The sequence below is a fragment of the Micromys minutus genome (assembly GCF_963924665.1).
Source record: "Micromys minutus genome assembly, chromosome: 2".
NCBI lineage: Eukaryota > Metazoa > Chordata > Mammalia > Rodentia > Muridae > Micromys > Micromys minutus.
The window spans coordinates 83562707-83851064 of NC_137971.1; the positions used below are offsets into that span (position 1 = coordinate 83562707).

At 46.2% G+C, this 288358-nt stretch overlaps 2 protein-coding genes across 2 annotated transcripts; both read right to left on the reverse strand.

Moving 5' to 3' along the window:
• Positions 1-6076: 6076 nt before the first annotated feature.
• On the reverse strand, positions 6077-7600 carry RASSF10 (Ras association domain family member 10; the record flags this gene model as incomplete). Its single annotated transcript, XM_080911684.1, has 1 exon — positions 6077-7600. The coding sequence occupies one exon, from the start codon at positions 7598-7600 to the stop codon at positions 6077-6079; it is 1524 nt and encodes a 507-aa protein (XP_080767810.1).
• A 46939-nt stretch (positions 7601-54539) lies between these two features.
• Positions 54540-203106, reverse strand: TEAD1 (TEA domain transcription factor 1; the record flags this gene model as incomplete). Its single annotated transcript, XM_080913018.1, has 13 exons — positions 54540-62704; positions 66640-66792; positions 69463-69603; positions 82773-82946; positions 96674-96798; positions 98335-98396; positions 99162-99208; positions 100388-100522; positions 113907-113969; positions 114059-114121; positions 116506-116570; positions 195273-195528; positions 203083-203106. 13 exons carry the CDS (start codon positions 203104-203106, stop codon positions 62591-62593), a joined length of 1422 nt encoding a protein of 473 aa, XP_080769144.1. The 3' UTR covers positions 54540-62590.
• Between the last annotated feature and the right edge of the window lie 85252 nt (positions 203107-288358).

Below are 288358 nucleotides of genomic sequence, written 5' to 3' on the forward strand. Positions count from 1 at the left end.
AGGGTCATGTTGGCCTGAGAAAAGAGCCTGTAGATGGAAGACCAACAACTCCAATCCAGCTAAGAGAAGCAGATGTCATCCTAGATACTCCGGAGACATCCTATAAATGTTAAATAATTCACAAAGGAATGGATAAAAAGGCAGAGGATGGGACAGTGGTCTTCAGGTCTTATTCCATATATGGGGACCATATGGCCAAGGATGTCCTTAACCCAGCTATACAGGTTTAAATGCATGGGAACAGGGTCTTGTAGGGCACAATAACTCTTGTCCTTGTCTCTTCCCTAAGATTCCAGTATGAAGTGGCTCACCAGAAAAGATTCAGATAAAAGTGCTGGGTGGACTGGGTTGTGGCTCACTTGGCAGAGTGCTTGTCTAGCATGCAGGAGGCCCTGGGCTCTATCCTCAGCACCACATAAACTTGCATAGTGTTGCATGCCTGAACTTCCAGTACGCATCTGGAGGTCAGGGAGTCAGGAGCTCAGAGTCACTCTTGGCCACATTAGAGAGTTCAAAGGTGGGCTGAACTATATGAGAGCCTGTCAATAAAACTAAAAGCCAGAGACAGCTCTGGCACAGCTTGGGTTGTCACCACCAAGGACTTCATATTTCTCCTCTTTTTATGTTTGTTTTTTTTTTTTGTTTGTTTGTTTGTTTGTTTGTTTGTTTTTGAGACAAGATCTACATACCTTTGGCTGTCCTGGAACTCAATATGTAAACCAGGCTGGGCTTGAACTTACAGAGATCCTCCTGCCTCTGGCTGCCAAGTGCTAGGACTAAAGGTGTGCGCCACTGTGCCCGTCCTTCTTTCTAATTCTCCTAATCACTCAAAGGTTTCCCAGGAATAGATAAACACTAGCTCTGGGGTATGAGGGACATGGTGCCTCCTCTCTGGGGGAAACAACTGAACACAATCTTGCAAATGGCTAAGCCACTTGCAGCTCTGAGGCCTTTGACAGTTGAGTCTGACAGGCTCTCTGTGCAGGTATCCGGTGTACAAGCAGGGTGCTGGCTGTGAGCTCAGGCTTGGGCTGGAATCTCCTGTCAGATTTTCGTGTGTGTGTGTGTGTGTGTGTGTGTGTGTGTGTGTGTGTGTTTGTGTTTTAGAGATGGGTTTTTTATGTGTAATAGCCTTGGCTGTCCTGAAACTCACTCTATAGACCAAGCTGGGCCAAGTGCTGGGATAAAAGGTGAGTGCCACCACCATGCCTGACACTCATGTCAGCTATTGGTCAGGGAGACACACTTGGTTTCTTTGTAAAACGTGGAGATTTGAAAGGTTCACCTCACAGGGAAATGCAGTCTATTGGAAGAGTTCAGAAAAAGGTGGCTTCTCTATCTACCCTCTGCCCTTCCTATAGGGAAGTACATTGGGCAAATGTTTCCACACTGGAGATTTAACTTCCCTTTTCAAATATTTAAGGATGGTATGGCAAGATGGTTAGGTGGGTAAAGGGGCTTGCTGCCAAGCCCAGCAACCTGACTACCACCAGAACCCACATAGCGCAAGAAAAGAACTGACTCCCACAAATTGTCTTTGAATTTCTGTGCATAGTGTGGTGTGCACCGCTACCCAAATAAATAATAAATATTTTTAAAAAAAGAGAGGTGGGGGAAACTAGTCTAAGAACTGAATGATACACGGAAACTAAAATTTTAAATTAAAAAGAATTTAAAATTAAACTCAGGTGCTAGAAGGGAAACCCCAGACAAACCTAAACTGTTAGCAGCTGTTAATTAGCAACTTGGCCTGTGTGTTTATTGTGTTTATGTTTAATTTTCAGTAAAGGTTTGTAAAGAGAAACACAATGTATTCATGACATCACCTTCCAAGAATCACTGTTCCGCTAGACTCAGATGAGAAAGATAATTGTTTGTTTTTATAACTCTAGCTCTTCGGTTATCTTCTTTGTCCTGCCCCTATGGATCCGGGGCCTCTCCTGCACTCACATCATCTGCCAGTTCTGATAGGAGACAAGATTGCTAGCAGGTAAACCTGCCCAAAGAAAAATAAAGAGCACACTATGCCCTCTTCTTCCTCCTCTTCCTCCTTCTCCCCATTCCCCCCTCTTTCTCCTCTTCCTCTTCTCCTTCCTCATCTTCTTCACCTTCTTTTTATTTTCTTTTTTAAAAACAGGGTCTCATGTAGTCCAGGCCAGCCTCAAACTCGTTGTCTGACTTTGTACCTTTGACCTCCTCCTTCACCTGCTGAATGCTGGGACTGTAGTTATGAACCTCTATGCCTGGTCTTACATAATGCTGGGAATCAAACCCAGGGCTCCTACCTGCCAGGCAACTCTACCAAGTGAGTTACACCCTTAGGCCCTGCCATGTCATCCTAACTCTTATAAGTAAAGGCTTCTGCCCTTGCTGTTGTGGCTTTAGACCAAAGCTGGGGCCTTGAGCATTTACATACACAAGAGCTCTACCACCAAATTGCACCGCAGGCCACTAAACACCTCTGCCAACTGACCCAACTTGTTCCAAAGATATTTTAGGATGATGATGCTCAGCCCTGATTTTGAGACTATATGAATTAATAAATTTTTGATAAAACTATTTTTTAACAAGCAAAAACTAATATCAATGACTTCTAGGATAAAATGGGTATTTTTATGCTTAGCCTACTTTAATTAGAATAAATTGTTTGAAAAGCAGCATGGTAAATACACATGAAGCTTATAAATGTGTCTGTTCTTTAAGGTGAGAATTCCCTTCCCAGGAATTTTTTAAGGGGGAGAAGAAGGGGAGTCCCCAAAGCAGAGGCACTTGTAATGGAGCTTAGCACAGAGTTATTTTACAATGGTTAGAATGTGAGTTAGTAATGTGAGCTGTCACCAAAACTACAAGGCTCAGGAGTGGTTGGCCATGGTATGGGGCCAAAGCATGCATGCACTCTTATGAAAATTAAGTATAACAATAGAGCAAAATAGAAAAACTTCAAAATGCAGAAAATGTCCTGAAGGGAACTTTGGCAAATTTTGGCAGTGACAGGCTTTTTGTGGTAAGAGCCTGAATGTGTCCCTTCGTTCTTTCCAGAATTCATGTTGCTTCCAAGTTTTTCATCAAGATTGTGCTGTGCAGCTTTTCTAGGGAAGAATCTGTTAATAACAATAATAACCATTCTTTAAAAAAGCACTGTGTATGTGCGTGCATGGACATGTGCACACTCACTTGAATGTGCATTGTGAACTGGTGCATGGTCGTGAGTAGGCACCTGTGAGGAGGTCAGAGGACAATTTGCCGGAGTCAGTTCTCTTCTTTCCACCACGTGTGACCTGAGGATCAAACCCTTGTCAGGCTTGGTGTGGAGGGCCTTTCACTCACCAAGCCATCATCTCGTGGGCCCAATGACCACATTTTATAAAAGAAAGTAAACATAGTAAGGCCACATGGGATGCTGGGTTTGGGAGAGCTCTCTGAATGGGATGCATAGAAACAACACACAGTGACTCGTCCTCCTTCCGGAAGAAAGATGGTGCTGGCTGGGAAGGAGCTTAGAGCATTCTCTTCGAAAGGGTGCTGGATTTCCAAAGGGCCTGGGAACAACCAGAGAGCAGGAGTCTCTCTCCCAGGGACAATATCTGCAATGTCGACTCACCTCTAGTGTCATGGGAACTATCCACATGCAGAAAATGAAACGCACTCATTCATCAGTGAGACTTCCAGCCTGCACACACGGTTGTGACAAGAACTTTTCACAAAAGGAACTATGCCCTCCCGCCCCCAATTCTCCTTTCTCCTATTCACACAGAGAATACCTCTTAGGAACAGAATTGATTGGAATGAAAAAAGGAGAAGACTTGACTATCCTTTGTGATAAGCAAAGCCCCCCAGTTGTCTGAAGAGTTTTAAGCAGGGTAAAGTCTTCAGGTGTTAGGGACAGGGAATGTTCTCAGAACCCCAGCAGGCCCTCCTCCTGTGATGTGGCCTGTTTGCTTTGCAGGTTTCAGGCATATTTGCTGACCCATCCAAGTTTAAAATAATATAGTCAAAAGAAAACAGCTCCTTTCTGCCAGGCAGTTGCGCCCTGCCAACTTCTGTGTTCCTTCTGAGTTAATAAACGTCCAAGAACCACCTCCCCTACAACCCTAGGGGGAAGAAAAAAAACACACAATAATTTTAAAAACCACCAGGTCAGCCCATTGCCAGCATAAACCATTCAGACAGGTGGCATTTGTCATACTCTAATGAGGATTTTACCTCTGCCTAAAAGGAAAGCTGTCATTAAGCTCTGTGTTTGCTGGATTCAATGGCTGTCTGGGGATGGGGAGTTTCTTTTGGTGGACTTTCTTTTGATCCCTTTCTCTTTTGAATGATGCCACAGGACCAGGTGTTTGGATGTTTTCTGCATCAGATGAAACTAAGCAACAACAACATAACTGTACCACATAAAGTCTTTCCAAAAAAAAAAAAAAAAAAAAGTATCAATTAAGAAAACTGCCCTTTTCCTTTTGATTTTACTTGAACAGCTGAGAATGGTCACATGTGTTCTAATTCCACGTCAGCATCAGTGTGGGTACCGTCTGGGAAAAGGGGACATTCTGGCAGTGAATCGAGGAGTTCAGGAGGACGTGCTCCTACTGGGGACACTCAGACAAGTGGTCTCAAAAGGGAAGAAATGGTTACAAATCCCAAGCTTCTGGACTTACGTTTGCATGTCACTGTGGGAATGGCAGCCTGCCCCTCGCTAGTTCAGTTGATGCCAGCCTTCTGCACCTCACTGGCAACACACACACACACACACACACACACACACACACACACACACACACACACACGCCATTGTTAATACTTCCTCTGGACAGATTAGATCCACATTCCTCAGAAAGTACTCGCTCCACAGGGAAACCAACTAGCAGGCTCCTTCCACTGGCCCAACAGCTAACTACAACTGATAAGTTTACACCGAGAGTGCCCCTCAACACTATTACCAGCGACAGGAGACAATGTTACCCTTATATCTCCCCTGCCACGTGCAGAGGGATGTGGTCAGACAGGAGCAATTTGGGGCTCCCTGTTATGGGCTAATCTATTTGTTTACCCATGGTGGCCTATCAGATTGCTTCATTTTTTTCCTCTTTGGAGCCTTATCTAGTAAATCCTACTGTTTGCACTTGAAGTTAATTGGCACTTTCAGTTTACTTGAACCAGAACCTTATCTCCAACCAAAGTTACTGAAGTTGGACTTGGGTCTGGGTAAAATTCATGAAGATCATAGTTGGTTTTAATAATAGAGCTGTATTTAACAGCTAAACACTGTGCAAAGATCCTTGCTTCCAAGTTGTAGCTGACACTAGCAAAGTGGGCTGCACCCCGTTTTGCAGCTTCCCCTTTTTACACTGTAATCGAGCCAATGAACAGCACATCAGCCTTTGCAGAAACACCCCCAAAGAGCTAGATTACATTTTTACCCTGGAAGATGTATGCCAGGATTTTATAACAAAAAGTGCTATGTTTGGGGTGAAGGAGTGCTTTAACACATCGTGTTTAGTACGGGGACACACAGCCTTAGATCTCAGTGCAGCTTGGCCTTTGACAGAAATAAAAGGCAAATGATTTAGCCGATGGGTAATTCCCAAACCCAAAGAAATGTAAACAGCGAGGATTTTGATGCTATGGGTTTTTATCAAGATGTTAAGCAAGGCAGAGACCAACACTAGTGTGTCCTCTTTGGCTAGTTTGAACACGTTTCCAGTCACAATTAACATTCAAGGAATTTCCTTTCCATCCAAGTGTTTTCTTTTAGCTGCACTTTATGCCACAGACCACAGTTCTAGCTGTCATCAGTCCTTCCCATACAGAGGAGTGGTAAAAATGTCCCGTAATGTTTTTCTTTTCTCTTGTTTTGAAAATGGGCTTGGACCTCGTCACTTACCTAATGTGTTTTTAAAAACAGGGAGGGGTTCTCACCTCCTGACTCCTCTTCCCTCTAAAGCTTGGGAAGTTTAGGGCTTCCTTGTCCACACTCTCCAGACTCACCCATGGGAACTCTGAGCTCACCCCCATGGCCTCACTTTGAGTCCCTGAGCAAGCCAAGCAAGTATATGCTGCAAGCGTCTAAGCCCTAAGACTTCTACACAAGGGATTCGCACACAGGGGGTACCGAGTCCGAGTCTTGGCTATGCATGGAGCTCAACCCGGTATCTGAGTCCTCATCGTTGCCGGGGCAACTCTTAGCCAGCCCCCGAGCCTGGTCTACCCACATTTCCGCACAGGTCTGAAGCTGAGGTTCGCGAGAGGGTCCGCCGGACCCCAGAGCCCCATCATGCACCACCGTCTGCTCAAAAGTGCGCAAACTCTGGAGAAGGCCCTGAAGCTCCCGCTCCTTAATGTCCCTCTGCTGCTGGCTGTAATCCAAGTCCGCCTTGACGGCCTCCAGGTCCGTGCTGAGCCTCAGCCCGATGTAAAGGCTGGTGCTGAGCTGCGTCCTGACCCGCTCCTGCTCCAGCAGCAGCTCGCCCTCCGGGCCGCCATCGGGCTCCGGGGACTCCTCTCGGGCCGCCAGCTCCTCATTGCGCCGCTGCATCCAGCGTTGGTTCAATTCCTCCTGGATCTCGGACGACAGGCGCTCCAGCAACTCCTCCTGCTGGGCGCGCTCCTCCTGCAGCCGCACCAGGTCATCACAGCGCCGGGCCAGCTCCTCCAGCGCTGCGGCCTGCGCCTCGCCGTCCAGGGATGCCGCCGCCTCTGTCTCCTTCTCCAGTGTCGCATCCTCCGGTTCTTCTTCAGGAGTTGGCCCGTCCAGGTCGATGCCGGCCCCCACTAGATAGGTATCCTGCACGTAGTTGACTCCGTGCCTCCGCATGCGGTCTAGGTGCACCTTGGCCTCGTAGCGGTCTATCTCTCGGTCCAGCTCCCGGAGCCGCTGCACCTGCTGGCGGATCGTGTGGTCCTGCGACAGCACCAGATGCACCAGCGTCTCCATGCGCTCTACGGACGCGCTCTCGTGGGTCCGAGGAGACGACGAGCAGGACGAGGCGGTGGACGACGACGTGGACGAACAAGGCGACGACGGCTGCTGCTGGCGCCTCCGGTTGAGCTTGGCCAGCTTGCGGAAGGCCTTGCGTACCACCCGCCGCTGCTTCTCCTGGGTCAAGGCCAGGCTGGGCCGCGCTGGGGCTCCCCGGGCCAAGCAGGGGCGCTCTCGGCTGAGCACTACCCGCGCCTCGGCGCTGCGAGGGCCGGCGTTGGGCAGCGACGCCTCGCTGCGCACCAGCACGAAGCGTACGTTCTCCTGCTCGTCGCCCCAAGCAGTCCAGAGGCGCAGGATCCGCGTCTTGTTGGGCAGGATGCGCTCAAAGCCGCGCCACTTCTCCACGATGCAATAGCACTGCGGGGGCCCACATAGCATGCCCTGGGGCATCGCGTCGTCGTCATCCTCCTCGTTTTCGTCCGGGGGCTCGGGCAGCTCCAACTGGCCCGAAGGGTCCTCCGTCAACCCCCGTCGCTGGCCCCGCCGCTGCCTGCAGCGCCGCCGGCAGCCGTCCTCCAAAAGCACCCGCACCACGTCCGAGCAGGTGGTGCGGCGGGAGAGGCCGGACACCAGCTTCTCCTCCTGGCAGATCCACACCGATATCTTCTTCTCCGAAGGATCCATAGCGCAACCAGGACGTGAGGAGCAGGTCCGCCTAGGTGCTTTTAGCACGGCAGGACCAGCGCGGGCAACCTGGCAGCTCCCGGACTGAAGTAGAATCTGTGACCCAGTCTCCCGCCTCACTAGCCTTTCTCCAGGACAGTGTACTGAAATCGGGCAGCGGGTGCTTTCGGCTCGGACGGCGGACTCGACCAAAGCAGCGCGCCGCGCCGGGGCTCAGGTTCCAGCGGCTCTGGCTCTGCCCGCGGTGCCCGAGGCCTCCGGGTTTTGCTCCTCCCCACCTGGCTCCACCTCTTCCCGCCCCCAGCGCCCAGAGCCGCCGCGGAGAGCACCGCAGGCGCGGCGCCCAGACTCGCCCCTCCCAGCCCTGCCGCCGGGTCTGCCCCTGGCTCGGGTTACTGGCGTCCAGTTCCGAGTTCTCTCCACTCCGAGCAAAGGACTCTCCGGACCTCTCTCCCACAAGGCCCAGAGCTCGCACCTCACCAGGCATCGGCTCTGTACTTCCCCGGGCTCTGCTACGCCTTAGTCTAGACTTGGTTGGAAACAAATTAACTCAACTTCCTCTTTTCCAGTGTTCCCTCCCTCCCGACCCCCCCCCCCAAGCGTCCCCAGATGTGTGTGGTCTTGTGCCCTCTGTATATGCACTTTGCACAGGCAGGGAAACTGAGGCACCCAAGAGTTTCTAGTAGAGACGTGTGACCCACTACCTGACCTGCTCAGATTTGTAAGAGCTGCCTCTAAACCTCCCAGCTCTTCTCAACCACAGTGGGGTCTGTGATCAGATACGGGAAGGTCTAAGGATGGTACCCAATTCCTCATAGATCAGATTTGTAGGTCCCCACTTTGCCCCTTCTTGACAGAAAAACTCGGGCCCAAACCTAAATTGACCACAAGTCCTGATTCCAAAGGGGAAACTGAGGCTGTTGCTATGACTGTTTCTACTGTTCTCTGGTATTCTAAATGTGGTCCAGAAATGCTGAGAGTCAAGTATCAGAACACAAGGAATTCAAAGCCATTCAAATTGAAGCTTAAAACCCTCTCAGTGAAAGGCTTGCTCTAAACTTGTCCTGGGAAGGCCTGATCTGACAGCTTACTCCCCTGCCTCAAGACCTTGGATGTCTCATTATTTCTTGTAAAATGCTTTAGTGGGTTGAATGATTCTTTCCTGGAACATTTGCTGAGTTCCCACTGTGCTTTAGATCCAGTGACAGAGAAGTGATGATGAGCAAAGCCTCTTAGCCTTCCAGCAGCTCACCGTAGCTCAATAAACATTTCCAATACCAGGCCTTGTGTTTCTGACCAGGGAAGTCACCATGCATTAAGAGAACGTGCCTGGATGCTGTACAGCAGCCTAGAGCCCACCTGAGAGAGTCTGCAAAGTCTTCCCATCAACGGTACCATCTGAGGCAAGACAAAAAAAAGAACCATTTGGAACTGCCAAAGGACTGAGAGACGGGGTACATCACAGGTAGAAGGAATTGGATGTGCAAAGAAGCAAGACAGCATGGCAGTCACAGGGCTACAAGGAGTTAGGCGAAGAAGAATCTGACAAGGATAAAAGGACCCAGGTCATGAAGGGTCCTTAGTTCCATGCATGTACTTTCAAGTGAGACACTGGGGTTTTACACTGGATGCTTTTACTTGCTATGACCTTAGGGAAAAATATGTAATGCCCCTGAATCTTATCTGTAAAATGGTGATTAATTTAAGAAGTGACTGCTATCGGGATTAAATGTCAGGTATAGCAGACGTTTTTATTGAAAGGTTAGAAAGCTGGGAGGTATAAGTTTTTCGTTACTGTAAAATGCATTGCCATGAAGTTGGTAGCTGAAAGCAACACCCACACTTCATTACACTCTTCTGAGGCCTCACGCTGTACTTGTCTTGACTGCACGGAGTGTCCCAGGCTAAAGGTAGGGTGTTTCTGCTGGTAGCATTTGGAATGGAGACAGATGTCACTTCAAACCCATTCGGATGTGTTTCCAGAAGCCACTTCCCTTCCACTGTGGCACTGAAGTCCCTATCTTCTTGGTGGCCTTCATCAGGACCTCTCTCAGCCTCTTACGGATTCTTCCCAGGTCTGCCCCATTTAAAGCAGTAATGGCAGGTCACAACCACCCAGTCCTCTTGGCATCTAATCATCCAGGCACCATCCTTTGCTAACAGTGAGAGAAAACCCACTTGTAAAAGGCTGGCATCAGTAGGCAGACCCACCTGGAGAGACTATATTAAGGTCGACTGATTAGTCACTGCACTGGCTTGATTTATGTCAACTTGACATGGGATAAAGTCATCAGAGAGGAGGGAGTCTCGGTTGAGAAAATGTCTCTATAAGATTGGATTGTAGGAGGCTTACAGGGCATTTTCTTAATTTGTGATTGATGGGGGAGGGACCAGCCCATTGTGGGTGGGGGCCATTCCTCTGCAGGTGGTCCTGGGCTCTATAAGAAAGCTGGCTGAGCAGACAGACCACAGGGAGTCAGTAAGCAGCACTTACTACATCAGCTCCCCCTCCAGGTTCCTGCCTGGCTTGAGTTTCTGTCCTCAGTGTTTTTGATGGAACTGTAAGTGAAATATACCTTTTCCTTCCAAGTTGCTTTTGTCTTTTTTTTTAATCACAGCAATAGAAATCCTAATTTAAAACAGTCATCATAACTATACCTGCACAGTCACTCTGATTGTGTGATATCACAGTCATCAGAGCAATGACCCGAGTGAGGAAGTAGAGAAGTAGGAGGCCAGCTTGAAATACTTCCCACTGTGGGGCTTAATAACATGGCATTCGAACCATCATACTCTAGGGGGACCATAGGGCCCTTAAAAAATATCCCACTCAGCCCAGTGGTGGTGGTACATCCCCTTTATCCTAGAGCTTGGGAAGGAGAAAAGGGTGGATCTCTGTGAGTTCAAGACCAGCCTGGTCAACAGAGCAAGTTCCAGGACAGAGAAACCCTGTCCAAAAAAAAAAAAAAAATCCCACTCATGAGAAAAGAGATGGTGGGTTCTATTGCCTCTGGAAAAACAAGGAGACACATGCATGGTCATGTAGCAACATTTCAAAGTGTGGGTTCTGGGGGTCACCCCCACTACATTTGCATTGAGGATAAACTCTCCTGTCCTCTCACTCAGCAGCCGTAGATGGGAGTAAAGGGCTCTGACTCACCACGCAGGCCAGCGGGCCATGGTCCCAGAAGCAGCAGACTCCAGAACTGAGCCCTTTCTAACTTGATTTCATTCTAATGCCGACTTCCTGAAGAGGTGGAAGGTTGAGAGCTCAGTCCCTAAGACTGCCTCCTCCCCTACCTCAGACAACAGCTACGAGCCCAGGCTTAGACTGAGGGTCAGATGGAGTAGAGCCGCTTCAGGTGTCACCCTCCTGGGAGCTCCGTTTATTCAGCTGTCCAAAGTTCTCCGACCTGATCGTTTGGGGGAGCCCTGTCATTAGATAGCCATGATGAATGAAGGCACTGGCCGCTGACCCGCAGCTTTTCTTCCCTCTTAGGGGACCAAGGAACAGGAATTAGGACTGCAGCCCTCTGAGTCTGGCTGCTCTTCCCCACCCAGTGTCCATTCTAGAGGTTTCCCAAAACATCATCTCTCATGTGCTTCCGAGGGCTCCCAAAAACCAAAAGCTTGTCTGTCACTGTCATCGCTCTGGAGCTGCTGTCAAGAACCAAGGACAAAAGAACGAATGTCTGCCCCCCAAAATGCCCTTTCTGCTCCAAATCATTTAGGAAATTACAAAGGCTGTGATGGCTTAAAGCCAGGAGCTGGTAAGCAAGAAGAGGAATGTGCAGTCACGAACTGCATAATGACATTCCTGCCGAGGACAGACCACGTATAGGGTAGTGGTCCCATAAGAACAGGATGGAGGAGCTCCGAGATTCCCGTTGCCTAGGGATGCCACCGCCATCTGCGGGTCACATGTAAACAAGTCTGCCATGCTGTTGGCACTATAAAAGCAAACCACGCACAGTTACTGCTCGATCATGGAAATTAAGAACTGTGTTTGCTTTGCGGTTGTCATTTCAGAGTGAACTTGTACCTAAAAAACAACACAGCTGGTTACAGACCAGCACACTACCCTGTGTAGGCAGCAGCTCAGACAGATGTTTTCTGTATCGCTCCATGCGAGGCTTTCCTCGATGTTTGACTTCCTGTGTGGTTGTGTCTCCCATGACCTTATCAAGCCATAGGTGTGTGTGTGTGTGTGTGTGTGTCATCAGCTATACCATCTAGGTTTATGTGAGTATACTCTGCAATGTTTGCACAAAGGCCAGACTCACATGTTACTGCATTTCTCAGAATGTACCCCTTCATCTTGTTGTTCTGCAGTGTAAAACCATATGTCGTATAACTCGGTGGTTAAGAATGCTGCTACTCTAGCCCAGAGCCGGAGTTTGGTCTCCAGCACCCTCACAGAGGCTCAAAATATCTCTAACTCCAGTTTCAGAAAATCTGACCGTAATAGCACAGTATTGAGAGGTTTTGTAAGTCAGCCCCTATCTTCTGATCTGGATAAAAGATGAAAAGAACTTTATAGAGTTGGCATTGTATGGAACAAAGCAATATACAGTGTATAAAATACCTATGTCCAAGTTAATCATAACCGACCTCACTGGGTTTGGAATCACCTAACAGACATACCTCTGCATATCTGTGAAGGTGCTGACGATGAGTGGCTGAGGGGAAGGCCTGACTGGATATGGGCAGCACCATTCCACAGGCTTGGGTCCCAAAAGAAAAGGCACCTAACAAGCGTTAAATAAAGCACAGCACATGGAGGTGCACATAGGCAATTTCTATTCTTGTTGCAAATGAATAGAGAGCATGGGAGTAGAGACCCGCCCACTACGGGATGTTTGCAGCAATTGAATCTGTTGGTTTATTCGTCCAGGCAACAATGAATCTCCAACACCTGTTGGCAGTACAAAATGCTAGTTTCAGAAGGGTTCATCTGACAAGATCTTGTTTATATTTTAAAGGACATACATAGAACGCATATGCATACACATAAAATTCCTCTCTGTGTTTTTCAGGAGTCCAGACACCTGTACAGGCATGCATAGAAAATGGTCCTAATGAACATTCAGCTCAAAGCAATGACTCCTTTCAGAAGGAGTGTTAAATTTAGCCTATGTCATAATGACTTTATATGGATTTAGTCATCTATCAACTATTCGGTCACGATGAATAACTTTTACTTGTTTGTTTTGCTTGCTTGCTTACATGATTGATTGATTGATTGACTGATTGATTGATTGATTAAGGCAGGCTCTTACTCTACTGCCCAGGATGGTTTGAACTCAAGATGAGCCTCATGCCTCAGCCTATGTGCTGGTATTACAGGCATGTGCCGTCATAGACATCTCTGTAATGTGTAACTTTCAAAAGTGAAGATGCTAGACTTGGGCTCACTACCCATTACCGGTCTCTCCCTCACCTGCCTATATCTCCTTTCTGTGGTCGCAGCCAGGACAAACCTGTGTCTGCTCCCTGCAGGGCATTGGGTAGCTCCCGACTTTATAGCAATGCTTGTGAGAACAATGATGCCTCTGGCAGAGGAATGGAAGGCACCATGAGTCCCACGGTGTATGCTTTACACAGCTCTACTCCTCTCCCTCAGGGGCCACTTTCCAAATACATCTCAGCTCTCAGAGAGGTGGCAGAGCCCTTCGTTAAATCCCCACATTAGCTCTCAACGGTGGCATTTGAGCCTGTGGGAGTTTTTACAGACTTTTCCCTTCCTAAGACCTATGAGAGGTGAGGCATAGCTCTTTTACCATGAGAAAACTGGGGCCAGAAAGGAGGGATTGGCCAGCTTCCCAGCTCACACAGTTCTGTGGAAGTTGGCATGTCTCTGGAACTTTCTGCCTTTCCAGTCTGTCAGTCAAGGTTCACAGCAGTCCGGAACACCCCAAACAGGAACTTCCGACCTTAATTATGTTGAACCACACGAAAACGTGACTTGATTTTATTGACTGAATCAGGTTCTTGTAATGATTAGCTCCAGAAAACAATCTGGCAAACCGTGTTTACAGAAACTCATGTTTCCTCTCAGACTCGGTGGTGGAAGCTGAGGACCACCATTTGTATGCACCTTACGAACAACCTTTGTCTGACTCACCTGAGCCCAGGACTGGAGCAGAAATTCTGGGTTATTATTCCAGGGACATATGGCTTCTTAAAGTGAGGGGAAACCTGGCATGGTGGTTTTAAATGGCCATTTGCTGGGCTCTATTAACGGGAATCCCTGTCTGCAAAGCCAGGAATCTGTCTTCTCCGATGATTATTTTTGATAAAGTCAAGATTAATTTTATAATATTATAATCATCATTACTAAGGCGTGCATGTATGAGAAGGGGGCACATACATACCACAACACACAAGTGGAGGTCAGAAGCCATTTTGGAAATCTGTTCTTGCCTTCTGCAGTGGGTTCCAGGGACCGAACTCCAGACAGTCAAGCTTGCACACTTTCACCTAATGAGCCACCATCTGGCCTTCCTTGCTGACTCATGTAGACTCAAGTTGACACAGATGTTTGGGGATCTAAGGACTCCGCATGAGAACGTCACATGAGAATGTGCTTTGGGCATTCTGCTCTTACAGACGACAATGACACACATCTGTACATAGGATCATGGCAGGGACATATGACAGGCAGGAGGGAGAAAGCAGAGCACAGGCAGGATGGGAGAAACTGCTCACTCATTCTCCTCTTGAGACTGATGAATGGCTGGTGGGAGTCCGAACTCCATGGCTACAAGAACACAGTCGTGCTTAGGTGAGGGACTTTAAAGCAATAGACGCTCCAGGTATGGGAAAGACATTCTGTAAGTGAGTAAGCATGCTTAGTCTTTGTTCCAAGCAAAGGAGCCTGGCATCTGAGAGACCTGGGAATTTACAGTACATTCGGAACGGGGCTGTCACCTATTCAAGGTTGATGACATCACCCCTGAGGACGATGTCAAAAGGGGTTTTGTCTGATTAATTTTCATTATCTGTTGCTACTCAGTCATGAAAGGTGATACTATTAATGAGTGTGTGAACGAGACAGTGTCTTCAATGCCATAGCTGAACTATTCCCAGCTTTGTCCGGGTAGAATAGCCCTGACCCAGAGAATGCCTTTTCTTCATTGTAGGGAACACTGCTCGTACTCTCCAAGTGTCCCCAGCACCAACTTACTGTGTATCAGCTGCTCACTTCTCAGAACACAGTATGAGGCCTGTGCTTGAGTTTCTGCTATTCTCTGTGTGCAGAATGCTAGCTTTCTTTCCGCAGTGGAGTTGATTGAGTCGAGAGGCCTTTCAATGCCATATTGATTGGCTTGGAAACGTGGTTCTTTTAGGAGCTGGTACTAACTGTGAGGACTTGGAAGTCCATTTAAGGAATATGGTTTTGAAGAGATTAAATCGGACTGAGCAGAACTTTGGATGCAAATTACCCTTAAATGATGAAAGCATCATCACAAGATGTTCTGATTTTCTCCACTGAGGAAGACATAGAGATAACTTTCAATTGTCATCACATCCATCCGGCTAGAAGAGGAAGGAGGTTGTGGGCCAGATAAAGGAACTAGGTTACACCTGGCTTCCTGGCATTCTTTCCCCTGCCTGCTGAAGAAGCTTCTCTTTGTCTCATTCCTGAAGTGCACCGTTGTTTTCTTGGGCCATGCTCTGGGTTAAACCTGGGTTAGACTATGGATCTAGTCCACTTGATCCTGTGATTGGGAGAGACACAAATGCAAGGCCAGGACACAATTGGACCCCTATTAGCTGAAACCTCCATGAATAGCGCAGAAGCTACTTGATCTTACAAAAGTCTTGTGCGGCGGCTTTCTCTTCGGTGGCAGTTAAATTTCAGGATGAAATCAGATGGATTATCAGCCTGTGGGTGTTTGCTGCTTTAGAATACACCTTTCAAGCATTTTGCAAGGAAAAAAAAAACCTTAAAATGTACTTCCTCCATAGGATTTAACAATACTCTGAAAAGGTTCATGCTCTGAAGGACTGGGAGCAGGACCTCAGAGATGTTCACAACCTCTGTTTCATCATCCACAATACCAAAAGTAGAAGCAATGGTGGAGTCCATTGATATACTGATGAATACATACCATGTGATATATACATATAATGACTTATTATACGTTTTAGGAACCTTGAGAACACAATGTTAAGCAAAGCAAGGCAATTATAGAAAAGACAGACTATTATAACTCTACTTATATAAGGTGCCCAGAATGATCAGGTGCATAGAGCTAGAAAATCCAATGATGTCACAGGGCAGAGGGAGGAAATGGGGTGGGGGACTCTCGTTCACACAGCATCACTTTTATGGTATGAAGACACTTCTGGAGTCGGATGGTAATGATGGCAGCACAATATGGATGCCCACTCACTGTCACTGAATTCACATTTAAAATAGGTGATGACACTCTACTGGTTTGAATGCCATGTCCACCACGATACTGGGCATTTGAATACCGTGTTTCCAGTTGGTGGTGCTGTCTGGGGAGAATTAGGAAGTGTGGCCTCTTTGGGGGAAGTGTGTCACTGGAGGCAGGTTTCGAGAGTTTAAATACTCAGTGTTTCCACCTCATCTCCTCTGCTTCATGCTTATGGTTCAAGAGCCTCCAGCCTCTGTCTTCGCAGTGGTGTCTACTGCATGCTACCATGATGGTTTTTCAGCCCTTTGGACGTGTGTGTCAAGCAATAAGCCCTTCTACAAGTTGCCTTGCTCATAGTCTTACATCACAGCAATAGGAAAGTAACTGATGTTAACTTATGTATATCTTACTACTTTTGAAAATAATAGCAAAGGGTTGAGAGGTAGCTTAGCAGTTAGGAATACTTATGGCTCTTGCAGATGACGTGGGTTCAATTCCTAGCAACCACACTGGGTGGTTCACAACCACCTATAATTCTGGTTCTAGGTGTCTTCAGACACTTAGATCACACAGAACACACACAAATTTACACACACACACTAAATCTTTAAAAGAAAATAATTTTAAAAAACTTTATGTGAATGGATGTTTTGCCTGAATGTATGTCTGTCTATACAACTTGCCTGAAGTACACAAAAGCCAGAAGAGGGAGTCAGATTCCCTGGAATGGAGCTATGTGACTTGTGCGCTGTCACGTGGGTTCTGGGAATCAAACCCCAGTCCTTTGCAAAAGGAGACAGTGCTTTTAACCGATGAACCATCTCTCCAGTTACAAACAATAATAACAAGTTGTCAAGACTTTGTGCTGTGTTTCTTATTAAAAGATCCTTCAACTTTTTTAAGGATGTGTAAAATACTTTTTACCTGACTTTCAAAGTAAGTGGTCTACTTCATTAACACCCCTCTCCTTTTTGAGACACCAAATTGCTGGTTACTACTCATTTGAGTAAAGAATCTGTCTTCCTTCTCCCTTCGCCCCGCCTCCCCACACCTCTGAGTATGTGTGAGCGTTGTTCTCATCTGTGCTGTTTGTGGCTTTGTTGCTCTGGTCTTCATCAGAAACTCGAGTAGGTATGCGCACGCATTGTTAAGTTTGATAAAAGATGGCCGAGTACCAACAACTCTGCACTAAGGAACCTGTATGTCTCTATGCTGACAAAGCATATTTTTACTCTTACTAAGATTGACATTCCTTCCTTCAAAGCTGTCCACAGAATCAACAGCATGCAGACTGCTGAAGTGCCTAGAAACTGTGGCCAGGAACACACACCATGCCAGCAGGTATGCGCTGATGGAGCAATAGTAAAGAGGAGGGGGGGGCTCAAAGGCTCTTCATCATTGTACCCTGGAGCACTAGGTTGGTTTCTAAGCCAGTTTTCTCTCTTAGGAGTGACAGGAACCAGAGCTAAGCCTTCATTTCTAAGACAGCTAGTGAGACTGCATTTGTGTGTTTGTACAGTCCGAATTGTTTAACCACGAGGTGGCTTCCAAGAACCTCCTTGGGAGGTATAATCATTGCAGGAAGTACACCTACACTGACCCTGAGTGACATGGGCCAGTCACCGAGTATGGCCTCTTGCAACCAACAGGCAAAGCAAACACAGTTACATGGCGTGGCTTGACACTAATCTGGGGGTTCAGAGGACACCTTTGGTGGGTTCTAGGTTCTTATGTCCAGAACAAAAAAAAAAAAAAAGAGCAGAAAACCTAGCTGTAGCAGGAACAGGGACAGTTTATTAAGAAAGACTACACTTCCCAGGGAGGAAGAAGGTTGGAACATGACAAGAGAGTTTAGGAGTTCAGATGACCCGAATGCATATATGCAAATATGCATGTGTGTATACGCTTTCTCATGCATTTTCTTACCATTTAGCTCTCACGGCTGCACCACTGGACACAGATAGAGGCTCCCGGTCCATCAACAAAGAATTTAGTTGGCTGAATTGCAAAGTCCAGGTTTCAAATCTTGGTGCAAGGCTGGGTGCAATAACTCAATGACAGAGCAATTCCCCAGCAAGCCTGAGGTCCTGGGTTCAATCTCCAGTACTAAAAACAAAACAAACAGAACAACAGCACTCTTAGTGCTGTGCCAACACTTTCCTTACACTGTTGGGGCTGGTCGATAGGTTCGAGGCTTTACAGAAGTCACAAAGGATAACGGCCTCCTGGATCTAGGATTGAGAAGCTTGAGGCCTCCTCTAAGTGAGACAGAAAGATGAAGGAGCTGTCTCCCAAGCGCCACCCCCCCACACACATATCTGGAGACTTTCAAGGAAGAAATTGTGTGCCAGAGAATCTAGCTACGAAGCTCATCAACTGGAATCTGTTGGGGAAAAGGAGGCATTTGTATTTGTAGTTTAACTGTGGGGAAACTAGAAATTGTCATTGTCTACCTGAAGGTAAATCAGAGCAGCCGACAGCTCAGGGCCAGAACTAGATCTCTATGTATGGAGACCAGGGTTTCCCCCACATCCCTCTCCAGACCAGTGCTGACACATAAATCCACAGATGCACACTCTGCAGTCACTTGTTTAGAGAACCTACTCGAATGGCACCACCTAGGCTGCACAGAGTGCCTAATGTGGCTTCTGAATAAGCAACGCCAGTGGTCGCTTCATTCTCTGAAGAAACAGAGATGTCAAGAGGCTTGCGTGACAGGTATGGGAAGTGGTACTTAGAAGATGTGCTTCTTAGCCCTGTGACACACTGTAGGTTCCATGGTGATGTGTCTGCAAGGATGGTAGTTGTCTTAGTCAGGGTTTCTATTCCTGCACAAACATCATGACCAAGAAGCAAGTTGAGGAGGAAAGGGTTTATTCAGCTTACACTTCCACATTGCTGTCCATCACCAAAGGAAGTCAGGACTGGAACTCAAGCAGGTCAGGAAGCAGGAGCTGATGCAGAGGCCATGGAGGGATGTTACTTACTGGCTTGCTTCCCCTGGCTTGCTCAACCTGCTTTCTTATAGAACCCAGGACTACCAGCCCAGGGATGGCACCACCCATAAGGGGCTGGGCTGGCACCACCCATAAGGGGCTGGGCACCCCCCCCCCCGCCTTGAGCTCTAGTTGAGAAAATGCCTTACAGGTGGATCTCATGGAGGCATTTCCTCAGCTGAGGCTCCCTTCTCTGTGATAACTCCAGTTTGTGTCAAGTTGACACAGAATCAGCCAGTACAGTAGTCTTTAATAGATATTCAGAGGGAGGAGACTGATCACCAAAAACATTCCCATTTAGAAGTGAACAAGGCTGATGCAATGAATTAGTGGGTAAAAGCACTTGCCCCAAAGCGTAATGATCTGAGTTCGAGTCCTGGAACCCAGAAAGGTGAAAGGAGAGAACTGATTCCACAAACGTGTCCTCAGACCCCCACATGCACACTTCAGGATATGCATGCCCATACATGTGCACACATGTGATGATAATAAATGGTTCAGAGGGTAGAGGCACCTGCCACAAAGCCCAACAGCCCAAGTTTATCCCTGGAGCTCACATGGTGAAAAAAACTGACTCCCATAAGTTGTCCTCTGAGCTGCACACAAATAAATTAATCTAGTTTAAACTTCTTTTTAAGCCAGTGGATGATTTAAATAAGCAAGGCAGTGTAAATTAGGGTAAACCACAGGTTCAGAAACCTTGGGTCCTATTTGCTTTATTTCCTCCTCTAATGACCATCTGCCTCATTCAGTGTCTAGGGAGTCATCTGTGGTTGAAGACGGCAGACACATTGACCTAGAGTCAAATTAGAGATGCCTGTCTTAAGGATGGAGGAAGCCATCGTGCAAATGATGAGTTTCCCAGAAATACAGGCCATCTTTCTGAGGGGTGCTGAGGGGGTGTGGGAGACAAAGCAGGTAGAATTCACCACTTAGGCAGATGGTTGACTTGGCTAATGTTAAGGAAAGGGGATCATATGCATGGAGAATAACGGTGGATTTGAAGACAGACTTTGAAGTGCACAAACTAAATCTAGCAGCTCTTGCAGAGAGCTAAGTATGGCCTATAGCTAGTACCACTGTGCTCCTTCCTAACGTTTCAGAATCTGGGTGCATGACCCTAGAGGTTGGTCACAGTAGGGGACCAGGATAGAGCACAGAGCATCAGGCAAGCGTCATGAGAATCGCGTCTGTCACCTGTAATTCTGAAACCACTCTACCCTGCAATCCCCCGAAAGTTGCTCTCTGATCTCAGTCCCCCACTTTGATCTTAGTTTTCTCTGGTTCTGTGACCCAAAGCCAACCTCTATTCTTATACCTCTGATGTAACAGTTTGGGTCCGAAATGTCCCCACAGGCTCATTTTGTGTTTGAACTCTTGGTTCCCAGTGCTGTTTGGGAAGGTTGTGGGACCTTTAGGAGGAATGGTTAGGTGGGGCAGATGGTCAGTGGTGGCCCTAGTTCTGTTCCTGTGCTGTGTGTGCTCTCTGGTCTAGCTAGCACATGAAGAACCTGTCATGTACTCCCCCATCATAAACTGAACCTACTCCTTTGCCATGATGAACTGAAAATGCTCTGAAAATCATGAGCCAAAAATCAATAGATCCTGGAGTGTCCTGCTGAAGTGGCTCTGTTGGATATTTTGTCTCAATGGGAAGAAGTGAATCAGTAAGCCTGCCAGCCGCTCCAGGTCAATGTCTTGACCTTGGGAAGACAAGGCAAGATCAAAAGGGTCGTCTAAAAGAAAAAGAAAATAGGCAGGTTATTTGCACTTTAGGAGACATTAACATTCACAAGGCTCTTATGCCAAGAGTCTACGAAGCACTCTCAAGGTGTTTCATTCTGTAAAGAACAGTTAAACTGAAGGAGAAATGGTGACTGAATGAACACGTAAGTCAGAAGCAATCTCCCATCATCCCCCCTTGTCACATCATCGTCTTCAAAATCGTGAGACATTTACCTAACACCAGTTTACAAAGTACTTTCACACCACCACCACCACCACATAGTAGTTTATAGTAAAAAAGAGACTTTGAAAGATTTTCTACAGGCCACTGTCAGAAGGAGTGCTGGGTAAAGGTGTAAATGGGCTAGTTTGTGGGGATGGAGTGTCTAAGGCTGGAAAGTAGACACCGTGGAGGGGGACCAGGTCCATGCCCCTGCACCTTTGTGTCTCACACAGAGCTTTTCTGGTCCTGCTTGGACCAGGATGTAGAGCACACAAGACACTGTCCTGGTGTCTTTCCTCATGTGTCAGCCAGCAATCATCTTGTCCTTTCTCTCTGAGGAGAATCCTTGCCTGGAAGTCAAAGGTTGAGGTCCAGCTCAGCTCTGCCACTTGATAACTAAATTCGGTCCACACAGTCCTCTCTTTCCTGACCCAGAGTGCAATGGAGACAGCCTCTGTTGACCCCTGTGGTCTCTGTGAGCCTCAAATACAATAAACATTTTTGAAAGAGCGAGAAATGTTCCGAAGCTCAATTAGGAAGTCTCTGAAGGGGAGCGCATGGCCCTTGTGTGACAGCATAGCAGACCAGGAGTCTGTTTCCATGGCTTCAGAACAGATCCGAGTGATGGATGCTGACCTCCATAGCACACTGGTGCTGAGCCAACCTCAGGACCAACTCTTCGTCTCCCACCCACATCTGCCTGTGTCTCATTTAACGTAGGTATTTCCTCCAGAGATGTTAGATACTTTGGCTAGTGATCTATAGCCATACTCAGAAAGAGAAATCAGAAGCTCAAAGAAAGGAAAAAGCATCATGCATCATAAAGACCAGTATTAGGGGATGGGGAGATGGCTCAGTGGTTCAGAGCAGCTTTCTCTTCTTCCAAGGGACCTGCGTTTGGTTCCCAGCATGCAGGCCAGACCACCTACAATCTCCAGAACTCCCAGATTCAGGGTAACCAATGATTCTGGCCTCCTTGGGCACCTGCACTCACGTGCACATAATTTCCACATAGGCACCCACACATACACATAATTTAAAATGATTTTAAAGTAATTTAGAAGGTGCTGATGTGGACTGCGTCAGGATGTTGACAATTTTCTGAAACAGATAAAAGTTAGGTGACCTTGTGGCGTGTCCTCTAATTCTATCTTGACTGCCTTCTTCATCCTTCCCCTGAGCTATGGCCCTCTTTTCTAAAGTGTCTACTGCATCTTGACACTCAGAAGCCAGCATCTTCACAGCACTGTCTCCAGCCTGATGTAAACACATTTGAGTCCGCCGCTCTCTCCACTGTGGTGTCTGAACTCCTGCTTCTTGGAAGATTCCAAGCTGGGCCTGGGGTGCATAGCTATAATTCCAGAAGTAGTGCGGCAGAGTCAGGAAGACTGCTAGTTGGAAGGCAGCCAGGGATGCGTGAGACCCTGTCAAAAAAGGAAGGTTAAAAGGAAGGAAGGGAGGAAGGGAGAGAAGAAGGAAGGGAGGGAGGGAGGGAGAGAGGGAAGGAAGGGGGAAAAGAAAGAGGGAGAGAGGGAGAGAGGGGAAGGAAAGAGGGAGGGAGGAAGGAAGAAGGGGAGGGAGGAAGAAAGAGAAGGAAGAATAGAGGAAGGAAGGAGAGAAAGGAGGAAGGGAGGAAGGAAGTAAGAGAAGAAGGGAGGAAAGGAGGGAGGGAAGAAGGGAAGAAAGGGAGGAAGGAAGAGAATGAGAGAGAGGAGGGAAGGATGGAGGGAGAGAGGGAGGGGAAGGAGGGAGGGAGGAAGAGAGGAAGGGAGGGAAGAAGGGAAGGGAGGGAGGGAGGAAGAGAATGAGGGAGAGAAGGAGGGAAGGATGGAGGGAGAGAGGGAGGGATGGAAGAGAAGAAGGGAAGGAGGGAGGAAAGAAGGGAGGGGAGGGAGAGTGGAAGAAGGAGGAGGGAAAGAGGAAGGGAAGGATAAAGAGAGGGAGGGAGAGAGGGAAAGAGACAAAGATTTGATAAGCCTAGGTGAAGCAATGGAGTTTGAACTGTGTTCCTTGGTGAGAATTAATATGTAGAAAACCTTTCTAGGCAATAACATACCCATGTGCTCCAGACAATAGCTTAGAATGCTACCTAATTAGCATCAGCAGCAAGGATTTAGAACCTGAACATCTGTAGGAACTGGGGGAAGGAGTAACACCTCCAGGCCAGTGAGAGAGTCTCTCAGAGCAGTCACCTGGCAGGAGCTGTGGCCAGGGACAAGTGGAGAGGAATCCTTAGGAGATTCTCTGGCCCTCTCCTGTGGCTGCCCTTTCGGCCTCTCAACAGTGACGCCCTGGCTTCAAAGGGAACAAGACGGCACAAAGCTTCACGGTGCTGCCAGGGACTTGCCCTCCAGATCTGGACTTGCCCTTGAGATGGAAAAGGGAAGGGTTTAGGGACTTGAGCCCTATACTTATTTCTTTATGGGGAAGGTCCAGTAGAGTTGACATGAAAATCTATAGAAACAAAGACCTGAAGGGGCTCTGCTACCCCCACCCCCACCCCCATGACAGGCACCACCCGAGTGGTGTTCATGACTCTCAGGGTTCCTGGATCTGTCTCTTAAATGCTGATCATGCATTAGAAATAGACTTTGAAAAAATGTTAAGTCTTCAGGTTGGCAACTCAACCATTATAGAAAGAGCTCAAATCTCAGAGTCAGACAGTTTCCGGCTTCCTGGTGTCCCCCTCATGAGGTCCTTCACACATTCCCATGTGTGTGAACAGGGTAGAAATTCGTTAAACACTTGGATGTCAGGTCAAGAAAGGCACAATGATATTCTCCCTTGGTGCATTCTGCAGAACTCACTACCATGTCGTTAGAAAAGGCCAGAGTCGGTAAAGAGGCCATGCTTCCAGATTAGGCTAGCAAGAATGAAGTTTCTTCCTGAGCCATGTGACCTTAGTGCTGGGTTCTCTAGCCCCATTCAAACCTTCAGATGCCTGTAATTCCTCCTAAGGCCAGACCTGTAGCCTCATTGGGAACACCCATCGAAAACAGACCTGAGTCCTTGCCCTACAGAACATGGACCAAGAGCGTTAAGCCTCCGAATTTAAAGTATTACAGTAGTGACATGGTCTTGGGGTTTTGGTGTCTTTTTCAAAGTCCCAAAGTTCCCAACCTGGGTCTTGAAGGATGACAGGAAGCTCACCTGGAGACAGGGAGGCGCACAGCCCACACAGTCATGGAGGCTGTAGTTCAGCGTTTGGACTCCTTGAAATAGCGGAAAAGAGCTAGAGCAAGGGCAGGAAATGAAAGTGGAGCTGAGGGAACACAGTGTGGGACGTGGCTCATGTCATCTAAGATGCTGGGACCCTAAACTGTGTACAATGAGTTAACCCGTGACCAATAACTAGGATAGATCAAAGCCATGACAAAGATAGATTTTTAATTTTATACAACTTTCATTAATTCCTCGAGAATTTCGTACATGCACACAATATGTGTTTGGATCATATTTACTCAAAGGTAGATTTTTTTTTTCCCCCAACATAGTATCTTTACTGACTATTATGGAATTTTATACCACATACACCCAAGCCACTTCCCAGAGGTTCATGGCCTCTCCCCCTCCTTTGTGGCCTCACCCTTCAAAAGAAAAAGAAAAAAAATAATCAAGAAAAACAAAGTCTTGGGCTGGAAAAATGGCTCAGAGGTTAAGAGCACGTGTTGCTCTCCCAGAGGTCCTGAGCTCAATTCCCAGCAACCATATGGTGGCTCACAACCATCTGTAATGAGATCTGATGCCCTCTTCTGGTCTGCAGACATACATGCAGGTAGAACACTGTATACATAATAAATGAATAATCTTTTAAAAAAAGAAAGAAAGAAAGAAAGAAGAAAATCAAAGTCCATTTTGTGTTCTCCGTATGCTCGCTGGAGCAGGATCAATCTCCCAGTTATCAACCCCCTAAGGAAAGCTGAGTCCTTCTCCATCAGCATCCCTGCCGGAAGCCATCCATGGTGGAGAGCTCCACTTCAGCATCCGTATCACAATGTTTAATAGTTCTCTTTGATGGCTTCCTGTTTGTGCTGTTACTTTTGGGGTGGGGTGGGCTAGAGGTAGGGGTTGTCGCAGAAGTCTCCCGTGCCCCTCTTTCTCAAGTGTGCATCTGCAGCCATTCCTACCACTGCAAAAGGAGCTTCCGTACCCATTACAGTTCGTGGGAGCATGGTCCGTGGGCTTCTACGTGCTTTCTGGTAACAGAATGAACCATGAACATCCATATGGCCTCCAGCCTCAGCACACGCCAAGGACCTCCACTGCGTGTGCAGTGGCATTGCGTCCAGCAGACATCAACATGACCCTCTACCAAAGCGCAGGCCACAGACTAGAATGGCCTCTAGAAGTAGGGACCACGGAGGTCTTTCAAGAAGGTCCAGTCCAGTAAATGGGCCACTCTTCATCTCAGACACTCTGTTGCTGTTCAGAGCCAGGGTGATTGGTATAGCTGGGCAGCTTGTTTGGTGAGCTCCAAGCTACCGCACACCATTCTGCTGGCCCGTTCCTTTCTCAGTCACAGCCTTCTCCCACACCTGTCAGAGCTGCACACACACGGCTCTTTCCCTCCATCTTCCCCGCCTCCTCGTCACACATCCATTTATTGTAGAGGCACTGGAAGCTGTAGTGTGTCTCACAGTGTACCTCAGACAGCTTTATTTGCAATTTACATGAGTCATAGGTCTGGTTCAAGGCCTCTGACTTCTGCCACGCCATCAACATTGGATCCTCACAAAGACCTGCGATTGCCCAGAGTCATGGAGATCCTGCAGCTTTGGCTCTGCAGAACCGGCTCCCTCCTGTGCTCCTGCAGTAGGTTGAGTAGAACTGAGGTGACCCAACTCAGCCCCCTGGATCTGGGCCTGGGAGTAGTTAAGCTGGTCAGCCCTGGGCCCACAAGAGACTAGACCAGCTTTCTAGATTGCCACCCTCCCTCCCTCCCTCCCTCCCTCCCTTCCTCCCTCCCTTCCTCGATTTTTTAAGAGGTGAGGAACTGGGCAGTGCGCTGCACATCTCTATTACCCCTACTTGTTATTTGAAGGCAGGAGAATAAGGAGCTCAGGGTAACATGAGACTCTATTTCAAGTTTTTTTTTTTTTTTTCTTTACGTAAAAATGAATAAAAGGTATAAGGTCCTGGAGGTAGAAGGCCACCAGAAGTCTACTGTACCATTGAGAAAAATTGAGTGGGTGGTTGGGGGGGGGCAAGATAGAACCAAAACCAGCAGAAAACAAAATAAAATCCAGTCAAGATTTTTTTAAAAAAAAGGGGGGGGGGAGACAGAGACACACAGAGAGAGAGACAGACAGACAGACAGAAACAGAGAGAAAGAGATCAATAGACCCTGATTTGCTGGTATTTCATTAATAAGACATAGGACAAGCCCTGGAATTAGCACATCAAAAGAATCTACTTCCTGCCTTTTCTGAACAGGGAGAAAAAAACTATGCTCTGCTCTCTAAACCTGCAAGAATAAAAGATTTTTGTTTGAGGACAGTCCGAGGAGCAGGAGGAAGGAGAGCATTCAGTCTCCGGGGAGCAGGTGGAGGCTGCCTGGGGTCTCTATCAGCAGTGGAGCTCAGGACTGGGAGTGGATGCTCTCTCAGCAATCTGGGCTTCAGCAGGACACTGGAAAGGAAACCTGTCTGCCACCAGCTTAACTTCAGAGAGTCCGCTTTACTTAAAGACTTTTATGTGGTCTCAGGTTCCTTTGTCTACACCTTCAGAAAAAGCCAGCCGCGGAAAGAGATGCTGCTTTTATTGGTGACTGCCTCAACTGCCTCACCTTGGCCTTGATCATGGCCCAAGCTCTGTGTTTCTTTCTAAAAAGCCACATGAGGAAAAATCTTTGCTGAGTTAAAATGTGTCCAAGAATGGGCAGGAGAAAAAAATGTCCAAACTTAGAGGAAGAACGTGTGTGTGTATGTGTGTGTTTGTGTGCGCGAGTGTGTAGTGTATGTGTGTCTCAATATGAAGCCTCTCAAAGAGGTGCACAGCAGAGATCACAAATTTGGCACATGTGTTCCTGGGCCTTTGAGATAGCCCACTGGATAAAGGCACTAACTAACAAACCTGATGACCTAAGTTCTGTCCTCAAGACCCATAGAATGGAGAAAACCTAATTCCTGAAGGATGACATCTGACTAACACACACACACACACACACACACACACACACACACACACACACACACTATAAGAAATCATTTATCCATACCACATAAACTTAAAAAAACATTTTTAAAGGGCCAGAGAGATAGCTCAGTGGTAAAGAGTGCATACCACCCACGCAGAAGAGCTGAATTTGGTTCCCAGAACCCATGTCAGATGGCTCACAACCACCTGTAACTCCAGCTCCAGAGGATCTAACAACCTTTTCTGGCCTCTGCAGGCACCTGCACTTGGAAGCATATCCACACACAGGCACACACAGATATACACATAATTTGAAAATAATAAATCTAGAAGATAAGGTATTCGCTCCCATTTTTTGATAGCCATGGTTCACAGAGCTTCTTTGACCAAAAGTGTTGACCTCTCTAGGGGTAACTAGACGCAGAAGCAAGGCCTGGCATCTCTGAGTCATTTGATGTGATGCCGATCTACTGCACTTGAAGACACAAAGGTAAGTCATTGTCCTGAACCTGCCATCACCTTAGATTCTAGGGACAGCAAACTCTTCACAAGGAGGACAATTACTCATGATGATGAGAATGTATTCTGGAGCATAAATGGTAGCCTCTTGAGAACTCCACTGTCTTCTCAAACCGTGATTTCTTTGGCTCACCTTGCAGAACCAGGTAGACTGGCTGGGGAGAGAATGGCAAACAGAAAAGGGCTGGGATACAGGGAGTTGGTAAAAATCAAATGCAGAGGGTACTGAGGCCACGCCCTAATTAAGCACTGAAACTAGTCAATTCAATTAGAATTTGTAATGTCATCATGATAGAGGTCTACTGTCTTCTTACTTCAATCCAGCTAGGCTACTGGGCTCACTGACTTCCTGGGGTCAGAGAAGGTCCACTGGGCACTTTGCTAAAGTTTCTAGGATAAAGAAGGGTTACTACAAATGATATCCTGGGAATCACAACTTAATGTCAGCGCTGAACAAACCTGAGTTCTTCTCCCTCTAATCTCAAAAGTGCCAGGCCAGGAAGGGAAGGCAAAAATGTGGTTCAGCACCTATCAATTGACTCAGGATTGCATGCATTGGCTTTACAGGCTTAGCACATTGCGGAATACCTCACCTCAAAGATGAGTGAGCAGGGTTGGAAAGATATCCATAAAGCACTTATCACACAAGCACAAAAAAAAAAAAAAATAGTAAAAAGGAATGTGTGCCCCAATTCTGGCACAGTGGAGACAAAAGGATCCTTGAGACTTGGTGACCAGCTAGTCTGGCCAAATAGAGTGCCAGGGTCAACAAGAGACCCCGCCTCAAGAAACAAGGTGAAGAGCAATAAAGAAGACATTTAACATTAACCTCTGTCCTCCACATATACATGCACACATATATGCCTATACACATGTAATACACATACATACACACACACACACACACACACACACATGCACACACAAATGACAAATCAAGAAGCTTTAACATTTAAACTAGAGAGGGGAAATAGAAATTCAACTTCTTGTGCAATTTCATATGGAATAACAAAAGACCTAGACAGATTCAACGCAATCCCCATCAAAATTCCAACCCAGTTCTTCATGGAATTGGAAAGATCAATGTGCAATTTCATATGGAATAACAAAAGACCTAGATAGAAATTCAACTTCTTCTGAACTTCCAGGTTTGCCATAGCTCCCAGTCACAGTGCAAGACGGTTTCTAAGCTTCCTGCCCACCTTTTCCAGTAGACTGGTCACTCCCTGTGTGGGCCAGGCCTGTTATCTATGTGCCAGTACATGGTACAAAGCCCAGCATAAACAAAATGACCAAGTAGGAGTGGGAGCTGTCCAAGCAAGTGGTGGAGACGTTGGGTTCAAGGTACATTTTGAGGGCAAAGCCAAAAGGATTCCTTATTGAGTAGAAGAAACAAGAGAGAAGAGAAGGTAACTCAGCAGTTCTGGCTTGGGAGTCTGGAGGGTAAACAATCATCAGAGGTGGAGAACGCTGAAAGGAAGAGGGTCTCCTTTGTACAGGTGCATTCTGGGTACCCATATGCCATCCAAGTCAAGAGGCTGAGTAAGAGTTGAGATTTGAAAAAGGTTTATACTAGAGAGAGAGAGAGAAAGAGAGAGAGAGAGAGAGAGAGAGAGAGAGAGAGAGAGAGAGAGAATCCTTGGCATAAAGATGATAAATGGAAAGACCTTGAAACTGTTTATTTTTACCAGAGAGTGGATATGGAGTGGTCCTAAAATATTACAATAGCAAAAATCTCAAGAGAGGTAGAAACACCATCGAACAAAAACAATGAACAGTGACCAAAGACAGAGCTAGAGAAAAGAAAAGAAAAGAAAGAGGGGAAATTTAGAAATGGCCAAGGGGGAAAAGTCACATCAGGGAAGAGGGGTGTTCAACGGTGTCAAATGCTTGTGAGGAAGCTGAGGGATGAGAAGCCCCCACTGGGCTTAGCAGCTGGAGGTCACAGTGAGATTGTGTGTGGGTTAACAGCTGGGGTGAGTGAGTCAGAGAGGAGGAGAATCTAGGCTGCAGTCCCTGTAAGAATTCAGTAAGAGATGCAATGGGATGAGCGCAGGAGCCTGCAGACATGGTAGGAAGCCACACATACGTCACTATTGGTAACTATCAGCAGGTTGGACTGCTGCCTCTGTTGCCCTTGGAGAGGCCATGACTAGACTTTGCTCAGTCCATTTTCTCTTTTCATCTCAAGGATGGGGATCACATGGCTTTTCTCGATTCTTATATCCATACAGAGTAGATACACAATATTTATCAACTACAGGAGTGACTGTACACCTGCGCCAACAGTCAACTCTGAGCTACAGTTAATTTTGCTCCCCCCCCCAGGATTAAATAAGAAAAGACACACCAGTGCACAGAAAGAGCTTGGCGCTTGGTCGGTACCCGATATTACTCTCAACAAATCCAACTAATCCAATGCCTTCATGTTATAGATAATGTATCTGAAGTGCAGAAAACTGTTTGCTTAAAATTACCCAGCTAGTGACAAGTAGTCTCTTGAATTCATCTTGAATTTCTTCCACAGGACCAGAAAAACCCCTAGGTGACATGAACCTGGCTGTATATTTGTTCAAGCTTCTGCAGACTGAGGTGAGGAGAAGCTTAGACATTCAGAATTGATAGCAGCTGTGACATCTCCCTGTGACCTTCCTACGTGGCTAGCACACACCTTTCTGCGTTGACTGGCCAGCCCCACCATACCACTCCTCAGTCCACATCCCTCTCTCTCGGTGTGTTTCCATTGTTTTACCTGAATTTCATTTCTAATGTTCTGGGTAGCAGCCCTTGCTATTCTTCTCACTGTCAAGTCAGGGGACCAAGCCATGCCACGCACATTCATTGCATTTATCATCTCGAATAATAATAATTCTTTAAGCCTGGGTGGCTGAATTCTAGTTCCAACCACAGGTGACCATTCCATACAGGGCCAGCATACATTTCTGAACAACATTAATGGACATGTTTGTGAGCTAGGAACACACCTCTGTCATTGTCCTTGCAAGAGATGAACAGCCTACCCTTCGCTGAATGAATGAGGCCTGTTTACTTTGCTAGCATTTATCCGTGGCGTACTGTGTGCAGCAATTCCTTTCATAAGTCAGTAAATCTTCAGCATGGTTTATGGCTGTCTTTCATCCAAAGACCTCAAAGAAATTTTACTCACACCGTCATTATTAATCATCCGGCTTGCCCAGGGAGGCAAGCTGTGATTGTTTCAAAGAGAGAAACTGAGGTTCCAACAAGGTTTATGTGACTTCTCAGGGTCATGAACAGGGTCAGAAAGAAGAGCTGGGCACGGAGCCCACATTCCTTTCTGTCAGGCCAAGAACTCAGCCCTGCCTTCGAAGCTCTCCAAACACTCCCTTTCGGTAGAAAACATGATTTGTTACCTTGATCTATTAAGCAGAAGTGAACCCCGAACTCTTCTTCAATGACAGCGGGAAAGCAACGTTTATTTTTGAAGTTCCTTCAAGTCATAAAAAGCTTGATTCACTGTGTGTTAAATACTAACATTGGCCCGAGCCGATAGCTTTGTAGTCCTAATGATACCCTGGATTTAAATGATACCTTTGCAGTGCAGTTCACAGGCTTCTGAAGACCTTTGGTCTCTTTTTGATTTCTAGTATCTCCTTTTTTTCCTTCTCCCCAGTCTTCTCCACTCCTCCCTGCCCCCTCCCCCCACTAATCACATCTGTCTGTGACCCACACTCTCAGAATAAAAGAAACTCTATGGGGTGGACACCAGAAAATCTCCCAGGACCCTAGAGCGGCCGTGCAATGGGAAGCCACGGGGATCCAGCAACAGATTTATGGGATTAAATCTGACTTGCAAGGACAGGTAGCAGTGGGGAATTAGTCGCTTGGCTGTTGTTTGCCGACCTCTGATCTAGGGTGTTTGGATAAGAGAATCCTCAGTTTGTTTCACTGCTGGTTGCATGTGGCAAGGAATCACAGTCAACAACCAAATTTGGAGAGTATTGGATGGTCTGCAAGGGGAAAGGCAAGGGAGGAACTAGAACTTTAGGTCTCTGCCTGAAGAACTCTAAGTGGCCTAAGAATGCTGTGGCACCCTTAACATCCAGATGTAAGGAACAAGGAGGGTTGTTTTTGGAAAACAGAACTTGGGGAGCAGAGCTCAGTGTTTAGTGAAGAGTTGAGAAACTGAAGCAAAAGCAGGCAGGTGTGTGCAGAACAGAGCTGACCAAGTACAAAGACACAAGGGCAGAAGTAGTCCTAGTATCTTTGGGGAAACATAGGATGTCGGGATGACCAGAGCAGATGAGCTGGGGGAGAGGTTAGGGGGGAGATTGATAGTGGTAAGGCAAAAGAACAATAGACGTGGGGTAGTGCTGAGAGATCACACCGGCTACTGTACCCATCGTGAGGGTGCTAGGTTTTAGCATGGGATGATTCGAGAAGATTCGAGAAAGCATAGAGAGCGTTGGGATGAATAGGGTCATGCTCTCGTATTCTGATTTATGGTTCCTCTTTTATCTTTCCCTCATTCTTTTCTTTTGGAAATAGAATCTCACGTAGCCCAGACTGGCCTCAGACTAACTAGGGAAACAAGAATGAGCTTGCTTCTGACCCTCCTGTCTCCATTTCTCCAGTGCTGAGATTACAGGCTTGTAGCACTGGGCCTGGTTTCTCAGTGCTGGGGACCAAATCCAGATCAGTATTCTATAAACTGACCTACAGTACCAGCCAATGACTTAGGTTTTCCAAAGAGTTATTCTGGTTAAAGGGCTGAGAAAGAAAAGAAAAATAGAAGGATGAGAAAGAAAAACAAAACAAATCATATACATACACATACACACATACATAGACATATGTGGGAACACGAGTGGTGATGGAAACCTTTACTTCCCAGGATGTAGAGAGCAGAGGCAGGATGATTTCTGTGAGCTCAGTGACAAAGTGAGACCTTGTCTCAAAAAAAACAAACAAACAAAAGAGAAGGGCATTAAGCAATAAGACCAGCCAAGGGTCCTTGCAGAAAAGCACACACCAGTCCATTCACTAAATTGCTCAGACACTCACTGCACAAGCACTTCCTGGCTCCACCTAGAATAACATCATGGCTGCTGTTTCCCACTCACAAGATTATCCCAAGGGACTTCCATCAAACGACAGTGCTGGATCTAATGGGAAACACGGTTATCGTAGCATGATATGATATTGAAAACCATAAGAATGCATCCCTTTTATAAGGTCATGGATGTGCATGACTCTAATCCCACCATTCTATATGCAAGAGGATCAGAACCTCAAAGTTGTGTCTGCTACCAAGCATGGAGACTTTGGTCAGACTTTGGAGGCAGTTTGTGCTATTTAGGATCTTGTCCAGAGGGGCGACTTTCACTAGTAACTTTTAGAACAAGATCCTGGTTCTTAGGACCTGATGTTTAAAAGATGAAGGGGCACGCACAGTAGAAAAGCATATTGTATAGAGTTTATCCTTAAGGATTCTGAAAAACTACATGCACTTGTGTGTGTGTGTGTGTGTGTGTGTGTGTGTGTGCATACACACGTTTGAAAGAAAGAATAAGGCAAGCACAAATCAGAACCCCTGGAAAGAGTGGCTAGGGTTACATACATGACTTTAAAAAAACAAAACAAAACTTCTCTATTACATTTGGAAAGACTTGTAAAGGTTTTTACCCAGACACAGATGTTTGTACCGATAATGAGTAATTAAGAGGGGGAAGTAGGGGTCAGGGTCTACCCTGGGCTGCATATTGAGTCTGAGGCCAGCCTGGGCTCACACAGAGAGGAGAGACCAAAGCCAAGCAGAAAGTTGAAAACAGAACCAATCAGGCTGGTTATGCTGTAACTCCTGCCATAAGAAGAGGGGGGCTTTCTGCTTCAAAGGACACCCCAAAATTCAGACGACAGGAAAGACAAGGAGAGCCTCCTCAGTTCCAAACCAGGAGCCAGTAAGCCATCTTTTGTTCCTGCTGCCATAGAGCAAGAAATCTCGGGACTGTAACAACCACCGGGCACTACCGGCTCCTGCACACAGTAGGCCCAGTATCACCAGAGCAGGAACACCCATGGCCTTGTTTGTCCCACCTCTGGGGTTCTGACTTACTGTGAGGAGCTAGGAAGCATGGGAGGGATGTGGGGCTTCTGAAATAGGAGCTTGAACAGCTGTGAGTCACCTGAACAGCATTGCTGAGACCCTGATTCATAATGCCATACTTCCTACTCTGAGCTGAGCGGGGAGATGTGTGGTTGCTCCTCTGCTCCCCAGATGCCAGCTCAGATGCTGTGGTCCAGAAGAACAAAGCCCCTAAAGCCCATTATCGCCCAAATCACAGACCCAAGACATCAAAATTCTAAGTGTCCAAAGGCACAGTTGCTGTGGCAGAGAGGAGGTGGGGAAAGAAAGAAGTCAGGGGAGAAAGAGCAAGCACGCATGCAAAGCCTAGGGAAAGGCCAAGTGACAGAGGACGACTCAATCCTCAGTTTAAAACATGCCATCTGCCCATCACTCACTGGTCTGCGACCACAGAGGACAGCTGTCGGGCCGCAATGCTGTGCCTATGATCCAGGTGTCCAGGGACCACGCTGTTTCCGAACACGGTGAACTCGACTTATAAAGATTGAACCTCATCTCTGAAGGAAAAGAAATGTCATTAATCCGTGTTAGTGCTCCCGCAGCTGATGAGAAGCCAGGCGATTCATCCTGGGTTTGGAAAGATACTGCCCAAAGACTTGGAGGCTCACTCTAGTACTTCAGATGACTCCAGCGGTGACAAATCGGTGTGCCCAGCCGCCGGTGCTCCAGTTCCTGCCCTGCCTCCTTGTGAACTCCTATTGGGTGCTACTGACAAACCTGGGTGTTTGCTATCTTTATAGAAAAATGTGATGATTTTCTATTTTAGCATGTGACATAGCTTCTAGGAAGCTTTTTCATGTTTTCATTGATCAGATAAAGCTTTTCAGAATGTATAATTTTAATGCAAACATTTTTTAAAAGGGAGACATTTTTGGTTTTTATAGGAGGTCCTCTCGAAGGACTGATGTGGCTCCTGCCCGCAATCCCAGAACTTGGGGATGGAAGTAGGAGAAACAAGGTTAGTCCAGTCTGGGTGACATGGGGCTGTGCTTTAGGAAACAACCACAACAGAAAGGAAGAAGAAAGAAAATAAATATAGATTAAAAAGAGATAGATGGATGAATGGATAGATAGATAGATAGACAGGCAGATAAACAGATAGATAGATAAACAGACAAATATAGATGAGAGGGAGAGGGAAATAGGGAGGGGGAGGGGGACGGGATGTGTAGGGGAGGGGGAGGGGAAGGGGAGGGGAGAGAGAGGGGGAGGGGAGAGGGAGGGGGAGGGGAAGAGGAGGGAGAGGGAGAGGGAGAGGGGGAGGGGGAGGGGAGGGAGAGGGAGAGGGGAAGGGGAGGGAGAGGGAGAGGGGGAGGGATGAAGTGGAAGGGAGGAAGGGGGGAGGGGAGGGAGGAAAGGGGAAGGGAGGGAGGGGAGGGGGAGGGGGAGGGAAAGGGGAGGGAGAGGGAGAAGGGGAGGGGGAGGGGGAGGGGAGGGGAGGGAGAGGGGGGGAGGGGAAGGGGAGGGAGAGGGGGAGGGGGAGGGATGAAGTGGAAGGGAGGAAGGGGGGAGGGGAGGGAAGGGAGGGGAGGGGAGGGAGGGGAGGGGAGGAGATAGGGAGAGGAGGGGAGGGAAGAGGGAGAGACTCCTTCTGCAGCCCTTGCTCTCCTGAAGCTCATTATGTAACCTCAACTGGTCAAACTCAATGATCTCCTGCCTCAGCCTCCCTAGTGCTGGGATTACAGGCATGAAGCACCACACATAGTTTGTAAATCTTTTCTTTAGAGAGATAAAAACTACATAAATGTTTATGGTTTGAAGACTTTTTAAAATTATTTTTCCAGAATTATATATATATATAAATTAGACTTTGAACTTCAATATTTAAATTTTACAGAGTTTGATCTTCTGAGCTTTCAACAATTGGAGGAACTGTGGTTCAAACTGGCTTGCAAAATCTCCCAGGTTGACAGCATCCTTGGCTGCAAGGAGCACCCTTGCTTGGTTGACAGCTTCAGGGTCTCCACGGAACTCAGGGACTCTAGAGTGCTTGGAAATACGTTCTTGCAGCATTGTCCCAAACACCCATTTGTTGTAGTGGGGGTTCTACCACCAAGCTCAGCTGTGGGAAGAATTATCAAGAAGGTAAAGGGCTTTCAGGTATATTCAGACTCATACCCACTAAACAGGCCACCGAGAGACAGGTGCACAAGCACATAGTACAGGCAGGGTGACTGTGTTCCCGTAGCTCAAATAAACTCTCTCTCCGGTCCACTGGAAAGCCATCTCAGGCCACATCCATTTAGAGAAAGCCATTTGCTGTAGCCTGGGAAGGCTAGTTTGCAACAGCCCCTGGAGCTGTGGGAGGTACCGTAGGCTCTTCTCATCTCTAATTGGTCCTGCTCCCCAAGTTCAAGATCCATTTCCAAGGTTCCTCATTTGAATGGTATTGAATGCTAGGACTTAAGTGTCTGATGGGTAGTTACTCGACTTTGAAATTTTGCCCTGAAGAGATAAACTTTCTACTTGACTGAAAATGAGGAGGGAGGTGGATGTCCTTGTGGGAGGAATTTTTAGCCCCTGGAATTTTTTATGTCTGATCTCCCTCCCTAGCACGAGATCAGTGGGAGATTGCCAGAGAGGGAGGGAGGGCTGGGACAGTTTTGGGGCCTGCAGGTGTTCCTTTCCATGCCAGCCAGTGAGGGCTGCCACCCCCTTCTCAGCCCCCAGCAGTCAGACTCACCAGCCAGGACTTGCCAAAGCCCAAGTCACTGGAGTCAGCTTGCAAATGACTTTCTACAGCATCATTCTTGGTTGGATCCCACATGAGAGGCTATGGTGGTTCGGAGGCTGGGACTGCAGGTGGAGGCTCTGCAGGAAGAGTGTCATCGTGTGACGGTGCAATGACAACCTGTGGTGACCCCCAGACAATCCCACTGGGACCCACAGCTTCTCTTCTGTTCCCATGTCAAGAGCAAACTAAGCTGAAAGCCGGGGGAACGGTCTCCAGTCTCAACTGCAATTGCTGTCCTTTCTCTTCTATAGTCTGTCTTTTATCTAAGACAGGGTCTCAGGTAGCATCACTACGTACGAATGATGACCTTGGACTTCTGTCTCTCCTGTCACCACTTCCAGAGACCTGTGCTGCTACACTTGATCTACACATTGCTGGATGCACATCAGGGAGCTCTCTATCAGCTGCACTGCATCCTCAGGGCTTGCTCTCTCTAGCAATGAACATCCCCTGAGTCCTGTACCTGGAGAAGTCCAACACTGACCTCCAGGAAGGCTGTAGTCAGTAACTAGTCAATATAACAATTTGTCCGATAGATGTTAGTTCTTAGTTATCTGCGGTTTAAGAAAACACATGGTCTTCGGGAGTGATGTCAGACGAGACATGAGAGCCCTAAAAAAGGGAGATGAGCAATAAGGCACGTTAAGGAGGCTAGTGACACATTAGGGTTGAAAAGGGACAGTAGCCACACCGGCCAACTACCGGGGACTCTCATGTCTGGCTCCTCTGCAGACAGGCCCGGGTTTAAAGGAATGCTCTGGAACAAGGATTTAGAAGATGTTTATAAAAGGACCATAAGATTGGAGGGGAAAGGACTTGTCTCCATCAAAGCAAGGGGCAGGAGAAAGGAACTTCAAATCTCCACTTGAGACTGGCAGAGGGCTGAGGAAAGGGGTGGGGCGGAATGCCACTTGAACCCCTTTGGGGCTTCCAAGGTGCAAGGAGGGAGGGCTGGAGAAGAAAGGGCAGGAAGAAGGGAGCCAAGGGTTAAGTCTTCAGCTGCTCCTCTCTGCTTCTGAGAACAGCAGGCCCCTCTCAAGGGCAATTCAGCTCCCCTTCAACTAACTCCCTTCCCCCTGTGGACTTAACCTCACTGGTCCCAAAGTCTGCCCCAGGCCACCCACCGACAGGGACAGGCCTTGAGAGGAACTGTGCCTTCAAGATCCACCCCACTGCCTTCCCTATCACTGCTCCAGATCTAGAAGTCAGCACCTCCATCCCAGGATCCTAGCACTTGGAAGGCTCCTCCCCTCCCCCCACACTGCACAAACTCCTTCCTGCCTCCTTGTCTCAGATCCCGTGAGGGTGATCTCACTTTCACGATAACACTTTAATCAGATTTGCTCTTATCGACTTTCATACCCAGCCTCATTCCAAAAAGGATTGGGGGCCACTTCTAAAGTTGCAGGTGGTGACAGCTTTGATAAAGGCAGCTCTCCACCCTCTTCCCAAACACCTGCGCCCACCATGGAGTATGGATGCTGTTTCTGGTTTTAAGTGTAAAACCAGTTTAAAAAAAAAAAAAAAAAAAAAAAAAAAAGGAAGTACCTTTCAAGGTCGGCTCCAGGTAAGAAACCATGCACGCTGTACTTAGTGCCCTAAGAGAATGCACACTGTCAAGTGGAGGGTCCTGACCATAAACAATAGCCTTGAGGGTGACTTTGGTGAGCTATGTGACCCCCCCCCACCGTACCCCCATATGCCACTGCTCCTTGGCTTGGGGTTTGGATTCTGAGTTCTGAGCTCTAGGCCTGCATTGGAAGGAGGGACTTGGGAGGAGCAGTTTCCCCGCCCCCAGAACTCTGCAATGTTCACAGCTCCTCGGGCCCTTTTCTGGCCAGACCTGCACCTATGCTCATAAAGGATCGAACCTACGGGTGCCAACTAATCAGAGCTGGCTGAAACTGGAATCTTTTGCTAAAAGGACCCTTGGCCACTGCCCAGCTCAGCAGGGGAGGGCCCAGCTTTGTCCCTAGGGAGCTGCTATGCAAGGTCCACTCTTGGGAACTCCTATGTTGTGGGAAACTCAGTGGTGCCTCCCCCCACCTTCACAGAGGCGGCATTTGTTTGGGTCTACCCTGGGAATGAGCTGGGCTTTTCTCTGCCAGGGACCCGGGCACGGTCAGCTGCTTCAGTGCAGGGACACAATGGGGACTACAAAAGGGCTTTGGGGCTCATTTTTGTTTATGTTGGTCATGAGTTTACATGGCTGCCTTTTGTCTGAAAACACCTGGGGGAGGGTGAGAAAGCATGGCATGGGAGAGGAGCTGCAGGGTGTGTGTGTGGTGGGGGGGGAGGCTCCTGGATGTCATCTCTGCATGGTAACCACATTCCCTGGTATTTTTACAATCCCATGGGATAAACGTCACCAACGGCTTACAAGTGCCAGAGAGAACTTTTTGTGGGGAGAAACAGTCAGACATCACACTCCAGCTAGGGCGCCAACAGCATAGAACAATCCCACCAAAGTCCAGCTTCGCCAGCCAGCCAATGTGTCTACAGAGCTTAGTCACAGGGCAAAGGTGAGAGGTTACTTACAGGTTGAAGGTGAAACATCACCTGAGTGCCTTCAAGAAAATACATCACCAAAAAGTCTCTCACCCGAACGGAAGATGGCTTTCCTGTAGGTACACAGATGGAGTCCTCCTTTGGCTAACATCCCATACTCTATACACCTCTAGAGACTCTGAGACCATGTGCTTCCGGGGCCCAATTTATATACAGCGGGGAGGAGGTTGTAGGAAAGAGTAGGTAGAATCTCAGGTGAGAGTCTGGTAGAACCTCAACAGGTATTATAAAAGCACAAAGGGGTGTGGGTGTCATGCAGAGGTGGCAAAGAAACTCTCTTAGGTTTGCTTTCTCTCCATGTCGGGCCTCCTCAGACAGCACACCCTCTACTTGGCCAGAGACTGCTTCATCGCCTTCAGGGACATCTTGATGGCCTCTTGAGGGTCGTCACAGTTGAAGATGGTAATGGCTGTTAGGCTGAGTCTGGTTTGAGTCCAGACTAGGTGATGTCAGACCCCTTGTCCAGCTGCTACTGTCAGACTTATGCCTTGTATCTATAACCACGAAGGCAAAGAAAGCTAAATTCAGGCAGGCTAAGAGCCTTGCTCCTCACTGGGTGACAGTCATGGACTCAGCAAGGACACATGTCCCTTTTCTCATATGAACTCTGCTTGTCTCATTGATGTGGGCATGCCTTGGAATCTGTAGTCCACTCCTAAAATACACTTCCATTACGTAAGAACTTATGGCTCTGTCTTCTTCCATCTTTGATACACTTTGGGACTACCTCGGGAGTGACTGAGTCTTCTCCATAGCTCCTAAATCAACCCATTGAAACAAACTTGCCCCAGGTTGCTAGAAACGTAGGAGACAAGCAGAAAGATCATTTAAACGGGGGCTCCAATCAGCGATGAGCTTCTGAGAACCGCAGAACTCTGGGACAGCAGAGCTGACTCCGGCGGGATTGCAACGACCAAAAGGTTGTGAATGCCCTTCTTGCTGTTCTAGTTGGCTTCCTATTACTGTGATAAAACACCAACCAAAAATTTGGGGAAGAAAGGGCTTATGTGGCTTCTATGTGTTGACCCATCATTAAGGGAAGCCAGTGCAGGGGCTCAAGTGAGTGGGAACCTCGAAGGAATGTTGCTTGCTTAATAACGTGCTCCCCATGGCTTGCTAAGCCTGCTTTCTTATCCGACTGAGGACCAGCTACCCCAGGGCAGTACCTCCCACAGTGGGCCAGGCCTTCCCACATCAATCATGAACTAGAAGAATGTCGGCACAAACTTGCCTACAGGCTAGATCTCATGGTATCACTTTTCTCTCAGGGTTCCTTGATGTCAGATGGCTCTGGCTGTGTGGAGTTGGCAAAAATCTACCCAGCACACTTAGTAAAGAGACAAGTCAGCAAGGCACAAGCATACATATATACACTGGATGCTACCTGTCCCAATAGAACAAGTTATCTGACAGAACCGGGGTACAGCCTGAGGGATTGCATTCTTAAACATATTTTCACTTACAGCACGTGGAGACGAGGTGGCATTCTTCCATCTGTTTTATTAGAGACTGGATTTGTGGAGCGGACATCATTTTCAGAAAGTCAGTAGCCAGGTTCAAATCCACATTACTCCACATCATAGCTGTGAGGCCTTAGAAAAGTGGCCTCAGGTTGGTGTCCAGTGTCCTCCTTAGGAAGAGAGATGACAATACAGACCTTGGGGAAAGCTGTCAGACTGAGAGGTAGCCCTGTGGAGACTCAATGCCAGGTTCTCTGGAAGACTCTAAAATAGATCTGTCTGTTTCACAAACAGCATGGCCGTGACCCTGGACACCCTTCCCTGGCTCCCACTGTCAAAACAGCTGTGGAAATGAGTTCAGGTTCTGCAGGAATAGCAGCCACATAAGACCTAGATTGAGGGGTTCTGGGTTTTGCTCATTCAGTTTTAGATTTGGGGGTAGGAGGTTGTACTGGCTGGTTTTGTGTCAACTTGACACAAGCTGGAGTTAATCACAGAGAAAGGAGCCTCAGTTGAGGAAATGCCTCCATGAGACCCAACTGTACGGCATTTTCTTAACTAGTGGTCAAGGGGGGAGGGCCCAGCCTATTGTGGGTGGTGCCATCCCTGGGCCGGTAGACCTGGGTTCTATAAGAAAGCAGGCTGAGAAAGTCAAGGGAAGCAAGCCAGTAAGTAACATCCCTCCATGGTCTCTGCACCAGCTCCTGCTTCCTGACCTGCTTGAGTTCCAGTCCTGACTTCCTTTGGTAATAAACAGCAATGTGGAAGTGTAAGATGAATAAACCCTTTCCTCTCCAACTTGCCTCTTGGTCATGATTTTTGTACAGCAATAGAAACCCTGACTAAGACAAATTGGTACCGGGACTCAGGTATTCCTGTGACAACCTGACCATGTTTTGGGGAGGACTGTGAAAGGGCTTTGGAACTTTGAGCTAGAAGAGCTCTGTGGAATGTTCTGTAAGAGCTTGGAAGATAATGTTGAGAACAGTGCAGAAGATGGAGGCCTGGCTTGTGAAATTTCAAAGGGAAGATTAGACTCTTATCGGGGCTGCTGCTGTTTTTGATTGTGAAGATTCTGTGGTTTTGGTTAGCTGGAGTTGAAGAATCAGCTGTGATTAACAAGATACCAGAACTATTAAAGCAAAACCTTTGCTTTACTGGGACAATTGATGCTGGTCAGCTGGAGCTAAGAAATTAGTGATGATTAAGAAGAGACCAGCATAGAGTTGAAATCTTCTGTGAAGTGTTTTCTGAGAGCACAAAAAGGTTGTGTTCCAGAGATAGCCAAGGTTGTACCTCGTGCTGTGGCTGCACTTGGTAATGTGTAAGAGTCACCCAGGTGGTACTGGTTTTGAAGGCATGAAGGGTCATGGAGAACAGCTGAGGCTTGGCACTGTGAGAGGCCATGGAAAGCCATTGGTGAAAGTTCAACCTCAGTTGCAATTAATGTCCCAGGACTGAAGGGTCATGCAAAGGAGTTGAGGCTTGGTACCATGAAGAGAGGCTGTTGGTATAGCCTCGTGACAGCAGAAGACAGCAGTGTTTTGAAGATATGAATACCATGAGATGACCACCAAGAACAGCAGCGTCAGTGGAGAACAGGCAGCTGGAGCCTAGAAGACAAGGTGTGTGCTACAAAGGGCAGAGCTGGAGAAGTGACCCAAGCCCTTGGAGGAGCCCAGAAGTTCGTAAATGGATTCCCAGATATTGATGGTTAGAGTTTGATTTTGCTTTTGATTGTGACTGTGCCCTGATATTTTTCCCTCTTGAAGGAAGAAGTGGAGCCTACAGTTAGAGACTTTGAATTGTTAAATTAAAAAAAAAAGACTGGTTTTTAAAAGAGACTGGATATTTTAAAGGGATTGTAATTTCAATATGTAAGAATTTGTAAAGACTGTGGGACTCTTAAGGTTATTTAGATCTTGGGGATGAATAAGAAAGTAAGGGTTGAGGCTTAATAGTGATATGTTTGTGTGTCAAGTTGACAAGGGGTCAATTGTACTGGCTGGTTTTGTGTCAACTTGACACAAGCTGGAGTTAATCACAGAGAAAGGAGCCTCAATTGAGAAAATGTCTCCATGAGATCCAGCTGTAAGGCATTTTCTCAACTAGTGATCAAGGGGGGAGGGCCCAGCCCATTGTGGGTGGCGCCATCCCTGGGCTGGTAGACCTGGGTTCTATAAGAAAGCAGGCTGAGCAAGCCAGGGGGAACAAGCCAGAAAGTAACATCCCTCCATGGTCTCTGCACCAGCTCCTGCTTCCTGACCTGCTTGAGTTCCAGTCCTGACTTCCTTGGGTAATGAACAGCAATGTGGAAGTGAAAGCTGAATAAACCCTTTCCTCCCCAACTTGCTTCCCGGTCATGATGTTTGTGCAGGAATAGAAACCCTGACTAAGACAGGGGCATTGTTTTATCTTGAGACAGGGTCTCATGCATCTTGGTCTAACCTTGAAGTTGCTATGTAGCTGAAGATGTCCTTGAACTTGTGAGCCTACAGTGTTGGGGTTACAGGTGTAGGACAATGGACCTAGTTTACAGTGTGCTGGGAATGGAGCCAAGAGCTTCATGTACACAGGAAAGTACTCTATTGCCTGGGCTTCAGCCCCAGCCCTAGGCTTCAGGATGTTTGGCTTGTTTTAGACAGTCAGCTGAATTTGCTGTATTGCCCAAGTTGACCTTATGATCTTTCTGACTGGCCTCCAAAGTTCTGCAGTTACCAGCATTTGCTCGTAATGATTAAAAACATGAAGCCAACCAACCTTAGTAGTCATCCCTGTTACCTGCTGTCTCCTACCGAAGCCCTCAGCAAAGCCTCCATCCTCCAGAAGAAGTGTTGACATGGCAGTTTGCTGACCCCTGCTGTCCACAAGAGGAACTTACTAAGGTTTTTTTTTTTTTTTTTTTTTTTTTTTTTTTTTTTTTTTTTTTAAATTGGTTTTTCCGTTTTGTTTTTTAATTTCCAATAAACCGGTGGCTCCAGGTGGCCCAGCCATACAGAACTTGCTCTACTCTTCTGAAAATAGCCCCAGAAATGGTGGCACCAGGCCTGGTTGCATAGTCTGGGGGGCCCAAAGACCTTGCTAAAATGTTTTAGGTTGCAAGTTGTCCTCTGATTTCTACGAGTGTCACCCCCTCCTCTCTGTCTCCCTCTTTCCTGTCTCTCTGTCTCTGTGTCTTTCTGTGATTCTCTGTGTCTCTCTGTCTCTTTCACACAAACACACACACACAGACAAAAACTCTAAAAAGAAACACAGGAGGTGGAACACGGCATTAAGCTAAGCTTCGGGCACTTATGAAGGTGACATCTTTATGTCCACCTGTGCCTCATGCCCAGAAACTAGCACACCTTCACTTCTACCTTCTCCTGACATTAAACTCCTGGGCCACTAAGCCCCTGAAGGATTTTTAGACTTTTTAGATTTTTAGATCGGATGGAGGTCTCTCCCTAACAGGACAGTCTTGTAAACAGACTTCAGAAGTATCACAAATCCAGTCTCTTTCCAACACTATTAGGGCTAGAAGGAACCAAAAACTCAGTAGCCTGTGTCCAGGCTCTGGGAGTCAATTCAGTCTAGGAGCTGGACCAATAGGAATTCCGATACCAACTCCAAACAGAGCAAGCTACATTAAGGACAGAGGTGACTTAAATTTCTCCAATGGGCCCACTGCTGTCACCCAGTAACTCGGTGTACATCTGGGGGGGTGGGGAGAAGCAGAGGTGCCAGGAGGGTTGGCAGTGAGTGGGGGGCAGCCTGGAGTGGATTCAGAGAGCCAGACAGAGATAAAGGGAAGGAGCCTCAGGATCGGCAGCACTGGGAAGTCACTGGAACTCTAGATGGAGACATAAGCCGATGGACCCAGGCCCAGGGACCGCACACACCAAGCATCCCTCAGACTGGACCTGGGGCCATCAGAAAACAACTGTGCTGGTTCAGAGAAAGGACAGAATCCTGGCTTCTGCGCAGCCTCTACTCTTAACTTCTCCTGGCCATACAGAACGAACAGGCAGCTGTCACAGGAGCAGGGGAGGCGAGCTCATAAGGTCAGAGCCCCTGAGCGACAAAAGAGGAAAGGCAAGGGTTGGGTTGCACACGACTCTCCTAGCACCAGAGCTCACCTTCTGCAGCCACATGGAAAGGCCCTTGCTTCCTTCTCCTAGGGCTCTGTGGCCACTGTTCTATTCTTCCTCCTCTGCCCTCTCTCCCTCCCCTCATCCCTACCTCTCCTGTTTGTTTCCATCTTTGCCTTCTCTCCCGTTCTTTTCCATCGAACTTTCCATTCTTTCTCTTCGCCTCTTTGTTTCCCATTAATGTGCTTGCCAACGTCAAGGTCCATTATGTGTATTACATGTTATTTTCCAATACGTATTTCCATACCGCCAACGACAGCAGTCCATCTCTGTTGGTGGTTTTGTACGCATGTGCGCGCGCGAACACACACACACACACACACACTGTGGGCTTTTAATCACTGAGTCTGTTGCCTGCAATCAGCTGCAGTTGGAGAAGAGCAAATGGACAATTTTAAAAATAATCAACTCATGAGGTTTCAAGTTGTATCCCAGTTTGAACACTGTGATGAAATCTCCCCCTGCTCCGTCCTCCCTGGGGACTGTTCCCTCTGCCCAGGGCATCCACAGTGTATATGCCACCTGGCCTTTTGTTACTTTGTAGGCCCAGCTTCTGTTCAAATCACCTTAACTCTACTTATAATGATCCTAAAGCACATGAACGTCAGTTGTGGAAGGATTGGCTGACTGTGGGACTCTGCGGTCATGATATATTTAGGACATATTGGAAAACACTGCAGAGACAGGGATCCTTACCACCCGTGGTTTCACACACCCAATGAGACTCTTGGACTCTGGCTCTCCTGAAAAGAAAGAAGGGGGTTTGAAAACACAGTGTGACCCCTGACCCCATTCCCACCTCTATGCCCAGGAAGCCCCAAATCTAAATGTCCAGATGTGCCGATGAAAATTAATCCAAACTTCTTTTACTTTGGGACTAGATTCATTACCGACTTCATGGGAAGACTTGGCAAGTATAGAAAAGAAAAGACATCTAATTCCCATAACAAGGGAACAGGAGTGATGTTCACTCAGTAAGACTTCTGCTCACAGAAATGATTGCGGACACATCTGCTGGGTGGACGCCTCCTGAAACACAGCTACTCAAAGGCACTGAAGAGTTAACTCAGTGGGCATGTTCTGGAGAAAGCCAGGCATGAAGCAGAATTGTTATGGAAGTATGATCTCTCCCTGCTTCTCCTCGTTGACCCTGAGTGGTGTGTAAGCTACTGCTGTTACTGGTAAAAAGCAGTCATCATTTGGGTCCCCGAAACAGAAGGTCCTATTCAGAGCAATGACAGCTGACTAGAGAATCCAGGAAGATAAGGAGCCTGAGTCACCTCACCCCCAGCCCTCACCAAATGCTACCTGCTCCTGCCCCTGGCTAACCCATGAACTGAACACACCCAGGAAGAGGTCAAGCATCTCGGCTAAAAACAAAATCACTTTTAAAAAGCCACTGCTACAAAATAAGACTTGTCAGAATTCAGTTAAGAAAACCCCCGTGAGGGTGGGCACGATAGTGCAGCACCCCAGGAGCAGAGGGGAATTGCTACAAATTTGGGGTGAGCTGGGCTGGATATGAGTTCCAGGTCGGCTGGGTCAGATCCTGTATTAAAAGTGAGGGACAGAAGACAGATACATTTATTGTGAAGGGAGAGGCAAAACTGTCTAAATTTGCAGATGACGAGGTCCTATAATTCTTTATAAAAAGCTATTCAACCTAATAAACAATTTTACCAATGAGGGATACAGATAGGGTCAGCCCACAAGTCAACTAAATTCCCATGTATTCACAATGGGTAGATTAAAATGAGATTAAAAAAAAAAAAAAGAAACATCTTTTAGAAAGATAAAACAGGCTTCATTGAGATTCAAGGCTTTTTTGCTCCTCAAATGGTCAAGCCCATATGAGCAAAGACAAGGCCTGGGTTGGGAGAAAAGATTGGCAATGCATCAATCCAAGAACAGGCTGGAATCCAGACCATATCAAACCCTCCCAAGACTCAATCACTAAAAGAAAGAAATATGAGGAAAAGATTTGAGTGATGACTTCCTAAGATAAATGAGTAGCTAAGGGGCATATGAGAAGCTAGGTCATCCGGAGGTTCAAGTTAACATCACAAAGAGATGCTATTATGTACCCACTAGAAGGCTAAACAGTGAAGAAAGACACCTGACAATGCCAGAGATGGCGTTCATTGCTGGAGGCCCGTGGGAAATGGCACCGTTGTGTGGTGAAATAAAGGGACAAGCTCTTATAAAGACACACTTGCCAACGACTCAATGATCCCCTATTAGAAACACGGACACATGTCCACAAAATGGACAGGCACAGGCACTTCTTATAGCAGCAGGATACACTTAAAAGTCCAAATGTTGAGAACAACTCAAGTGACTGTCAGCTGGGGACTCAGCAGCGGTACACACATGCTTTGGGACACCACTCTCAGTGATGAGAATGGAATGAACTATTTATTGCTTTAAGAAAGATCATTAATGACCCCGAAACACATTATTCGAAGCAGAAGGAAGCAAACAGAAAAGACTGCATGCCACACATCTCTAATTATGTGAACTCTCAAAAAAGCCAAAGGCAGAGAAACAGGACACACTAGTGCTTGCCTGCCTGAGTCTGGAGTTGTCGTGGGGTGGGGATGGCTTGCAGAGGATTGTGTGAAGCTCTAGGTATAGGTGGTGCATTTGTGCTGTACTTCATGTGGTGACGGTTATGCAACTGAGTACAATTTTCCAAACCCATTATTTACTTCTAATGAGAGCAAATTACACCTTTAAAAGGCTGCATGAGCTGGGTGATGGCCCCGTGGCTAAAAGCATCCTTGTAAAAGCCACGGTTGGTGGCACCGTCTATATAACCCCAGTGCTTTGTGGGGTGGAGGTGGAAAGAGGAGGCTCCCCAGAGCTGGCTGGCCACTCCTGGTTCAGTGAGAGATCCTGACTCAAAAGTAAGATTGGGGAGCTACAAAGGAAGACACCCAGTGTCAACTTCTGGCCACTCTATGTGCACGCATGGGCAGGTGTGCTCATCTACATTAATGCATGCACCCACACATTAATTAATCCACAGAATCACAGTCAGGAAGCGCTTCCTCATAGTTACAAGATACAGGTTCATATCTTCATGTTCTTTATGCTTGTATACTGGTCCACTGTGCCAATAAATAATAGGGATGGAGAAATGACTCAGAGGTTGAGAGGTTGCAAAGAACCCGAGTTTGGTCCCAGTACTTCTGTTAGGTGGCTCAACAAGTCCCTGTAACTCAAGATCCAGGGCATCTGATGTCCTCTTCTGGCTTCCACGGGCACTGTATTCTCATAATTCATTCTCTCTGTCTCCCCCTCCCCCCCGAAGCAGCAGGTGAACTAGGCATATCCTTCCTCTAAACTGAAGAACAGAGAGCAATGAAGGAGCTAAAGATGGGGGAATCCTACCCCTTCCCCACCAGAGGCTGAGATTTGTGCCATATAAAGGAGGGAGTGCCTGCATCTTACCATTTGTCTCCCAAGTGCTGGGATGCAAGGTACACCACCACTTCCCGGCCGGTTCTCTGAATTTCTATGCTACACAAGTGAGGGGCACAAAAAGTACTGAATCTTTATTGTGGCGGTATTTAATCTATAGACTTACTGAGTGGAATTGATGATTTCAGTTCAGGAGTAGCTTCAGCTCTTTACTGACTTGCATTATTGAAACTTTCTTTTTCTCAAGACAAGAACTATGTCATCCTAGTTGTCCTGGATCTAGCTCTGTAGACCAGGCTAGCCTCAATCTCACTGAGATCTGCTTGCCTCTACCTCCCAATCACTGGGATTAGAGATATTCCTTCATAATTTTAAAGAAATGGTACTTAGAGTTATTTCTCTTGTATAAAAAGCAAATGTGGTTTGATGGTTGTGATTTTTTTGTTTTGTTTTCTGAGACAAGGTCTTAAGTCCAGTTTGTTCTCAAACTGGCTATGTATCTGAGTCTGCCCTTGAACTTCTGATCTTGCCTCTATTTCCCCAAAGTTTACATCACACCATCACCAAACTGTTTATGACGGTAGAAATCAAACTCGGGGCTTCCAGCTTACGAGGCAAGCTCTCTACTCCTGAACCACGCCTCCAAATACCACACATTGCTTTGTATGCACAGTATGCTAATTTACTGTTGATTTCTAGCCATACAACAATAAATTCTTTTGGATCTTCTATAGATTTGATCTTACTTTGTAATGGCAGATAGGATTCTCAGGCAGTTTTGTTTCTTTTTTTTTTGACCTTATTTCACTGTTTGGAAGCTCACTATGTTGAGCCTAGATAATACATGTACTAACAGCTTATATTTTTTTTAATAGCCTTTTTGGTTCAGAAAGGGTCTTTTTAGTCCTAACTCAGTAAGTAATAATAATAATGATGATGATGATGATAATAATAATAATAATAATAATAATAATAATAATAATAATAATAATAATAATAAAGACCATGAGTGTTTCAGGTTAAAGAGAACCCATTTAACTCTCACATTTCCAGGTCTAGACCATGGTGTCAAGAGATTCTAGGTGCTGTTGACAGCCTCCCTATTCTGCAGATGGCCTCCTTTGTCTGTGATCTTACACAAAGGCGGCAGCCCTAACCTCTCTCGGTAAAGGCCCTAAACCCTTTCACAGGAACCCTATCCACATAATTTCATAGAACTTCAATCACCTCCCAAAAGCTCTGCCTCTGAATATCATCACATTGGGGATTGGAGCTTCAACATGGGACTGTAACAGGGTTGGGGGACACGGGGGACACTGGCTGCCACTGGATGTACCGGTCTCCATCTCTTCATGTGGTTTTGCTTCTTCTGTCTTCTGTGGGAGTTATGTGCGCTTATTTTCTAATGCTCAGCCATCCTTGCATTCCTTGGAATGGGCATCGCTTGTCACAGACTATGATGTCTGCCCTGTTACACTCAACTTGCTAGTACCTTGAACATGCTCTCAGTGGGATTAACCTATGGTTTCCCTTTCACTGGCCATGTGAGGATAAGGTATTCAACTCAAACAACTGCGGGAGCATGTTTGGAAACAGAGCTTGTACACCATCTCACATGCTCTCAATCACCCCCACTCATACACACACACACACAACTGTACACTTTCTACACCAACCTACACACACACACACACAGTATACTTTCTACACCAGCCTACACACACACATACACAGACACACACACACACACACTACACTTTCTACACCAGCCTTCCATTTTCAGACTTCTCATTGCTCACGATGCAGGCTATGGGTCTGAATTCTTTCCTAGCTACTACAGGGTAGATGCCGTGATAGAGAAGAACAAGCAATACCAGCCCTGGGAAGACCCAATGACAGGAGGTCGGGCTTTCCTGAGAAGCCAATTGCTCCCTTTTCTTTCTTCCACTGATACTTTACTCTCCTCCTCTTTGCAACATTTCCAGAAAACCCCAAATGCCAAGAATCACATATGCCGAGTGACTGCAGGGGAGTAACTCCAGTTTAAATTGCCAAAGCTCAAATATTCTAATCTATGAAACTTCCCAAGGACTGACTTGAGGCTTCAAGAGAGAAATTCCACACCTGACCAATGAAGATGGGTCGGAGCCAACATGTAGGCACATTTAAGACATGTAAAGGGATTTTTCAAATGATGTGAAAAAGTGCATATGAAACAAAAGATGAATCTCCTGTTGAGATTTGGGTCTCATCTCTAAGCTGTCTAATTATCACATCCAAAAACAAAAAAAATCGGAAATACTTTGGATCTTACATGTTTTGGGTAACATGGCAGCCCATAGAGTAACACATGACACGTCAGTGATGTCTGCTGACTTCAGTGTCCTCTCGTTCACCCTGCTGTGAACGCGCGTATCCTCCATATTAGCGGCTTCACTCTCCATTCAGACTGCATTCTACAACATCTAACTATGAATTCTGCTCCTTAGGCTTGTGTGGTATTAGGAACAACAGTCTCTCCTTAATGATTTTAAGGCTACCATTCTGTCACACTCCGTCTTCAGGAGATAACTTTCTGAAGTTACCTGTTTTCTAACAGTTAACATTTTTATCTGTATTTTAAACTTTCTTGGCATAAAAACTCACTAGTACGTTTTAATTATCTATCACATTTTGTATAAAACCTGTAGCAATGTCCCGTTTCCCTGTTCTTATTTTGGCTCTGTTCCAAACCTGAGGAATTCTCTGTACATCTGAAAAGTCAAGTTTGAACTTTGTTGATCTATTTGATTCCTAATTAGTTTGCTAAAATTACCTTGAGTCTTTCTCTCTCCTTCTACTCCTCTCCTTTCCTGTGTTTATTTTGTTCTTTATCTTTGGAAAGTGAATGCCTGGCTCAGCTTTAACCTCCCTTTCTTATACAATGTTCGAGAATTGTTAGAATACATGCCTCCTAGAGACTAGTTTATTTTCATTACACACACACATACACGGGGGAGGGGGGAAGTCCACCCCCTTCTGCCTCCTGAGCTCTGGGATTAAAGGTGTGCGCTACCACAACCTGGCTACATTCTATTTTAGAACACAGTATTTCCTTCATTTTATTTCTGCTAGGGTCTCACACTAGTGTAGCCTATGTTGGCCCTCCTAGCTTTACTAAAAAGCATGAGCCATCACACTCAACCTCTTAAATTAAGGCTAATTAATTTAATTTTGTGGCATTTTTCTTATGAGTTAGAATTCAATCATCCTGGGGTATTCATCCCTTTAAAAGATTCACTCTATGTCAACTTCTACTTCAATTGTATTAAGGCCAGAAAATATTCTACTCTAATACTTCGACATATAGAGGTTTGCTTGATTTGCAAGTATATGGTTTCCAGTTGTTCCCTGAAATGTGAAAACTCGGGGGATATCTTGTATATAGTGTTCACAAATGCAAAATGTCTATACATTCTTCATATTAGCTTGTTTCATTGATGACTGGGAGAAATGTATGTGTTGGATTTGAGGCAGTTTTTGTCTCATGTCCATTAAGACACAATTATCAAAGGGACAGTTAAATTTAGAACACTTCCCTAAGACCAGCCCAAGTTCCTATCACCGCTTCTACACTAAGGGTAAATTCTTGCCAAGATCCATTTGGAAAAGTTGGGTCCTTGCTTCTGGAAGATGAGGACCAGCAAGGGCTACAGGACCTATAGTCTGAATTCCTTCCAACAGCAACTAGGAGACTTTGCCTTAGAGCAAATCTTGAGAGCATGAATCTGGGCTAGATTATGGATAGATACTGGTATACCTCGTGCCCTTCTGCAATGCAAGTATTAATGTCCTAATGTAATGTGCCGCTGGGTAGCCCCTTGATGCCTGAAAGAAACCATGATCAAGACCATACTCCTAGGACAGACTGAGAGTGAAAACCAGTGTCTACTTCCTATGTGCCAAAGATCTAGACACTGCATTAAAACTAGTGAGTGGGGGCCAACACTGTTGGAACTCGGTGGCTTGCAGTCAAGGCTCAGTGACAGGGGATAGAGGTCTGATGGCAGCACTCGGCTGCTAGACACAAAGCAGAAATGACAACAGGGGTCAGGTATGTAACCAAGGAGTGCAGCCTTGCACTCAATGTTCTGCCTGGGTGAGGAGATTCAAAGCCACCAGGCCTGGGGTTGGAGGGATTATTCAGTTCATTTGCAGGACCTGAATCTGATCTCAAGAACCACCACTATGAAATGAGGTAAATGTAACAGGATACACTTGTGATTCTAGCCCTGGAGGGGTGGAGACAGGAGGATTGCTAGGACTCCCTGGTCAGCCATCTAGCTTCATCAGCAAGCTTTAGAACTGAGGAGTATTTCAAAGGAAGCAAACATTCCTGAGCATGACACCGGAGGTTGCCCTTTAGTCTATAAGCACCCACAGACACGCCCCACCCCCCACCTTAAAATACCTGACTCAGCTTGTCCAGACTTGAGCTTGTCCTGGTGATGGAAAGGAAAACTGGGTGGTTTAGGGAGCCACAGTCACAACCACTTACCAGGGCAGCTACTATACACCAAAGAAAGAGAAACGACCCTTTTAGGGATATTGAATATACAGACTTTTTTGTTAAGTTTTGCCACACACTGCAAAAGGCCAGAAAAGAAATTTTTAGATTCTGTGGACTACATGGTCTTTATCACAGTCAGTTCTGCTACCAGTGTGAAAGAAGTCACAGCAGGAGATTAACAAATCGTAATGTCCCAGTGAGACCCTCTGCATTGGCCAGTTTCCTGACTGCTGGCTTTGGGTATGGCCAATATTCATAAAAATTCTGTATATACTTGAAAATAACGTATAGCCACCAGTTGTGCACTTCGCCATTTTGTACCTGGTGCATTAGAACAAGCTCACCCCATTGTGCTGTGCGTGGGGGCTCTATAAGGGGAATATTTACAACTCACGATGACCATCCGTTTGTCCCCTTTGCACTTTATTCTACACCGAACCAAACTTGGACCACTGGGAAGTAATCTTTTCTGGCTCTAGGGAGAAGTTATGCTGTGAGTGAGGATGAATGAAGTTGTATTAGTTTTCGTGTTGGGCGTTGCTTTCTGTTTTTCATTCTTTTAAGATCACATTATTTACAAACTACCGGAAGTCCATTCCTTCTACCCTTCAAACCTGTGGGTCCCCGGTTCTGAACTCAGGTAGTCAGGCTTAGTGGTGGGTGGTTTTACCCACTGAGCCACCTAGCTACCTGTATTTTCCTTCAATCTTTCTGTGGTTTTTATGTTTTTATTTGGTTGCTTATCAAGAATGCATTGCACACATTTAAGTCTTAACCTCTTACAGGTTAGAGTTAGATAAGAACATTTGCTAAGAGTCAGGCAGTAAGAGTCTTATCTGCTGTGATGACAACCAGGCTTTGGCCAGAAGCAGCGCATCCTTGCAAAGTTTCAAGATTTCCTTCCCACTATGGATTGTGACTGGATTTCTGTCAGTCACTCAGTAATTCCACAATAGCGAATTTCGCTTTCTATGCCTGTGTTAATTAGCACCCCGTGGCAGTGTGGCAGGAAGAAAGCATCAGGAATTCCCAGCTTGTCCCCTCAGATCTTGGTTTGCACTATGTCCCTTCAGTGTCCTCACACACTGCTGTTGGTTTTTTCTGCAGTTTCACCACCCAGACTTCGGCGCAGCTGGGCCCTAGCTCACGACTCAACATTCAACCATTGGCAAGAAAACTGGCACCAAGCAGGAAGCTGGCAGTGCACGTACCTCTGTACCCCAACTCCCTGCTCCACATGTCCCTGGCCCGTGGCATGCACACCGAAAGTTAACATAGGAGTGTGTGCCTTTTATTCTAAGGCTGTTGTGATTCACAGGAGAGATGGCTTCTTGGGGTATCTGTGATCCACAGACAAGCTAAGCTACCATGCAAAACTTTTGTTGATTTTGTTAACAGGGTCTTATATAGCCCAGGTTGTCCTCAAAACTAAGTATGTAGCTGAGGGTAGCTTTGAACTTGTGACCCTTTCATCTCTACCTCCTGTGTGCTGGAATCAAGGACATGAGGCACTTCATCTCAAGTATTCTGTGCTGAGGTCAGAACCCCAAGGCCTATGTGTATGTTAGGCAAGCATCTACCCATGAGCTCCATGGCCAGCCCATTTTTGTCAATGTTAACAGTGCACTGAAGACAGACAGCACAGCTGACTGGTGGCTGTTTCAGAAACCCTGAAGGGCTTACCTGAAGCTCTAGTGATCAGGCACAGTGGACACAGGCACAGCTCCAATGTCCTTGTGTCCAACATTAACCCCCACCACATACAGGGCGTATTTCAGAAGGCAAGATGGCTCAGTGGGTAGAAGCACTGGCTGCCAAGCCTGATGACCCATGTTCAATTCCCAACACTCATATAGCGAAGGAGAGGACTGAGCAAGCCATTGGCTGGTGTGAACTTCCCACCCCAACAAAATAAAAGTACCTTAAGAAAAAAAAGAAGTCAGATTTCATTGTCAACAACACAGACTGTTGCAGATAAGAAAGGTGACCCACACTTTCATTTTCTTTATTTTTCATTGATACCGTATGGATACAAAGTTTCTAGAAAGCTACAAAATGTCTACCACTTTATCAAGAAGGCATCAAAATGTGTCACTTTGCAAAGACATGAAAACACCTGCAGGAACTGACACAAAAATAGCATTTTTAGAGCGATGAAGTAATTGCACTTAACTGTCATGGGTATTAAAGTTATCACACATATGTACCGCGAAAGCTAGAATACATTTGTTTTTTTTTTTGTTTTTTTTTAACAAAGCACTTTATAAAAAAATTCTCTGCACACAAACCCTATAATTTTCATATAACTATCATACTAAAGATAAATTCACTTTAAAGCCAACACTTAGAACATTTTTTTTAAAAACAAAAAAGGTACCAGTACCTAAACACAACTGTTAACAAATACAAGAATACTGTACTGCCGGGAGTTTAGCCAAATGCCTTTTGGAAGTTTCTGCAAGCAGTTTAAGAAAACATGAATGAGCCACCTACCTCACCCTCTTCTCCAGTCTCCCCCAAGAGGAACCAGGTTCCGGCCCAGACCCAGCAGCAGTACAGTATCCAAGGAGCCACTGACCAGATGAAAAGCTTACGCCACAAGCCCATCCTATATACTTTACACACGAGACAACGGAGAAGCCATGAAGCCACTTAGAATATGAAGGAACCCACATGGCAAAACCCAATTTACATAAAATCTGAGCGTTACCAAAGAAGTAAAGGCTTTTCAGGTTTTTAAAATGATACAAAAAGATTTTTTTTGTCATTTTTCAGGCACGTACTATTTTTGTTTTTACTGTTTTTTTTTTTTTTTAATTCTTTGTCTGAAGTCATAAGCCCACTGAAAAAGGCCTAGAGAAACAGATCTTTCAAGGAGGTAACAGGAGATGTACATCCTTTTTTTTTTTTTTTTTTTTTTAAAGAAGTGCAGTTAATAATCTATTTTATACATCGAAACGAATCACAGGAAACAATTAATTTGAAAAGTAAAAACACAAAACTCATAGACAGGTTTTCTAACATGATGGATGTGTGGATTCTGCCTGCCTCTCAGAGAAGAGAAGAGAATGTCCGTGGTAAAAAACGAACTGACAAGGGCCAGGCTGAGCAAGGCTGGAGCCTAATGGGACCTGACCCCGTGGTGGAGAGTGAGGGGGGTTTTGGGAGACACACACGAACGCTGCTTTTATCTAGAATGATGCAGTGTGGGGCACGGGACCCAATGCAGATTCACAGAGAAAACAAGTTACGGCTTAGGAAGGGACAATAAATACAAATACCTCATCTTAGTGTGATGCAGCATGACTACAATGAGGCCTACCCTTTGCAACACAGTACATTTAAAACACAAAACCTTCATTTTTAAAAGACAGAAGCGAAGAGTTGAGGAGGGAAAACTACCGCAAACAAGACAGCAATGGCTAGGAAGAGGCACAAGAGAACACGCATTCGACCAAGTTCTTCAAGCTGTGTGCGTCCCTGCCACGGAGGAGTACAAGACGGGAAACTGACTCTGACCTGTGCTGAGAAGTCATCCTTTTCCTCTGATAGTTGTTTTTCTTTAAAACAAAACAAAAACAAACACTGGACTTTTATTACATACTCACAACTTGGGGTGGACACAAACACTCGGGCTGTGTCAGAGCCCAGAGAGGCTGATCCTTAAGACAGCCGGAAAGGAGCGAGAGAAAGTATGGGGTAGAGTTAGTTTTGAGGCTAACTTCCAAAGTTGTCTGTCATTACTTTTACACATACATCTATCAGCAAAGGAAGAGAAAAACAAAACAAAACACCTATTTCTTTTTCCTGGCTTCTTTTTGCCTCCTTGGTTCTTTTTTCCTTACTGTATGGGGTTTCCAGATGCAAAAAGGTTTTACTCTAAGCTGACACACACTTCCAAGGCTGAGGACTAGGACATCCTTGAAAATGCCGAACTGCAAACGGTGTTCTCTTCACAAGTCTGTCCCAGCACATTCAGACATCGGGACCCAGCAAAACTGCCCAAAGACACTTTAACTGCAATGACCCTAATGAACCCATTTTAAAACTTTTGTTCTGCACTGTCTTCTCAATGTGAGGCTTCCAACAACCAAGTGTGTAGGCAGGCAAGTGTGCACTGTCGTTCCAGTGGACCAGGCTCCACAGTCTGGGCACGGACACCGGGAAGGTAGAGCCGTGGTGTCCGCCCACTGGCCGGGATTCGGGTGCTTGTGCGTAGGTTCCTTCCCAGGGATGCAGAGCTCAGTGATGAGTTGGTGGACATGCCGGGGAGAGGCGGCACACACAGACACAACAGTTTGCAGGACTCCCCGCTGCCACGCTGCTGTACAGGGCAGTGGTGGTGGGGTTCTCCACTGGCAGGCAGACTCACAGCAGGCAGGGACCGCACGGTGCTCGGTGCGTTCATGGAGACAAGCCTGCGGTTGGTCATTCATCCCGGTTAACCAAAGGCATTACGGTGATCTCGAAATATTTTTTTGGTCTCTCTACAAATTGTCGTTATTATGGTGGCACTTTCTAAGCTGGAATCTCGAGCCAAAGGCACTTTCGAGCTGGAGTGCAGAAGATTCACAAGTAGCTAAGTATTTGGTCGTGGACTGAAAAAGGCATCAATGAAAGGTACAATGCTCTTCATGGTGAGCTGCTGAGCTGCAGCCTTTAGTTTTGGTATGGATACGAACAGGAGAGCACGGTCAGAGATTCGACCTGGGTTCTGACTCGGGTTGTTTCAAACCAAGTCATCAGCTTCCTACAGAGCCGGATTTAAAAAACGGGCTTTCGAAACGCAAATGAGAATGATTTTGGCTTGTCCTGCTTCTGATACGGGGCAGGTTAGCAAGTGGACACCCAGACAGGCTGAGAAAAGGCTGGCGGCTACAAGGTATTACTAAGGCACTGCTTTACTGGGAGGCTTTGGCAGCTGTGAACTGAAAAGTAACAGTAGTCAGAAAAAAAAAAAACAAAAAAACAAAAAAAAAAAAAACAAACCGCTTCCAGCTTACAAAAGGGCTCAGGGTTCCCAGGCAGCCTGTCACACCGACACCCTGCAACGCGACTTCTCCAAGATTTAAGGCTTTTAGGAATGACACGTGCAGGGCTTAGCCACAGAAACATCAACATAGAAGCCAGCAATTCAAGCATCCTCCAAATGTCACAGATGAGGACACCAACACACAGGTATTCTACCCTCCCTTAGGACAGGTGTGGTACGCCAGAGCATATACAGAATTAGACAAGTTACAGGTACCTGGTTTGTAAAACTGACCCTCATGTGACTTCAATGATATGTGGTTGTATAAAAAGGGTGGCTAATGCCACCATGGTACTGAAGCCTAATGAAGACCTGGACCTAAAAGTCCTCTGAAGAATTTTAACACCAAGGGTTCTCTTTTGGCTGGTGTGTGGGCAGGACTTAGCTGCTGGGATGTGTGGTAGGTAACTGTGGCTGGAGAACTGTCTTCTGAGGAAACAAAAGGCGTATCAGCTCTGCCATCTACTTGTGGTCCCCAGACAGCTATCGGGGATCTGAACTGACCCTGTCCATGCATTCTCAGGGTCACTTAAGCACAGAGCACCAAGAAAAGATGGCTACCACCCAGGAGAGGCCAAAGATGAAAGAGAAGCCCTCATCCTTGTCCTGTGACTAAATAGCTGAGAGTCTTCGGACCAGGCACCTCATCCCTTCGAGATGAAGGGGAATGAATGGGCTGTGCTCTCTTTTAGTTTGAATACGAGGCACCTTCTGGAACAGATCCAGACCTGCCCCATCTGTAAAGATGGAAGAGATGCAACAGACAGCGTGGAGCATGAGGCAGAGCAGAAGCAGGATGCAGGAGATGTAACCTATCCGGAAAAGGATGCGGGGGAGATCTATGAGAAAGAACTAAGTTGGGAAGGGGATTTTCTCTTATTAAGCTGGGAAAGGGTTGGCTATAAGCCAAATCAGAAATGCTCTTTAAATATGAGTCAGATGGCTACAGGGAGGGTGCTGGCTAGCTGTCCCCAGCTTTCCCAGACAGGAGAGAGAGAGAGAGAGAGAGAGAGAGAGAGAGAGAGAGAGAGAGAGAGAGAGAGAGAGAGAGAGAGATGGTGGCTGTGCAAGAGGAGAAGCCTCTAACAGGAGAGGATGATGCTGTTGAAGAACACTACCATTTGCTTCTTCCTGACCTTAAAAAACTGTGTGTGGGGGGGGAGGGGGACGGGATGGAGGGGGTTAGGTCATGGGAGAGATTTCATGGATCAGAGAAAAACTGGTTATCAATATGCTAATGTGACCAGTACGAGAAAAGCCATTTCAACTAAGGCTGAACCTTACACAGCACAGGGCAATGAGCTGTGAAGACTGCGGAAGTAGCCAGGAATTCTAAATCCTCTAACCATGCACAGGGTACAGCCAATTAACTAGTCCAAAATGTCCCTGGCCTACAGTTAGCTGGGCTCTCAGGAGTAGGGGGTCCCAGGACATGTTCTGAAGAAGTTTTGGGTTGACTTTATGTCTCTTTCATTAAAAAGATGGCCTCTAAACTATGCAGTGGCTAAGAAAGATATCTATATTATGTCCATGACAGATCTGTTCCTGTCACTGTGAGACAGCAACAGGGAGGGAAAGGTGAGGGCCAGGCTCAGCAATGGTGTCCACAAGCTGTAAAGAGGGCAGAAAGAACCAAGTATTAGAGACTGGGGTTAGAGGTTAGAATACAACATCCTGCCCCAAACCCAGGCTTTCATTTGGGAAATAAAGCAACTCTGGGATAACTGAGCTACTGATTAAGACAGGGAAAGAAGATTTACAGATCTCATAGCTATCAGTGCTGAAGACAGAGCAAAGACTGTAAGAACAGGAGGTGGGTTGGGACGAAAAAAGCAAAACAGTGTCTTCTGGACACGACAGGGCCGCTGTACCCATCAACTCCAGGGACTGTGAGAGCAAACCGGTCAACATTCCAGGGCTGAGGGATTGACAGTTGATGGTTTAGTGTGTGGTTCCTGGAAGGTTTGACTGTGTTCAAATGGCTGTCCCCACACCCATGAATATATGGGCAGCACAAACTGGCCATGGTTGGTGTGCTGGCTAGTTTTATGTCAACTTAACACAAGCTATTGTCATTGGAGAAAAGGGAACCTCAATTGAGAAAGTCTCTCGATAAGAAATGGCTCTAGGCAAGCCTGTAGGGCATTTTCATAAGCAGTGAAGGGAGAAGGGGAGTACTGTGCACAGTACCATTGCTAAGCTAACTGAAGATCCTGGATTCTATAAGAAAGCAGGCTGAGCAAGCCATGAGGACCAAGCCAGTAAGTAGCACTCCTTCATGGCTTCTGTATCGACTTGTAGTCTCAGGTTCCTGCTCCAACTTCCTTCAGTAATGGACTAGGATGTGGAAGTGTAAGTCCACTTTATCCCCCAACTTGCTTTCGGGTATTATTAATACCATAGCAATGTAACTCTAACTAAGGTTATTTTCTTTTTAAAGGCAAGAAAAAATGAGAAGTTGGATGGGTGGAGCTATGGGTGGGATGTGAGATAAGAAGGTGGGGGTGAATATACATTAAAGAACTTTATAGCTGTTTTAAGAGCAAAGTCAGGTCATCCATACTCCCTACCTTCTACAGCCCTGAAAGGTGTTAGGAAGAAGAGGACCAGACAGTGAGGCAGCGGACATACCACCCTGACTCTGAAGTCTTACCCTCCCCTGCCAAGCACTATCCTCTAGCTGGACTTTGGAGAGGAGCAGCTCCACTCCCGAGAAGCAGACCTCTCCCCCATCACATTCTGGGATGACCTATAGCCACAGGAGATCATTTGTACCTATTCATTTATATCTTCCTGGTCTCAAGACATAGGGAAAGGTTCCTCTTGAGGAAGGACATAGGAAATCAAAGCTAAAGAAACCTCCCCACAAGGGTTTTCTAAAAGATTAATTAATGTTACATCCAGGAGACATCTTTAAACTTCTGGTCTGCAGACAGATAAAGGGAGAAACTCAGGGTAGCCATTCCTTGGTGGACTGGCTTAGAAACAGGGAACCTGGGCAGTTCTGAGGAGAAAAAGTGCTCCACTGCCTTACATAAGGTAGACACATTGCAAATGCCAAAATCGTCTCTAGTCTTCCCAGGGATGAGGGAAGCTGCTGGGAGGAGACAGAGTCGATCCAGCATGGTTCTTTTAACTACATGCCAGCCACACCCACCCACTTGATGGCCAAAAGATGCCAAATATGATATAAGCAATCAGAGCAGATGCTGGGGCAAAGGCGTGTGTATCTCCTGGGTATAGCAGATGTAGAATTGTATTTTGTAGCCTTAGTGCAAAAACAAGCCATGCTTTTTTATTTTTTTAACGTAAAAGTTTGTACCATTTTCTCTTGTGTTTACATACTCCTAACAGTTGTGTGTGTGCTCACACATGTGCTTTGTGTGTAAAGAAACTCTTACTTTCCTCTGACCTTCCCTGGGAAGTGGAGGAGTAACCTTTCTTGCTTCCCCAGTGATAAAGCATTTAGAGAAGTAACCAGAGGCTGGTCACATCAGACCAACTCTGCTGGGCAATGCTTTGGAATATTCTCTTGGTAAGAGAATGAGGGAATCTGCTTGAAAAGATGAGAGAGAGAGAGAGAGAGAGAGAGAGAGAGAGAGAGAGAGAGAGAGAGAGAGAGAGAGAGAAAGAGAGAGAGAGAGAGAGAGAGAGAGAGAGATGGGGGACACTGAGGCTTATGAACAGATAGATGCCCTTAGAGAAAATATGTCTATAATGCAGACCAAGAGAGGTGATGAGCAACTAACAAACTGACAAGAAACAGGAGCTCAAGAGCTGGATAGCCAGATGTGCATGAACACAGAGCTATAGTCACAGATGCTTCCTACGCACACTGGGTCACCAGCAACAGCCTATTCACAGGCTGGTGAGGAGGTTTGTCAGTAACATTCTGGGGAGCGGAGACACCAAGCCTGAAGAGCCTTCTGCTTGCTCGGTTGATGACAGTTTTCTCCCAGCCACAGGATTCTGCATCCTTTGCAACTCACAGTGCAGTATTCATGCCAATTTTAAATTTTGCTATTAAATTTCAGTGGTTCAAATGTGAACTCGTCTCCATAAAAAAATTTGGCTGACCATATAAAATGTAACTGCACACACAAGACTGTAACATTGTAAGCTGAGACGTGCTTCAGTATTAGCTACTTATTGCAAAAAGAGCCATCATTTCTTTCTCATTAAATAATGAATTATCACATTAGTACAATACAATTTTACAGTTTTAAATAGACTATATATGTTAAGGATAAGGGGTGATGTTTTCCTCCTTTGTAACACCTGTTTTAAGAGTTTGATGAATTAGGGTATTAGTTTTAACCTTGGGGATGGGGGTGGGGATGGGGGAAGGTACAAATTTGTCTCATTAGGATATTTCAACCAAGTATGTCTTAAGGCTATAGTTTAACATTTGGTTTTAAAAAGAAAGATTTCATTTAAAAAATAATTTAGTGAATTACATTCTTTCATAACTTCCACCCTAATTAGTTACAAAGATAAATCTAAAGAATCTAAGTTTTTCTGTACTAATTTACATTTATATTTAAAGATTAATTTTACTTGTATCTTAAAACAAGAATTTTATGTTGGAAAAAACACAAAAAGAACTGAATACATTGGTATAAAGGCAGTCAATGCCCCGTGGCTAATCCTCTGTCTCAGTATTTTCTACCACAACAGGAAACAGGTCTGCAGAGAGGCTTAGCTTAGGCTGGTAAAATTCACCTTCCCCAAGGGATTGTGGGTTGCAGATCTGAGGAATACACAAAAAACTGCATCACAAGTTCACAGCGACAATGATAGCATGAACACATGGGGAAAAATAAGTTTCACTTGAACAGGGTTCAGAAAGGTCAGGGTGGGACCCGGGGGCCAGGGTAGCACCCTGTGTGGTGAGGTTTACAGTCAGTCGCTCGATAATGGAGAGTGTGTGTGTGCACATACGTGTGTGTATATACAGATATCTAACTCTATATAAATAACCAGGTTCAGTCCTTTACAAGCCTGTAGATGTGATGCTGTGCTCCGTGCTCACTATTCGATACTTCGAATACACAGGCCATGCAGAGGAGCGTTTCTTGTGTATCCCTGTTTGTTACCACCTGTTTGAAAAGAAAGGCATGTATCACCATCACACCACATAAATGACAGCATGGTCAACCTGTGTGACATCCAGAAGTCTCCATGGAACCCCACCAACCCCACCTGATGCTGCTGCTCTCTGCTGACACAGGCTGGACCTCCCACAATGTGTTAGGAAATACCCATCCATTGCCCCCGTGGGTTTCTCTCCCTCACATCTATGAGCTCTCTTCTATCCTCCTTCAGACCCGAGGCCTGGCTGTCCTCCTCACGCTGGCCTGAGGCCCCGTGCTACCTCAGAAAGAACATTTTGAAGGACAATCTGATCAAATGTACCTCACAACGCTTCAATGGTTCTCTGTGACTTTCATGTTCAGAAGCGTTCTGAGCTCGAGTGCCTTATCTAGCTTGTCAAGGGCCTAATTTCCCCTCTGCCATGGTCTGCTTCGCCCACAGAAGTTTCTCTTGCCTCCAAGCGCCCAAGCTCGGGGACCCTGACTAAAAAGAATAAAGGCTCACTTCTGATTTTCTCCATGGAGTCCTATGATTCATATAGATTGGTGTTTTTCAATATCCAGCTCCTCCAGTGAACTGTGAAGAACTGAGACCATGTCTTCTGGTTAGCCAGCTCAGGCATGACCAAGCATCTGCTGAGTGAACAAAGCTGACGATGGCCACCAATGCTGTGTGCCCACTATGTATCTACCGCAGTAGAAGGTGCTTGGCACAGACCCCACAGCACTGTTATGTGCTGCTGTTCCCCATGGCAACGAGGAGGCATCTGCTCGAGACCAATCAGCTAAAAGCCTATAGGTCTTCCCTGCCTCTGAGCTGGGTCATCCACCTCAGCACTATGCCTGTCTCTGCAAGACACTGGTGATGATTTTATTTTCCATTCTTTTACTGGATGAATGCCCGTCTCCCTCATCTGACCTTGGGGTGGCTGCCCCACTCAGCCAGTCCGTTGCAGTATTCCTAGCACCTGATACCCACGTATGCGCTCAGGAATACGTCTTACTTGCTCGGTAAATATGAAAAATATCTGCTTATCCTTGGACATACACACCATCTTTATTACTATTCCTGAGAATCCCACCCCACCTATCTCTAGACTTCAATGCTGCCTCGTCCAGAAATATTCAACAGTTTAAGTGACTGCGTATCATGATCTGCCCATTCTCTTCTCTGACTCAAAGGCCGTAAGTTACCATGGCACACTATGATCCTAAGATCACTTCTCAGCAGCCAGTGCTGTACCCATGGTGTAACTGAGGAAATGTAAAGATTCTGCTGGTCATCCTGGAGGTGAAGAATACAGATCTGAGTGATGGGTTTATTAATGGAGACAGCTATGGAGACGTTAAATAGCTTGGCTGGGCACATAAAGCAGAAAGGACCTTCAGTTCAAGCTTTCTGATTTCATGACTTAATCTGTGTTGATCACCATGACCTTGAGTCACAGGGATTCATTAGCCACAAAAATGATACTGTAGTTCATGGTAAGACTTTTACAGTAACATTTACAAAGGGTCTTTGTATCTAACATAAGGCTTGTGATTTCTCAGACACATCCATTTTCTTATAAATCCAATGTCTGTCTGTCTGTCTGTCTGTAGTGAAAGAGTTAAAACCCCAGGGTCTCATGTATGGTATGCCAAATTCTCTACCACTGCATATCCCTTTTTGTTTGCTTTAAAATATTTCATTTGATTTTACCTTGTATGTGTGAGTAGTCGCCTACATATATGTATGTGTAACATATATCTGGTGCCCTAAGAGGCCAGAAGAAAGTTATTAGAGCCCCGAGAACTGGAGTTACAGTGGTTACAAGACATCACAGGAAACCTAAGAGCAAGTGCTCTTAACTGTCAAGCGTTCTCTAGTCCCATCTCTTCATTACTTTTAAGACAGTTGTACACATCTGTAGCCAAGGCAGACTTTGAAATGTGCAATCCTCCTGCCCTGGCTTCCTGAGTAGATAAGATTACAGGCCTATACCACTAGGCCCAAGAAGACAGCAGGCACACTTGGCTCCTGATTCACCTTTGTCCTTCCCAGCTCTGCTTGGGGCTCTCACTGCCTCTATGTGTTCAGTTCAATCCCAAGCAACAGGATGCAACCAGAGAGCCTGACCAGTCACTGAGATCTTAAATTGGGCCAATAACCCACTTTTACTTAGCAAAGTGGTGGCCAGCAGCTGCTAAAAGAGCTAGAAAGTACAATTTCTCCTGTCCATAAATTGGATGTTTTCATTTTTTGGAATTCTTAAGTCTATGGTTTTCTAAGGCAATGATACTACTTCTAACAAATGTTTCTTGGAAATTATTAATTGCTTACTATCAAAATGTTTTGCTTAACTGCTTAATGACAGTTCGCTGTTGTTTTAAGAAGGGTTTCTTAAAGTCTAGCTTGGTCTTGAACTCCTGATCCTCCTGCCTCCATTTGCCAAATGCAGGAATTATATGTTTGTGCCATTATGACACATTTTAACCAAACCCAGTGAGGTCCAGGATGGTGGAAGTCATATGTCCCAGAGGCATGTTGCTGACAGGTACCTGGGCTCTCAGACAATTAGGGTCCTGGCTCTGACATCTAAGGGCCACACTCAGTTCAGCCAGGCTCGCTGAGGCAGAGTCCAGACTGCTATCCCAATCCTCAACCTGCAGTCACAAACCCCTGCTAAGAGAGGTGGGTGGCTACTACCTAAGAATCCTAGTCACTGACATGGTTTTAAAACTTAATTTATTTTTTCCTTTTGGAGATGTAATCTCTATCTAAATACAGAGGGAGCACAATGATTAGGCTAGGCTGGCCAATGGCCTCCAGAGAATGAGCTACCTGTCCCCATCTCCCCGGTGCTGGGGACTAGAGGCAGTGCCATGAGGTCTGGCCTTTTGTGAGGCAGACACATAGTGCTCAGCCCTCATGCTTGTACGGCGACTGAACCGTCCCCCCTAGTTCCCACACACTTGGGCTGCAGCAGGGTACAGTTCTGAGACAGACACCTGCTCTCTGCCACCGCTCACTCTGCAGACTGCTCATCTTCCACCAAGAGGATACTGGTGGCTATTAAAGCGGGGCATTTTCCTCAGACGTCCAGGCTCTAAGCTTCAGGAGCACACAGGTACAGTTGAGACTCCACTAAGAGTTTTTCTCTAGAGAAAGTCAAGATTGTACGTAAAATCTATCTACGCATGTGGATCCTAGGTCTGAGCTCTGAGATGCCAGTCCCTGACGGCAGCAACTCCAGATTCTGGCTATACCATGACTATGTGGGTTGCTAGGTTTGCATAGCAAACACCTCACTGGCTTGTTTGAACATAGGACTTCACTATGTAGCCCAGCCTGCCCTCAATCTCCTGATTCTCCTGCCTCAGCCTCCGAAGTATAGGGATTACAGGCATGTACTACCACATAAAGCTTAAGTCAGAGCCTTCCTTCCTTCCTTCCTTCCTTCCTTCCTTCCTTCCTTCCTTCAATGGGAAAGGATAGGGAAAAAGGAACCTTTCAAACCAAATCAAAGCAGTATCTATCTGATTGAGAATTAACATACCAAGTAATGCTTCCCTGGATAAACACTCAGGCTCCCCATGCTAACAACAGAGAAATGTGGCAAGCCTTCAGAGGCCACAGGGGTGCCCTTTGCCAGCCCCTCAGGAGAACTGCGCTCATGGTTTACTCTGGCATCCTGACCTTCAAGTTTAATCAAGAACTATTTTCTTTTTTTAAAAAGCCTTATAAAACCATTATTGAATAGTTTATGAACATGTTTTGAGAACAAATGTCTCTGACTCTGGCAACTGATAAAGAACCTTGGTATTAGAACTCGTTGAGCAGCAGATACCAAAGCACCCTTGCTGAAAACCTGGCTTCCTTCCCACCACCTTCCTCACTGTCCCCAACAAGCCTCAGCACAGGCTCTACCAATGCCAACCAGGAGAGAGACAAATATTACCAATAAAATGGTGAAGTTTTCCAAAACACTGTTCATCATATATTTCTCTGGTAGGTGTTTGAGCTTGTGGATGAAGTTGATCATATATTCACACATTGGCGAGCGGTTTATTCGGTACACGAATCGGCCATTCTCGAACCTCGCATACTCCGTCTGTGAGGAAAAAGAGGTTTGAGTATCTTTATACTTCCAAACACAGAGGATGGCTGCTTTTGAAAGGACAAACTTTACCACGTGAATCATCTGTTGATAAGCTCTGCTTCTGCTTATCATGTCTGCATATTACCTAATAAAAAAACAAACCCTACCTCTAAATTTACAGCCAGGCACGGAATCCATTAATTTTTTGCAAGTTTGAAAAATGTTGTAAAGGGTGATCTTTAAAGCATAATAAATCCTTCTGGTAAAAGTGTGTATGTGTGTGCGCGTGTGCGTGCATGCGTGTGAGACAGAGAGAGAGAGAGAGAGAGAGAGAGAGACAGACAGACAGACAGATAGACAGACAGACAGACAGACAGACAGACTTCCAATAACCCCAAATAAGAGGCAAAGAAACACAAATGCAGAGGAAACCATTCTGGTTTGGAAGAATACAAATAGTACTGAGCTGGAAGGGGTACAAAGCATGGCGAGCAGAGGCCACAGGAGGGACCACTAACCCTGGACACACAGAGAACCCAAAACCTTGAGGGAAGATGGAGAATCTGATATGTTGGATACTCTGGAAACAGACCGTCTTTTGAGACAGATCTCTCTATGTAGCCCTGGCTGGCCTAAAACTAGCTATGTAGACTAGGCTCTCCTTGACCTCCTGGGATTAAAGGCATGTACCACCATGCTCTGTAGAAAGATCTTTAATCAGGCCCCCAAACGAAATATGACTCCAACACAAATCACAAAGTATCCAGAATTTAACGAGAAACAGATAGGATAAAAGCCGTAAGATTCTATCAAAACAGAATGAGACAAAAATACAAATACATTTGTATTATAATACATCATTTTAAATATAATTAAAGTGTTCAAACCATCTGTCTTTCTTTACATTAAATAAAGTGCACATTATTTGAAAATATGAAGGCTAGCTCCTTGCTTAGCAAAGACAGAAAAAGAATAGTAAGAATAATTTGTTGCACCTGACCCCAGAGCCTAGTTATAAAAGCAGGGTTCGGAGGCTCCTAGGATAAATAGGAATGTTACAGAGAAAGATTTGTTTGTAAAAACATTAATACTGGGACTGGAGAGATGGAGAGAGTGGTTAAGAGCACTAACCACTCTTCCAGAGATCCTGAGTTCAATTCCCAGCAACCACATGGTGGCTCACAACCATCTGTAATGGGGTCTGATGCCCTCTTCTGGTGTGTCTGAAGATAGCAACAGTGTACTCATAAACAAAATAAATAAATATTAAAAAAAAATCAATACTTAACAGTTATACCCATTTCCACTTGTATTTTGTACAGATGGTTCATGTGTGTCATTGCATGCGTGTGGAGTCAAAGAAAAACCTGTGGGGTAGGTTCTTTTTCTTCTTTCCACCATGTGGATGCCAGGAACTGAACTCAGAATCTTGGGTTAGAAGCAAACACCTTACTTATTAGCTAATCACCATCCCCGATCCCCCGTAAACCTCCTTTTAATCTAAATTTTGTGCTCCTATCAAGGCAGCCACACCACCCACACCCCAATTTTAATTATCCTTAGTGCTCAGGATTCCAAACTGATATTTCCTGTGTCAAGTCTACTCCTGCATCTCTAATTATCCCCTATTTGTCCCTGGAAACGGTACTTTCTGGTCACTGTTGCTGGCAAGCTCGCAGAGTGTGACCTCTGGCCCTCCCTCCTCTTTAAGCTTTAGTATGCAGTTACTAAATTCCATTTAAAACTTCCTACAGAGTCCCTCGGAAGCCATCTCAGGAAAGCGCATGACCCCTGTTAAATTCACCATCAACCCAACCCACCCGTACCCTTTCCTGCCACTTTAACGTCCATCTCACACGGCCAGAACTGTTTTCAGGAGGCTCCAAGGCAGCCCACACCCCCAGAGCACCACCCAACCTCTTACTCCCTCCACTCTCCTGACAGGCATCTTCTAGGCTTGGCTGGGAAGCTGGAGTCTTGCCACAGGCAAGTTAGGCTCCTAAATGGAGAGTCCAGAACTGCTGCAAATAAATCCCCAATCTTCAGGTGGTGGCAGTTAGGCAGAGGACACTGGAAGTTAGGCTGGTGACAGAACTGCCACCTACAAACTTTATTCACAAAAGCAACTAACCCTGAGAAGACAAACAGGTTTGTAAAAGCTTGCAAGCTGAACACAGCTATTTCCTAACACAGGAGGGAATGCCTTGCTTTTCTGTATTTGTTTTGAGACAGGAATCTCCAGAACTCAGGAATCTCATGCCTTACCCTTCCAAGTGCTGGGATTGCAGGCATGGACCAACACTCCCTACTGAAATTTTAACAGTTGAAACGAAAACAATTTAAAACAAAAAAGGCAAACACAGGGTGTCAGTTTTCAGAAGTGGGTTACCAATTAGCTACAGCCACCAATGCCTGTACCTAGGAAGTGGAGAAGCTCTGCCAGAACCTATAGGGGGTTCTCACCAAAGAGACCAGTACTGGCCAGCCGGGTGGGACTTCCCTCAGAGAAGGCTAGCACAGAGCATCCTGTTTGATCTCAGGTGCTGCCCAAGCATTTTTACCTTTACCTTTATGATGTAACCAGGAAAAGGTACAAACAGAAGAGAAAGGAGACCTGAAAAGGTCCTTGCGGACTGGAAGGCAAAAGGCTACCTGGAGGATGCTCTGTTTAGGCCAACTTACCTCTACTTTTTCTACTACTTGTTTCCCAAAGGAGCACACTTTGGTGGAACAGGTAACGGTCATGTTTTCGGAACTCTCATACTGACTGCTCACACCATAAAAGGCCCCGGCGTCGTCTTGGATGTTGCAGTTTAAGTCCGCCTGTTAGAAGGAAGTAGGTCAAGTTATTCTCTCATCCCAGGATCAGTGGTAAAGAAGCACTTTGGCAAGCCATCTAACAGCTAAGCAGTGGGGAAGAGACAGCTTCCTCTCTACAAATACCAGCTTGAAGGGAAGCCACTTCCTTCTCAGGTGGGGTTGAACTTGCATTCCAGTCTCCGCCTCCTAAGTGCTTACAGGAATGTGCTACCATACCCAGGTGCCACGTACGGGCCTCACGTACCCTAGGCAAGTACCCTACCAACCGAGGCCTGAAGTAGGTACACATCTGGGAACTATTCCCTTGAGAGGACATGCACCAGGATGCATTCAGCCTGGCCTCCTTGCATTCAGTGTTGAAACAGGACTGTACCCCTGTAATGAACATTCTAAAGTTTCTAAAGTGAGGTGTGAAATGACAATGTAGTCTGCCAATCTTGTAAGAGACTTCCTGCAGCTGATTCATCACTGCTACAAAGAGGATGACCACATTCAGAGCAGAAAGGCTTCCTATCAATGACGCAAAGCCACAGCTACTCATGTAAGACATTCTTATGAATGGCCTGGGATGTAAGGCTCATGCTGTACGTAACAGTGCCTGGCCACAAGCTAATATAGGAGATGAGCACAGAGGAAAGGCTATGCAGTCACACCAACGGTTAATGGGAGGTCTCAGATGCAGAGAGAAAAAAGGCTGGGAGGGCTTCTTCCCAACTCATGTGCTCATGCATGAATCCAGGTGATGAGGAGGTACACAGACTACGTCTCAGGCTGTGGAGGAAAGACAAAGGCGAGGTTGCATCCTGGAGCAAATGGGAGACCCCAGAGAATTCTGGTTAAAGCAGGGCTTCAGAGCATGTCTGTGGGGCATGGTGCCACTGCGGAAGGCCATGGGTGTATGCTACTGCTGTGGTCTTACTGTGGTGGAAATGCAGCTCCCACAGCAAGTGTCTGTCCTTATAAATACAGAAAAGGACCACACCCTCCACAAGAGGTCAGACACTGGCATCTGAACCCTGGACCTTCCAGTCTCCAGAAATTCCAGTGATAAATCTGGTTCTGTATACCCTGAGTTCCCAGCACATAAGAATGGTACGGGACTGGTTACAACCAGCTGTTGCTCTGTAACAACTCAACAGTACACACATGCTAGTGCAGGAAAAGGATGTTTCCAAATTATTTTTCTTTAGTTTCAGCCTCAGAAAATTCTACCTTTATATGCAGAACATGCCTATAATCCCATACCGAGGAGACAGAGGTAGGGGATCACTGTAAGTTCAAGGCCAGTGTGCACCATATAGTAAGCTGTAAGCTAACCAAGGCTGCATAGTAAGATCAAGTCAGGGGCGGGGAAGAAAAATATCGACAAAAAGGGGTATGCTCAAAAAGGTCTATAAAATAATGATGCAACTTAATATTCTAAATTAAACAACCCAGTTCATTTGGATCGTTCCCTAATTTGAAATACGATATAGAGGAAACTTGGAGATGAAGACTGGCTGGGAGAATGGGGAGTTGATGGGATGGTAACTACTTAAAATACCTATGATAACTTGTCAGTGGACATCGAATTTTGAACGTATCAACCGAATTAGAACAGTAATGGTTTGACATCAGCAAAGCTGATGACAGTGTTCAGTGTTCACACTTCCAATCCCTTTGAGAAAGTTGCTGCTCCTGGTGGCTGCAAATCTAAATGTCCTAACAAGTGTTCTATTTCTTTACTCCCAGTGTTAACCGGTACCCTATGTCAAACTAAAGAGAGGGAGAGGCCAGAAGTGGCTGGACCTGCCCCTTCATCCTCACCATCACTGAGCAATCACCATTCATTTACAGGCAGGTCTGTTAAAGGAAGGAAACCGATGGACGAGGTTGTACCTGGGGAGCTAGAGCTGCAATGCAGCTGTTACAGACTGTTACAGACAGTAACAAGCTGTTACAGACGACTCCAGAAAAGAACTTGTCATCTGTGCAGTTTGTGGAAGGCTAATGACATGGGTGATGGATGCTAATTTAAACAATGTATGTGCTGTGTATATAAAATACAATGTAACCAGTCCAGTACCATTCTTATGTGCTGGGAACTCAGGGTATACAGAACCAGATTTATCGCTGGAATTTCTGGAGACTGGAAGGTCCTTAATTATTTCCTTTATTAGGAATTAGGCAAATGATACGGGGAGTATCAGTAGGATCAGTTAGAATGGTGCGCACACGGTAATAAACAGAAGACTTTTTAAAACAAATGGTTTCTGCTGTAGTCAATATCCCGCACACAAGCAACCCTCTTAGCTTAAGCCTGTACCAGATTCTGCTCATCTGTTCTGCCCTGCATCACTGCTGTGCCTTAGGACTATGCAGACAATGCTGAAATGAAGTTCTTGCCCAGGTGTGCTCAGCATTACAGAGGAAGGCCACAGCAAGTGTGAGGCCAGCTTGGCACTACAGTCAATTCAAGGCCAGCCAGGGCTACAAAATGAGACCCAGTATCCTCCAGGGAAAGAAAAGCTACTAAAGGTCTGGAGGAGCTGGGTGGTGGTGGTACACCACTCTAAATCCCAGCACTCTGGGAGGCAGAAGCAGGTGGAGCTCTCTGGGTGTTTGAGGACAATGTGGTCTATAGAATGAATTCCAGGATAGCCAGGGCTACACAGAGAAATCCTGTCTGGAAAACCCAAAAAGGGTGTGGAGAGATGGCTCAGCAGTTAAAGGCTAAAAGCACCAGCTTCTTTTCCAGGGCTTGAGCCTCAGCACTCAGATGATAGCTTCCAACTGTCTGCAGTTCCAGTTCTTCTTGCCTCCTTGAGTACCAGGTACTCTGTGGTACATAGATAAATCCCACAAGAGTGGACACAGGCAAAACACCCAGATGCACTAAGTAAATACCTAAATCAAAATTTGAAAAAGAAGGAAAGAAGACTTGTAGGTGTAGGAACTTAAGTTCAGTTGGTAGAGTGCTCACCTAGCATGCACAGGACAGGACGCTGGTTCAATCCCCTGCACCTGAAACACTGAGCACTCATAAGGTGGAGACAGAAGAATCAAAAGTTCAACGTCATCCTCTGTTACATGGTACCTTTGAGGCCAGTCTGAGAAGTATGTGATGCCGTCACAAACAAAAACAAACTTCAAGAAGTGGCGCACACAATGTTCACCCTGGTGCTTTGCTTTTCTGGCATTTTATTTGTGATGTTCAGCCATGGGATTTTGCACAGTTTGTTTACCTGTTACTTCAGCAACATCCAGAGAGAACCTCAAATTGGGTTTGTAATTCTGGAGTCTAGATTTTAAAAGGTTCCCCCCCCCAAAAAAATGGCAAATCACCTATTTGCAGGCAACATCAGAATTGCTTTACAAAACTCTTTGCATGTGAGAAATAAATCTGCAGTCATCAACTATAACACAAATTCAGAACGTTCTAGAAGGTACTGATGCCATTAGAACTATTCTAGAAAGAAACGTAAGTCAGCTAACTCCCCGAGAGCAAGGCAACATAAGAAAGAATGGGAGCAACAAAGAAAACAACTATACCGAGTCCAGGGCTCACAAGGATGACCTTGAACTTCTGATTCTTAACTGACTTCCCCACAACCAAAGACTAAAACTACCCAACTCATGGAATTCTGAAGGCAAGGAAATGAGGGAGAAAAAGTATGCTGCCAGTTTTTTTTTTTTTTTTAATCTAACCAGACAGAGTATTTTCTAAAAGCAAATAAACACAAACACACAAGAAAAATGCAAAAGCAAAACCCATTCCTCTTGCTACACATTAGACTTAAAATGCACCCCATTCCCTGGTTAGTGGAACAGGTTACTGTGGAGTGAACTATGAAAGGGGAGAGGTAAGCAGCCCAAGAAGGCGGCCCTTCTGAGAGAGCCACACAGTTGCCCTAGGATGGATGGATGGATGGATGGATGCTCAACTCTCTTCTCCATGCAGAAACCCCTTTCCCAGCCCCCACCTGCCCAAGATACCCAATGTCTAGGTGTTACTACACATTTCTTCAGTAGCACTGCTGGATGCAGCCAACGGTCTCCTTAGCACCCCTTCTGTCCAACGCCGCAACAAACTGTTGTCTTAGGGTTTCTCTAACACGGCAGTGAAACATCATGACCAACAAACAAGTTGGGGAAGGAAAGGGTTTATTCAGCTTACACTTCCACACTGCTGTTTATTAGCGAGGAAGCCAAGATAACATGGCAGGAACCTGGAGGCAGGAGCTGATACAGATGCCACAGAAGGCTGCTGCTTACTGGCTTGCTTCCCCTGGCTTGCTCAGCTTTCTTCTAGAATCCAGGATCACTAGTCCAGGAATATCACCATCCACAATGACCCTTTCCCATTGATCACTAATTGAAAACATGCCTCGTCATGGAGACATTTCTTCAACTGAGGTGCCTTCATCTCTGATGACTCTAGCTTGTGTCAAGTTGACACAAAACCAGCCGGTACAAACTGCCACAGACTTAGAGGCTTAAAACAACACTAATTGAACCTGCATTCCAGACAGTCAGAAATCCTACTGGGTCTCACCAGGCTAAAAGCAAGGTACGGATTGGCCAGGCTGTCTCTTGTTGGGAGACTGTGGAAAATCTGATTTTTAGCCTCTTCTAGAGCCCAGATCTATTTGTAGGCAAGTTCTGAATAGGGGTAGAGGCAGGTGTCAAAGGCAGATCAAACAAATAACAAAAATACACCAACAAAAAGTACTCCCGGGGCTGGGGATGTAACCCAGTTGAGAGAGCACTTGACTACTATGCATGTGTATTTGGGTTCAGTCTTTAGTCTTCATAAACTGCACATGCCTGTAATGTGCACATGGGACGTAGAAAAACAGGAGAATCAGAAGTTCAAGACCAGCCTTTGCTACAAGAGACCCTTTAAGGCATGGCTTCTCATTGTTCTCTTATTCAACAGACCTATTTATTCAAAGCTGTGGTTCACTGTTCAATCTCATGGTTGGGGGTAGGGATGTTTAGGTAAGCATTATAAATGCAATTATCAGTCCAACATAATAGTTCACACCTTTAACCCCAGTACCTGGGAGGCAGACGCTAGCGGATCTCTGTGAGATTAAGGCCAGTCTAGTTTACAAAGATAGTTCCAGTATTGTCAGGTTGTTACACAGAGAAACCCTGACTTAGGTAGGGGAAAAATCTTTAAAAATGAAGCCTGGTCTAGGTGCGTGCAATCCAGACCTTGAAGAGGGGACAGGACCAAGGGTTAGGCCAAGATCAGATAAACTGTCCCTACAAAACCAGTGACCCCTGGAGAACTGGCTACAGGGGCAAAACCAAGAAGAGATAAAGGCCCACATGGCCAATGAAGGCTGGGAGCTGACAGCCCACATAGAAAGGACTTGGCTGTGTCACAGGTTGACAAGGCAAAACTCGCTGGACCATGAGTAAGAGAGAACCCCTAGAGTAAAGACATAAAGGGGAAGGGGTGGACTGTGGACATTCCCTTCCGACTTATCGCCCTTCATTCTTGAATGTGCAGAGGGCTGGGCAGGAATTAGGAGGTTGCAGAAATGAAAGCCATCCAGGACTGTCCTTGACAAGAGTCAGTGTAATAGGAACTGATGGATGGGCCGTTTTCAAACCACCACTTTGAATCTCTCCTCTGCATCCTCTCTGAGCCATGATCAAAGGACCAAGATTTCAAATTGTGAAGCAATTTTTTCCCAATGGCAGCATCTGGCTGCTTGGCAGGCAGCACCAGGAGCTAGGTCCTGCTGTGGGCGGCTGTCCAGGCCTGCCACATGGTGAGGCTGGGCCAGGCAGGGCACACCCTGCGGGCTCTGCAGCTGCTCCCACAGGCGCCAAAGGACAATTGCTCTGCACAGGGCAAAAGGGCCCTGAGAGACTGGGCCTATCTGGAGAGTGAAGGGGTAGGTCTGGAGAGAGCTGGCATCCTCGGAGCCCTCCCAGGCTGCTTCATTTGCATGCATCTGTACCTTGGCTCAGACCCCTAAAGCTGGCCCCACAGGCTTCAGGGGTTTGGGCAGGGGAGGCCTGCGTTGTGCTGGACACCTCTCCAGTTAGACGGCCTGCCTATGGGGACAGGGAAGGAAGGAGCAGCCTGCAGGGAAGTGGACCCCTGAGTGTATCTGCTCACAGGAGCCTTTGTGCCCTGGCACAACACCACGAGGGGAAGCGGAGGCAGCTCTCTGGCCACAGCTGTTTTAAATAAGAATAACAGGAATAAGCTCAGCCAGCCCAGCTCTCCAACTTACTTCCCACTAATTATGGCATATATTTACATCCACAAAATAGACGATTTTTAAAAACACCACCGGGACCCTTCATTGTGCAGACTGCACGCCCCCATTTGAATTTCATAAACATTTAGTACTTCAAAGAATCTTAAAAGCTTGCTCTAATTACAATAAGCCTCATTTGAAAGGCTGTCTGTTTGCATTGCAAATTTCCCACCAATACCAGCATTCATTTACCAAAAATGCAATTAATACTACCCACACTCCTCCAGGTAAGGACCACTGTCGACTACAGACTGGAACTGTCATAGAGGCAAGGTCTTAGCCCTACCGGCAAAGTCTCAGGTCAGGCCAGAGCTTTCCGATGGAGTCAGGTAATGAGTCCTGGGAGCCCAGTGGAGGTGGCCTGACCCTACCTAGCTCATCAGTGTACAAAGAACACTGCTGTTTTCCCAGGAAATGGGACCGTTTCCTGGGTTCCTCTTAAATAAACCACCACTAGGCAGCCAATCACACACAGTGAAATAGCAATTGTATGTGAATAAGCTATGGGCCACCCAGTGAAATAAACACCACCTGTACCTTGGTACACAAACATTCAGATGATCTCGCAGACACTTGCACTGGAATTTAAATTCAAGTTAAGCCTCCAGTTAGTTACTACCCCAACAATTCTACTAATGCTAATGAGTCATCTTTACTGAAAGGAAGGTATCCTCAAATTCTGACTGCTGTAAGCAAATGTTGTAATTGTAGTAAAAACACTGTATCCACGTACAGTCCCCACAGACTTGGCTGACAGGAAACTGGGCCAAGAGTTTGTCTCACATTTTAAAATGTATCCTTTTATCTGCTTGATTTGTATCACTCTCAAAAGATTTTTAAATTTTTATTACTTTCTTGACTATGTGCATGTGTCTGTGTATATGAGACAGGAAAGCCAGGGGTGTTTGACCCACAGGAGCTGGAGCTATGGTGATGCTGAGCTATGGGTGCTGGGATCTGAACTCTGGTCCTCTGGAAAAGCAGTATATGCTTTCTAACTGCTAACCTCCAAGCTGCCATCTCTCTAGTGCCCCCTACTTTTAAATGTGTGAGAGTGTTGATAACGCACCTCAATTCAGCATACAACAGATTGGAGGGTTCCTTTGTGACTAAGGCTGTAAACTCAGTTTTAATGGAATTACAGACAACAAAAAACAAGTGTGGGAAGGACACTGTCACTCTGTCTGTCCCAACCCCCTCTGTTCAGTGACAGCACTCCTAAGTTGGTGATGATGTTTAAACACACACAGGAACGAATGGCTGTACCCTGTCCTCAGTTCTGCTAGCAAACATGAAACCCCATGACCCAGGAGAGAAAGCTGCTGAAAGCTGGCCAGCAGGCTGGCAGAGGGATTCTCCCAGTGTGGTCAAGGCAACTCCTAAGGAAGAGATTCTCTTGTGGGATAACTGGCTCAACTTTTCTCAGGTTCTTAACATTCTGTCATATCTGTATGAGTAGTAAACTAAATTAAATTTAAATTTAAATCCCTTTAAAAAGTGGTTTTGGAGGTATAGATGGTGGTATACACCTTTAATCCCAGCACTTGGGAGGTAGAAGAAGGCAGATCTTCACGAGCTTAAGGCCAGCCATCTACATAGTGAGTTCTAGAACAGTCAAGATTATGTGGTAGTTAGTAACGTTAAAATTAAGTGAGCATGAAAACACAGTTATTTGTAGTGGGAAAAGCATTATTTAAAATATAGTGAAGAGGCTGGAGAGCAGAGAATCTTGTTTCAATCCCCAGCACCTACGTGGCAGCTCACAACCATCCGTAACTCCAGTTTCAAGGATCTGGCACCCCTACACAGACATACCTGCAGACCAAACACCAATGCACATAAAATAAATGAATCGTATTTTAAAATATGTATAGGGTAATATATACCTTAGTTCCTAAGATGTAAGTACTTACAGTGATTTAGAAGGCAAGTAAATTATTAAATGGACACTGAAAAATGTTTATGCCTGGCAAGAAGATACATACTTCTACAAGTCTCATAAAGATTTATTGTATTTTGGACTGGGCTTAGTGGCTCATGCCTTTAATTCCAAGGCATTAAGATGCAGACTAAGATGCAGACTCGAGGCTTTCTGTTAGTTCATGGGCAGCCTGGTCTACATAGTGAGTTCCAAGGCCAGCTAACCAGATGACACCTCAAAAAGGAAAAAAAATTACTTTTATGTGTATTTATGTACATGCATGCAGATTTACTGTGTGTGTGTGTGTGTGTGTGTGTGTGTATGTATGCACTCAGGCCAGAATGGGGTGTCTGATCCTCTAGAGCTGGAGTTACAGAAAGCTGTGAGCCACCTGCAGGTGCAGAAATATGAACCCCAGTCCTCTGTAAAAGGAACAGACTCTTAACAGCTGAGCCATCTCTCCAGCCCCCAGCTCATTACTCTAATTACGTTTAAGAATACGGTTTCATCACATTAAACCATATTATGAATAGTTTGGGGCTGTAAGGTGAAAACATACACCTTTCTACACAAGTATTTCTAATCTTGACACTCTTGAGTTTTATCAGGACTGAAAGTAGAAATCTGAGAACCTCTGAATGATACCAGCTTCATCACAATTCTTTACTGAGTTGAATGCTTAAATTCACTTCCTCTGTAAATGCCATTTGGTATATAATTCAGTTCTGCCCGGCCCAGCATAAGGCTTCCATGGCCAGAGGTGTTTACACGGGTGTTCTGTCATTTGCTTTGTTTGTGAGTTGATAAAAATCACAGCACAGATATTTTTTCCATAGGAAACACCTCAGGTTGTCTTGCCTTCTCAATAATCCCAGGTTAGATGCTCTGAAAATGGAATTTCAACAGCAACCAAATGAGCAAATTAAGAGTCCTCCTGATTTGAGAAAGAGGCCAAAGGGAGAGCGGTTGAGCATGGGGTCTCTGTTGTAATTTATAGAATTCACACTAAGAAGAGAATCTGCTGAATGAATTGCTAATATAAAGGCTGTTTCGAGGGGAGCATTAAACCTTCTGAAGCATCCTCCACTGCATGCACCTGCTGATACCCAAGGATGGAGATGCTAAGAGCACAACTCATCCTCACCAAGTCATTACAGAAGCCAGTGAGACTCCAAACTGCAACCTGATTGAAAGAGCTCTCTCTCCTCTGTTCTAACAGTTCTGACTGTATTTCCTCGGGAAGGCTAAGGACTCCCAATGGTGGTGCTGAACGAGTCACGTTTCCTATCATAGTCACGGAGGTGCTCAATTTTAATCCTGTAAATCTGAATAGGACAGATAAGTGTCTGGGCTCACAGACTAACATTCAAAGTTTACACACCACAAGCCACACAGCTGCAAGCTAGGCCTCCTTCTTAGGAGACATTATCAGACAAGTTGTGGCCCAAGGGTCCCTCAGGGAAAGCAGCTAATCCACTGGGGAGAGGGGGCAATTTTAGAATCAAAGCCAAAAAAATTATCTGTTTAAGCACCTTCTACACCAATTCACACTCAAACGAAATGTTAATTATAAGAAATCTTATCATCATTAAAACCCACTGCTGCTTAATTTAAAAGTAGTAAAAGTGGTTTTTTCTAATTATCTTATACTTTCTTATTAATTCAGATAAACAATCCCCTTTCGGATCTTTAACAATGACTATTCAAGGACCATTCAGGCTTAAAACCCAGCTTTTGTTTTTCATAGTTCATATCTGTGTTCAGTTCTATAGACAGTTTTAACCTTACCTTCTAGTAGCCTCAAAAACCGAATTATATGTTAATATACACCTTTTAAAATTTAAACATGCATGCATATATAGACAGACAGACAGACAGACAGACATATCAGTATTTTGTTGTTGTTGTTTTTCTGTGTAACCCTGGCTGGCCTGGAACTCTTGCTGTAGACCAGGCCAGTCTTGAATTCAGAGATCTGCCTGTCTCTGCCTTTCTACCAAGCCCCACTAAGCATGCCTATATATTTTTTAAAGTAGTAAGAAGGGGGGCAGGGTACTTGGCCTTTAATCCCAGCATTTGAGGCAGAATCAATTCCAATCTCTGAGTTTAAGAGCAGTCTGTGTTACAAAGTGTAAAGCTGCCTCTAAAAAAGAAAGGGGGACTTGGGGGAAATTTACATTTGTAATAGGTTCTCCAAATGATTATATCGAGTTTTCCTCTGTGTGTACTGTGTCCAAGAAACCAATGAATGACTTCTGTTGTCATCCCTCAAAAGCCACCACCTCTTTTGTTAAGTACATTTTAATTACATTTTTTTTCATTCATTCATTCATTCATTTGGTGAGGACAGCACCAGGGGTTAAACCAGAAAACTGCTTTTGAGAGTTGGTTTTCTCCTTTCTACTATGTGGGTCTTGGGAATTGAACTCAGGATATCAAGCGTGGCAGTTTCTACCCACTGAGCCACCCAGCTGGCTTCACCTTGTATTTGGGGGCAAGGTTTGTCACTGCCTGAGTACTCCCAAGTGCTGCTGCAGGTATCCACGTGTATCTGCCTCTCTGACACTGGGATGCATATCCCCACACATGGCTTTTTACGTGGGCTCTGGGCATCAAATTCAGGTCCTCATGCTCACCCAGAAGCTCTTTCCTGAGCCATCCCCGAAGCCAGTTTCTCGTGGGTTAGCTGTAGTGTGAGAGCAATCCAAATTCACACCACCCACACTGTCTCCTACACCACACTGAAAGCCATCGGTCTCCCCAACACAGTTCTTACGATCACTGTGACTCTCATCAGAAAAACCCTTCAAGTATTGGGCACCTAGGAAGTTCACTGAAGCAGGGACAAATTTCCCAAAATTCTAGATTTCCTTTACAAACTTAAATTTTATCTTTCACAACATATAGCATGTGTGTGTGTGTGTGTGTGTGTGTGTGTATGTGTGTGTGTGTGTGTGTGTGTGTGTATGTGTGTGTGTGTGTGTGTGTGTTCTTCCACGTCATGACGAGCCCCAGCTCACTGTGTTCATTTCCAACATGTGCTCTAGGCTCCAGATATGTTCAAAAGCACACAGGACCCTTGGATTGACTTGAGCTTTCTAAATGCTGGATGAGTTTTGGGAGCGGGTCCTTCTGTGTCACGCCATTCTCACCCCTGCTGTTCTATCACCTGTCTGAGTATCATAGCAGGGTGGAGATCTGCCTGTCTGGTGCATGGAGCCCTGGGTTGCATCTCCAGCACCAGACAGGCAGGTGTGACCGCTGTGGAGGGAAGGGCAGAAGAATCAGCAGTTCAGGGTCATCACTGGCTTCGCAGGAAGCTCCAGATCAGGCTGGGATAAGGGAGAACTTGCTGAATGAACACAAACAAGCAGGATTCTGGGGAACCCAATCGGTGCTGATCTTCTAATACATCCCTGAGCACTCACATCTCTACAAATAGCCACCAACTTAAACAAGAGGCTGGTCTAACTTTCTCAGGCTGCCCTGTGTTAATGTGACCACTTCCATCCGCTGACGGCATAGTCAGGGTAACCTAGTCACCACAGAAGTATGAAAAAGCTGAATAAATTTAATATGCAAATTCCTCAAAGGAATTGAAAACATACATTTTTACCCCTTTAATCTACCCATTTGTTCCCACATTGGCTAGGCTTTTTTCCCTCTAGGACACATGCTTGGTGTCACAAATAGGGAGAATCTTAGGGTGACAAATCCTGTGACCCACAGGGAGCTAAGCTACCTGGACACATTAAAGCCTTAAGCAGTTGGTCCCCTGCCATGCCCAGGTCTGCCTTTTTAGCTGGATATGAGACACATTCCACTTACAGCATGGAATCTATGTAAAGCACTCAGCCTGCTCCTAACACACAGCAGGCATTCAATAAATGGAAGCCGCTCTGTGAATAAGGTCCCCTGGGGGGAAGTCAGAGTCCAGAGGGGAGCTGAGCACATGCCCAGATAATTATGACCCAGCAAGAGAACTGATTAACTACAAAGTGGACCAGGGGTAAGGGGGGAAAAAATCAATGACCTGCTTTAGTAAGGAAGGTGCTGAGACAGGAAGGAGCAGGCTTGCTGAAAGCAGAGGATAAGAAAATGGGAACTGGATCAGTACAAAGGTATGTAGGTACGTAGAACGGAAAAGAAGTCTGAGGGCCTGCACGACCGGAAGCCTTGAATGACACACTAAAGGACATAAACCTTGAAGCTTCTTGTTGTAGACTGGGGACCCACCAACTCTCAATACTAACAGCTTGTCTCCCGTGCTCCCCACCCAGTACCCAAACATGCCTATGTCTGTATAGTCCGATAACTGGGCTGCTGGCCCACACTTGGCAACCAGGAGCAAAGGGACATAGGGCTTCTTCCAGAGGTGACAGCCATCATCCAGCCCGGGCACCAGGGGTGATTCCAAGTGACCCATGTCTTATGCAAATAGGAACAAATTTTCTTTCTTTCTCTTTTGGTGTGAGCAGGCCAGAGAACATCCTCCGGTGTGTTTTCCCCAGGAGCCAGCCACCTTGGTTCTTTGAGATGAAGTCTCCCACTGGCTTGGAGCTCACTAGGCAGGCTACTCTGGCTGGGCCGTGAAGTACTCCTGTCTGAGCCTCCCCAGCATTGGATGACAGACACATGCTCCACACCTGTCTACTTGACCTGAGTGTGGGAAATCAAACCCAGATCCCTGAGCTCTATCTATGGCTACTGTGGGGCCACCTTCCCCGTCCAGGAAAGAAGCTGTCACTGGCATAGTCACGGTGTAATCTCTCGGACACTTAGAAAATCCTGAGGCACACAACTCTATTTTCCAGTAAAAGTCACAGGTCACCTGGTTTATGGAGTGAAAAGAAGAAAGGGGCAAGCAGTGTCTGGAGTTTTGCATGGTGACTCCAGCCACCTGGGAGTGACCACATGAGTGAACCTGGGACCCACCTACCCAGTCAGTGCACCTCCTCATAGAAACCAGGGAAGCATGGTCTACTCACCCAGAATTTGACAAGGAAGAAGGCGTTTTGAGGGCCCTTTCCAAACAGTTCCTTCAAGCCACCTTTCTTTTCCGGAAACTTGTCATATATCTGACGAATGTCCACGGATTCGAGCAACGGGTCACTGTAAGAATGGTTGGCATGCCCGATGTGCACGAAGAGGTGTTTGTTGTACTGCAAGAAACCATCGGAGACATTGTCATTATAAACTTTTCCACAGAACGGGACTCGCCTGTATGAACTGATAAATGAGTGAGAATCTTGAAATCCCACCAAGGAAAAGATACACAACTTAAAGAAAAGCCAGTGGAGCACAGAGAAAAGTAACAGTTGTCAAACCGTTGTCTCCAGATGCCTAATGAAAGGCTCTCAGTGTGTCAACTACCAAACCCAGCCTCATCTGCTAACTCATCTCTTTACCTACAACATAAATTGTCTATGCTTACAGCTGCTAACAGCATCACCCACAATGCACCTTTAGCCCAGCTTTTCTAATAGGAGTGTGGACACGGGAGTCTGGTTGATGGTCCTCGCTTCAGGCAAAAGTAAGAGTCGTGAGCTTCTGGGTTGGCAGCCATCTTAGGAGCCCATAGAAAACTATGTGATGGGTTGTTCAACACAGTTGGGAGTGCAAAGCTAGGGCCAGGAATAAGGAATCTCCAAAGCCAAACCAGGACAGTAAACGAAGAGTCAACTGGAAAAAAGTCATTTACTCACACTTCTCTTGCTTTGCTATAAAACCTTATTTGTTTCATACAGTCTGTTTATTGTTTGGGATAAACTGTGTTGTTACCACCCCCAGCTTAAGACCTTGTACAGGCATGTGTCCTGACCCTCAACAATTACTTAGACCTCACCAGTGCCTGGACCCCATACTGACTACACTAGGACACTTCAGGCCTGCATTTCCCACCTTAGTGGCATGACCCAGGAACGTCCAGGAGAGTAGGGGCTCCATCCAGAACTCAGGGAATCACAGGGGATAGTCCATCTCCCGTTCTTCCCATTGCAGAGCCCCTCTCCACCCACTAACAAGGCTCAAGCCAATAGTTTACCCACAATGACCCTGCGTGAGACTATAACAGTAACATTCAAATTGTTGAATGCTTGCAAATGCCCACTTGTAAAGAAAGTACAGTCCAGATTCAGCCGTTTCAAGGACAAACCCTAGGCTTGGTTATCTACAGCAGTGGCCTTGCCTCCTTAGTGTCCAAAGGGGCAGTAATGATGGAATAACTCTCACAAAGTCACTTTAAATCTTTGTCAGAAGATTTAAAGGACACCATACTTCAAAGTTTGTCACAGATCCTAGAGCCAATGGAAAACAAGCACTCAAACGAAGCTCTTGAGATTCACAGTGAATACTTGCATATTAAAAGTACTGCCATAAAGGAAGTGTTTTGGGGGACGTGAATAATTCAGTTTCCTCAACTAGACTGGCTATACACTCTAGAAAATACACCCTGAGGAGTGTTGGCTGCTATCCTGACTGATGTCCAAGAGAAGAGCTCTGGCCATGACACTGAGAGACAGAAGGATGGGTTTTCATCTGATGCCAGCCTCCCATACACAGTATGACTGGGTGGGTAAAATGTCCCTGCACATCAGTTGTTGCCAAGAGGTCAAGAAGGTGACCCGAAGGGGGAACTCAAGCATGCTCTAATGGTGGCCAAGCTGCTGAACTCTCCTTTGAGCCTAAAAGCTGTTACCCTCTTCAGTAGAGCAGCTAGAATTGGCTCCTGGAGACCCCCAAGATCTGGCTTGTTGAAGTTCCGTCATGAGAGGAGGGAGTGGGGGAAGGTCATCAGACCTAGTAGCTCTTTCCTACTCTGTCTGTATTTTTGCCTGAGCTGTACATTGCCTTGGGGAGTCTCAGAAGGCCTCCCCATCCCAGATAGAATGTGGAAGAGTAAATGAAGGAAGAACCCAGTGTATGCAGGTGTGGGACAGCTGCCACTGATGCAGAGGTAAGCTTTGGGTGGGAGGGGTATGGCTTTGTTTTAGGGGAGTTGGGTAATCAATCACACCACTCTACTATGAGCAACCTCTCTCTCACACCCTCTAAGTGAGCCCAGTGGATTCAGGGGTTCCCAAGTTGGACTTGACTTGAAGGCCCCTAGGGGCTTTCGCCAGCCTTACATTCACCGCCTCAGGTCAAGACTAGGCCAAGTACCAGCTTCCCACCTCGGGTCAAGGCTAGGCCAGTTCCATTTTCCACCCACAGTTCTCAGAGGAGCAGGAACATTTCTGAATAAGCACAGAATGGACTGACTGACAGTCACCTCGCCCTCTGGTCCCAGATAGAGTTAGAAAGAGTGTCATATGCTTGCTAGCCAATAGATTCAAAAGTCAATATGCTTAGCCAGTAAATTTAAACTGCAACCTTGCTGATTAACCTGTACCCCTAAAACGTGTAAAAACAGCTTGTTATAGCCCTTCAGGGTCCCCTTCCAGTCATTCGCCATGAGGGGGTGTTTGAAGGTTGACCCCCAATGGGCTGGAAAATAAACCTCTTGTGTTTGCATCGAATTCTGTTCTCCTGTCTCAGTGGCGGGGGGGGGGGGGGTTGGGTGGGGTGGGGGGTATCCTCCAGGTAGTTAAGACTCACTTCAAGTCTTGTAGAATGACATCTTTAATGATTCATTGTTGATGCCAACTCTGGGGTCATGAGATGTTTTCATCTCCCCAAAATGGGTTCACACAACAAGTTGAGAACCATGGTGCCAACCAAGCATAATAATGAAGGAAACCTCTCAGCTTCCTGTGTACACCAGCACGTTTCAAGATGTGAACCAACTAGGTGACACTTGGTATAAAGCCTGCCAGACACAGAGCAGTCAATAAACAGGCTGCTAAGACCACTAGAGGTTTGGAGTATAAATAGTCACTCCATCCCTGGAGTAGAAAAAAAAAATGTCCGCAACTCAAGAGATAGAAGCAAGCATAAGGTGTGTAGCAGGTTTAAATGCTGGAGCTAGACCCTCATGAGTCAGCTGCTCTAGGGAAACCTAATCTCTTGCCTCTGTAGAAGGGAGAAAAAACGGGGTCTTGTGTCTCCAGGCTGTTGTGAGCCATACTTTTCCTATGTATGGCCTCAGGTCATCCTTGCTGCAGTCTCTTCATATCCTTACAGAGGTGGAAACAGGAGCTCAGAGTTACACACTGTTGTCTGAAGTCACACATTTGGAAATAGGTCTGAAGTTGAGAATAAAGCGTGGGCCTTTGAAAGTCAGGCTTTGTTCTGCACAAACACCACCACCATCTCCCAGAACACCTATGCCCTTCTCAATGTGCAGCCAACTGCTTCTGAAAGCTGAATGAGGAGAAAAGCTGAGGCGTATTTCCCAAGTCCATGAAATTAAATTAGAATTCTAGATCAAGCCACAAGTGCAATGGACCAAGTCTTCAAAGCTTTCTATTTTGAGGATGTGACCTCTATGCCTGAGGGGCTGAGAGGGACAGAGAAGACACAGAAGCTGGAGCTGTCTCTCCAAGACTTGAAACCAAACCCAGGCCAGGGCTGTCTGCAGGCTTTATTGCTGCCAGGGAGTGACTCTATTTCTAAGAATACGACGGACTGGAGAAGGTGTCCTGGAGACCACAGTGTGGAACAAACAGACCTCACTCTCCCCTTAATTCAACCTGGGCAGGTCATGAGTCCTGGCCACAAACCCAAAGGGCAAAATGAAGAAAGCAACCTGATGTGCTTGAGCCTATGTTTAAATGAAATCAAAATTCTAAAGAACACTGAATGAGGCTGTAACTCCATCCCCTCCACCTGCTTTCCTGGTAAGGGAATGGGCTAAAAACAGATACTTCCCTACTAGCTGCCCCCCCCCCCAAACAACAAAAACCCAAAGGGTGGTGCTTACCCCAAAAATGGCACACACATCCAAAAGGCAGGGCAAGGAAGCACTTTCAAAAGAAGGCAGCTGCCAAGTGACCTGCTTCAAAGGCCCAGGACTACGTATGATTCTTCAAAACACAACCCATTCAGTTGAAAACAGTAACGTGAAAAATGGGACCCACATGAAGGTGGAAGAGAACTAATTGCACAAAGCTATTCTCAGGCCTCTACATGCATGCCCTGGACACATGCCAACCAACACTCACACACAAACCACAAATACAGAGAATTCAAAAAGTAAAAATTCACAGGCACTTAACATCTATAAAGAGTCACCCAAGGGGCTGGAGAGATGACTCAGTGGTTAAGAACACTGGCCTTTCTTCTAGAGGTCCTGAGTTCAATTCCAGCAACCACATGCTGGTTCATAACCATCTATAATGGAATCTGGTGCCCTTTTCTGGTGTATAGGTGTACATGCAGACAGAACACACACACACACACACACACACACACGCACGCACGCACGCACGCACGCACGCACGCACGCACGCACGCACGCACGCACGCACGGAGGAAGAAGAGGAGGAGGAGGAGGAAGAGGAGGAGGTCGTCACCCAAATATCAAGGGCAATGAGCACTACTAAATCCATAAGCAAACACTGCAGGCTGCTTTTCTTTAGTCTCTGCAAAAGCAGAACACCTACGCAGCAGCTCTTCGACAACTCTTCCAGGGGGCTGGCCCCAGGGGTTGCCGCCTCCACTTGTACCATGCATGCAAAACACTCACACACATAAAAACAAATAAATAAGTGTATCTACAAAACAACAACAAAAACAGAAACCTCCCCCACATCTTCCATTAACAAGGAGTATGTGTGGGGTTTAAGTGGGGTGCCTATGTACATGTGGAGCCCCTAGGAAGACACACTTGTGTAAATAAAAATAAAAATAAAAATAAAAAAAACAACCCTAGACAGATAAAAAACAGAGGCAATCACACCAGGGGCAGTTTATAAAAAAGAAGATAGTGCTAACAGATCACATTGCTGTATTAAAAATAAAACCAGTTTGTAATATAAAAGCAAAGTGAGAATTAAACCCAAAGTTCTGATAAACTACACTGAGGAGGTAGGGAAGCAGAGAGAAAGCTGGGATTTTAAATTAAGCACATGCTACGTACAGAGTTAAATTCTATTCTTCCGTAGTGACTGTTTTCTTAAAAAAAAAAAAAGAAGAAGAAGAAGAAGAAGAAGAAAGAAGAAAAGAAAAGAAAAGAAAAGAAAAGAAAAGGAAAGAAAAGAAAAGAAAAGAAAAGAAAAGAAAAGAAAAGAAAAGAAAAGAAAAGAAAAGAAAAGAAAAATGTGATCAAAGGCCGAGAGATGGCTCCGTGGGCAAACACTGAATGCTGAGGGAGCTGAGTTCCACTACACAATGAAGACAGAGAACTGAGACCCAAAAGTTGCAAGCCATAGCATATAAATGCCTATACATGTGTGTACACAGACAGACAGACAGACAGACACAGTGATAATAAATTACATCTAAAAAAATACAAAGAAGAGATTGCAAGGGCTGTACATAGCTGTCACTAATAGGAGGGACGAGGAGGTAAGGAACACTGGGGTGGCATATGGCTGTTTTCCTTACAGGCCATGTGGTTGAATTTGCCTTAGCTTAAATAAATAGACCATGGACTATTTGTTTAAAACTACCATGGAACATGGCAGGTGTGGTGAGGAAGGGAAAAACATAAAAGGAAACAGAAGCATGATTTTCAGGATGTGTATTCTGCATTGACTACAAGCTTCCCAGGCTGCTAAGACACTTGGGTCACACTGTAAAGCTCTCCTGTAGCTCCAGCTGCACAGCAGGCGGGGTGACTGTGTACATGTAAGACTCCCCAAACAGGCAAATGCTCTGGGATCTGAGAGGTTCCTCAGCTCCTTTTCCTACTGCTGTGACCCTAGTCTTCACTGTCACTAAGAGCCTAAAAAGGTGAATGAAAGTCCTGAGTCACAGTACGGGAGGTGCTGGAGGGGCCAACAGCTCCCCTCCCCCTCACGGAAGCAAGGTTCCTGTCTTCCTGATCCCTGTTCCATTTGCTCTTTGGTGCCTTTGGAAACCATAGAGGGATGAAGAGACCTGGACCTGGTCTGGATTTGCTGCTGATTCCACCCACTTTCTAGAAACTTCTGGGCTGAGGTTCTCAGCCCCTTCACCCCAGCTGCCTCCATCCGAAGGCAGTTCCTTCCCCACAAGAGCTTCTAATGGATTTCCATCCATGAGAATGGATGGAAACTGGGCCTGCCCAACAGTCCATCATGAATATTCTTTATTCTGTTATTGTGACAGTCCACTACTGAACAGAAATACTCAGCACATCCCTTCTAACAGCAACAAAATGGAAAGGCTGGCTTAACACAGACTCATCAGGGTGATTTCCACTGTCATGAGGTTACTTACTATCACTATTGGAGCTGATGTGGGTTTGTGACCAGGCCTCTGAGTTTACCTTAGGTCAGCAGATCCAACCCTGGAAGCTCCTTCTGAGGAAGCATAAAAGGTCTGTCCTCCAAAATGAGATGGAGCAGTTGGGGATAGGCTCAGTTTGAGACAAAGAGGGACAGTAGATCTCAATGACTTCAGTGTTTTCCTTTCTCTCCCCAACAGGACTGATAATCTACTTTGTTTGGGGAATTCTGATATGGCTGCTTCATTTTTGAAAGAAGGAAGATAGGAAGGGAAGGAAGGGGGAAGGGAGAGAGGGAAGGGAAGGGAAGGGAAGACTTTTAGCGCTGAGAGCTGCACTACACCATAACACCTGAAGGTGGCAATGTTTTCCTAAACTTCTCCCAAAAATTTCAAGTATTTGAAGAACTTAGTAAAACCTTGAAAAATGACTGCTGTCAAATACTACCAAGAGAAAAATTATAATCCACTTAGGAATTTAAAGAAACCGAGACAAATAACTCATGTTGAAGGACACTAATGTCTGAGCTGAATCAAAACAAGGACAAATCACCTGCATTTACTTCCTGTCATGCTCCAGCCTGGACAGTCTGTCCGGGCACCCTCAGGGTGGCCTGGGCAGCCTCTGATGGCAGGAGCAGGCAGTGGGTGTGGAGCCAAGCCAAGAAAGTGACTTGCAGATTCGGCCAGGAGAAGATGAGGGACTGCATGATCTCTCTGAGGCTGCCAGAGAGAGGGTGAACCAGGAGCTTCCTCCCAAGTTTAAGCACAGCAGGCTTCTACATCCCTTGTCCTTTCAGGATGTTATACCAGGATGCCTCCTTCCTGCTTCCTATTTCCACCCAGCGCAGCTGAAAAGATACAATAGCTGAATGAAGGGTAGGCACTGGGAGGGCAAGCGGGAGGGAAGCTGACCCGCCAAGAAAAGCAGATGGAGCCTGGCTGGGCCTCTGTGAAATGTCTATAAAACCTGCATTTCCAGATGCTTTCAATTGCCTCTTCCCCAAAGGCTAATGAAGAAAAAGGGTGAGTTCCCAGACCAACTCAGAGAATATAAACCACCCAGCAGACAGGCTGCGGCCACGGGAAGCTGTGCTAGTGTGGGACGGACAACTTAGCGTCGATGCATACAGCGAGAGCTGAGAGACCACACCACACCTGGCCACCATGTCGAGCCTTGGCTGCCACCCCATCCATCTCTCAGAATCTTCTTGAAAGCCACAGAGGAAAACCTGGGAGACCCCCTCCCAGACCCAGCCAACAAGCCAAGCTGCAGCACCCTTCCAAGGCCTGGAGGGTCAAATGTGCTTTGGGCTGATGTATTCTAAGTGTTAAGGATGTTAAGGATGCACAGGTAGGAACCTCCTATGTGTGAGACATGTTGCTTATTAGATTTTCTGAGCTGTGTCATCTGAACACAATGACACAGATGGCTGGCCCATGTCCAGGGGTCAATGTGAAGGTCAAGTGAAGAGTTTGGCCACACCCCTCAATGAGAGGTGGTACTCTTGCAGCCCCTACACAGCTGGAGGCCGGGAAGCTTCAGCTGACACAGAGCCTTGCCCCAACCACCCAGCCAGATGCAAGGATGGTCAGAAATCTACAACTCCTCAGCCCTCCACCCTCCGCTCACACAAAGGCTCCTACATGCTGATTTCCTTTTACTTGTTCTGATGACATTTCCTGAACCAACCAACATCAGAACTGCGGTCTGACAAAGGAATTTTACTGGATCTGGGAATTTAAGCTTTTGAAAGGAGCTATAAAGATAAGAAAATTAAATCATCTTTGGGCCTACATTGGCCCAAGCACTTTACTGGAAGGAGTCAGGTTATCTGATGGAACATCTGTGGGACATCAGTAAGAGCTGGGTCAGAGGCCACAGTCTCCTCAGAAAACTTGGGCGCCCTTAGGCGAGGACTGATGACTCACACCACAGCCCAGGGTCCCCAGCTCCGGGTTCTGCGGGATCCCTAGCCTGGGCAAGCTTCAGCAATTCTCCCATCTACAGCGCACAAGTGTCTGAACTCTCTCCTGTACCCAGACACGCCCATCCGTGAACTGCCCATCCTCACTCAAAGGAACTGTGTAGGAGGGCGCTTGTCCACTTAGAGATGTCCCTAGATATTAGTAATTCATTGCTTGGACTTTCCTTAAAATGCCTCGGGCCACTGGCTTTTGATTCAAAGTTCAAACCGCCTACCCTTCCATCCATGTCTGAATTGCTTCAATGCTATCTAAGCCTGGGTCCCAACACCAGTGCCAACATCTTGCTTAGTTGGAGGCTGACAGGAAACTGCAGCAGGAGCTTCCTCTCCTGCTCGATGCTCCTCTGCTCAGCCATTCCAGGTACCTGCTCCCTCTTGCAGCAGGCGAATCCCCAAGGTTTTGTCCTCACTACCCACCATCTGGTCCTATTTCCCATGATATCATTTTAAGACCAGCTCAAAAAATATTTTGGCCTCTTTCGATTTGCCTAAAGACAGCACCAAAATGTAATTAAGATAGTCAGCTACTCAGACCCTACATCAAAGCCTGGAAACAGGTTCACACGGCTGAGAAGAAGCCAAGGAATCCTATCTTTGTATGCAATACAGACATCATTAGTGAGGCAGAGGAGTTCAGGTAAGGACATTCTTTGTTTCTCTGGCTTCACAGAACACTGAGCTGTAAAAATAAAGGAAAGAGAGACCCCAGGAATGCTGTTCCCTCTCTCCATCCACTGAGATCACCACGGCTTTCTCTTAAAGGGCTCACACTTTAGGGGAAAATGCCTAGCACAGTGTGGATGGTATGTTTACAGAAGGGCTATTGCTAGTACCATACAGGTACACTAAGGAAAACTCAGGAGAGCCTGGCCTGGTCAAGGGTGTTCCAGTGGCACATCAGAGAGCTGGACCACATGTCATCTCCTTTCCCAGTGTCCCCTTCTGTATACAGCTGTCACCTAAGCAACCCTGCACAGCCTCCTTTCCTGATCTCAGCTCCTAGTCATTCTGACACTCAGACCACAGTGGATACGGAACACAGAACCTGGCAGGGAGGGGTTGTACTGTGCTCACCTAAAGGAACCTTCCGTGTCCCAGGACAGAGATGGGGCAGGGACTGAAGAACTAACTATCCATGATTTACCAGGAACACACAGGACACCACGCAGTTTTCTTACTATGGGATTTTGTGTATACTCAGAAACAACTGCCAAGCACTCAAGACACTGGCCTTATTCCAGGGCTGGCCCTTTAAAATACCTGGCTCCAAGCAGGAGCTTGCCCCATGATGCACAACTCTGAAACCACGTAGAAAGTGTATTTTCAAGTATCTCCAACCATTTCTAAAACAAATCTTTGTTTTTCAGGTTCTTCCTTCTTTTCTTCACCCTCTGCTGTTTTTTCTCTCAGCTTCTAGTGGAGCCAAAGGTAACAGAGGGACTGCCTTGCTGGTTTTCTACCAACACAAACAACCACCAACTTGGGGAAGTGCCGCCATCTGCTGCACACGGGACCCAGCGCCAGCAGGGGGCGTGCACCCATCCGTTATTCTTCCATTAGAGCTTCACAGCCATGGGCCACGAACACAGGCGATTCCTCAGACATAAATGGACCAGACAGCCTTTTGGTCACAATCTCAGGACTCAGAGTCCACAGACCATGGCTATGAATTCCATTTTGAGTATCAGTTGGCAGTCTAACATTAGACAAACTACTCCATAAAGATTAAATAAGCTAACTAACCTATAGTTTGGGCTTTAAGAGGCTTTTTTTGAGCTTTAAGAGGCTCTGGTCAAAACTGCTAATGAAACTAGCACTGCCCATATGACAGTGACAAAACTCCTTAGTGATGACAATAGTGTTGTGTGCTGAGCCAGCAGGGTTTCAAGCAAGACTGGTACCGACTGTGCAGCCCAGTACCGGGGAGGCAGACTAGGTCCCATGCTCCTAGGCAGCCATGCAACCATGGTACCAGGGTTCAAAGCTGCCTAGGAGACAGAATCCCCTTCAAGCCTCTTAACCAGGAAGAGGTAGTGACCTATTTCAGTGTTGAGTTACAGAGTAAACTAATTCACCATCGCTGTGCCTGGATTTTCCCCCCCCTGCAGTAAAAACAGAAGTCTTCCAAATGTGAATGTTCTTTAAGATTTATTTTATTTCAATTATGTATATGTATGCTTATCTGTCTGTGTGTAGGGATGTGCATGTGGGCGCTGGTGACTACAGATTCCTGGTGAGCTGCCTGATATGGTAGCTGTAAACTAAACACCGGTCCTCTGCAAGGGCAGAAGGTATTCTTAAGCTTACAGCCCTCTCCTGAGCCTGCACTGAGAGTACATTACCACCTCGTGATTTAAATGAGCCTACGCTGCTGTAGAGAAACGGAAGAAATACACCTGCAAGTCGACATGGAGCAAAGAAAGACCTAGACACTCCAGCCGCAACATTTAATTCGGTTATGGTGCTTGAGTTAGGTCATTCTGCTGGTCTCCTTATCAAATGAATGTGTGTGATGGTTTCATGTTAAATTTTAACTATTTCCAAACATTTGCTAAATACACCAGCAGAGTATTTTAAATGACCACAATGCTTCAGTCTTAGAATACAAGTGCAATGAAATTAATGTCTCGGAGTCACCGAAAGTCTCAAGAACCAAAGAAATCATCCACATGTTTCAAATTTTTCAGCCTAATCTTAATTCTGAAGCAGCACTCGGGCCTATCGGGGGACAGCACAGAGCATTTACCTAGTGAGGTCACTGCCACGGCTGGTGCTTGAGATGTTATTAGATGCTTTAAATAGGTAGGATAATTCCCTTTCACTTCAACGAGTCAATCACCACTTCTCTCCTCCAGTACAAAAAGCATACTTTGGGCCCTCAGGATTTTATCACTAAAATCAAAGATGCACAACTTTCAGTTTCTACACAGGCACCTCGGGGGTGGTTTACAATTCGGCACGGATCCACAGAATGACAGTAAACTCCTGACCCTCCTCCTGCCTCTATCTACCAAAGCTGGGATCATAGGCACACACCATCACATTCAGGTTCCATGGTGCTGGCAACCAAACCCAAGGCTCCGTGCCAGGTGTGGACTCTGCCAACTGAGCCTGTCCCTTCATATTCATCTGTATACATTTAACTGCAAAGTGGGTGTGCGATGAAATGAGACTAGGTAACACAAAATCATGATTTTAGTTGGTGAAATCTGAAATTACCGAACATCATACCCCAAGTCAGAAAGATCAAGATACATTAGAACGTATTGTCATTATCCTGTCTCAGTGTTGAGGTCCTGTGGGCCTTGCATGTACTTACTAAATAAGCCCTCTCTAACTAAGCTACATTTCTTGCATTGAAGGTAGACATTTTAAACTAAAGATCAAGTTTTAGTTTTCGTTGTTTCTATGTGTATGTGGCTTTCAGTGCACATGCCTTTGATGGCCAGAAAAGGACACTGGAATTGCCGATGGGTGGGTTCTCTGCAGGAGCAGTTTATGAAGAGCAAGAAACTTACAATTGTGAGAAAAGAGGGTAAGTCTACATTGGCGCTTAGTAGGCCCTAGCAGACTATGTGAGTTGGCCATCCATGTATTTCCTTTGTATTCAGTTTGGGAGCTCAGTTTATGAGATGGTGCCATTGACATTTTCTGAACAGTGATGTATAGAACCATATATGTGTGTGTGTATACACACACACACACACACACACACACACACACACACACACACACATCTCTGATTTAAAATAAAAGGGAGGGTGTGTGTATGCTCTAAGGGAATTGAGCATCTGAGGCTTCTAGAATGTTCCACCCAAGAAATCTGATGTGTGTTTCATAAGGCCTATTTCAAATGTCAGCAGCTGGGCATAGGGGGAGAGCCTGGCTCATCTAGGGCCTATCAAGGACCATACAGGCAGTTCAGGGGCCCTTCAGCACAGGTATGGTAAGTAGATACTTCAGGAGAAATATAGGTCAGTCCTTCTGTTTGCTAACTGTATACCTTAAGTCACCAAATATGCCTGACCTGTTTCCCCTTCCACAGAGTGAGAAAACTAGAACCCATATGAAGGAGGCAGATGATGGAGTTAACGACAAAGCAAGCACTCAGAGACAGACAGACACAGGGACAGGCCAGGCCAGCCTCCAAGCACAACAAGGAGGTGATCTATGTCATCAAAATGCTCCCACCTGTGTGGACTATTAGCCCAGCAGGCCCTTCTTCCTGGACAGCATCCTGCACTGGCAAAGAGCACCCCAGGCAGCTTCGTCCTTGCTCTGGTCTCAAGAGCTTCAGTTTCCGCTATCCACTTTACTTCATCGCAGCCCCGTTTTCTGACAGCCCTCTGAGTGATGGGTGTATCTATCAGAGGCCCCCATACGAGCTCTCAGCGTACAGTGATAACATGTACAGCGCCTCTGCCTTGGACACCCCAGCACCCAACCAAACAGCTTGGGAGGTCACCTCTAATGCTCAGCACTAGAGTGAACAATATGTGTTCACTTATGACAAACTGTGTGCTCACCTCCGTGTGCCTTCCTCTCCGTTCTCTCTTATTTCTCTCTCATAGTCTCACTATACAGCCCTGGCTGTCCTAGAACTCACGTAGACCAGGCTACCCTCAAACTCACAGACCCACCCATGTGTGCCACCATGTCCAGCCTAATTCTTTCCCTTGAAGACAGTGACAGCAAGACCCAAACATCTAACTCCCCCCACCCCCCGAAGAGGTCAGTGCTGGGAGATACGGAGTGTGGAGAAAGGAGTTGGTGAGGATCCCAAACACTAATTCATGATTGTTTCAGTTGCTGCCTGGGGCTCACCCACACACAGATGCAACCCTCACACTCACAGCCAAAGAGTGGGCGCGAACAAAGGGTACAGGCTTCTGGGGGAAGGAAGAAAGGAGGCTCACATATGCATGGGATGATGCACACAAGATGGAGTGGGCGGGGAAGGAAAAGAAGAAAATGACAAACAGAGCCCAGATGCCTGTGTCTCTGGTATTTACAACATGACAAGGCACTGCAGGCTACCGTAGCTATCAAAGCACCAACATTACTTCTGAAGAAGATAATTGCTTTGATTACTTTTCTTTTGAGGGGAGGGGGCTTAGAAATGCCAGGTAATAATGATGACTGGTTGTTTAGCCTTTAGCCTTTTAGGATGAATCTTTAACCCAGCAGATAGAACTCTATGACTAAAGAAGTTACCAATTCAGGGTTCACGTTTCTAAGTGTTCAGATACTTTACGTCCCAGCAGCCACACAAGAAGGCTCAGTAAGTACTCCTTAAATTTTATGAGATACAAGCCTAGTGATGGCCTGCCCTCCAGCCAAGGTACTCCCTGGAGCTTGTGGTCCACACAGCGATAAACACCAACCTCTCGTTATCTGAAAATCTGAGAGGATACCTGCCAACAGCATCCTTCTCCCTTGATGAGGAAGTGTGGCTTGGTGGCTCCATCTATTTTTACACAGAACGTTTCACGCAGGTGTAAGGGAAGGGGATCAGTAAGGGACAGAACACAGGGTGAAGACATGAGTAGGCATGGAAGCACTTCCTGCCACCACACCCCTCTGGGTATACTCACTGAGTCTGGGTCTCTCTGTTGTTCAAGGAAAGCTGAGAATTCCACCAGGCGAAGCTTGGTTGTGCCAATGGATCGGCCCTGCCAGGCAGGAACTGAGGGAGCTGGGGCTGATGCAGGCTCAAACCCTGAAACAACAATTGTCACCTTTACACAAGTCCACCTGCACCTCCTTCCAGACCTCAACAGTGCAGAATTCTGAGCACAGAGAACCTATAAGGGGATGACAAATCCCTCCACGGCTGGAACTCGGGCGGGCTGACACTCTGGCTGGGGCTTTGCAGACAGCTAAGCAGACTGCATGAAGCTCACCATAAAGCCAGTGTCAGGTAAGGGTAAAGAGCTGTGACAAGGAACACTGTGATGACTCATGTCTGTTGCTGTCTTGATTAAACCTAGCATCACCATGGTAAGCCATCTATGAGGTTTAACTGAAACAGAAGACAGACACTCCCCAAGTGTGCATAGCTCCATCCTCCAGCTAGGGTCCTGAACAACATAAAGAAAAGAGCTGAGCACAAACATTCACCTCTCTGTTTCCTGCCAGTGGACATCATGTGACCAGCTGCCTCACACTCCTCCCTCTATGATGTCACTGCCATAATGGGCTATACCCTCAAACTATAGGAACCCAAACAAACCATTCCTCTCTTCGGTTGCTTGTATAGATATTTTGCCAGAGCAACTAATATTGACAGCTCATCCTGGGTAAAGGGGTCCAGTTGGGAAGCAAGCTAAGAATGTCGGGAAATAAGGAAAACATTTTTGAGGGCATTCTGTGAAGCCAGAACCCACAGTGCACCGCTTCTATCTGCTCATCTTCTATCTTAAGTCTGTGCTCACCAGCACTACAGAACTTTTCCTCGGGATGCTTCAAGAAACACGTGGAATGTGTTTTTGACTAGGGGCACTGGAAGGGTTGGTCCAGGATTATACACTATCTCATGAAGTTCAGCTCGGTGAGCCTTTGGGTGAGAGGGCTCAGGAGAAGGGGAGTCAGATGGGTCAGGCAGATTCAGTTTCTGCTATACCATTCTCTCTCTTACAGGAAGGAGCCAGCAGGGAACTGATGTTAAGAAAGTTTAAGTAGTCTGTGTCTGACTCAATGGCATGGTTCAGCAGCTTCTGGTGAGAGCAACCACAACAACTTCCCCTTCTAAGTGGGGTTCAGCATCTTAAGTGAAAGTGGTTAGGCTTCCTGTTTCCCGACAGTCCTACAGAAAGAGTCTTCGAAGGAAGGAGTGTTTTAAAATTTATTTTTATTTACTTATTTTTATCATCTACGTGTTTTGCCTGCATAAATGTACATGCACCATGTGCGCACCTGATACTCGCAGGTAAGCAAAGAACAGACTGTATCCCCTGGAACTGGATTAACAAATGTTTATAAGCCACCATGTAGGTTACTGGGAAACAAACCCAGGACCTCTACAATAGCAATCCGGGCTCTTGACCACTGAGCCATCTCTCTTAGACCCCAGGAGAAGGAACTCTTGAGTAAAGAAACACAGGACCTGATGGGAGATGCCTGGGACTTTTCACAGCTTCAGAAACCACTCACCCTTAGGAAAGGAAGAGGCAGCTGGTGGCTAAGACCTGTATCACTGCACTGGGACAGAAGAGACAGGCTCCTTACTCCTCACCGAAGAAGCAGGAAGACTTACCTGGAATGGGGGCTGTGACTGCTGGCTGGATGGGGTAGGCCTGCTGCACAAAGGGCTTGACGCTGGGAAAAAATGGTTAGCAAGAGTCAAGTTACAGATGAAGTGGTGGCTACTGCTCAGACCTGGCACTGGTCTGCAGTAGGACTCCCCCATCATCCCATCTGTCTGGATCCCTGCCCACAATGGGATGCCCATTCCATACAGAGCTGTATCTACCTCTACTTCCAAAGAAGAGGCTACACAGTAAAATGCTGATACACACAGCCCCACAACAATGTGATGGGATAAGCTGGACTGGCTTCCCACAGTGTACCAGGTACCCATGGGTTATACTCCTCATCTCTGCACAGACCTGCCATGGCTTAGGGAGGCTTTAGGAGGCCATGAGTAAGGGTCTCCCATCTCTAGACCACTATGAAGAATATATACAAAGAAATTTCTTTTCTGCTTTGTCCCCAAGCTGCCCTTGGCTCTTGTGGGCTGAGCTTGCTCCTTGGATTCAAGGAGTCTCTGAGATTTTCTATCAGGCACTCCTACCACAGGGACAGCCACAATGGAAGGAGACATATCTTTGCTGCCCTGTCAGGTGAGAAAGACCCTGGTGCTGCAACATGAAGGATGAGGGACCTAATTCGAGTGTCTAGCTATGTCACTGCTTATATTGGAGGTGGAAGAAAGGAATCTATACCATTGCTAACTCTCTGGAACATGGGAACCCAAGGAGGGTGAGTCTCTTCTCCCTTTATCCCTGAGAAAGCCTGGTGCAGTAAAATGTCCTCCAGGGTGGGCTGCCTGGCCTCTGTTGTCAGGGGCCTTCAAAGACTTACTCTTGTGAGGATCCTGGCTGTCCTGTCTGTATCATCCCAGGCCAGAACTGGAAGGAAAGAGGTAAAGGCTTCAGGGTTCTAAGTTCTCACCAAAGCACACTGTGCGTGCGACACATTCAGATTATAAGCCTCTGCTGAAGAACACCAGATTCCTGGAGATCGGATGTGGTCAGTGCTGTGTTCAAGACCACAGCCTACAACAGGGAGCCTCCTTTAGCTACTATGTCCTGAAAACTCTCCTACAGCTAAGAGACAATGTAGAAACACTGCAGTTTATTCTGCAAGGAATTCCTGCACACCCCACTGTTATGTAGCTCCCAATGGAGCACCACAAAGACTTTGAAACAAAGAAGTAAAAGTGTGGAGAAGCAACTAGGACACTCGTCTTTGCTGTGAGCATTGCTAAGGCCTTTGGCAGAATCCCAGCATCACTGATTATCCAAATGACCAAGTGCCTCCTAAACAGCAACCTCAGCTTTGTCATCTGTAAAATGGCCACAGAACTGAGACTACTGAAGATGGTTCTGGGGTGACACCAGATGTAACAGATAGCTTCTCAGCCTTTGGTAGCTGACAAATGAAAATACTAAAAAAGAATATTTGCCCCTGTGGGTTTTGGTTGCTATAAAGTAACCCTGAGGATACAGGGAGGAGACCAAGACTGAGAACCAAGGAAAAGAGTAAAAGAGAAGGCAGAGAATGGGACTCCACAAACAAAATATTTAATCTCATGTCTTTAAATTTCACTATTTTCCTCTTCCTTCCATTTTTCTCTTTCTTTCTTTTACTCCTTCCTTTTCTTCCTCATCTCTTTCCTCCTTTGCCCATCCATTTCATATCTATCAGATGTCAATCACCCATCTATTTATCCATCTATCCACCTACCATCTCTCTATCCTCCTTCACCTTTTATTCTATCTACCCATCTATTATCTATCTCTTTTTTTCTCTTGATCCTTCTATCATCTACCTACCTAACTTTTTTTTTAATTCCAAGATATTGTGGATTGTCCTAAGGGCCTCACTCATGATGGCCAAGTGCTCTGCTCCTGAGCCACATCCTCAGTCCCTTTTTATTCCAGTTTTAGACACGGCAAGTTGAGCAGGCCGACCTTAATCTTACTATATAGCCCGAGAAGCTTTAAAACCTTTGATCCTCCTAAATCAGCCTCCTGAGTAGCTGGGTACATGGCGGCCATCGTTTCTGCATCTGGGTACTAACTTACCCCCGGTCCGCCCGGGAAGGTGGGGCGTGGAATCCCAGGCAGCCCCAGCTTGTTGTGGATGGCAGTAGCCGAGACGATCTGGGCTGATGACATGGCAGCCATGTGCTGCAGGGCCTTGTCCTTGGCAGTCTGATCCTTGAAGATGACAGTGACACACTGACTTAATAGAGAACACATGTCTACCATGCGGGTTAAACAGTACAGCCACAAGCACAAAGACTAAAATACAGAGCCACATAGGGGCCATGAAAGCACACATGCACAGAGAGAAATCAACACGGCCGGGGGGCAGTGACTCTGGCTTATGGAACTAGGGCTACTTGCAGGCAATAGCTAGTGGCAAGGTTGGGTTTTAAACCCTTGATCCACTTTTCCAATAGATAGGAAGTCAAAAGATAGAATCATTGTTTTTACTTCCAGAAGAATTCTCAATGGCTTATCATGCCAAGGGTAGGGGGTGACCCTACTTCCAAGTGAAAGGTCATCAGCAGGGGTAGGGCCATTTATAGATTGAAGAGAGTACTATTTGAGTATCTGCTGTCATTGGGCCACAGTGCCAGTCCCCTGCTGGGGTCATCCAAGGCCCAGGAACCCTGGCAGACATTTGTAGGGGGGCAGCTCAAAAAGCAGCAGACGGGCAGGGGAACAGCCAAGCAGCATGCTGTTGGGGAACATGCTATGGGGCTAAGGCCACAGTGGTTCCTTAACCAAAGCTCAGAGTGTGGGGATACTACAGTCTCCTTTCTGAAATGGATCTTTTATACAAAGCCAAGATTGGTAACATAAAGCTTGCCGAAAAAGAAAAAGATAAAAAAAAAAATTCTGCCAAGCACAGCTAAAATACAGAATACTCAGTTTAAAGAACATACTTACCATGCTTGTTACCTGGATACAATAATAAACAGTTTGTTAAAAGGATCACATACAAAGGCAGGGTTACTTTTCTTCTTCAGTAAAAAAAAAAAAAAAAACGTGTATAAACACAACATTCATGTGTCATATAAATGCATATTCGAATGTGTCAATTCTTAGGCTTTAGGAATATGCTATGCAGATGCCATCTAACAGCCAACACTGACAGAACTGACCACCCAACTCCCTGGCTACAGGACTATATGGTATCCCCATTATAGATGGAGCAATGGTCAGGCCTTGTGTGTGGCAGGACCTATGGGCGCACAAGGAGCTGAGGGTCTAAACTCAGAACCCAGAGGTCACCGGAGCAGGAACAAAGCAGGTCACACCAACACTAACTGTGGTGCCTCCCACCCAGCTGCCGCTCAAGAGCCTACGGTAAGGACAGTGGCTGAGACACAACAGAAATGCCAGCCAAAAGGCAGCTTCCATGGCTGCATAGCTAACCAAAGGGGAGGAACAAACAAGTCGAGCTGCCAAAGGGAAGGTCAAGAGAAGCTTGGAAAAAAAAAAAAAAAAAAAAAAAAAAAAAGAATCAGACTATAAAACAATTCTGGAAGCTTCTGGCAAGGACCCATTCAAATCTCCAAAGTGTAGACAGCACTTTGCCCCAGCACACCAGGAGCACCATGAAAGTTTTTCTTCAAACAAAGTCAAGAAACAGATTCTCAAAGAATAAAAAATACTCTATTAAAGAATATTTTTGAGAGAGGAAGAATGGGGGGGCGGGAGGGTAGGAAGGGAAGGAAGAGGAGTTAAACATGCATTTTTGCAGTTCTGTGCTTTGTATTTGAGAGCTAGTGAGCCCAAGCCCGCTCTCCAGGCTGGACCTGCCCACTGGGAACATCTGCCATACTTCGGCACCTTCTCATGAAGGCCTGGGGATGCTGTTTGCTTGCTGGTCCCTGCTAGAATGGCCTAGAGTAACTAGGAATGGTGCCTCAGGTCTCCTCACGAGCAGGCACTCTTTCAAGCGGGCTTTATTAGCTAGCCAGTAAAACCTCTGACCTGAAGCCTGTCTAACTCAAGTTGATGCAGGTAAAATTCAAAATTACACACACACACACACACACACACACACAAGGGGGAGGGGGGAGATTTTATTATAGTCTGGGAGCATTCATACTTATCCTAGCAGAGCCTAGCAGAGTGCACACACACAGGTATCAGTACCAGCCAACTCACTTCAGATGCCCTGTGGCTTCAATTGGCCCCACCCACGCCCTTAGCAGGACTGGATAAGCAGTGAGCATACCTCTACACAGTGAAGAAGGCCTGACACCAATGCACACTAGCTAGGTTTTCTTTGAGTCCACATTGGACTTCAGCCCTGAGGCCACTTAACCCCTGTGAGAGGTTATAAAAGCTCTCTGGGGCAATTTGCTGACACTGAGGTAATGGCAGAGAAATGGCCACGGGTGCCTTCCCAAGCTTCACAGTCTTTGGGCCCCAGAATGGGGGTAGTTTAGAAAAGAAAAGCCCAGACTTTTATCCTGCCTGGCTGGTGTGAATTCTGAAGAACTACAGAATTACTTTAGGACCTGTCTCTGTCTCGAGAAAAGCATGCAGCCTCTCAGAGACCTAGGAGTTCTTGTGTTTAGTAGATGTGGATGAGAGGTAGATCTGTCTGACCCAGTGTGGAATATGACATGGGGACCTGCTGGAAACATTTCTCGTTGCTAGGTAGTTCAAACATTCTTTAAAACATCCATGAAGGATTGATAGTTCTCCTTAAAGGTTTTTTTAAAAAAATTTTACTAGGTATATATTTACCCACATACGGAGTCAGAGGACAGTTTGTAGGAGCTGGTTCTCTCCACCAAGTCCTTGACTGAACACAGATCAGGCTAGGAAGCAAGCATCTTTACCTGCTGAGCCATTTCACCAGCCACAGTCAGAAAATCAGTGGGGTTGGGGGTGAGGTCGGTGTACACATGACCACGACATGCCGGTTAACTCTTATGAGCTAATTCATCTATTTAATAACTCCTGGCCACTCTGTCTGGAAGGTACATAAATAAAAACAAAGCTCAAAGGCAGGAGAGCAGAGCTATTGTTTTCTGTGATTTTGTTAACACCCAGTGCTTTCTGGAAGCAAAGTACACGCCCTTGGGAAGTCAAGTGTCTGGCTTTTTCCCTACCTAGGGCGAGCCGTGTGATAGATACCCTTTACTTTCTTCACTTATGAAGAATTTCACCTTCATCTCTTACATCTCCTGGTTCCATTATAAATGTGTGCACTTGTAACTATGAGGGTGGCTAGTGGATTCCATTATAACCAGCACATCATAATCTATAAGGCCACTGAAGTAATGACCAGCAACAACCAAGTAAGTTTGTTCAAACCGGGGCCCCTCTTGGCTTTCTGTCTGCCAGGACAAGCAGCTAAGTGTGGGACAGAAATATTATCTCTAGTGGCTCCTGCACTTGACCCACCTGCCTGAGAATGGGCAATTTTCTGTAAATGGACTAAAACGGCCTCTCTCGTGATTCCTACCTATTCACTGAATTTCACAGCAGTGGCCCTTCTACAAATACATGTAAAAATTAAAAGGGCTGTGTTGTGTGTGGCTGGGGGGAAGGGTCGTAAAATCTAAAGTAACCCTGGAGACAGATAATAAGCACTGGCAAGGCCCATAAGAAAGCCGGGGTGAGAGCTTGTCCGCAGGCCCTCTTACCCTGAGACGGGAATTGAGAAAGATGATCTCTCGGCTGCCATTTGCAGCCCTTGCCTGGCTTTGGAAAATTATCACCCTAAGTGTCAAACCTGGGTAAATTGCCTGCCCATGTCACTAATATCCTGGCCTTTTATCTATTGGCCCTTCTCACCCTCATTTAAAGGGGGGGAGAGTGATGGACCCAGTAAGTGTTGGTACATGCAAGAAACGTGAGCTACACTCACACACCAAATTAATTTCATTCAAAGATATAGTTGCATCTCTCAATGTCTCTGAGATGAGGGTGAGATTTACAGAGGGTAAGAAAACTGTTTTATCTTGAAACACTACAAGAAATCAATACTGAGTTATACTCTGCCTAACTTAGACACCAGGAAAAAGGTAGGTAGGTAGGTAGGTAGGTAGGTAGGTAGGTAGGTGTGTGTGTGTGTGTTCGCGCGCGCCCGCCCATGCACGAGCGCGCAGAAACACAAGACAAAAATAAAAGTATAGGGGGAAATCCTAGGACAAGTCCATACTCTGTTCTTCTTGAACCTGTGACCTGCTGAACTCCCAAGAGTAGCAAACACTGCCCAAAGATGCTGGTAAAGTCTACATTAGCGGTCTCATTATCTACCCTCTCTTCCTCGACATTCAAATACAATCAACTGCCTCACTGCCCTGTGCAGACCATCAACTGCGTCCCTCATAAACCCCCCCGGCCTGGAACCTTGCAAACTGTTAGTAAGTAAGCAGGCTTTCGTATTTCATGAAGCTCAGTTCTGCTGACTGTGTCTCGTGACCACAGTGGGTGTGGTGTTAGGGAAATGCCTGTATGTGATACCCGCACTGGGGAGGCAGCAATGTGAGAGCACATGGCTGAAGAGGAGCCCACATGAGCTAGCCTCTGGCTATTGCAAAGATTCATCCCACCTTTCTCACTGCTTTCCCAGCACCCAGTAGGCTTGTAAACAATCTCATCTCTCAACACTGTCCACAGACACTGAGGGTAAAAAAAAAAAGAAAAAAGGATGCATGCTCCCATGTGCAATGCACCACAGCTGTCACCCATTAATGAATAGCAAGCTATACACAGCATATATAGATAGCCTGTAACAAGAATATACTAATATAGAGAACATATATAGTGTGTATAGACAAACCATCTAACAGGTCAATTTATTCATGAACTATCTCAGAAATTCATATGGAAATATTAGTAACACTGCAGGAAAAAACAGGTATAGTCACAGAGACCATGAAGTAAAAGAGCTGTCATGAGCTATTAAATGCTCTCCTGCAAACATATTTTCCCCAGCAACATAAAATTGTAATGAAAGGGAAGGAAAACAGCAATTTGCTTGAAAAACCACATTTTTCCCCCAGCAGAAAAAGACAAAACATGAAAAATACTTCTCTAAGAATTACTTTTGCAGATGTTGTTTCTAATAGAGCGTAGTGTGAATTCACGTGACCTCTGAAATAATTAGCTGTGACTCTTCAGCAGATAAACATCACAAAAACATAAGGTGGTCTGGGGAAAAGGATGGGGCACTTGAATGTTTTCTAGCCTAGATCTCTAATTTGCTTATCAGTGCAGAAGGAGGGAGTAAATACAAAAGGGCTGATTCTGGTCAGGCCACAGCGGCTGTGGAGGAGGGAAGGCACATTCAGCACCCGCCTGACTTGCTGCCTAATGAGTAGCAATTAATTCATTGCATTGTATTTCGAAATGCCGAAGACTCTATTCACATCAAAGAAAAAAATTTCAAGGCTTTTATACATTGTTCATTTTCAAATGTACAGAGCTATGTTTAGCAGTGTGTCATTGTCCAATGTGGCTCTTTTCTTTCTGATGTGGGCCTCTGGCTTTCACAAAGAACAACAGATGAGGAACGGGGAAGGTGAGCCTTGGACCTGTCCTAGGGATGGAGGATGTAGGCCAGCTATGGTCTGGAGCTAGGTGCAGAGGAAAAGATGCCTTCCTACTTACTGCCCTTTAATCTGAGAGTTGGCATCTGAGTTCTAGGATGAGAGCTAGCCCTCACTGCTCTTCTTCGCCACATCCTTCAAACTCACACAGAAAGGCCAGCTGCAGAGAGCCCATGCGTAACACCTTCAGGCAGGGATGTGAACCTTTCTGGGTCATTCATTCTATGAGGAACTTAGGCTTTGGCACCAAACAGGCTAAAGATCGGGGTCAGATGTGCAACCCCATGTAGGTCAAGAAGCTTTTGTAAGCCCTTACTGCCCCTTTGCTAAAGCAGGGACAAAGGCAGACATGATGGTGTCCCACTGGCCCACCATCCAGGCTTCTCCTGCTACAACCTGCTGCTCAGAAGCTCTGGTCTTTACTGCACAACCGTGGCTACCAACTTTATTCTAGACTCTTAATTCCTTCCCATGTCAGCTAAAGTACCTAGGAGGTCAAAAGACTCATGCCGTGATGGCAAAAAGAACCTAAAGACCGAAACCTGGAAGAAGCTGACATGGTTTCCCCAAACCTAAGAAATGGCCAAGAGGATGCAGGTTCCCATCAAGGCTTGGAACCTCGTGTTCTGTTCGGAACCTACTCCTCATGGGTGGCCCAGGGAGCACAGCATGTCTGCCTTCCCTGGAGTAGCAACACCAGCTGTGTGCAGCAGAGTTGCACTTAAGCAATGCTCCATGAAGTTCTTGAACTTGAAAGAATAAAATCAGCCATTTGAGCTTTAAGCTCTCTCTTATTGAAAGGAATGGCGGACAGGAAAGAAAGGTCTGTTTGAAAATCAGATCACAAAAGGCCCCAGGCCAAAAATGAAACAATAACAAAAAATGGCCCCTGAAGAGTTCACATGGCTTATAATTTAGTCAGTCACTGGATGGATCAGAGATGCGTGCTTCTTCACTATTAGCTTTTCTTCATTGTGTGCCATGGCCAGACATGACCAAACCTTCTGCCCATGACAGATCCTTGCCAGGGTGAGGATGGAGCTGTAGCCTTGCTTCCTCTTTATGTTTTCTCATGCTGTACCATCATCTGAACACAAACATGACTCCATCAGTCTCCTATAAGGAAGATGGCAGCAGTATACCATCACCAGAGCCAGGTCTGCTCCCGTGGCCTCTGCCATGATGGTTCTGGATATCTTGAGTGGGGAGAGAGACACAGAGCAGGAATCTCTGTGTAGAAACTCCATATAGGAAAGAAAGATACAAAATTCATCTGCCATCTTTTTCTGGGCCAGGTTGAGTCTCAATTTGTAGAGATCCAGAAAGGGTTAATTTCGATGTATCCACAGAGAAACCATTTCAGAGCAGGGAAGAATTTCAAATGTTACAAGCCGATCCTTTACTATGCTGTCTTCTATAACTCAGTCTGAGACTGCAGGAGACATGGGTATCTACATAATACACAAAAGGAGTGTAGGTACTGTGGGTCACCTAAAACACACCCACTCCCAGAAGAGGCATGGGTCAGAAGGGCTAAGTCCCAACAGGAAAGGCATCCTTCTGAAGATAAGCTTCCAGAGGCCTAGAGGAAGCATTCTTGCTTCTTCTTAGACTCTAATCAAGATAAACTCTCCACCGTGTGACTTTCCACTATCATTCCTTTAGCCAGCTTCATGGGCTCTTGAGTGTCTCCTGGAAGTGGCAGCACCATCCTTCCTGCTCTGATGCACTGTTTCTTGGTTCCTTCCCTATTTTCTTTTTGTGCAGTTGGAAGTCCAGCCACACCAGGCAAGCCCTCAGTCACTGAGCCATACCCCAATCTGGTTCACTCTCTTTTTGTATCTCTCCACATGATCATGGCCTGTACGCATCTGAGGTCATCCCGAATGGCCAGGTCAGCCTTCTGAGGCTGCCATAAACTCCTTGTCTCATGTTGGTGTTAAGGTCAACAGCAAGAGCCCTTGGAAGACAAGGAGTGACCACCAACGGAATTCAACTTCAAGGTAAGAGGAGGACCTGTGCTCTCAGTTGCTTTATTTTCTCAATGTGACCAAGGAAAAACTTGGAGGTGAGAGGGAAGAGGGAAGGGGTTGAATTTAGTTAGGGAAGAAGAGAGGCTGGAGGAAATTAGAATATAGAATAATGTTTCTCTGTTTGATTAAGTGTTTTTTTTTTTTAAAAAAAAAAAAAGTCACTGAGGTGTTATTATGTTTTGTTTGGCTTTTGAGATGTAGCTAATGTTATCCAAGGAAACCAACCTTAAATTCAGTCCTTCTACCTCCCAAGTACCATGATTACAGATGAGCAAGCACACCTGACCATGTACTGACTTTTTTTATACTTAAGTGAAAGCTTCATAGTTAATTATGATGCACATTCCCAGCTTTTAAGAAGCTCAGGGTCTTTCTCCCTCCCCCATCCCCCTGCTTGCATGGTTCATCCGCTCCCCCCCCCCCCAACCTTACTATTCTGAGACAAAGTACTGGCTGCCTAAAGCAACCCTATGGACCTGAGGGATCTCCCCAGAGGGCTGGAGAGATGGCTCAGCAGCTAAGAGCACTGGCTGCTCTTCCAGATGTCTAAAGTTCAATTCCCAGCATTGACAAGATGGCTCCTAACTGTCTATAAGTAACACAATGCCATCTTCTGGTGTGCTAGCAAGCATGTAGACAAAATTCTCATATACACAGAACACACAAATAAATATTGTTTAAAAGAAACTAGTTCAGAAGTTTTAATATATTTTACAGGGTTATATATTCATAACTCTTTTCTAAAAAAACACTGAAGAGGAGATCTTAGCAGGTTTAGCAGGCTGAAGTCAAGCACCAGTGGAGGCTGGCCATAAGGGAAAACTGATGGCCACTGAATAGGGCTCAGGCTATAGGGGAGCCCCCCCGGCCCAGGTGCCTAGCTCTCTTACCATACTGTCATAGCTCAGTCACTAGGTCCCTACCTCCAGCTTGGCCTTTCTTACCAGCCATCCTCTTAGGACCTAGTGAATGTTCCCCCATCAGTTAGGTGACATAGAGCTAGTCCAATCAATGTTCCAGGTCTACCTCAATGGTACTCTTTAGTTAATCCAGATAACCACTCTTGGATTGGGTATTTTTTTCTTTTCTGGGCCCTGTTTCCTGTCTACTGCAGAGTCTTGGCTGTGGGAATTCGACAAGGGAATTAGCACAAGGTTTAGTGCTTCCCCAGAATACCAGCTCCATGAAGTCAAGGCCTAGGATGCACCAAATCTGAAAAACCCTCAGAGCCTGAGTAAAATATCACCCCCTTGCTTTTAAAGTTCAACAGAACCTTTCCCTGCTTGTGAAGATGAAAACAGACTGAAGAGTCTGCATACCTGAAGTCACTCTGAGAAGCTGGCAGGGGCAGTGACTGACCTACCTTTAGAACTGACACTAACACCTTTCAAGGGACTACTCATTGAGAATACAGTAGGGGAGAAACATTCATGTCTCTTGAGTCTTCTGCTCAGGGAAACACAGATCAGGAACCAGCAATATAACTGGAACACTAGGCTGAAAAACAGCTGGGGGTTAGTGGCCTCCTTGGCCTTCTCCGGGGGCAGGGATGGCAATGGCAATTTCTCAATCTATACTCCATGGAATAGCCAGAGGACAAAGGAGAACTAAGGGTTTGAGAGCTAGGTTTCAGTTAGATCCACCTTCACTATTTCTGGTCATAGTTTCACTACGGTTTCCTGCTTAAGACATGAGTTTTGGTGCTGGAGAGATGACTGTGGGCAAAGCACCTGCCACGGAAGTATAAGGAGCTGAGTCTGAATTCACTGGTACCCACATAAACATGGAAGGGGGTGAGTGGTGGCCCCTTCTATAACCCCAACACAGAAGAGACAAAGACAAGGGATCCTAGACCAAGCTGCATTACTAGAGTAGCCAAGTCAGTGAGTGCTGGAGTAAAAAAGAGAGCCTGTGGTTCAATATAAGTGGAGAAAAATTAAGGAAGATACCCAATGTCAACATCTGGCACATGGGACGGACACCTGGACAAATGGACACACACACACACACACACACACACACACACACACACACACACTACAGAGATGTCCTGTCCTGGTTGGTTTTCTGTCAACTTGACACAAGCTAGAGTTATTAGGAAAGAGGAACCTTCATCAGACTGCCTTGTAAGCAACTCTAGGGGCATTTTCTTGATTAATGTGGGAACACACAGCCCACTAGAAGAGTTGCCATTCCTGGGCAGGTGGTCCTGCATTGCCTAAGAAAGCAGACTGAGCAAGCTAAGAATGATGTTCCTTCATGGGCCTCCTTTAGTTCTTGCCGCCCAGTTCCAGCCCAGACTTTTCATCAGTGATGGAGCCTGACCTGAGAATTGTAAGGGGAAATAAACACTTCCCTCCCCAAGTTGTCTTTGGTCATGGTGTCTTATCACAGCAGACAACAGGGCAGCTGGAAAACAAGCAGTCTAAAGAATTCTCCCGCTCCCTGTTCTAGAAAAGGAGAAGCAAACAGGCTTGAAATGGATAGATGTCTCAGTGGACAAAGACAACTGCCTCCCGAGAGAGCTATACTGTTGGAGGGAGAGTACAGAGACCTGACAGTTGTTCTCTGACCTTCAACAGGGGTGTCCCCCTGCCACACACACACTTTTAAAGCAAAGGCTTATGGAAAAGTGTACCCAGGAGAGACCTAGCTATATACATGTCACTTTTACCAACTCTTTAGCAAGATAAAGAAATGAGACATTGGTTTCAGTATTCAGAGAACACACAGACAACTGCTCAACCTACTACAGCACCCCATAGGTACCCCACTTTGATTTCTGGATATGTGGAAACATTGTGACTAGGCTGGATGAGGCATTACCAAGGAATATAGACCAGCAATGGCCAAGTCAACAGTCACCTTCTCCAACAAGCTTCCTTCCCACACCTTTCTCAAGGAAAACGCAACAACTCTTGTAATCTTAGCCACTTCCTGCCACCCCCAGTGCATACTCAGGAATCTGTGTCATTTTCAAGATGATTTCAAATTGTGTAGTAAGTTTATCTCATCGGTTATTGTGGAATTCAACTAGGACAATTAGTCCTTCTCCACGGCGAACTGAGAAGACACCTGTCACAGTGTCTTTCAGATGTGCTGAGACAGGACTCTGAGACTAGCTACCCCCGCAAGGCCTGCAGACATGCACTCATGTTCTGTCAAGGAATAGTAAAGCAGAATGTCCACAGGACACATGACTAGCAAGCAGATATTAATCAACAGCCATCTTTGACTGTCTTACCACCCTAAGAGAATGGACAAGGTACTACCATCCAACTAAGTCACTAATGACCACCAATGTCCACTCTGAATTATTTCCATATATTAGCCACAGGCTCAATGGTACAGGGTAGACACTTAATGAAAGTGCCGTGTGTCCTGAACCTGGGACTGAGGGGTGGCTACTTCTCTACAATGTGTTGACATAAAGCATTCTTCTGATTTAGGATTCAGAAAGAACTGAGTTCAAATCCTCTCTTCGCTCTTTATGAAGCTTGGTAGCTTTTGTCAAATCAATTATAAACTCGACCCACTGAACCATAATTTACTCCATATTTTTTCTTGAAATTGGAACAATATAGCATTAATTTGTGAGTCTCAATGAGAGAACACAGAAGGCTCTGCATCAGAACACAACATCTGTCCTTGAAATCCCAGACTCCGAAACACATTCTCCAGACATATGGCCATGTAGTTCCTTCACATCAAATTGTGGCTTTTTCTGCTAACAGCCAATGGTGTCATATCTCAGAGTCCCATTTATACAGCTAGCACAGAGAAAGGGGATTGGCTATGCCTGGAACATTTTGTAGGTCTAATGGAGAGACAGATCACAGAGGACTCCATTTCTGCAAGAGTCGTACAAGAAAAGAATTAAAGAAGCCACTAGAAGTAGTTCTGGGGCTCAAATATGGAGCCCATTGGCATCCTACAACCTCTGCCTGACACCTGTTCTTTGTGCCTGTTCCAAGAGTGGGTTGGAAGTGAAGACAAAGCATTGTTTTTCTATTGTTAAAGAACAAATATATAAACAACTTTCTGAATACAGATATTATGTATAATACTGTGACATTTGTTTAAAGAATAAAGTTGAAAACCTCCAACTCATACCTCAATAGGATCTCTTCTGAGCCAGTTTTTTTTTTTTTTTTTTTTTTTTTAAATTACCTTCTGAGGTTTCCATTCAGGTCCCACCCCCACCCTCACCTCCAAAACCACCCCCACCCCATGTGCCTACAGGGAACACACACACAGTGGAGAGATAGTTTGTGACATCAGAGATGGAAATACAAAATTGGTATCTGTAAACCTCTTTGTACATCATTAATTCATTAGCGTAGAGAAACTAGAATCAGAGTAAGAACTTGAGCAAGCACTGGGGTCGTTACATACATGTAGAGTATAGCACCTCTGGTTAAAAAGCAAGATCTAGAAAGTTCCTTTAGCCTTTCAACTGCTCAGCCAGTGCAGCTCAAAGCCAGCCACCATCAGCCACATGTGCAAGCGAGCCAGCATGCTGCCCACTGCAGAGCGCACAGTCTGTTTCTTCCTACCTAGTCAGTCCTACGTCAGTCAGCCTGGTTGGCATTTTTAAAGTTGAAGGTTTTGGGGTTTTTGTTTGTTTGTTTTTGTTGCGCAAGGGGGGGGGGTGTCAGCGTTCAGCACTATGAAATGGCACTGTTTTGTTGTGGAACAAAACTATGAACATACTAAGTGCATGGGGGAAAGATGCATGAGAATAGCAACACTATAATCCTAAACTAACTTTTAGTATGAATAACTAGTAAATAAAGAGCTTCCCAAGGGGCTCTGAATTACTGCATTTCAGAAGTCAATGTCATGCACACTTTACTATAAACTGGAGCAGAAAAAGGAACTCGGAATTTAAAATGATCGATGCCTTAATATTTAAATTCTTATTTAGTTATTTATTACTGTGGATGGTACTTGGTTATAAATGAGGCACATAGAAAAAAGGCTCTACGTGAATCAGGCTTAATTACTTTATATTCAAGACCCCTCATTTGGTTTTGTTTTATTGTTTGGTTTTTGCCTGTGGTCGCATCTGCAGATTTCTTTATTTCTATCTTCTGTGTTTATTTTGCTTTTTTGAGATAAGGTTTCTCTATGGGACAGAGTCCTGACTGTCCTGGACGGGCTTTGTGAACCAGGCTGGCCTGGAACTCACAGATATCCACCTGCCTCTGCCTCGAGTGCTGGGATCGCAGGTAGAAGTCACTGCACCTGGTTTAGACTTCTCTACTAAGGAGACCCATTTTATATATATATTAGACAATGTGGAAGACATTGAATGAAAATACTATTTGTGTTGAAGGAGATGCATATGAAAATGTATTCTTAAATTACTACTACTGTTATTATTATTTATTTTATGTGTATGTGTTTTTTTGCTGGTAGAGGCCAGAATCCCCTGGAACTCAAGTTACAGACAACTGTGAGCTGCCATAAGGATTCTGGGAATTGAGCCAGGGTTCTCTGGACCATCTCTTTAGCACTGTAATTTTTTTTTAATATATAAAAACCATAAATTAGAATCAGTGCTAAATGTGTTGTAAATGTCATTTCACAACTCTGGAGACAATTTCTTCCTTTTCAGTTCTTTTTTGTTTTTAGGGATATTATTCATCAGCTGTTTCTCTGGGGACAAACTAGTAGCCCAGTGCTACAGGACAGTTATTAGATTTTTTCTTTTAATCGTATTTCTGTGCTTAAGTTATCAAGATCAGCTCTCTGCTGCGATTGCATTGTTACTGGGAACTTGCACACACTCACACACACAGAGTTTAATGTGAGGCCAGTACAGAAACAGAGAGATTAGACACAAAGAAACGTAAACAGCCCTCACATGCTAGGAAGCTAGGTTACAAGAATCCCAGCACCAGGCATTCACCAGTCACCATGGAAAACAGGAAGTGAGGTGCATAGCAACCACGAGCCAAAAAGCAGAAAAGCGCATACCTTTAGCTTGGAATGAAAATCACGAGATTTCCTTCTGGCAAGAACCTGAATGTGACTAGACACCTGCAGGGTAGGGGAAGGGAGGAAAACAAAGGAAAAGCCTGTAACCATGGAGATGAAAAGCCCCCTACAACTGGGCAAGCCAGACGTACCTTAATGGCGGCTTGAATTTCTCGAACTTTCTTTCTTGCTAAGACCTGTATATGACTAGACACCTACATTTTTCGGGTTTATTCAGGGGAAACAAAACAAGAAAAAAAGAAAACAAAAAACAAAAACAAAAAAAAAAAAAAGGAAATCAAATATAAAATCTCTATTCCTTGGGAGGGGTGGGGGAGGGGGTTATTTGCATCTCAGAAGCTCTGCGGTTAGGAACAGACAGTCCCAGCCAGACACCAAGCCCCCAGCACACTCTAAAGCTCTAGGACAGGGTCCTCACTGCAGAAGGTTTGGGCAGGCTCACAGACAAGTTCCCACCAGAAGAGATGACAGGTCGGTGCTGGGGGAAAACCTCATTTGGAGAGCCATAAGAGAGACCAGGGGTGCTTTCTTTATAAAACTTTAAAAAAGGCAGGGGTAAAGATAAATGAGACTATTTACGGCGTCTCAGTATCAGGAGGGAAAAAAATCTCCCTTTCTCAATGTAGTGATGTCTGTCCATAAATTAGCATGCTCTACAAAAATCAAAGCTGAGGCTGTGCTGTGGATTCTGGTCTTTAAATTCTGTGGCAAATGCTGAAATAATGCTGGCACATAAATTAGATCTCAAAGAAAAATGGGACCCAGTTAGCAGAGCCTCCCCACCCCAACCCCTTAAATTTTTTTTAATCATTCCACTCTTTTGGGAATCTCCTGGGAGCCAAGTGGATCTGCATATTATTACAAAAAGAAATGTGTGAATACAACCAGCCAGCCAGTTAAAAATCTGAAAAACCGCTCGGCTTTGCTGAACAACACTAGAGAGGTGTCGCCAACCAAGGCCTACAGGCCCCGGAGGGTGATGTTGGGTGTGGAGACACTGCCAGACAGGCCTCTACCGCACAGCGATTCCACTGGGCAAGCAAAACTGCATCGATTTCAGTGGGAGTTGATTAAATTTAGAAGAGCCTCCAGTGAAGGGGTCACTGGGCAAGTGACCAGAGCTTGCTGGCCAAAGGCCAGTTCAGCATTTGAGATGGAAGGAGAACCTGTGATCTGCATTGGGAGACTCTGAATCTTCCCATTACAAGTTCAGAGGCTTTGTGGCAGTCACCTCATTTCTAACTCTCCAGTGACTCCAGATTATTAAAGATCTTTCCGTGGTGGTTAAACGTCTTTTGAGTTTTGATAATTCCCTTTCTTCCCGTTTCCAGGGAAGCAGGGCTCCCCCAATCCTCTTCACCCCCTTCATCTGGTTCCCGCTGTTACTCATTTGCACCCAGAATCGCTTCTGATTCTTTGCCTTGATGAGGGCCATGGCTGGGTGCATCCCAAGCAGACAGGGCCTGCCTGCCTCTGGGCTGGCAGGAGGCCACCCCTTTCTGCTGACTCAGCACGGGGCCAGCATGGGCAGCATTTCTGAGGCACAGCCCAGCCCCCTGATCCACACTCCTGAAAGGAAGCTTCTTCCCCACCCCCACCAGGGCACCCTAATGCCACTCAACCTTGAAGAGACCCAGGCGGATTGACTGTACTCAGGAGTCAGTTATAGCCCCTCACCTCCCGTTAATTATTCTACCATGAAGTCTCTATATTGCCCGAGTGGTCTTGAACTCCAAGGCTCAAAAGATCCTGAGGCTTCAGACTCCCAAGTAGCTGGGACTAAAGGTACACTCCACATCTAGTGAGCAGCAGCTGCTGAACTCTGTGCTGTGCAGTGTCATTCCACAGAGGTTAACATGAAGAAATAAGTGTTTTCCTGTCATGGACCCACCCATCACATGGGTTGTTTGTTTTCATTTCCTTTTCTGTTTTTAGAGACTGATTTCCCACCCATCTCATTTGTGAACTTGGTCATTTTAGAGATCTGGGCTGCTCTTTGTCCAGAAGAACCAGAGAAGGCGGAACCCTGGCCAGAGTCAGAAAAGAACTCCCCATTCCTGTTCTGCAGCGTATAAAACATGTAACTGCTTTATAGTCACAGCAGAGGCTGACAAAAAGCCATTGCTAAAGAAGCCACAGTGCCCTGGAAGTGTATCACTTGCTCAGTGTCGAGTTTAGGCCATTGCTAAAGGCCACTGGCGTGACTTCATTGAAAGCATGACAATTACATAATCGTTGCAGGATATTAAAATGCACAAAACTTCCAAATCTCTTGGCTTACCAGGGTGAGTGCACCTGAAGCCTTCTGCAACTCTGGTAAATGTTAGGGAGGTGAAGGGGGAAAGACAGGATTGAAAGCACAGCAAGGGAAAGTTCAGACACTGGCTTGGCAGGGAACTTTCCCATGTGTTTATAACAGTGCAGTAGCACACGCTTGGGCCACGGGAAAACCATTACACCACGGACTCCTTACAGGGCACTGGGACTAGGGCTCCTAGAGCCAAAGCACAGCAGCCAAGGCAGCCCAATGTCTCCGGGCCATTCGCTGACATGCAAACCTTGCAGGCGGGTACTGTACCTGCTTCCTGGTCCTTGTCTTTCCCGTCCTGAGCTTGATGTATCTGGCTATCAATTCATTTCTACCTGCAAGAAAAAACAATTTACAATAAGGCAGGCTACTTAAGAATAAGGAAAAAGCCAAAGGCCCTAAAAGCTAAGAACAGAAACGTGAATCAAGAATTCTGAATTGTGGAGGCTGCAGAGATAACACTGGCTGCTCTTCTAGAGGTTCTGAGTTCAATTTCCAGCACCCACATGATGGTTTACAACCATCTGTAGCAGCAGTTCCATGAGGATCTGGCACCTTCTTCCGGTGTCCATACACTTACACAGGTAGTGCATACATATATATGCATATATATATGCATACGCACAATATTCATATATAAAATAAAAACAAATCATTTTTTCATTGGAATGGTGGTAGAATTGCCTGTGGTGATAAATCAAGCATGGTGCTATACACTGGCAATGTCCGTACAGAGGCAGGAGGGTCAGGCCTTTAGACCAGCTTGGTCAAGATGAGACCTTGGTTTGTTTTCTTTTTAATATTAGAGCCTTTTCAGTTCATTCCTGATGGAAAAAAACTGCATAACTGTCTGGGAAAATATTCACTAAGGAAAATTAAGATAAAAACCACTTAACTTTAAATTTCTGTCTAGCCGCCAAGATCAAAATATGTCTTTTTAAGAAAATGCCAGTCTAGCTTGGCATGATGGTAACACCTTTAATCCCAGCACTCAGGAGGCTGAGGCAGAGGAGGATCTCTGAGGCCAGCCTAGTCTACAGAGTGATTTCCAAGATAAGACAGGGCTACACAGAGAAACCCTGCTTCAAAAAAACAAACAAAAAAAAACTGATCTTGTTTGCTTGCAAGTGCTGAATTAAAAAGGAGACATGGAGGGAGACACACACACGGGTTATTTAGTCTGGGAGACAGACAGACACACACACACACACACACACACACACACACACACACGTGCACGCTGGTTATTTAGTGTGGGAGAAAATGAATCCAGGTCTTCTATTCAGTCATTATTTCTAAATGGCCATTTTCTTCTTCATCCAAGCCTTTCTCCCTGTGGTCACCTCATTACAGACACAAGAAAGCGAGGCTCTGTGGCTGCCAACTACAGCAGCCAAAGGAAGCTCAGTAGTATGGAAGCAGAAGATCCAAAATGTGGTCTTTGCACCCTCAGCTAACTACAGACAAGACTGTTCTCATGCCTGTGTGTTGGGGAGAGTGACTCAACCTTCTCCAAGTCTTGTAACCTTGAGCCAAGAAAAAACATCTGAACAGAAAAACTTTTCATTCTTTTGCTGCTTGCAAACTGAAATTTTAAACAGTTATGGTGGGAAAGAAAAAACATTCCCCCCAGAAGCTGAAGAGGCAAAAAGTACCACCAAGCTACCATAAGAAAGAAAACCCACATTTGAAGATGTGGATCCTTCGAAGAGTGATCCAATGATTCTCTTTCAATTGTCCAGGAACATATACATACTCTATACTACACAGCTTCAGAACATTGTATTTCATAGTCTTCAATCAGCCCCACAGGCAAAATCAGTCAAAGGCAATCAATCGCTCTGGCAAGTGTCTCTCTGCCCTACTGAGCACGGTTTTGCTTTAACTTGACACCAGAGCTACTGAAAGCAGTTAAGTTGCAGTCTTTCCCCTAGTGAGCTGCACCTGAATTGTCATGGCAATGTCTACAGCACTTGTACTCTGTGTCTCATTTTCCAGACACATGGCACACCTGAAGAGCACAAGAACCCTTTTCTCTTATTTTTTGTAAAGATTTGTTTATTTTATGTATATGAGTACACTGTCTTCAGACACATCAGAAGAGGGCATCAGATCCCATTACAGAGTTGTGAGCCACCATGTGGTTGATGAGACTTGAACTCAGGACCTCCTGAAGAGCAGTCAGTGCTCTTAAACGCTGAGCCATCTCTCCAGCGCCCTCCCCCTTTTCCCTTATGATTCACCCTTTCCTGGACAGTCGGCACTTTGCTGAGCACAGAGTAATATAAGAAAAATAGAGCTTTGGTTTGAATGTAAAATATTCCCCAAGGGTACTTATGTTTGAACATGTTTCGTAGCTACTGTCTAGTGAGGTTGTGTAGCCCTAAGGACTCTGACTCTAGATGGTGGATGGGATCAGCAGAAGCAGGCTTTGGGGGTTAAAACCTAATGCTGTCTCTTTCCAGAGGGTACTGTAACCACAAAGAACTAAAGCAAGCCAAGCATGAAAGCTTCCCCTATTACTAGGAATGTGCCCTCTAAACTGTGAGCCAAAACAAATCCTTCATCCCTCAAGTTGTTTCTGTCAGTTATTTGACCAGAGAGACAGAAGTCACTAACATATACACTGCCCAGTGAGCCAGTGACCACACCCCTGCCCTGGTGAGCAGGTGACCCTTTACCCTGGCAGGACATACTAAACTGTGCTCGGAGATGCCATTACTGAGACAACTCACTACAACCTGAAATGTCCGTGTCCTTACAGGGACTTGAACCCATCAGCTACCTGTTTTAGGGCCTCACAGAACATACAGAGCACAGAAGACAAAGGTGTCCTGGTGCCACAAAGTACACCTGGGTTACCCACTCTCTTCTCTGAAACTATAAAACACCCCCAAGTGTGAGCCAACATGTTTAGAACGGATGAAGAGACCTGCTGGATGTTGAAGCCGACTAGTAAGACAAGGGTCCTCCTTACATAGGGTTTCGTCTAACTTTCATATTTAGACTCTTCTAGGTGTTCTTAAAGATGTCTACCTAGCTGCATTTCAGGGATCCTCTTGGATCCTTAGTCTATCCTGTCTACCTTCCTTTCAGAAGAGTATGAAGAACTAGAAATGGCCACGTTCTCAGCCTAGATACTCCTGCTCTGTTGATGATGCTGTCTACCATGACGCATTTATTATCTAAATTGTAGGTGTATGGGTGTTTTATTTCTATGTCTGTGCATGATACACATGCCCACAAAGGCCAGAAAAGCATGTCAGGTCCCCAAGGACTGGAGTTATAAATGATGTAAGCCACTATGGGGGGGGGGCTGTTCCTCACATACACCCCTCACCCTGTTCCGCTCTCCCATTCAAATCTGCTGGTATTTTCAAACCCCCAATATAAAACTTTCCTATTGCTACTCCCATCTCACCCTATTAAATTGAGCCTATCATTCCAGCCTGTCAAAATCTTTTCAAATCTCACCTCTGTAACTAAATGCACCTTTTCTGGAGCATTTAGAGGACCCAGGCTTCTGAACTCCAAGCTTGGGGATTGCTTCAGCGAGCATCCCCTTTCAAACTGCTTGCTGCCAATATCCCTGTAGTGTCATCGGGCCTACTTGTCCATCTCTCAGAAGGCTGTGCAGATTTTGCAATTTGTCATAAAGGCTCACTGACAGCCGAGGCCAGCCAGGAGTGCCTAATTACCAGAAACCAGACCAGAATGACAATGTCCACAGATCAACCGAGTACTCTCCAGCCCTGGGACCTCTCTGGGCAGTCATTCGGGGCTGTTTGAGTGGCCAGGGCTCTATGCAACACACAATTTCATCTGGATCTTGTCCAGGTGGCACAAAAGAGGCTCTTGCCCCAAACTTGCTTATTATCTGTGAATTCAGAAAAGATGGCTCAGGAGATAAAGCCAACGTGAAGACTTTCGATTTCTCGTAGCACTAGGCTGAAGAAGTGAGACAGCTACCTAGGAGAGCTACAAGTGCCCAAGATCCCCAGAGCCTATGCAAAGGGCACCGTCCTTAAATCACACCTAGAGGTGATTCTGAAGGCAGCTTCTTCTAAAGCACATCCTTGATGAAGGGATGTGCTGAGCACACCTTTCTGGTCACTTCCCTGAAAGCTTACTTTAAGCCTGGTGTGGAGGGAGCCAGCTTGGGCTACAGAGGCGCCACATTACAATAGTAAGAAAGTTAATTCTCTTCCTTTCACATCCCTGCTCCACAGATGAACAGGGCCACTTTACAAAGCCTGGATTTTTTTTCTTCCATGCCCTGCTCCAGTTTTTATGTCTTCTAGACATTAAAACTGCCTGTTTTAACTTATGAAGAAGGCATGCTCCCTGAGAGAATGCATAGAAACCTGAGCAATTCTCTAGCTAGAAATGTGCTAGCATTGCTTGTAAGCCTTGTATGATTTCAACCCACTCCATTTATTTAATTACTGTGCTGTATGGCTTAGTTGTGAAGTGCAGGTTAATCTTCTAACCTGATCTTTTCTTCTGGGAACGAGGGGGTAGGGTGGGGGTATCAAGGCATCTCTGTGTATCCCTGGCTGTCCTGAAATATTCTGTAGACCAGACTGGCCTTAAACCCACAGAGATCCACCTGCCTCTGCCTCCCAAGTGCTGGGACTAAAGGCGTGAGCTGACTGAAATTATTTTAAATAATTATTTGAAAATAGCAAATAGACAAAAATCCTTTAAATCAAAATAGAAAATGTATGGTTGAGTCTATTAAAACTTTCTACATTTATTTCTAAATCTCCCCCTAAACTAAAATATTCTGACTTACTTAGGAAGCAAGAGAGGCATTCTAAATGTCTGGGGTTCTCTGTGACCTTGATAGGACACCCTGAGTGCTGCTTCTATTTCGTGTGTGTGTGTGTGTGTGTCTGTCTGTCTGTACACATACTCACGCACATGTATGCACGTGCACATTCTTACAAGTGCTTCTGTTCCAAGGCCAGAGAAGGATTCGTATTGTACTTTAGTCGTAATCTCCTGTCTTTGCTCTCATTAGCCCCACGCTCAGCTCACCGTTTCATACTAGCTAGCCTCCCAGCAGGCCCCAGAAGTCCTTCTGTGTCTATCCCACTCACTCTACCCAGAAACCTGCTTTTTTTTTCTTTTCCTTCTAAATGGGGGTTCTAGGGATGGAAACGCAGTTCCTATCACCACAGTCCCCACTTACACCTTCTATCAAAGCACAGTGGGTCTAGAAAGCCCACAACCCTCAACTTGAATCATGTACAGTTCTGATTCAAGAGCCAGGATGAATACTAGAGCAACCCTTTGATTCAGTCACTGGGAGGGGTGCCCTCCTGCTCCTGAGGCCTTTCAGTGCACTGCTGTCAATCAGGACACTGGCCAATAGAAATGCTTATTCTGGCTTCTCTGGTTCTGCTATGCCTTTCTCCACCCCCACCTCACACAGGGTCACTTGATCCCATGAACATTATAAAATGAACTTCAACAAGGTAAACTTAATTTTACACTATATTCCCACACGGATTCTGCATGGAAATGCTTAGAAACAACTGTGGTTTTGAATTGTGTGTTTTTTCTGAGATTTTTTTTGTAGTATGTATGTATATATGTATGTATGTATGTATGTATGTATGTATGTATGTATGTATCTATCTATCTATCTATCTAAACATCTTGTAGACTGTTGGGCAGGACCCATATCTACACATGAAATCCATGCATGCTAAAGAAGGGGGGGGACTACTTCTAACTACAACCTATCACATGAGGTAGACCTGAAATTTTCCAAGAAATCTCAAATGTATTCCAGATTTCTGCACTAAACAGTTGAGATAGACCTTCCTGTTTCTTTAGGTTTTTTTTTTTTTTTTTTTGAGAATGTGGCTGAAGGTGACCCTGAACACCTAAACCTCCCTTTCCACTTTCCAAGAGTTGAGGTTAAGGGTGTGTATGCTGCCATGGGCACTTACTTGCTTTCCCCTCCCCAGCCACCCAGACAATTTATTTTGTTGTAACATGAAGGCATCTAAAGCTTCTCTGGAATACCTGAATGAACATATCATTACCGGGAATGACAAGACCGCAGTGGACAGATAAATGCTTATCTTAACAAGTGGGATCTAGAAACTCTTGTTAAAACACACACACACACACACACACACACACACTGGCTGCCCTCAGACTCCCTGAGCTTGCTAAGCTACTCTGTGTGCTTGCCTGGGAGGCCACAAGCCACAGGTCACAGAGGTCACAATTCAGCATTCTTGATGCATCCCTGCTCCTTGAAAGCAGTAGAGTTTACAGAGCTGAATGGCCATCCATGTTTCATTATAAAATGTCACAACTCCTGACTGACTGACAGTCCCCCCCCCTCACACACACACACACACACACACACACACACACACACTGATCTGAGACCTTGTTACTAAGCTGACTTCTCTTACAGGCAAGCGGGCATGGCCACACAACTCAGCTTGCTTAGCCAATCATACCACCCTCCCCTGTCCTTAGATCTTTAAATTTAATGTTTGACAGCAGTCCTGCCTCTGGCTTTTCCTGCTACAGGACAAGGTGGAGAGAAAAGCAGAGTTCACACTGAGCTTCTAAACCCAGAAGAGACTGGTTAACATTGTTGTGGGCTGTATATGGGAAGGAAAGTGACCTCGAGGTCTTGTTTGAGGCTCAGAAAATGCAGGGTCTGTGGCTACAAATTGTAGCCCAGAGACACTGAGCTTTAAGGAGCGAGAGCCACTTTGTTATTGAATGGAATCAGTCTGCCAGAGAGGACTGAATGTAGCTCTTCCCTGCTACAGCCAGACTAAAGGAAACCCAACTCCAGGTAGGGCTCTTAGAATCTTAGAGGTAGGCAAAGGGCTCTGGCCCCATATGTGGAGGAAAGCTCCCTTCAACCTCCAGAAGAGCTTTGTAAGGTCCCCCACCACTGTGGATCTACTCAATGACCCCCACTCCCACTATCTACACAGAAGACTAGAAGGCAGGGAACAGATGTAAGCTGTATCTGACCTTTCTATCATCAGAAAGGCACTGGTCCATGAAGTTAGTGATACCACCCCAAATCCTGTTCTAGCCCAAAGGGCTATTAAACTGCTAAAATGTTCTCTAAGAACATTTTGCGTTTCCTATGTACCTGGAGTGTCCCTGCTGATTTCTGCATGTCTAGGGTCCATCTACCTTTCTGACAGCACCACCTTCCCAGAGTTTGACCCGATACAAGGTGAGCAGACCTTCCCTTTTGTGGACACCGCTAGCCTCTCAAACACTAGCACGCTGGTTTGCTATGGCAGCTTTACCCAGCAGCTCAGTGTTAGTGGAGCATGCCCTCATATGGGACATAGACATCCCTATAGACATTTGCTCATGGACTGTCACATTAGGCCAAGGAAAATATGCAGTGGGAAGCTTTCCAGCAGGACCACAGCCATGGACTGAGGGAAGAGAGGCCAGATGGATGCTCTCCTCCAATGCCAGCAGCGGCACACTGAGGATTTATGGGGAGTGTTCTCAAACACGATGGCATTAATATAGCTTCTAACCCGGGGATTCATTTTCATTAAGCTGGAATTCATCTAAATGAGAAGGAAAAGCTAACCTTCTGAAACGTGAAAGCTGAGCTGGAGAGAGATGGCTCAGCGGTTAAGAGTGCTGACTGCTCTTCCAGAGGTCCTGAGTTCAATTCCCAGCACTGCACGGTGGCTCACAACCATCTGTAATGGGATCCGACGTCCTCTTAAGATGTGTCTGAAGACAATGACAGTTCACTTAATATAAAATGTCAGAGAGAGATGGGGGGGGGTATTTAAAACGTGAAAGCTAACAGCCAAAAGACACAGGAGTGGGGAACACTGCAGAAACCAAGTGTCACCAGTTCACTGGCCTTTCTTTATTAACTTTAAGGCTTAATGATTAATTAGCCACTACCACCATTGCAACGTGTCCTGGCATAGTGGGAAGTGGGGAAGGCACTCACTGATGTACATGACAGAGGACAGGCAACGCTTAAGAAGCGATGTCACTTAAGAACCGCCCAAGTGGACCTGGCTGGGTGGTCCTACTAGGTGCTCACAAGGTGCCCAGAGTCTCCTCCTGGTTATCAGGCTCTCTCCATAGGAATGCTCAAACACCACAGCCCCTTCCCTGCACCACCCCCTAACACACACGGGGCAGGAAGTTCTCTGCTCATTGTACCGAGGCAGGCAATGGGTAGGCACGAAAGGGTGGAGTGAATGGCTTCATGGGAGGGATGCGGGATCAGTGTGAGCAGGTGACTTCATAAAAAGGGGCATTTCAATCAGTCCCTGAGCACCATCAAGGAGGAAGTAGCTAGGCCAATGTCTTGGTTAATCTCCAATATAAATCATTGACCAAAACCCAGTGACGACGTGGAAAATCACCAGGAAAGTCCAGGGCACCTTCCTAGGTCGTCAGATGCTAAGGACTGCCTGTTGCTCAGCTAAAGGACTACAAAGGGACTGGTGGCAGTTCCCTGAGATGACTGGCCTCTTCATTCAGGGCACAGGAGAACAGCTCATATTTAAAAGGGGAGTGTAACAAAGAAGGTTAATAGACCCCTGCTCGTTCAGAAGTTTAGTTCTCCCTGGAATCTCTTTAAAGTACATTTAAACTCAAGTTCTAGCTTCCTGGGAGTGTCATCAGTCCACCACCTTGATAGCATGAAATGACAGCCTCATAAAATACCTTCATCTTGGGAGTAAGACAGCTGATAATACTTTTGCACAGAATTACAGAAGAGCAGGTAAGTGTGGCTAAGGCTGTGAGCCGAGTGTGACAGTTCTGATTCTGCATACATACAACTCATTATGAAGCAATGAAGATATACCAGTCACCTTCTTTTTTAAAGATTTATTTATTATATTTATATGAGTATACTGTAGCTATTTTCAGAAACACCAGAAGACGGCATCAGATTATATTACAGATGGTTGTGAGCCACCATGTAGTTGCTGGGAATTGAACTCAGGACCTCTGGAAGAGCAGTTGGTGCTTAACTAAGGAGCCATCACTCCAGCCCCACCAGTCACCTTCTTAACCCCCAATGAATAGTGAGCATTACCTTCGGCGTTTCCACGCACTGTCTGTGCCTCACTGACAGGGACTTACAATATATGGTTCTGGGGTAGCCAATCCACAGCTTCAAGACCTTCAAGGCTCTGCTGTGTCTTTGGCGGGGTGTCCTACAGTGTGTCACCATCTTCACCCCCCACTTACCTGTTTCATGGCGCCCTCCCACTACCGTTTAATTATCTTTTCCATCCTGCTGTTCTAAAGTTATTCACAGCCTCACAATGGAGTGAGACAATAAGACAGTAAAGCGCTGGGAAGGACATCTCAGGAAGGGAGGGACTGTCTGCATTGGGTTGGCCTGTGGTGCATGTCTGTGGGAGGGCCCACACCACAGTGAATGACACCATATTTTTAATGCACAAAGTCCTGAACTGATTAGGAATAGAGAGACTGAGCTGAGAAGCAAGCATATGACTGTGCAGGAGATGCGCCTAGATATTGCCACGTAACTTCCTGTTACAATGGATTAGAAACCTGGATTTATGAGCTTATTATCTCCATGGTTAACTTTTGTCGGGGTAAAGAGATGAAAACAGGACAGACTGTCAATCAAAAATCCAGCCAGGTCCACCTCAGGGTGTGTCTCCTCAAAGAACCCCATCGGAAACACACAGGTCATGGCGCACGAGGGTGGAGGATGAATATGAGCAGTGAGCCAGGTGGTGGGAGATCCCCCTCCAAGGAAGACCACAGGGTTACAAAGCAAATCGAGAGACAGGACTGTGAGTTCAAAACAAGGGGCTTAGTGCACAGAGGAATAATGACGTAACTGTCACCGGGAAAGCTGCCTTGAGAGTCAACACCCTAGTCCTGTAGCTCTTCTTCTTTCCTTGTGATCTCAACATACTCCTGTCCAGGGGGGTCAGAACAAAGGTGATCCTGATAGTCCCTTTCTGATAGTTTCTTTCAGGCCCACATCTTTATATTGCGTTCTGTTAATGGTCTGAAAATAAGATGTATCATAATACTTGATCTCCACTTGGTGATGTTGTAGGGTCTCATTAAGAAAGCGGGCTGATGGAGAAGAAGGGGTACAGGGCATAGCCCAAGCCCACCCTTGGCCCCATCTCTGATCTGGGTCAGTACCAATGAGGAACAGCACTGAGGCATTCTTGCCACTATTCTGCCCCTCCCTCCATGATACACTGTTCCTCAAACCATAAACCACATAAATCCCTCATCCAATAAGTTGTGCTAGGCAGGTATTTGATCAAAGCCATGTGAAGAGTAGCAAGTACACCCTTCCTGCGTCTATTCTGAAGAAAACACTTACTCTTCCTCCGAGCATTCCTGTGTAGGGATCTTATACTGCTAAAGGATGAGGAGGGAGCTTTTCCACACCATGGCTCTGCATCTCTCTGTCTAGGCCGCTGTACAACCACTCCCCCCATAACACACTTGCTCTCCTCTTTTACTTGCAAACTCCTACTGACCGCATCCATCCCAAATGCCATATTTCTTCCAGTGGTCCAAAAGCAGCAGAAATAAAACCGGTTATTTATTTATTCCTTTACACCCAACAGGATGCAGTGCGTCCCTGCTGCGCCTGCATTCCTCACTTCCTACAGCAGCGACTGCTCTACAGAGTCCCCTTGCTTCCCTCTGACCCCATAGCCAGCACCTTCCAATTTCACATGCCAGAACATGTCTTTTTTAAATTAGTTAAATGAATAAGCTCTCTTTTGTATGAGGAAGAACTAAGAAAAGGCTCAAAGATCACGGAAGCTGGGAAATATCAAAAGTCCTTTCTGCTCACAATTTCAGAGACGCACACTTCTGAGACTTAATACTGTCAGTGTGGCACCACTTGTTCCTTCCGTCTTCATACCCCACCCCCACCTGCCACAGAAATAGGGATCCAGTCCAAAAAGCGAGCTAATCTCAACATTAACCCAGGAAAGCCTCGTTAATGAAAAACTTTGCTAAGAACACTCTGTCTGTTTGTTAACTATTTGGCCTCAGAGAAGTGTGAAATCCACACATGAGAAGTGCTAAGAACCACTGGTCTTCACGGAGACTCACACTCTGGGTGTGTCTGCTTTCATTCCAGTGCTGGGACTGTAGCAGGCTCACTCTCTACCCAGCTTGTCTGCTGCTTTTCTTCTTCCTCTCTCTCCCTCCCTCCCTCCCTCCCTCCCTCCCTCCCTCTCTCTCTCCCTGTCTATCTGTCTCTCCCCCTCTCTCTCTCCCTCCCTCCCTCTCTCTCTCCCTCCCCCCTCCCGTAAAGACTCAGTCTCAGTTATATGGCCCTGGCTGGCCTGGAGTTCGCTATATAAACCTCAGAGTCTTAGACTGAGGCAAAATGGCCTGCAGTGCTAGTATCAGACCAAGCATGCTCAGTACAGCCTGGGACTTGGGTGCTGGGATGCCGTCTCCCAAGGTTGCCCAGCTCTGGGTCATGGGACCTGGTGATGCTTCCAAGCCTTGTGAGGCCAGTGGCTTAGAAAATCTCCTTCCATGTTAAGACAGTGACTGATCACATTTAAATATATCACCCCTCTAGAGGGAATCTGAGATTCAGGAGAGTCAGTCAACTCTTTTATCTATTAATTTCTAATTACCCAGGTACCACAAATAATCCTCCCCACCTTGCAAAACAAAACAAAAACCTAGAAGTGCCCACCACCTTTGGCCTTCTTACCTGCCACTCTACACACACTTCCCCGACACAGCCTTATTCCTCCACACCCTTTGGAAGCTGTTCCCTTTGAATAAAATGACTAGCCCTCATTCTTTCCTGCCTCTGTGGTCCACCCAAATCTGCTGAACATTATTGTCTAAGTTCCTAAGACACCACGGCCTAGAACATCTTGACCACCAGCTCCTGACTCTCTGGATACCCCAGAGCACTGCACAGAATTGTCTGGTGATACGGTTTATGGATTTGCCCAATTTCCTTGACAAATTCTGGGCTTCATGAAGTCAGGGACCATATTCTGTTTCCACAGACTACTGTCTTCCTGGCTCCCAACAATCTCAGGAGAGGCTATGAATGGCAGCCACACCGATGCTGGTTTCCATCTCTTCCTGAAGAGCAGAACCACAGAGCACAAAAAGCAGTAATCCAAAGTGTCCTTTCAGCAGGGAGCATGAAAGAGCTCCAAGCTGGCAGAAAAAGGAAAAGCCAGGGCTCCTGTCCTTAAGGTACAACAGGATCTGGGTGGAAAGACTGTGGAATGCTGAACTCTCTGTGATGTTCCCTCCCCCTCTGACAGATGAGTCATAGGGTCACAGGTAGGATGAGCAGCCTGCCCTATTTTCTAGTGGAATGAACTCAGAAAACTAAGAACCTTGTATCTTCAAACTCCATTCACCCATCTAGCCATCCATCCACACACCCAACACAGGGTCTTCCCATGATGCCTAGGCTAGTGTTGAAAATTGTATACGACGTTATCTTTCAGTCTTAAGCTTGGAGTAGTTAGCTGAGAGGCTTGAATTGGGGCACCTGGCTACCCTTTATTAAAATTCTGGTGGCCTTCATAGCTTTCAGAAGTAGTAGCCTACCTCAATCAGGCAAAAAGGGTAAGCCAGCCTTTGAGAAACTACTTTCCGGGAAGCATCTCTTCTTCACAACAGGTCAAACGGGGAAGAGCAGCTCACTACTCGGGGCCATATTCGGGGTATCCATATGCTTTCTAAAGATAGAAGGACTATACATCTGCTGGCTCACCCACCACACTCTAGAGCCCATGTGCTGTATCCTTATATGGCTCTAGCCTTGAATATTGCTTTGTAAAGATATCTCAAAGTGAAATTATCCAGCAAACCCTTGTGCGGATAGAAGGTTCCACAAGTCAACAACCGCTTAAGCAGTTTAAACCAACAAGCAAGATGCCTTCTATTTAAATGCTATGAGCGCATCTATTTTAAGCCTCTAAAAATCCTTCGGGCAGGTGTTTTAGCTGTGTACTGGCTGCGCCTGTGGAAGCTCTGGGGTGGGGGATGGCAGGCTCTACTCTCCACGCAGGCAGCGTTTTGTTCAGACAACCTTCCTGCTGCAGGTCATGTGACAAAGGGCAAATAAACAGCATCTGGGGACTTTCAATTACAGACCTTCGCCCAGCATGCCTGCACTGTAATCTCTACCAGATGAGGCCCAGGCCTCCCTATTTTCAATAATTCACACACTGTGTACACAGAACATGACAATAAGGGCATTCATGGTGCGGCCTGATTCGCAGATCAAAGCTAACAGAGGGCCAGGAGGGCCAGCTGTAAGCAGGCTCGGCTGCTGGATGCTTCGTGCTTTTCACAGGCTTGAAAGGCTCTCCCCGGGACCTGGCAAAAACGGCCTCTTTCCTGAGTTGTATTGCTGAGCAAACTCTGAACTGGAATAGGGTGCCCTTGGGGACTGCCAGAGAGGCAACCAATCCATGTGCGTGCGTTTGGGAAAGATGGGGAAGCAGTGGCTCTGATTCACTCAGAGAGCTGCCTCTGGGCTGCTCTAAGATCAGTGTAAAGTCCCGGGCCAGGTGGTACCTAAAAGTACTCGGTCTAAAAACACGATACCTGGACAGCCTAAACCAGGTACTGTGCCTTCCCATTCAGCTTGCAAGGCCACTCTGAGGCCAGGTGACACAGGGTCATATTTTCAAAGCATGCCACAAAACCTGGTGTGAAATGAAAGACAGGACACTCTGTTGTTATCAGTGAAATCTCTACAGCTAATTAACACAATTAACTCACACCAGTGAATGTAGCCACTGTGTACTGCGCACATGCACACCTCGATGTCGGCTCTCTATATGCACAAGTGTCTCAAGTCCACAACATTCCAGATGCTGCAGAGCAAGATTCTAGTAGGGACAGAGCTTCCTCTTCTCAGGATTTCACACTCATCATTGAGGGCAGGAACCAGGAGAAAGCCAAAATGATGACTTCCTCTTTGCAAGCACATGCTGCTCACCAGCTGTGACTGTCAGTCCTTCCCCCCTTTTCTCTCTCATTCAGAATGGTTTCCTCCTAATCACAATAATTCTGAAAGTGCTAAAACATATCAATCGTTGGCTAAGCCTCGCCTACAAAGGGGCCAGCCGGCTGGCTTTTATGGCCTTGTCCAACAGCAGCTGATACTTCATTCAGCGACAAATCCAATTTGGCAGTTACAAGAGGGTTAGCATCCCTGAAAAAGTACTGGGGTTGATCTGGTGCTCTGAGTCGGCACATGCTCCGGACATGCTGCTTTGCCAGTTTGTCTGTTGCCATACTTGGATTTCTAGAAACAACAGTCTTGCACTCCCAAATACAACCCCTACGCCTCCACAAGGTGGTGATGATGGAGGAGGCAGCCATCAAGTAGGCAGAGTGAACAGACGGACAAACAAGGTAAAGTAGTAGGCGCTCTGCCCATCACCGATTCCTAACACCGGGAAAGCAAAGATCAATCCAAAGGGCGTCTGCTCTCCAACCCTTGGGTTTTAGGTCAGCTCTAAAGATGAGACAATGTGAAGATTTTTACCATTTGAGTAAAACCTGCTTTGTAATAAGGACTCAGAACTAACAGAATTTGATATTAAACTGTTCTTTTAAACACCAAGCCCCGTGAGGGAGAACAAGAAATTGACAGAAAGAATATTCACTTTTAAACATTTAATGTTATTTCCAGATGACTAAGTTCAAGTTTAAAAAAAAAAAAATCTCCAGAGAAAAATGACTTAAATAATTCAGTCATAAAGGAATCCCACTCTACCACCAAGATGTCATTTTTAAGCCACAAGGTAATTTCTAAAGTAAGATAAAAAGGAAGTGACGTAGCAGGAACGTGGGCTGGTTACTCCTTAATATTAGGCTTTGTGGTCAATAGTTGGCTATTTATCCAGGCTACAGTTTTAATGATATGAGAAAAAGTGAACCACAGGGACATCTGCTTTAAAAACATAATTTTTTTTTCCGTGCCGTAAAAGAGGTACACGCAATTGTGGCTGGCAAGTTATCAATGATGGAATATTCCATACATGGAGGTCATCTCATGTAGTGTTAAGAGTGTATTCCTCCCTGTGCACTTTAAAAAGGGCAAACTGAAACAACCAAACACGCCCCAGAGGATGCCGACAAATGCACCGTTAGATTAATATTTTGTCAATGTCACTTGTCACAACAAAAGAGGCATTTGTCATTTACTTGAAGACTGCTTTAATTGAAATTCAAAAAACCACGACAAACCTATATTGAATTTCATTGGCTGCATGGTAATTACCCACTTTGTAGCCGACTATAAACAGTGTTTTATTACATCCACACACACACACACAAAAAAAAAACGCATTAAAAAGCTAACAGGAACTATGACACAGAGCAAGCTCCACCTCTTCCACTTGAAATGAGGAGCTACTTCCTATTAATGTGACTTGAGAAAATGAGTTCCTTTTCCCAATGCATAGGGAGGATGGACATGCCTGCAGGGCCCTGACTCACACCAGGGCTCAGCTCCACAAGAACAGATCTGGCAGAGCCTGAAGAATGAATCCCCTACCCCGCCCCCTCTACCAACTGAAAGAGTCTGGCTTGGCTCAAACCCAAAACTAGACAATGGAGGCTGCCAGGCATGATGGATGACTTAGAAGACTTAAAACCACCATTTGCATTCTCCCAGATAAACAATTAGCTGGGGGGAGCTGGAGTGGGGCTGTGGGGGAGGGGCTTCCAGGGGGCTGAAAGCAACCTGCAAGTATCTCTCATCTGCCTGGATGAAAAGACTTGCTTAGTGAAATCGGGCTGGTTTTAAAAACAGCTAAGGTATTATCTTAAGGTATCTCATTGGAATAAGAAGAAACAAAGGGTTAGGGAAAGTTTAGAACAATTCAAGTCAGGAAAGGTTTACAAGGGTAGAACAACCCTCCAGCATCAGGTGCCCCATTCCTTCTTCTTCATTTTCAACCCACATAATTATAATAGGCATTACAGTAACTTTTTAAGCCATTCTTGGAACAAGGTGGGCAGAAATAAACGTGATTTAAACATGAGGGAAAAGAAACAGACTTCAGTCATTCTTGCCAGGCAGAAACCAGAGGCTCTGAAGCTGCACACAATTTCTTGAGCTCACGAAAAGTTTGGGTGGGGGTAAGAGATGCCTGACAGAACAGAGAAAAGTCTTATAAGTCAACCTTCATTTCTCCGGAAAGATTTACAGGCCTGAACAAGAGTGCCTCCGGAAGTCCACCAATTCTCCATTAACGCAGGAGGCGGCAGTGTGTTTTCCATGGCAACAGAGACTCTTGCTCGCCAGCAAGCTTGGTGCATACTGCCAAAAGTTTCTCCTTAAATCTCAACTTCCTGTTTGCAGGTGCTAACAAAACCAGACAGACTTTTAAGTACTGGAAAACAGTGCAATGATCCCTCCCCCCACCCCTAAAGGGGGATTCTAAATCTTCGTCTTTGGCAAAAGCAGCCTGGCAGGTTCACAGGGCTTTGCAGCTAGACCTTGCAGGAGAGGCTCAGAGAACAATCTGAAAGGAGTTAGGAGCCTCCTGAGAACATTCAATGAGTTAAATGTATTTGCTGTAATATTATAATGTGTTATGACAAGCTATATATGAACATAATAGGCTCTTGTGATTAACACTAGTCTGGTTTTTCTTTCTGAGTTATAGGGATGGTTTGAGGGGTGGCAACAGCCTGATTTTACCAAAGACATCTGGGCACATTGCTCACTTGCTCTCACACCCTCCCCCTTCTCCCCATTCCACACCTCCTCCCTCTCCCTCCCTCCCCTTCTCTGGTATGTGTGTTGGCACCAGGCTCTTCTTCGATTGCTCTCCACCTTATGTTTTGAGATAGATTCTCTCACTGAGCCTGGGGTATACATATTCAGCTCCAAGAATCCCCCTGCCTCTTCTCCATCAGCATTAGCAAGGGTGGCTGAGCCCGGTGTTTAATTTGGGTGCTCAAAATCCAAACTCAGTTACCCATGGATGCACAGCAGTTACTTTCCAACCTGAGCTTCTTCCAAGTCCTGACTATAGTCCTTTAACATCTATAATCCTGACATCTGTATTTTTCATGATACACCTTAAAATACACCTTTTCTTTGTATGAAGAGATAATTACAGGAAAGTGCAGACTAGAAATCTCCCATTAACAGTGTTAGCTTGTGGCAAAGTTGCTAACCTTCTTAGTCTTAGTTTCTTCATGGATCTAATTCAATGCTGCTGTGACTTCTGACCACTTTTACATACTCTCCTCACAAACACATGCAGACAGCACCAGAGAGCAGTCCCTGTTTTATTAACCCTTTTATTTTCTTCTGAACACTGTTTCAACAGTGCAAAGCAAGGCATGTGTATCTGCCATGTCAGCGGCCCAAACGGCTTGGGGAAGGAGGCTCCTAACATGTGATACCACGTGAAAACAAACTATAAAACATGGAAAAGAACACCCACACCACCCACACCCCAGCTTGGGGGAATATAAAGCTCTGGAGAGGACAAAGTCTGCGGTAACGCACATCTTATTCAGGAATCGTCTTGCCTTCGCGAGCACTGTGCTGCAGAGATGGACTTGAGTACCAGCAGCTGCTGACTGAGGTGCAAGCATGTTTTGGGAGAAGGCAGCTCTGGAGGATGGCAGGAAGGGCCTTCTGGCCTTCTGTACCCTTGCATGTCACAGCCACGGCAAATGTAGATGGGACAAAGGCACAGCACAATGGCTATTTTTAAAGTCTCTGAATAGCCTAGTTTTATAAGTCCCTCTCTGTAACCACAGGATAGGGCAGCACCTCCCATATACCTGCACACAGCAGGTTCTCTCAAATACCCATCAGAATTCTGAGCACCCCTGTATGCAGATTGTACTCTAGTCCACACAATGCACACAGCCAACCTTTAGACATGGTAATCAATGGTGCTTCTCAATGCTCTGACAAAAGCAAGCTAAGCAATGAGGTGCTTGTTTGGACCCACATTTTAAAGGTACAGTCTACCAGTGGAGTAAAAGACTGCCAATCAGTTGTCCACACAGCTAGTGTGGCCAGGAAGCACATCTGGCTTCTGCCTGTCTATCCGGTTCAGGGTCCCAACCCACGGAATAGAGCCATTCCCATGTCACCTGAGTCTACCTACTACATATGACCCATATAACCCTAACCCTAACCAGATCTGAACATTCCAGATATGTCCAGAGTTGATTCATCCTGTCAAGCTGACCACCAATAGTAACCACTACAGATGGACACTACACTCGTGCAGATAAACACGTGAAAGTTGGGTGGGAACCATCACCACAAACAATCACCATAGTTTAGCAATGGTGACTGACCTTTCTCCTCCATTTAATGAGATCTTTCAGTGGATGCCACTAGGTGCTTATTTAGCTTCATGCAAAAGCACGTGAGACGGTCCCGGATCCCCTGAGTATCCTAGTGCAATGCTTCTACCAGACAGTAGAAGGTAAACTCTGGGAAAGCCACACAGGAGGTAGGTCAGACTCCATCCTGTGGATGGGGACGGAATGGTGCAAATGCTGTGGAGAAAGGAATGCCCAAACACCGAGATGATGGGGAAAGTAAGATTGGGGAACTGAATTGTAACTTGTGTGGAGAAAGGACGTCAGCGAGGCATTGTGATGTAATCCTTCAATCCTCAAGTTTGGAAAGATGAGGCAGAGAGGACAGCTGTGAGTTCAAAGCTAGCAGGGGCTACATGGTGAGTTCCAGGCCACTCTGGAATATAAAATTAGACCCCAAGACAAGACAGACCAAAACAATGGAACTCAGAAAAGGAAGGGAAAGAACGGAGGAGAGACAGTGGCTCTCGGGGGCGACCGGTATTTTTAGCTCCACAATACTTGGAAACAGATTACCGCAGAGAAGGAAGCAAGAGCAGCGGCAGAGGCCGTGAGCTGAATCTTGAGTAGGTGAACTTGAGAGGAAAAGCCATCCACGTGGAGCTCTCCAGGAAGCAGCTGGCTGTGCAGAGGGCAGAACCTAGCAGAGTAGACTCCAAGGTCACATGGCTGACAAACCCAAGAGGATAAAAGGCAAACCTGGCAGAATGTAGAAGGAAACGAGAGAGGGGAAAAGAGGCTTGGAAACAAGCGATGGCGGCACAGGGGTGAAGAGAGAAATAACTCTACAGTGTGGTGCTAGGCAGACATACCCTCAAACATGTGTAAGCACTGAGACATGTGGAAGACGGTCACTCACACGTCCAGCAGCTGCTGAGCTACATATACAAGATTTTTAGGGAAGAGGAAATCAATGTTTTCTGTGACAATCAACAGCCTATAGAGAACTGACAATAAGGAATGGCAATAAAAATATTTTAGTATTTGAAAATTGCATGACAAATGCTTGACAGCAGTAAAATGTTAGCCAATATATAGTGTTTAGGCGTGTGTGTGTGTGTGTGTGTGTGTGTGTGTGTGTGTGTGTGTGTGTGTCTGATGCCATGTGTACACACTGTTATAAAATGTCAGCACCACTACTACCTCGAGCCACTGAATTTCAGGCACTAGAAGTTTCCAAGGCGGGTTCCCTAATCAGCAAATAATGTCTCATTGAGCATCCACAGATCACTCCCCCTTGCCTGGGAGTTGCTAAAAAGTGAGCCAGGCAACATCTGGCATCAGCCTAGCACCCAGCATGGCTGCTTCTTAGCCTTCAACATTTCTGCCTGCTTTCACTAAGTCCTGTCTTATAGCCATCCTCACCTAACTCATCATTGGAGTCCCTATCACACACCATACTGCACCACAAACACACTTCAGAGCAACCCTTGCTACCTGCAAACCTCCATTCACCTGCCAAGGACCAGCTGAAATAGAGCCTCCACTATGTGCTGTTAAAAACCCTTCTACTTTCAAAGCCTCAGTTGACCTTGATGTCAAAGATACTTACTTGTCTATCTAACTGCTACTATATGGCAAGTGTGTTTTTCTATAACTTCTGTATCCCCAAGTTTCTGGGATACTACCTTGCAGAGACCATATAATCAATAGCGTCCCTGAACTAATGAGGCAGAGGTAGGAAGTATATAAGTTTAAGGTTCTTTTAAGTGTTTGGGTTTACTTTTTTTTTTTTTAAAACTAACTTGGAATGAAGATACTATTTTCAAAAAAGGTTTACTTAGAAATTTCCCCTCGTCTCTGAATGACAATGTTCAGAGGACTTTGTTTGTTTTTAATGAGCTGCCTCTGTGGTGACATGTTTTCTGTCAAATGAAATTTATCCAGCTATTTCCCCAATTTGAGCCACACACATTCTTTCTGCTGAGAAACGCAGTAATTGCATGTGTGTGGCTTTCATCTCTCCAAGCTTCCTAATTACAAAACAGTATCACTAAAAAAACCAAAGCATCAACAATCAAGAGTATCGGCAACTGCCCTGCCTGGACTGGAAGGAACCTTCTAGAGACAGAATGAGAGACAACAAAGACAGCTAAAGTCCCAGGACTATGGCAATGTCAGAGGTAAAAAAGTTAAAGTGAGGGCTGGAGAGATGGCTGGAGAGATGGTTAAGAGCACTGACTGCTCTTCCAAAGGTTCTGAGTTCAATTCCCAGCAACCACATGATGGCTCACAACCATCTACAAAGGGATCTGATGCCCTCTTCTGGTGTGTCTGAAGACAGCTGCAGTGTACTGTTATGGAATAAATTAATAAATCTTTTTTTAAAAGTTAAAGTGAAGAGACACCAAGAAACACAGATCCCTTTATACTCAGCAACAAGTTTGAGGGTTTGTTTTGTTTTATTCTCTTCTTTTCTCTTTCATTTTGGAGTTTGGGGGGTAGGATCAAGAGAGTGCATGTGCAGGTCAGAGAATAACTTTGGGAAGTTCAGGAAAAGGGAAAATATGAGGGAGAGAGGCCCTGATCAGATAGGGATGGTATCCTTCACAGGAAAAAGGAGGGGCAAAAGGGAGGCCTCTGCTCAGAGCGAGAAGCACATAAAGGAAAAGGTAAGCAGAGCAGCCTCCAGAAAAGTCACCCAGGCACATGGAAACCTTCACCTTGGGCTAGAAGATGACTGTCTTCTAGGGTCTCACTAGGCTGGCCTTAAATGTGCTATGCAGCTGAGGATGCCCTTGACCTCAACACTGTCACTCCATGACAATCTATCTTCTGTATTAGCATGGCACCACCTTCCCTGAAACATCCTGGAGGGTGGCACCACTTAGTGACATTAAGGACACTGTGCTGTTCTTAGGTTATCAACAGTGTGAAAGACCCACTAGAATAATCCAGGAATTTGTAGATTCCTGCCAAGCACGGTCCACTCCACACTTACTGCAGTATGGGGGCCAGAGAAAGGGGTTTTTAAAAAGCCTTTGAGTGTTTGCAGAGGTTAAGGACTCAAATACAGCACTATAATATGAGAACAGCTACAGTTTTTTGCCGTTTTGAGATGGATTTGCAAAGCCTTGGCTAGTGTCAAACTCATTCTGTATCTGAGAATGATCTTACACTCTTGGTTTTACATGTCTGTGGCATGTGTTTGTGGAGTATGTGTAATTATGTATGTGTGGCATGTGTGCTTTACATATGGATGGTGTGAGTCTGAGTGAGTATGTATGCTTGCATGTACATGAGCAGGTGTGAAAACCAGAGGTTGGCACTGGAGCCCTCAGACCACACAGGATCTTCTAATCTAGTTAGCCAGCCTGCTACACTAATTGGATGATCAATTTTCTGATGATAAATGAATTTCCAGCATTATAAATAGTTGCTTTCTGCCTCCAAATTTTGGAATCACAGGCAGACTAACACCGCACATATCTGGGTGCTAGGGGACCAGAACCACCTTCTCATGCCTGTATGATGAGCTACCCATCTCCCTCTTAGCCATTAAACTTTTGGTGCCCTGCTTCCACTTCCCAAGCATTCAGATCAACAGGTGAGAGAGCCGAGAGGATAGGGGGAAAATAACCACGTCAGTTCCTTGTGCCCACCCCTTAAGCACATTTAAAAACTGGCTACTGGTGTGCACTCCTGAGCATTACAAATAGTTCATTTCCAGATGACCGGCAGTGGCTGGAGGTAAGTTAATTAAGCTGTTTGCCTTTGCACTAGGGTATATGCGGCTGCTTGGCTAGAGGGAGAGAGTCACTACGGGATGTTCAGCATTAATTAACTTGTGCTTAATTGCCAAACATTAAAAAAAAAAAAAAAAATGAAGATGCAGAGTTAGTTGGATTCAAGGAAGCTACATTTCATAATACAATGCCTTCAAAGGTTAATTCTGCAAAGAAAAAATAGATCTGAGTTTGTTTTTTTTTTTTTTTTTTTGTTTTTTTTTTTAAGAGATCTCTTTTCAGGGCTGGAGAGATGGCTCAGTGGTCAAGAGGACCGACTGCTCTTCAGAGGTCCTGAGTTCAAATCCCAGCAACCACATGGTGGCTCACAGCCATCTTTAATGAGATCTGATGCCTGCCCTGTGTATCTGAAGACAGCTACAGTGTAGTCATAGTGAGTGAGTGAGTGAGTGAGTGAGTGAGTGAGTGAGTGAGTGAGTGAGTGAATGAATGAATGAATGAATGAATCTATCTTTTAAAAAATCTATTTTCATTATTTGTAATTGACTGGTCATATGGGCATGTAAACTCAGGTGCTCAGAGTCAGACAGAGAGTCAGATCCCCTGGAGCTGGAGTCACAGGCAATTGTCAATCACCTAATTTGGGTTTGGGGACCTGAATTCTGGGTTTCTGCAAGATCAGTGCTTGCCCTTAACCACTCAGCCATCTCTGTAGCCCCAAGAAACAGATCTTGTTGTGACAAATATAGCTTTTACTCTGCCATGCCCAAGATGTGGTAAGGACTGTCAAACCATTGCCAAGGCAGGGGAGCTGCCTAGGGACTACCAGAGTAAACACTGGGCGGAGAAGATCTCAGTACAGCTCAGTAGAGAAGATGTAAGTACACGCCCTTGCTTCATGTAAGAGCCAGTGTGAAAAAGCCAACTTGTGACCTCAGCACCACAGGGATGAGGGAAACTCTGGCAAGCATTTCCTTCTGGCTACCTCTTGGTATCAAACACCCTAACTCAAGTATCTGCCGAACTCCAAAGGCCTTCTCTGTACTTTTACTATTCTCCTATCCTGTACCCCCAAGGAGCCCAGTCTGGCTGAACTCTGTCACACTACAATAGAAAACCCCATTACCCCATAACACATGAAGAAGAATGGGTCACAAGACTTTGGGGGTTTTGTCTGTCTGTCTGTTTGTTTGTTTGTTTGTTTAAGAAACTGTTTTGGTTCACTAATGCACACTAAAGAATGACAGCACTGGGCTAAGACATACCTGTTCATTTCACCATTTATAATCTCACTGAGAAACAAATGACATTTCTTATGAAAACACCCTGAGGAATAATGACTAGGCTAACACTACCTGTTGCCAGATTGTCCCTGCAACAGTGCCCCTCAGATTCTGTCGCCCAGAGGGGTGCATGTTTTCCAGTAGGAAAAGCAAGGTCTGGCAGGTCACAGTCTGTGCCTTTGATTCTCTGGAGGCAGAAGCAGGTGGATCTCCATGAATTCCAGGAGAGGCGAGGCCACATACTGAGACCCAGTCTCAAACAAACAAATCCTAGAAAAGCACTGTTTTCTGGTCCCCACATTCAGTGCAACTGTTGGGTCCCGGATAAGAAAACATGCTTTCTAAGGCAATGGAAGCCACATGCAACTAGAGATAGGATTTAAAGAGGTGGGGAATGTAGGAAGATTAGTAGAAGGTGTGCCCAACATGCACTAAGGCCTAGACTCAATCCCCAGGACCACACAGAACAGACAGCAGCACACACCTGTGGCCCCAGCACTCAGGAAGAGGGGACAGGAGGACCAGGGAAGAGATCGTGGTCCTCTTTAACTAATGCAATGAGTAAAGGTGCTTGATGCCAAGCCTGACAACCTGAGTTTAGTCCCTAGAACCCAGAAGGACAAAACAAACTGCCACAAACTATCCCCTAACTACCATACACCTACTGCGGCACTCACCCCAGTGTGCACGCACGGAGTAAGTAAAATGAAACTTTAGAAAACGTAACTTCACTACAATGAGGAATCTTAGGTTTAATCAATGACAAAAATCACTGTGGAAAACCTGTCCTGTACCCTGAGGCACTCAAACACACAGTCCGTCAGCTCATCACTACTGCTTAACTGTCACCTGACAGGTGGGGAAGCAGAGCCTGAGACCTATGCTCCCCCACAGAACGGCAGATCAACTGCTGCTAGCCTGCTCTGTCGGATCCTACATGCTGGGTACCAGGTGCCCACGGTTACCTGTCTCACACAGTCTACACTCACAGTGTGAATACTAAGTTTGGGTGAACAGTCTAAACTTATCAAACACCAGGATAAAAAAAAAAAAAAAAAAAATCAGCTCTGACTTATTCCTCACCTTGTCCTCTCCTTTCCACACAGACACTGACTTGCTGCCTTCCATACCTCAAATGGTTTTAATCCACTCAGTAGTAATGTCCCAGGGCTGGTGGCCAATCATTTACTCAGAGGATTTCACAATATCTAATTTGATCCAAGCTGTCCTTCTTGGACTCAAACTTCAAATTCTCATTCCTCAAAAGATAACAATTGCAACTCAATTGAAAAACACATTTATTAAGCCCTTACATAATTACATGTGTCATGTCCTCAAACACAGCCCTTGCTCAAGATGCTCTCTGTAACCAACCTGTAAGCACAAAGAAGGACCTGCTAACTTGGTTTAGAAAATGCTGTAGAGGCACCTCAGGGGCTTTGAAAACCAAAGAATCAAGAATGGCTATTGTGACAAAGACCATGCCAAGTAAAAAACCAGAATATGTTCAAATTGTCGTGTGTGATTATACATTAAATGTATATGATTACACAGGCTGGAGGAAGGGCAGCGGGGTTAAACCACTCAGCTAAGTTATAAAGTTTTTCATTTTTTTAAAGCCTTATTTTATCTTATATTTACACGAGTACACATGTACAGGTGTGTATAGGCGACTGGCAGTGCCAGAAGAGGGGACCGAAGTGCCAGACGCCGTAGAGCTGAAATTACCAGTGAGTGTGCACCGCCCAACATGGGTGTCAGGAACATGAGCAGTGTTCCAGCCCTGCTGTGACACAGATCATAGTGAGGTAGGGATAGTGTTTCTCTAGAAGCATGGTGACAGGAGACAGCTGAGTTTCAGGAAGCTGATGGAACATTCTGGATATCTTCCACAGCAAGACTTGAAGATGAATTCCACATGTTCAGATTTTACAGGCCCTGAATGTCGAGTTCCTAAGGACAGATTTCACAAACAGCTGCCTCAGGGTCTCTCTTATGTCACCTTCACTCAGGTACAGAGGTATCCAGCGCTGTATAAATTAGATCCTAGCACACCCGAGGACCAGGGAGAGGGCCAGGCTGCACTCTGTTGCGTCTCTGCAGACTGGAACGCAACGGTCATGATTAAGACTACCTGGATCCCCCTTGAATCTTTCTCTTTTTTCCCTTTTCTTCAACTCATTGATAAAGTCCTGATTAAAAATACAGACATTTTGTCATCCTTACTACATTAACCTCATCTCCAAACTCTCCCGGCTGGATGAGAGCTAATGCTGCTGCCTCTGTCTGGTCAATTATTGCATGGACACGGGGGACCAATTAATGCCATCCATAAAAGCCTGAATCATTCTGTCAATTAACGGGAGCTAACTATGTCATCAGATATATTACTGGTGAGCAAGTCTATTTGGTTGCAGTACATCTTGGAGGAGAGCACTATCAAATGAATCACAATTGACTCGGACAACTACTAGCATAATTTCGAAAGATGAAAAGACAGATGTGGTAGTTATTAGTGGTCCCCTGAGGAATTACGGCCAAGCAATTGCGATGTGCGAAGGCTGCACTAGCAGGTGCCTGCAGAAGGAACCAGGCGGAGGGTTAAATCAATATTTTCAATTTCTTAGGATCAATCTGGTGTTTGAACGAGATGGAAACTTGTTAGCAATTGGCAGGATGTGTAAATGAAAAGTCAAACTTCTTATTATTTGTTAAAAGGGAACAAGTGTACTGCCTCATGCCCTTGGCACAAGCTAACGCTTTCATGATCCAGTAGCCAGGGCATTTGCTGGGAATCAAGCGGTTCTTACATTTTAATAGAGTACAAAAGGTTAGCTTCGTAAAGGTTGACCGTTTGAGATCTTTACAAAATGATTGAAGTGTCAATGGGAAAGTTTTGAGCTGTGACAACAGTATAGTTATTAACGATTAGTGCAAAAGGCAGAAGGAAATGTCAGCCGAGCTGGCAGGAGGGAGAAGCAGTCCCACTGCCAGTGTGGAGATGACAAGCTCGGGAACCACACTGCTTTTCCCATTTCTAGAATCAGTTTTACCTTCAGGGTGATTTACCGAGAACTTTGTCTTTTCTCCCCAATCTTCTGCAACACCTGTGAACATCTTTTATTCTTAAGGAGTTTTAATTATATTGTTTGTGTCCAGAGGGAGAGACAGAAGACAGGCAGCCTTAAAGTCATCAGGTTTGGCTGCACAAGGACCTACTGTGTCATCCCATCCACCTGTGAACATCAGTCCTAATTGAACCATCTCTAACGATGGTTCCTTTGAAGGATACAGAGGTATTATGGTGCAGAACATTTAAAGAAAGTTTGGAATAAACAAATAAAAACTTGCAACCTAATACATCTTCGTGAGCCAACATTGGAATGGCCAAAGATAGGGCCAGTGAGCTCCATGGGAAAGACAGTAAGAGAAATGGCATCTACCTGGACCTGCCACTACCTTCCCGTGTGCTGCAGATCCTCTTGGATCCTCTCGCATCTGTAGAGGACAGGAAAGCTCCTGCCTGCCATATCAATTTAAAGGTGCAAAGGTTACATTCTGTCTAATTACCTATTTCAAAGTAAAGAAACGAGTATGTAGAGTGAAGCCCAAGGCCAGTGAAAGGGTTAATAAGCAGAATTTAGACTATCATAACTTTCCTACGGGCTGGGGCAGGGGGTTGGGAGGGAGACGGCTCTCTACAAACCAAACCGTATGAATAAAAACTGATCCAAACAAGGATTTCTTGACTATACTGGAGCGAGATCTCAGACACGGGAGGATAATGAGGCAGAGCATCCGCCCAAAGGGTGAGAGGGGAATATATACCAATTAACAGTAAACAAAGCAGATGTCAGATCAGAAGAGGGCACTGGGGGAATTCAGGGAGAAGAAAGCTTTCAGCTGGACAGGGCAAGGAAGGGCTAGTTCTCCACAGGAAGAAGGCACAGAAGATCCCAGAGTTGGGTTAGCTATAGACACGGCTGAGAACGGTGAGGGAAAGGGATAAAGGGCCCAGGGCCCTGGGTTCTAGTCCTCGAACAGCACAAACTGGGCACAGTGGTATATACCTGTCACCCACCACTGGACAGATAGAGGCTTTAGGATTACGAATCAAGAGAGACTATCCTCAGCTATATTGCAAGTTCAAGGCAAGTCTGGGCCACCTAAGACAAGAGAGAGAGAGGAAGAGAGAGTGCTATCAGAGAAGGGAGACCATCAGCTTCCTGCCATAGCACAGCACTCTGCAACCGACACAGGGGCCTGGCAAAGCTGGAGCTCAGCCAACAGAACAGAGGAGAGGAGACACCCAGTGGGTGTGTGGGATGTGTGCTGCACACCCTCTACCCACGCCAGCTGGGTGGGTTTCTCTTTGAGCTGGTCACAATGCAGGCTAGTTTGATTAAATCACATAAGCAGAAGGTGTCTAACATAAAGGGCTCAGTCAGTGGTGAGGGACCAGCACTGTCCCCTGGGCCAAGGCCCTAGGAACTGAAGCATCATTCCCTAATCTCTGAGGATGAAAGGAAACCAAGCCCTAGCCTTGAGTCCTTACAAAGCCCAGAAGTTAGGGCTATATCATCAACCCTGCAGGCCAGCAGTGAGGCACTCAGTAGAGCAGCTAAGACCATCAAGGAGAAGCGACCTTGTGTCTTGTGTCAGTTCACATCTTTAATCCCAGCATGTGGGAGGCAGGGGCAAGCAGATCTCTGAGTTCAAGGCTAGCTCTGGTCTACAGAGCAAATTCTAGGGCTACATAGAGGAACCCCATCTTGAAAAACAAATAAGTTCCCAGAACTCTTGTTCTTTAGCTCATCTCTCTCACCCTCAACCAGGACATCATTCACTGGACTCTCTCTCTTCAATTCCCAAGGGTAATAATCTCCTGGTTTCCAAGGTACAGGGACTTCTGCACACCCTTTCTCCACTAACCCATCTCAGCAAACGTTCCCTCATTCAAACTATTTAAAAGCTCCCTGGTGTCATACTGAATGGTTCAGAGAACTGGAGGTAGTCTCCACAGTCTGATGGTAGCATATGATATGGTCCCATCTCAGGAATTATGTAAGAACAAGGCAGGTACAGACTCTAGGGCAGGGTAGTATTGGAATATGCTGATGCCAGTGTACACTGTGAACCCAGTTCACTAATCCTGTCTACCGAGGGATCGTAGGGGCTGCAGACCTCACGTTTATCCTGCATCATTTCTCATGCAACAACAAAGCTCAATGAACACAAGAATAAAGTGATGATCTAGAAGGGCGTCAGTATAAACAATTCCAATTCATATTCAAAATCAGCAAGAATAAGAACAAACTCTCAGTGCAATGGGATGAGAAAGGCCCTTATGCTCCGTTCACTGTTGGCATTTATGACTCACCTTCCAGATTCGGGGCAGACCCCAGTAAGCTGGGGAACAGATGCTGGAATGAGTAACTCCTACTTTCTCAGATTCTGGGCTGGGTAGCATGAGAAACTGTGGGAAGTCAAGGGTATAGCCAAGACTATCATGGAGAAATCGGGGTATTCTGGATTAAAACAGACCAGGGTAAATGCTGTCTGCTATGCTTCCGTTTGGGAGGACAGCCCCAACACAATTCCTCCGAAAGCATCTACAGGCTCACCAGTATTAACAAAGTGAAGGCTCCAGGGATCAGAGGGAGCTGGGTGTGGTGTAGTCACAGCAGTGCACAGCTGCAATCTCAGTAAAGATGGGAGGAGCAGGAGGGAGTTCAAGACCAGTATCAGCTACATGAGCTCCACCAGACTAAACAAACAAACGACCAGGAAAATTGATGGTGGTGGGGTGCTGTATAAATTTTTCTTTCCAATACTTAAACAGCAATACAAACTTTTACAGCAACAATACTAGCATCTGTAGAACTGGTGCCTACGTATACAGACAGAATTTAAGCAGCTCATTCCACTCCAACTTGCTCCTAAGTGTCTGAGGCAGGTTCCAAAAACCCAAAATGAAGACAAAAAGGCAAGAACCCTAACAAAGAGAAGACAGGTATAGGGCGAACAGGAAAAAATGAAAACCAAGAAGAATGCTGCCTGGGCTGACAACGATCAAGAAAAACCAAGGTGAGAACCACTCACAGTCTTGTGTGCTATGTGTGTCTGTGTGAGTGTGTGTGTGTCTGTGTGAGCCTGAGTGTGTGTTGCATATGCATGGAGACTGAAATGCTGTCTGTCTTCCCTGATTATTCTCCATTCTGTGGAGTTTTGAGGTAAGTCTGGTCTACGAATGGAGCTCCAGGCCAGCCAAGATAAAACATGAGATTCTGTGTTTATTGGGGCAGGGGGTGGGAGGTAGGGGTGTATCCACTGAGCCAGCTTCCTATCTTTCACTTAAAACTTTTATTAGTGCATGTTTCTTTTAGAACACACATATACTTCCACATACACCTCATATTCCTCACATTTCCGTCGCTGTTGCTGTTGTTTAAATGTGCTAGGCAATGCAACTCATAAAAAAAGAAAAACTGTACCTTTAAGAAATTCAGCTCATAAACACCAGGCTTTGGAAACCAGGGTTCAGCAAAGAGGAGCCAATAAAAACCCTGTAACTTGAAACCAACCCACACAGCATAGGAAGAAAGGAGCCCAGCATAGCCCAGTTTGCAGGACAAGAAGATAGACTGGAATGTCTGCTGCATAAGCTATAAACTAAGTACATAACGAACAATATGAACATACAGTTAAACAAAAGGACCCAACTGTCCAACACCACACTGTGCATTACACAAGCGGGGTGATTGTTTGAGGCGCTGCCGGAGGAAGAAGGAATAATTAGCGCCCTTGTGAATCAAGTGTCTGCCAGGAAAAGGTCTCAGTCCCATGGAGTGGTGCTGGCGCAATGGCACCTTTTGCCCTCAAGAGTCAAGCTGGGAGGTTAGGGGGATGGTTCAGGCAGAAAGAAGGACCCGAGTTCAGATCCACAGCACTAAACCTGTGAAAAGGGAGTGAGGCCGAGGCCCCAGCACTGAGAGACAGGACACGCAGAGCTCACAGCCAGTCTAACTAAAGGGTGGGCTCCTATAAGACACCCTGTCCCAGAAAATAAGGTCAGAGAGCCAATAAGGAAGACACCCAACATTGACCTCGGGTGTCTACACAGGCACACAAGCAGGAGACACATAGAGCCAGGGTTGGGTTTTAAAGGGACCTTTTACTGACAACCATGAAGGAGGTAAATATTCTTCAGTCAAATGAGCTACAGTGGCCGCCTCTCCTTCTGGAACACATACTTCTCTTTGGGTTTCCCCAGCGGCCACTTTCCACGACCAGGAAGGGTCATTTTCTCTCATTTATTGCCTCACTAGCTGAGGATATAAGAGCCTGTGCCAAAGGGGTAGGGGAGGGACCAAAGCATCCATCCGAATCATCGTGACACAAAGAGGGCCCACAATAACAAAGCGCATCCACAAAAGCTTGTCCAGGGCTCAGAGAAATGGGACCTAGGCTCTGTCTCATTCTCCCACTGTGCATGGAAGTGGGGAATCTTCACCTTCCTGGTGCCTCCTGTAGCCTTCAGAGGAAGCTGTAAGGCAGATAGATCAGTGGGTACCTCAGGATCCAAAGTTTGCAGATCCAAGTTCAAGTCTCCACACTCCCTGAGGAGCAGTGTCCCCAAGTCCCTCATATACCCAGGCTTTCCTTTTCCCTCACACCATCCCACTCCAGCATTGTTGAAAACACAGAAAAGAAATTTTTAAGCCTCTGAATTTGACACAGATGTGAGCCTATTACTTCATCTACGATACACAGAAAATGACAGGCATGGTCTCCTTGCTATGCAAGAGATGTAGACAGACAATCAGAAGGTGCAGTTCCCGCTGAGAACGCACATGCTTAGCTGGAGTCAGACTACACAGGGTGAGTGACAGCGCCAGGTAAGGCATATGTCACTGGAGATAATGAGTCTAAATGTTATTATTCTACTCACTTAATTCTTCTGCACTCAAGAAACTCCACTGGGTGCTACCCAGAAGGTTCACAGCCTCCAAAACAACAAGAGATCAGAGGAATAGCACCTCCTAACCCCACCAAGGGGATTCTCAGAGACAGAGGGTTGAGAGGAATTCCCTCCTGGGCTTTTGTTACTCAATGAATTTAAGCTATGGGGATAGGTACAGCCCAAAGGAAACCACATCTGCAGGGACAGGAGAACTTGCTTCGGACCATGAAGTGGATTCTAAAAAGGAAGCAACTCAGGAGCTGGAACCTGAGTCAGAAACCTCTAGGGTCTGATCCCCAAGCCCCGTAAACCTGAACACCAACACTCAGCAATAGGAATGATGGGTTTTTATCTGCCAGGCCCAGCACTAACCCTTTAAACAAATTTTCTTCCAGTTCATGCTCAAAGCAGCCCTACGGGAAAAATAATTTTCTCTCTCTTGCAGGACATCAAGTGATGAGCTTGAAGTTTGAGCAGCTGAGGACTGAAGTGCACTCTGAATCCACGCTAGTTCTTACCCCATCTCAATCGCTCGTTTGTTTGCACTGTGTCCAATTTACACTCATGACATCTTGAAACTCACACATATAATCTTCGTTGCCAAAGAACCAAAGATACCATGGATCCCCATACTCGGTGAGTTCACAGTTATCACACACACACACACACACACACAGAGAGAGAGAGAGAGAGAGAGAGAGAGAGAGAGAGAGAGAGAGAGAGAGAGAGAGAGAGAGAGAGAGAGAGACTCACTCAGGATAGTGTGGCCTACTATCAAGCTTAGCCACCTGATCAAAGTCTCAGACCAGCATGGTATAGTATAAGGAGACTCCTTCAAATTGTCCTCTGACTTCCACGACTGTGGCATGTGTGCCACCCCCATAAGCACGTACATGTTCACTCGCACAAAATAAATATAGCAACTATCCCAGAAGGGAAGATGGGCAGTTCCGAGTCTGGCTTTCTATCTCAGCATTCTGCCTCCGTCAAGGTCATTAAGGTTTGGTACAATGGTTTTCAGGGAGATCCTACTTAGCCCTACAACCCTTTTTGAACCACATTCTGTACATGGAATGTAAGATAAGGTTCTAAAATTATCTTTGTGTGTATGGTGATCCAATTTCCTAGCAGTGTTTGTGAAGAGAACTGCACTGGTAGGAAAATCAAGGATGAGTATCACTTAATCTCCCCATGCTCCATTCTGCTCAGCCGTCTAAGCTCACACCAGTAACACGCACGGTCTACCGCTGTAGCTGTGTGCTAAGTTTTGAAACCAATATGTTTATGTCTTCTAAGCCTATGCCTTTTCCAAATTATGTTATCTTGGGTCCTCTGCTCTACTGTGTTGATTTAGGACATGGCTGCCAGTTTCACCTTAAAGAAACAAAAATGCTTGGATGTTTTTAAAGCTCACACCGAATCTAAGTCAATCTGGGGGAGAAATCTGCAAATATTGAGTCTTGCGCTCCATGAAGACGGCTCTGTTTGCTTACATCATTCTTCCCCCTCAGCAAAGCTCGACACCTTTCACTGTTGAAGCCTCGTACTTGTTTCCTTAAGTTAACTCATAAGAGTCTTGTTCTTGCTGGGCAGTAGCAACCCATACCTTTAATTCCAGAACTGGGGAGGCAGAGGCAGGTGGATGCCTGAATTCAAGGCCAGCCTGGTCTACAGAGAAAGTTCCAGAACAGCCAGGGTTACACGGAGAAACTCTGCTTCAAAAACCAAACAAACAAACAAACAAAAAGAAACTTATTCTTAGAGTAGAAGTGTGTGTGTGTGTCTATCTGTCTATATTTCTCAGGACTTTTCAATACCGTCCAACCTATGAAGAAATAAGAATACTTCTTTATAACCTGAATAACCATAATTTCTAAGTCTGCCGTGTCACTTTGGTCAGAAGTATCAAGAGAGGACATTAGCACCTTGCTTTCCAGGATCTAGGAGGAAGCTGCAATCATCATAATCATCATCGTCATCTGCATGTAGTCAGCTAAGTGGTCCTCTAGAGAACTGGAGAAATAATGTCTTATATTAATACCCATGAGCACCCCACAAATGAAAAATAAACTTTTTTTTAGAAAGGAATATTTTAACTTTAAAGAAGAACCAAAAAGAGCCAACAGACAGCAAAAAAAAAAAAAAAAAAAAAAGGTATAAAGTTACTAACAAGAAAAAACAGAGCATCTTTATAAGGATTGCTTCAAGCAAAGATAAGGCAACTCTAAGTGGAGGCAGGCCAGGGCAGCTGCAAACTGAGAAGAGGCCTGCCACCTACAGGTTCTCCAACAGGGTCCAAGATGGATGGGCCCTGTGAAAACAGAAATGGGGTCCCAAGGACAGTCCACACACTTAGGTGTCCAGAGCCTTCTCAACTACCCTGTGAGCCAACAGGGAGTGAGTGTGAAGGGTCTGGAGGGAGCACTAGCAGCTTCCACACAACAGTCTCCATCTTACCAAACAACCAGAATTTAAAACATAACAAAACTGGATTCTAGGATGGAAGCAGCAACCATCAGACAGCATCAAAAATTGCTTGAAAGACACACTGGTTCCAAAGACTTTTCCTCAATAAGGCCAAAGTCTAGATGGCCCAGCAAGGACATGTTCAGATGTGACTGCTGGCTTAACTCCAGCTCTGACACACTCAGACCCCATCCCTGCACAGGACAACTGCTATTCACACAACTGGACAAGCTGCTCACTTCCACACTTAGAAACCAAATCTCCAATGTGCAGATTTATCTCAGGGTCATACAAACTATTGTACAATGAAATTAATGTAAGACAGCCAAGGATTTGGCAGAAAATAAATGGGAGGAGAGGTAAAGACCTGAAAAGGCTGGAATGGGAGCAGAACTCTTCTGGTTCCCCTCTCCAGTCTATGGGAGCTCACACTTCACAGGGCTTTGACTCTGAGGAATCCTAATCACCTACCCCTGTCCTATGCTTTCTAGGAGTGGTAGCAGGTCCCCAACTTCTGAAGGAAACACTGACTCCCCGAGAGCCCTGCTCCTCCATGAACAAGTTCACCATGTTCTATAGGCAGTCACTGCTTAGCATCCCACCCGATCCACGCCCAATGACTGTCTCTGCAGCACCTAGGCCAGTGCCGGGGACACAACCAGGGTCCAGGAACATCCCATCTTCCAAGCTTTTTACCAGGAAACACTCGGAATGGATTAGGAGGAAGATAACATTGTCCACAGCAAGAACATGCCTGCCTGCTTTCCTTACCCATCACTCACAAAGGCCCCCGCTAGAGAAAGCCCCTCTGAATGAATGGAAAAGTACTGTGACCAACTAGGGTCACTTAAGAGATCCCCAGTAGTCCCAGCAGGGCAGCTGTCAGAGAAATATGTCTCTGGCCAGTTTTACAGCTTACTTCCAAACAGTTTCTACAATGGCTTCACACACAGTCTTTCAAAGTAAGCCTGGTCTAAGAGATAGAAACATCTTCCAGGTTCCAGAGAACTAGTGGCCTGCCCCAGTGACACAATGACACACAGCAGGTGGGTACTCAGAACTTCTCTTGTCCCACCACCTCCACCACCAAGTGCTTGAAGGCATTTGCCATTACTTGTTCTCTCAAGAAGAGAACACTGGCTGCTCTTCCAGAGGACCTAGGTTCGACTCCCAGTATCAATATGGTGGCTCACTGTCTATAACTCCAGCTCCAGGGGAATCTAACAGGTAGGCATGTGGTGCAGGCAAAACATTACTACACGTTAATAAAAATATATTAAAATTTCTAAAAAGAGGAAAGCAAGGGACAATTGCCACAGCAGCTCTCCAGCGTGCCACAGGTGGGATGTGCCAAGAAGAAGAAACTTGGAAATGAGAGAAAAAAAAAAAAAAAAAACTGGCATATATTCTTTTTTAAAAAATCACTGGACAATTACCCACTTTAAAAAATGTTGTCTTGAAGTGAGAAAACTGCAAATTAAACTCGGGCTAGGTCCTGAAGAGCGTTTTCAGCTCACTTGTCTGTACACCATGTAATCAGGCATGCTCGAAAGATTACCCCAATAAGCTCTGAAAAGAGCAGTCATTAGATAAAATCATGAGATAATTGCAGGGTTCTCTGGGCCGGGTGTTGCTAATATGGATGCTAATCTTGTCTGTGCAACCACACTGATAACAAAACCAGGGCGCTCCCGAAACTCGCGTCGCCCCACACACCCCATTCTCCAAGGTGCAGAGCAGGGAAAAGACATTGCTTAGGCTTTTGCCCTGTGGCTGCTGAGACTGGAGAACAGGAGGCATGGTCTCTGGAAAAGGAGGGCATTGTTATGGCTCTCCAGCTACTCCCCTCTGAGCTCATCACAGTTAAGACTGTGGTAGGTGGCTCAGTAAGCACTTGCCCTGCACACAGGGACCTGAATCTGAGTGCCTAGGGCCCCTGTAAAAAGCTGGGCATGCCTGTAATCACAGCATCAGGGAGTGGGGAGAGGTGGATTCTGAGGGCTCACTGCTCTAGGCAAAAAGACTTCCAGTTCAGTGAGAGATCCTATCTTGAGGCAATAAGGCAGTGACAGGACAACCCGTCTATGTCTGGCCTCTGGCCTCCCTGTGTGCACACACACACATACACACCAAGCACATAAACCAAATTGGAAAGTAAGAATCAGGAAGCATGAGGCAATCTTGAGTACACACTGGAAAAAAGTGTTCCTCTTGTGGTGACATCACATTGTACAGGTTGTCAAATAAATGGGAAGGCATTGAGTGAGGGAATTACACCTTGTATATTCGTGGCTAATTAGGGAAGGGTCTGAAGCCCGGACACCTAGGTTCAAATCTAGTTCCAGGAGTACCGTGGATACCAAAATCTGAATGCTGGCATTTCTCGGGTAGAACTGTGTCATATATGAAAGCAATCTGAAAATATCCCATACACGTTAAATGGCCCAATGCCTGGTATGGTGTAAATACACGGTAAAGTGCTACACACTCTTTTTCCTGAGTAACTCTGTGGGTGTTTGAAGAACTCAGTACACAGATGACCAGTTGTACCACTGTTTCCTCAATGCTAAGGCAGGGGCCAAACAAGCGAGGTAGGAAGGAACAGAGCACTCACATGTTCCCTAGCCTTCAGCCCTTCCTCTGCCAACAGCCAATGTCTGAAAGAGAGGCAGCTAGAACTGTACTCACTAGACACTATACCTTCTGATCCCACCTGATTCTTGTCATCTTGAAACTGCTTGTACTGGTTTCAGTTCTTTTGTGTACATCCACAGCACATTGACATGATGGTAAGGAAGAGTTAATCTGGGAAGGCAGCATAGCCCAAACAAACCAAGGGGCTTCACCCGTCTGGCCCTAGCCCCCTGGAAGAGCAGCCTTGACTGTGAACAGTCACTACTTTGTGTTCTGATTCTTCCTGTAATTGCACTTCCCCTCTTAAGCCAAGCATGTCTAATAGCCCTGCAAGTTCCTACTCCAAAGCGCTCTTTTAGGGTGCTGCGATCTCATCGCTAATGGAGACAACTGCCTCCAAACAGCTCTGTGACACGTCTGACTCTCACGTAAGCCCCTGAGATCATGGTTTGGGTGAGAAGGAGGACGCCTTGGGAGTGGGATAAGAGGGAAGGACATACAACTGTGTCTTTCTTCTCAGAAGACAAAGTGCTGTTAGACCAGAACTCTAGATGGCCCGTGGGTGAACAGAGTGGGGGTAACATAGAGCCATAAGTGTGCTATGAAGAGCCTGCTCTCCCTCCCTGACAGCAATGGGGCCTGAGGGACTGAAGGAAATTATTGTAAGGCAAGAGCCTTGAGCATGTGGCATTCAAACTAGACCATGACCTATCACCATCACTTTTCCTCTTAAGACCTTTGTCCCAGGGTTCTGCACTGATGAAGGATTTTATATGGAATGGCATACAGCACCCTTCATAAGCCTCCAGTCACCATGACCCCTCAGCCACTGGCTCACAGCATCCTTTTACCTCTAGTAACAGCAGGGGCGAGAAGCTGTCACTCCCCTCAAGAATCTCCCATTAGAGCAAGAAGAATGTGTTAGCATTCAAGAAACAGCAAAAGCAAGCCATTTCCTTGGGGGTGGGGGGGGTGCCTCAAGTTTTGACTCATTAAATCCAATGCTGTAAAACTGACCCAATGGATTACAAAGTGAGGCTTTAGGCTTTCATTCTCCTATAACATACACAGAACTAAGATGAGAGAAGCAAAGAGTAATGTTTAAATGAACTAATAAAGGGGCTGGGGACAGACAGGGCACTTGTCCACTGTGTGATTCCCCAGCAGGGGGGGGGGGAGAGAGGAGGAGGGCAACAAAGAGAAAGGAGGGATAATAGAGGGGACTGAAAGGAAGGGAAAGGAAAATATCCACGTATGTAACTCATTTTTTTTTAGAAATGTTAAGTCCCTAAGTACCAGCAATAATGCTACCACCACACAGCCACACTATACCAGGGAAGGCAAGCCTGGCTCTCACCATCTTTTCACCTGCATGGCACAGTGCCTGCTGTGTACATCTTGGTCAGAATCTACCCCAGGTTATCCAGGACTATGCCAGTTACAAAGGGCAGGTTCTCTGTTCTCTAGAGAACCTCAATGATGTCCAGAGGCCAACAAAGCTCCCAGACCCCCTGTGATCCACAGCCTGTGTGTCTGCTTCCTACTAGTCCTCTCCCAAAACCGGAGAGTTGTTTCACGCTGATCCCAGGTCAGCATTCGGCTGAATCATACGGCCTTTCTCATCTCACCACTGAGCTGATAAAGCTTACAAGAATTTCCGGTGCAATTCTAAATGGCATCTGCACACCCCAGCTTGTCAGAGCCCCGGGGATATTTCACACTGCTCTGGCTGCAGTCTCCTCCCAGCTCTCTAAGCTTGAGACGCCTGTTGATAATGAATCTCCTTTGACAAAGATGGTGGGGGAGTCCACACAGCAGGGCAACTCTATGGAGCCAGATGTCACTAGACTTCTCCCTCTCCAGAGGTTTTCATAGCCAAGAAGCTGGACACCTCGAGTCATGACTCTAAGTGACACTATTCACCTCCAAGGCTGCCATAGCTCCAGGATACACTAACGCCTCATTTCATTTTGGGGGTGGGGGTCCTCTGGAAGAGTTTAGTGGGGTGCTTCTTGTCAGGACTATCCAGATATCATCTGTATGTACACTTGCCCACGTAGCCACACGTTGTATGGTACTGACTGAGGTCAGGATAACTTGCTTCTTCGATGGCTTTTCCGCCTTGGTTTGGTTTTTTTTTTTTGAGACAAGATCTCACTGGACCTCTCTCTTTGAGCTAGACTGCCTGGTCAGTCAGTGAGGTCCCAGGGAGTCCCCTGTTTCCTCATGCCACTGCTGGGGTTCTAGATCTATTCTAGAGAAGGCCACAGTGGCATTCCCTGAGTTCTAGGGATCTGAGTAAGTCCTTCATTGACTGTGCAGCAAGCACTGTACCCGCTGCTCTATTTTCCCCAGCTCCAAATCCCAGACGAGGTCAGAGGTCACAAATTTAATACCAGGACAAAAAACAGAGTGTCTAAGGGATCGGTGGTGCCCTGAACACTGCCGCTGTGCACCGTGTGCTCTGTGGATGGAAGTGGATATGCACTTTCACCATCACAGGAGTTTGGGGCAAAGGTTAAAAATCAAAGGTGTCCAGTGGCTATTGTACAGTACTACCCACATGTATGAGCAACAATGAGAACGTGTCTCCTAATTTCCTAAAGGTTGCCTGCCAAATTCCTGCCTTCTTCCTAGGACAGAATCAGTAGTGTTTTCTTTGCCACACTGATATACCCTGTGTCATTATAAACAAATGCTGCTTTCTTTTACAGCTAATAACCACAATGTGTGGGTAAGAAACCTCTCCAGTACAAATCCGTGGGGACAAGGCTGCATTGTGGGCATTAAATAATTATAACAATCTGACATGAGTCAGAGGATTGTTTCTCAATGGCCCGACTGCACTCCTAACTTTAAAGTCAACCCCAAACCCTCTTTTCCTGGCACTCTGTCCATGTGCTCCACTATTGGGAAACAATTCCCATTCTTTATAGTCGGGTCCCATTGCAAGAAGTTGGCAACATGGGCATTCATGAAATATTAACATGATACATTGATTTTTTTTAATAAGTGTGGCCAACAGTGGATCAATTATATTACTATGAAAAGCTTTTCATAATTCATTTGGGGTGCACAGGGATCTCACTGCTGGATAGACACTCACTCGGGTGATGAAGCCGACAGTGAACCTCTGCAGTGACAGATGGGGGAACACGTTGTTCATCAAGATGGAAGATGTTTGTTTTGCATCTGCCAGGAAGTTTGAAATAGGGCACAACAGATCAACAAGTTGGTTACTGGGTTAATGCCCGCTTCTATCCATAAACAAGAACAGGAGAGAAATATCCCAAACCCTGGATATTTATTCCCCTTCCGTCGACCACAGTATGCCTATCCCACCTCCCTCTGAAGTAAGACCTGCTAATTTCTAGATGTGAGAAAGAGGGATTCCCAGTTGTTGCTTCCCTGAACTTCCTTTGTTCCTAACAGCTTACTATAAACTTTGGCTTTACTGGGTTTTGTTTGTTTGGGTTTTCTGGAATAAGGTACGATATGCAGCCCAGGCTGGCCTCAGACTCACAATCTTCCTGCCTCCACGTTCCTGCCAAGATTACAGGCATGTGCCATCATGCCTGCCTGACACACACTAATTTTGAACAGGTGAGATACCAACGGTGTGCCAGGGTATATGATTCAGCCCAGGGACTGAAGGAACCCTATTTCCTAGACAGTGTGACCCAAGCAGTGCCCAGCCCCAGGTGCTGATCCAGCCACTAGTGAACGTACATGAGGCTTCTCTTTCAGCCTGTCGTATGCATAAGCCTCGCACAGATTTGGAGAAATAGTTCACCAGTCACAGGAATAACCAACCCAGCCGGACTGTGGCCATACATACTGCCAGGTGGCCACAGAAGGCAACAAGGAAAGAGGGAAGGTGAGACCACAGGAGGGGGCATTGGCAGCACTGCATCTTCTCCTTTCTCGTTCTGATGCGGCTGCGGTCTGTGGCTGGCTGCCCTAGAGCCATGGTGACCCTTGCTCACCGCCTTGCTGACTGGGAAGATGTGCACAGATGTGGTGAGCCAACAACCACAGGGTGTGCATTCTCCCTTCCTGTGCGCAGAGCCTCACATACAGACGGTCAGTGCTTCCTCTTCTTAAACTGCCCCAATAGGACTTTTAAAAAAATGTCCAAATGGCCTTTTCCAGAAGTTCCAGATAAGGGCCTCGACTGGAAATGCCCAGAATACACAGACAAATGCTTTCAATCACTCAGAGAAGGTGAGGACATTTAACTGTTAGTGGAGTAACCTTGGGGTCCCCGGAAAACAAGTGTGCAGAGGACAGAAATTCTCAGGATGCTTCTATAAAATCCTGCGAGGATTTACTGGTGGCACAATGGGACTAGGAAGAACACTGTCGTTAAGAATTTGCCAAGTGCAAGCATGGCATCTACCCCCTACCACCAGAGAACAGAAGACAGGGTGGTCCCCAGTCTGTCCCACCTCAACAGACTCCCTGAAGATGTCAGTCAGGAACCAATCAAAACCTCAAGTATAGCAATTAGTAGGCAACTGAAACGGGCCAGCCTTTCTGCTTCCACCTGAGCCAGGGACCTGCCAGGAAGGAATTCATCGATCTGTAAGCCAGTCAACAACTTCCATGTGGCGCCTGCATCAAGTGCCTACTACCCTATACACCCCAGGGCTAAAAGCACACAAGAAATGTGTGACCTCCACCGAAGTTCTGAAAACACAAGAGACATACCTGATTCTAAAAGCCATCTAGTTCCTACCGAATGCTTCTCAATACTCCCCCAATCATTGAAATTACTTGGCTACGTTGGGCTAAATTTTTAACCTGGAACCAGTTTCAGAGACGCAGCATCAAGCTGTTGCCCAGTATTAATTGAGGAACACAGTCACGGCACACACAACCATGGGAGAACGCTGCTGGGTCCTGGTTTGGTCTTATTTCTGGACCACTTCCAATTTAAAGTATTTACTTTTACTATTTTACGCCGTGTGTGTGTGTGTGCGTGCGTGCCGGCGACTGCAGAGCGGACACAAACAGCTGTCATCAGACCACGGCTTTGGAGAGAGCCGGGGTAAGAGGAAGAGTAACAGGAAGTTGTGATCTTTACCACAAGTGCTGGGAACCACACTTGGGCCCTCTGCAAGAGCAGCACGTGCTCTTAACCACTGAGCCACCTATCCATCCCCACCCTATAGAAATAACTACACTTCTTAAATTGTGTTAATGTCCTACAATAAAGTATGGCGGGGCAGTTGTCACTTGGAGACAGGGTCTCTGTATGTTGTGGACACTGGTCTTGAGCTTACTGCTCTCTGCCTTAGCCTCCTGGTCTTAAGACTGCAGGATTGTGTTGCAATGTCTGGGTACGGACTGAAAAACATTTGAAAATCAAACCAAACAGAAATCCCCGAAGAGGCGCTGGAAGCCTCCCTATTCCACACACAAATGAAGATGGTGGTGTGGCCATCCCAAAGAAAAACCGTTTCCCCAGAGGCAGCCTCCTGAACGACAGACAGAAACCAGCCTCCCTTTCAAAATCATCTTCTCTGCAACTTGGAGAAAGGCCTCTAGAGCAACAGAAAGAACCCTGCCCTAATCTACAAACAAAACTTGCTTTGATGTTGCCAGGCCAGCTCGCATCCCCTTTCAATGGTGGCTTATCAGCAGCTGCATCTCCATTAAGCACTTAGTCAGCAACCATTAGGGGGCCCAGTTCTGCACCAGGTGCCTCTCCAGAGAGGACTGAGAGAAACAGGCAAAAGCCTTGCCCCTCTTTGCCAGAGGCAGACACAGACACAATCAACCTCTCTTGATCACACGCACGCACGCGCACACACACACGCACACACACACACACACACACACACACACACACACACACACACACGGTGGGTGGGTGGGTGTGCAAACAAGCTCTGAGACTGAAGGTGCTGTACTTGAGACCACACCTCCCCTCCCCACCATCCCTGTTTGGGAGAGAACCAGGATGGAGACTCTCCACAGCTATTTGGCTCTTCACTGATTTCTGAATTCCCCTCCTAGCTGATCTTTCCCTGACACTGGGACCTAGCCCTGGCATTTTTAACAGGTTCCCTGAAGCCCACAGATACCCCTCCTAATCTGGGCTCAGAGTTCCCTTCCTTGTTAGTTTTTCTGGCTAGGCTAGCAGCGACTGGAGGGTGGAGGTGGGCAGGGAGATTGTGGAGCAAAGATGTCAAAAATTCCAAATGTGCCTCTTTAGTGTGGGCCTGTAAAGTACCGTCTACACACTCCAACTGCCTCAAGAGCAAGGGTGGAAACCAGCACTGGGTACAATCCCAGCGGCCCAGGACACCATGTCCTTAAGACAGGTGCTCAGATGTACTCTCTGTGCACACTGATACCCGGAGCCCTCAGCACTAGCCACCTCCCTCTGTCAAACATCCTCCACACTGTCACTTCTCCCTCATAGTAAGCCCTTGTGACTAGTGAGGGGGACAAGCTACAAACAGGAGGTGAGGAGGAGCGTCAACTGTTCAGGACTAGGATGCTTAATAAGCTGGTGCAGAGATACACACTGTGGAGTACTTCCTCGGGACTACATCTGGGAGAGACAAACCTGTGACGGGACAGCGGCTTCTGTCCTGTCCTTCTTAAATCGACTCAAAACCCAGCCCAGCCTAGTCTGAATAGAACCTGGAGAATCCAAAAGTGAACTCTAAGTTCAGGGTGCACCACTCCACCTGGATACAGTCGGGAAGGGGGGGAGGGGGCTTATGCACCCGAAGCATCCCCTCCAAGCCATATGCATGGTAGACTTCACCTCACTGAGTCCCTCACTGAGTCCTCAAAGGGCCCTGCAAGGTTCATGAACCCTGCATGCTGAGGTTCAGAGAAGTGAAGGGGAATCACACAAATTCATTTAGCTTACATTTGGCTTTTGTTTCGTTTTGTTGTAAGCCAGAATTAAGAAGAAAGAAAAAAAAATCAAAGTCCATGGCTCCAACAGTACAGTACCTATTAAAGCACCTTTGGGGCAAAAACATGAAACATACAGACACAGACAGATGAGCATGGATACACGGGGATGGACAGAAAGACGGGAATGAAGCGCGCGCACACACACACACACACACACACACACACACACACACACGAGCTATTCCCCAGCGTGCCCCACAGTATTTCCTTCAGTGTCACACTTCCCTTCCCTCCAATCTTACCCAGGATTCACTTGAGCCTCCCTCAACTGTGGACATCCTTGTGGATGAATGAAAGCTGCTATTTCCACAGATGCATGAAAAAAAAGCAAACAAAACAATCAACAAACAAACCTCACCTGCCACTAACCAGCAGCGCATTTTAGAACTCCGGGGCAGCCCCCAGCCTCTGCTCTACAGGCACAACATCCTCCTCCCTCCAGATCCAAGACACCCTAGCCACTCTGCCCATCAACAGCTGCCCGGCTCGCAGACCAGCTCCTTCAGTGGTCCCCACAGAACACTGGCTACTCAACACAGGCTCCGTCTGCTCAGTCTCACCACTGGGCCTTAGCCCGGTCTGGCCCAGGACCTTCACAAAAGGCATGGTTCTGCTCAGCGAACAGAGAGAAGAGCCTGCCCTGAAACCTACAAGGAGGGAACTTCCAGCTCAGAACTTCAGAATCCAGATGAAACCAGCTCCACTTCACCAACTCAGTGCAGACACCCAGCTGATGATGTCTGCCCTTGTAGTTCCTATTGTTCTACCATCATCACCATCACCACCACCAACACTAATAAATAATTTATTTAGTTAAAAAAAAAATCTCACTTAGCCTGGCTATTCTGGAACTCCCAAGAGGTGGCATTATGGCCAGTGTCTTTACAACTTTAAGGATTTAAGAAAAACCTTAGGCTAACCAAATTCCTAGATTAAGCTTTCTCCAAATAAATTTAATGAATTAACTCTCTGGCTGCTATATCTGAAAGGAGACCATAAAGTGTGTATTTTTTAAAAAATAAGCTGGGCTAGTATTCAGCAATCCGTCTATTGTCCCTATAATCTGTCATTTTTAATGACATGAGCTTGGTGGGAATCTAAAAGCTGTGCGATGTTTTCTTCTCCTGGTGATCAGCAGACACTATGTATTTTCTTTTGAGACACAGCTTCCACTGGCTGCCCTGGAACTCCCTGCACAGACCAGACTGGACTCAAGCCCTCGGCCATCCTTTGCCTCCCACGTCTGACCAGCTACATGCAGTTCTTTTAACTGTCACCATACTGGATTTTTTTTTTAAAGATGTATTTATTTTATTTATATAAATACACTGTACCTGTCTTCAGACATACCAGAAGAGGGCATCAGATCCCATCACAGATTGTTGAGCCACCATGTGGTTGCTGGGACTTGAACTCAGGACCTCTGGAAGAAGCAGTCAGTGCTCTTAACTGCTGAGCCATCTCTCTAGCCCCCAGGGATCAGATGCTGCTGCTCTTCCAAATACAGCATTTCTGCCCTTTGCTCTAGTCCCTAAGAGCTCACTCAGTAGGTGGTAGCAAAGGAGTCCTTCCCTACCATCCCTGCAAGCCTAAGAAGGGGGTTTTCTTGATTCACAACACATGTGCATCGGTTCTGAGCTTGGCCCTCACTGGTGTGAAGCTGTCTATTTGAGATATCAGGCCAGTCACAGGTATGTGTCATCCTGGAAACCCAACATCACAGCAAAACAAGGAGAGAGTACCTACTGCTGCTTCCTGAGAAGCCACAAAAAAACCACCATACAACTGTCTAAGACTCGAATGAATTGGGGTTCCCCCCCCAATACACAGAAGTGCACGTAAAGCCTAGGCAAAGATGGGCTCTGAATGGGATCTTTGGTTCATCTGGGGACACTGCAGAATGAGCATAAACTGCCACAAATCCACACCAACCCCAGTCAGCCTTTCCATGGGGATCCTATCTAACTGACTCTTGCTTGGAAGGCCCCTCTGACCTAAGGTAGAATATGCTTTAATTCAAAGGAAGACCCTGGCCCCAGACTCAGTCAGGAGTTTAGCGTCATCCTCAGGTATGGGGTCTCAACACAGAGTTTGTACAGACTATTGCTGCAAAGCCCTCAGTTCCCAGTGGGAAGAGTCTTCATATCATGTGACCACGTGCTTCCTAAAAAACAGTAATGAAATTGGCTTGGGGGGGGTTTGAATGACTCGCCTAACTAACAAGTCTCACATTCTAGCAGCTTCCGTGGCACCATGAGAAATCTTGCTCCCTCCAGACTCATTCTCGGCAGCGACCAAGCATGCACACCTTCCATACTGCAGTCTCACAGACTTTGTGTCCCCACACTACCACCGGGGACAACTCTTCTCTGCCAGAAACCATAGCAAGGCAGACCCTCCTCTTGGCATGCCATCCCTCAACAGCCACCATGGCATGGCTGTGTGACCTGTGTGACCGGAGCCCACCTCTGGAGTTCAAGTGAAGCCAAAGCCACTCGGATCATCTGCTATGCACAGAAGAGGCTGGCCTGAATACTGAGTAAGCAGAGGGAAATGGAGGCTGCAGAGTTACAAGTGCAGCCTCCAGGCTGGCAAAATCGGCTTCCGATGAGGTATAATTGTCACTAGAAGAGAAATGGACAGCAGCCCAAACAAATATTCATTTCGGGGCCACACATTATGACAAGAAATTCTGTCAGAGATTCGGGCTGAGACATCTATGGTCAAAGGTCATATGCAAAGAGCATCCCAACAGTGAACCTTGCTCCATCCCAACGCCTGCAGAAAGCTAAGAAATTGAGCTTTAAAAAGGAACGTCGGGTCAGTGCAAGGTGGAAAAAGAGACAAAGTCACTCTTCAGCACAGATAATGACGCCCCCATAACTGCACAGATGAAGCCTGTTTATCTTCCACACTACACACACACACACACACACACACACACACACACACACACACACACACACACACACGTGTACCTGACCAAGAGGCTACATGCAATCAGAGCAGAATCACACGCAAACAGCTAGGGTCTTAGGTAAGGGGACAATGACCATCCCCCAAATCACACATAAATGGCTGGGGTCTGAGGTGAGGGGACAATGACCATCCTGAATCCTTCTGTAAGGGAAGGCCAACAGTCAACAGGTTCACTCTAAGAGGTTCCCTGGAAACCATCTCAGCCGGTGTAGCTGTTAAACTCCGAGGATAGCCTCTACACCTCAACTCAATATGCACACAAACATTAGCACTTACAGTACCTTTTCCCAGAAGAGAGTGCTTTCACACTTGGAGCTTTTAAGGTGAAAATTAGCATAACATCTTTTGACTGTGCTGTTCCCCTACATTTTTCACATCTTTTTTCTTTTAAACCTGCAATGTAATTTGCTTCTGCTCAGAGAGTATTTCCTTTGGTTCTTACTGTAACCCACATAGTTTAAGAGTTTGTCAATCTCCCACATACCAAAAGCAGTGTCAGGATTTTGCCTGTTCGAGCCAACCTCCCAATTCATTTGACTGCTTGGGGCACCCTACAATGTTTACATGCAATTTCAGAATTGTGGGGATTCTACAGCAGCTGCCTGTGGGTCCAGAGACTGAGGATGAACAGCGAACTCAAACAACCAGATGGTAGCCGCACATTTGCCGCCAGACACTCGGTGGGGCCGTGCACAGTTCCCAGTTGTCCACTTGCCTACAGCTGGAATGAACTACAATCCAGAAAGGGAGGGACACCTGGGATCCAGATCTTGAGGCTTCTGATCTGGATCTTGAGACATAGTGGCCAGAACAGCCTAGGCCCAGCCAAGGTGGTACAATCCCAGGAAATAGAGGCAGGATGATCTCTGAGTTCAAAGTCAGCCTGGGACAGAGCAAGTTACTGTCACCCGCCAGCTCGTCTGTTCGGCCATACTTCTTCAGGATGCCAGCTTATACAGAAGAGCATCTGAAACATCCAGCCTCATGGAACTGAGCAACTACTAGCTCCTTGGACTTCCCATTCAGAGCTGCCCATTGTTGGCTTAGTGGGACTGTAGACTGTAAGTCATTCCAATAATTTACCTTAATATTTAGAGACACCCCATAAGTTCTGTGACTCTAGAGAACCCTATTGAGTCTTCAAATCTAAATGAATGGTGGAAACCACGCTCTCAACTCTGAAATCTTAATCCCCATAGTCAAACCAGTGCTGGTTGTGTTTTCACATACATTCAGAAGGATGCTAAGACCGGAGCAGAAGAGCTGGCTGCTGGCTTGTCAGTTCGACATACTCCTCCTGTGCTGGTACAGAGACTCTGGGGGTCAGAGGATCCTCACTTTCACATTTTAAGACCAGGGACTTAGGACAAAATGCCAGGATTTCTAGCCCCAAACTCTACTATACTTCCAGGGTGGAAGAAGGTCAGCATCTTGAAGCTCAACTAGTCTCACTGCCGTGTGCAGAGAACAAGAAGTGGTCCAGAGGCCCTGTTAGGCCACCCCTAAATACTAGGGGGCAAGCAGGTGTGATCCTATTTCATCAGGAGCACTATCATCTTAACCAGACTAAGAACCTACACAATCAACCCATGAAATTAAATAGATAAATAAACACCCTCAATAATTGTATAGTAAGAATAAAAGGAACTATCCAGAGACCACTTAATCAGCCTAGAATATAAGTGAGCTATAAAACAAACTTGATTTAAATAGATCAATACTCAAGAAGGTACAAGGTGTACCAATCAATGCTTCCACAGGTTTCTGTGCCTAGTAATCTTTATCTAATCACCGGGCACATGGTTCTGTTGACAGTCTCAATCACAGAACCTCCATGTGCTGTCTTTAAAGCATGCTGCATGGGAAAGAGGCACTACCAGTTTATCTCTGGTACTAAGATGTGCCCATATGAAGAGCCACCATTTTGCAAGTGAAAAGTACCAAGAACTGGAGCCCCAACTTGAGTGAGTCTACATCAGAGGTAGCTAGTTTTATTTTCTTCTAATAGTGTTTTTATAATCTCTAGGATGCATCACACCATCTTTACTCCTAAAGTAAAAAAGGAATTAAATACCCACAATGCATAATTATCACAGAACACACTAAGAGTCAAGTGAATGATACAATGTTGGGTCTTTGAGCTGTCCTCTACTGAAGAAACACTGTCATCTCTGCCTTCTCTCTGAGAGGGCAGCTTCCTTCTGTTTCCCCATGTATGCCCAACATACTCAGAAGTAACTGGGCCTATGCACCAAGGACAGAAAGGAAAGCATACCAAACTCCATGTGTCAGTCAATGGAAGGCAGCCTCTCCTCCAGCTACATAGCCTGAGACGAGGTTCGCTTCTGCAGGAGCAATGTGCGTGCGCCACTCACTAGGCTGCTGAGCCTGGACATCTAGACCATTTCCTCCCTAGATGACCCCACTCTTCCAGCACAGGCAGGTGTCTTTCTGCATCCTCAGTCAAGTACAGGGGAGCAAACTCAAGACTCTATGCAAGTGCCAGGCATTAAAGAAAACAGTAAGGTCGAACCCCCCCTAAAAAGGCTCTACCACTTCCTTACCTGCTCTCACCCCTGAGTCCTAACCAGCTGTAATTCAGGTCAGTCTCTGCATTCAGCCCATAAAAAAAAAAAAAAAAAAAAAAAAAAAGTGTCTATTTTTAACAAGGAGACATGATTAAATCATATCAAATGTCTTGTTTACTACATTAACCTCGATTTCTGCTTAATATGCTTCTCAAAGAAAAGAAGACAGCTTGCTTGGAATGGACAGGTTTTAATGAGCCTAGGCTGGGTATGAGAGATCTCCACTAGGGAAAAGCCAGCCATATTTAAAGGCATTAAAAACTCATGAATGAGCCGTAGAATTGAATTTAAAGCCTTGGAATACAAGCTCAGGCACAAGCACTGTCACCCTCAGGTTCCCTGAAAGATTTGAAGGATAATGCTTGTTATCATCAGGAAGCAGGGTCGGGAATTTGTCAGTTCAAGACCAGCCCCGGATACATAGCAAGTTCCTGACCATCCAGAGCTATACAGTAAGATGGAAAAAGAAGAATGTAAAGAATCAAGGGAAGGGGGAGACATCATAGGATGGTCTTTGTTTTGAAGATCTATTTTAGCATAATCTGGGGGGGAGGCCTCAAAAAATTCTATTCTTAGATTTGAGGGTTAACAGGCATGCAACACCAGTACCTAGGTCACGTCCTTGCTACCCTGGCCCAGGAGTGATTCACCTGATCAGACTAGCAAGGTGGGTGTCTCTTTCCATCCTCACTGCTTAGCATTTGTCCCTCCAGAAGCTACTCATTGAGGTGAACTACCTCCCCAGACAAAGAGGCACCTTCCTACCTACCCTCAAGGGTATCCCCAGCTACTCTGAGGTTAGAGCCTCCAGCCAAGGTCTCAAGTACACGGTTTCTGGCTATCACTGGGCTCTGGGAAAGCTTGCAGGTCTGGGCTTTGTGGTCTTTTCCCCTAGACCCAGCTTAAGTAATGCCACAGTGGATAGACACCACCCACGTCTGTCCAGCTTGTATAATGTTTCAAGATTTATTTTATCTTATGTGTATGAGTGTTTTGCCTGAAAGAGAAGGAAGAAGTTGGATCCTGAAACTGGAGTTGTGAGAACTCAATCTGGGTCCTCTGAAAGAGCAGCGAGTGCTCTTAACTTCTGAGCCATCTCTCCAGCCCCTCGATGCTGGAACAAAGGTGTGTAGCACACTACAGTCTCTAATATACACAGACTAAATCATCAACAACCCCATGGAGCATCATGGGTATGGGGCCAAGTTGCAGGGTCACCAGGAGCAGCCCAGGAGAGCCAGTTCCATGAAGTGCCTGTGAGCCCCACACAGCAGGCACCCAATGGAGCCTTCCTCCCTACACACCTCCCACCTCGCCCTATCGGGTGGGCCACACACATAGGACTCAATCAACAAAAGCCATGAAAGTATTATCATCTTTGTGGCTTATGAAAAGCCATAATTCTCCTTCCTGTTTTACTCAAAGCCACCTGAAGATGCCTGGTCTTAAAACATGGCCCACCTAAGCTACCAGAGGCAGGAAAGAGGGGTTCTTCCTCGTGAGGATGGGAAAACAAAGTGGTTCTAAATTTGCACACACATTTCTAAACCCACCATCCCAGGACCTTCAGAAATGCCCGCAGGAGGAAGACATTTCCTCGACTGTTCTGCTGGCTGAGAACACCTGGCGTTTCAGGATGAGGGATAATAGAAATTTTACCATAAACAGAGAATGTGAACAGTATTAGAAAGCCTTTCAGGAACGGGGGAGAAAGCAGCCTCCAGACTCAGGGGCAGGTGGGCAAGGACGGCAGTTTTCTGCCAAGCAGGAAAATATAGGTAAAAAGATTAGGCCTACGCAACTTTTGTTTTCTACACATCCAGCACCCAGGATGGCCCTGGTCAGAAGGCTGCTTGGCTCCTGGCTACCGTGGTGTTTTTTTCTTTCTTGACAATTCACTTCCCCAACAGGCACGGTGCCAACTCAAATGAGACTCAGAGCACTGAAAAGCCCTTCAGGTAAACAGTGTGATAAGCTAAACTGAAAAACTAGACAATGTTTTTGGACTATGAGGCAGTTGCTATGGAGACAGTTGCTAATTAACTGCTTTCAAGCAGGAGAACAAAGGGCTCAGGGCAGGCGGGCCTCTGTATCTCCTAGCCAGCAATGCATCTAGCTTGCGCAATAGCACCTCGTTCATATCTGAAATACCTGAGACCCGGCTGGTCAGCTAGATGCCTGGGGAAATGACAAAAGCACATTTTCTTCATCGTGACCTGGATTAACAGCACCTGGCCACCAGAACCTGTCAGGGAAGCAAGCTACACAGTAAAACGGCAGATTTCAGAGTACCAACAAAAAGACTGGCCCTTTCCCAAACAGCTATCTCTGGCTGCTGCCTGGAGACAATGAGGAGGTGTTTGGATCAAGGGATGGACAGAGAAACTTTTTTTGTTGTTTTGGGTCCTGGGGTTGAACCCAGAGCTTTGCACATACATGCTAAGATGCATTTTTATCATGGAGCTACAGCCGAGAGATACTACGTATGAGAACTAGTAATGTGTATGCAGGCATGTGTTTCTAATGTGCATGCATGAGGCCATAAATCTACACAAGGCGCCTTCTCTATGCTCCGCTTCATCTCAGTGTGCCACCACCAATTTATAAATATTAAGTTTAACTTTTCAGGCTTTGTTACAGACAAAAAAAAAAAAAGTCATTTCAAAACAAAGGCATAAATCTATCCTCTTTGGGGATTCAAGTTCCCCGTGGAAAACTATGTCTGGATATAGCTCAAGACCCAACAACAAAACCCATAAGCACAACATACTCTTTAGCCCCAACATCATACACACTCAGTAGACATGCACCACAGTGCAAATGAGGTGTGTATCTATCACCGGTGCTTTTCTTCCTCCATCACCATCGCAAACTGACTGGGCTGATCCTGAGGCAGCAACACTGTTCTGAAGGGCTGGCCTCAGAGCCACAGGTTACCAACATCAACACTGAAACAGCATTCGCACATCACAGCCAGTGACCGTGGGGTCTGGGAAAGACTCAGAAGAACTCTGATACCTCCACTGAGACCCTAGTAGTTGTTTACGCAGGTTACATGAAACATCTGCATTAAGTCAGTGTCCAGTAAGCTTCGCCTGCAAGAACACACCAAACACTCCTCTTTATCCCTAAGAATCGCAGATCAATGCGATCCAGAGTATCTCCCTTCATTAGCAGAGGCAGAATCGGGATTAAGCGGGCCTTGATTCTCAGAGACACAATAAGAGAATTCTCAGCTGGACTCTGGGGTGTTCATAAACAACCTTAGAAAAGGCTGATGGGTTTCTGGCATGGCTGACATCCAGCAAAGTACACGAGCTGTCAAAGCAGACATGCTGGATCACACCCAGGTCCTTGTGGCAATGGTCCTCTGCAATACTGGCCCCTTTGAGCTCTGGCTTTCACATTTGCAAAAGATACCAGTTTTGGAGTTACTGAGCTAGCTGGCTGCTCGCTCCAGTCCCTAGTCTACAGCGAGCAGTCAAGAGACCACAGCTGCTTACCACAGCCTCCATTTATTAACTGCTCTCCTTTACAATGGCATAAAGCTGCTGGAGACTTTAATTCCCCAGGAATAGGAAATAGGTATTTTCAATAGGGACTTGTGACTCTCTCTGCCTACAATAGAAATAACCATGTCCAATGTCCATAGTTTGAATGGTGGGCACTGGACCTGTCACACTCAGGCTCGGCTGCTGGTCTAAACTGGGTCTGTTCTTATGAAAACAAGGAGTTAACTTGTTCTGCAGCAGGCAGTTTTTAAATAAGGCTTGCAGCCCAAGCCCCTCCCTGCCTGGGTTAAATTTCATCAGCCAGTGCCCAGGGGCATCTCACCTCATCTCATTTCAATCTGTTTCCTCCATTCCTTCCAGGCTGTCCCAATCCATCCATCTCTCCATCCATCCACCCACACATTCAACGGAACTCACCAGCCATGAAAGTTGTGGCAGACATGGTATGGTAATGCAGAGAATACAAAAACCCCATCCCAACTCATAAGAGGTTCAAAAGCCAGTGTCACTGACATAGGACCCTTAAAAATCTATGAAAAGGAGCTGGTAAGATAGCTCAGTGGGTAAAGGCTCTTAATTGACATCAATCTCTCGAGCCCACATGATGAAAAGAGAGCACTGACTCCCACAAGTCATCCTCCACCTTCCAACCAAGTGCTGTAGCAAGTACTCTCCCCACAATGAATAAGTAACTGTGAGAAGTCGGGCATGGTTGTGCATGCCAGTAATCTGGATACTTGGGAAGCTGAAACAGGAGGATTAGAGTTCAATTCCAGCCTTGGCTGCCTACTGGCCTGGGCTACATAAGACATTTTGTCTCAAAAACAAACCAGTGAGATCAGCCTTCTGAGAGTACACGTGCTTGGGTGGAGACCAGGATGGACCCTACCAGTTTTCCTAGAGAAAATAACAGGGCTGTTGGGGCTCTGTTCCTTTTGGTACCACCATGCACACCCATCCTGCAAACCCAAGAGGGACCAGTACAGAGGGAAAGGCAGGAAAGGTGGACAGCAGGTAACCTATTAGGATATGTTATTCTCCAGTCCCTCTGACACCTAGTTCCTCCGCTAGGCTGTTTCCCACCACCTTGGTCAGCTCCAAGCGCCTAGGAACAAGAACCATGTCTCCCATCAGCCACTGCTGCTGGCATGAAAACTGTCCCTGTTCAGAAGCTTGTTCACTGCCCCTCTGTCCAGAAGTCTAAGATCACAGACACAGAGAGCAGAGACCTTAGCTGGGAAGCCAGACTCTGACTCCTCCCACACGGATGGCTGCAGACCTTTCTGAGTAGAGCCTGCCTGGCTCTGGAGGGAGAAAAATGGTCCCCTACACTCCAACCACAGTGTCTTCACCTGAACCATGGTTCACGAATTGCTCATCTCTGAAAACCAGCCCTTAACCTGGAGAGGTTCCCGGTGACCAGAGTGATTCTCCTGGGGCTTCTCAGGCCACACAGCCTTTCACGAAAACCCTAGAAGATTTTTTTGTTAAAACCAAATCAGATCTTAAAAAAAAAAAAAAAAAAAAAAGCATCACCTTATAATGCCCTCACTTACCAAAAAAAAAAAAAAAAAAAAAAAACACACACAACAACAAAAAAACCCTGCTGTTTCGTGTTTTCTACACATGGGATTCCAGGTGGAAGGAACCAACATGACAAGTGACCTCAAGACAGAGACTTGTGTCACACACAGCTGTCGGAGCAAGGGCTGGGAGTTCCTACAGTTCAAATTGCAAATGTGTCTGTTGTTCAACTACAGGATATAGTATCAGAAACGGTAGCCATAAATTAAAATGATACATGCCTCGGGGGGTTGGCTTTTGTAATTTAGCACATGGACACATAGACACCACACCCTCACAAACTCCGATGAGGTGGAGAAAGTCTGGGGAGCATGCTACAATCCTGCACTGGAGGATGAGGATGAGGATGAGGATGAGGCAGAGAGACCAGCCAGAGCTCCCTGGCTAGCCTGAGATAGACTATGCTACGAGAGGGAAGAAATACAAGGATTTGTGAGGATAAAAGGCATAGTGTTAGGCATTAAATTGGTAATAATGAACTAATAGTCATCTGCATAAACACTGGAGGCAAATACATTTTTTAAAAGTGCCTTTTTCAAGTAGGTTTTTCTCTTTATGTCTATGTTAGTGTGAACATGTGAATGTAGTACCAACAGAGACCAGAAGAGGGCATCAGATCCACCTGGGGCTGCAGTTATGAACAGTAGTGTGCTGCCTAGCTTGGGTGCAGAAAACCAATCTCAGGTCCTCTGTCTGCAAGAGGTGTTCTTTGCTGAGCCAGATCTCCAGCTTCAAAATGACTCAACTTCACTCACTGACTGGCACCTCAGGGGTGTTTCAAAATGTCATTCATTTAAAATGTAAACTGAAACAAGTAGATCTGTATTAAGAAACTGCAAAACCAGGTCACAGTTGTTTTTCTAATGGACAAGTGAGACCCACAGGTAAATTACACACAGTGCTGTGTTTTAGTGAACCATTAGCAGCGCCAGACTAAAACAATGCTCTGATATCACAAGCCCATCTTTCTGCTCTCAGCAGATCACCACCATGTTTGTGGTTTTGTTCACTGCTTGTTTAAGGGGAAGAAGGGAGAGGAAAGGAAAGTTAGTTGGTGAGCTTACATGCCATCCCCACCTCTCAGGGTGATGGGATTGCTGCAAGACTGCGATCACTGCCAACACAGAAACTCGGGCTGCTTTCATGGAGACCTGGGATCCAGGGTCTCAAGCATCTGAAAGGAAAATGGGAACCAGGGTGGCATTTGAGCACAAGGTAAAAGGACAACCCATAAAAGTTGTCCTGAGGCTGGCAGCATGCATACACACATGCACACATGCACACAAAAACAAAATGGGGGGTATAGTATTCTGTTGGGTTTTTTTTAAGTGATAGATGGAGGCTGGAGGAACAGACAGCCTACCCCTTAAAGAGGAGGAGTCTGATCAGCAGCCATGTTAGAATTTTGGCTCTTACCTAAAGAGTTTGCCACAGGTCCCAAAAGCACACTCCAAGCCCAAAATGCGTCCAGCACCCCAAATTTGGCTTACAGTCAATCACCCTACAGCAAGATGGTCTTTTTGGTTTTTGGATCTTATTTATTTTTATTTTATGTATGTGAGTACATTGTCCCTGTCTTCAGACACACCAGAAGAGGGCATCTGATCCCATTATAGATGATTGTGAGCCACCATGTGGTTGCTGTAAATTGAACTCAGGGCCTCTGGGAGAGCAGCCAACACTCTTAACCACTGAGCCTTGTTTCCAGCCCCTACAGCAGGAGATTTAAAATTGTATGTGGGAGAGACAGAGAGCAAGAGAGGAAAAGGAACATGTGTTTGCATGCATCTGGCAGTACAGAGGAAATGAACCATTAAGTTTCTAGTTCTTAGAGACCCAGGTTGATCATAACCTGAAAAGGTGAGTTACTTCTGCAGTGGAGTGCACACCGGTAAGACGGCAAATAGCAAGACTCTTAAAGAAAATAATCCACCTTCTAATTACATTTAGGAATTGGTAAGAAGGAAATTACCACCATCGTTATTCTAGAACAGTTATAATAGCTATTTATGAAAGGGAAGATCATTTTAATCACAATAAAAACATGCAATTAACTAGTAAAGTATATTTGAATATATAAACACATTTTCTATTTACATTTTTTTAAAGATTTATTACATATGAGTACACTGCAGGTGTCTTCAGACACACCAGAAGAGAGCATTAGATCCCCATTACAGATGGTTGTGAGCCACCATGTGGTTGCTGGGAATTGAACTCAGGACCTCTAGAAGAGCAGTTGGTGCTCTTAACTGCTGAGCCATCTCTCCAGCCCTATTTACATTTCTTTTTTTTTTTTAAGATTTATTTATTTATTATGTATACAATGTTTTCCCTGCATGTATGCTTGCAAGCCAGAAGAGGGCACAAGATCTCATTATAGATGGTTGTGAGCCACCATGTGGCTGCTGGGAATTGAACTCAGGACCTCTGGAAGAGCAGTCAGTGCTCTTAACCGCTGAGCCATCCCTCCAGCCCCGACATTTCTTGATACATAAATTTTTAAGCATTTTCAGAGATTTGTTTTTTGATGATATGTAGGTACGTAAATTACAAGCTGGGAGGAGTGGTATACACCTTTAATCCCAGCGCTCAGGAAGCAGAGGGAAGCGAATCTCAGCCTGGCCTACAGAGTAAGTTTAAGGACAGCCAGGGCCACACAAAGAAATCTATCATTTAAGTGGAAATTTTCACAAAAGATTTAGGCATGGGGGTGGAGGAGCGGCAAATAAGGCATGTACCAAACTATTAATTGGGCAGTGATCAATATACTTGGCCGGATCCTTAACACTTTCTCTTGTTTGCTCGATGACTGAGCAAATGAATATTAACTTAATTAATCTCCAGAGTAAAAACTGAATTTATTTTAATGCTTTTCAATTTCTTCTAATGCTACAAGAAAAAGCAAAAACAAGTATACTTTAAGAGTAGAAACTCTGACTTCTGTCACTAAAAGTCAACCACATGGGAGATACTATGGGTACTAAGACTGGTGGAGATTCACCACAGTCCCCAGTATCGACTTTCCTGGGTCTCCTTTAATCCTCATAGTAGCTACACAGCTGTTCTCCAGAACTGCCCTGTGCAGACAAAAGCTCCTCTGTGCACACCCCAGCCGCATAGTTCTGGGAGTGTAGCGTTTGGAGGGGTCACCAAGAGTCACATTGTCAGTGTCTGTGAGCAGCACCCAGGCACACACAGACAAAAGCACAGCAAGTGTCCAAGCTGGCCCCAAACCATCCTCAGAACTTCTTCAGCTTTCCTTTTTGTGTTGCCCTCAAGAGTCCTTAGAACCTGCCCCCACCCCAGTGAAGGTTCCAGAAGAAATGCCCCAGACGGGATGGGCTCTGTTATCGATCAAACTGTGATGGAAACTGCTCTTAAAAATACTTTCATCTTAGGTCACTGTAGGTCACCCACCAAGGTGATCTCCAAGTATCCCCCAGGCACCTAAAGGAGTGCCCCTGACACACCCAAGGTCAAGCCTGCAGCCTCACCTTGAATCCCTAGCCTGAGTTTCAGGAAAGAGTCCAACTGTGACTGTTCTCTGCTAAACATTTCTAGACCTCACAGGTTCCTAGAGCTCTGTGGTTTCCTGGGCCGTCTACTTTATCCTAGTAGGAATTGAATGTTATAGAACACATATCCCAAATGTAGGAATGTTTGATCCAGACTCTATTAACCTGGTCCTGGTCAAAAGGCCCTGAGGCTTACACTTAACTCCTGCCCTTCACTCAATCAACAGGCACCTAGAACTGGTTGGAGCCCGGAAATGCCTGGAGCTCCAGTATCTTAAATCAGTTGAACTACTAAAAGGAGGTCCCACCTACCTCAGAAACTGATAAGTCCTTATCAGAGTTATCTCAGCACTGGCTGAATCTTCCCACAGCCAGGAATCTCCCAAAGCCCGCAACCCACATAACAAGAAGAGGTCCACCCATGCTGGTTCAGAGGAATGCAGGCAACCTACCCTGGAGACCTTAGATAAAGATTTCTACCCAGAGATCCACCTGCCTCTGCTTCCAGATCCCTGGGGTTAAAGGTGTGTATTCCCAATCTTTGCTGCAACACAAAGGTTGTAAAGCAGGGAGGCTGAATATCTGGTATTTGCTAGGTACAAGTCCCACTACATAAAACCACCTAGGGCCATCTCTGCATTGTCCTCATTCCCAGTCCCTAAGAGGCCACCATGAGAACAATGCTCCCTCTAAGTGCGAGTGTGCACACAAACACGTTTGCTTCTCTTGGGTAGACTGATTCACGCAGAACAACTCTATGCTGAACATCTAAGAACTTCCTGGCTGCTGTCCAAGAAAGCTCACCTCTCACATTCTCCCCACTTCTTTGAGAGGAAGCCCAGCTCCCCACTCATTCCCATGCTGACCTCTGTGGTCCTAAGGACGGGAAGAAGGCGTTGCGATAGACACTGGAGCAGTGTTTCTGTGCTCCTTTCGGCACTCTGTATGTCCTTAAGAGAGGCTTAGATCCACCTGCAGCCTTGGAGAAAGTGTGAGTTGGTAAACGAGAAGCACACAAGAGCTTCTGAGCCCACGTCACATCAGAGCTTAATGGACGCAACTGTCCCTTCACTAGCGTCCCTTCTGCCCCAGCTTAAAAGAAAAAAAAGTTATCTGGACCATCCTTCTCTCCTCAGCCTCACACAGGGGTGAAGACACTCTGGTCCTCTTTGTCCAAATTTAACCAATCTTTTACTGGGCAAATGGTTAGCCCAAGGAGCACAGAGATAAATACATTATCAAGAACGTCCAAGGGATCAAATGTCTATTGAAGCTCCATGAGGTAGGATGACTTGCCCAAAGACTTCAGCAACATCTAGGTGTTGTGCCCAAGTATCATAGCAAAACAGAACAAAACCATCTCTGGTCATGATGGGGAGAAAGGTCCCCTGTGAGAAGGTCACAGGCACTCTAAGAGGCCTCCAGCCTGTCTCAGGCTTGGAACTGGCCCTGGAGAGAAAGAACCTGTTCTGCAATCATGGTCATCCCCCGACCAGAGCCCTGCAGAGGTAATGAGCTGAAACCTGTGGCGCGCACACGCACACTGTCACTGCAGAGGCGGGTTAACTGCCACCAGCGAGTGACAGATTTAAATAGCAGTACAGGGGTTCATGCAGCTCAGGACTAACACAGGCTTTAAAGCAGCTGGAGACCACAGTCCCCTACCGGGGCCCTTCTGCTCCCTGAGCCCACTGGGCAAGACCCAGAATGTGAAGTGTTGCTTCTATACCAGCTGAGACCAGGATAGGCCCAACTCAGGGTGATGCCTACAGCAGTCCAGCTGAGCCCAGCTGCACCCCCAGCTTACATTTGTTGATACTAATTATCAAGCTGGCTGGGCAGCCATCTGGAGAGAGAGCAGGCAGAAAGGCACATTCCCTAGAACTCAGGGATCCCATCTACTCTGGGCCTCTAACTCTACCTCACCTGCTTGCTCCCCCTCAAGGCCTTAGAATTGGAAGGGGCATGTCCCTAGATAACAGCAGCAAGTGTCAGTCAACACACAATGGGCTCAGTGTTAAGAGCATGTGACTGTTCCTGGCTCAAGGCTCAACTCCAGCACCCACAATGGGACACTCAAAACCCCCTGTAACTCCTGTTATTTCTGGGCTCTGCGAGAATCCACACTCGTGGACACAGACAGACAGACAGACAGACACAGACATAGACACAGACAGACAGACAGACAGACAGACAGACAGACACACACACAATTTTAAAGTAATAAAAAAATGACCTAGCAGATTATATATATGGGGTACACATACAAGTTTGTAGGTGTAACAATTAGAAGAAAAGGTAGGGGTGAGCAAATGGGTTGGAGGAAGGGAAGGGAAAGGCGAGGTGATATTTTAATTTAAAAATATTAAATAAAACAGTAAGAGCTGGAGAAGTGGTTCAGCGGTCAAGAGCACTGACTGCTCTTTCAGAGATCATGAGTTCAATTCCCAGCAACCACATGGTGGCTCACAACCATCTGTAATGGGATCTGATGCCTTTTTCTGGTGTGTCTAAAAACAGTCACAGTGTGCTCATAAACATTAAATAAATATTTTTTAAAAAACAGAACAAAAGCAATTCTGGTAAGGATGACGCTGGCCAAAACATATCAGCTTTCGTGAATAGCCAGGTACCCTGGGATGGGCCAATACAAGCCACCTCACTTAGCTGGCATAAGAAAGCTTCCACGTTGGCTTTATTGTTCACATTTTTAAATTAATTAGTTTATTTATGGAGGGAGGTGGCTGACCATAATGTGTGTGTGTGGGGGGGGGGGGGGGGGTCCAGAGACCGCCTGCAGGAACCAATTCTCCTTCCAACATTTGAGCTCCTGGGACAGAACTGAGGCCACCAGGCTGACAAAGAGCACCTTGACCAAACCACTGAGCCACCCTGTCAGTCCCGTTATTTCCATTTCACAAAAATGACTTGAAGAAACTGGTCAAGAGTGATGGGAAATAATGCTAGATCTTTCTCCCCTAAAGTAAGCACTCCCTCACCACATCGAGTAGCCCCAATTAAACGTGAAGACTTTGCACTGAGTCTAAATACCTGGCCCGCCCCCCTTACCAAAACAAAAAAACAAAGCCAAACCCAGTGGCACACAGTAAGGAAGCTGTTGTAGACCAACTGCCCTTCTTGTTAATTATGGGCACACACACCTGGATTTTAACTTCACCCCAAGTAGTCAGCCCTTCCTCGATACCCCAGGTTATGCCTGAGGCACCATCTTCAGGGTCAGGTTTTCACGTGGGTCTCCCGCTTGGGAACTGGGGAGAAGCAGTCTGTTTGCACATCTGAAACCGTGGGAGGCAGACGAGTTCGAGAGTGTTCTGGATGCACCTTCTCAGACATGCTTTGTGGGTTCTCTGAAAACGCTCAGTGAGTCCTCAGGCTCGTTTGCCAGGCTCCGTTAGTCAGCAGGCCTGTCAACAGTTTTTGGGAAATATTTGCCTCTACTGTCAAATTCCCATCAAAACTGGCTGGCATTTAGAATGATTTTCACTACTTAAAAGTCAGATCTGTATAGACTCTGTACTTTTCCCTCCAAAGAAAAGTAATTTATAGAACCAGATGGATACCTTTACTTTTAAATAGAATCACTATTTGTGTGGCATTTAAATGTTTTCCTTTCGTGTCTGTTTGTCTTTATGCTCACACAGGTGTGGAAGTCAGGATGACTTACAGGACCCTCCTTCCACTGTGTAGGTTCCAGGGCTTGAACTCGGGTCATCGGACTTTGCAGCAAGCTCCTTTACCTGCTGATGCACCATACTGACCCTATTCACACTGCATTTGAAATCAGGTCTGGATATGTAGCTCAACTGGCCCTGAGCTCTCCACCCTCACCTCGGCCGGCCGTGTCAAGGTGAGGCCCTGGCTTCTCCGAATCTTCAAAGCAGGCTGGGTAAAACAGAGTACCTTATCTGCCTTTCAGAATAAAAAAGAAAAAAGCTGTCGGGCCCATCTGCTAGCAATTTCAATTTAAGCTGATTAGTCTATCAAAAACAACTCGAGGGCTGTAGAGATGACTCAGTGGGTAAGAGTGCTCACCAGGAAAGCATGGGGTCTGCCACACTTTCTAACACCTGTGTAAGGTGGAGACAGGAGGTTTACTGAGCCTTGTTCTGGGTTCAGTGAGAGACTGCTTCAAAGAGTAAAGAAAGGGGTAATAGAACAGGACTTGGTGTAGCCTCTGGGAGGCACTGGGAGAGACAAAATACCATGGTTTCTGTTCAGAATTTATATAACATACTTTATCTACAAATATTTACATACACCTACATACGCATACGCATTAAAGTAGGAGGGCCTGCTTTCCAGACAAGCAAGAGAAGGGGAGAGAGGACCATGGAGGAGTGGTCAATCTGTTCTGGCTGTTTCTTCCTGACTGGATATGGGGCTAACATTCTATCTACCCACAACACACTCCAGCAAACACTGTACTGCGATCTCCACGAAGCCAGGAGCTCACAGCTGGGTTTACTCACTGTAGTCTCCTCTGCCGTACGTTGTTCCTGACACTCCACAAACTGCCACTGGGCTGAATAAAAGCACCGTGTTTGGCTTCCCTCTGCAGTGAGCAAACCTGGCCTGTCCTTCCTGACTGGGTTGCCATGTAAAACACAACCTTTGCATATGACATGCTTGGATTAGAAAATGACTTATCCACCATTCAAATCTAACTGGGCACCCCACATTAAACATGGCAATCTTAGTATTAATTATAGGAGAGAATGGTCAGACTTGGCCCACCCAGGACCTCTAGGGAAGGCAAAACTCTAGGGTGCCATCTCAAGACCCAGTGACCTTTTCTGTCCTTTATTACAGAGGCCCTGTGGTGATCCCAGTACTGGCAGATTTGGATGAGAAAAGACTTGGTGCTGGCTAAGACAGCCACAGGACAGAGCCCTGGCGTCCATCTCTTCTGCCATCAAAGATCCTACCCTGCCAAGGGTTGAGAGGCCCAGCTGCTCAGATGGAAACAATACAGGAGGGGCAAGTAACCAGCTCCCCTCTCCCCCCTGCCAGGAGCATGCAGCCTCGGGCTTTGCTCTGCACCTGCATAAAGCCTCTGATTAGGGCTTCAGCCTGTCAGGACCCTGGAGGAGAAATGTTTCTTGTGACCCATGTGCTACCAGCAGGCCACGGGAAGCCCATGAGCCTGTTTAGAATAAAAAGAAGCTACTCAATGTTAACAGATCTATCCCAAGTCCTGAAAATCAAATTATCTACATCTAGATACAGCACAATCATTGGTGGCTTTCAAAGGAGCAGTCTTCTGCTTTCCCTCGGGGTGCCTATCTGTTTTTTCTTGGGCCTCTGGTATGGAAGGGATTTGAAGTTTCTGCTCCATAGGCCAAACCTCAATCTAAAAGTTCCTGGTACCCAAAATCATGGGATGGAGGTAGGTCACTGTCAGCCCAAAGGGGAGCTATAGGAAAAAAGTCCCATTTGCTGCTTTGTCAATGATCCTGCTTGAGTCCGGTTCTCCTGGTGTCATTACAAACACTACCCACTAACTCTCCAAAATGTTTCTGTTTAGATTTACACAGGACAGCCAGCTTAGGCTGGGGACACACTGGGAACAACATCTGAGCCCTGAGACTGGGAGGTCAGAAGGAGGCAGCTATGTAGGAGCAGCTGCAAACAGGGCAGCCAGTGTCCCCAGAACTGGAACCAGAAAAAAGCCTCACTGGAAGCAGCTTCTCTGAAAGCTGAGGCAGCCAGATCTAGTCTTGAGTTCCAGGGGCAGCTGCTGTGAGCCTGCCCTCCCCTCCACGCCAGCCCACAGGAGCACATGCAGGTCCACACGTCCTCGTCCTCGGCTCCCAAAAAGCCCAGCCCTGGCTCAGGCACTTCTTCACATGGGGGTATCAAATGACTGGAAAGCTACCTTTGATCTGACACAGAGAAAGGGCAGGCCTGCTCCTCTGACAGGACCATCTCTGGGTTTTCTCTACATTTCAAAACCCTGGGGATTGGATCCAGAACAAGTCAGAGGGTTTAGAAATGGGGACCATCTCCTGTTTACATCACCACTCTGTGAAGATAGAGCTGCAAAAAGGAACCCCCACAGGGAGTCTAACTCCCAGGGAGGATGGAGTAAGGGACATCCTTCTCCTCCTCCCCAGGCACTGGGTTCAGACAGCTTTGGTGTTAGCCCCACAGTAGAACATTTGCATCCCCTGAGGCTGGTAGGAAAACCATTGTGGCTGCATCCCATCTGACCAGAAGGTATGCCTGAATACTGAACGTGTTATGCAGCTAACGCAGGACTCCAGGCTCCTCCACTACACCTGCAAGGTTTCATGAACCATCAGATGCTTACTAAGACTCTGCATGGCTTAGCTACATGGAGTTGAGACCATTTGAGACCTTTGGGCTCTCCTCTCAGTCTTTTTCTCAATCCCATACATCATCAATACAACCTCACCCACTTCCAAGTTCCTAACCCCAAACTGTGTTGATGCCTCAAACCAAGAATCCTTAACTGTACCTGCAGAGCCCCACTGCATGCAAATCCCCAATCCAAACGCACTACTCCAAAGCTGCCCACTGCAATCTGCTCCTCCTTGCTGCCTACCGTTCTCTGCAATGACAGTCGACCGTGCAGAGGAAAGGTGGCCATCCTACCACCCCATGCCGTAAGCTCGCATACCGAGCCAAGATGGCAGCCTGGTAAATGACTCTAACACACACACAACATCATCTGAGGATGAGCACTCCTGAACATGACTCTCCAATTCAGAGTGGATCTGGAAAAAGCAGTATGCAAGCATCTGCACACGTGTGCCCATTCCTGCGGTTTAAAAGTACCTCAGGCACACAGACAAAGCCACCAAATGCCCCACTGCAAGTTTCCTCTCACCAGAATAAACATCCCGGGCCACCCTCCTAAGTTCATCAGAATACCCTTAAATCAGATTTTTTTAAAGGTGGGACTGTAGTAAAGGGGGCCCTCTCAGGAAGCACAAGCTCCCTACTAACACCTTCCACCCAGTCAAGTCTGTTTTCAAAGTCTGCAGTGAAGCAGCTGCAATGCTGAGGGCAAAGGAACTGAGAGCAGCCGGTTCACAGCATCTGCCCTTGGAGAGTCCTTAGAGACTGGAGACAGACAGACAGACAGACAGACAGACAGACAGACAGACAGACAGACACAGTGAACTCAACAGTTCCTGGCATAATTTAAGAAAGTCAAGTCTGCAGAGCTCTTTGACAGATGGTTAATGTCTTAGAAATGTCCTAGAAATCTAGCCCTGCCTACGAGGCTTCAAAGACCAAGGGTATTTCTTAAAAGATTTTCTTTTTATACCTGGGAGTACCTGCGTGTGTGTGTGTGTGTGTGTGTGTGTGTGTGTGTGTGTGTGCACGCGCGCACGCTCGAGTGCATGCTCGAGCACACACAAGCACATGTGCATAAGTGCCAAGTACACACCTGGTGCTGAGGATGACAAAGAGTCAAATTCCCCCTGGAACCAGAGTCACAGGCAGTTGTGAGCTGACATGTAGGCGCTGGAAACTCAGGTCCTCTGCACAAGTAGCCAGGGTAAATAACTGCTCAGCCACCTCCAGCCCTAGGTGGGGTATTTATTTTTGTAAGGCCTTGAAAGTCCAGTAGGACTTTAGCGAGCAGAGAGCAGGATCAAGGATGCCCCCAGACTCGGAAAAATTCTCTCTCTCTCTCTTACACTGTTACATGGAGCCAAACTTCCAGAGGAGGTAGCAGTGTGGTGACACTAGACTCCTGGGACAGTAAAGAGAGCAGAATGCTGGCTCTGGACCCAAACTCAGCCTCATGACTTGGCAGAAACAATAACAAGCTACATAATCCTAGGCAAGTCTTTGGACTTTTCTGGACAGTGCTAATGTGTAGCTACTTTAGATGTATAAATGTCCTCATCCTGACATCACGCCCTCCATCTCTTCTCAGAAAAAGAATGGACAAAACCAGTAAGCTCTCCTAAGAAAGTCACATATCTATTACGAAATGACAATGGCAGCCATTTGTAACAATCCAGAGCCTTAAATGTTAGGTGTTAGAATAGCGCCTAGCATACTGCACACGTGATAATAATAGTAATTATTGTTGTTATTTATTAGTAGTACCACTATGATTCCTTGTCACAACAGCTGTCCCATTCAGGCCATACATTTCTTTCCCTTTTTTCCCCCAAGCCTGACCTCGAACTCGGGTCTGCTTGCCTCTGCCTCTGAAGCACGACCACACCCGGCCATAGTCAAACACCTTCCAAAAGGCTCTTTGTCACTATGCCAGTGTTCAAGCTACACAAGGAGCCTCTGCAGCTAGAAACGCCCATGGGTACTGTCACCCGGCAGAGAGCCGCTGAGAACGCTGCCCACGCGCAGCCTACAACCCTAGCAGCCTAAGTCATGTGACAGCATCTTTCACAGTCGACCACCATCTCCACTGTACGTTGTGTGTTGCTGTAAAACAAAACACAAGCAAACATCCTAGAGTGGAATTTGCAAGGTGAATAAACACCCAATTTGATACCTACCACTGGACAAGCCTCCCTCCCCGCACCTTTTCACAACAGCTACTTCAGAGGCATGCAGGTCCTTATCAGGACATCACCATGCCCCACACCTTACTCAGGAAGGCTATAAAGAGCCAGCTCTCCTAAAGCTGTCACGGAAGCAACTGCTTGGAATAGAACCATTCATCTGGGGACAGCCGTCAGAGCTATCTCAACGCTGCAGTGAGCAACTCACAGGTGATAAAAAGGGCAGGCAAGAGCAAGTCACGGGAAAAGCTCAACCTAGAAACAGAATAAATGTTACCCAGCACTGGACTCATCAGGAACATGTCTCCAGAGAATTCTCTTCTTTAAGTTGTCTATGAGTTTCTGGGAGGCTTGCAAAAAGAACAACGGTTTGCAGAAGATTTTGGGGGAAGGGGGGGGAAGAGTGGTAGGGGGTAAGAGATGCTGCCCCCACCCCAGACAGGGTCTCACTGTGAAGCTCTCACTATCCTAAGACTAACTAGGTAGACAAGGCTGGCCTCGAACTCCCAGAGACCAACCCGCACCCCCCACCCCCCAGGAATGCAGTTAAAGGTATACACCTACTCCTGGCAAATGGCTACTTTCAATAAACCTAAAGGTCCAGGCGCCAGGCTTCATGGCCACACCTTTCAGCGTGTGTTCTACACCAAGAGGGAGAGGATGGACTGAGACAGGGAGAGAAGATGAAGAAATAACATCCGGACAGGCTTCAAGCTTCAGATTTGACTCTTCTGTTTGCCTGCAATGGCAGCATTTAGGAAGGGGAAGAAGGGCGAGTAGACTCTTAGCAGAAGCATCAGGTCAATGAAACCCATCTGCAATGAACTATAATCTAATGAGTGATTAGAGTCAAGTGAGACTTTGCAACACGCCATAAAGTCCCTGGAGCATTTTCAAACGCTAAACACACCAACTGTGCCCAAAGGCAGGGCAAGTAGAAGATTACTTGCCAGGAATCTGTTACAAAGAATAGCGTGTCATCAGAAAAACTACTGGCATTTTAAAAAAACAAGACACTCCCCCAGGTCTACAGTCAAGCTCAGGCTGAACGGCGGAGGAACTCCGGGTTCGGCAGAGATCCAACTCACTCTCTCGGCACCCAGACCCTGAGCATCTGAGGAATAATGTGAAGCCCCAAGCCATGCACACTAGCACTGTACCATAACTGAGGACATGGCTGACTGTGGGTCTGCACAGATGACTGACAGACCAAGTGTGGGGCACCTGTTTAACTCTGTACTCATGCTGAGAACACACTGCTGTCCTCTCCACCCTAGCACACAGACCCTGTGACACACACTCCACCCACACCTCACCCCGTGACCAAGCTCGGCATCCCAGCCACCTCAAGTGAGATAAGTGATGTTCACTAAACCCCACGCTCCCACCCTGGAACCCTGCTGTGTCTTCCCAAACCAGGACCCCCGACACACCTCACCATAGTGCGCCAGGCACCAGGGCTCCCTTTCTATCTGTGCTGTTCTTCACAACTGTCTTTAATGAGTAGTTCTTACTTGGAGAAAAAATAAATAAACTTGATATAATTATCTCTTTTCCTCTAATTCCAGAAGTAACATATGTTTACTATTTTTAAAACCCCATTAATACCAAATCCTATAATAGAAAGGAACACCGCAACCCCATTCTCCTGAGCAACCACTGTGAGTGGTTGTAAATGACTCAGATTGTTTTGTGATTCCCACCCACACAATGCATTTGCAATACTTCAAACTTACTAAGTTAAATGATATCAAAGGCAGAACCCTTACTTAGTAATCAACAAAGCATTGCAAGGACTGGGTATAAATGGTAATTTACACTTGTTGACAGACTTAAGTATCAATGGAATGGGGTGCAAAAAGATAAACTAGACCACACACTCTCGGGTGAAAGGTAAACCATGGCTGTGCAAGGACCTGGGGCTTTAGAAGAAAGGGTTGGCAGAGAAGGGCTATATGCTTATAGTGCAAACCCTCTTCATTCTCTCTGAGGTTGTAGAACCTCCTGCCTCCTGTGGGGCTCCCAGCAGGCCCTCCAGCAGGCTCAGTAACAAAGGCCCGTGAAAGTCAGCTCTCTAGACACCCCACTATCTTCCTTTGCAGAAAGTCTACAAAAGGAGAGCTCAGACCAATCTCTCCTTAACAGAGCCAAGCCTCCAGACAGACCCTAGACCAGTTCTGCTGGAAACACGTTCTCACACATGACTGTATTCTCCCCACATACTGCCAAGAAACAGGGAGGGATACCCTGGTTTTCTTATCTCCATTCTTCTGATGACAACTGGACCAAGGAGACCTCACAAGTACTTTATGGTCTGGGATGAGACAAAAAGGAAACATGTCTTATGATCCTAAAGTCCCTTCTGCCACTTGATGTTTATTGGGTCTATGCTTTTGAAAGTTCTACTGATAGCCAAGGGGCTTCCAAAAGTCCCCCAGGAAGGGCTACTCATGTAGCATATTCATAAATATGCACTGTACTTCTTCTAGAAGGAAGCAGTTAGCCAAACCAACCCAACATAGATCACTGATAGTCCCAGACTCTTCTTCCTTGTCTCTATGGCTATACCAGTGGTGTGGCCATACCAGTGAACTCAGAATCTCCCTGTGTACACAAGAGCCTGCCATCCTGTCCCCCCTCCCATACCCAACAGGCCTCCAACAGTCTCTACCAGTCATGACTGGCCCCTCCAGGTTCCCCAGTTCTCCACCCCCAATACCACACACACTAGCTGCCCCCCAACCCTGTTGTAAGGCTATGGGTAGACCCACGATGTTCAACACTGCCAATGGCCTCTCTTGAAAAAAAAAAACAGCTCTTCACCTTACACAGAATTTAATTCAAAACAGCTTGCACAATGTGGTTTGAAACATGACACTTGTAGAGTAACAGAACAGAGAAGCTCTTGGCTAGGCCCTGAGCATGACAGGCAGAGAGCAAAGCTAACCCCACAGACAGTGTGAAAGTTAAGCTTCTGCTTTTTTGTCATAAATTTTACCCAACTGAGCATGGTGGCACACACAAATAGTCTCAGTTCTTGGGAGGTAGAGGCAAAGAATCAGGAGTTCAAGGCCAGCCTCAGGCCAGATCCTGTCTCAAAAGAACACCCCACTCAAGTTTCACTCACCTGGAAGTTCTTGTTTGGTTGGTTTGGTGTTCACCCCACCCACCCCAATGTAAAAAAAAAAAAAAAAAAAAAAAAGACAGCAACAAAGCTACAATATGAAGAAAATACTTGTAAACCATGAGCCCTACAAAGCCCTGTCTCTAGAAGATTCTCCAAATGACCAGATAGAAAAAAACACCTAAAGTGATGTTACCACCCAGGAACATTCATAACCCAAATGAGCACAGAAAAGGGCAGTCAATCTTAGTGGTCACTAAGGAAATGCAAATTAGAAACAAGGGAGCTCCTGACCCACACTTTTTACAATGGAAAAGACAAACAATAGAGCCAGGGCACACCTTTAACCCCACACACTTTTAATCCCAGCACTTGTGAAGAGACAGAGAAAAGCAAACCTGAGTTCTGAGCTCAAGGCCAGACTGGTCTAGAGAGTAAGTTCCAGGACAGCCAGGGCGACACAGAAAAACCCTGTCTTGAAATAAAAGACACAGGACAAATTGGTGGTGAGGGATACAGAGAATGTAACAGTGCAGCCATCCTGGAAAACAGCCAGAGTTCCATGTCCCTCTCCCCAGGCATTTACCCTTCAGAAAGAAATCTGCCCCACAGGCACAAATAAAAACCCCCAAAACAAATGTTCACAGAGGAGTAGAGGTAGTAAAAGGCTAGTCAACCAAGATGCCGCCAACATATGTTCAACCATTTGAACCTTAGATGGAGAGGTGGTTTGGTGGCTAAGAATGCTACTGTGCAAGCATGAGTTCAAATCCCAGCACCCATGTAAAAAAAATCAAGGCATAACCGCATACACACCTGTTGACTGTGGTGCAGGGGACAGAGATGGGAGGATCTTTAGGGCTTGCTAATTGTAAAGCCAGATCTAGGTTCATCAAGGGGACGTTGTCTTAAAGAAATAAAGCAGAGAGCAAAGGAAAAAAAAAATGTCTGATGTTACTTGGCTTTCAAAAGTGTTTATGTACACATACCCACACGTGTATGCATATCACACCACAGACACAAACACACCAAGTTTAAATGATTTGTTGTTCACATACACCCAGGGATGTTTCTAAGTGATAAAATAGCATAAACTACTGATATGAACATATAGCTGGATCATCTTCAGTAAATGACTAAATGGGGATAATCAGAAAAATACTGTCAAAAGAGAATGCACAACACACGTCTAATTCCACTAATGAGAAAAGCTTAAAATGGTAACATTTAAGAAATGAATGAGGGGCTGGAGAGATGGCTCAATGGTTAAGAGCACTAACTGCTCTTCCAGAAATCCTGAGTTCAAATCCCAACAACCAATGGTGGCTCACAGCCATCAGTAATGAGATGTGATGCCTTCTTCTGATGTGTCTGAAGACAGCTACAGTGTATTTATATACAACAAATAAATCAATCTTTAAAAAGAGACAAGAAAAGGAGGGCAGACTGAAGACAGAGATGGGTAAGGAAAGGGCAGGACAGAACATAGCATGGTTAGTAAGGAGCAACCCAGAGTCCCTTGTGGTGTAGGAATACTCTCTGAACTGGCGGGCAGAACAGAAGACACTATAGAACCTAACAAGTCTAAATGCACGTGCACATGCATGCATATACACATCCACTCATGTGTGCACACACTGCTGGGAAAATCTGAGTAAGCTCAATGGGTTATTCTGATGTAACATCCTGGCTGTGGTATCACAATTGTGCAAATCTAACCACCAGGGGAAATGGGCAAAGTGCACACAAAGGAACCCGTTGTGTGTTATTTCTTACAATTGCATGTGAATCTATAATTATCTCAATAAAATTTTCAATGAAGAAAGAAAGTACTAGTCTCCAACTTCCCTTGGGCCCTTCGTGGTTCGGACAGCAAGTCTGCTCACCCCATCTGTCTAGGCCCATTCCACCACAGTTGGAATAGGCCTGTTCCACTTCTCCAGAGCCTATGGGCCAGCTCAGCCATGTGGCCTTAATCACTGTCAGCCCTCAAGTCCTCTCCTCCACTGTGCCTGAAAACAGAAGAAACCCCACCCTCCAAAGTCCCTTCTGGCTTTTGCTCCATCAAAAATGCCCTTAATTCACAAACTCCTCTCCTCAGCTCATCATGTAGCCAAAGCTGTCCCAGCCCTAAAAGTTAAGTCTTCTCCTAACTTGAGAACCACCCAAGGTATCGTGTCTCTATCTACCTGTGGCCAAGGGTCACTACCTCACCGCACTTCAGAGCCTAGTGGGTAAAAAGCAGACGAAATGGAGAAGTCAGCTCAGTTAGAAATGTGAGGTCAGGAGCCACTGTGTTCCCCTGGTTCTTTTACCAACTTGCAAACTGCCACCCAGCCCTGTGGTTTTCAGTGTGATGTACACCTAACCCACCCACGTGCTCAGAGCACAAGGACAGAGACTCTGAGCACTTGTCCTGCCCCCCCCTTTCCCTCTCAGCTCCTCAAGTTTCTGCTCCTGATAATCAGGTAGAGGAACCATGGGTCTACTCCTTTGTTTCTTAAAGGGGGGAGGGGGCAATCTTGCAATGGGGGTGTAGCTCAGCACAAGGCCTAGGTTAAAATCCAGCACTGGATACTAGGCATGTCCAGTCATGTAATCCCAGCACCACAGAAGTAAAGGCAAGGGGAACAGAGGTTTACTGTCATGTTCCTGGGCTACACAGTAAGTTTGGGCTATATAAACCCTATCAGGAAGACAGAAAGGCAAACTGAGAACAGGGACCTGATGGAAGCTGTTTCCACTCCCCCACAACTCTAGACATTTCATTTAAAACCTTTGCCAGGAGGCTGCAAGGTAATTCAGCAGGTAAAGGAGCTTGTCTTTCCAGAGCTGGACCCACATGGTGGAGAGGAAGAACCGAGGGCCACTCGTTATCCTTCCAGCTCTCCACGCAGGAGTACAATACAATACGTATTCAATAACATTAATCCACAGCAGTTTGTGCCTTGCTAAGGCTTACCTGGCAGTACAAGCTGCCACCACTGCTCCAGTAGGAGGAAGTACTTCTCCTCGGCAGGCATGGCCTGAGATCTAAGCCTGAGTTCCCAACTCCCCACTGACAGATACCTGGGACAAGCACTAGGGCAAGGCACCTCCTTTCTACCCTCTCCCAAACCTGCCTCTCCTGTCTCCACTCCCCATCTCATTTCATAGTCCACCTACCTCCCCATCACCCAGGGGCACAACCCCAGTATAAGCCTGTTCTTTCACAAGTCACTTCCAGTCAGCCAGTTCTATGGGTCCCACCTTGGCAACACAAACCATCCCCCAGCCACACTCCAGCATCAGCAGCAACGCCAGTGGAAGACTGCAAGAGCCACTGAACTCACCTTTACCTGCAGAGTTGGCACTGTAACAAAACGGACCGAGCCATGTTACCTTTCCGGAAACACTGCAGAAGTTCTCACTCTGAATGAGTGCCAGACATCTTGGCACGGTGTGTGTGTGCCCTCCACCAAAGAGTACCAAGTTACATGGCAGCGCTTGAAGCAGGTGCCCAGGTGGCACAGTCGTTTTCCTGCTCAGAATCATGCTGTTTCATTACAGTAAGGAGCTCACCCCCTCATCCCACCATTCTGAATTAAGGCTCCACAAGTCATGTGAAGTCTCCTGCCAACGTCTACGTCTACGGCTACACCACTCTGAACAAGGCTAATTTGTGTGAGGTCATCGGGTACCAACCACCCTGCCACTATCTACAAATATGCCTTCACCATCTCTGGCCAGAAGAGATCTATAACCCAAAGAAAACCATTAAATGGCTCTTTCCCCAAAATTCAATATTAAAGCAGAAACTTGCCTGTTTCTCATTCTCACTTGCTTGCTCACTTACTCTTAAATATGCATACTGAAATACCCAATCATTTTCTCTCCCCACCCCCACCCCCCAACACTAAAGGCTGTATCTCTAGAACTGCACATTTAGCTGCAATTGACTAACCTGGTTGGAAGCCTCTACTTCACGGTTTCTTTGCTGTGTGACCTTGAAAAAATTATTTGACCTTGCTGTGACCTTAAGCTTCCTCAGCTGCAAAATGGAGATTCCAGGAGTTCGTTTGTCACTGGGTTGTTAGGAGGACTACTGAACAAGACATCTCCATTCTAAGGAAAGTCAACGGGTCATCCATTTTCTTTACGTCCTGTATGTTGCTACACTCACAGTCAGAGTGCACCACAGTGCTCAGCCAGTGATCTCTACATCTGAGGCTCTGAATCCTGCTTGTCCATTGTCATGGCAAAGACATTAAGAGCAGAAGAAGTTGAGAATGACTTAACATTTTTCCCCTTTTTCCTCCCTCATGACCCATTCCTAAACCACACACACCTTGGGAATAAATTTCTGCATCCCCCCCACCCCCACCCCCCACTATTTCCCAATCGAAATACTGATGACACCAACTAGTCTCAGAGGAACCAAGCTGGGTCACCATCCCCTATTACTCATCTAGAACTCACCCTGGCTCCCTCCCCTTTGTGTCCCTATTCTCATCAGAATCCCTTCCCAATACTCCGCTGCAAAAAAGGCCAGGGACTCCTCTGCCCTCATATATGCAACAAAATAAGCAAGTGCTTTTCCCGTCTTCCCCAGCATTTCTTCCCATAGAAGAAGTGCTCAGAGCACAAGCACCAAGCATTGAGGATACTTCAGAATGTCTGACCCTACAACAAAGCCTGCAAAAAGCAGAGTCCCGTTTCCCAGCTTGTTCCAGGGTAAAGTTCCGTGTTTAGTCTAACTGATCAGCTTGAAACAACAGGTCAAAAAGAAGGTCAAAGATGCCATAGGATGCACTGATGAAGAACTAGCAAGAGTATGTTCAACTGGGTCCCTGAGAGATGCTTTCCTAAGGACCGGTGACAGTGGTGCACTGAAGTCATAGAAGGGACTCTGGGAGCTCCACAGACTCAGCCCTCCTCCTCCTCATCCCAAAAATGAACCACGAGAGCAGTTTTCCTGTGGAAGCACAGATAGTCCTGTTTCTCCTAAAATGATTCTTAAGGGCTGGGCAGCACCTGGGGACTGTGTTCTCGTCCTGTTGCCAAGCTGTTTGCCTGGCACATAGTTGTATGCCCTCTCCTGCAGACGCCCGCACTCACTAAGCAAGCCCCTTCCTCTTGAGAACCAGGCCAGCAGGCAATCCAGAGCCTGTGCAGACTAGCAAGGCACAGGTCAGCAATGGGGTAAAGGCATATGCATATCTTCCCCATCCTCCTGAACTAGCTTGCTCTCTAGGACTGACCAGTAGTAGTTCTAGCACCCCAGTAAAAAACAATGCCCCCCCACACCACCATACATCACTTGAAAGAATCCTTGTCTTGTATGCATGAGATCCTGGGTTCAATCTCAGCACCAAAGGAAAAATAACCTGACATACAACTGGAGGTGGGGGTCCCCTGCTTCCCACCCAGGTAATCTTAAGAAGAAGGGTACAGGCATCTGCTCACAGAAGAAAGTCACTGCCTACCGATGGCTGTGCCCACTCAGCCTTCAGTGACCTAGGACACTAGAACCTTCCAAACATCTTCCTGGCCAGCACCAGGGCCAGCCTTGTGATCTGGACCCTCCCTGCTGTGTCCTCTTCCTGCCAGCAGCAGGCCAGGTGTCCTGGACTTTGGTAGCCAAGAACAGGCTTCAAAAGGCTAAGTGGAAGGTGACCATCTTCAAAGCGTCCTCAGACTTCCCAGAAATCTCTGGCACACGGCCCTGACCTCAGGTCAGTTGCCGGCAAATGAACTTGTGACAGCTCCATGAAGGCAGGGACTCTGACTGTGCCTCTCTGGTTCCCAGCCCTCATCCTGGCAACCCCAAGCATGAGGCTGGCATACAGCTGGTGCTCAACAGAGATTTGCTGGGTTGATGTGCAATGGCCTCTACCAAGGAGGGAAAGCACAGTGGGGGTGGCCCAGGCTTTGGAGCTAGGCAGACCTGGACCTTAACCTTCAGCCATCTTTCCTCAGACTATGCTGTCCCTCTCACCCAACCCCTTCACCACAGCACCTCAGGGACCTCTTAGGAATCAGATTTTTGTCAACAAAGGCAGAGACTTCTGCTTTGTTTTCAGTTCACAAACACCTAGTTAGCCCTCAACTGCACGCAAGACAAGAAACGCATAGTGGGCAATCCCATATCATAATGGCTTCGGTTAATTTTTGTGACAATCCTCTGAAGTTGGGTCTATTTAGCACCCTCCTTTGCAGCTCCAGGCTTTGAAACACAAGACAACTAAGGCAACTTGCCCGAAGCCTGAGACCTAAAAGTGCTGGGCCAGGACTCGTATTAATTACACAGTCTAAAGTGCTGCACGTCTGCCTCTAGGGCAGACAATCACTGCTCAATGCTTTCTGTCCCAACCCTTGAATTCCAAGGACATGTGACCACACTGCCAGACTGTGTCTTCAGTTACAGAGGGAACAGAGAAAGGTATTCCATAGATCACAGGTTTTGGGTCTTTTTGTTTGTTTGTTTGTTTGTTTGGGAGGGATCTTGTTTTCATTGGATATTGGATGTGGTGTTTCAACATCAGAAAAGCATATTCACTAAAAACTTACCTCCCATCCCATCCTCCCTCTCTACCTGCCAGAAAAAGAAATACACAACTAGGCAAAACTGGGCTAAGAAACGAAGGAGAAAAGATGAAGGCCTGTGTGCCTTAAGAGCAAAGTCAGAGGCAGCAACCGAGAGCAAGTAAGTCATCAGGGAGCACAGAAAACGTCCGGGCAGAGGCAGGCAGGCAGGCGGCTACACAGCCTCCGCTGCCCGACGTCCAAGGTAACCGAAAATTAAGCCGTTTCTCTTCCAAGGGATGAAAGCTTATCATAAAGAACTCTCCGTTTACTCTCCTGCCAGCCATGATGGAAATCTCATTACCAAAATAGATCACTGGACCTTACCTCCTGCCCCTGCAGGACTAGTGACATCAGAGAGCTCCGTAAGTGCTCAGAGATGGAGGAATGAAACCCTCAAGGAACACAGGCCAGGTGTTTCACTAGGATGTGACTATGTCTGACTTCACAGTGCATTCAATTCCCAAGGTCTCAGAGAAGAGAAATGCTCTTGGGGACTGCTGACTCCTGCTCCAACTAAGTTCGGATTCATCTATGTGATAGCAAATGCTTGATCACAAGGGTGACCCTAGCCTTACAATGGCTCACATGACATGACTCTGTCCCCAAATGGCTGAGGTAGCACTGTGGGGAGTTAACTTTCTCTAATCTGAAAAGTCCCTGACAGTCCAGTCTCTAACTCCCCTAGCCCAGGACCTTCCAAGGCAGCACGAAGCACTCTATCATAGGCCATAGGCCACAAAGACAGGGAGCCAAGAGGAGTGCTTCCTTCCTCCCTGGAGAGATATTGCAAGGCCAGTGCAGAAAGTCCATCTCTTCCTGATCAGGGAACAAAATCCTACAGGTTGGCTCTCTCACCCTGTGACAACCCACAACCGCACTAGACTCTTTCTTCCTCCCTAGTGAGCTGTGATTCCTGAGGCTACCAGCTCAAAAAAAATAAATAAATAAATAAATAAAAAACACCAAAAAAACAAACAAACAAAAAAAAACCAATTGCCTCATTTTAAATCTGGCTGGCCACCAAAACAGACAGTAATCAGATAGTGTTGACTTAAGGAAAAAGACACCCATGCTCAAAAACAGATACAACTGGGAAGTACTGGGAACTGAGTTACCCTGGTCCTAGAGACGTGTCCAACAGCCAACACCAAATTTATCAATATCCAATCACCCTGCTGAATTCGACACCCCAAAACCACAATATCCAGTAGGGCAGGTCCTTGGAAGTCCCCAAGGACCTGTGGTCGCCATTTATTCAACCATCTTTCCCCAGAGCCCAAAACTGGACTAACACCAGGCACAGAAATGATCAGGTGAACTGTTGCTAGTACAACTCCAATCTGAGGCTGAGTTCTCCACGAGCGATCTTAAAAATCACTTTCACATAAAAAGTTTACAATGGAGCTACAGGCAAAGTGGGCAAGGGAAAGAGTTTTTAAGGCATGATCTCACTAGACGGCTTAAGCTGGCTCTAATTGTCACTTTCTCCTGCCGAAGCCTCCTGAGTGTTGGGACTGGAGGTGTACACTGCCAGGTCTGTCTTATGCCACTAATTTAGATTAAAACAATTTCTGAGCAAACAAGTGGGAGCTGCACAGCGTAACGCCCCAAAGCTACGCTTAGGCACGTGTAGCAAAGTCACCTTCAGACGAAAGCTGAGGAAGGAGAAGCCAGGGAAGGGAGGACGCAGGACACCTGAGGCCTGGAAAGTGTCCACCTGCAGCAGCTGAGCGGTTTGACTTCACTTCCCTGGAGAAAAAGGGGATTCTCTGGCTACAGCAGAACTCACAAGAGCATAAAACAAATGCCACAAGTTTGGGTTCTCACTCCCGGGTGCGACAGGCTGAGAGGCTCAGTGCCACAGAAAGCAAAAGTGTCTTTGTTTCCATTACATCATCCGTGGTGAAGGGGGAGGGCAGGCGGGTCACAGCTGGTGGCAGCTGTGCAACCATCTGCTCTCCCCTCAGAAGCCTGTGCTGGTCTGAGCACAGCCTCCTTGGGCTCCTCACAGAGACACCCAGGGTTAAAGGTACAACACCCTATTACAGAAATAGTGGGGATTACTGAGAAATAAATCACTCCTCTGTTAAGAGCCGTGGGTAGTGGAGAAGCCGGTGTTCTTGGAATCTACACTGTGCTGCATCTCTTTAGACTTGGTGACAACACAAACTGTCAACTCAATTAGACAAGCACTATGCACAAGCAACCACCTGCCATCTGCTTCCCTAAAGGTAGATAGCCAAAAAAAACAAAAAACAAAAAAACAAAAACAAAAAAAACTTTGCAGCTCTGCAGCTGGGAGAATTCTGGAAAGGAAGAGAGAATGCCCCAGCCCTGTGGAGGTAAGCTTCACACTAGCTAGGGCGCAGACATACACTGTTGGCATCCAGAGCTATTTGGAAAGCTAAGCTTGCCTTCCTCAGCTTCACGCAGCTTTCCTCAGAACCTACTGGGAGAATAGTCACTGAGGAAGAGGAAGCTGGAAGCCGGGCGCATGCATTTGGGGTTGAGGGAGAGGCAGATGGGACAGGACAGGACAGGACACACAACAATATCTCAACTAGCCGTTAAACTGCAAGCTGAAAGCAAGAATGGAAAAGGGCCAAGCAAGCCACTTGTGTTTTATCTGGCCAATACAGGGTTGTTCCTATAGTGGGGTATTGCAGTATTTTTATAGGGGCATAATGCTGAGACAGGGTCTCATGCAGCCCAGGTTGGCCAAAATTCTCTATGTAGTAGAGAAAGACCTTGAACTTCTGGTCAACCAACCTCCACTTCCTGAGTACTGGGACTACAGTTCAAGCACTGCCATGCCTAGTTTCCCAAGTGCTATGGATTAAACCTAGAAATCTGTGATGCTAGGCACAACCTGAGCCATATCCCCAGCCAATAGAAAAAACAGATTTCAACTACAAATCTAAATCACAGGATCTTCCTGCAAGGATAGGAAGGACTCAAGAGTCTCGGTCTGGTTCCTGATGCCGGCTATGGGGAGCTAAGTGAGAGGAATGCTCTCTGGAGATAAAGGGAGTATGCTGAAGAACTTCTCTCCTGCATCTGTGCCACTGAGGCACCTGAACCTGAGAGCATCTGCCAGAAGGCCTGTCAAGCACGGAGAGAAAACTCAAAGGATGGTATCAGAAGATCCGCCTCTGCAGTGGAGTCCTGGTCCCTGGCATAGCCAAATCAAATGTCATTCTACAAAGAGCATCTGAGCTGGCTTCAGGGGACATCCCCTCCCGCTGCGGCAGGTTGGAGGCCCTGAAAGGAATGTTCCAGGCCACTTACCATACATTTTGCCTTCGTCTGATAAGATGATTTTCCTCCTCCCACAAGGTGGATAGATAGCCAGGGCCTCCTGGAAACTCTGCTCAATATCGGGACTCCACACCCCCTCCGCGTCGTTGTCAATCGGCTTATCTGCCGAGTCGCTCATCCTTTCCATGTTTTCGGCAGGGCTCTCGCTGCCGCTCCAGCTGCTGGGCTCAATTTTGGCGGTTGGATTTTCCAAGCCGAAGCCTGGAGCCTTTTCAAGAAAACAAACCTAAAAGAGAAATCATAAAACCGTGTGAGGCTGAGGTGGTCGCCATCAACATACTGCCCATACAAGCTGCATAGATAGAGGTGTGTGGACAATAATTCCTGGCAGAGAACACGGAACTCTGAGATCCTAGATGACTTTGTTCTCTGCATGTCATGTTAAGCACCCAACAAAAAACATTAATGGCTGACCAAGGCTGGCTAATCAATCTTCCTAGATGAGAGAAAATTCTCAGGAACGATGGCACTCACTCAAAGCTGCCCATCTGCAAGACTCGTGTGAAAACCTGTTACTAAGGGCCCACACCTTAGAAACAGGGCTGTGCTATGGCCAAACCCCCTTAGCAGAACAAGTATATAACAAAATAAAAGATGTCAAACTCACTCTAGAAACTGACAACTTGGGTGAATTGCCAAACCATCTCAATAAAGGCCGTCAAGATGCAGGAGTGGGAGACAGAAGAAAAGAGAGCTGCAGACCTTGTCCCACTGAGGTGCCATGCCAGCTGACCTAGACCTAGGCATCTTTGAGGATCCTATCCTGTGGAGGCAGATCACTGCATGAAACAGAGACCAGTCCTGTCCCCTCCTACACCTGCCATTCTTATGGGAATGTCCTATCCCCAGGGGCAGCAGCCAGCCCTGTAGCATACTCTGAATTCCTGATTGCATAGATCCAGCAGAGCAACCTTTCCTTAAATTTTAGGGCAATGAAGATAACAAAACCACAAGAAATCTTCCTCCTAGATGGAGATGCATTCCCCTTCAATTAGACATAGCCCTAGAGTCACAAGGGGATAAGCTTTCTAAACAAATGTCACACTGGCTTGAAACCAACCTGAAAATGATCAAATCCAGTACTCCCTGCTGGCTGCGCACTAACATATCAATATTGCTTTGTGAAAACCACATCAAATCATTAATGCAAAGGACTCCCCAAAAGAAGGAAGGCTCCTGGGGAATGATGAGAAATGAACCACAGAGTGCTGAGCAGGGAGGGTCTCAAGAGATCGACCAGAGGAAAGCATGTCCACGTCCCAGGGCACGTCGGCTGAGCAAAGCCGAGTTTCTTCCCTTGCCTCTACCGACTGCGTGCAATCCTCTCACCTGATATTCAAATCTGTGGATTTCAACAGACCCCAGGGACAGAAACTCTCAATATTGTGCTCTGACTGATGGCTGGCTTTGGGCTCCTCACCTTGACTTTCTCAATTTGGCAGCATTTGCATTAAAAAAAAAAATTAGAATGCTTCCTTTCAACAGTTGCGGCCAAGCCAGCACCCAGAGAACACATCAACAAGATACTGACAGCCCCTTACCAACAACACACACATGCTCACACAGGACTTCAAAATATGCCAGTGTCGAGGTATAAGTTGTGAAACAAGAAAGTCTTGTGACTGGCCCCAAGATGAACTCTGGGTGCCTGCCTTTTGAATCTTCAAGTGATTACATTTTGGGCTGGGATCTGAGAGTTCTATACAACTTGAACTAAGTTATAACCACCAGAGTGATTGCTTACTGGAGAAATTACGAGAATAGGAGGGAACGCTTTGATAGTGGCTAGCCTCTCTCCCAACAACCGAAACAATGCACACAACATGTAAAACCATAGGCCAAGCCAGAACAGATCACAGTGGAATGAATTCACTCAAGGAAGCTGTATTTAAAGATCTACATAAGACATGTGGGTGCTCAACCAGTATAGCCAAGGGATGGAATTCATCACAGTGAGGTCTGAGGGGCCTGGGTCCTCACAGGCCTGGGGAAAAGGTTTTTTCCGAAACCAAAAATAAAGTCTCCAGAAGAAAACATACCAACAATCCCCACCCAAAGCCTTAAGACCATCTCCCCAGCTGGTCACACAGGCTATGCTGGAATGCCACCAGTGGGAGGACACTCTGGTTCCTCAGCGCCTCCTACTACCATCACACTGGTGTGCTGAAACTGTTCAATTAGGTCAAAAGTCATTTCCTCCATTGATTTTAAGCAATCCATCCTTTAGATCCATTTCTCCTCAAGACCCATCCCCTATGGCCTAACCAGCCCTTGGGATCCTCATGGATCTTTGTAACTCTGCTCACTTGTAATCCCAAGGGAGGAGTCAGCTCAACTCTGTGATGCTCAGAAGAAGATTCAGTGGTAAGAAAAGCCTGTCCACTAGCCCAACTGTCCAGCAAGAATGGCCTTATTCAGACAACATTCAAGTTGCTTCTAAGGCTAAGCATCACACACATTAATTGATCTATCCACCCAGGATACACAAACACTGCTCTAAACACCCCCACATTTTGATTCATTTACAGCTAAGGGAAGAACTTCTTGTAGTTCTGCTCAGCAGGGTGGAGTTCCCTCCTCCTCTACACATGAAACAGAAAACACCAGATACAAAATCTAGAGCTACTCGGGCCCTTGGTTTTACAACCCAAATGTAAGATGAGCCTTTATATGGGCAGAGTTTCCCGATCACAAGGCTGGTGGGGCTGGCTGAGAAAACTCCCCATACTAGATACCAAAATAACCATCCTGGCATTCCACCCCTCGGCTCCAAAGCCACCTACCTCATCCTAGAAACTGTCCTTGTCACTCTAGTGACTGAGAGCATCAGTCACATTTTACAATCATCCTACCTACGTAGAGCTGGTTACTGCTCAATCTTACTTGATTTGAATGCATACCAAAAAAAAAAAAAAAAAACCTGCTTATTACCAACATTAAGATCTAATCAAGTCAGGCACAGTGGCATACACTAGTCACCTCAGTACTCTGTGGAGGTAGTGCTGAGAAGATCCTTAAATGAAGGCCAACCTGGGCTACACAGTGAGACCTGGTCTCAGTAGCCACCACCATCGCTATCAATGCAGCCACCACAGCCACCTCAGAATAGAGTGAGTTTCACAGACTATCTGCAGAGCCGGTGTCTTTCTCTCCCACACATCTTTTGAATGTCAAAATCCAGTTACCCTCAATTCAGAATGAAGAACTCTCTCCTCCCACTTCAGTCATAACCAGCCTCCCTCCCTCCCTCCCTCCCTCCCCGTGTGTGTGTGTGTGTGTGTGTGTGTGTGTGTGTGTGTGTGTGTGTGTGGAAGGGAGACATCTGCAGTATGACTGCCACAACATTAAGTGAGGTAAGAGGAAGAATTGTCACCTAAAATCCATGTGCCCTCATTCACTCATCTTCCAGCCTGTCCTCTCCAGACAACAGCATGCTATGAGGCCAAAATAGCTGCAAAAAAAAACAGGACAGTGCCTCCCCTAAAAGTCCACTTAATCAGAAAATCAATTCACAAAGCACTCGCATCCAAAGAGAAATTTCAGATTGTTGACAACTAGTTTCCTAATATCCACCCAAGATCAACCTTTCTCACAGATTACAGTTTTCACATTCCTCTGGGCAAGGTGGCTCACTGTCTCTAAGGAAAGACTGTTGACACCAACAAAAACCTGTAAGCGTTACGAATTGCAGGGGACCTCAGTTTCATCATGAACACTCCAGTAGGCCCCTCATCTCCTGAAATGTCCTAGTCAGAGACACTTAAAACACAGCTGTTAAGAATAACCCAAGTAGCCTGCTAATTAGCTAGACAGCCACCCTCCCATCAGAGACATTCCTTTCCCAGAACCCACCAACACATCAAGAAGAGTCACAAGAGCACAGGGCAGGGGGGGGGGGGGGAGTTGTGAGAGCACACTTGACCCACACAGCCTATTCCAAGAGCCTTGGGACAGAAGGGAGGGGAGAGCAAATGCAGGCACTTCTGACACCGGCTCCACTCTTCCCGGAGTGACATGTGACAAAAGAAGATGCAGTTTCCTTCACAGGTTCCCATGAGGCCCTCACCATGTAAACATCTTACCCCATCATTAAAACCAGCCTTGTGGCAGTAAGTCACTGAGCATGAGGGTCAAGAAAACCCAAAAACCTTGTTTTAGCCAGTGTCTTAACTGGAGCCAGTTTAAGAGTCGGACTTAGATGTCTGCCTAAGTACCCAGGACCATATCTCATGAGCCTCGGTGTCCACTGTTACCCACGAAGGAAGCCAATCCATCCATCCATCCACCCATCATCTTGCATTCCTACAGACAGCGCCTCTATCAGAACTGTGTGTTACTATGCCCCTTAACGGCACCCCAGGATATTTGAAGGGACCATTATGCTCACCATCACATCTTCACCCCTGTGATGACACAATACTGATGCAGAAACAGCTAATAAAGGAGCGGACATGACCCAGACGACCAGAGCATGCTTTGGTAACATGACAGCTCATCCCCCAAACTCATGCTAACTACATTTTCATTGAATAGCAAGTACTTAAAGAAACCACTGGGATGGAGCTTAGTGGTGGAGTTCTTGAATAGCAAACATGTTTGAGGTCCTGGGGTCATCCACAATACCACAAGAAAAGAAGGGAGGGGGGAAGCAGTCACCATATTAGACATGTCAAAGAAAACACGAGGCAGATTGTGCAGTCCCACTTCTCACCCATCAGTCCTTCTTACTGACAACTAGTAGTTACATCCAAGAGACAAGTAGGGCCCTGATCTTAAGAGGTGAGGTGCTTTCACTGCACACCTTATTTAGAGGAGCGTCTAATGTTCTTCAGTTCCCTCTTCTTTGGACTGTCAGAGAAGAGAAACTCTAAGACAGAGCTGCAAGGAAGGCAGGAGGCAAAGTGATGTGAAGGCCAACTGGACCCAGAAGTCCCAGAAAGAGCTTCGAAAAGGCTTGTAAGGCTGACCTGCGTGAGAGATCGGGGTGGGGGTGGGTGGGCGAAGAGCTGATAAGATCTTCACTAGCCTAAGAGGTGCCAGAACCAGGAGCCATTGAGGGAGGGGGGTGTGGGCAAGGGAATCACACAGAGAGGTATTTATAGCACTCAGCTTGACCACGAATTGGGCAGCTTGAAGGTCACAGTGAGCTTCATAAAGGCCCAGATGTTTTATGTAAGAAAAAGCTATACTAAAAAGCCAGAAAAAAAAAAAAAAAAAAAAAAAAAAAAAAACCCCAAGGCAGCAAAGAACTTTCCTTCCAATGTAATCTCAAGCAGCACATCTAAATACAATTCTACAGCTTCCCAGGGATCCAGGAGAAATAACAAGGACAAAGATTTTTGTGTCTGGAGGCCCTTTATCACTCACTGCTCAGCCTTTTGAGCATTAGCCCCACCTTAGAAGGTCCAGAGATGGAAGTTGCCCAAAGTCAAGAGCTCCACAGAATCTGCATCTCTTGTCCAGATGGAGCAAATCCATAGATTCATCTATCAGACTGACTAGCCATCCTCAGTAGGTAGAAGGAAGGCAGTGCTGAATTCCCAGCTTTGTCCACAGCTGACATCACCACGCAGTAATTAATTCCTAATGAATGGTGAGGACACTCACTGACTCACCTCCCTGGGCAGTGGGGAGGAATTTGGGGCATTAATGACAGTTAATTGCTTTTGCATATGTAAAGTGGGGCACATAATTATTTTCCTATCATCTCAGACACTCACAAACCTTGCTAACAAGTAGCCTAATCACGTGAGGCTCAGCAGCCAGAGGGGTGGAACTACAGACTATGTGTAATTGTCAGAGATGGCAGAACTCTCTAGAATGAGGCAACGTCTCTGAAGCAATGTCTGCCACACAGCCATCAGCAACCAGTGAGCCCTGTTTGGTGTCGTGAGCTCCAATAAGGAAATGCTAATTATAAGTACTCCTTTCAAAATTCACCTTCCTGTCCACAGAATCCCACCCTCATGCCAACACCTCCTCAGTGGCACACGTTCCTGAATCCCTGACTGGGGGCTTGACATCCATCCTGAGGTACTCCATTTCCCAGCTCCTCCAGTCTTCAGTATATGTCCAGGTGACGGACAGCTCAAGAAAACCTTTGACTGACTTTGTATGATGCAGCTCTTAGCTCACTGTTACTAGTCCCTTCTCCACTCATGAACCACAGAGAACAGAAACCCTGTCCTCTCCTCCACCTCCATCTGAGGTAACCACAGTTCCTCCTTCCTTTGTAAATTCATCTAAAAAAGATGCAGCCACCTACAGAGTGTCAGGCAGTCTGCCCCACCCAGCCCTCTCCAATGCAAAAATCTGACGTAAAGACACAGTGAACACAGTAAGATACAGTCAGCAGATTCAGTCCAGAACCTCTAACATGAGAGTTAATACTGACTGCCCACTTGCCAGGGTCTAGAATCACCTAGGAGAGAGATGGCCTGTCTGTGCTGGATCATGTAGACTGGGCTAACTGCGTGAGACCGGGGGATTCGAACTGTGGACGGCACCTTCCTTGTGCTGAGGTCCTGGACTGAGTAAAGAGAAAGCTCAGCGTGTATTTGTTACTCTGTTCCCTGGCTGCAGACCTGGTGCGAGCAGCTGCTTCAAATTCCTGACAGGGTGCCTTCCTGGCCATGATGGGCTAACCTCTTGAAATGTGAGCCCTAAGAAACCCTTCCTTCCATAAGCTGTTTTTGCCAGCAATCTTGTCACAGCAAGAGAGGCGTAATGAATACGCCCCGTAGACAACTCTGAGAAACAGACTAACACAGACACAGATCTTTCCAGCTCCAAGAGATGACCACAGTAAGAGTTTCCCACCAGCACCCGTCAACGGCTCGAGAGAAAAACTAGTAACCATGCCCAGAGGTTAACAGACAAAACTCCAAAAGTACCTCCTGAATTCCAACAGGTCTATCAAATAAATGCTGTTCAGGTAGGCAGGTCAACCATAATTCATGCTAAAAATAAAAACCAGTAAGATTAACACTTCTCGGGCGGTAACCTATATATAACCATAGCCCCGCTTGCTCAGAATGTCTAGTTCACTCTCAGGAAATGTTAGCACTCGGCGGTACTGGAAAGATGGCTCCACCGGTAAGAGCAAGTGGCACTCTTACAGAGAACCAGAGTTCAGTTCTCAACACCCCGTGTTGGGCAGCTCACAACCGCCTGTAACTCCAGCTCTGGGAAACCCTAAACTTTCTTTTAGATTCCAGGGTACCTGTGTCACACGTGCACGCTCCCACACTGAGACGCTCATGCTTGGTTTTGTTTCTTTAAGGTATAAAACTAAACAATTCCTATTTGTGCTTCTTTAAAATTTTTATTTTATGAATACTAGTGTTTGTCTACATGTATATACGTGCACTGCATACGTGCCCAGTGACCACAGAGGTCAGAAGAGAGTGTCAGATCCCTAAGAGTGAAGTTACCAACAGTTAGAAGCCAACATGTAGGAACTGGAACTTAGGTCCTCTGAAAGAGCAGCTCACAGCTGACCATACTTCAAGAGTTCAAGAAACAATCTGTCACTGCACGCTCTTCTTTTTCCTTCCCAACAAACAAGGTCAAAAAGCAGGCCTCCACTTCCTTGAGGATCCATTTCTAAAGTACCCAAGCAGACACCTAGATCATGCTTGGGTATTGGTTTTGAGTCCCAAACATGATCCCTAAACACCAAGTGCACAGAACCTGATATTGTACAATCACTGGGACATAGGACACTAGTAAAGCAAACAAACAAAAAACAGAACTAGATAGAACAGTGGGTAAGACTTACCTGGTGTAACAAATCCAAACCCATTCAATTCTGAAGCCCAAGCTGAATGGCTTACAATGGCCTATATTAAAACTCCCACGTCAGGCACCGTGGCACAGTCTGTAACCTCAGCATCCAGGAGGCTGAGGCCAGAGGATCCTGTGCAAGAGGTCAGTCTGGGTCACAAAGCAAGTCTGATACCAGCTTGGGTTACACAGTAAGCCCAAGTCACTAAGGTATACTACAAACAGAGCAACAGCTCGGGGGTCCAGAAACAACCCTATGCAGGCATTTGCACTTGGTGTGTGAGAAGGGAACATGCGTTGCCTTTGATCAAGGACAACTTCGTCAGTAAATTAATAAGGGTAATCAGTATCCGTATGACCAAAATAAATGACTCCTACCTCACACCATACTCTACAATCAGCCCAAAGGAGTCTTTAAATCTGAATTTCAAAAGCAAAATAAAAAGACTTCAGAAGAAGGCCCAACGATTACCCTGACTTACCAAATTATTACTATAAAAGGGTAAAATGAGGCTGGCACCGTGGACCAGCAGGCGAAGATGCATGCAACCGAGCCCCACTCTCAGTTAACCCAAATCCAATTCCGAGACTCAACACTAAGAACAGAAGAAAACCACTCTCTCAAGCTGTCCAGTGACTTCCATACCTGCTCAGTGGCATGCACACGTGTGTACATGTAACTACAGATAGACAGACAAATAGATATGAAATACTTGAGTGGGGCTGCAGAGATGGCGCCTTGGTTAAGAGCACATACTGCTCCTGCAGTCCCAGTACCAGCCTAGAACTCCAGGTCCAAGGATACAATGTCCTCAGCTCTCACTGGGCGCTGGTGTACACAAAAGTAAATAAAGTTAACAATAATAATGCTAAAGAGAAAAATGTGGCCAGAAATAGTAAATACTTGGTCATTTGAACCCAGGAATTCAAGACTGGCTTGTGTAGAACCAAGCCTGAGAGGGATGTAAAAAGTAAAAACTTCTACGTACTTCAAGAAGCACTAAGGAAAGGAAATAAAATTCACCAGGCATGGTGGATGCAGGCAGATCTCTGTGACTGAGGATAGCAAGTTCCCGACAGCCAGGGCTACACAGTAAGACCCTGTCTCAAGTTTTACAAAGAAACCACAGCCGCAAAGTCACACAACAGACACTTATCTCCTTATACATAATAAATTCCTACCAAATAAGAAATCAGACAGCAAATTTGTATTAAAAAAACCAAAGGGACGATAAATGAGAAGGTGTTCAACATACCTAGTCACTAAACACCTCCAAGGTCAGGTCTCTCGTTCCAACATCTTTGAAGTTTTTCCTGATGTTTCTGCTTATGAACTGCATGTTCTGGGCTAGCTGGCCCAGGAGACTCTAGCTGCCTCCAGTCTCTGCCACCACTATGGAGGAACTAGGGACCCACTAGAGTTACAGAAGCAGCCTATACATCTCATCAGGCCCTGCAGCAATCACTTTTACCTGCCCAGCCATCTTCTCAGGCCAGAAAATAAAAGGCTAATGTTGACAAGTGTTGTCAAGGATGCTGAGCACCCAGAGCCCAGCTGATGACATATAAAGTAGTCCAAGCATTCTAGAAAACTCTTTGGCATCACTATGTACTTGCTTCCCTCCCACAAACCTCGCAGGAGAGGAGAGGTTCTCTGGAGCATGGGTATAGAAACATATATATATGAGCACTCATCAGGGCTACTGGAAATGCTCAGATTCTTATTAACTACAGGATACATACATAGCCTGCAGCATATTCATAAAATGAATGCTAGAAAAACCCACAGTCCAGTATGGTCCACGTTAGTAACAGGCAGGTTTAAACGTCGGTCACTAAAGCAGAAGCATTTCACAAGCTCAGGAGCCACCTGTGGGTAGTGACTACAGCATAATACAAAGGAGCCAAGATGTGGCTTTGCCACTGTGGAACTTTGCAGGATGTTGCTGTTGCACAGCCACTTGTGATGTTTGGCGGCATAAACCAGATACAAAGAAAAATCTCTAGGCGTCCATTCACAAGTTCAGACACTAACAAGCCTAATCTAGGAGCCAGGTGCAGAGGCAAATGTCTGCAATTCTAGCATTCAAATTTAAGACTTCAAATTTCAGATCAGCTTGGACAGCATATGAAACCTTGTCTTTTAGAGTACGGTAACTGAATTTTTAAAAAAGCCTCATCAGTGTTATTAGCAGTGAGTATGACAGCCCCACTCCCACCCTAGAGTCTGAGAGTAATAGCACATACCTGTAAGAGGTGCATAAATTCCTGTTTTAGACTTGGTTACAAAGTACATTTGAGCCAGCCTGGGCTACAAGAGATTGTCTCCAAAACAAAAAGGTCTGGATGTGTAAGTGTTCTCGATGGAAAAACACAGGGACCTGAACCTGATGATGCTGCACTTTTCCTAAGCATGTTAGTTACACTTTACTAGACAGCCTGGTGGGGGAGGGGAAAGGACCCAGCCAAGCATGATGGCACATGTACCAAAGGTCACAAATTTGATGCCAGCCTGGGCTATACAGAGAGATCTTATCTCCAAAGAAGGATAAGATGGGGTGTGTGTGTGTGTGTGTGTGTGTGTGTGTGTGTGTGTGTGTGTGTGTGTGTGTGTTGAGGGGAGAGAGGGATGAAGATAATGAAAACCACCAGTGTATTTCAGGACCATTCTTATTCTGAGCTACTCAGTCTATTCCAGTAGTTCTGAGCACAATTGTTCTGACTGTGAGGTGTCAGTGTGTTGCCATGAGCACCCAAGGATTAGCACTGAGGAACTATCCAATGAGATCAGGCACTGGAGCCTCCCCAGCGCATGCACTGTTTTTACAAAGATCCTTAAGGAAAGAAAAAAGGAAAGGTGAAGGAGGGAGGGAAAGGGAGAGGGAGAGAGAACCACACTGTCAGGAAAGGCTTTACCCTCCAATCCTGCTGTCAGAATGCACTGAACCACACTGGAGTGCCCCAAACTGGAAGGCAATCGGGCCTTCAGATTTGGATTATTTTCTAAAGTCTACTTTGGTCTCCCATCCCTATCCCACAATTTATTTCTTTCTGTACGTTTAATTTTGCTATGCTGCATTCTTTAAAGCTCTCTTAAATTCATTCTGAGGATGGGGTGTTCATAAAAAGAGACATTTCCATTTTCTAATTATTCTCATTTATAAAGTGTATATTGAATGAGGCCTACATTCTGTGCCACCTTATCCAGAGATGGTAGATCACTAAATACAGTCCAATACTGTGTGCTGGCCAACTTGTATGTTAACATGACACAGGGTCATCTGGGATAAAGGACTCTTAATCAAGAAAATGCCTCCGTAGGACTGACCCATAGACAGCCCTGTGTACATTTCCTTGACTGATGTAGAGGGCTCCGTTTTCTGCAGATAGTACCACCACCCCTGCGAGTCCTGGATGCTAAGCAACAGGCTGAGCAAATCATGAGCAGTAAGCCAATAAGCAGCACTCCTCCACGGCCTCTGCATGGGTTCCTGCCTCCAGGTTCCTGCCCTCACCTCTCTGGATGTGTGAGCACAAGCTCTGTCAGGTAAAACGCTCTCCCTGCAAAGTTGCTTTAGGCCTTTGTGTTTTATCACAGGAACAGAAGAAACTTCAGTGAGCACCCTAGCCTCAGAAGGCATAAAGGACCCTGATTATCCTTCGAGATCCCTTCCTTCCCTAGAAGCTTGATCTGACCCTCCTCCTTGCTCTGTGGTCCCGCAAGCAGTACATGGTCAGTATAGGAACAGGATACAGTTGGCCTGACTGTCACTCTTGCCTTTTGTGGACCTTTGTGGATCTTTTTGTCCTTGATTTCCAATAGAATCTCTGGCACATACTAACCCTTCAAGTACTGAGCTCAAGGGGAAACACATGAACAAGTGACTGAATGACACAGTGACACACACACACACACACACACACACACACACACACACACACCATTATTCAATGTACCCAAGAGCACAGAAATGAGAGTCTCTCTGTGACTCAAGTCCACAGAAGTGTCTTGGAAGGAGACACCAAGTTCTGTGAGAATATAGCGGCACCAATGTGTTAAAGCCACAGCTAAGCATGAAAGCAGAGAGGCTGAGCCAAGACACAATAGCTGAGCGCCAAACTCCCGGCCTGTGGCACACGAACCTCAAAGGCCAGCAACGGAACTGAAACTGTTTGCAGAGCAAGCCAGAAAACACCAGGACCCTGCAGACAATTCCGAGCATACATGAGAAGGGTGCGTGCGTACGCATTTGTATGTGTGCGCGCACACGTACTCGTGTGTGCTCTATGCACGTGTGTCTAAGTATACAAATGTACCTCTGGAAATGTGTATGCACAAATGTGAATGTCTGGTTAGAGGGAGAAAGGATAAGATTACTTTATCAATGTGAGGCCACAGTTTTTAAATCAAAGGCATTTTCGGTGCAGTTTGAGACCAGGAGAACCCCTAGATTATCGCAGGAATAACAATGTGGTGTGTTTCTTAACCATTCCCAGTTTACAAGTGCATGAGAGTGACAACTCAGAGACACAATCTGGGATGACAGTTTACACCGGCGCCTTGTTTGAACAGCCAAAGGTGTGGATTAATTCTTCTGGGGGAGGGGAGCAGCCACTCAGCTCCAAAAACTGCTCAACCCAACTTTTTGTCTTCAATCTTCCAGCATATTCCCCTGGTCCCTAAAGAGCGTTTGAAACTGACAGTGTGGTGGTGATTCAAGCCTCACCTTTTCAGGGTGCTGTGCTAAGGCCAGCAAAGCCAACAAAAACTAAAGCAGGAGCTAACCAAAAACAAGGCAGGGGGTGACTACTGTCTTTCTCTGTGACAATACTCAGTGAACGCTTAAGTCTGCGTGAATTTTTAATTCTGTACTTAATAACTGTCCCCCGGCATCTTTTTCTTCAAAGTTAGAATAGTATCACCATGGTAAAGAATAAGAGAGATGGTATAAATAAACAATCCTGTGAAAATAAGATTATAAATCCTTAATAAGCTGTATGTCTTTGTCATCAACAGGAGTTATGCGCTGCTATGGCTGGATGCACGCAGATTAGTGTGAACGCACCTCTTCTTTCTGGAGATTCACAACACTACCACACTTGGAGTGGGCTATGCTGACCAGCCTGGCCTTCAAACTCAGAGGTCTGCCTGCCTCTGCCTCCTCGGTGCTGGGATTAAGGGTGTGTTCCCCACACCTGAGTGTGCAGGCATCTTGACTTTGTTGGCATGCTGCAGGATTCTCAAGCAACTGCTAAGTAAATGCATTTAGCAATATTTTGACAATTACAGCTTTAATGTATAACCAATTGTCAAAGGCAGGAACTATTTCCCATTCTGTTCTGCATGCCTCATGACACCTACCACAATTTGATTAAGTAACCATCCAATTTATTTAAATGTCAGATATTAATTCTTTTTTGTGACTTTTAAATCAATCCAGGCTTGGCGGTAGTGAGCCTGTAATCCTAGAACTCAAGAGATAGAGGCTGGACACTTCAAAGCCTGCTTAGGCTGTACACTGAGACCAGCGGTTAGGAGGTGCACACAAAATTTATCCTCATCTAACATTTCAAGGATTGATTCAGGCACAGCCTACCTAGACTAGACCCACGGAGCAAAAACAGTAACTCACTGACTTAAAAATATTCCTCATTTCCCCAGATCCCGACTGAATTCAATAACCAATCCTCTCACTCTTGATGCCAACTCTGAGTCCCCACCTCCCGTCCCAGTAGAGCCTGCTGAGCGGTGAGTGATCAGAGGTCCCTGCTGGTGACCCCACCCCTCCCCCCAAGGCAGCTGCTTGGCCTGGGTGATTACAACAGCGTGGGTCTGAGCACCATTTTCAACTGAGGGCCAGTCTGAGTCCCGAGGCCCAGGGGCTGCTCTAAGTATCAGGTTACTACAAAAATAACAGCAGGCCAGTCAACACCCTTGCCAAGTTCGGGAGGGAAGTGTCTAGGAGGTGAGAAAGAGGAGCCTGGGAGGAGGCAGGACGTTGAATGGGTGTAAGAGAGAACCCCCTCCCCCGCCTTGAGAGACACTTCAGAATTCCTCCTACCTTCCTTCCCCACACCTACATTGTGGAACCACACAATTTCTAATTCCCTCAGAAGCCAGGGGAACTCTGTTTCTGTGATACTTGAGCATCTGGAAGGTGCTTCTGAAAAAAGTTTCAGGAGCAAGCTGGAGTTACATACATGAAAGTCAGATTTGAGTCAAAGGTTTGTACAAAGATTCCCAACTCTACAAATCCCTGGTGGTGTTCAGCTTTAATGTAGTAATGTTCCTAAAACCAAATTCCAGCACCACAAAGCTAATTATGTCTACAGGAGGAGAGGCAGGCCTTCAAGAAAGAAAATGCTAGTAAAAAGGCATTTATCCGCTGTTCTGTTCCTTTCTAAAATGAAATCAAAGCTCACCCCTGTGCCTCGGCCCCGTGCACACAGGTGCACAGCTGGCTTGATGTGGTCTGGCCCAGCCTGGCCATTTCACATAAAGTGAACTTCAATCACTCCTCAGAGTTCGCACATTATTGATTCTCTGTCCATCAGTCTTTCATCTGGGTTTGCTCCCCACACAACCTCTTTAATTGGCTCCTGGAAACTGTTTTATAAGTGGGTGGATGTGGACCCAGCACCAAATCTCTCCTTTGGGACCTTGCAGGTAACCCTCAAGACCAGGCCATACATTGGGCATATTAAGTCTCCCACTGAAATCCCACAGTTGGGAAAGAAACTGGGAACACCAGGAAGGCTGAGCAAGTCCTAAGAATCATGGGAGACTCCCAAAATGGGGGTGTGAGGGGGACAGATCACACTCATCCACATCTAAGATTTTTAAAAAGGAACCCTAAGTTTTGGATTTTGCTTTTGAAGTTTAGCTTTTTTCATATTTGTGGGGTCCTCTCATAGCTCAGGAGAGCCCCTGATTTTATGAATATATAGTCAAGACTAGCCTTGAACTCCTGGTTCTTAAAAGTCTCTACCTTCTGAGTACCAGGATCACATAAGCATGCACTGTGTCTAGCTCTAAGATTTTTTTTTTGTGACTCAATTCCGATGGGAGGAGGGTCTCCCAAAAGTCACACTGCTTTGTAGTTGGTTTAATGTTTTATGTTAGAGTATTCTAAGACACAGCAATATTCTAAACAAGGAACTATTGAAAATGCTCAAAATAAGATTTCTATAAAGAATATTTTAGTGCAAGCCACAACAGCAGCAGACATGCAGACAGGCAGGAATGGATTTCCGGGTTCTTCCCCCCTTAGCTTGTAAGAAACAGCCCCTCTCCCAATTAAATCAGTAAGGAGCTTCAGAAAACCCATTACCGACAATCCCATCTCACAACCCATGCCTAGTTCCCAAACACCGCATCCCATCTACCTGCCCCAACGGTCATAATCAACACACTCCATGCTCTGCACACCATGCATTTATCAACCAGCTCAAAGTTCTGTAAGAATCCTGGTGTTTACCATAAAAGCTCTCATTATTATCCCCGCTCTCTTTGCTTGGTCAGTGTGCCTGGCCACTTACAGGAGGATGAGAAAAATACACAGGCTCAACTCATCTTTTCCCCCTCCTCGTCTCCCAGGGAGCCGCTGATGTCTCTGCAGCACAATGCCACCGCACTGGCTGGCTAGGTTTAAAATTAGCTGAGCCCTAGAGGGCCATGGGTAACCTTCTGACAAGGTTAGCCAGAGAGCTGAGCACGGCTCAGAGAGGGACATTAATAAGAAGCCAAGTGGGGCCTTTCAACAAGCCCATTAGGGCCTCTCGGAAGCCTGCATCTGGGAGAGCCAGGTGGCGGCATGGGGAGGCTGACCTAGGCTCTTATTTTTATCCCATCGAGTCAGTGGCTTCCTTTACAGGCCATCAACACAGCCTCCAATGTGCCTCTAATAGGATAAATTCAGCACATCCTCCCACAAACTGGACGGTTTGTGCTTAAGACATTTAATTAGACTTTTTCCCCCTAAATCTAGTATTTGAGGAATAGCTCTCACCGTAAACACCCATCACATGGAGAAACGTACCAGAAAACACTAACCACACACTGTACCATCAATGGTGTGAACCACTCTTGGGGTGGGGGTGGGGTTTATGGATAACTTGCTGTCATCCTGCTTTGCTGTTTGAATGTTCTATTGTCCGGCTCATGGTTGGCATTTCAGGTCAGCCTGAAAGCCTTTTCTCCCACAGTTGGAAAAGGTATTTTTCCATTCAAGACCATTTTTGTTTCAATGTTTCATTTTGTGTCACATTCAGCTTTTTGTCCAAAGTTCTCTTGTAGCAAACATTTCCCAGGAACCTACACACACCCTATAAACACACATAAGGTGTCTCTGTGTGGCCCTAGCAGGCCTGGAACTCAGAGGCTGGCTGGCCTCCACCTCCCTGGTGCTGGGATTAAGCACCTGCACCACCACCTCTGCTGCTACCTGGCTGCCAAACAGACCTAAAGTCAAAAGGTAGAAACAACTGGAAGTAGACCAAAGACCCCCCAAAGAAGGAACCGTGCGTCTGCCGCAGCTCTGACATTGCACCTCGGTTGATCAGGCCATCCCTCAAGTCTAGGGTGATACTTTCCAACCACCTTCTTCAACATCAGGCCCAACATTCACTCCTCAGCAGTGAGCTAAGAGACCCCCCAGCCCGGAGAAAACCAGGTCCCCCACTCATCACACACCTTCTCTGGCTCAGCTATGCTGGTTGTCTGAAACATAAAGATAAAATAAAACAGAAAATAAAAGATACCACCACTTCCAGAATTGGTAGAGAGATTGTGCTCTCAGCCCCACAGGGGTCCTGCCCTCTCTCCAAGTGCCCAACTCCCCTGCCCTGCATTAAACCAGTAGAGAGTGAATAAAAGCCCAGCATACTAGGGCCTCCATGGGTCCTGTTACTGGGACACCCTTACAGAATGATGGAAAATACTTTAAATGTCCCTGTTCACAGGCACATTTTTACTTAAGACTTGCTTTTTAAAATCAATGCTCACATAAAAACCATTTTTCATTTTTAAAGGTATAGGGATGAGGCCTCACTCCCTTAACCCAGGTTAGCCTAAAACTCACCATGTATCTAGGCTGAGTTCAAATTCACAGTGATTCCCTTGTCTCAGCCTCCCAAGTGTTTAAAATCTTTATCAGCATCACTTTGACATGGTTTCTTAAATTCCTTAATACTTTCTTTTGAGAAACAAAAGTAACAATCGTTAAGAATACTCTTACCAACAGCCTCACCAGCAACTGTGTCTGCTCAATGCACAACAGGCCCCTTAGACAGAACAGTAGTAAATCTCAATATCATGCAGAGCCCAAGGGTCTGCTTGAATCACAAGGGACTTTGGGGAGCTCTCGTATCTCCAACTAGCCTCTGAGCAAAACCTAAGCAAAGGGTAAGAAATGCTGGGATTTGGTGCTGAGCTGGAGGCAGGTAGAGCACAGCCTTCTGCCAGAACCCTCCCCATCTGGACTAACCCACAGCACTAGAAGCAAAGCTGACCGAGCACAGTCACGGGCTGGGCACACAGCTATGCATCTGGAAACCCAACTCTCCCGCTACTGTAGGCAAAGCCTGGTGCTTTCCCGTGGAAAAGAACAGATAATAGCATGTGGACTGCATTTCATTTCCTTGCAATGTTTTCATCTGTCCTCTAGTGGGGATGCCAAGGCAGGAAAAACCAGCCAAGGGAAGAGAGACAAACAAGAGGCCTGTATAATCAGACTCTGAAAGCGGAGAAGGTGCAAACCTAGATGCAGCTCAGCCCAGCCCTGCCCAGCCCAGCCCAGGGGTAGGGCTCAGTCCCAACTAGAAGAAGCTCAAAGAAAGTGCTCACGCATCAACACTGTGAAGGAATAAACTGCAAATTCAGAACTACTGTGGAAGCGAAAGCAAAGCTATAGCTCCTCCGCCAGACTAGCAAGAGGATGGAAGCATCTTAGCTTGGTTCCTATTGATTCGGTAAAAACCATGACCAGCAGAAAGTTGGGGAAAAAGGGATTTTATTTGGCCTGCATATTTCAAGTCACAGCACCAAGGGAAGCCAAGGCAAAGACCTGGAGTCAGAAACTGAAGCTGACCATGGTGGAATACTGCTTCCTGGCTTGATCCTCATGGCCTGCTCATCCTGCTTTCTCATACAATCCACTTGCCCATAAATGACACTGTGCGCTCGCTCGAGCACACACACACACACACACACACACACACACACACACGTGCACAACCATTGTTTATGGACAATGTTTTCTACCCACTAGTCTCTGACTCTTCAACTCACCACAGTTTTGTCTAACTTGGAGAAACATCATCAGTACACAAGATCTGGAGACAGGGACACTATGTCATTTGTGCTGGCCTCAAAACACAGCAATCCTCCTGCCTCAAAGCTTCATGAATGCCGCCATGTCCTGCCCTGCTTAGATATTTTTAAAATGTTTTTCATAGACATTTTAGCTTTAAATAAAGCCATGTTAGAAACAGCAGGAAGGCTGAGGCGCAAAACACCCCCATGAGTTAGTTATACCTCAAACCTGACTAGTTCACTCTAAAAAACCTGGTCTCTCCCACTAACCTCACCTCCTCTCGCAGGTCACCCCACAACCAGCTTCACCACCCACAGAAACCTCTTTAAGGTTCAAAGAAAACAGGAAACATTAATTTTAATAACTGTTAGCCCATGTTGAAAATGTTTTGACCTTGACTTGGAGGCAACATCAGCAACATTTTTAGTAAGTTATCTCTGCACTTAACCCTCTGTATTAAATCTTCAAAGCCTGTGATCACGCCTGTCACACGCTGTATCTGAGGTGAGACTGGGCACCTACCCAGAACCCAGCAAACCCAGCACTGGGCTCTCCCACACTTCATGGTGTGGGTTCTAAGAGGGCTTCTCACATGTGTTCTCACAGAACCTTACACCAGCTGTTTCTGCGCATTCAAAGCCTTTCTGCATTACTAATGGTAGGTCAAAGGGGGAGCCCCAAATGCCAGTACCAATGGCAATATTTTAGGGTGACAGCTCAGGTTTGGCTAAAATGTTTCTCAGAGGCCCTTAACAGCACCCTCATCTGTCTGAATGAGCACCCGCTGACTGTTGAGGCCTCTGAGCCACCTCCTTCTGTCACATACCCATATGAAATACACACGACCCGTTTTGCAACTGGACACTATCCTCCACTATCCCAGGCAACACAGTAAATTGCTTTTCTCTCCATGGATTGGCTTTATTTGGTGGTTTCTTGCTGTGCCTACTCACACCCAGGGAGGGAAGCCTGGGTCCTCCTTTGGAAACCTAGTCCCTCCCTTAACACAAAACCACTTCCTGGGTACCTATCATTTGCCTCTGCCATCCATCACATTCAACTCCCGATCCTGAGTCCGTCCATCTCACCATTTTTCTCTTTCACGCCTCTCACCAACCAGCTAAGTGCCCTTCTCTCAGAACTGCCTGCTCAACTTTTCTTGCCATAAATCCCCAGTGCCCTCCTGGACGCCCAAAACTTGTCTGGGACTATTCCTCACGATCTAGGCATTCCATGACAAACCTCAATCCACTTGAGGACAGCCTCTGGAGTTTCCATCCAATGGTACTTTCCCGCTTCTGCGTCCATCCTGGCTCTCTGTTCCCTCCTTCCTTATCTCTGTGATCTGTAGTCCCCTAACCCCTTATGCATGTGCACACTACTTGTCTTCACCTTATAACGGATCTTCTCACGGTCCCCGGTGTGAACTATACAACTTTTACCCTGATACTAGGATGCCTTCTATTTTGCCTTCTTTTGTGGACTTGATCTCATTGTCCACGGGATCCTCTCATGGTAAGCCAGACCCTGCCACCCCTCTTCCCTGTCCTCCTCAAATCTCTTGCTTCTCTTGGACATTTTCTAATTTCACTGTAATACAGCTTGGCCTCACTACAAACTTGGTAATTAGTCTCAATGGCCAGAAAATGGCAGCCTCGGCTTTCAAATTCTCACTGACCTTGATGGCCTCAAAGCACTGGCAAATGGTCCAACTCTTCCCAAAGCCCCCACGCAGGCACCTCCCTAGCCAAATCCTCCGATACCACCAACGAAACACTCCAATCACCTGCTCTTCGTACACCCCTTCAAACCCACTTCTCTACATCTCCCCTACTAGCCCTCCCCAACCTCATCCTCCACAAGCGCTGTCAGCTCCCTTACCCATGCCCCCTCAAACTCCAGAGGAGCCATTGCCCTTGTCCCCACGGCAGCTCTCATCAGGACTAACACTGATGGAACCTATCCTCTCAGAGACATGGTGGATGAGGTCTCTCTCTTCTCTCAGATAAGAAAACATCTTGGTTCTTTCTCAGATGACCCCCCCCCCCAATTTCAAAAGGGAATTTGGGTACCATCCCCTGTGGCATATAACCTCACCTGGCATGACCTCCATGTCCTTCCTTCCTCCATCCTCATCCCAGAAGAGGCAGAATGAGTCTGATGTCTGCACAGGCTCACGCAAATGATGTCCTCCATACTGACGGTAATTTTTCCATGGAGGGAACTGTTGTCCTTCATAGTGATCCCACTACTATACCAAACCAAATACACACACACACACACACACACACACACATATATAAAACTGGTCTCCCAGCCTGGGACAAGATTGCTTCCTCATGGCGAGGCTTCATAAAGTGGCCAATTTTGACAAGAGAGGTTAGACAGAGGCCAGATGAAAATCCCTCTGAGTTCCTCTTGTGGTTCAGAAGCTCTTCACTATACTAAACTAGACCTAACCTCTGAAGAGAACACGCTTCCCTCAATACTTTCTTAGCCACTGACATCAGGAGAAAACAAAAGAGGCTAGATGGTGGTCCTCAAACACACCAGAGATCTGTTCGGTGTGGCAGTGTTTTATGAGAGGAAGGGACAGGAAAGAGCAAAAAGGGCTTCTGTGTTAGGCAGAAATACCTGCTTCTAGCATCAGACTTGGCACCAAAGACCTCCAGCCAGGCCCACTTTAAATGCAGCAACACTGGCCCCTGGGCAAACTGCCTTTCACCTCACTCACTGCCAGGACCCTGCCTCAAACTGTGGATAGACAGGGCACTGGAGAGTAAGACTGGCCCTCTTTACCCTGCAAAGGAAAATCTTTCAGGTCTGCTGGACCTGGTGCCAGCAGACTTGGTGTTGAGCTAAGAACTCTGTCTTCATCAAAGCTGTCGGGATTACCACAGTGGAGACTGTGGGAACTATCTAGATGGTACCAAGTCTGTCAGTTTTGACTCATATGGGGGCCACTTAATCTCTAGTTCCTGGTCACTTTGTACCACTTATCTATCTGCCATGGGACTTGATGGCCACCCCACCAGCCTATGGCTACCCGCCCACTTCCCTGCTTCCCCAGGGCTATCTGATCACTCTCCCTTCCTCGTTATAAGCAGCTATTCTACCCTGGTGCTGGGTAGAGACATCATGGCTAAGATACCCTTCTTCTTGTCTTTTCACCCAAGTTTCTCAGGGCGTTTCCTCCTCCTTCTAGCCCCAGAAGCATCTCTTTAAACTGAGATCACCAAACCCTCTCCCGGCCTCGCTTGTGGACTCCGAGGTGTGGAGTTCCATCATTCCCCTAAGAAGTTCTGACTCCAAACTCTCTTGATTTATCTCGCAGTTGTTTGAGTCCACATGTAGCTATGTCCTACTCTACAAACCCTGTTTTTCTCATCACACCAACATACTACTCAACTCAACATTCAGGAAACAGGGTACGGGGTCTCTGCTTCCAAGGTGCAACTCTGTCCCTCGGGTAAAAGACCCAAGTTTTCTGCTGTCTCCTGGCTCTCAAGCTGACTCTGCAGCATGGGGTCTAAGGTCCTTTGATCTTTGCACCACTAAAGTTGGTTCTTTCCTTGCTGGGTCTTAGGGGGTACCTCAGAACCCAGATTCAACTTTGCTGTTCTCACTTGCCCCCCTCTATAGAAGCAGTTTAGGGGTCCCTAACGGAGGCCCTAGAACCTGTAACAGTTGTCACATCTGTCTACTCTTGTCCACAAAATGCTGGACTTACAAGTTCCTACTCTGGCTCTGCCAGACTTTGATCAGCTCTATCTGTATACTACTGAAAACTGAGAGATGGCCCTTAGAGGTCCTGGATCATCTGCCCGGTTTTTATCTTTCCCAAGTGGATACAACCTTGCCTGTGGGTGCTAGCATCAGCCTCCCTATTAACCCAGGAAGCCTCTACGCCCTGTGGTCGCTCTGTCCTCTCGACTCCCTCTCACAGGCTCAAAGACCTACAGTCACCAGAAGCTCTGCTGCTCTAGTTCGCTCCCTCACCTCTTTCATATCACTTTTTGAGAGACCTCGAAGTGATGAAGCCGGGCATGGTGGTGCCCCCCTTCAACCCCAGCGCTCCAGAGGCAGAAGCAGGTGGATCCGAGTTCGAGGCCAGCCTGGTCTACAGAGTGAGTTCCAGAACAGCCAGGGCCACACAGAGAAACTCTGTCTCAAAACAAACCAAACAACCGACAAAGAAAGAGAGAAAAAGGAGGGAGGGAGGGAGGGATGCATAGTTACAGATTCTAACTATGCATCCCACATGATACACTGCCATTTTTTGTATTTGGAAGCGCATGGGGCTCCCCCATCACCAAGGACACATCTATTAGCACTGGGCTGATAACCCTAAAGTGCTGGAAGCCTTTATCTTCTCAAGCAGGTGGCGGTTGTACACTGTTAGGACACCGGCCCCTATCAATGACATAGCTGGGGACTGCTTTAGCTGACAAGACTGTGAAGGAGGTCAGCCAACCCCACCCCTTCCCAGCAAACTTAACTCCTACCTACTCCGAGTCCCAAAGACAAGCCCTCCAGGCCTCTGAAGCCACTGCAGGGCCCCATGCCTAGCTTCTACTACACAGGCACTGTTCCCCTTGATGCTCAAAGTCCTTTCTGACAGAAAGTCACGAGGCCTTTCACACTGGCTCTCAAGCTCTGTATCACTTTTTCCCATGCTAGCCTTTCTGCCTGCCACACAAGGATGCTCTGCCTGTACCCAAACCTCCCCACAGTGGGCTAGGACCACCTCCCCCTTCAGTCAACACCAGTTTCAGGGTACAGATAGATAATGGCCCAACGGTCATTTCTAAAGTTACCCAGCCAGGTTCTAGGCCTCTAGAGATACAATAGCACCTTTACATCCCCTAGTCCTCGGAGAAAGTAAAGGGATCATCCTGGGAAATGTATGTCCTCTGGAACCAACCCACTCCAGGTTGTTAGCTTTCCTCGCTCTTAAGACACCTTTTGGGGAACACATGTCCTCAGTCCTTTATTGATCCTATCACCCACCATTTTACCAGAAGACTGGGTTTATTTGAAAGCCTCTAGCCCACAGGCCCTCGAACCATGCTGGGGCAGTCCACATTTGGTCATCCTCACCACAACAATGGCAGGAGCTAAACCTCAGATAGTCTCAACGTGGCTCTGTCACAGCTCAAAGAGGCTCCAGATCCATTTGCTAACAAGTACTTCTGTCAGTCAATAGGAACACAAAAGTTCTCTCTTCTGCCTTCTACCCCTGAGGGACACACCTAACAACCGGGTTCCTTCTTCCCACTGCTGCTGGGAATCCTCGCTGTTTTCCACACCAGACAAGGTGACAAACACTTTAAGTTAGATTACCAACACCTAGTTCAACCTTAGTACATCCCTCTGCCCAGTCTCTGGCTGTTGCCAGCGGTTCACCTGACTTTCAACCCCTTGGGCATCCTGCTCTAGGAAATGTGACACACCACCTCCATGGGCTACTAAAGATTAGCCCCCTCACCCCACTTCCCAACTCCATTTGATAATCCCAAATACCTTTGCTTCCCAGAGGATTGGACAGGGAAGTAGGTGTCCAAAATGGGAGCATAAATATCAGCCAGGTAGAAGAAGGAATTCAAACCCTGTTAAGTGCTGGCACACAAAATCCAACCGCCAGGAGCTAAGTCCAACCCAGGGCTCTTTGGGCCCTTGGCTCATGCTCCCCAGCCCTTTGACCTCCAATGTTCATCTGAGTGACAACTGCCTGCCCCGGCTCGTCAGATTTTTTTCAAGGGAAAAAAAAAAAAAAAAAAAAAATCAGTGAGCTGTCCAGATGGCCAGTGAGGCAGATTCTTCTGCTGGAATTTCCTCGGCTCTCCCCATTACGAGCCAGCATGATCCCTGCAGCTGGGTACTGTCCTCCACCATGGGCAGCAGCTCAGCACTGGGCACTTCTGCGCCTAACAAACTGCTTTTCTGTCCAAAGTGGCTCTATTCAGTAGTTTCTTGCCACGCCCACTTACAACTGACCTTAGCTGAATTCGAGGATTATAAGGTACAAAATATTTTCACCTAAAAACCTAGTTTTTAACTTTTGAAAAAGCCTTCAAGTCTCCTGGACCAGTGACTCTTCTTTAAGGTTCCCCTTCCTCGATGTCCCTCTACCTACTAAGAGAACCCTAATGTCATTCATTCATCACTGCCCCTGCCACCTGCCATGACTGTGCCTGCTCACTGTGTTCCTTAGAGACAGGCTTGCATGTTCCACTCTCAGCCCAAGCCTGTCTGCCAGCCCGGGAGCTCAGTTGATTATTTAAGGGATACAGGTTGGATAACTGAATAGCATCCTGAGAGTCATCTCATCTGTAAAACCCCCACAGCTCCTTCTGACTCAGTCAGGACATGTCCTGCCTGCGTTGCTGGCACAGGAGACAACAGCAACTGCACGCTGACACTTGGCCCTCTGCACGACCAGCTAGGTGACTGATCCAGGAGAGAAACTTTACTCAGACACACTTTACAATGCAGTTCTCAGACCCGGCGCAGACTTTCGGCTTTCCCCCACAACCCCTGGTTCTTTGAGGTGGGGGGGGCCACAGTCTGTAGTCCAGGCCATGGATGATCTCAGACACATGACAATCCACCTGCCTCAGCCACGTGCATGCTTGGACTGCAGGTAATGTTTAAGTACCTGTGGTTTTCGGCTAACCTACAGAACAATGGAAATATATATTATATATATATATATATATATATAATCTCATCTAATTCGTGAATTGCAGTGGCCAGCCATTTATGAATGTTTCATTTCGTCCTTAGAGTACCAAGGTCACAGAAAGATGTTAAGGTCATGCTTTGGACTCTGGTTTTTCAAAGCCAGTGCTTCCCCCTGTGATTATAGGCCTATTGTTTTAATCCCTACCCAGCTCCATCTCCTCATGTCCAGGAGGAGTAGGACAAAAGCCAACTCACAAGACAGTTTCAAGTCAAGAGAGCAGTCATTAAATCCACATACCTTCAGCTTATGTTTTCCTAGACTGAGTAGCAGTTACTACATATAAACCACCACAGTAACTGTTAAGTCGGAGTAGGTGACAGAGAGCCACCACCAAAGCCCAGGCCTGGAGACAAAGGCCAGAGAAACCCCCATACACTCCCAGGCGGCCCACGGGGAGCTTCCTGCCTTTTTCTCCCTCTTTCTTCTGCATGAACTTTCCCAAACCAGCTCTGCCTGTTTCACGCAGGAACCCGGCTTGAGAGTGCGCACATTTCATTATTTCAGAAGAAAGCATCTGCAGCCGGCTAGTGAGTAATCTGTGAGCCTTGTCAATCTGCCAGCAGCCAGCCCCTCTTCATTACAAACGTAAAGATAAAAGCTCCCTGCGTTAGCTGGCATCCGCCTACAGACAGCACAAATAAATTAATCGTGCCTAGTCGCAAACAGCCGAGGTGTGCAGAAGGGGGAGTGTGCTCCTTGGTTCATTAACAAATTAAATAGCAACAGAGCCGCCACACACCGGGCTACACTGCCAACTTATAGATTCTCCCACCAGACAACTGCCTGGCCAGCGTCACCCAGGTAGAGCGGCCATCATTATGTGAGGGAGGAGTGGGGGAGAGGGGAGGGAAGAGGTCAGCATTGTAAGGCCAGACCTAAGCTTGGCATCCCCACTGTGAGCCTGGAGAACAGTCACCCAGTGCCCATCAGATGCTGAGTGCTGCTGTGGCAAGCCCCCCACCCCACCCCACCCCACCCCGCCTTGCAGGAGTGTTTACACAATTTACCCCAGGCAAATAAGCAAACCAGTTCTGGGGCCCTGGTATGTAGGGCCCAGTGAGAGAGCCTGTCATCAAGGAGACGCTGTCATACTGAGGATAGCAAACATTCCAGAAAGAACAGGGTGAGTCAAGACCAACTTGAAAAACACGTCGGACTCCCCCGCACTACCAGCTAAGATTGCACTCTCAAACACACCTTTCTAAGATTTCCTGCTTTAGTCACAGGCAATTTGTTACAATGCTGTGATTTTCTTCTCATTCTGTACTGCATAATTTAGGAAAGCTGTGTTTCGAGAGTTGAAGGCGCGTGACTAAAACCAATCCTTTTATGTTTTTATCTCTACAGACACAAACACAGTGCATGGGGGGGGGGGCAGGAAATGGGAGTAGGGGCTGGAGCGGAAGAACAAAGAGAGGTCTAAGAAGAGGAAAAGACCCTCAGCTCTCCCAATATCACCCTATTAACGCGTGACCCATAAGGAAGTTAAGATCACAAACAGCTAATCCAACCATAAAATATGTCCAAAGTATTTATTACACAAATGGCATTTGGGTCCAGTAGTTAATTTAGTTTGGTTTGTATTTTATCCGTAAAATCCAGGAATCTAAAAAATTCTACACAAGGAAAAAAACTGACCTGAGCTAGCTATCGAGGAGCTGCCTATAAAAAGCAAAGGAAATAAAAGCTTAAGAAGAAGAAATAAAGCCATACGCAACCTTTCCACCATCCAAGAAAGAACTTAACTACAGTGCAACCCTGAACCACCTCTTTGTAAAGCAGTGTCTACAGTGGGTCACAATGTTTAACCCAGGCCCTTCATCCTAGCCTGCAGCACAGTGGAGCTCCAGACAGTCCTCTGGAAAACAATTCAGCAGTGTCCTTGAGATTTAAAAAAAAAAAAAAAAAAAGTGTTTCGTCTTTTAACCCCTCAAATCCTGCTTCTGGGAACTGACCCTAAAAAAATAATCTCCAATCACAAGAAAGCCGCATCCCAAAGTATTATTTATCAACAGCATAAAACTGCAGGTGGGGGGCATCTAAATGCCCAACAACAGAGGAGTGGCTAAGGAAACTCAGTCTGTGGGAAGAGAGGGTGAAACCATAAAGGACAGAGCCATGAGGAAAGTGCTTCCTGAAGGGTTTACTGAGGAGAGCAGCGGGCAGGTCTAGAGACACTGTGGTGTCAGGTCACTGTGGAGGGGCTACGGGTTATTTTTAAACAGAGCTCTTTTTTCTGCTCTTTTGTTTTGCCTCCTTTATTGTGATTAGAAGATTTTTGTCATAGTAGTAGTTGTTATTTTGGGCTTTTGGGGGGGAAGGGGTGTGAAATAAAGAAAAATCATGGGCAAAGACAACTGCTTTGCTCACATTCAAAGGAGAACTAAACACATGGGGGGGGGGCACTTATCCTGAAGCCTCTAGCTTTGTCCCCAGTCACGTGGCTCCTGGTGAGATGTTTGAAGAAGAGAGGATGACTGAGAAGTGAGTTAGATCTGTCTTTAGACAGGTTGCCTGCAGGAGGCTATGAGGTGATATCAAGCCCTGGTCTATACTGTTCACTGCAGTTCCTAATTCCAAGGCCTCTCTCCTCTTCGGAAAACAGTTTCTCCCTCAATAAAAGGAAGGGGTTCCAGCATTGCCTCCAGGTAAGGCCTCTGACCTCTTGATCTAGATTCCTGTCAGGGCATGCTAAAGGCCAGCTGCCAGGGAATGGAAGCATGTCAAAGTGAGGGACCACAGCTGCCTTTAAAGAGCTTTTCCAGACAACTCTAACGCACATACTGAGGGGGCCAACAGCTTCCAAGTCCCAACATCCAGACTCCGATGCCCATCCCCCCACCCACATAAAACTGTGCATGGGAGGGGGCTTTGCTCAGAGGCTGGTGCTCTCTCCACTTCACAGCCAAACACCTGTAGTGTTTGAAACAGAGGGCACAAGACAGTGGTGTTTCCTAGCATCTTTTCTGATGAAATCATTCCTGGGTTCACAAGACATCTGATAACATGTGCCCCGTGCTTAATTAGCACATGCAAAGAATGGAACAGGTGCCCAAAACTGCCAAGGACAGGCACAAGGAGATGGGAGTGAGCTGGCAGGCAGGATCTGAAACTCTCTCTCTCTCTCTCTCTCTCTCTCTCTCTCTCTCTCTCTCTCAAAAAAAAAGAAAAGAAAAGAAAAGAAAAAAGAAAGATGACTCATGGGTCAAAAAAGGTCTGGTATAAACCCCACGGGCACTTCCATAAACAACAAGATCTAGTGATCGTCCCTAAAGCAGAGGGCTGGTGGGTCAGAAGCCAGGAAGTGGGGGCAGGATGCTGTTCCACTGACCACCAAGATAAACTTCCTAACTGAAGGTCTCAGCATTAGCAAATTCAAAACCAGCAAGCAAGGCTCCTGGGAGAGGGGTGGACCCAGAGCCCTGACTGCCTACTGTTCCCAGCACTTTAGAAATAAGCAAGTCAGCACCCTTCCCATCTCCCTCCCTCGGCTTTATTGAGTTACCGCAGGAGCATCGTGTATTATTGCGGTGAGCACTGCTCTGACATAACCTAATAAGAAGTCGGGCTCAGCGTTCGGCAAGAGTGAATGCTACAGGGCACACGTGCAAACTTGATTCTCAATCCAGGGGTGATTTCTGTGGAGGTGTAATTCCATTGTCTGCTGCACCCAGAACATCTTCCATCCATAAAGCACAAAGCCTCCATCCGTCACGGTTCTCAGGAATGAAAGGTCTTGCCTCTCATCCTGAGATGCAAGGTGCAGCTAGCCCTGCTCTGGTGACAGGAAGTCAAAGCTAATCTGATCTTTCCATTTAGACCACACAATGGTGAGCATGCACAGGGCTGTGTGTACCAGGTGGCATTTTTCCAGAGGGACACATCATGTCCAGCGTGTCCGGTTACTTATTTATTAGCCCAAAATTACTCTGGATATTGTAGTCTGTGATCATTATAAACTGCATTCATTACAATACTGACTCTCCTCTGGCTACACTTGAGAGTGAATGGTGCGTTCCCTAAAGACTCACAGACCCGCCACTTCCTTTGGGATGTGCTCTTGGACTACATCGGAGGGTAGCTGCAAAGTTAAACCCAATCCTTAATATCCTCGCCCAATCTGTCACCTGGGAGGTGCAGCTGTGACCTGAGGAGGGGAAGCCACTTGGCCTAACAGTGGGGACTTCCAGCCAGACCCCTGATCTGTTATGTTCTTTTGTCAGTGACTCAGAAGAGGGTTGGCAAACTGAAGCTCACAGGCCGAATATGGTCCGCCATCTGTTTTCATATGGCCTGTGGATGAGAATGAGTTTACCATTTTTAAATGGTTGAAAATTAACCCAAAGGGCATATTACTTAGCATTCACATTTCAGTGTCCCCAAGTGAGTTCTTGTTGGGACACAGTCACAGCAACAGGTTTACACACTGTGGGTACTTGGACACTCACTCCTCAGAGCTGGGTGGCGGGTGTCTCAGACCATATGGCTTATGTTGTCAGAAATATTTACTGTCTGGCTTTTAAAGTTTGCTGATTGCTAACAGACAAGCCAAGGCCATAGCACTAATGGGAAAAGGCCTTGACCCAAGGGCACAAATCCAGGATGAAAACAGACACAATACCTTCTCGGCCCTAGACCGAGTTGGACGCTCAAATACACCTGCCTGCAGAACAGCCAAGAGAATCTGCAACCAGGACACTGTTCTTATCCTGTGGCTCAAATAAAACTGAAGGAGAGGGTAAAGAGGGATGGAAAGAAGCTGGTGCCAGAATTCTGCACCCATCCTTCTGGCCCAGCAGTCTCAAAGGGAGAAAGAACCAAAGAGGGATGTGAGTTGAGGTCCAGCCTAAGGCATCAAGAAGCCAGATCTCTGGGTGCTGATTAGTGGGAAAGACAATGGCAGGCTCAGGAGAACTGTGAATGGGGTGACATTGACCATGAGTTTCTACCCCATTAGTTTTTTTGTGGTTTGTGGGGGTGAGTAAGGACAGATGACCTGGGAGAAGTTGAGGGAGATAAAAATACAATCAAAATCCACTGTATGAAAACTAAATTTTTAAATTCATAAAAAAAAATTTTAACTGAGTTCAATATTTTTGCCACTTTTTTTCTTATTTTAACCAGTTAAGACTGTCTTTCTCCCATCATCCTTGCCTCCTTTATTCTGGAAATCACTCAAGTTAAAGATTTAATAAATAAAATTATTTTCTTTCTACGGGGCACCGCTTGAAGTCCTTCCTTTTTTAGGTAAGCCTATGCTCCAAATACTGCTGCTCCGAAATGTAACCATGGATGTGCAGTGACGTGACGCTGTTATCTGATATGCAAACCTACTGGGCATCCTGCATCCTGTCTAGCACTCAAGCCAGAAACAATCACCCCTTGTTCAAAAGAGATGACCCCTTGAACCCCAGCATGACAGCTGTCCAGACCTTGGTCCTGCCACAGTGCAGCTCCCTGGCCTCCATAGGATGAAGGCTACCAAAGCAACTCCGGTTTTGCTGGTCGAACAGCAGCCATCTCCTGCACACAGCTAACAGGAATGCCAAGTAGTGCTAACCAAAAGAGATGACCTCTTGCCTCTCCTATTCCCAACATACCCAACCCTGGCCCCCATTGCATTCTCTCAGGAAGCTCCTCCAACTTGAAAAGATGCCTCCCAGGCTACACCAGGCCACAGGTACTGGTGGTGTTCTGATGAAGAATACGCACGAGACATGTTTTTGTTTTTAGGGGGCTGTGTTAGGGGTAGAGGTGCTGAAGTCATTTTGTTAAAGAGACTCCAAGACCAAGACCAGAGGCAGTGACTAGGGAACAGTAAGTTGCCACCCAAGGTCAGCAGGATTTTTATCTACCATTAATCACAGCTATCTTCCTAATGTCTAGTAAAATGCTTGACACTCACATCCAAAAGATAACTATGAGACAGTCATGGGTAGAATTATGACCCACACACACCAAAAGAAATCCATGGAAACCCAAACTCCTAATGACTGAAGATTTGACTGATTTGGAAAGAGTTGGGCTCCTTAAATGTCCTCAGGTAATATTAGGTTAAAATAAGTTCCCATTTGACTGCTTTCCGGAAAGGAGATCTGGGAGACTGGAAAGACAGCCCAGTGCTTAAAAATACTTGTTCTTACAGAGGATCCGGGTTTGGTTCCCAGCAATCAACATGATAGCTCTAGTTCCAAGGGATCTGATGACATCATCCAAAGCCAAGCCCCCCCTCTGTCTCTCTCTGACTGCCTGTCTGTCTGTCTGTCTGTCTGTCTCTCTCTCTCTCTCTCTCTCTCTCTCTCTCTCTCACACACACACACACACACACACACACACACACACACATACACACAAGGGGGAGGGAGAGAGGGAGGGAGGCCATGTGAGGCCACAGCAGAGGCTGTCTGTAAGCCAAAGAGGGAGTCCTCAAGAGAAACATGGATGTGCCAACACCTTGATCTTTGACTCCAGCCTCCCAAACTGTGAAAACAGAAATGTCTATTGTCTCGTCATCCCATCTGTGGTGCTTTCCCCCCAATGGCAGCTCTGAGAACAACTAAACAAACCAGCCAAGAGAAGGACGCGCCCATGCCTGTCCCTTCTCAGCAGCATCTTCCAGGCCTATGCCAGCGGCGATCGCTCAGTAAAAAGGCCAAAAAGAACGACTCAGAACTTAGCTTAGACAAATAACTTAGCTGTGCTGCCCAAGGATTCACAAGATTCTAGGTTCTGTCCCCAGGACTGAACATCACAAGGACCGACAGGGGACAGTCACAGGCTGTGGGGCCAGTATCTCACTGAGACCTACCTTGATTGTAACTGCCTCAAGTGTAATGGTCCAGCAGTGCACAGGTTATTGCCTATAGAGATGCAGTTTACCCTGCCTTTCTTGAAGGCGGAGTTTCCATCCCAGGCTGTGTTCCTCTTCCACTAAGACCTTTCACTGGGTCCTCGGTTCCACCCGGGAATAAGTATTTCACCCAGGCCTTACTGTCTAACATGAGGCACAAAAGGATTTCTGAGGGATGGCTAACAACAGAAAAAGATTCCTACTGAGGAAAAAATAAACAACTCCCAGGCATTCCTGTGGGGATGTGATGGCTGGAGCTGCTGCAGCCACTGTTGACCTCAAAGGAGGATAACGATGAAAGGACAGAGGTGGGAAATGGGAAGAACTGGGTGTTGGGTGACCCTAAGTTGCCAACTTAAGACCGCCTACCTTGGGAGTTTGTCCTGTAAGAGCTCCATTCTCCTTGCCAAACCATATTCACCTGGACTTCACCTCCAGTCACACAGTACACACTAGAAGGCTGCCAGAACCATAAAATAGGGTCCTACTTTTAAATATGCAATGATAAAGGACTAATCCCTATAAAGACTTGTTTGGTAATGTTAGACTTTCAGACACAACGGCATTTCCTCCTCCAAAGGGAGCTGCAGAGAATCAATGCACTCCACTCACTCGCTGCATAGACTTCAAAGCACACTCACAAAGCACTTACCCTCCAGCTAAAGTATCCAACTGCTAGCTGGAGAGATGCCCCGTAGTTCAGAGCCCAAGAACCTGAGCGCCCCCCTCCCGCCCCCCAACGCTGAGCCTAGGAAGATCTCCTGGGACAAGCTCCCACCCTCCGCCCAAGCTGCACTAGTGAGAGCAGCATTACTGAGCATCTCAATGATCAAGGAGGACTCCAGACATCAGCCTCAGGTCCCTAGATGCATTCACTCATACATGGATATGCACCACACACATATCTGTGGAGTTACACACACACGCGCGCACACACACACACACACACACACACACACACACAGGTCTATGTCCCAAGGATAAGAAGAAAGCTGGTGACAGGGGCAGCTCTGACAGTAACGATGATGGCGGTGGCATCGGAACCAACCAAGTGCTGCCCATGAATTACTGAGCTATTGAGTCCATACGGACAGACAATGTGCCAGCAAACTGAAGGAGCTCACCCAAAGCTGTGCAGCAGAGCCAGGAGGGCAGTCCCAGCCCCGACACCAAGTGAAACGGAATGGAGGAAACAAGAGAGCAGGAAGAGGACACACACTAGCCACAGGTCCCCAGGCAAGGTGCAGAGGCAGTGGACAACTGCATCCTCAGTAGGAAGAACAGTGAGACACGGCCCAAAAGGGAGTGTAAATTACCGGCTAGACAAAGAGGTGCTGGATGAAGGGGTAGACAGTGGTAGATTTTTAAGGAAGGTGGGTAGTCCCATGAAACACTTTAGGAAGACGTCCCCATACTTAATGGTTGAGGGCTGTTTCAGAATGTCCCACGCACGATACAGGCAAATTATCCAGGTGAGCAGTGACCATTCAAGAGGAGCTGCCAAGGAGAAGGAGCTGGAAAAAGGGAGTGGAAAAGGGAAGCTAGCATATCTGAGGGGTTATGGAAGAAAAGGCGTAGAGAAGCCTAGGAAGCCTCCTGAGGAATCAGATATCAAGGACAATGGCTCCTGAGGGGGCCTCCTCTGGGCTGAACTGGGACTATCAATCTGTAACCTTATCTCCATGGCAACCTTTGTTACTGTTTTCTTCGCCTCTTACCAGCTTTCCTGTGGCTCTTAGAAACCTCAGGAGGGTAAAGGGCACGTTTGCTGAGCTTTAGGGGGCTAGTGACTCTACCATCACTCCTTGGTGAAGGGGACACGAAGGACGTAAGTGGATGTGGGTAGCAGCTAAGAAAGGCCCTGAGAGCCAGGCATGGTGATATACACATCTTTAATCCCAAACGGCGGATTTCTGAGTTCAAGGTCAGCCTGGTCTGCCAAAAAAAGTTCCAAGATAACCAGAATTAAAGAGACTTTGCCTCAAAATAAATGAATGAATTAATTAATAATAATTAATGATAGACAAACAGACAGACAGAGGATAACCCTGATGGTTATTATGGCCAGGCCCCTCAGAAAAAGACCTCAGGGAGAGGGACTTGGGGAAAATGGAGTATGGAATGAACAATTCTCTAAGAACGGGGAGCTGAGAAAAGGCCAGGGTCACTGGTGACTTCTGTAAAGACATCACACAAACATGGATTAAAAATACACTATGAATTTGCTACCATGATCTCTTGCAACTGCAAAACTGCTCGGGATTTCTGCTACCTGTTGCCTACTTTACCTCGCTCACCTTCTGTGCCAGTCAGGCCACTGCAGTGGCTTCTACAGGTCCACTCTGATCCTGGCTTCCTTCCCTTCCTCTGAAGTCGGAGGCAATGTCCGAACCACATCTCTTCCCATGCAGCGGCCAGCTGGTTACTAAGGGCTATGACCAAGACTCCTAAATACAGAGCAGAGCCTAGAGACCGCACCCCAGTCTTGTGGAAGGCACCTCAAGAACGAATGGGCATCCTGTATACAGCCCCTGCCACCTCTGTGCCTTGGCACCGGCTACACCCTCTGCCTGGGGCACCTGCAGCTCATCCACTCCTTCCTCAATACTGGCTTCCTCCTGTTCTCTCACAGCCTCTTTCTTCCCAAGGCCTACTGCTTCCTAACTCCCATCTCACACTCTCAATGCTCATAATCTACTCTCTGCCATACACTGCCCAGGTTTCTCCTGCCATGCCCTCTTACTCCAGAGATACTCGGTCCGAGAAGGTACTGCATGCTGTTCATAGCTGTTTTCAGGCCCTGTACCGGGACCTGTGCACAGAGCTTGCTTGCTCTGTCCAGGGAAACAGATAACACCGCTCTGCCCTCAACAGATGCACAGCACAGCCAGCTGAGTGTTATCACACATGGTACAGCTTCCTGCACACTCAACATCACTGGGAACTCTTTGATCGCTAGTCGTGAGCCATGCCTTATCCACTGTGTCCCCAACACCCAGCACATGGTAGATGCCAAACGGTATCATATCACATTATTTTCACCAAAGACACAAATCCTAGTTTTACAGCACACTTTACTATGCTAGTTGCTGATTAGCCAGGGGTCTTCCTAGGTTGATCTCTACCTTATTTGTAGAGGTAAGGTCTCTCTCAAATTTGAACTTAAAGCTTACCCACCAATATGGCTGGTCTGGCTAGGCATCTTGCAATGGTGATGCCCCAACTCTACCTTCAGAGCATCAGGATTATGGGTAGGCAGGTACACTCACTCAGAACTACACATGTGCCAGGGATCTGAATTCTGTTCCTCCAGCCTACACAGCAAGTGTTTTAGCTGCTAAGCCCTGAAGATACTTCTTCAGAATTAAAACCACTACTATTGGCCAGGACAGCATGGAACTTCATGCTGGCAGAATCACTGTGGGGAAAACTGCCCTCCGTGGACACGGTTTTCACATGAATTCTATTTAATACTGAGATGAGCAGAACTTTCCACTTGAGTGTTTCTAAAATTCTCCCCGTTTTTCAACAGGGTTCACTAGACACACTAAACAATCCCAGCGTCCTATAGGAGACCGACACCCTCTCTGCTTTAATAGAGACACTGCATTAAGTAGAAATCTGTCAGGTCAGAACTGCAAAGGCACGAGGAGCAAGAAAGTAGCCAGAAGAGACTCAACCTACCTATAAGGGAGCCTGGTCTAAAAGACAGTCTATTAATGTAACAGCTAAGTTCTGGTACCCAGTGTTCGTGAAAACTAACTCAAGGGCCATCACACAATCTGAATCCTGAAGCCAGGTAAGGGTGACTCATGCCCATAATCGTAGCAGCTCAGGAGACAGCGGTTCTACTGAGTTAAAGGTCAGTGTACTACCATAGCAACAGCCTATGGTTAAAAAACAAAAATCTGAGTATTCAGCCTCAAAGTTGTCAAAGTTCATACTTGTCCTTTAGTAAAGGATTTTTTTGGAGGCACTGAACCAGGCAGCCAGCTGACCACCAGAGGAACAAAGGGTGAACTCAGGACCAGTTTTAAAGCAACGTATCAACCTTGTTCCCCCAGAAGAAAGAAAGGAGATAAGCACCCAGGCACATGAGCAAGTCTCCTGCCACAGGGGCAACAGGAAGCCGTAAAAGCAGAGGCAACTCAGCAGTTAGGAGCAAACACTGCCTGTGGGGCACTGGGGTTCAGTTCTCAGCACCTACTTCCGGCAGCTCACCTGCAACTCCAACTCTGGCGGATCCAATGCCCTCTTCTGATCTCCAGAAGAGCACCTACATTCATATTCTCCCTCCCTTCCTCCTTCTCTCCCCCCACCCTTTCTCTCCTCCCCCCCACACACACTATTTTTAAAGACCCACACAAGTTCAAACCAGACAAAACCCCAGCACTTAGCTCCTATCCCTAACTAAGAAGCTATCTGCAACTGATAGCTGCTGGGACAGGGAGAATAAGAGTGTCCTCCAGTGGAGTGTCACTCGGTACATCACACGCTCTAGGGCAGGCCCATGCTCAGAGCAGTTGACCCGCTCAAGAGACTGCGTGGCATTTTTGTGCACTTTTGCCTTTGTTGTGTTCTGTCCTATTGTTCCCTTGTCTCATTCTGTTTTAAGGTTATCTGTTCTGACTTATGTTTTGGTTTGTTTGCTGTTTCTGAGAAAGAGAAATGGCATAAAGTTTTGTCCCTATGGGCACCGGGAAGATCTGGTAGAAGCTGGGGGAAGGGAAAGGAGACAATAAAAAATATAGTATATGAAAAATGTTTTAAAAGAATAAAATCTTTTCTAAGTAAAGCCCTACTTCGTGTTAGGAAATGTTGGACAGGGAGGTGGCTGCTGATTTCCTCGGCCAGTGTAGCTCTATCTGGGGAAATACAATGTTAAACCTCAATGAAGTCAGCTCTGGCTCTACCCAGAGGCCTGGTCATAGCCCAACAGTTACTGAACGTAAACCTTTAATGTGGGTCCCAATTGCACTGTTTCCCCTAAACAGCTCAAGGTAAGCCTCGGTTACTAAACACAGAGGACCACCTAATAGATTGCATTCAACTTACTTAACAGTTCCACCAGACACACAAGCAACAACAACTGCTATGTTTGAGAGGTTTAGAACAATGGAAGTTCTTGGTGAGGCAAGGCCTTTAGAAATGTCACTTATCACTAAAACACGTGCTCTTCAAGATTTACCTTGAGTGGTCAACAAACTGGTTTACAAAAGTCAGATCCTAAGAATTATTACATTTATTGCCATAAGTAGTCCAAAAGAATCTATAAAAAAAGATATATTAGCATGAAAAACACTCCATGTACTTGTAAGCGGTGCTGTTCTCAAAGGCTTTGCGTTCAGAAGGCAGAGCCTGCATATGCGACATCCACCTGTAGGTTCCAGCTGTTATACACGGCACTGTCTGCAATGCTTCCAGCCACTGTTCTCGGGGTATCAGATCAAGCTTTCTCAAGTATTTGGAGGAACAGGTCTTACTTGTGTTTATTAACTGAGCTGTCACTCACAGGGAGCACCCAGAGTTCTTTTCTGGACTATCACTGAGCCTCAATGGCACCAACTGAACTCAGGGCAGCTTCCAAAGTGAGAACTTGAGCACCTTGAAATCGGTGGTGTGTTTCCAGGATTCTGATGAACAGGGTAAAAACTTGTGGTCGTAGGAAAGTATGAAATGGTACAAAAGCCAACATGCCTCCAAAACAAGAGGAAGGTCCCAGAGCACCTGCCAGCTTCCTGCCTGGAGAGCAGCGGCTTGGTTACAGTTTCTTCCAGATCACACCAGGTGGCTCACAAATGCCTGTAGTCCAGGAGGATCTGACAGCCCTGACCTCTACACACACCTCCACACGAATACATAGCTTTTAATATCTTTAAAATGTAGGAAGAAGAGGAAATAGTTCAGAGCATAAGAACAGTTTCTCTGCAAGCATTAAGGGCAAGATTCAAACTCCTAGCACTCATCTTACTGAGGGCTGGAGACACACAGATGCCAAGAGCCCAAAGATACAGGGTTTTTTGGCTCACCAAAGAGTCCCTGGCTCGATGTCAGAGACTGGCCAAAAAGAAGAAAGAAAAAAAAAAAAAAAAAAAAAACCCTGACATTGTTCTCTGGCCACCACACCTATGCACATGGCCATGCCATACACACACACACACACACACACACACACACACACACACACACGTGTGTGTATGTGTCCATGGGTGAGTGGTGGTATATGCTGAATGTATGTTCGCTCTTGAGCGAACAAGCCTTTGAAAAGGGGACTGGGGTGTAGCACAATTAAAGGACTTCTGTAGAATTCATGAAGCAGCCTTGGTATTGATCCCAGTCTTGCATAAACCTGTGTAGTGATGCTTGTCTGCAACATCCGCCTCCCTACACACACACACACACACACACACAGGCAAGGTGGTAGGGTAGATCTGAAGTTCAAGGTCAGTCTTAGAGTAATAGGGAATTAGAGGTCAGCTTGGGCTCTAACGGTCCTTGTCTCAGAGGGGGGTTGGGGGGAGATGGGGAGAATAGGAAGAAAGGGAGAAAGGGGAGGGGAGAGGGAAAAGGAAAAAAGGAAGGAAGAAAAGAGGAGGAAAGGAAAAGTCAGTCTGTCCCACCCAGGGGTTTTGCAGCCTGCAGTCCACCCTCACACATGCAGGCTCACTTCTCCCAGGCCTTCCAATTCTAAAAGTACTCACCAAGTTTTACATCCCCTGCTCTGTGCAGAACTAAGAAGCTCAAGTTGGCCATCACAGACTTACAGATGAAGGCCATGAACCAAACAAAGAAGTATAGAAGAGGGACTAACCTAGAGAAGGCAAACAGGAAGGAAACTCCACTAATCTCACTGGTAGCAGTAGGAACACCAGCCACTATGCCCCACACTTCACCCTACCCAACCTCTGTCTGGGACCAGCCTAGGACCACAGGTTAACCTGTGGTGACCACGGAAGAAACGGGAAACATACAGAAGAGTCTGGTCTATGGGACAGTCCCCAAGCCCTAAAAGGGACTTCACTGTAGCAAGACATTGCATGGATCAAGGAAGTGAGCAGAAAAAAATGAAATAAAGTAACAGCCCTTGGTTCATTCCACGCCATAAAGCCATAAAGCAGGTGAGCAGACCAGGAAAAAAGGGATTGGAGCCAGCCAGGGAGCCAGGGGGCAGCCAGGCAGAGGTGCTCACACTGCCTCCATCCCTAACCCAAGGTGTTTAGAATCCCTGCAATACCATGTGGCTCATCAGACAAAATTTTATATACATTTGTAATTGTCTTTTAATGTCATGCAGTTTCTGTAACCCAGGGGCTCCTCTTCACAAAGGATAAGACTTTCATTTAGCTGTTTTAAAAAAAAAAAAATCTGAAGTCCCAGCCCTAAGGCTTTTCAGGCAGGCCCCACACCTCTCCCACGTGATGTGACGCGTGCCTCGACTCAAGGTGGTGGCCTGGAATGATGCTTTTCCAGCCTTTCTGGTTGATGCCTGTACTTTCTTGAGGTTCCCCGACCCACTAATATGAAGTGTTGGAATTCTCTGTTTCCTGAATCTTTACTATACATTTAAGACTCCAGTGGAGAATGAACTGAAATTTCACATCACCTCTGGGACCAGAAGACAGTGAGCTAGAATCCACTCCATAACCCCTTTCAGAGACTCAACCTTTTGGTCCACTGAGAACTGACTGATTAGCTATACCCTGACTAACTTCCCTAATACCCTGACTAGTCCCCTGACTAGCTTCCAGCCTGAGATGAGGAGGTTCACCTTGCTTAGGCTTGACATCTTCAGCTTTGTTTTCACTGCTACAGATTCTGGCAAAGTTAAAACCCTCATTACCCTAGAAATACAGTTATTAAAATTAAAAACACTCCAGAACATTGCCTTTTCCTTTGACCAACTTTTTCTGGCTAGTTTTTAACAGATTTAAAGCTGGTGAACCAGAGGAAACCTTTATTTAAAGAAAGAAAAAAAAATAATCTAAGTCAACAGTTCACCCTGCTATCTAAGCATTTGGACACAGGCTATCCACATAAGGATAAACACAGTTTTATTAAAGAAAACACAATGGCTCTACACTTTCCAAATATTGTACACTGTACACATAAGGAATCCAAAGGGTGGGAGAGGTAACAGGGTCCCTGGGGAAGGATCACTATGGCTTGCTCAAAACTTGGACTCAGGTAGGGCTGAACTGAGCTCAGGCTCCTGTTTTATCTTGTCCAAGGTAAAGCTACTTGGGCACTGACAGATGGGGCAACATGAAGATAAAATCCTGATAAGGGCTATGGTGAGATGATTGAGCTCAAATAGCTGTGTGTGTGTGTGTGTGTGTGTGTGTGTGTGTGTGTGTGTGTGTGTGTATGCATGCGTGTGTCTGTCTGTCCATGTTTCAAGACAGGGTTTCCAAGTGTAACAGCCTTGGTTGTCTTGGAACTCAGAGATCCGTCTGCCTCTGCCTCCCAAGGGCTGGGGTTAAGGTGTGCACCACCATGCCCAGCTCAAACAGCTGTCATCCAGCTTTGGAGATGTCCTAGTAGATACAGTGCTTGCTGTGAAAGGGGAAAGACCTGAGTTCAGATCACCAGCATCAGGAGTTACCAACACAGACACAGACACAGACACACAGACACACAGACACACACACACACACACACACACACACACACACACACTGTGCATACATCCACAATTCCAAAACTAAATTAGAGATAATCTCAATTTGCCTGGAACTTCAAATGCACTGCGTATTATTCTTCTGTACTTTGGTTGTTCTTGCTATTTGAACATATTTTAACACCCATGTGTTAGCAGTTATAAAACCAAAGAGAGTCCACTCCTGGCTACCTGTACCTCAAATGAAATAGCTTAATTGGGTAATGCAATTTTCTCTAAGGAATCCCTACTTGCAAAATAAAGAACCAAAGTTCTTAGCAAAAACATTTTATTTTGCAGCTAGTAAAGATGCTTGCCACCAAGCCTAATGACCTGGCTCCAATCCCTATGACTAGCATGTAGAAGAAAACTGAGTCTTTTCATCTCAAGACATGTGTGATAATGTGTGCACATATATACCTTTACATGGCAAAAGAAGTAGGTCAAACGTGATTTTTTTATTTTCTCACATTAAAATGTTACTAATTCCAGGAGCTGGACAGATGACTCGGGAGTTAGAAGCCTCTTGCAGAGGACCTGGATTCAGTTCCGAGCAACCACATGGTGACTCACAACCATCTCAAACTCCGATTCCAGGGGATCCGACATGCTCCTCGTCTTCTGTCTCCTGTCACTGCAGGCACCGGGCCTATAAACATGCAAATACTCACACAAATAAATACGTAAATACTTAAAATAATTAATTTTTTAAAACTAATACCAAAGTCATCCATTTTCTTTCTTTTGAAACAGGGTCTTTCTGTATAGTACTGGAGGGGTTTCTCTGTGTAGCCCTGGCTCTCCTGGAACTTGCTCTTCAGAGCTCTGTAGACAAGGCTGGTTTCCAACCCAGATGTCTGTCTGCCTCTGCCTCTCCTAAAGCTATGCACCACTACCACCCAGCTTCCTGGAACAATCTAAAATTGAGATGGTTCTAAACACAAAGTGACAGAATCATTTCCCCATGGTCCCAGAGGACTGTGCTCATATTCTGAACAATAAATTTATGCCTTTTGTCAAATTTCAGAATACAGTTTCCCTACAGAAGACTTCCTGGCTTGGGGGTTTAAAACACTGAGAGGAGACTAGAATTGAGGGCTCTGACCTATTCAATCTATTAGCCCACTGATGGTCCAGAGAAATGATACAAAGTTTTAGGGATGGCACCTCCACTCTATCTTAATCTCTACTTCCTGGCCACCAGGAGGTGGTCGACTTCACTCCACTTAACCCTTCCACCATGAGCCTACTGGAACCACAAACCAAAATATAACCTTCCTGTTCCGGCTGTTCCTCAGGAATCCCGTCAGCATGCTGAAACCACCCTTGATGTAATGGCAGAAAACTTAAGTATCTGCTAAAAACCACAGGGTGGTCTCAATAGGTGTGTGGAACTCAACTGGTATCCAGGACAGACAATTACACACACCACCAACCGTCTATTAGATGGTCAGAGCCTCTGGTAACCAACGTATATGGAATATCCACATGCCAGGAATTTCCTAGGCCAAAGTTTATAAACTGTGGGTTGAGACTCAACATGGGGTAGTCAAACAACTGAATGGGAAGGGCCACCAAAAAAAAACTGGCAACAATAGTTTCTGAAAGAACAACTACTAAAAAAAAAAAAAAAAAAACCTAAAAAACCAAGTATGTAATAAACCCACAGTGCTCCCAGCTGCACTCAACCATGATGGATCATAGCACTTGTTACAACCTTGGTTCCAGACACACAGCACGTGCACTTGACACTGTGCATGGTGTCACTGGTTCAGATTCACTACTGTACGCTGCCGCAGGTGTATCTGTACTGCACTGTGCCCACCTCCTACAGAAACACCGAGGTTTAGAGTGAACAAGTCTGTAGGCATGTGAATACCAAATTATATCTTGGAATGTGGTTTTGATTTTTAAAATTGCTGTTTGGGCTAGGGACGTAGCTCAGTAGAGTGCTAGGCTAGCAGGAAGTAAGCTCTGGGTGGATATCGTGGATCACTGAGCAGACCCTCTGGGTAAACCCCATCACCGGGACTGGGAGTAGGGATAATGGGGTCAAGAGGACCAGAAGCTCGAGCCGTCCTCGGTGTATGTTACATGACCTCCACCCACCCATCAAGAACACATATATAAGTACAGTCTGTTGACTGAGATAAAATAGTCCTAAAATATTTCTACCATTAAAAAAAAATTGTGTGTGAGTTTATATGGACCCCACATACACAGGTACCCACAGAAGACAGAGGGCATCAGACCCCTGGAACCGCAGTCACGGCCGATCATGTATGTTCTAGGAGCCAAGCTCTCACTAGCCACACTCTATCACGTGGTACTAAATACTTATGGAAAACCACGTTCTCAGTGTATTCAGCAAATATTTGAGCTGCACACTCATTTTATAGCCCAGGGACACTGAAGAATTTTTTGGATGAAAAGGGAGTCATACCAAAAAAAACAAAAAAAAACAAAAAACAAAAACAAAAAAAAGGTGAGATACAAACACATAGGCTTCAGAAAGACAAAATATCTCTTTAAAAGGTGAAGGAAGTGACTAATCCAAACAAATAAAAGACCTTCTGCAATGTATTCGCATGAGCTATTTCTAAAATTTAGTAAGTAAATACAAACCTGATGATGAAAGACTGGAGAAAACATCTTTTTAAAAAAAGAACAAGAAATGAATGAATGTTAGATATTAAAATACTAGACAGCACCAACCAGCCAGATATAGCTCAGCAGGAGTGAGGTTAGGGATGAAACTTGATGCCTGGTCTCCTGACAGAGGTGACATTTTCTCCACTGACTTCCCTCATGCACCCCATGCCAAATTCAATATATTCTATTATCATTGTCAGTTAATTACAGTAGTTCTGTAATACGTTTATTTAGTTAGTGTGTGTGTGTGTGTGTGTGTGTGTGTGTGTGTGTGTGTGTGTGCGCGAGCGCACATGTGCATGTACGTGTGCGTGCACACATGGTAACTGTGGAAATCTGTCTCCTCCCTGTATGAGTCCCTGGACTTTTACAGTTGAAACCTCCAATAGTAAAACTCACTGAATTTCAAAGGCTCTGACACAGGAAGCCTCGGCACGTGTGCGCTGCATACTTATACAATTGATCACAGGCAAGCACTTGCCAAAGGCTTCTAGAACATTTCTTCCATATTGCTCAGAGATGGAATGAAGCAAGGGGAGGGGCCACCAGGCAGGACGCTCAGGTCTAATGACACACCTGGCTCACCTCGTTTGCCAGATGCTCAGCTAACCAGAACACTCTATGGTGCCCCAAGGCAGACTGGAAAAATTCCTAACCCGCCAAGTACTCTGGAACCACACTCTGCACAGCCTCAACCCAATCTATCCATAGAGTTGACAGTCAGCAGAGGGTGAAGGCAGGAGACTGGCAGTGCAAGTCAGAGCCAGTTCCAATCCCCTTGGTTGTTATGGAGATTTGGGGGTGAGGGGTCCTCAATGATGTCCCTTAGATCAAATGGGAGAACAAGGATGAAGGCAGAACATCTTGGGGACACAGCTGTCTAATGAAGCTGCCTTTCCAACACACTCCATAAGACATATTATTTGCCCACAAGTCTGTTGACCAAACAGCCTTTGACTCCATTAGCAGAACCCACTCCAGCTCCCCTAAGGTATGGAAGGGAAGGATACATGTTCATTATAAAAAAAGTCTCCCAGAGACCCTGAATCTCTCCAGAAAGATGGACAGCAGGAAACAGGAAATGCCAGCCTTCCCAACCTTCCCAAGGTCTTTCCGGTCTTCTGCACAAGCCTTCTGTCAGCCCCTCAGCCGCACAGCTTCACTCAAGCTCCTCTGAACACAAGGGACAACTCCCCAGGTAGTAGCATCCGCCTGAACAGTGTGTGCCTTAGCTCCACTGCATGCACATCAAAGCTGGAAATGCCGCTTTAAGTCCCAAGAGTTTGGGAAGCAGGTGTCCAAGCCTGGGTCTGTGGGCTCTCTGAGCATTTGCTTGTTGGGTGTGATGGTGAAAACATCGACATCAATGACATCAGCTGAAGGATCCAAACTCTGCTGTCAGCCCAAGTTTTGTAAGGGTGTCAATCCTGTAATTTATCAACTGTCCAAGGAGGACTCACTCTACCCTCAAAAGACAGGTAGAGACATCTTTTTAGCTTGTAAGTTCAAGGAGAACATTTGTTATTAAATGGTGATCTATTTCTGGCTCCTCTTTGTCTCCTTAGAGGAAGGTTCTCAGCAGGGATCTTGTCTGGGAAGAAACAGATCCCAGCCAATACATTCAAAGATCCTAGAAACCTTTGGAAAGGGACACACACATCACACATGACAATCATGACTCACAAACAGTGCATATGACACACAAGGTGTAACATACAACACACACAAAACTTACCAGAAAATATCTAAGATACAAACCAAAACCCCACAACATATATAAAACATACAGAACACACAAAGCTGGAACACTCTGGAACAATATCAGGAATAATTTCCTGCAATAGGAAGAAATCTGAAGAAGAGGTTATAGGCCAGGGCCCCATCCTGACAAACAGAGACCCTTTCAGAGTCTATCTTTGCTGCACCTCCAGAAACAAACACATTCCTCACAGATCATGGGCTGCTCCGCTCCGTGAGATAGCTAATAAAATAATCTGTTACAGGAGGCTTACAAATCCATTTAAGTTGATTTTAATTAATGAATCAATCCCTGACCCAATGAAAAACTAGGTTCCACAGATAGTAAGCAATACAAAGATTTCATCTCTAACCCCAGCCTTGAATCTGCATTTAAAAGGGTGGTTTTTGCTCAATGCAAAACAATAGTAATGAAAACAAATTGAATCTCAGTTCAGTACCCAAGCAACCTGAGGGAAAGCCCCTCTGTGGTTAGATAGTACCCACCCCTCCTGAGTAAAAGAAATAGATTTCAGAATGGTTTCCACACACCTCACCTAACATGAAGCAGGTGGGGGTAGTGTCACGTACCAGGCTGATATCCAGAACATCTAAGTTCAAATAAACCCGTCTCTCTCAAAGCCTATCAGAGTCCGTCACTCTGAACGCACAAGTAATCAACAAGCATGAAACAGCCCTTCGCCCAGCGGCGTGCTAAGCAGTAAGCCCTTCGCCCAGCGGCGTGCTAAGCAGTAAGCCCTGGGTCCCAGTTCCCAGCACCAAAAATAAAACAAAATACAAATCTAGGCGAACTTTCTCATTTGCTCCAGTTTTATTCTTTCTGGGGGCTTACAGAGCATCTGGCCTTTCAGAATGGTTTCTGGGGATGAGCTGGAAACAGTCCCCACTTAAAGACAGGGTTTATGACTGGCCTCTGCTCCCCCCTTCTCTCTCTCTCTCTTCCTTTCTTTCTTTCTCAGTGGCTTCTCACTGGCCTGCTGACCCACTCTATTTTTAGAATCCAATCAGAATTTCCAAGGACAGACTACTCCATAAAACCTTTAGCAGGGGGGCAGAGGTCCCCTTCGGGTCCTTTTTTCCCCCTGCAACCAACACCAATTACCACGAAAGGCTCCAAAACAGGCAAGCTCATCATTTAAACACTTTCCAAAGTTTAAGAGCATCTTACTAAGGCACACTAACACACAAAGTGAGTCCCTGCCCGGCATGAACACTGGCTCTGTGCAGAGGGAAGGCTGCTTGAGAAAGAAATGCAAGTTGCAGTCGCAGAGCCAAGGCACCTAGAGACGACTGCTCCATGTTTCTCCTTCACTCCTTCAAGATAGTTCACAAAAACACTTCGGTTCTGCAAGCCAGAAACAAGCGGAGGACTGGCTGGAACACTGCAAAAGGAAAGGAACAGCCACAAAAGACTGCATGCACATCAGGAAGTCAACTGCAGGAAAAATCAGGATACAGGCCAGAGCTTAGCCAGAGAGGCTGTTGGGCTAACTCCACGAGGGGGGGGGGGCGCGTGTGCATGCGTGTGGGGGGATATGTCTGTCTGCCTGTCTCCCTCTCTGTGTCTGTGTGTTTCTCTGTGGCCATCAGTCTCTCCCCCACAAGCGGAATAAACAAAAGAACTCTGCTCCTGAGCCCACAGGTTAGAGGACCATGGGCCGTGAGTGTACTGCAGCAATTCTGGGGACTTAGTCTGTGCCTTTGGGGCGGGGCTGCAGGGCTCTACAGCAAATCAGGGAGTGTCAATACAGCCCGAGATTCAGAGCGAGACCACAAATTATAAACAGTTTCAGCAAATTGACTTGAGAGCCTTTGTTCCTCAGACACCCATGCGGGCAGCAGAACCTCCCCACCGCTACAGCGCGGACTGGGAAAGGAAGTCGTTGAAGCCTGGATTTCCTGCTTTTACTTGTAGCCAAGAACTATGAGGCTTGTAGTGGTTTCAGGAACTGACTCATCCCGTGATTCATGGATAAGATACTGCCTTTAATATGTTTCTGACCCAAAGACTGGGAAACTTCAAAACCAACCTGAAGTCACACTCCATTCTTACAGTACAAATGACTATTTAGGGCAAAATAAACATGCACCAGATTACCAGATTAGGCAGAGGCGGGGAAGTAAAGCACATCACGTGGCAATGGTGACCAGAGCTTAATCCACAGGCTGTGACTTGACAACAGCCCAACCTCCCCAAAGTGGATAACAGGTGGGATGGGTTATTTTCAGACACCATTCCCCTAGATGTAAAAATAGATTTAGCAGAGCAATATTTTAATTTAGACCCATGTGAGGTTGAGACTCCATATACCCAAGACATACAGAAGCACGTGGCTGGATGGAATTGTTTGAGGGAGAAACCAGGAGGCCAGCTGACCAATGAACAATGGGTAACAAACACTCCGCAGTGTTTGCAGGAAGACTGCAAATTAATTCCTCCCCTTACTAACCAGACTTCTTTCTCTTCTGCACATACACAGGCACTTATACATACACGTGCTTAAACACACACACACACACACACACACACACACACACACACACACACAAGCAAACATGCAGTCCCGGACTTCATACACAGGCACTTATACATACACATGCTTAGACACACACACACACAAGCAAACATGCAGTCCCGGACTTAAGAGCAACATTCTGCAAAAGAACAGCCCCCATACTCATACAAGTAACTCCAATTAAACTTTGTGGGTCACAAAAGTAGGGGGGGGGCTTTCTAGGAAGAAAGCCTCTGGTGAATATGAAGGGTGTTTTGAGGGTTTGATAGAAGGTGCAGATGATCTACATTATAGATGCTTGGGACTGTCCAAGAATAGACTCTAAAATGGTTAGCTCTGGAACCTGCACTTCTGGATGCTCCTCTAACGATCTCTATCCGTTTAACAGCACAAACAAGTCCACTGGGGGGAAATCCCCAACTCCATGCCCAATAACCCGTGGATCCTGGGGTGTCCTCTCCAACGCCAAGACAGAACAAGAAGCACAAGACAAGTTTCAAGAATGGTTTTCATAGGCGCTTACAGACCTCAAGACAAGCTGGGTTGCAGGGGGGGGGGGAGGAAAACAAGAACACAGGCTGGATGGGAGAGCTCAGAGAAGAGGTGACCAGGGGAGCCTAGAGTGCAGGGGCCGGCAGGCGCTGGGCAGCAGCGATTTACTGACATGACATCAGTGGCTCCTACCCAGAGGTCTTTGACAGCTTTCAGCAGTGCCTCCTGTAACTTCCACTGTGCTAGGAAGCCACAGGGTGGCAAGTAAAATTCCCTCCAGGCAGAAACTTGCCTTGTGAATTAAGAGGGTCTGCACCTAATTTCTGGGTACACGTGGAGCAAAAGGGTGGAGAAAAACCCCGTAGCACTGTTGGGACAATAAATGCATATGATTTCCCAGGCCAGGGAGGTCCCGCCAGTGGAGCTAGAAGATGGTAACTTCAACTTCGGATTACTCGCTCACACTGGTTCTAGGCTGTGTGTGTTCATGGCTTTGTTTTGCAAACAAGAAAGAATCCGCTAAAGCTGAAAGCCCAAGTGCCAGCTGAACTTCTAAAAAGACTATAGCTAGTACTTCTAAAATTCTAAAAAATGAGCCTCCCCCACCTTTTTCTACCTAAGTGATGTACCAACATGGGCCTGAAACTATTCCCAAGAAGCAGAGGCAGGAATAACTATAAATAAGTAACAGACTTGTTAAACCAAAAATGCTCACTTGTGACATATAGGGCTTTGCTGGCACATTCCCATAATGTAGAAAGCAATGGACCTGCTCCTTGTGGAACCAGCCAGGAACTACAAAGGCAACATTATTTTACTTATAAAGATAATAAATTTGTGATAAATTCTTTAAGTGACTGAAACATTAAATATATTCTATTTAAATACTTTGACCAGAAGACTTACAGACTTAATTATTTGCTGAACAGATGTATATAAATGACCCCAGTAGCATCTTCAAATAAAACCTGCAGAACGCAGGACCCAGAGTCACCATGTCCCCCAGGGCTTGGTTCTGTAGACAAGAGGTGAGACACTACTTAACCAGGCCAACATGGGGAAGGAGCTTTGGTGTTTGAAGTCAAACCATAACCACAGTGGGGGAAAAAAAAGGGGGGGTTAGTCTTCAATTTGGGGACTGCTTGTTAAATTTGGAAACTGGAAGTGTGTTAGGGGTAAGGAGGGATTACTATATAGCCCCAGGCAGGTCTCCTGGCTATCCTACTGCCTCAGTCTCAGAAGTGCTGGGACTTCGGGCACATGCTGTGGCTGACTATAGAGTTTTTCTTTAGAAAAACACAGGATAACCAGCAGATCTGAGGAAATGGCAAAGGAGACCCAAAAGAGCCAGGAACAGGAACGTACACAAAACAATCTAAGACTACAAAAATCACAGAACAACAGAGAATGGCAGGTACAGCAGAAGACTGGGAGCCGGGGGCTGGGGGGCAGGGGGGGGGACTACCTTCCTTTTAAGGAAATGAAAGGCAAGGTTAAACAAACAGCTGTCAAAAGTCTCTCCTTGCAATAGCATTCTAACCGAGAAAAAGTAAGTGAAATACGGATATGGAGCCGGGATATGGAGTGTCCGTTTGTAAAGTCAGCAAGCACAGCCAATTATGTTCCCATCTGACAGCAGACATTATGTGCACGTCGAACAAAAAAATTAAACAACTGGGGCTGGAGCGGCCTCGGCCATCCGACTCAAGTCAGTTCACAACCACCTGTAACTCAAGCTCCCAATATCCAATACCTCGGCACCTGCACACACTCACGTATGTCCCAGAAGGAGTTCAAGGATCAGACAATCCTTACCTTCTCCCTTGTCTGAGCAGGACCCTTGCTCACTGGTATATCCTCTAGGCTAGCTGACCTATGATCTTCTAGAGATTCTCCTGCCTCCAACCCTCAGGTCGCTATGAGAATGCTGGGTTTCCAGGCACTTGTGCTTCCTCCTCCAGCTTCCTGTGGCCTCTAAAGATCCTGTGACCACTCAGGTCCTGGTGCTTGTGTGGCAAGTGCTGTACCCACCCAGGCATCCCCACAACCCCACAGAGTTTTAAGAAGCAGCAACCAGGCCTGACCTGTTGGTCCTGCTTGAACCCTGATTTGAACAATGTAACTAGAGGAAACATTCATGAGGCAATCAAGGAGCTCTGAGTGGTGATGCCAAGCAGTTATCAAGGTGTCAGTGTGACTGTGATATTGTGCTTGGTGAGGTTTAAGGCTTTTATTTTTTTAATGTTTAGGTGTGGGAGGGATTGGGTGTACTTTTATACATGCAAGTGTGTGTGTGTGTGTGTGTGTGTGTGTGTGTGTGTGTCTGTGTGGGGGGGGAGATTGGGTATACTTTTATACATGCAAGTGTGTGTGTGTCTGTGTGTGGGGGGGGGAGGAGATTGGGTATACTTTTATACATGCAAGTGTGTGTGGGGGCATATATGTATGTGTGTGTGTGTGTGTGTGTGTGTGTGTGTGTGTGTGTGTTCGATCATGTGGTAATGGGGTATATGTACCTGAGCATAAGTGTTTGTAGAGGCCAGAAGAGGGGGTCAGACCCCCTAGAACTGGAATTACAAGCCAGACAGGAGTAGTGGGAACAGAACTCTTGTCCTCTCCTGAGAGAGCAGCAAGTACTCTTAACTTCACTGCCATCTCTCCAGCTCCACCCACCCCACACCCAGTGTTTCTTAAAAGCAATCGCTATAGGAACACATACTGAAACTTCATAGATGTACTTGTACGGCATCCAGAAATGCTTCAAGATAGAGTTGGAGGAGAAGGTGCCAGAACAGGGCTGCTGCTGAGAAGTAGAAATGCGAAGCAGTAGAGAGGGGGGCTTTCCCTGACCTCTGCTAGGCTGCACTTTCTCATGACTGAAAATCTAAAACAGAATAGAAACAAGACAGTCAGACAGCAAAGGCAATGGGCAGCAGAGCTTCATGGTGATGGTGATCACAGTCCTAACTACAATAGTCCAGGAGGCACCATGCCAATCCTTGAAATCGCATAACGGTCCATGCCACAGGTAAAAACCAATGTTCCTCAGGATCAACAAGGCCCCCAAAGTGGAACATTAGTCAAACTCCCAAGTGCAAGGGCTGATAAAAATCACAAGTTGGCGTCTTTACAAAAACATTGACCTATAAGTGCTGTGACCTATAAGCCAAGAACTCCACTAAACAGAAAGAGAGTATACTGGCTGGTTTTGTGTGTCAACTTGACACAAGCTGGAGTTATCACAGAGAAAAGGAGCCTGAGTTGAGGAAATGCCTCCATGAGATCCAGATGTAAGGCATTTTCTCAACTAGTGATCAAGGGGGGAGGGCCCAGCCCATTGTGGGTGGTGCCATCCCTGGGCTGGTAGACCTGGGTTCTATAAGAAAGCAGGCTGAGCAAGCCAGGAGAAGCAAGCCAGTAAGTGACATCCCTCCATGGCCTCTGGATCAGCTCCTGCCTCCTGACCTGCTTGAGTTCCAGTCCTGACTCCCTTTGGTGATGAACATCGATGTGGAAGTGTCAGCTGAATAAACCTTTTTCTCCCGCTTTTTGGTCATGATGTTTGTGCAGGAATAGAAACCCTGACTAAGACAGAGAGAGAGATGTATCCCCCATGGCCATTTTTGGTAAGGAGAGACGGACAGGCAGGCAGACAGACAGAGGGACCAAAAAAAAAAAAAAAAAAAAAACCCACTGAAATGGGAGAAAAGACAGGCCTGGCCATCTGTAATCCCAGAGCTCAGAGACAGAGGGAAAAGGATGCACACTTGAATAGGAACTCCAGCAAAGGGGAAAGGTTCCATGCAGGCAGTCCTGAGACCTGTGATGGAGGGGCCAGAAGCCTGGGCAAGGTTGGAAGGACACACAGAGAAGCTCCCTGAAGGCTGGTTGTGAGATCATGGGCCTTATACTCACAAGCACTGCTGCCTCCCCTACTTTTCAGGGGAGGACACAGTGCCCTGGCCTGGGTCACACGGTCAATAGTAGAAGGGATTGGGCTTATGTCTGATGGCGAGGACATTCTGCCAAGCTAATCTGCAGACACCCAATAGTGAACTAAGCTGGGGTCACACCAAAACTCTACAATACAAGCATCTAAAAAGACCAGGAAGAGGGCTGGCTGTGACAGAGGGAAAGACAAGAACCCACAACACAACTGGCAAGCAGGGGACCCCCCCCCCTCCCCAACCACCAACAGACCTAAGAATGGAGCGAAACAATTACAAACTTTTCTCTTAAAACCAATGTGTCAGAGATGGATACTACCCTTGTCCCCACCCCCATCTCAAAGCTCCACCTCTGACAAGGTGATATGATAGCCCTATGGGAAGGTGGGAGTGGAATTCATCAGGAAGGTTACCTGGGGGTACCCTTATCCTAGCAATGGTCATTTGCATCAAGGAGCCATGGGGGAACTGAAGGCAAACTTCTTGACTGCCAGTCTAGAGACCAGTGGGGCAGAGCAGCCTCCAGCTTCCCACCCAGACCTGCCCCTCCCCCACAGACAGAAGACCCCTTGCTCTCACTTCCAGTGGCCAGTCTCTGGTCCTCACAGTACTAAGAAGCTAAAGCCAAAAGCTAGAGCTGACCTTTGCTCTTTCCCGGCCAGACAAATAGAAGGCTCCTCTGGGCCACACCCAACTGTTTTAAGACCTCAAGCACACGTTTATACTCCAGATGGAGAAAATGGAACTTACAGAGATAAAGTATCCATCCTCTTTCCAAGGCTAAACCATTAACAAAAAAGTCTCTTTGTTTCCACATCAAGGACTACCTTAACTCGTTCAAATTCCACAATAAAACCTGATAGGTGAGTTAATCCTAAATCCTTTGTTAGCAAGCATATCTAAGAACTGACAGTCTGGCCGCCTCTAGGAGCTTCTTCATGAGTATCAATAACAATGGAGCTTTTACATTTGAATGGCTGCAGTTTAAGAACGAGTTTAAAACAGAGCCTACCTCCTCTTTCTGCCCAAATTCCAACTGGGAAGACCAGGAATTACAAGTGTGGGCTCAGTGGGCTCCCAGATGCATCTCACATACTCAGATAGCATCAGGGGCAGATACCCCAACACCACCCCGACCTAAAGCCTTGTAGTTGGGAGGCCATAGAAAAACCAGTAACAGAGGCTTCCCACCACAGCTCCCTATACCACCACCAGCCAGGGAGCAGAAGGACCAAACCCCAAACTCCCTGAATACCTCCGATGCCCTGTAAACAGCCCCAACAGAGGACAGGTTCCTGGGCTCAAAGATCAAACCCAGAGGCTCCAGTCTCCCTCAAACCTCGAGGACACTGAATTGAATACTGCATCAAGACAGCACAGGCAAGATAAGCCCCCAGCATTGCCGGGCGTGGTAGCCCACCCCTTTAATCCCAAAGCTCCAGAGGCAGAGGGATCTCTGAATTCAGAGGCAAGCCTAGTCTGCAGAGTTCTCTCCCTATCTCAAAGACAAACACAAAAGACCCACTGGCACTAAATGATTCATACTATTGGGGCAAACATTTCTTCCAAACATTCCTCAGACTCCAACCCATTTTTCTCCACCCACGTGTGGGACACTAGTGGGCTCTTCTTAAGAAACAAAGAAGGTACTAGAAGCCTAAGGACCCCTACTTCTCCGAAGAACTACAGGCTCCAAAAGCGGATCTGAAACACACACAGATACTGACATACTCTCACACACACTCCCTCTCCTCCCCCCCTCACACATACACACACACACACACACACACACACACACACACACATACACACACACACACACACACATACACACACAACTATACTGACATTCAAACCTCCTATCCAGTTACCACTGTCCTTTCTACCTAGTAACAGGGAGTTGGCCAGTCTCTTATTAGAAATGCTATCTACCACATCCTATGAACTGAGGCTCTCAAAGTAAAACAGGATGCCAAGACAAGCAACCCTAAGCAGAAGTATGAAACTACGAACAGTGGCCACCTTGTTGAGGAAGACAATCAGGATGAGATTGGAGGATGTGGGAGCAAGAAACATCCTGTCTGCGAACGTCGAGAAAACCGGACAGTGCAGAGGTTGAAAGCTCGGCTATCAATTAAAATGACTTAGACTTCCCCCACCACCACCTTACAGTTTACAAACTACATGGTAATGGGCAAGCTGCCCATGTGCTGTCCAGAGGTGACTTCATCTACTTGATTCTTCATGATGTCATTTCACTAGACGCATCAAGCCTAAGAGCAGCTGACAAGAGTGTTTGCCTAGCAGGCACAATCCCCTGGTTTAGATCACAGACACAAGGCAGAGGCAGATCAGAAGCTCAAGGTTATCCTTAGCCATACAGTAAGCAAGCTTGATGCCTGCCTGGGCTACATAAGACCCTGTCTCAAACAAACAATAAAAAAGTAGATCAGTAACTACAAGGGCACTCATCGTTTGGGAGCCAAAAACTCAACATTACTAGGATTTAGTTAGTGAAAGATTTCCCACACTTTGTTTTGAGACAGGGTCTCATTATATGTAGCTCGAGTTGGCTTGGAACTTGGAGATCTGCTGGCTTCTGACTTGCAGGGCACAGATTACACTAGAAGAACCCAGGTCTTTGGCATATGCTGGGCCAGGACTACTACTGGGCTAACTCAACCCAAGATGCTCCATTTGAAATATACCCGTGGCTCCCTCTCAACCTATATGAGCCAAGTCCCCTTTGCAGTTGCACATCAGATATTTATATTACAACTCATATAATAGTAGCAAAATTACAGTAATGAAGTAGCAAGAAAATCATTTTATGGCTGGGGGTCAGCACCAAAAACCTGCTTAATGGGTCACAGCATCAGGGAGGTTGAGGGCCGCTGCATTAAAGGATCTCTCTGGGTCTTCCTGTCCCTTCTTCCCTAAACCCAGCAAACTGATATAAACTCCTTTATTAGGTCTAAATACTAACTGCTTGAACCACCACCAAAATTCCTGGGACATGGCAGGGGTGCAACAGAGGGCAGTCAGGCTCATTACTGAGAACACACAATTGACACGCTGTAAAACTGAACCTACGAAAGTATACAACACTGTCTTCAGGAAAGCCGAGAGGGCACCTTCCGGTTTTGAAATCTTGCTGTCCCTCTGCCCACCCCACCGCTCTCCTCCCGAGACATTTTTTAGTTTTAACTTGTTCAGACTGGGAAACCTGACTGAGCACACTCTTCCACGAATGGCTTCTTAAGAGATAAGGAAAGAAAGCCGATAAAATGCAGGTGGTCCCAGGCCGGGGCTCCCACAGAGTAATCTTTAACTGCACAGCCTGTTCAGCCAGAGTGACCTAAAAACTCAGGGTCGATGACACACCCTGAGCAGGAGCAGAGAATCTGAGCAGGCCAGAACCAGTTAGAACAGCTGACTTCAAAAACTACACGGGTGAAGATGGTGAAAGGATTCAAAAGAATAAAGAACACCTCGACGGGAAAAATAGGCAGTCAGCACACTTACCCAGGAAATACCTGGAATTAGACATTCATCACTTAGGTTAACACAAGTCCAATCCCCTTAAATATGCAAATAGCAACCAAACAGAGGGGGAAAGGCTGCACCCCCACCTCCACAAGCACCTGAATTAGCATGTGAAATGTACGTGATCCAGAAAAAGGGAGGCTTAGAAGAGCAAAGACCGACGGTGCAGTCGACAGCCTTAGGAAGCACTGGGGCCAGCCTGCTGAGAGCAGTCAATGACCAGGGAAGCATCACTCCAAAGCCTAACCCCATTTTCAGGGTCAGGAAGTGGAAGACAGCCTGCCTTAAGCAGTCAGAGTTTCAATGGAGAGGCGGCGTTTGGGGCTAGCCTGGTCTACATAAGAGATCCAGGTCAGCCATAGCTACTTTAGTAAAAACTAAAATCACAGTGAGAATAATGAGGTTAGTTAGACATGAGCTGTGTGTGACCTTATCTGCCTCCCAAAACTGGGTTCCAGGTCCAAGAACCTTTGCACTGTCTCCCTAAGGAAATGGTCCCTGCCAACAATCACCAAAACAATTTATAGACACCAAGCTCAGAATCAAGAAAAAAGCCCCAGAAAGGCCTTTCTTTTGGAAAGATATAAATGACCTAATTTCTGACAAATTTTCATTTAATTCTTTACTCTCACTTTGCAAAGGTAACCCCAACTATTATATGTCTACTGATGGGTTCCTCCACTTATGATACTGGGGAGCATGGCTCCAAGTCATGAAGGCAGAAACTTTAGGGCTGCTTAAAATCCTTGCAGAAGAGCTACCTTGCAGGGTGACTCCCAGAAAGTCTGATCTGCCAAGTCAAGACTCCAGTGACCACTTCACAGTTATGATCCAGTGAACCTTCTCTACAGATTGACAGATAGGAAGGCAGACAAGCATCTCAAGAGCTGAGGCAAAAGGATCATGAATTCCAGAACAACTTGGGGTGTAGTAAAAGACTCTGCCCTAAAGGGGGGGAGGGGGTTGACAGGAAAGAGGAGAAAAATTCGAGATGAAGATAGCAAAGCCCAAGGACAGAAAATGACTGGCTCAAGGTCACTGTAGCCAAGGCAGCCTAGAATGACCAAAGTCCACACAATTCACTCCTGGTGATATGACATTCTTAAGTGGGACTGCATGTGGTCTAAAGGCTCTGAAGAGTGTCTGAAGTCATGTGGAAGATCAGGACACTGCACGGCCGCCACAAGAATCTCCCTTTTGCACACATCCCAACTCCAGAACACTCAGGCCATCTGGGAATGTATAGCTCAGTGTCTGCATTTCAAAAGGACATCCAGGGTTCCACTGTCAACACCATATAAACCCAGCACAGGGACACATGCCCGTGATCCCAGCACTCAGGAGGTGGAACAGGACGGTCAGTTCAAAAGTCATCCTCAGGTTACAGAGTGAGTTCCAGGCCAGCCTGGGGATGTGAAATAAGAAAGTATGAGAGAAAAAGAAGGGGGGGGGGGGGGTTGATGCTTAGTGCCACAAAAGTGAAAAGAAAATAAAGATTTGCCCTTTAGAACTCAGGAAATAAAATACACATACCTTCCCTACTGGCTTCTCATTCCCTCAGCCTTGGAGGGGCCCAGAGACTGTTCACTGGGCTGTCTTTTCCTGATCAAGTCGCTGTCACTGCTTAAATACACAGCTGCAAGCAGCAGCTCGGAGAAAGATCGGGAGCATCTGAATGCCCAAGTGCCCCAGAGTTAGGGAAAGAAGCATGAGGACCGGAAGTCTGATTCAGAGCTGCTCCTAGGCTTGCCCCTGAACCCTCAGCGCTCAAATGCACAGGAGGGGCTCTAGAGCACATCCCACTCAGAGTAGGACCTCAGCAGCCAGAGCACAACTCTGCTCTAAGCCCTGCGAATCACATCTGGAAACAACTAACACTAAAGCCTCTCCAGGGGAGTTGGTGATGCCAGAGTCCGATCTGCTTCTTTAGTACAAAAAGATGGGCCGGAAAGATGGCACACACACAATTAATAATAATAAACATTTCTTTACAAGGTAGGACTTTCTGCACAGTGTTTTTTAATTCCAGGAAGATTGCTCTAAATTTCTAGACACAGATAACTGAGAAACCATTTACCCTGACTCTATCACAGGGTAAAAAAAAAAAAAAAAAACAAATACAACATAGTCCCTCTCCTGAGGAGATGCCTTCAGAGGTCTTCTGGTGTCTCAGAACTCTAAGGAACCCAGCCCTTCAGGCTCTGTGACTGCTGCTCATGGTACAGGCAGAAATAGAGGCCGACCAGGGTCTGAACCAGAAGTCAGCCTCTAAATGGGTCTGTGTGCCCTCAGTTACAAACCCAATGTCAAGATGTGAAAACAGGTGAGGACCCCAAGGGTGAAAGTGCATACACAGGTGGGGAGGTGAGGAGGGGGTGTCTCACCGTAACTTCCCAGGCCTGCTCGGCAGCTGATAAGCCGGTGGTCATGTACATGGACAAACACCCAATCCATCTAAAGTGTGCACAGAGCCCGGCAGCAGCTCCAGCGAGCTCATCAATGCAGTGATTCTGGCTTGCATTCAGCTTTGCTGGACACCTAAGTGATATTCTAGGGGCATTAACCATTCCTGATTAAGAAAATAAGCCACTTCCTGTCTCCAAATCACTGGCTCTTTCCAGACATACTTATCAATCAGACACACTTGTCAATCAGACATACTTGTCAATCTGACATACTTATCAATCAGACACACTTGTCAATCAGACATACATGTCAATCCGACATACTTATCAGACATATATGTCAATCAGACATACATGTCAATCCGACATACTTATCAGACATATATGTCAATCAGACATACTTGTCAATCAGACACACTTGTCAGACACACTTGTCAATCAGACATACTTGTCAATCTGACATACTTATCAATCAGACACACTTGTCAATCAGACACACTTGTCAATGAGACATACTTGTCAATCTGACATACTTATCAATCAGACATACATGTCAATTGTTTTTTCACTTCATGATGAAGGTGAAAGGAGATTCAGGGAAGTTTTCAGGATGTTTAAGAAACCTTTTACCATACTAGAAACATCCGCAATGTTATCTCATCAATAGGTAAAACAAAAGCTGACTCTGAATTAAGGGAACTCTTAGCTCTACCCGTGTGAGAATGAACACTAGCATCCTGTTCTCTGCTGGTCTGCCAATGGCACTCGGGCAGCACCCTTGTCCCTTTCAGCTGATGGGAAACTGACTTGAACCACTATTGTCTCTGAGGCTCTGAGGTGAGGGGGCGGTAAGGAGGAAAGGACTGAAAGAAATCCTTCCAAAGGAAACACGGGCTCACAATGGTTTAGGAATCAGGCCTCAGCACACCCCAGCCTGGGTGATGGAGGATCTGAAAAACAAGGCGTATCAAAGTGCCATTGATAAGCTGACTCGGTAGACAGCTTATCTGAGGCCCTCGTGGACCATATGGTGCCCCAACTTCTGCTGCCTGTTGCTGCCACAACAATAGGCTTGCCTGCCCAGAAAGCACTGTGGTGGGACAGAAGCTCAGCAGCAGAGGCATGTCGCCTGGCTATGGTGTTTACATTTTATTTTGTGCTGTTAGCTTTGGGTCCCCCAGTACCATACACGCTTCTTGTCAGACACCAGGGCTATTTGCAGAATGCACATGGATGTGCACCATGTATGTGCTTATGGATGGGGAGAGATCAGGTGAACAAGAAAAGCAGATGTCAACTCCAGGATCAGAACATGGCTGGTGGGGGAGGGGGAGCAGGCAGGCTCCCAGCTAGTGCAGGAGCAGACAATGCTCTTTTCTCAAAAAAACACTCTGGCCAGGCGGGCCTCGGGGAGTGGCTATTTAAAACACTTGGCTTCTTTTATTCCACCACCATGGAAGTGAATTCAGGTCTTGGGAGCCAGAGCAAATGAAGTCATTTGGTTTCTGTGGGTTCTCTAAGCACTTCGGCAGTAGGACTCCAGCCCTCTAAGTTATCCCTTCCTCATTAACCCTGTCTTCCGTGAAAAAGGCAGTAAGGTCATAGCACAAGTCTAGGCCATGGGGCAGGCACTGGAGTGGATACTGCCAAAGCCATCAGGAGGTCATGGTGCCAAGGCAAACAGGTACCACCTTCCAACGACTAGCACTGGCATGAAAGATTGTAGGGGACTTTTGTCAAATCAATTCATAAGTATTCTGTGTGCCTTCTGCGAGATCTCCCTGTCTTTACAGATGATCATAAAATATTCATTCATCTAGTTGACTTCCTAGTAGAGAAAAGACACTGGTTTCCAACAAGAACTCTGTAGCTACAGTATCAGGTGATATAAAGGCTGCCCTGCAATGCAGGTTCCCAAGGTGCTCCAAAGCAAAAATGGAGACAGAAGGCTCTCCCTCAATACCCACAACAGAGCTTCTGCAGAAAGAAACTGGCTTCATCTGTGACACCATCCCTGAACCTAAGTGGACAACGTTCTTGGATGAACTTCTCAAATTTTCTTAAACAGTCTCAGATTTTTAAAAAACAAAAAAATCTCCTTTCAAGTTAAAATGAGATTGCACTTGAACTCTAGCCAAGAGCTAAGCTGAACTGAATTATGATAATTAGAAAGCTGTGCCTATAATTTTTTTAAGAAGGCAGCAGAATTGATGTATTTTTTTTTAAAGTTCATGCCAGAGAATATAAGTTCAGTATGTTCTCACATAATTAACATTTTCCACCATTATGAGCAGTTTTTCAATTTACCTCTCCGTATTGCTGTGTATTCCCAGGCCTCAGTGCATACAAACCTGTCAGATGCCTAGAAGTTCCCAGAACTTTCCCCTTCCTCAGTAACTTAGTCTAAGCTCATTTCCCAACACTCTTGTCTTTCCCCATTAAAAAATGTTAATATGGGGTTGACATGTGGCTCAGCTGTTACGGGGGGGGGGGGGGGTGCCTATCATCCATGAGGCCGGAGTGTGACCCCGAGCAAGGGTAGAATATAAACGCCAGCATTCGGGCAGCAGAAGAATGAAGACCGTGAGTCCAGGGTCATGCTCAGCTAAAGAGTAAGTGGAAGGCCCGGTACATGGAACCTGGTTCAAAAAAACAAACAAAAATCTAATGAAATCGCAGGCAGAGCCTTAAAAACTAGTGTGAATGAGAAACGAACACAGAAAATACGAGCTTGAAAAGAGGGGGGTGGGGGATACAAAGCCTTCTCTTGGACCGTACAAAACCGAAAAGACAGCTTCTCTGAAATACCATTTCCATTATCCAATCAGAAGAGGGGCGTGTGTGTGTGTGTGTGTGTGTGTGTGTGTGTGTGTCATATCCATTATCCCCCCCCTCAGCCTGAGATACCCAGTTGTGTAGGTGAACAAAATGGGAACCTGGGATAAGGGAGCAGCCCACCTGCAGGGCAACACTGACCTAATTCCTGCCCTGCAAAACCAAAGCCTGCCATTTGCTGGGTCCAAGTGAAAGAAAAATGCACATTTCAGAACTCTCCTAACTCTGCCCCAATGCAAAGTTGAATCATTTCTAAAGAAATGATCCCATTCCAACCTCAAGTTCAAAGGTGGACCAGCATTAAGGAGAACCGTAAGAGAGAATCTCAAAGAACTGGCAACACACTTCACATCTTTGAAACTGAACAACAACTAAAGAAATCCTCCAAAAATGGAGACCCAGATGTGCCAACTTTACACACTATGTCGTAGAAACCAGGAGGGTGGAACTACACCCTGCTCAGATATGCACAGCAGGCACACAACAGGGTCTAAATGAGTGTCTACCAAAAAGCCCAGCCCTGAGCCAGTGCTAAGGACTGACCTGAATTGCTTTATTTTATTACCTCGATGAATAACAAATAATATGCATGACTTAGGTTCCTGCATAAAAATAAGAAGATCTGAAGCCTCTACAGCTAATAGGAGAAAAGGCAGCACGCAGCTACAGATCATAATGGCAGCCACCACCCGTGCCCAGGCAGGCAAGTACAGCATATAAGGTGGCCAATGAGGGTGAGCAACAATGTATTTTTCTCACAGAATCCAGAAGCAGGATATAAGCGGTCTGCAATTCCAGTCACAAAACTCTAGTAAAAGAGAAGCCTGCCTTAATTAACAAAAATGATGAAGGTTTTCTTGCAGTTTGGGGGAGAAAGCTAAGCACTTGCTTTAGCCAGTATTTCTTAAGCCTATGGGAGTGGGGGACACTACTCAAAAGTTGTACCACTAGACAGAGCCCAAACGGCTGTTACTCAGAAACACACACATATATTTCTAATTTCATACTTTCTTTTTGGGGAAACAGAACCGAAGACCTAAAATGGTAGCTTCAAAGCTAGGGCCCCAATTTCTCTGCATAGATATGGTTTATTCCTTGTAAGCCCACTGGGTCCTACACAGCTACCTACATGGACCTCTGGAGTGATTAAGACACCATCACAATCTCCATTTGCAAGCAGTTTAATTATACTCACAATTAACCCATAACGCATGGGATTAGAGAGGATAATAATCCTACAGATGTCCAAGCTCTTCTTGTACAAGCATGGCTTGGGGACAGAGGAGGGGACCTATCTATTTCCAAAGCTGGCAACAACTTCCCGATGCTGCTAATGAACCAGTCTCACGGTTCGGGTCTCCATCCCCTCAACTGCCCTTGCTATGTACCTTTCTACAGACAATATGATGCAAACACGGTGTAGACAAAGATAGTCCCATAAAGATAGACCTTCTTACATTTGCTTCTGCGTATCATCGGAACCAACTAAAATCAAAACTCAGTTACGCGCTACTGAACTTTAAAAAAAAAAAAAAAACTATCTTTTTCTTAGTTTTCTGTCTTCTTCCCAGATCAGAAGATGCCAGAATCCAAAGGAAGTATGTGAACATTTAAGCTCAGCTGTATACAGCAAAGGGGGAGAGAAAGCAGGAGGGGAATGAAACCAGCTCCCCACCATGTGACCCTTGCAACCCCACCCTCATGATTTCACAGGGCTATAAGTAAAGCACACCACACGCTGTGTGTGCCACGGTGCAAGCGAGAGTGGGGGGGCGCACACTGTGTGAACCGTACAAGCAAGAGTCACTCATTCCGTTTACTGCAGCCTGGGTCAGACTATGCTGCAATGTCTGCCTGCTTCACATTAAAGGTAACTAAGGACACGTCCTGGGAGTCCTGGAGAGTCCTGGCCTTTGCTTGTTCAAAATCTCCAATAATCCCAGAATGTTCCCTAAAATTTATAAAGAACCCCAGGAAGAAGGAACTTACACAAAGATTCTTTCTCCTCCTCCCAACCCCCCCCCCTTTTTTCCCACTCTTTTGTAAAGGCAAAGTATCTCTCTGGCTTTGTTTCAAATTTGTCTAAAAAAAATTAAAATAGCATTCTACTATTCCCCTAAATCTTTAAACAATACTTGCCATTAAACAGAAAATAAAGTGGTTTACTAAAGACATGAACAAGACTCCGTAATGGAGGCAGCGTATCAGCTCATTTTTTTTATACAAACAACAAATAAAAGAATTGCAAACTCTGCTGAAAACCTGTAACCTAAGAGTCCGACACAAGGTTGCACATCCAAAAAAATACTACATAAAAATATCTTATGACCATTTATGGAAATACTGAGATTAGGAAAAAAATACGCCTTTCCCCCTTAAAATCATCAACAATTTAAAAGCTTGCTGTTGACAAAGGTTCAGCTAAACTCATTTGTCCTTCCGGAGTCATGCTATAACTGGGTCTACTGTTTCCTTCTAAAGAGGAAAGATTCTTACCAAAGTTGGATCTAAGTCTGGCTCTTATAAGCATTCAGATGTGCCTGGGCCCAAAAATCCTGCTATTCACAGAAAAGCGCAGACTCGCTGAAAGGCGGAAGCCCCTGGCACAGTCTGTACAGCCTAAAGACTATTCCCAGCCCCAGTCTCAAGGCAGATCAGCCCCCACCCAAGGGCTCAGGCTTGCACAGACAAGCTACCCCTTGGCTCCGGGTAAATTCAGTCTCCCTAACGGGAAGGATCTGTCCACCCGGGGAACCACCTGCAAGCACTAAGCACACGCTAAGCCACCAGACCACCTAAACTTCCAGAACGAATCCAGGCCACGAGACGTGGAGGAAACGGAGATTCTGTTACTTTGCATTATCTGTAGGAATTGAAATATTTTCCTTTCACTATTTTGAAATATGATCGTATTTACAGACCTTTTTTGTTCCAAGGACCTCAGCTCCTTTCAAATGGCGCTATTTAAAAACCTGTCCTTTCTACACTCCCGATTCCTGGAATATCTGTCTGTAAGTTTCCAGCGCTGAGATCAATTTGCATTTCTGTAAATCACAGACAGCTTCTAAGAACTTAACAAGCCTCCAGAGAAACGCTGGTGGCTGGTATTTCATTGTTTCATAAATATTTTTATACCGGTGACACCATTCAACTTTAAATAAATCCTTAAAAAGAAAGACGATTAAGACCGAGGAAACTAGTCTGGTTTTTTTCACGGGAAGAAGTGAAGTGTGATTCTTTCACTGTTTTCCACTTCTTAAAATGTGGCTTTGATATTTTTTTTTTTAAAGAAAAGCACTAAAAAACAAAAAGGAAACTCCTAGAAGTTGAACTTTCTTTCAAACGGGCCTCTAGACTTTGAAAACAAGTGGTGCTGCCGCGAACAAAGACTAAAAGTGTCCCCAGATTTTTTTTTTTTTTTTTTTTTTTTTGCCCTCCTGGGGATCGTTTCTCCTCCAATAAACAAACAAATCCCCCAGTATTTCCTACGGAGGGGAAGTTTTCCAGGGAGAGTCTACTCCGGGGTTTGGTGGTGAGTGCGACTCAGTCTTTTTTGGACACAATGTTTCTGCTGACTCCTGAAAATTTTCCACTTGAATGTGCACTGGAGCAGCGGCGGCGGCGGCGGCGGCAGCTCTGGAGAGGCGGCAACGGGGAGAGAGCCCTCTTTCATCTCCCGGGAGGAGGAGCCCGGATCGGCGCGGACCCCGAAGGGGCCGGGCGCCGGGGGAGTCACCCGGCTGCAGGCTCCAGGCTGCGCGCCGGACGCTCTCCCCACCCGCGGTCGCGTTCCCAGACAAGGAGCGAGGTGCGCGGGAGAGGGACGCGGGAGAGAGGGGCGCGCAGGAAAGGCAAGAGGGGCCGCCTGTTGCCGCGCGAGGTTGCGGCCCAACTTGCAGGGCGGCGGGGCCGCTCCCCTCCGGGAGCCGCACACAAAGCGCCGATCGCGGTAACGCCTAGACAGCCCGCGCCCCCGAGTCCGCCCCGCGCGCAACTTACCTCGGCCGCCCGAGCGGGCGCGGCAAACTTCGGGGCGCTGGGCCGCCGCCCCCGCGCTACTCCAGCCGGTACTCCCCGCGGTACTCCCGCGCCGGGCTGCCCCCAGCCCGGCCTCGCCGGCTCCCGGGACGGGCAGGGTTCGTCGGGGCAGCTGCCCGCGCTCCGGCGACGTTGCGCGCTGGGGGGTCAGCGCATGGCCTGCGCCCCGCCGCGGCCGCCCCGGGCCCGGGCCCCGGCGCGCGGACTCCCCGCGAGCTGGAAGCGAGTGTGCGAAGTACTGGGGGGCGCCCGCGGCGGGCGGCGGGGCCGCGGAGGCTCGGCTCGGCTCGGGCGGCGCGGCGCGGCGCGAGCGATGCGAAGAATGTGCGGAATGAGGACAGGAATGAAATGAACGCCAGGACCGAACTCGCTCCGGAGGGGTGGGGCCTCGGTGACGTCATGCCGCCGGACCCGGGGCGGGGCGGGGCTTGCCGCCGCGGTGACGTCATGGTACGGGGCGGGGCGCGTGGGGCGGGACTTGGCGCCCACGGGGGAGCGAGCGGCGCGACTGTGGCGCGCTCTCAGGGCTTTGTGCGGTCCGAGGCGGGGCGCACGGGGACTGGGAAGGCCGGGTGTGAGCCCTCCGCCTGCTGTGCCTCAGTTTACTCCCTCCTGGTGTGCGAAGGCAACGACGCTCCCGGGCTGGAAGGGAGGTTGCTCTTCAGGAAACTGAGGCCAGAGTGGGCGGCTCCCCCAGCCCCGCCACTCCTCCTGAAGCCGTTTCGCTTTTCCCAACTTCGCGGTGCTCGCGCAAATTCTGGGCTTTGCAGACTCCGGGTTGGAGTGTCGCAGAGTCCTCGCCCGCCCTCCTGCCCTGTCTTTCTAGAAGAAGTGAAGTTCACTCGTGCTGCGAATTGAGTCTACAGAAATCCTGCACCCAGTTAAATAAAGTCTTGCCTGGCTGCAAAAAGCAGCTTCGCGCCGTCCCTTTATGGAGAACATGGGAATCGATCATAAACGGTTTGAACTCTTGTTTTTGGAGTGGACGACGCCGTAGTACTTCAGAAACTCGGGTAAAGTTAACGGGGGCTGGGACAGACGTGCTGGCAGTTTGGGCCGGTTGCAGTCGGTAGTTTCCCAGAAAGGAGATGGCCCTTCCCGCACCGGGACTTCCTTCTTTCAGCTCTGGCTTCGGAACAAACTAATGGCGCCTGTTTTGTACCGAGGATTCCTGGAGTGTGCATAATCAGGAAAGCTAATGGGACTGACTATGCGTGTTTGCCCGGAAACAACGTTTACCAGTGCGTTTTTAGGGCAAAAATACCTTTCACTGATGCATTTTTAAATTTTTATGTCAAGAGAATTGATTCCCATGCTTTGTAAAAAGTAATACAGAGACATTCTTTGTTCAGTTTGCCCAGCTCTTCCCCAAGCCATGTCAACCAAAATTATACCCCAGGCGGGGTATTAATTTCAGGCAGATTTTCCAGATCAACTTGTGCACATCAGTGTGTATTTGTTTCACCTGCGTAGATGTCCGCCACAATCAAGTACAAATGTGTAATATTTCTAGTTAATATGCAGTAATGTGACAGGCTGACAGAACCTCATACACCTAGGCAGAGTATTAGAAAATACACTATTTTCCCTTTAAAACTCTGGAGGTGTAACTCTTCTCCAGATAACCTCCCATAACACCACCAAATAAAGTTGGAGAGCAAAAGCTGGAGAGATAGTTCACCTGTGAAAAGATGATCGGGCTCCTGTTAGGTTCCCAACCCCCATCAGGTCGTTTTCAACAGTCTATAACTCCACTTCTGGGAGCACCAGGCTCAAACATGGTGTACATCCATGCAGGTAAAACATTAGTATATATAAATAAGTAAGTGTTTTTTGTTTTTTGTTTTGTTTTTTAAGTCTGATAGCAGAGCCAGCTTACCAGTGGGTAAATCTAAACCAGTATTTATCTTGCCCATAACAAACCCGTTACCCTTCAGAATCTAGTTGCTCGTGGCAACTTGGGGTTCTCTCATTTCTACTTAGGGAAGATTCCTTGGCCAAACTTCCAAAGCTATCCATGATATGCTGTAAGTCCTTGGCCTATACTTTCTACAATGCATTTCCATCCTCACGTACGTTCTTCGATATGTGTGCTAAAAACCTTTTCTCCAAGAAAGTCTGTTAAGCTGGAGCCTGGCACAGTGGCGGCAATATAATCCTGGCATTCAGGAGGCTGAGGCAGGAGGATTGGTGTGAGTTTGAGGAAATCCTGAACTAAAGAATTAGATCCTGTCTGGAAGACAAGGAGAAGGGAGAGAAAAAAAGAAAAGGAGAGGCAGGAGGGGGAAAAGAGCTTGGGGGGCGGGGGCGGGGGGGGAACTGGTTAACTAGAGGTCTCCTTCCCAGGACCCCGAAGCCACTTGGTCCAGCTTTGTCCTGTGTATTTGGTTAGCTCACAGCGTCTGTGCGTTACTGGTCAGACTCACCTGTATGAGGCAGTGGCTACGTCTCATTCAGCTGAGGTTATTCTGTCTAGGACCCACTCACAAATAGGAAGTCTGGCGTCATCTCTCTACCCATCTATCCCACTGTGTGCTCTCCTCATCTCCCCATTGGTCAACACACAGGACCTACGAGTTTTGAGCTATGAGTAGTTGAACCCATCTGAGGGTGGAAACAGCAGCAGTTTTCCATGAGTCGGATTCATTCTTAGCCTCTAGTATTTTGCGTTTACCATCTCAATTAATCCCCACTGCCCCTGTACAAAATAGTAATTCTTACCCCACTCTATACAGGCGAGAGACAAAATGCAGGCATTAGATAATAAAGCCTAAATTCAAATTTATAGTTGAGTCCTGTGTATCTAACTTCTGAAAGAAACGGGAAGCGCTACTCTGCCCGTGCGTTACCTCATCTGACCCACGATGGCATAGGTCCTGTTTTTTAAGATTTGATTTTAAAGTATGTGCGTATGGAAGGGGGCTGTTAATGTGAGTGCAGTACCTACAGGGACCAGAAAAGGGAGTGAGATTTTTCCCAGCACTGGAGTAAAACAGCCATAAGCTGCACCACTTGGGTACTAGAAAAAGAGCCGGAAGCACTCTCAACTGCTGAACCATCTCTCCCAGCCTTGAGTTAAGTACTTTTATTTTTATCATTGTATAGGCCGACTAGCTGAGGACTAGAGAAATAAGATAATTTGGCCTGGGTTGTGTGCTTAGTAAACAGAGACCAAGGATGTAAACCCAGGCAGTTCCACATAAGACTCTATGCTCTTAGCCATGCCTCTCAGCATCTCCAGCCCAGCACTCCAAGGAACTTCAAAGACCAGCGGCCCCTGACCCTAGATGTAGCAACCTTATGCTATCTAATGGTACTAGAAATCCATTTCGCCTAAGCCTTCCCCAGAACGAATCTAACTAACTTGTAACACATAAGCGAGACTTAAATTAAGACAACTCCCTGAGAAAGAGGTTCCCAGTCCTCTGAGTTGGTAGAACCCTGAGGAAAGGCATGGCCAAGAAAGATACTTCTTTCCAAGCTAAGATACATTGTAACAATAATTTGTTTCTACTAATTATGCTTTCTTTCTTCCTTTCTTCTTTCTTCCATTCTTTTCCTTTCCTTTCCTTTTTTAAGACTGGATGTCACTATATAGCTCTGGCTGACCTGGAGTTCACTGTGTAGACTAGACTGGTTTCAAACTCACAAAGACCCACCTGCCTCTGCCTCACCCCACCACCTTACCACCCCAGTAATGGGATTAAAACATGCATCACACATATATCACATCCAACTTTTTCCTTTTTTCTTTCCTTCTTTCTTTCTTTCTGTCTTCTTTTTTCTTTTCTTTTTCTTTTTCTTTTTTTTTTTTTTTTTTTTTTTTTTTTTTTTTTTGAGACAATATTTTAAATAGACTGAGGTGGCCTCAAACTTGCTAATGACCTTGAATTTGAGATCCTCCTGCCCTCTGCCGCCCAAGTGCTGGGATTAGAGGTTTACACTAGTACTCAGCTATTTTATTTTGTATGTCTGGTGTTTTGCCTTGCACGTATGTCTGTGTACCACTTGAGGGCCTCGTGATTAAAAACACCAGAAGAGGGCATCCAATCCCCTGGAACTGGTTATGAGCTACGGTGTGAGTGCTGGGAACTGAACCCAGGTCCTCTGGAACAAATGCTCTTACCACTGAGCCATCTCTCCAGCTCTAGATCCATACTTTTTAAGAACTTTAATTACATACTTATATCCATTCCCCTCAGGGACCAGCAGCTTTACTGGGCTCTGAGTCTCGGCCCTCCTGATTCCAAAACGTCCTTTCTGCACCCACTACTCTGACTCTTCAGTTCCAGATAGGTTTTTTTCCCTTCAGCATTCCTGTCCTCTTTTCACTGCTGGCCTTGTGAACAGAGCTGCCAGTCACACTGTCCCTTATCCTCACCTCCCACTGGTTCCTCAGCCTCTGCAGCTGGGCTCTCTGCTCACCTCCTCCATCCGTTTATGGTCCCTCGCCTCATCCAGGCTACTAGTCAGTTGTGATTGCCACCTCCCTGCGACCACTTCCTCCTTTTCTTCCTATTCCCAGGGATTTTTCTGCTCCCTTTCCTCCAAGGATCCATTTTCTTGTAGTTAGCTTCACAGTTTGTAGTTGTGCGTTGTGGACTTCCTGCTGGTCTTGCTTTATATCCCTTATTTCACTCCCATGGTCTCAGTTACTATGTTTGTTGTCATTTCACCCTACGGGTGTCCTTTCTCTCTCTCTCTCCCACCCTCCTTCCTCCCCTCCCTCCCCCCTCTCTCCCTCCTTCTCTCTCCCTCTCCCTCCCTCCCTTCTTCTCTCCTCTCTCTCCCTCCCTCCCTCCCTCCTTCCCTCCCCCCTCCCTCCTTTCCCCCCTCTCTTTTATTTATTCTGGAGTGTTAAAGGTGTCTACCAAATCTCTTGCTTGACCCCACCATCTGAACACCTCAAAAACACCTCAAACAACCTGAACAGAACGACATCCTTCCACTGTAGACTCTGCCTTCCCTAGGCATTTGTCACCTCCTAGACAATTCACAGAAAACTAGATGGCAGGTTTGATACAGCCCCTCCCATCTAAAACTCTTCTAGAGTACCTGAGCACTCTTGGAATAAAAGGTTCCTCTAAGGCCCTGAATGACCTGACCTCCCAGTGTACATATTCAGGCATCATACATTCCTTCCTCCTTCTATATGTTTGTTCCATGATGGGTCACTTTTATTTCCTCAGATTTGTCATTGATTGGCTCCTTAAATTAGCTTTCCCTCTTTTACCTAAGGAATCCTGTCCAAATGTTGCTTCATCAAAGCAAGTCTTTCTATTTTGTCTCCTGATGACCTGTTGTATTGCTTACTTAAGGTTATATGACAAAATATCTCTAAAACTTACTATTTTTGAAGCAATAATAATAATAATCACTTATTATCAATTCCTGTTTGTGGGATGGGTGTTTAGAAATGACTCAGCTAGGTGATTCTGGTTGGTGGTCTCATGAAAAACTGTTGGGAAACGTGTGTGTGTGTGTGTGTGTGTGTGTGTGTGTGTGTGTGTATGTGTGTGTGTGTGAGAGAGAGAGGGGGGGAGGGAGGGAGAGAGAGAGAGAGAGAGAGAGAGGGAGGGAGGGAGAGAAGCGGGGAGAGAGAGAGAGAAGCGGGGAGAGGGCTTACTGTTAGTTTAAATGTGTGGACATTCTCATGTACATGTGTGTTCCAGTGGAGAACAGAGGTGTCGTCTCTCATTATTCCCTACTTTTATTTTTTTTGAAAGTCTCTCACTGAACTGAAACACCTCAGTTTAGCTGGGCTGGCTGGTCAGTGAGCGTCAGAGACCTTCCAGTCTCTACCCATTCCACCCCCAACTGCCTAGGACTGATGCTGCAGCCACATTTCCCTGTGCCTGGACTTTTCAAGAGGACCTAGGGATTCAAACTCAGGTCTTTATGCTTTCCTGGCAGACATTTTATTAACTGAGCCATGGTCATCGTGGCTTGGTGCTGACGTTTCTAGAGCCAGATTGTTCATCTATGTGGCAGGCACCTCTTGGCCATTATGAAGGACCCAGTTACTCTCTGCATTGGCCTCTGCACATTTCCTGAGCATCCACACTTGTTGAATTGACTTTGAAATAAAGAAATGGGCAGATAGGGTAGAGGTAAATGGAGGGAGAGGAGGAGGGAAGGGAGGAGGGAAGGGAGGAGGGAGGGAGGAAGAGAGGAAGGGAGGGAGGGAGGGAGGGAGCAGGAAAGGGCTGCATCCTTTTAGATGCGCTAACTCCAGAAGCTGCGGAACTTTATTTCTGCAACCTTGTGTTCAGTAGGAAGAAGTGGTCACTTAGTCTCTGATCACATCCAGTGAGAGGGAGCAAAGTCCACCTCTTAGCGGGAGAGTGTGGGGTTTAGATAGGAGACTTTTTCCTGGAATGCGTAAGTCTCTGTTCCATGCCCAGTGCACGTGAGTGTACACACACACATACACACACTTTTTTTTACACACACAATTTTTAAAAAATACTTTTTAGTGCTGGATGAGAGATGACTCAGTGGTTAAGAGCACTGATTGCTCTCCCAGAGGTCCTGAGTTCAAATCCCAGCAACCACATAGTGGCTCACAACCATCTGTAATAAGATCTGCTGCCCTCTTCCGGTGTGTCTTAAGTCAGCTACAGTATACTTATATATAATGGATAAATAAATCTTTTTTAAAAAATACTTCTCAAATAATTCATTACAAAGACTTTTATCTATTTTACCACCAAGATTTTATTCTCCAGTTCCTAATGGAACACTTGGCACCCTGGATAATATAACTAAAAGAATGTTCTAGCTATATGCAACACCCGAAACAGCCAATAGATACTGATGTATAAGTATCACTTAGAGCTCAAAGCCAGCTTGGGCTATAGGACACAGATGGACCGCTAAAGGACTGTGTTTTCTCCTCCTCTCAGTCTTCTGAGATAATGGTCTCACTTTAGTCTCTAAGCCAAACAATCACCTGCACAAAACCGACTGCACATAGGACTATCCCAGGATAACATGTCTCTTACCTTCCCCTCTGGCTCAGAGTAACTCATCCCAGCAGTGGGAAGTCAGTACAATACAGTACTCACCAGAGCAGGCTGCCTGGCTAGACTAGCTACAGAGCACCAGCTTAAAGTAAGAGACACTGCCTCAAAGAAAACAGTGTGGAGCAATCCTAAGCAGGGTAGCACAGAGATAAAAAGTATGCCCACATTTATCCATAGTACCTAAGAACAAAATCAACCTCACCTTCATCAGTGGGTGAATGGATAAAGGAGCGTGATATATATACACAGTGAAATATGAAGGAGACCCTCTCATTTACAGTAAGATAATCTTAGCATTCAGGGAGGTAGGTGGATCTCTGTAAGGTTTGGGGCCAGCGTGATCTTCATAGCAAGTTCCAGACCAACCTGAGATCCACAATGAGAACCTATTTAAAAAAAAAAAAAAAAGATGAAAGAAATAGGCAACCCCTCAAAAAAACAAAACCACCACCACCACCACCAACAGTGGATTGGGATGTAGACTGATGATCACTATAGAATGGGAAAGGTAGCTGGGCATTGGTGGTACAAATTTAATCCCAGCACTTGGGAGGCAGAGGCAGGCAGATCCCTGAGTTCAAGGCCAGCCTGGTCTACAGAGCAAGTTCCAAGACAACCAGAGCTACACAGAGAAACCCTGTCTCAAACAAAACAAGCAACAACAGCAAAAGAATGGGAAAGGTACAGACAGGCCTGGTCAGTGTACACTCATACACATGCCAAAATATCACACCAGACCCCACTGGTGAGAATGTATACAGAATAATAAAAAAGCCAATGTCAGGGGCTAAGAGGTGACTTGGTGGTTTAAAGCACTTGCTGCTTTTCGGTTTTCAGCATCCACATAGGGTGGCTCACAGCCACCTGAAACCCCAGCTCCAGGGGACCCAACATTCTTTTCTGGCCTCCATGGGCACCTGTGCTCATGTGCACATACCCAAACACAGACATACACATATGTAAAAATAAAAAGTAATATATATTTTTTAAAGTCATTAACTCAAGTCAGTTAGCTCTCAAATACCATATTTTACTGGGCAAAGCAAGTCACAGTGATGGGCTGGCTGGAACTCATAATAGCCTGCTGTGCATTTTGTAAAAACCTAGGTTGGACAACCTGAAGGCTCCAAATGCAAAGAAATGGTAAGGAGATCGAAATACTCACTCTGCGCTGACCGGGATACTGAATACGCAAGCTGCAACAACACAGGGCATCTTGCAAATACAGACATGCATTAATATATGCATTACGTATTTTCAAAACGTAGTCATTAATTTTTGAGGCACGTTCTCTTGTAGTTCATGTCACGTTGTATGGCTAAAACTAGATCCTTCTCACATTCTCCTTTACTTTCCAGTCCACCCCCCAGCCCACCTTACTGGCTACTTGCAGAGCCTGTGGATGGCTGATGGGGCCTGTTTGGTCAGTTTTTCTTTAAATATTTGAATGCTTACACAAGTCCACACTAGTACCAGCTGTTCAAAAACATCTTCATTTCAACATAGTCTTTTCTCTTTTTTTCTTTTGTGAGGGCTTTCTTCTACCTCTTTATTTCAAGGAAAGGAAGTGTTAAATATTTTCAGTTTTTAGGTAACTGAGAAAAGCATACATAGGAAAATGAATACCATCCATCAGACATTAGTAGTTAATTAGACTGTTCCTACCGCACAACACATAGATCACGATAACCAAGCCTGGGTTCACTACTCAGGATTGCACATTGCTAGTATCTTGTCATATTTACTTCTAGACAATTGCTTATATTTCCTTTTGTGTCTATTTTAAAAGATTTATTCATTTAAATATTTATTTTACTCGTGTGTATAAAATTTTTACGTGGTATATACCACATGCATGTCTGTTGCATCACCTGGAACAGGGGTTATGGATGGTTGAGAGCCATCATGTTAGTGATGAGAATTGAATCCAGGTCCTGTGCAAGAGCAACATGTGCTCTTAACCACTAAGCCATCTCTGCATCCCTGTGTGCTCATATATTCTGAGCCCACTACAGAACACAAAGGAAAGACCACATATTGCGTGGCTAACTTTGTAAGATAAAGATCAATGCCGTTTTCCAATATTGACAAATACGTGGTCGGGATGAAAATTTCAAATCGCTTTCTGTTTTTGTTTGTTTGTTTTAGGCAGGGTTTCTCTGCCTTGGCTTGGCTGTCCTGGAACTTGCTCTGTAACTAGGCTGGCCTCAAACTCACAGAGATCCTCCTGCCTCTGCCTCCCTAGTGCTGGGATTAAAGATGTATGCCACCACCGACACCCTGCTCAAATCAACATTTTTTTGAGACTAGGTCTTATGCAACTCAGATTTGCCTCAAACTCAATGTGTTGTCAAAGATGACTTAGGATTTCTTGTTCTTCTGACTGTTCCTTCCAAGTGCTAGGCTGACAGACATGTAACTCCTAAGGGAAATTGTCTTAAGTTTTTGTTTTTGTTTTTGATATTTACTAATTTGTGGTGGGTAAGGGTGTACAGGACACCCTTGTGGTGGTCAGACAACAACTTTCTGGGATTGTTCCTTTCTTTCCACCATGTGAGTCCCAGGTCAGCAAATTTGTGTGGCAGGTACCTTTACCCACTGGGTCATCTTACCACCCCTAAAGGAATAATTTTTTGAGACTAAATTTACCCCTATGGGAACGATTTTCTCCATCTGATTGGTAGGGACGTGCCGGAAGTGTCGTGCTGTTCCAGTTTGGTATACTTCTCCACATCTAGCTGTTTCTGTTAAGTGTCCATTGGATTTTGATCTTTCTTACTTATTATTTTGCAAACATAAATCATCTACTATAAAACAGTGATGCCTGAGTAAATAACGTCTCTGTGAGTTATTTTATACACATTGACAAACTGGTACTTTACTTTTTAGAATGTCTTAGTTAGGGTTTTATTGCTGTGAAGAGACACCATGACCACAGCAACTCTTATAAAGGAAAACATTTAGCTGGGGCTGGCTTACGTTTCAGAGATCTACTCCATTGTCATAATGGTGGGAAGCATGGTAGCATACAGGCAAACATGGTGCTGGAGATGTAGCTGAGAGTTCTACATCTGTCAGGCAGCAGGAAGAGAGAGACACTGGGCCTAGCTTGAGCATATGAAACCTCAAAGCACACACCCAGTGACACTTCCTCCAAAAAAGCCACACCCCCTAATAGTGCCACTCCCTATGAGTTGACAGGGGCTATTTTCTTTAAACCACCACAAAAAATATTTCCTTTGAGCAGGTATAGTGGCTCATGCCTTTAATCCTAGCACTCAAGAGGCAGGGGGAGAGTGGATCTCTGACTTTGTAAGCCAGCCTGGTCTACCAAATGAGTTTCAGGACAGCCAGGGCTACACAGAGAAACCCTGTCGCAAAGAAACAAACCAAAAAGTTGTTTTTAAGTATGTATATACGAAGCAGGGATATGCACATGAGTATAGATGGCCAAGGAAGCCTGTATAGGGCATTGGATTCTCTAGAGCTGGTATTACAGGCAGTTTTGAGCCATTCTATGTGGGCACTGGGAGTCAAATTCTAGTCCTCTGCGAGAGCAGTATTGGTACTTCACCACTGAGCCATGTCTTGAGTGCCAACAAACAGATTCTAAAGTTAATGTGGATAAATGGCCCACAGTATCCAACACTACAGAAAAGATGGACACTACCTATAGGGGACAGATAACCCTCACACTATGTAATGGTCTAAATCAGAATGACCCCATAGGCACTTATGTTGGAATATTTGGTGCCCGGTTGGTTGAATTGTTTGGGAAGGATTAGAAGGTGTGGTGTTGTTGAAGGAGATGTGTCAATGGCTGGCTTTGAGGTAAAAAAATATATATATGCACACTATTTTGAGCTAGTGTTCTCTTATCTCATGCCTGAGATTGGAGGTATAAGCTCTCAACTGTTCCTGCCATGATGTATTTGTTCTGCTGTGATGGACAATAATGCTCTGAAACTGTAAGCCCAACTAAACACTTCTTTTCATAAGTTACCTTAGTCCTGGTATTTTATAAACAGCTATCAAAAAGTAACACAACTTATGACAACTTCAAAGCTTCCTGTAAGGCTATAGTAATCAAGGCAGTAAGGTGTTGGTGAAAAATAAGGAAGGTAGTACCAAACCAGACCCGGGTAAAGGTGATCAGTCTGTCTTTGACAAAGATGCCAAGTCCTCGGGATGGAATGAAAGACCAGGATAAATCCTGATCCCCTAACAGGTAAAGTAGAAGACCCCTAGCAGGTAGAGTAGAGCCAAAAATGTGGGATAGCAGGTTCAGTGACTCTGTTTCAGGAACTGACTGACCATAAAGAATTTATGGGCTTAAGGTCAGGGTGACTCTGTTTCAGAAACTGACTGATCATAAAAACATAAAAGTTAAATAACACATCATAAACAATCTTGAGAAACCGGATGTTCCCCTTACAATTCTTCACTGGTAATTTTCACCTTATAGGCAATCTTGAGAAACCAGGTATTTCCCTTACAATTCTTCACTGGTATTTTTGGTATTCTCCAATGACTTACTCCCCCAGCCCGGGGGTTGTGGTTTGTTTCCTTTAAAACCCCCTTCTCCCAGCCACTCGGGATATGAGTCTCGACCCCAGTGCACTGGTTCATTAAAAAACCTCGTGTAATTGCAGCAAGGACAGTCTCTCGTGAGTTCTTGGGGGGGTCATGTTATCCTGAGACTTGACTGAGGGTCTCCCCTCTGTGGGGGTCTTCCAGGAGAAAATATGGACTTTCAACAAATGAAGCTCGAATCTTTGAACAGTCATATGCAAAAGAAGCCTATCAGGCTGGAGATTCAGAGACTGGAAAGAAAGGAGTAAAGTCATTCCAAAGGAAGTGGGGGAAATAGTTTATAGGGCAGAAAATTCTTGGAGCAGAAGTTGACCTATAAATAAATCCCTGCATTTGTTGCCAGAGTTAACGAGAGTTAAGGACATTGAAGACCAGAATTCAGTTCCTAGCACACTCCTGATGCCTTCAGAATCTGCCTTTTTTTACTTCTAATATGGTGTGTTTGGGGGGTTTAGGGAGAGAAAGAGGGTCTTACTCTGTGACCCTAGCTTTCAACTCACAACACCTCAGCTTCCAGAGTGCTGACATCACAGCAATAAAGCAATATGCCCAGTTTGTAACTCACACACAAATACACACACACACACACACACACACACACACACACACACACACATACATGCATCTTATGTATCCCTGGTGCCTGAGGTCAGAAGAAGGTGTTGAATCCGCAGAACTGGGTGTTACAGACAGATTTGAGTAGCCATGGGAATTAAACCAGGTCCTTTAAAAGAAAGGCTCAGCCACTGAGCTGTGTCTTCAGGCTCTGTAATTTTTTTCTTTTTTTAGTACAGAATAGAGTTTATTCAGGGCATGGGGGTGGGGGGATTAAGAGGGTGGTAGAGGCAGAGAGAGAGAAGAGCGGAATAGAGGAGTAAAAAAGTAGAGGAAGGAGTAGAGGAGTAGAGGCTGGCCATGAATATGTGGAGGGGGGGAGGGAAGGGGGAGAGGAGGGGCAAGGGTGGGAGAGTAAGAGAGCAAGAGAGTGTAATTCTTTTCTTGATAGTTGGAGTTGCAGATGATGTCTAGGTAGAAGGGACGGTCACTCTAGTTCTCTCAGAAGTGGTGGAAAGGATCTGGGTATGATGCAGTACTCTCTAGGCTTGGACAAGAGACAGGAGTGGGCTGGGTATGGTTCTTTCTTGTCCATGTGCAGAATTAGAAGGAGCGGGAACTCAGTATTTCTTTTCTTCCCCATGGAAGGCAAGAGCCAGCTGGAGTCGAGTGTCTCCCTTTTTCCTGTCATTTCTGCTCTGCTAAACCTCCAGCTGGTTCGGCTCTAGTTAAATCATTTCTCCCGGGGGCAGAAGTTGCTAAGAAGATTGGAATGTGCCTGGTATTTCAACATGGTTTCTCTTCTCTCTCTACCAGAAGCACTGGGGGTGGGGGTGGCATTTCTCGGACAATCACCATGAGAACCTATCAGAGCTCCAGGATGCAAAATTCACAGGAGTCTGGGAGGCCCAAAAATGGAGGTGTCCCTGGAGTTTTTATCTCCCAGCCTTGCCCAGGCGGAGCCTGCAGTATTTTATCAACCTAGTGCAGATGTGCTCAATGCTGGCAGAACCGCTAGGGAAGTTTCAGCTTTTGGATTGCAGACCTGGTAAAATGTGTTTGCACATAAGTCTCTCCAGTTTGGGAGCAAAGGCTTGCTATATGACCTCACTTCTCTAATGGACCTTGGAAGAAGGGGCTTGAATTTCCAGTTTATTTAGCATTTGTCATTGTTAGGAGGGAGGTTTCTGGCTTTTTACATGCCAGACCGGAAACTCACCTTTTACTGTTGGATGCTTATGTGGATTACAGTCTGCTCTCATAATTCAGGAAGTTTACATTGCTCCGCATTCAGCTAGGCTCTCAGAACTTGAAAGCTTCCTCTCTGAGGGCTCCATAGAGGTTGAAGTCCTGTGTATGAATGTACAGTCTTCCAGACTTCCAGTGGTTTAGTGAGACTTTTATCTTTAAGCTCAGCCTCTTAGTAGCTGTCCCTCTGGGGCAGAGGAACTTATTACTCAGGCTGGCTCTAAGCAGCTTATCCAAGGGAAACTTCACGTTGTATTGATGGCCTGTGTTGACGCCCAGGGGTATCCTTCAAGTCTAGCCCACACCCTGCATGCATGTGGGGTAGCCTTCAGCATGTGCAGTGCCTTCTGGATTGTCATATTGACTCAATCCCAGCAGGCCTTTTGCCCACGTTCTGTTTGACTTCTATTGGTTCTGTTGTTTTGCTCATTTTACCGAGCAAACAGCCTCCTCTTCATCATCCTTCACCTCAGCTTCAAGGTTTTCATGTTCTCAGGTGGTGTAAAGGTTTGAATGAGAACCTTTAGGCTTGTATAGTTGCATGCTTAGTCATGAGTTGGTAAAAGTTTGGGAAGAATTAGGAGGTGTGGCCTTGTTGGAGGAGTTGTATCACTGCTGGTAGGCTTTGCGGTTTCCAAAAAGCTCGCTCCAGGCCCCTTCTCTCTTCCTACCCTCCACTCCCTCTGCCTACAGATGAGGATGTAGAGTTCTCAGCTGCTACTTGTGTGTCTATTCCTTAGCATGATGTTAATGGACTGACCCTCTAAAACTATAAGCAAGCCCCCAGTTAAATGAAACTCTTCTTTCATAAGAGTTGCCTTGGTCATGGTGTCTCTTCACAGCAATAGAACAGTGACTAAGACAGGCAGGTGTAAAGGTTTCCACTCTCTGTTCCAGACAGTTCCTCCCACATGGCCCCCACAGAACTTTCTTCTTCCTGTGTATAGCCTCTGTTCTATTGCATCAAAACTGGGATGGAGACCCACTTTGAAAGTTGGCCATGCCTTTTTATATGGAGAAGGAACAGGAGGGTAGTTGTCTCTCTTTTCCTGTTGCAACGCTTTCTACATGGAAAACTCACCCTAAGGGCACATGAAGTAGGGTGGTGTGGGTTTAGGGTAGTGGCAGCTTATCTGGTATTCGTAGCTTACCGTGAGGGGACGATGTTGAACGTGGAAGTATATGCTGAATGAAAGGAAAACCGTGGTCCTCTTGTTATATAGCAGAGCCTCTAATACTAGGTTGCCCACATTGCCTGCAATAAGAAGGTGAAAGGGAGTCTTATTATTTGTTTCTTTTTGGGGGGGTATCTGTGAGACAAAGCAACTTAGGGGAGAAAAGAAAAGAAAAGAAGGGGCTGGGGCTATTCTGGCTCACAGTTTAAGTGGATACAGTATGGGGGAAGGCATGGCTGCAGAAATGTTATGTGGCTAGTCACATTGTGTCCCAGTTAGCCAGCAGAAAGTGATGCTCAGCTCTCTGTCATTTCTCTTATTCATACCAGTACCCTAGCCGATGGGATGGTACTACCCATATTCAGAAGAGTCTTCTGAGTTCTTTGGTTAGACTGCTCAGGAAACATCCTCCCAGAAACACCCAGAAATGTGTCTCCTAGACGACTTTACGTCCTACCAAGTTAATGGTGAGGAGTAGACATCCCCGGTGTCTTGAAGGAGCCCTGACTGGTTTGGAACTCCCTAAGAAGATCAGCAGGGCCTCAAGTCTTCTGCTCCTCCTCTGCCGGCCAAATGCTAGGAGTTTCGGTGTCCATTGCTATGCCCTGTCTACTTGATTAACAGCTATGTCTCCCTGTAGTAGAGAACCACAGAGTAGGAGTGGATATAAGAGAGTGTGCAAGCCGTTCAAGATTTACATTCTTTTGTTAGGCATGGTAGTTCACATCCTAGCACCCTGAAGGCTAAGGCATTAAGATCAGGAGTTCAAGGCCAGCCTGGGCTACATAACAAGTTCTAGATCTGCCTGAGTTACTTAATGGGACCTTTTGTAGAAAAGCTGGAATGGAAGAAAAAGAAGGAGAAGAAGAAGAGGAGGAGGGAGAAGAAAAACAGAGGAAGAAGAGAAAAGGCAAAGTGTGTGTCGAAGAAGGGTCAGTAGTTGAAGGCTGGCCTAAGCTGTATAAGACTGTTTCAAAAACAACAAACAAACAGAAAACCAAAACCAAACCAAACATACAAAACTTCCAGAGATGCCCGTGTGTAGTTAGATGTTACAGTTGGGGTTGTCTCTATCATCTTGTCCCTGCATGTGAGGGTGTGAAGGCTCTGCCTCGCAGCTGCAGCCACTGCCTTGGGAGAGTGGAGCCCTTAGAGTGCAGGAACCAACTGGCAGAGATATTTGGTCCTCCTAAAAATAGCGCAGGATCCAGGGGAGGACTCTGCTCCGCAGTTCCAAGTGAGGAAGGCAAGCAGGCTAACTATCTGTCACATGCTGTGAGCAGAACCAGCTAGGGAAGGGCTGGTAGGAGCCTGTGACAGTATCCAGGGCAGGGCTGGGAAGGAATGCTAGATAAGAAGTCAAGAGACCGGATGCCCAGTCACCCAGAGGAGAGGGCTCCTGGAAGGAGGTGGGGGGCTGTGCTTAAATTCCAGCAATCACTGCTAGTTGGGTGTAGGATTTTAGCATGGAGCCTTTTAAGCACTGGAAAACTCAAACACTAACTATTTTTTAAAAAGAGTAAACAACAAAGAAGAAGAAGAAGAAGAAGAAGAAGAAGAAGAAGAAGAAGAAGAAGAAGAAGAAGAAGAAGAAGAAGAAGAAGAAGAAGAAAAACAAACAAAGAAGCAGGAAGAGGAAATTCAGTTTTGTTGTCCTGGGTTCTCCCTCCAGGAGCCCCTCTGGAAGATAAACTGTGGGGTGGGGCCTAATTCTCTTTAAGGCAGCTCTGCAGGCCCCAGCTTGGTCCTTGCAGACCAAGGAAACCGCATGTGTGAAAAGGACTGCACCCCCAATTTCCGCACCCTGCCTGGGGACAGGAGCTCTGACAAAAGCCCGTGTGCATCTGACAGAAACTATATGACAGAGCTGTGATAAAGCTATAGAATCAGCTGCCCAAGGAACTTGCTCTGGGCTGTAGGATGAACTAGCACAGGCCTCCCAGCCAGGCAGCTGCTGGCTTGCAAGCTACGACCACCACGTCAGGGGAGAGGCCGGGGACTGCAGAAGTCTATTAATGCAGAAGGCTGTGAGGATAATGGCACCTTGGTGTGACCCCAAGTTCATTTAGGGCTCATTAAAGATGCTCCCTGTAGGCAGCTTTGGTAGTTGTTTAGATTAGAAACAGCTATTTAAAAATGATGGTTATCACTTTGGTGGAATGAAGTGGGGGGGGCAATGATGGCCACAGGCACAAATCATGCATTTATTTATGAATCTTTCCCCTCTTCCTTCTTCCTTCCTTTCTTCCTTCCTTTTTTTTTTTTTTTTTTTTTTTTTTTTTTTTTTTCTTCTTTCTTTGTTATAGTTGGTTTTGCTTTTTTTTTTGAGATAGAGTCTCTCTGTGTAGCCCTGGCTGGTCTGAAACTCACTGTGTAGATCAGGCTGGCTTTGAACTCACTGCCAGCCTCTGCCTTAAAAGTGTTAGAATTAAAGGTGTGTACCACCATGCCTGGCTTTTTTTGCTTGTTTGTTTGTTTGTTTGTTTGTTTGTTTTGGACTGGGACTCACGTAGCCCAGGCTTATTTGAATAATTTGTTAGGAAGAGGATGAAGAGAGTGGGTGGATATGGCCCATGAGGTGCAGGGAGGCCTGGGGCAAGGGAGATGCCTATGTGGGCCCATGTTGGGAATCCCTTCCCCTTGAGGGATCAGCCACACAACGGTATAGTACAGAATAGAGTTTATTCAGGTCATGGAGAGTTAAGAGGGTAGTAGAGGCAGAGAGAGACACAGAGAGAGAGAGAGACACACACACAGAGAGAGACACACACAGAGAGAGAGAGACTGAGAGAGAGAGACAGAGACAGAGAGACAGAGAGAGAGAGAGAGAGAGAAGAGAGGAGTTGAGGCTGGCTGTGAGCATGTGGAGAGGGGGGACAGGAAAGGGAAGAGGAGGGGTAAGGGGGATGGCAGGCAAGGCTGCAAGAGCACAAGAGGCCAAGAGAGAGAGGAGGGGGCAAGCAGCTCCTTTTATAGTGTCAGGTCACTGGGGTGGAACATACCTGGCTATTGCCAGGGGTGGGGTTTACAGAATCCCAACATAATTGGCATTCACCAATTTGCCTAATTAACGTGGTGCTGAGGATGGAGCCCAGGACTCCTTTTAAACATTTAAGATTTAATTATTTTATGTATGTAAATGTTTTGCCTGAGTCTATGTGCGGTGCATGCTCTATGTCCTTAGAATCCCGTAGAGGTCACTGGATCCCTTGAAACTGGAGTTGTAAATGGTTGTGAGCTGAGTACTAGGAACGGAACCTGGCTGGGTCCTCTTCCAGAGCAACAATTGTTCTTAACCGCTGGACTTTTTGCATACAGCCTACCAGTCTTCCTAAATACACAAGGAGAAACTAACATCTCCGGTAAGAAGAGGGGCAGAAATGAGAACAGTGACGGACTAAAACTTAGACTCCAGAACACCGCGTTATTTTGATTGACAACTAACTGTTCAATTCAGTAGCTTAAAATCATGGGCTAAAGACACAGTTAGTAGAAGCCGCTGAGCACTAAGCCCTGGCTTCCATCCCTAGCCCTGCCTAAACAGGACGTGGGTGGTAGCATAAACCTCTGCAGTCAGGAAGTGGAGACAGGAGGATCAGCCTTCACATTCTATGTGAGACCCTGCCTCAAAAAATGAAAAAGAAGCAGAGATAGTAGCCCAGCGAGTAAGAGTGCTTGCAGGTCAAGTGTGAGAACCCAGGTTCAAATCCCCAGAAGCTTCATAAGGAAAAGCCGAGCATCACTGTGTATGCCTGCAATCCCAGAACTGGGGGATGAAGACAGGTGGATCTTGGGGAGCTCACTAGCCAGCCAGTCCAGCTGAAATGGGGATCATAAAGTTCAGTTAGAGATCCAGCCCCATGGAACCAAGGCAGGGCAGGATAGAAAAGATACCAGTATACTCCTTTGGCTTCTGTGGGTGCTCACATTGCCTTACCATGTATATTCACATACATGTATACCATACATACATACATATTTAAGAAGCAAGCAGGCAAACAAACAACCCACAATATGAATTGGGGGTGCTAGAAACTGCCCCTAAATAGAGCTAAGCAGGGATGGCCAGCACAGAGTGTGTGAAGCTCTCAGATTCGGAGGATGACATCCTATGTCAGACTTCACATTAGACTACTCTCCCAGGCAGCCAGAGGATTATACTGGACAGATGTGTCTCCCTCGGATCTTCACAAATGCTGGATGGGAGAACTCATGGGTCTTCCCTGTACCTTAGATGTATTAGAGAAGATGCTTCCTATGTGGGCCTCATTCAGGTTTCTGGTTTGCCCAATTCTGAGAACTACCTGGTACTATGTGTGGATTTCAAGGCAATTATTTAGACCTAGAGACTTCATTAAGCAGAAATTGAAGTCCAACTCTGCAAGCCTCCCTGCCCCAGTGACGACGTTGTTCAGTCCTGACTAATGCTCCCATGTGTTCTCTCCCAGCTTGGGTGGCAAGACTGTGTGATGGGCCATATTTGACTGTTCCTATTCTAGGCACTGTGTGTGTGTGTGTGTGTGTGTGTGTGTGTGTGTGTGTGTGTGTGTGTGTGAAGCGTGTGCATGCACATTCATGCAGACTTACTCATGGATATTATATATACTATTATCCCTCACAATCCTTGGTGAAATACTAATACAGCTCCTCAGGAGGAGATGACTCAGTGTATAAAGTCCTGGCTGTGTAAGCATGAAGACTTGGGCTCAGATCTCCAGAACATATACAAAAGCCGGACACGGATCATTAACATCTACAATCCCAGTGCCTGTTGTGGAGACAGAATCCCCAAGATCTCCTGGTCAAGATGGCCTGGCACATACAGTAGAAAAACAAGAGAGCCTGCCCCAAACGAGGTGAAAGGCAAGGGGTGTCACCCCAAGCTGTGCTCAGATGTCTACATGCATGCCATGGTTTGTGAGTATCTGCACAGGCAGACACAGACACACAGATGGGGGGTGGGGCACAAAGTGCTTTTAGCTACATTCACCATCAAGGTGGGAAAAGCCTTGTTCAGTGAGGGAAAAATATAGTTAAAATGAGTCAACAGCCTTGTGCTATACAGTCTTTTAAAAATATGGATTGATGTTTCTACATCCCATAGTTACTTTTTGCATTGTGTGTGTGTTTGGGTATTTTGCCTGCCAGTGTGTCTGTGCATTATGTAGAAGCCTGTGTCCACAGAGGCCAGAAGAGGCATTGAATCCCATGGAAATGGAGTTCCAGGTGGCCGTGGGCCACAACATGAATGCAGGGAATCAAACATGGGTCTTCTAGAATAATTACCACTCTTTTTTTTTTTTTTTAAGATTTATTTATTATTTATATGACTACACTGTCACTGTCCTCAGACACACCAGAAGAGGGCATCATAACCCATTACAGATGGTTGTGAGCCACCATGTGGTTGCTGGGAATTGAACTCAGGACCTTTAGAAGAGCAGTCAGTGCTCTTAACCACTGAACCATCTCTCCAGCCCCAATACTCACCACTCTTAAAGGCTAACCCGTCTCTCTACTGTCACACAGTAAAGATTTTAAAACAATGCTTTTAACCAACCAAATTGCAGATTCAAAAAGAGCTTGATTTGACCCGGGTTCCTATTAGGTGACCCTTGCTATCCTTAGGGCTAAACAATGACGCTGACAACATAAGTTATGATCTATAGTGTGTGCCTTCCTATTTCCCACCAACCCATGGCGAGGCCGAGTTGAACTCTGCATTCCACAGACAAGGATATGAAGACACTTTCAAAATACTCTTCAAGGGAGGCTGGACTCAGAACCAAGTCTGTGCTGCACCAAAGTCCTCCCATTACCCCATGCTGTTGCCTTGGGGGAGGACGCAGCTGTGTCAGGGAGCCCCATTGGTCCAGCATCACTGCCAGCTGTAATGTCAATCAATGGATGCTAAGAGGCTGAGCAGAGGAGGGAGTGGGGTGGAGGTGGGAGGCACGGAGTCTGGAGGAGTGGGCGCACGTGGGGAGGTATGACGGTCTGATAGAAGTTATCGGCAGATAAGGAGCCTGAAGAAACTGTGTCAGCTCACTTGTTGATGACATGTCACATGCTTGTACAAGCCTCTTAGCTACCAGGGTACTGGGCTGTTTGGCTTCGTTTTCCCGGAGTGAGATTGATAAGCACATTCCATTGAGACCAGACACAGCCAGGAGAGGCCAGAAGCCAAACAGACCGTGTGGGGAGAGCGGCAAGAAGTCTGCAGCTTTCTAACGCTGCTTGGGGCTTCCGTGAAAGGTCAGGGGAGGGAGAAACGAAGGGAATGTTCCGTGAAAATTGGGCTCAAGTTGCAAGTCCTGGCTACTGAGAAGGAGAGAGGGCCTGAATGTGTGCGTGTGTGTGAAGCACATGCTCTCACATGAGCTCCTGTGTGTGTTTGGGCCACAAAGAAAATGACAGACAAGCTTTGGAACAAGTGGTTGTTGACAAGTATTTACAATTTGTTCTCAATCTTTATCCTTGCTTTGTTTAATGTGGCCTGATGATATTTTTAAATTTTACATAAATGTATGAGTATGTTGCTCTCATGTGTGTGTGTGTGTGTGTGTGTGTGTGTGTGTGTGTGTGCACCGTGTGTGCAGTGTCTGTGGAGGCCAGAAGAAGGCATCAGATCTGTTATATGGGTTCTGGGACTCGATTCTGATCAGCTGCAAGATCTTGCAGCAAGTTCTAAACCACTGAGCCATTGCTTTAGCCTCCTGACTCACGTTTTTAACCCGATTTCTTTATCAGATGATAATGTGAGTAGTTTCGATAGGTCCAGAGAAGAGGGAAGAGAGAGCATATAGGAAAGTAGGAGAGGCCTTGGGATACCACAAATCTCATTTTGAACCTATATTTAGCCCCTTATAAGAACAATGGCTAAGCAATTATGGAACATTTTGTGCATTTACCATCTGTGCTCGGTGCGTATACATATCATTTAGTGTGTTATGTGTTGCTTGGTCTTAATTGTTATTGTCGCTCTTTTGTTTTAGTTTTTTTTTTTTTTTTTTTTTTTTGTAGTACAAGATTGAACGTAAGCCTCACTTATACCTCGAAAACAACCTTCTTCTGCGCTACAATCCCCAGACAGCCCTGAGCTCACTCTGTAGCCCAGCCTGGCCTCAAGTTTGCAAGTCCTCCTGTGTAATTGCTTGAATATGCTCGGCCCAGGGAGTGGCAGGAGTAGAAGGTGTGGTCCTGTTGGAGTAGCTGTGCTACTGTAGATGTGGATTATAAATTTCTCATCCTAGCTGCCTGGAAGCCAGAATTCTGCTAGCAGCCTCCAGATGAAGATGTAGAACTCTCAGCTCCTCCTGCACCATGCCTGCCTGGACTCTGCCGTCCTCCTGCCTTGATGATAATGGACTGAACCTCTGAACCTGTAAGACAGCCCCAGTTAAATGTTCTTTTTAAAAGTTGCTTTGGTCATGGTGTTTGTTCACAGCAGTAAAACCCTAACCCAGACATTCCGTTTCAGCCTCCCAAGTAATTAGCTGGGATTACAGGCCTTTACTGCCAAGCACAGGTTCATTTACTTTTCAGAGTTGCTCCACGATTCCATTTGGTCTACTATTGGGCAGAAGGAACTGAAAATTTAGGTGCTGAAGGAATTTTCTAGAGATCTCCCAAAAATTGAGGGACAGATTTAAACCCCAGGCCCATAATAATTTTATAGTTATAGTCTTTTTGTTTGTTTGTTTTATAAGGGTCCATGATACACCAAAGAGTGATATCCCCAACTCAAATAGTATGTAAATGCCAAGAGTATTTTATTCTGCAGAAGTCTGGCATGCTGGGGTCTCCCATTACCAAGATAGAGAGACAACCAAGTGAGTTCACATTGGAATTCTGAGGTAGGTGAGCGTTATCTTACTCTATCTCTCCGGCATTCTGGAACTATTATCAGGGCGTGGAGGCTGGAGCCTGGGTTTTTTTCTATTAGTAATTGACTTGGCTTGGCTTGCCTGGACTTGCCTAGTTCTTAGGCCTAGTTTCCTTAGCTGCCAATGTGAAGTCTGTCATGGAATCTGCCTTGCCTTCTTTGTTTGTTTGTTTGTTTGTATTTTTGAGACAGGGTTTCTTTGTAGCGTTGGCTGTCCTGGAACTCAGTGTATAGATCAGGCTAGCCTCAAGCTTACAGATCGTCTGCTTCTGACTCCCAGATGCTGGCATCAAAGGAAATACCACCACTGTCTAGCCTTACAATTATACTTTTAACGGAACGTGGAAGGACTTTTTAAAGACACACTTTAGTTTACTTTCCATTAAAGTAGAAATAAGTTCACATAGGGTATGTATGGCATTATCTGAAGGTCTAAATTAAAGGTGGTAGTTTAGGTTCTGCTTTGTTCTCTTTCCCCAGGGATTTTCAGTGGTGCCAAGGAGTTGGGGGTGGGGAACCAAGCCAACAAATAGTCCAAAGCCTTGTGGTGATTTGAATAAGGGGTCTCCTCAGAAGCTCAGGTAGGGAGAGTATGGCAGCTTTATTTATTTATTTTATGTATATAAGTTCTCTGTCTTCATGCAAACTAGAAGAGGAAATCAGATTCCACTAGAGATGGTTGTGAGCTATCTTACGGTGGGTGGGAATTGAACTCAGGACCTCTGGAAGAGCAGCCAGTGCTCTTAACCACTGAGCCACCTCTCCAGCCCTGAGCTTCCTGCTCTTCTTGCTGCCATGTTCTCCCTGCTCGTTACCACACCTCTCCCACCATGATTGACTCTATCCCCCTGGAATCATTAGCCAACATAGACCTTTTCTTCCTTAAGTAGGTCTTTGTTATGGCATTTCAGCACAGCAGTAGAAAAATAGTGAATACAAGTCCACAGATTCAAACACATACAGTCTGAGGCTAGATTAGACAGAGAACATACTGTGAGGCTGAGGAACTTCATCTTTACTAGACAGCAACAGAACTTTGTAAAAAGGGTAACTCGGCTCTAACTGGAAAATGAGCAAAGAATGCTGCACTGGCTAATTGTATATCAACGTGACCCAAGCTGGAGTTATCTGAAAAGAGAGAAACTCAATTGAGAAGATGCTTCTGTAAGATCTAGCTGTAAGCATTTTCTTAATTAGTGATTGGTGACATCCCCAGCCCATTGAGGGTGAGGGGGGACTCTTCAGCTGGTGGTCACAGGTTCTGTAAGAGAGCAGGCTTAGCAAGCCATGTGGAGCAAGTCAGTAAGCAGCACTCCTCCATGGTGTCTGCATCAGCTCCTGCCTCCAGGTTCCTGCCCTGTTTGAGTTCTTGTCCTGACTCCCTTCGATGATGAACAGGTCAGTGGAGGTATAAGCCAAATAAACTCTTTCTTTTCCAAGTTGCTTTGATCATGGTATTTGTCACAGCAGTGATAAGCTAACTAAGAAAAATGCTCTCCCAGACAGACACTCACCTGCATCACATCATCACATTTCGGGAGTTACCTCCAAAGGGTATGATGGTCTCTAGGTTCTAAATTATTTTATTTTTAATGTGTGTAGGTGTTTTGCTCACACATATGTCTGTGCATGTTATGTGTGCAGTGCCCTTAGAGTCCACAGAGGGCACTGGACATCCTACAACTGGAGTTATAGATGACTAGGGCCTTTGTGGTGGATGCTGGAAATTGAACCCAGCTTCTCTGGAACAGGTAGTACTCTTCGTTACTGAGACATTTCTCTAGCTCCTCTTTTTGTATTGTAGTCATAAGAAGTTACCGAAATTAACATTCAATGGTTTTTAGCATGCCTACAGAGAAACATATTGGCCACTGCTGTGCAACTACTTAATTCCAGAATATTCTCCTTGCCCCAAAGAGAATGCTGTAGCCATTAATAGATACTCACTACCCAGTCTTTTCTCTCTGCACCAGATTACTGGTATTCTGCTGTCGGTCTCTATGGGTTTGCCTTCTTTGCCTACTTCATATAAAATAGGACCATGTGATATGAGGTCTTCTGTGTCTGGATTCTTTTCCTGTAGTGTGCTGCTTTAAGAGTGGTCCATGTGTAACATCTGTCAGTGGATCCACGATGCACCCTGGTACAGATGTGTGCATCTTTCTTTATCCATTCGTTACCTGATGAAAGTTTCGGCTGTTTCTGCTTCAGAGCTTATTATAAATAAAGACAGTATGAACATTGGCATGCATGCCTAAGTGAAGACATGTGTTTCCATTTCCCTTGGGTATCTACCTAGGATTACAATGACCAGTTCATGTGATCATTTTGTGGCAAACTTTTTGAGGAATTACCAAATGGTTTTGCAATTTAACCACCCCATATTTATATTCCCCAAACCAGTATACAAGGTCTCCAGTTTCCTCACAGCTTTATCAATATATTATTGTTTGTCTTTTTCGTGGTAGACTTTTTAGTGACTGTGAAGCGATATCTCATGGTGATTTTGACTTGAATTTCCCTAAAAACAAAAGACAATGAATATCTTTTGGTTACTGTTGGTTGTGTGTGTGTTTATATGTGTGTATGTGTGAGTCATATTTATTTTACTTTAAAATTATCTATGTATATGTGCAAATGAGTGTCAGTGCTTGTGAGGTCAGAAGTGTTGGATTACCTGAGGTTAGAGCTACTGGCAGTCGTAACCATTGATGTGGGTGCTGGGAACCAAACATCCTTTGCATGTTCAGAGTGTGCTTTAGTCACTAAACCACCTCTTCAGCACTCCTACCCAGTACATGCGTTTTGTTTTGTTTTTTTCCTTTTAGGAATTTATTTTGCTTATTTATTTTTGAGACAAGTGCTCACTGTGTAGCCCAGGTTAGCCTTGAACTTATGATCTCCTGCCTCACCCTCTTATATGTTGGGATTGCAAGAGTATGTCACCATGCCCTCTCTGCCCACTTTTACACTGATGTACTTATCTGCCTTCTGAGAGATCCTTATACTCTATATAGGAGAGATTTACCAGATATGTGGCTTCCTGTGCTTGTCCCACTCTCTGGGTCATGCCTTCCCCTTCTCACTAATGTCCTCTGATGCTATGCTCTAATGCTGAAGATGTATATATACTTCAACAAGTTTTTGGCCTTGGTGCCCCATCCTTTGTTTGTGGGGAGCCATGAAAAGCCTCTTCCACCCAGGTCTGAGTGTCTCCAAAGAGTTTAGCCTCCACACCAGTCAAACAGAACTGTTCCATAGGCAAGAAATAAATTGCTATGGAAAGCCACTAAGATCAGGATGTTGGTGGCCTCACCAATCGGTGGCCTAACCGATTTGAGCTGTTATAAGCAATGGCAAAGGATGGCGTTTTATAAAAAGGAGATTTGATCTTGGGTTTGGTTAGAGGTAAAACCTGGAAGAAAGAGAAAGGCCTGAATCAGGCCTTTGCCTGTGAGAACCCAGGGCAGTGGTAAAGACAAGCTCTCCTGCTGGATGAACACCATTAATCCCAGCGCTGGGGAGGTAGAGGCATGCAGACTTCAGAGGGAGTTCCAGGACAGCCAGGGAGGGCTACATAGAGAACCCTTGTTTCCAAAAACAAACAAACAAACAAAAAACCCAAAAGCCAAAAATACCATGTCTCTCCCCGGGCTTCTGCCTGCCACCAACACAGGGGAACTTGAAGCTGTTCTTGCCCTCAGTGCAACTCCCCGGCAGTGACTGGGCCCTGCCATCAAGTATATTTTTAAAATCGATTGTTTGAGATAAGACTTTGGTTGATAGCACAGGTTGGCCTTGAAGTCCTGGTCCTCTTTCTTCTGCCTCTAGAGAGTTGGGGTTATAGGTGCATGCTACCATAAATAGATTTAAAAGCAAAAACCCAAACCAAACAAAAACAAGACAAAACTAAGGCTAATTATGTTTACTGAGTTAGTACTGTGGACTACTTGTTGACTGGACGGTGTCTCCATTGACAGGATATCTTCCTGTAGTGCAGATCCAAGTCTCTAACACAGTAATCTGACTGGACAATACCATGTTCAATCTATTTTGAAAACAATCATTCTCTGACATCACACATTTCTCTTTGTAGTCAGTAGAAGGTTGTTCTATTTTCATTATAACAGAAATATTCATTTTAGGAGTGAGAACGGAAAGATAAGGCCCCCACAGAGACACTGTTTGCAGAGGAAGCTGATTGGAGCCCACAAGCTGTGCTCTTTGTCTGACACCACAGAGCGGGGTGCCAAGGCCGGGTTCGAAGATAAAACTGCTGCTGTTAAATACAAGCACGACACCTGTGAGAATTACAGAGCAAGCCAGGTGCTTCCTAGGTTTCAGAGGAATCAGTACCACTGGCTTATCCTGTGAATCACACAGGGGACAAAAGCCTTTATAGAAAACCAGTGGTGGCAGGGGTGGGGAGTGGGGGTTGCATTTCTCAGTAGTGTAGCTGCCCCTGCTAATGTCAATAGCCCCAACTCATGTTCATACACGCAACCCTAATAAATGCTGATCACACACACGCATACAAAAGAATGTACATGTACAAGAGTAGCTTGTTGGGAGGAAGGGGGGTGAAGTGGGAGGGAATAAGAGATAAGAACAGCGGATGTGGTGGTTTGAATAGGTATGGACCTCTAGACTCATGTATTTGAATGCTTGAACCATAAGGAGAGGCACTATTTGGAAGTATGGCCTTGTTGGAGTAGGTGTGACCTTGTTGGAGGAAGTGTTTTACTGGGGGCGGGCTTTGATGTCTTATAAACTCATAAACTCAAGTCTGGCCAGTGTGACACAGTCACTGGCTGCCTGCGGATCAAGATGTAGAACTCTCAGTTCCTTCTCCAGCACGGTGTCTGCTTGCATACCACCAAGTCTTGCCATCATGATAATGGACTGAACCTCTGAAACTGTAAGCCAGCCCAAATTAAATGTTTTCCCGTGTAAGAGTTGCTGTGGTCATGGTGTCTCTTCATAGTAATAAAACCCTAAGATATGGGATATGGACATATTACTTAAAAATATATGTATGTATGTATGTATGTATGTGTGTGTGTATGTATATATGGAATAAAAAAAGAAAGAAAGAAGGAAGGAAGAAAGGAAGGAAAAAACAAGGAAAGAAAGGAGGAAAAATAAAAGAAAGAAATGTAAAAACTTCACTTTTCGAGAATCCAATTGTTGCTTCCCAAGTCACTAATAGCATACAGGAGAGTCTTAGTCATTTGATGAGGTAATATTTGTTATTTAAAAAAAAATTACAAACAGAACTGGGTGATTAAAGTCAAATCAGCAAATGTTTCCCAAGCACTCAACATTTCCATTTGTGATCAACAAACCCCTTCATTGTGATGCTGAGGTTTTTTGATAGCAAGGGACAAGAGCATGAAGGGACATTCCTACCTGGATCTCTCTCTGCACTGACATTTTCCAGCTCCGGTTTGGAAATGTAATTGTTCCATAGTTTCATTTTATTTTAAACGTTTTATTGATGCATGGTTAATCTGTCCAGCACACCCCCATTCCCAGCCCTGTTTTGAAGCAGAATACCTTATCTTGTATCCCACCTAGACTGGGCTTGAACTCACTATGTAACTGAAGATGATCTTGAACTCCTGACCCACCTTCTGAGTTCTGGAAGTACGGAAAGCAGAACTTTATGCTACCAAATACTCTGCCAACTGAGCTACATCCCCAGCCCCGTGTTTCCTAACTTTGTTCTTCCTTTCTTTTCCCAGGTTGAATTTGGCTTTTCTTGGCTTTTTAATATTCTATATGCATTTTGGATCAACTTGTCAATTTCCATTTATAAAACATCGCTGACACAAAATTTATCAAGATTACACATAGTTTAGGTACAGATTTGGAGAAAATTACTGTTTTCTTAAAAAATTTGTAAACATGATATGTCCCCTCCCATTTACTTAGATTTTTAAAAAAAGATCTTCTTACTTAATGTATGCCTATCTGCCCAAGATCTCATTACAGGTGGTTGTGAGCCACCATGTGGTTGCTGGGAATTGAACTCAGG